The sequence below is a fragment of the Gobius niger genome, assembly GCF_951799975.1.
Source record: "Gobius niger genome assembly, chromosome: 17".
Lineage (NCBI taxonomy): Eukaryota > Metazoa > Chordata > Actinopteri > Gobiiformes > Gobiidae > Gobius > Gobius niger.
Genome location: NC_136868.1, coordinates 29,742,037 through 30,020,474, shown reverse-complemented (window position 1 = coordinate 30,020,474; position 278,438 = coordinate 29,742,037). Strand labels below are relative to the sequence as shown.

The 278,438-nt window shown below is 49.9% G+C and overlaps 1 protein-coding gene across 1 annotated transcript in view; it reads left to right on the top strand.

Annotated features, from left to right (window-relative positions):
• Positions 1-275,306: 275,306 nt before the first annotated feature.
• Positions 275,307-278,438, top strand: part of ttc14 (tetratricopeptide repeat domain 14) — a 12,244-nt gene continuing 9,112 nt past the window's right edge. The window contains exons 1-3 of the mRNA XM_079574787.1: positions 275,307-275,474; positions 275,656-275,822; positions 278,270-278,400. Coding sequence (XP_079430913.1) covers positions 275,689-275,822; positions 278,270-278,400 — 265 coding nt within the window. The 5' untranslated portion in view covers positions 275,307-275,474; positions 275,656-275,688. The remainder of the gene's footprint in view (positions 275,475-275,655; positions 275,823-278,269; positions 278,401-278,438) is intronic.

Genomic DNA, 278,438 nt, shown 5'->3' with positions numbered 1-278,438 from the left:
CTCTGTGGGGTCTGTGGAGTCTGTGGGGTCTGTGGAACTCTGTGGGGTCTGTGGAGTCTGTGGGGTCTGTGGAACTCTGTGGAGCTTTGTGGGGTCTGAGGAGTCTGTGGAGTCTGTGGGGTCTGAGGGCTCTGTGGAGCTCTGTGGGATCTGTGGAGTCTGTGGGGTCTGTGGAGCTCTGTGGGGTATGTGGGGTCTGTGGAGTCTGTGGAGTCTGTGGAACTCTGTGGGGTCTGTGGAGTCTGTGGGCTCTGTGGGTTCTTTGGGGTCTGTGGAGTCTGTGGAACTCTGTGGGGTCTGTGGAGTCTCTGGAGTATGTGGGGTCGGTGGAGTCAGTGGGGTCTATGGAGTCTGTGGAGTCCGTGGAGTCTGTTAGGTCTGTGGAGCTCTGTGGGGTCTTTTGGGTCTGTGGGGTCTGTGGAGTCTGTTGGGTCTATGTAGCTCTGTGGGGTCTGTGGAGTCAGTGGATTCTGTGGGGTCTGTGGAGCTCTGTGGGGTCTTTCGAGTGTATGGTGTCTTTGGGGTCTTTGGAGCTCTGTGGTGTCCGTGGTGTCTGTGGAGTCTGCGGTTTTGTGGGGTCTGTGGGGTCTGTGAAGCTCTTAGGGGTCTGTGGAGCCTTTGGTGTCTGTGGAGTCTGTTAGGTCTGTGGAGCTCTCTGGGGTCTGTGGGGTCTGTGGAGTCTGCGGTTTTGTGGGGTCTGTGGACTCCGTGGAGTCTGTGGGCTCTGCGGGCTCTTTGGGGTCTGTGGAGTCTGTGGGGTCTCTGGAGCTCTGTGGGGTCTGTGGACTCCGTGGAGTCTGTGGAACTCTGTGGGGTCTGTGGAACTCTGTGGGGTCTGTGGAGTCTGTGGTGTCTGTGGCGCTCTGTGGGGTCCGTGGGGTCTGTAGGGTCTGTGGAGCTCTGTGGGGTCTTTGGGGTCTGTGGGGTCTGTGGAGTCTGTGGGATCTATGGAGCTCTGTGGGGTTTGTGGAGTCTGTGGGGTCTTTGGAGTCTGTGGAGTCTGTGGAGTGTGTGGGGTCTGAGGGCTCTGTGGAGCACTCTGGGGTCTGTGGAGTCTGTGGGGTCTGTGGAGTCTGTGGAGCACTGTGGGGTCTGTGGAGTCTGTGGGGTCTGTGGGGTTTGTGGTGCACTGTGGGGTCTGTGGAGTGTGTGGGGTCTGTGGAGTCTGTTGGGTCGGTGGGGTCTTTGGAGCTTTGGGGTCTGTGGAGTCTGTGGAGCTTTGTGGGGTCTGTGGAGTGTGTGGAGTCTGTGGGGTCTGAGGGCTCTGTGGAGCTCTGTGGGGTCTGTGGAGTGTGTGGGGTCTGTGGAGTGTGTGGAGCTTTGGGGGGTCTGTGGAGTCTGTGGAGTCTGTGGAGTCTGTGGGGTCTGTGGAGCTCTGTGGGGTCTGTGGGGTCTGTGGAACTCTGTGGGGTCCATGGAGTCAGTGGGGTGTATGGAGTCTGTGGAGTCTGTTAGGTCTCTGGAGCTCTGTGGGGTCTGTGGAGTCTGTGGAGTCTGTGTGCTCTGTGGGTTCTCTGGAGCTCTGTGGGGTCTGTGGAACTCTGTGGGGTCTGGGGAGTCTGTGGGGTCTGTGGAGTCTTTGGAGCTCTGTGGGGTCTCTGGAGTCTGTGGGGTCTTTGGAGTCTGTGGAGTCTGTGGAGCTCTGTGGGGTTCTGTTGAGTCTGTAGGGTCTGTGGAGCTCTGTGGGGTCTTTGGGGTCTGTGGGGTCTGTGGAGTCTGTGGGATCTATGGAGCTCTGTGGGGTTTGTGGAGTCTGTGGGGTCTTTGGAGTCTGTGGAGTCTGTGGAGTGTGTGGGGTCTGAGGGCTCTGTGGAGCACTCTGGGGTCTGTGGAGTCTGTGGGGTATGTGGAGTCTGTGGAGCACTGTGGGGTCTGTGGAGTATGTGGGGTCTGTGGGGTTTGTGGTGCACTGTGGGGTCTGTGGAACCTGTTGGGTCGGTGGGGTCTTTGGAGCTTTGGGGTCTGTGGAGTCTGTGGGATCTATGGAGTCTGTGGAGCTTTGTGGGGTCTGTGGAGTCTGTGGAGTCTGTGGAGTCAGTGGGGTCTATGGAGTCTGTGGAGTCTGTGGAGTCAGTGGGGTCTGTGGAGCTCTGTGGGGTCTGTGGGGTCTGTGGAGTCTGTGGGGTCTGTGGAACTCTGTGGGGTCCGTGGAGTCAGTGGGGTCTATGGAGTCTGTGGAGTCTGTGGAGTCTGTTAGGTCTGTGGAGCTCTGTGGAGTCTGTGTGCTCTGTGGGTTCTCTGGAGCTCTGTGGGGTCTGTGGAACTCTGTGGGGTCCGTGGAGTCTGTGGGGTCTGTGGGGTTTGTGGAGTCTGTGGGGTCTTTGGAGTCTGTGGAGTCTGTGGAGTGTGTGGGGTCTGAGGGCTCTGTGGAGCACTCTGGGGTCTGTGGAGTCTGTGGGGTATGTGGGGTCTGTGGAGTCTGTGGGGTCTGTGGGGTTTGTGGTGCACTGTGGGGTCTGTGGAACCTGTTGGGTCGGTGGGGTCTTTGGAGCTTTGGGGTCTGTGGAGTCTGTGGGATCTATGGAGTCTGTGGAGCTTTGTGGGGTCTGTGGAGTCTCTGGAGTCTGTGGAGTCAGTGGGATCTATGGAGTCTGTGGAGCTTTGTGGGGTCTGTGGAACTCTGTGAAGTCTGTGGAGTCTGTGGGGTCTGTGGAGTCTGTGGAGTCTGTGGGGTCTATGGCGTCTGTGGAGCTCTGTGGGGTTCTGTTGGGTCTGTAGGGTCTGTGGAGTATGTAGGGTCTGAGGAGCTCTGCGGGGTCTTTGGAGTCTGTGGAGTCTGTGGAGTGTGTGGGGTCTGAGGGCTCTCTGGAGCACTGTGGGGTCTGTGGAGTCTGTGGGGTCTGAGGGCTCTGTGGAGCACTGCGGGGTCTGTGGAGTCTGTGGGGATCTGTGGAGTCTGTGGAGCTCTCTGGGGTCTGTGGAGTTTGTGGGGTCTGTGGAACTCTTTGGGGTGTGTGGAGTCTGTGGGGTCTGTGGAACTCTGTGGGGTCTGTGGAGTCTGTGGGGTCTGTGTAGTCTGTGGAGTTTGTGGAATTCTCTGGGGTCTGTGGAGTCTGTGGGGTCTGTGGAACTCTGTGGGGTCCGTGGAGTCTGTGGGGTCTGTGGAGTCTGTGGAGTCAGTGGGGTCTATGGAGTCTGTGGAATTTTGTGGAGTCTGTGGAGTCTGTGGAGTCTGTGGGGTCTGTGGAGTCTGTGGGGTCTGTGGAACTCTGTGTGGTCCGTGGAGTCTGTGGGGTCTGTGGAGTCAGTGGGGTCTATGGAGTCTGTGGAGCTTTGTGGGGTCTGTGGAGTCTGTGGAGTCTGTGGAGTCTGTGGGGTCTGTGGAGTCTGTGGGGTCTGTGGAGCTCTGTGGGGTCTGTGGGGTCTGTGGAGTCCGTGGAGTCTGTGGAGTCTGTGGAGTCTGTAGGGTCTGTGTGGTCTGTGTGGTCTGTGGAGCTATGTGGGGTCTGTGGAGTCTGTGGGGACTGTGGGGTGTCTGGGGCTCTGTTGGGTCTGTGGAGTCTGTGGCGCTCTGTGGGGTCCATGGGGTCTGTGGGGTCCATATAGCTCTGTGGGGTCTGTGGAGTCAGTGGAGTCTGTGGGGTCTGTGGACTCTCTGGAGTCTGTGGGCTCTGTGGGTTCTTTGGGGTCTGTGGAGTCTGTGGGGTCTGTGGAGTCTGTTGAGTCAGTGGGGTCTGTGGAGCTTTGTGGGGTCTGTGGAGTCTGTGGAGTCTGTGGGGTCTGAGGGCTCTGTGGAGCTCTGTGGGGTCTGTGGAGCTCTGTGGGGTCTGTGGGGTCTGTGGAGTCTGTGGAGTCTGTGGAACTCTGTGGGGTCTGTGGAGTCTGTGGGGTCTGTGGAACTCTGTGGGGTCCGTGGAGTCTGTGGGGTCTGTGGAGTCGGTGGAGTCAGTGGGGTCTATGGAGTCTCTGGAGTCTGTGGAACTCTGTGGGGTCTGTGGAGTCTGTGGGGTCTGTGGAACTCTGTGGAGCTTTGTGGGGTCTGTGGAGTCTGTGGAGTCTGTGGGGTCTGAGGGCTCTGTGGAGCTCTGTGGGATCTGTGGAGTCTGTGGGGTCTGTGGAGCTCTGTGGGGTCTGTGGGGTCTGTGGAGTCTGTGGAGTCTGTGGAACTCTGTGGGGTCTGTGGAGTCTGTGGGGTCTGTGGAACTCTGTGGAGCTTTGTGGGGTCTGTGGAGTCTGTGGGGTCTGAGGGCTCTGTGTAGCTCTGTGGGATCTGTGGAGTCTGTGGGGTCTGTGGAGCTCTGTGGGGTCTGTGGGGTCTGTGGAGTCTGTTAGGTCTGTGGAGCTCTGTGGGGTCTGTGGAGTCTGTGGAGTCTATGTGCTCTGTGGGTTCTCTGGAGCTCTGTGGGGTCTGTGGAACTCTGTGGAGTCTGTGGGGTCTGTGGAGTCTGTGGAGTCTGTGGGGTCTATGGCGTCTGTGGAGCTCTGTGGGGTTCTGTTGGGTCTGTAGGGTCTGTGGAGTATGTAGGGTCTGAGGAGCTCTGCGGGGTCTTTGGAGTCTGTGGAGTCTATGGGGTCTGTGGAGTCTGTGGGGTCTGTGGAGTCTGTGGAGCACTGTGGGGTCTGTGGAGTGTGTGGGGTCTGAGGGCTCTGTGGAGCACTGCGGGGTCTGTGGAGTCTGTGGGGATCTGTGGAGTCTGTGGAGCTCTCTGGGGTCTGTGGAGTTTGTGGGGTCTGTGGAACTCTTTGGGGTGTGCGGAGTCTGTGGGGTCTGTGGAACTCTGTGGGGTCTGTGGAGTCTGTGGGGTCTGTGGAGTCTGTGGAGTTTGTGGAATTCTCTGGGGTCTGTGGAGTCTGTGGGGTCTGTGGAACTCTGTGGGGTCCGTGGAGTCTGTGGGGTCTGTGGAGTCTGTGGAGTCAGTGGGGTCTATGGAGTCTGTGGAGTCTGTGGAGTCTGTGGAGCTCTGTGGGGTCTGTGGAGTCTGTGGGGTCTTTGGAGTCTGTGGAGTCTGTGGAGTGTGTGGGGTCTGAGGGCTCTGTGGAGCACTCTGGGGTCTGTGGAGTCTGTGGGGTCTGTGGAGTCTGTGGAGCACTGTGGGGTCTGTGGAGTCTGTGGGGTCTGTGGGGTTTGTGGTGCACTGTGGGGTCTGTGGAGTGTGTGGGGTCTGTGGAGTCTGTTGGGTCGGTGGGGTCTTTGGAGCTTTGGGGTCTGTGGAGTCTGTGGAGCTTTGTGGGGTCTGTGGAGTCTGTGGAGTCTGTGGGGTCTGAGGGCTCTGTGGAGCTCTGTGGGGTCTGTGGAGTCTGCGGGGTCTGTGGAGTCTGTTGAGTCAGTGGGGTCTGTGGAGCTTTGTGGGGTCTGTGGAGTCTGTGGGGTCTGAGGGCTCTGTGGAGCTCTGTGGGGTCTTTGGAGTCTGTGGGGTCTGTGGAGCCTTGTGGGGTCTGTGGGGTCTGTGGAGTCTGTGGAGTCTGTGGAACTCTGTAGGGTCTGTGGAGTCTGTGGGGTCTGTGGAACTCTGTGGGGTCCGTGGAGTCTGTGGGGTCTGTGGAGTCGGTGGAGTCAGTGGGGTCTATGGAGTCTGTGGAGTCTGTGGAGTCTGTTAGGTCTGTGGAGCTCTGTGGGGTCTTTTGGGTCTGTGGAGTCTGTGGGGTCTGAGGGCTCTGTGGAGCTCTGTGGGGTCTGTGGAGTCTGTGGGGTCCGTGGAACTCTGTGGGGTCTGTGGAGTCTCGGGCGCTCTGTTGGGTCCGTGGGGTCTGTTGGGTCTATGTAGCTCTGTGGAGTCAGTGGATTCTGTGGGGTCTGTGGAGCTCTGTGGGGTCTTTCGAGTGTATGGTGTCTGTGGGGTCTGTGGACTCCGTGGAGTCTGTGGGCTCTGCGGGCTCTTTGGGGTCTGTGGAGTCTGTGGGGTCTCTGGAGCTCTCTGGGGTCTGTGGACTCCGTGGAGTCTTTGGGCTCTGCGGGATCTTTGGGGTCTGTGGAGTCTGTGGGGTCTGTGGAGCTCTGTGGGGTCTTTGGAGTTTGTGGGGACTGTGGGGTCTCTGGAGCTCTGTGGGGTCTGTGGACTCCGTGGAGTCTGTGGAACTCTGTGGGGTCTGTGGAACTCTGTGGGGTCTGTGGAGCCTTTGGTGTCTGTGGACACTGTTAGGTCTGTGGAGCTCTCTGGGGTCTGTGGAGTCTGTGGAGTCTGTGGGCTCTGTGGGGTCTCTGGAGTCTGTGGTGTCTGTGGCGCTCTGTGGGATCTGTGGGGTCTGTAGGGTCTGTGGAGCTCTGTGGGGTCTTTGGGGTCTGTGGGGTCTGTGGAGTCTGTGGGATCTATGGAGCACTGTGGGGTTTGTGGAGTCTGTGGGGTCTTTGGAGTCTGTGGAGTCTGTGGAGTGTGTGGGGTCTGAGGGCTCTGTGGAGCACTCTGGGGTCTGTGGAATCTGTTGGGTCGGTGGGGTCTTTGGAGCTTTGGGGTCTGTGGAGTCTGTGGGATCTATGGAGTCTGTGGAGCTTTGTGGGGTCTGTGGAGTCTGTGGAGTCTGTGGGTCTGAGGGCTCTGTGGGGTCTGTGGAGTGTGTGGGGTCTGTGGAGTCTGTGGAGTCAGTGGGGTCTATGGAGTCTGTGGAGCTTTGGGGGGTCTGTGGAGTCTGTGGAGTCTGTGGCGTCTGAGGGCTCTGTGGAGCTCTGTGGGGTCTGTGGAGTCTGTGGAGTCGGTGGGGTCTGTGGAGCTCTGTGGGGTCTGTCGAGTCTTTGGGGTCTTTGGTGTCTGTGGAGTCTGCGGGGTCTGTTGAGTCTGTGGGGTTTGTGGAGTCTGTGGAATTCTGTGGGCTCTGTGGGGTCAATGGAGTCTGTGGGGTTTGTGGAGTATGTGGGGTCTGTGGAGCTCTGTGGGGTTTGTGGGATCTGTGGGGTCTGTGGGGTCTGTGGAATTCTGTGGGGTCTGTGGGGTTTTTGGTGCTCTGTGGGGTCTTTAGGGTCTTAAGAGCTCTGTGGGGTTTGTGGAGTCTGTGGAATTCTGTGGGCTCTGTGGGGTCAATGGAGTCTGTGGGGTCTGTGGAGTCTGTGGGGTATGTGGAGCTCTGTGGGGTCTGTGGACTCTCTGGAGTCTGTAGGCTCTGTGGGTTCTTTGGGGTCTGTGGAGTGTTTGGAGTCTGTGGAACTCTGTGGGGTCTGTGGAGTCTGTGGAGTATGTGGGGTCGGAGGGCTCTGTGGAGCACTTTGGGGTCTGTGGAGTCTGTGGGGTCTGTGGAGTCTGTTGAGTCAGTGGGGTCTGTGGAGCTTTGTGGGGTCTGTGGAGTCTGTGGAGTCTGTGGGGTCTGAGGGCTCTGTGGAGCTCTGTGGGGTCTGTGGAGTCTGTGGGGTCTGTGGAGTCTGTTGAGTCAGTGGGGTCTGTGGAGCTTTGTGGGGTCTGTGGAGTCTGTGGAGTCTGTGGGGTCTGAGGGCTCTGTGGAGCTCTGTGGGGTCTTTGGAGTCTGTGGGGTCTGTGGAGCCTTGTGGGGTCTGTGGGGTCTGTGGAGTCTGTGGAGTCTGTGGAACTCTGTGGGGTCTGCGGAGTCTGTGGGGTCTGTGGAACTCTGTGGGGTCCGTGGAGTCTGTGGGGTCTGTGGAGTCGGTGGAGTCAGTGGGGTCTATGGAGTCTGTGGAGTCTCTGGAGTCTGATAGGTCTGTGGAGCTCTGTGGGGTCTGTGGGGTCTGTGGAGCTCTGTGGGGTCTTTGGAGTTTGTGGGGACTGTGGGGTCTCTGGAGCTCTGTGGGGTCTGTGGACTCCGTGGAGTCTGTGGAACTCTGTGGGGTCTGTGGAACTCTGTGGGGTCTGTGGAGTCTGTGGTGTCTGTGGCGCTCTCTGGGGTCCGTGGGGTCTGTGGGGTCTGTGAAGCTCTTAGGGGTCTGTGGAGCCTTTGGTGTCTGTGGACACTGTTAGGTCTGTGGAGCTCTCTGGGGTCTGTGGAGTCTGTGGAGTCTGTGGGCTCTGTGGGGTCTCTGGAGTCTGTGGGGTCTGTGGAGTCTGTGGCGCTCTGTGGGATCCGTGGGGTCTGTAGGGTCTGTGGAGCTCTGTGGGGTCTTTGGGGTCTGTGGGGTCTGTGGAGTCTGTGGGATCTATGGAGCTCTGTGGGGTTTGTGGAGTCTGTGGGGTCTTTGGAGTCTTTGGAGTCTGTGGAGTCTGTGGAGTGTGTGGGGTCTGAGGGCTCTGTGGAGCCCTCTGGGGTCTTTGGAGTCTGTGGGGTCTGTGGAGTCTGTGGAGCACTGTGGGGTCTGTGGAGTCTGTGGGGTTTGTGGTGCACTGTGGGGTCTGTGGAGCTGTGTGGGGTCTGTGGAGTCTGTGGAGTCTGTGGGGTCTGAGGGCTCTGTGGAGCTCTGTGGGGTCTGTGGAGTGTGTGGGGTCTGTGGAGTGTGTGGAGTGTGTGGGGTCTGTGGAGTCTGTGGAGTCAGTGGGGTCTATGGAGTCTGTGGAGCTTTGGGGGGTCTGTGGAGTCTGTGGAGTCTGTGGCGTCTGAGGGCTCTGTGGAGCTCTGTGGGGTCTGTGGATTCTGTGGGGTCTGTGGAGCTCTGTGGGGTCTGTGGAGTCTGTGGAGTCTGTGGAACTCTGTGGGGTCTGTGGAGTCTGTGGGGTCTGTGGAACTCTGTGGGGTCCATGGAGTCAGTGGGGTGTATGGAGTCTGTGGAGTCTGTTAGGTCTCCTGAGCTCTGTGGGGTCTGTGGGGTCTTTGGAGTCTGTGGAGTCTGTGGAGTGTGTGGGGTCTGAGGGCTCTGTGGAGCCCTCTGGGGTCTTTGGAGTCTGTGGGGTCTGTGGAGTCTGTGGAGAAATGTGGGGTCTGTGGAGTCTGTGGGGTCTGTGGGGTTTGTGGTGCACTGTGGGGTCTGTGGAGCTGTGTGGGGTCTGTGGAGTCTGTGGAGTCTGTGGGGTCTGAGGGCTCTGTGGAGCTCTGTGGGGTCTGTGGAGTGTGTGGGGTCTGTGGAGTGTGTGGAGTGTGTGGGGTCTGTGGAGTCTGTGGAGTCAGTGGGGTCTATGGAGTCTGTGGAGCTTTGGGGGGTCTGTGGAGTCTGTGGAGTCTGTGGCGTCTGAGGGCTCTGTGGAGCTCTGTGGGGTCTGTGGATTCTGTGGGGTCTGTGGAGCTCTGTGGGGTCTGTGGGGTCTGTGGAGTCTGTGGGGTTTGTGGAACTCTGTGGGGTCCATGGAGTCAGTGGGGTGTATGGAGTCTGTGGAGTCTGTTAGGTCTCTGGAGCTCTGTGGGGTCTGTGGAGTCTGTGGAGTCTGTCTGCTCTGTGGGTTCTCTGGAGCTCTGTGGGGTCTGTGGAACTCTGTGGGGTCTCTGGAGTCTGTGGGGTCTATGGAGTCTGTGGAGCTCTGTGGGGTTCTGTTGAGTCTGTAGGGTCTGTGGAGCTCTGTGGGGTCTTTGGGGTCTGTGGGGTCTGTGGAGTCTGTGGGATCTATGGAGCTCTGTGGGGTTTGTGGAGTCTGTGGGGTCTTTGGAGTCTGTGGAGTCTGTGGAGTGTGTGGGGTCTGAGGGCTCTGTGGAGCACTCTGGGGTCTGTGGAGTCTGTGGGGTATGTTGAGTCTGTGGAGCACTGTGGGGTCTGTGGAGTCTGTGGGGTCTGTGGGGTTTGTGGTGCACTGTGGGGTCTGTGGAACCTGTTGGGTCGGTGGGGTCTTTGGAGCTTTGGGGTCTGTGGAGTCTGTGGGATCTATGGAGTCTGTGGAGCTTTGTGGGGTCTGTGGAGTCTGTGGAGTCTGGAGTCAGTGGAGTCAGTGGGGTCTATGGAGTCTCTGGAGCTTTGTGGGGTCTGTGGAGTCTGTGGAGTCTTTGGGGTCTGAGGGCTCTGTGGAGCTCTGTGGGGTCTGTGGGGTCTGTGGAGTCTGTGGAGTCTGTGGAACTCTGTGGGGTCTGTGGGGTCTGTGGAGTCTGTGGAGTCTGTGGAACTCTGTGGAGTCTGTGGGGTCTGTGGAACTCTGTGGGGTCCGTGGAGTCAGTGGGGTCTATGGAGTCTGTGGAGTCTGTGGAGTCTGTTAGGTCTGTGGAGCTCTGTGGGGTCTGTGGAGTCTGTGGAGTCTGTGTGCTCTGTGGGTTCTCTGGAGCTCTGTGGGGTCTGTGGAACTCTGTGAAGTCTGTGGAGTCTGTGGGGTCTGTGGAGTCTGTGGAGTCTGTGGGGTCTATGGCGTCTGTGGAGCTATGTGGGGTTCTGTTGGGTCTGTAGGGTCTGTGGAGTATGTAGGGTCTGAGGAGCTCTGCGGGGTCTTTGGAGTCTGTGGAGTCTGTGGAGTGTGTGGGGTCTGAGGGCTCTCTGGAGCACTGTGGGGTCTGTGGAGTCTGTGGGGTCTGTGGAGTCTGTGGAGCTCTCTGGGGTCTGTGGAGTTTGTGGGGTCTGTGGAACTCTTTGGGGTGTGTGGAGTCTGTGGGGTCTGTGGAACTCTGTGGGGTCTGTGGAGTCTGTGGAGTCAGTGGGGTCTATGGAGTCTGTGGAATTTTGTGGAGTCTGTGGAGTCTGTGGAGTCTGTGGAGTCTGTGGAGTCTGTGGGGTCTGAGGAGTCTGTGGGGTCTGTGGAACTCTGTGGGGTCCGTGGAGTCTGTGGGGTCTGTGGAGTCTGTGGAGTCAGTGGGGTCTATGGAGTCTGTGGAGCTTTTTGGGGTCTGTGGAGTCTGTGGAGTCTGTGGGGTCTGAGGGCTCTGTGGAGCTCTGTGGGGTCTGTGGAGTCTGTGGGGTCTGTGGAGCTCTGTGGGGTCTGTGGGGTCTGTGGAGTCCGTGGAGTCTCTGGAGTCTGTGGAGTCTGTAGGGTCTGTGTGGTCTGTGGAGCTATGTGGGGTCTGTGGAGTCTGTGGCGCTCTGTGGGGTCTGTGGAGTCAGTGGAGTCTGTGGGGTCTGTGGAGCTCTGTGGGGTCTTTGGACTCTCTGGAGTCTGTGGGCTCTGTGGGTTCTTTGGGGTCTGTGGAGTCTGTGGAGTGTGTGGGGTCTGTGGAACTCTGTGGGGTCTGTGGAGTCTGTGGAGCACTGTGGGGTCTGTGGAGTCTGTGGGGTCTGTGGAGTCTGTTGAGTCAGTGGGGTCTGTGGAGCTTTGTGGGGTCTGTGGAGTCTGTGGAGTCTGTGGGGTCTGAGGGCTCTGTGGAGCTCTGTGGGGTCTGTGGAGCTCTGTGGGGTCTGTGGAGTCTGTGGAGTCTGTGGAACTCTGTGGGGTCTGTGGAGTCTGTGGGGTCCGTGGAGTCTGTGGGGTCTGTGGAACTCTGTGGGGTCTGTGGAACTCTGTGGGGTCCGTGGAGTCTGTGGGGTCTGTGGAGTCGGTGGAGTCAGTGGGGTCTATGGAGTCTCTGGAGTCTGTGGAACTCTGTGGGGTCTGTGGAGTCTGTGGGGTCTGTGGAACTCTGTGGAGCTTTGTGGGGTCTGTGGAGTCTGTGGAGTCTGTGGGGTCTGAGGGCTCTGTGGAGCTCTGTGGGATCTGTGGAGTCTGTGGGGTCTGTGTAGCTCTGTGGGGTCTGTGGGGTCTGTGGAGTCTGTGGAATCTGTGGAACTCTGTGGGGTCTGTGGAGTCTGTGGGGTCTTTAGAACTCTGTGGGGTCCGTGGAGTCAGTGGGGTCTATGGAGTCTGTGGAGTCTGTGTGCTCTGTGGGTTCTCTGGAGCTCTGTGGGGTCTGTGGAACTCTGTGGGGTCTGTGGAGTCTGTGGAGTCTGTGGGGTCTATGGCGTCTGTGGAGCTCTGTTGGGTCTGTGGGGTCTGTGGAGTCTGTGGGGTCTGTGGAGTCTGTGGAGCACTGTGGGGTCTGTGGAGTGTGTGGGGTCTGAGGGCTCTGTGGAGCACATCGGGGTCTGTGGAGTCTGTGGGGATCTGTGGAGTCTGTGGAGCTCGCTGGGGTCTGTGGAGTTTGTGGGGTCTGTGGAACTCTTTGGGGTGTGCGGAGTCTGTGGGGTCTGTGGAACTCTGTGGGGTCTGTGGAGTCTGTGGGGTCTGTGGAGTCTGTGGAGTTTGTGGAATTCTCTGGGGTCTGTGGGGTCTGTGGAACTCTGTGGGGTCCGTGGAGTCTGTGGGGTCTGTGGAGTCTGTGGAGTCAGTGGGGTCTATGGAGTCTGTGGAATTTTGTGGAGTCTGTGGAGTCTGTGGGGTCTGTGGAGTCTGTGGGGTCTGTGGAACTCTGTGGGGTCCGTGGAGTCTGTGGGGTCTGTGGAGTCTGTGGAGTCTGTGGAGTCTGTGGAGTCTGTGGGGTCTGAGGGCTCTGTGGAGCTCTGTGGGGTCTGTGGAGTCTGTGGGGTCTGTGGAGCTCTGTGGGGTCTGTGGGGTCTGTGGAGTCCGTGGAGTCTGTGGAGTCTGTGGAGTCTGTAGGGTCTGTGTGGTCTGTGGAGCTATGTGGGGTCTGTGGAGTCTGTGGGGACTGTGGGGTGTCTGGGGCTCTGTTGGGTCTGTGGAGTCTGTGGCGCTCTGTGGGGTCCATGGGGTCTGTGGGGTCCATATAGCTCTGTGGGGTCTGTGGAGTCAGTGGAGTCTGTGGGGTCTGTGGAGCTCTGTGGGTTCTTTGGGGTCTGTGGAGTCTGTGGAGTGTGTGGGGTCTGTGGAACTCTGTGGGGTCTGTGGAGTCTGTGGAGCACTGTGGGGTCTGTGGAGTCTGTGGGGTCTGTGGAGTCTGTTGAGTCAGTGGGGTCTGTGGAGCTTTGTGGGGTCTGTGGAGTCTGTGGAGTCTGTGGGGTCTGAGGGCTCTGTGGAGCTCTGTGGGGTCTGTGGAGCTCTGTGGGGTCTGTGGGGTCTGTGGAGTCTGTGGAGTCTGTGGAACTCTGTGGGGTCTGTGGAGTCTGTGGGGTCTGTGGAACTCTGTGGGGTCCGTGGAATCTGTGGGGTCTGTGGAGTCGGTGGAGTCAGTGGGGTCTATGGATTCTCTGGAGTCTGTGGAACTCTGTGGGGTCTGTGGAGTCTGTGGGGTCTGTGGAGTCTGTGGAGTCTGTGGGGTCTATGGAGTCTGTGGAGCTCTTTGGGGTTCTGTTGAGTCTGTAGGGTCTGTGGAGCTCTGTGGGGTCTTTGGGGTCTGTGGAGTCTGTGGGATCTATGGAGCTCTGTGGGGTTTGTGGAGTCTGTGGGGTCTTTGGAGTCTGTGGAGTCTGTGGAGTGTGTGGGGTCTGAGGGCTATGTGGAGCACTCTGGGGTCTGTGGGGTATGTGGAGTCTGTGCAGCACTGTGGGGTCTGTGGAGTCTGTGGGGTCTGTGGGGTTTGTGGTGCACTGTGGGGTCTGTGGAACCTGTTGGGTCGGTGGGGTCTTTGGAGCTTTGGGGTCTGTGGAGTCTGTAGGATCTATGGAGTCTGTGGAGCTTTGTGGGGTCTGTGGAGTCTGTGGAGTCTGTGGAGTCAGTGGGGTCTATGGAGTCTGTGGAGCTTTGTGGGGTCTGTGGAGTCTGTGGAGTCTGTGGGGTCTGAGGGCTCTGTGGAGCTCTGTGGGATCTGTGGAGTCTGTGGGGTCTGTGGAGCTCTGTGGGGTCTCTGGGGTCTGTGGAGTCTTTGGAGTCTGTGGAACTCTGTGGGGTCTGTGGAGTCTGTGGGGTCTGTGGAACTCTGTGGGGTCCGTGGAGTCAGTGGGGTCTGTGGAGCTTTGTGGGGTCTGTGGAGTCTGTGGAGTCCGTGGGGTCTGAGGGCTCTGTGGAGCTCTGTGGGGTCTTTGGAGTCTGTGGGGTCTGTGGAGCCTTGTGGGGTCTGTGGGGTCTGTGGAGTCTGTGGAGTCTGTGGAACTCTGTGGGGTCTGTGGAGTCTGTGGGGTCTGTGGAACTCTGTGGGGTCCGTGGAGTCTGTGGGGTCTGTGGAGTCGGTGGAGTCAGTGGGGTCTATGGAGTCTGTGGAGTCTGTGGAGTCTGTTAGGTCTGTGGAGCTCTGTGGGGTCTTTTGGGTCTGTGGAGTCTGTGGAGTCTGTGGGGTCTGAGGGCTCTGTGGAGCTCTGTGGGGTCTGTGGAGTCTGTGGGGTCCGTGGAACTCTGTGGGGTCTGTGGAGTCTGTGGGGACTGCGGGGTCTCTGGAGCCCTGTGGGGTCTGTGGAGTCTCTGGCGCTCTGTGGGTCCGTGGGGTCTGTTGGGTCTATGTAGCTCTGTGGGGTCTGTGGAGTCAGTGGATTCTGTGGGCTCTGCGGGCTCTTTGGGGTCTGTGGAGTCTGTGGGGTCTCTGGAGCTCTGTGGGGTCTGTGGAGTCTGTGGAGTCTGTGTGCTCTGTGGGTTCTCTGGAGCTCTGTGGGGTCTGTGGAACTCTGTGGGGTCTGGGGAGTCTGTGGGGTCTGTGGAGTCTTTGGAGCTCTGTGGGGTCTCTGGAGTCTGTGGGGTCTTTGGAGTCTGTGGAGTCTGTGGAGTGTGTGGGGTCTATGGAGTCTGTGGAGCTCTGTGGGGTCTTTGGGGTCTGTGGGGTCTGTGGAGTCTGTGGGATCTATGGAGCTCTGTGGGGTTTGTGGAGTCTGTGGGGTCTTTGGAGTCTGTGGAGTCTGTGGAGTGTGTGGGGTCTGAGGGCTCTGTGGAGCACTCTGGGGTCTGTGGAGTCTGTGGGGTATGTGGAGTCTGTGGAGCACTGTGGGGTCTGTGGAGTCTGTGGGGTCTGTGGGGTTTGTGGTGCACTGTGGGGTCTGTGGAACCTGTTGGGTCGGTGGGGTCTTTGGAGCTTTGGGGTCTGTGGAGTCTGTGGGATCTATGGAGTCTGTGGAGCTTTGTGGGGTCTGTGGAGTCTGTGGAGTCTGTGGAGTCAGTGGGGTCTATGGAGTCTGTGGAGTCTGTGGGGTCTGTGGAGCTCTGTGGGGTCTGTGGGGTCTGTGGAGTCTGTGGGGTCTGTGGAACTCTGTGGGGTCCGTGGAGTCAGTGGGGTCTATGGAGTCTGTGGAGTCTGTTAGGTCTGTGGAGTCTGTGGAGTCTGTGTGCTCTGTGGGTTCTCTGGAGCTCTGTGGGGTCTGTGGAACTCTGTGGGGTCCGTGGAGTCTGTGGAGTCTGTGGGGTCTGTGGGGTTTGTGGAGTCTGTGGGGTCTTTGGAGTCTGTGGAGTCTGTGGAGTGTGTGGGGTCTGAGGGCTCTGTGGAGCACTCTGGGGTCTGTGGAGTCTGTGGGGTATGTGGGGTCTGTGGAGTCTGTGGGGTCTGTGGGGTTTGTGGTGCACTGTGGGGTCTGTGGAACCTGTTGGGTCGGTGGGGTTTTTGGAGCTTTGGGGTCTGTGGAGTCTGTGGGATCTATGGAGTCTGTGGAGCTTTGTGGGGTCTGTGGAGTCTGTGGGGTCTGTGGAGTCAGTGGGATCTATGGAGTCTGTGGAGCTTTGTGGGGTCTGTGGGGTCTGTGGAGTCTGTGGAGTCTGTGGGGTCTGAGGGCTCTGTGGAGCTCTGTGGGATCTGTGGAGTCTGTGGGGTCTGTGGAGCTCTGTGGGGTCTGTAGGGTCTGTGGAGTCTGTGGAGTCTGTGGAACTCTGTGGGGTCTGTGGAGTCTGTGGGGTCTGTGGAACTCTGTGGGGTCTGTGGAGTCTGTGGGGTCTGTGGAACTCTGTGGAGCTTTGTGGGGTCTGTGGAGTCTGTGGAGTCTGTGGGGTCTGAGGGCTCTGTGGAGCTCTGTGGGATCTGTGGAGTCTGTGGGGTCTGTGGAGCTCTGTGGGGTATGTGGGGTCTGTGGAGTCTGTGCAGTCTGTGGAACTCTGTGGGGTCTGTGGAGTCTGTGGGCTCTGTGGGTTCTTTGGGGTCTGTGGAGTCTGTGGAGCTTTGTGGGGTCTGTGGAGTCTGTGGAGTCTGTGGGGTCTGAGGGCTCTGTGGAGCTCTGTGGGGTCTGTGGAGTGTGTGGGGTCTGTGGAATGTGTGGGGTCTGTGGAGTCTGTGGAGTCAGTGGGGTCTATGGAGTCTGTGGAGCTTTGGGGGGTCTGTGGAGTCTGTGGAGTCTGTGGCGTCTGAGGGCTCTGTGGAGCTCTGTGGGGTCTGTGGAGTCTGTGGGGTCTGTGGAGCTCTGTGGGGTCTGTGGGGTCTGTGGAGTCTGTGGAGTCTGTAGAACTCTGTGGGGTCTGTGGAGTCTGTGGGGTCTGTGGAACTCTGTGGGGTCCATGGAGTCAGTGGGGTGTATGGAGTCTGTGGAGTCTGTGGAGTCTGTTAGGTCTCTGGAGCTCTGTGGGGTCTGTGGAGTCTGTGGAGTCTGTGTGCTCTGTGGGTTCTCTGGAGCTCTGTGGGGTCTGTGGAACTCTGTGGGGTCTGGGGAGTCTGTGGGGTCTGTGGAGTCTTTGGAGCTCTGTGGGGTCTCTGGAGTCTGTGGGGTCTTTGGAGTCTGTGGAGTCTGTGGAGTGTGTGGGGTCTATGGAGTCTGTGGAGCTCTGTGGGGTCTTTGGGGTCTGTGGGGTCTGTGGAGTCTGTGGGATCTATGGAGCTCTGTGGGGTTTGTGGAGTCTGTGGGGTCTTTGGAGTCTGTGGAGTCTGTGGAGTGTGTGGGGTCTGAGGGCTCTGTGGAGCACTCTGGGGTCTGTGGGGTCTTTGGAGTCTGTGGAGTCTGTGGAGTGTGTGGGGTCTGAGGGCTCTGTGGAGCACTCTGGGGTCTGTGGAGTCTGTGGGGTCTGTGGAGTCTGTGGGGTTTGTGGTGCACTGTGGGGTCTGTGGAACCTGTTGGGTCGGTGGGGTCTTTGGAGCTTTGGGGTCTGTGGAGTCTGTGGGATCTATGGAGTCTGTGGAGCTTTGTGGGGTCTGTGGAGTCTGTGGAGTCAGTGGGGTCTATGGAGTCTGTGGAGTCTGTGGAGTCAGTGGGGTCTGTGGAGCTCTGTGGGGTCTGTGGGGTCTGTGGAGTCTGTGGGGTCTGTGGAACTCTGTGGGGTCCGTGGAGTCAGTGGGGTCTATGGAGTCTGTGGAGTCTGTGGAGTCTGTTAGGTCTGTGGAGCTCTGTGGGGTCTGTGGAGTCTGTGGAGTCTGTGTGCTCTGTGGGTTCTCTGGAGCTCTGTGGGGTCTGTGGAACTCTGTGGGGTCCGTGGAGTCTGTGGAGTCTGTGGGGTCTGTGGGGTTTGTGGAGTCTGTGGGGTCTTTGGAGTCTGTGGAGTCTGTGGAGTGTGTGGGGTCTGAGGGCTCTGTGGAGCACTGTGGGGTCTGTGGAGTCTGTGGGGTCTGTGGGGTTTGTGGTGCACTGTGGGGTCTGTGGAACCTGTTGGGTCGGTGGGGTCTTTGGAGCTTTGGGGTCTGTGGAGTCTGTGGGATCTATGGAGTCTGTGGAGCTTTGTGGGGTCTGTGGAGTCTGTGGAGTCTGTGGAGTCAGTGGAGTCAGTGGGATCTATGGAGTCTGTGGAGCTTTGTGGGGTCTGTGGGGTCTGTGGAGTCTGTGGAATCTGTGGAGTCTGTGGGGTCTGAGGGCTCTGTGGAGCTCTGTGGGATCTGTGGAGTCTGTGGGGTCTGTGGAGCTCTGTGGGGTCTGTGGGGTCTGTGGAGTCTGTGGAGTCTGTGGAACTCTGTGGGGTCTGTGGAGTCTGTGGGGTCTGTGGAACTCTGTGGGGTCTGTGGAGTCTGTGGGGTCTGTGGAACTCTGTGGAGCTTTGTGGGGTCTGAGGAGTCTGTGGAGTCTGTGGGGTCTGAGGGCTCTGTGGAGCTCTGTGGGATCTGTGGAGTCTGTGGGGTCTGTGGAGCTCTGTGGGGTATGTGGGGTCTGTGGAGTCTGTGGAGTCTGTGGAACTCTGTGGGGTCTGTGGAGTCTGTGGGCTCTGTGGGTTCTTTGGGGTCTGTGGAGTCTGTGGAACTCTGTGGGGTCTGTGGAGTCTCTGGAGTATGTGGGGTCGGTGGAGTCAGTGGGGTCTATGGAGTCTGTGGAGTCCGTGGAGTCTGTTAGGTCTGTGGAGCTCTGTGGGGTCTTTTGGGTCTGTGGGGTCTGTGGAGTCTGTTGGGTCTATGTAGCTCTGTGGGGTCTGTGGAGTCAGTGGATTCTGTGGGGTCTGTGGAGCTCTGTGGGGTCTTTCGAGTGTATGGTGTCTTTGGGGTCTTTGGAGCTCTGTGGTGTCCGTGGTGTCTGTGGAGTCTGCGGTTTTGTGGGGTCTGTGGGGTCTGTGGGGTCTGTGAAGCTCTTAGGGGTCTGTGGAGCCTTTGGTGTCTGTGGAGTCTGTTAGGTCTGTGGAGCTCTCTGGGGTCTGTGGGGTCTGTGGAGTCTGCGGTTTTGTGGGGTCTGTGGACTCTGTGGGGTCTCTGGAGCTCTGTGGGGTCTGTGGACTCCGTGGAGTCTGTGGAACTCTGTGGGGTCTGTGGAACTCTGTGGGGTCTGTGGAGTCTGTGGTGTCTGTGGCGCTCTGTGGGGTCTGTAGGGTCTCTGGAGCTCTGTGGGGTCTTTGGGGTCTGTGGGGTCTGTGGAGTCTGTGGGATCTATGGAGCTCTGTGGGGTTTGTGGAGTCTGTGGAGTCTGTGGGGTCTTTGGAGTCTGTGGAGTCTGTGGAGTGTGTGGGGTCTGAGGGCTCTGTGGAGCACTCTGGGGTCTGTGGAGTCTGTGGAGCACTGTGGGGTCTGTGGAGTCTGTGGGGTCTGTGGGGTTTGTGGTGCACTGTGGGGTCTGTGGAGTGTGTGGGGTCTGTGGAGTCTGTTGGGTCGGTGGGGTCTTTGGAGCTTTGGGGTCTGTGGAGTCTGTGGAGCTTTGTGGGGTCTGTGGAGTCTGCGGAGTCTGTGGGGTCTGAGGGCTCTGTGGAGCTCTGTGGGGTCTGTGGAGTGTGTGGGGTCTGTGGAGTCTGTGGAGTCTGTGGGGTCTATGGAGTCTGTGGGGCTTTGGGGGGTCTGTGGAGTCTGTGGCGTCTGAGGGCTCTGTGGAGCTCTGTGGGGTCTGTGGAGTCTGTGGGGTCTGTGGAGCTCTGTGGGGTCTGTGGGGTCTGTGGGGTCTGTGGAACTCTGTGGGGTCCATGGAGTCAGTGGGGTGTATGGAGTCTGTGGAGTCTGTTAGGTCTCTGGAGCTCTGTGGGGTCTGTGGAGTCTGTGGAGTCTGTGTGCTCTGTGGGTTCTCTGGAGCTCTGTGGGGTCTGTGGAACTCTGTGGGGTCTGGGGAGTCTGTGGGGTCTGTGGAGTCTTTGGAGCTCTGTGGGGTCTCTGGAGTCTGTGGGGTCTTTGGAGTCTGTGGAGTCTGTGGAGCTCTGTGGGGTTCTGTTGAGTCTGTAGGGTCTGTGGAGCTCTGTGGGGTCTTTGGGGTCTGTGGGGTCTGTGGAGTCTGTGGGATCTATGGAGCTCTGTGCGGTTTGTGGAGTCTGTGGGGTCTTTGGAGTCTGTGGAGTCTGTGGAGTGTGTGGGGTCTGAGGGCTCTGTGGAGCACTCTGGGATCTGTGGAGTCTGTGGGGTATGTGGAGTCTGTGGAGCACTGTGGGGTCTGTGGAGTCTGTGGGGTCTGTGGGGTTTGTGGTGCACTGTGGGGTCTGTGGAACCTGTTGGGTCGGTGGGGTCTTTGGAGCTTTGGGGTCTGTGGAGTCTGTGGGATCTATGGAGTCTGTGGAGCTTTGTGGGGTCTGTGGAGTCTGTGGAGTCAGTGGGGTCTATGGAGTCTGTGGAGTCTGTGGAGTCAGTGGGGTCTGTGGAGCTCTGTGGGGTCCGTGGAGTCAGTGGGGTCTATGGAGTCTGTGGAGTCTGTGGAGTCTGTTAGGTCTGTGGAGCTCTGTGGGGTCTGTGGAGTCTGTGGAGTCTGTGTGCTCTGTGGGTTCTCTGGAGCTCTGTGGGGTCTGTGGAACTCTGTGGGGTCCGTGGAGTCTGTGGAGTCTGTGGGGTCTGTGGGGTTTGTGGAGTCTGTGGGGTCTTTGGAGTCTGTGGAGTCTGTGGAGTGTGTGGGGTCTGAGGGCTCTGTGGAGCACTCTGGGGTCTGTGGAGTCTGTGGGGTATGTGGGGGGTGTGGAGTCTGTGGGGTCTGTGGGGTTTGTGGTGCACTGTGGGGTCTGTGGAACCTGTTGGGTCGGTGGGGTCTTTGGAGCTTTGGGGTCTGTGGAGTCTGTGGGATCTATGGAGTCTGTGGAGCTTTGTGGGGTCTGTGGAGTCTGTGGAGTCTGTGGAGTCAGTGGGATCTATGGAGTCTGTGGAGCTTTGTGGGGTCTGTGGGGTCTGTGGAGTCTGTGGAGTCTGTGGGGTCTGAGGGCTCTGTGGAGCTCTGTGGGATCTGTGGAGTCTGTGGGGTCTGTGGAGCTCTGTGGGGTCTGTGGGGTCTGTGGAGTCTGTGGAGTCTGTGGAACTCTGTGGGGTCTGTGGAGTCTGTGGGGTCTGTGGAACTCTGTGGGGTCTGTGGAGTCTGTGGGGTCTGTGGAACTCTGTGGAGCTTTGTGGGGTCTGAGGAGTCTGTGGAGTCTGTGGGGTCTGAGGGCTCTGTGGAGCTCTGTGGGATCTGTGGAGTCTGTGGGGTCTGTGGAGCTCTGTGGGGTATGTGGGGTCTGTGGAGTCTGTGGAGTCTGTGGAACTCTGTGGGGTCTGTGGAGTCTGTGGGCTCTGTGGGTTCTTTGGGGTCTGTGGAGTCTGTGGAACTCTGTGGGGTCTGTGGAGTCTCTGGAGTATGTGGGGTCGGTGGAGTCAGTGGGGTCTATGGAGTCTGTGGAGTCCGTGGAGTCTGTTAGGTCTGTGGAGCTCTGTGGGGTCTTTTGGGTCTGTGGGGTCTTTTGGGTCTGTGGGGTCTGTGGAGTCTGTTGGGTCTATGTAGCTCTGTGGGGTCTGTGGAGTCAGTGGATTCTGTGGGGTCTGTGGAGCTCTGTGGGGTCTTTCGAGTGTATGGTGTCTTTGGGGTCTTTGGAGCTCTGTGGTGTCCGTGGTGTCTGTGGAGTCTGCGGTTTTGTGGGGTCTGTGGGGTCTGTGGGGTCTGTGAAGCTCTTAGGGGTCTGTGGAGCCTTTGGTGTCTGTGGAGTCTGTTAGGTCTGTGGAGCTCTCTGGGGTCTGTGGGGTCTGTGGAGTCTGCGGTTTTGTGGGGTCTGTGGACTCCGTGGAGTCTGTGGGCTCTGCGGGCTCTTTGGGGTCTGTGGAGTCTGTGGGGTCTCTGGAGCTCTGTGGGGTCTGTGGACTCCGTGGAGTCTGTGGAACTCTGTGGGGTCTGTGGAACTCTGTGGGGTCTGTGGAGTCTGTGGTGTCTGTGGCGCTCTGTGGGGTCCGTGGGGTCTGTAGGGTCTGTGGAGCTCTGTGGGGTCTTTGGGGTCTGTGGGGTCTGTGGAGTCTGTGGGATCTATGGAGCTCTGTGGGGTTTGTGGAGTCTGTGGGGTCTTTGGAGTCTGTGGAGTCTGTGGAGTGTGTGGGGTCTGAGGGCTCTGTGGAGCACTCTGGGGTCTGTGGAGTCTGTGGGGTCTGTGGAGTCTGTGGAGCACTGTGGGGTCTGTGGAGTCTGTGGGGTCTGTGGGGTTTGTGGTGCACTGTGGGGTCTGTGGAGTGTGTGGGGTCTGTGGAGTCTGTTGGGTCGGTGGGGTCTTTGGAGCTTTGGGGTCTGTGGAGTCTGTGGAGCTTTGTGGGGTCTGTGGAGTCTGTGGAGTCTGTGGGGTCTGAGGGCTCTGTGGAGCTCTGTGGGGTCTGTGGAGTGTGTGGGGTCTGTGGAGTGTGTGGAGCTTTGGGGGGTCTGTGGAGTCTGTGGAGTCTGTGGAGTCTGTGGGGTCTGTGGAGCTCTGTGGGGTCTGTGGGGTCTGTGGAACTCTGTGGGGTCCATGGAGTCAGTGGGGTGTATGGAGTCTGTGGAGTCTGTTAGGTCTCTGGAGCTCTGTGGGGTCTGTGGAGTCTGTGGAGTCTGTGTGCTCTGTGGGTTCTCTGGAGCTCTGTGGGGTCTTTGGAGTCTGTGGAGTCTGTGGAGCTCTGTGGGGTTCTGTTGAGTCTGTAGGGTCTGTGGAGCTCTGTGGGGTCTTTGGGGTCTGTGGGGTCTGTGGAGTCTGTGGGATCTATGGAGCTCTGTGGGGTTTGTGGAGTCTGTGGGGTCTTTGGAGTCTGTGGAGTCTGTGGAGTGTGTGGGGTCTGAGGGCTCTGTGGAGCACTCTGGGGTCTGTGGAGTCTGTGGGGTATGTGGAGTCTGTGGAGCACTGTGGGGTCTGTGGAGTATGTGGGGTCTGTGGGGTTTGTGGTGCACTGTGGGGTCTGTGGAACCTGTTGGGTCGGTGGGGTCTTTGGAGCTTTTGGGGTCTGTGGAGTCTGTGGGATCTATGGAGTCTGTGGAGCTTTGTGGGGTCTGTGGAGTCTGTGGAGTCTGTGGAGTCAGTGGGGTCTATGGAGTCTGTGGAGTCTGTGGAGTCAGTGGGGTCTGTGGAGCTCTGTGGGGTCTGTGGGGTCTGTGGAGTCTGTGGGGTCTGTGGAACTCTGTGGGGTCCGTGGAGTCAGTGGGGTCTATGGAGTCTGTGGAGTCTGTGGAGTCTGTTAGGTCTGTGGAGCTCTGTGGAGTCTGTGTGCTCTGTGGGTTCTCTGGAGCTCTGTGGGGTCTGTGGAACTCTGTGGGGTCCGTGGAGTCTGTGGGGTCTGTGGGGTTTGTGGAGTCTGTGGGGTCTTTGGAGTCTGTGGAGTCTGTGGAGTGTGTGGGGTCTGAGGGCTCTGTGGAGCACTCTGGGGTCTGTGGAGTCTGTGGGGTATGTGGGGTCTGTGGAGTCTGTGGGGTCTGTGGGGTTTGTGGTGCACTGTGGGGTCTGTGGAACCTGTTGGGTCGGTGGGGTCTTTGGAGCTTTGGGGTCTGTGGAGTCTGTGGGATCTATGGAGTCTGTGGAGCTTTGTGGGGTCTGTGGAGTCTCTGGAGTCTGTGGAGTCAGTGGGATCTATGGAGTCTGTGGAGCTTTGTGGGGTCTGTGGAACTCTGTGAAGTCTGTGGAGTCTGTGGGGTCTGTGGAGTCTGTGGAGTCTGTGGGGTCTATGGCGTCTGTGGAGCTCTGTGGGGTTCTGTTGGGTCTGTAGGGTCTGTGGAGTATGTAGGGTCTGAGGAGCTCTGCGGGGTCTTTGGAGTCTGTGGAGTCTGTGGAGTGTGTGGGGTCTGAGGGCTCTCTGGAGCACTGTGGGGTCTGTGGAGTCTGTGGGGTCTGAGGGCTCTGTGGAGCACTGCGGGGTCTGTGGAGTCTGTGGGGATCTGTGGAGTCTGTGGAGCTCTCTGGGGTCTGTGGAGTTTGTGGGGTCTGTGGAACTCTTTGGGGTGTGTGGAGTCTGTGGGGTCTGTGGAACTCTGTGGGGTCTGTGGAGTATGTGGGGTCTGTGGAGTCTGTGGAGTTTGTGGAATTCTCTGGGGTCTGTGGAGTCTGTGGGGTCTGTGGAACTCTGTGGGGTCCGTGGAGTCTGTGGGGTCTGTGGAGTCTGTGGAGTCAGTGGGGTCTATGGAGTCTGTGGAATTTTGTGGAGTCTGTGGAGTCTGTGGAGTCTGTGGGGTCTGTGGAGTCTGTGGGGTCTGTGGAACTCTGTGTGGTCCGTGGAGTCTGTGGGGTCTGTGGAGTCAGTGGGGTCTATGGAGTCTGTGGAGCTTTGTGGGGTCTGTGGAGTCTGTGGAGTCTGTGGAGTCTGTGGGGTCTGTGGGGTCTGAGGGCTCTGTGGAGCTCTGTGGGGTCTGTGGAGTCTGTGGGGTCTGTGGAGCTCTGTGGGGTCTGTGGGGTCTGTGGAGTCCGTGGAGTCTGTGGAGTCTGTGGAGTCTGTAGGGTCTGTGTGGTCTGTGTGGTCTGTGGAGCTATGTGGGGTCTGTGGAGTCTGTGGGGACTGTGGGGTGTCTGGGGCTCTGTTGGGTCTGTGGAGTCTGTGGCGCTCTGTGGGGTCCATGGGGTCTGTGGGGTCCATATAGCTCTGTGGGGTCTGTGGAGTCAGTGGAGTCTGTGGGGTCTGTGGACTCTCTGGAGTCTGTGGGCTCTGTGGGTTCTTTGGGGTCTGTGGAGTCTGTGGGGTCTGTGGAGTCTGTTGAGTCAGTGGGGTCTGTGGAGCTTTGTGGGGTCTGTGGAGTCTGTGGAGTCTGTGGGGTCTGAGGGCTCTGTGGAGCTCTGTGGGGTCTGTGGAGCTCTGTGGGGTCTGTGGGGTCTGTGGAGTCTGTGGAGTCTGTGGAACTCTGTGGGGTCTGTGGAGTCTGTGGGGTCTGTGGAACTCTGTGGGGTCCGTGGAGTCTGTGGGGTCTGTGGAGTCGGTGGAGTCAGTGGGGTCTATGGAGTCTCTGGAGTCTGTGGAACTCTGTGGGGTCTGTGGAGTCTGTGGGGTCTGTGGAACTCTGTGGAGCTTTGTGGGGTCTGTGGAGTCTGTGGAGTCTGTGGGGTCTGAGGGCTCTGTGGAGCTCTGTGGGATCTGTGGAGTCTGTGGGGTCTGTGGAGCTCTGTGGGGTCTGTGGGGTCTGTGGAGTCTGTGGAGTCTGTGGAACTCTGTGGGGTCTGTGGAGTCTGTGGGGTCTGTGGAACTCTGTGGAGCTTTGTGGGGTCTGTGGAGTCTGTGGGGTCTGTGGAGCTCTGTGGGGTCTGTGGGGTCTGTGGAGTCTGTTAGGTCTGTGGAGCTCTGTGGGGTCTGTGGAGTCTGTGGAGTCTGTGTGCTCTGTGGGTTCTCTGGAGCTCTGTGGGGTCTGTGGAACTCTGTGGGGTCTGTGGAGTCTGTGGAGTCTGTGGGGTCTATGGCGTCTGTGGAGCTCTGTGGGGTTCTGTTGGGTCTGTAGGGTCTGTGGAGTATGTAGGGTCTGAGGAGCTCTGCGGGGTCTTTGGAGTCTGTGGAGTCTATGGGGTCTGTGGAGTCTGTGGGGTCTGTGGAGTCTGTGGAGCACTGTGGGGTCTGTGGAGTGTGTGGGGTCTGAGGGCTCTGTGGAGCACTGCGGGGTCTGTGGAGTCTGTGGAGCTTTTTGGGGTCTGTGGAGTCTGTGGAGTCTGTGGGGTCTGAGGGCTCTGTGGAGCTCTGTGGGGTCTGTGGAGTCTGTGGGGTCTGTGGAGCTCTGTGGGGTCTGTGGGGTCTGTGGAGTCCGTGGAGTCTCTGGAGTCTGTGGAGTCTGTAGGGTCTGTGTGGTCTGTGGAGCTATGTGGGGTCTGTGGAGTCTGTGGGGACTGTGGGGTGTCTGGGGCTCTGTTGGGTCTGTGGAGTCTGTGGCGCTCTGTGGGGTCTGTGGAGTCAGTGGAGTCTGTGGGGTCTGTGGAGCTCTGTGGGGTCTTTGGACTCTCTGGAGTCTGTGGGCTCTGTGGGTTCTTTGGGGTCTGTGGAGTCTGTGGAGTGTGTGGGGTCTGTGGAACTCTGTGGGGTCTGTGGAGTCTGTGGAGCACTGTGGGGTCTGTGGAGTCTGTGGGGTCTGTGGAGTCTGTTGAGTCAGTGGGGTCTGTGGAGCTTTGTGGGGTCTGTGGAGTCTGTGGAGTCTGTGGGGTGTGAGGGCTCTGTGGAGCTCTGTGGGGTCTGTGGAGCTCTGTGGGGTCTGTGGGGTCTGTGGAGTCTGTGGAGTCTGTGGAACTCTGTGGGGTCTGTGGAGTCTGTGGGGTCCGTGGAGTCTGTGGGGTCTGTGGAACTCTGTGGGGTCTGTGGAACTCTGTGGGGTCCGTGGAGTCTGTGGGGTCTGTGGAGTCGGTGGAGTCAGTGGGGTCTATGGAGTCTCTGGAGTCTGTGGAACTCTGTGGGGTCTGTGGAGTCTGTGGGGTCTGTGGAACTCTGTGGAGCTTTGTGGGGTCTGTGGAGTCTGTGGAGTCTGTGGGGTCTGAGGGCTCTGTGGAGTCTGTGGGGTCTGTGTAGCTCTGTGGGGTCTGTGGGGTCTGTGGAGTCTGTGGAGTCTGTGGAACTCTGTGGGGTCTGTGGAGTCTGTGGGGTCTTTAGAACTCTGTGGGGTCCGTGGAGTCAGTGGGGTCTATGGAGTCTGTGGAGTCTGTGTGCTCTGTGGGTTCTCTGGAGCTCTGTGGGGTCTGTGGAACTCTGTGGGGTCTGTGGAGTCTGTGGAGTCTGTGGGGTCTATGGCGTCTGTGGAGCTCTGTTGGGTCTGTGGGGTCTGTGGAGTCTGTGGGGTCTGTGGAGTCTGTGGAGCACTGTGGGGTCTGTGGAGTGTGTGGGGTCTGAGGGCTCTGTGGAGCACATCGGGGTCTGTGGAGTCTGTGGGGATCTGTGGAGTCTGTGGAGCTCTCTGGGGTCTGTGGAGTTTGTGGGGTCTGTGGAACTCTTTGGGGTGTGCGGAGTCTGTGGGGTCTGTGGAACTCTGTGGGGTCTGTGGAGTCTGTGGGGTCTGTGGAGTCTGTGGAGTTTGTGGAATTCTCTGGGGTCTGTGGGGTCTGTGGAACTCTGTGGGGTCCGTGGAGTCTGTGGGGTATGTGGAGTCTGTGGAGCACTGTGGGGTCTGTGGAGTCTGTGGGGTCTGTGGGGTTTGTGGTGCACTGTGGGGTCTGTGGAACCTGTTGGGTCGGTGGGGTCTTTGGAGCTTTGGGGTCTGTGGAGTCTGTGGGATCTATGGAGTCTGTGGAGCTTTGTGGGGTCTGTGGAGTCTGTGGAGTCAGTGGGGTCTATGGAGTCTGTGGAGTCTGTGGAGTCAGTGGGGTCTGTGGAGCTCTGTGGGGTCCGTGGAGTCAGTGGGGTCTATGGAGTCTGTGGAGTCTGTGGAGTCTGTTAGGTCTGTGGAGCTCTGTGGGGTCTGTGGAGTCTGTGGAGTCTGTGTGCTCTGTGGGTTCTCTGGAGCTCTGTGGGGTCTGTGGAACTCTGTGGGGTCCGTGGAGTCTGTGGAGTCTGTGGGGTCTGTGGGGTTTGTGGAGTCTGTGGGGTCTTTGGAGTCTGTGGAGTCTGTGGAGTGTGTGGGGTCTGAGGGCTCTGTGGAGCACTCTGGGGTCTGTGGAGTCTGTGGGGTATGTGGGGGGTGTGGAGTCTGTGGGGTCTGTGGGGTTTGTGGTGCACTGTGGGGTCTGTGGAACCTGTTGGGTCGGTGGGGTCTTTGGAGCTTTGGGGTCTGTGGAGTCTGTGGGATCTATGGAGTCTGTGGAGCTTTGTGGGGTCTGTGGAGTCTGTGGAGTCTGTGGAGTCAGTGGGATCTATGGAGTCTGTGGAGCTTTGTGGGGTCTGTGGGGTCTGTGGAGTCTGTGGAGTCTGTGGGGTCTGAGGGCTCTGTGGAGCTCTGTGGGATCAGTGGAGTCTGTGGGGTCTGTGGAGCTCTGTGGGGTCTGTGGGGTCTGTGGAGTCTGTGGAGTCTGTGGAACTCTGTGGGGTCTGTGGAGTCTGTGGGGTCTGTGGAACTCTGTGGGGTCTGTGGAGTCTGTGGGGTCTGTGGAACTCTGTGGAGCTTTGTGGGGTCTGAGGAGTCTGTGGAGTCTGTGGGGTCTGAGGGCTCTGTGGAGCTCTGTGGGATCTGTGGAGTCTGTGGGGTCTGTGGAGCTCTGTGGGGTATGTGGGGTCTGTGGAGTCTGTGGAGTCTGTGGAACTCTGTGGGGTCTGTGGAGTCTGTGGGCTCTGTGGGTTCTTTGGGGTCTGTGGAGTCTGTGGAACTCTGTGGGGTCTGTGGAGTCTCTGGAGTATGTGGGGTCGGTGGAGTCAGTGGGGTCTATGGAGTCTGTGGAGTCCGTGGAGTCTGTTAGGTCTGTGGAGCTCTGTGGGGTCTTTTGGGTCTGTGGGGTCTGTGGAGTCTGTTGGGTCTATGTAGCTCTGTGGGGTCTGTGGAGTCAGTGGATTCTGTGGGGTCTGTGGAGCTCTGTGGGGTCTTTCGAGTGTATGGTGTCTTTGGGGTCTTTGGAGCTCTGTGGTGTCCGTGGTGTCTGTGGAGTCTGCGGTTTTGTGGGGTCTGTGGGGTCTGTGGGGTCTGTGAAGCTCTTAGGGGTCTGTGGAGCCTTTGGTGTCTGTGGAGTCTGTTAGGTCTGTGGAGCTCTCTGGGGTGTGTGGGGTCTGTGGAGTCTGCGGTTTTGTGGGGTCTGTGGACTCCGTGGAGTCTGTGGGCTCTGCGGGCTCTTTGGGGTCTGTGGAGTCTGTGGGGTCTCTGGAGCTCTGTGGGGTCTGTGGACTCCGTGGAGTCTGTGGAACTCTGTGGGGTCTGTGGAACTCTGTGGGGTCTGTGGAGTCTGTGGTGTCTGTGGCGCTCTGTGGGGTCCGTGGGGTCTGTAGGGTCTGTGGAGCTCTGTGGGGTCTTTGGGGTCTGTGGGGTCTGTGGAGTCTGTGGGATCTATGGAGCTCTGTGGGGTTTGTGGAGTCTGTGGGGTCTTTGGAGTCTGTGGAGTCTGTGGAGTGTGTGGGGTCTGAGGGCTCTGTGGAGCACTCTGGGGTCTGTGGAGTCTGTGGGGTCTGTGGAGTCTGTGGAGCACTGTGGGGTCTGTGGAGTCTGTGGGGTCTGTGGGGTTTGTGGTGCACTGTGGGGTCTGTGGAGTGTGTGGGGTCTGTGGAGTCTGTTGTGTCGGTGGGGTCTTTGGAGCTTTGGGGTCTGTGGAGTCTGTGGAGCTTTGTGGGGTCTGTGGAGTCTGTGGAGTCTGTGGGGTCTGAGGGCTCTGTGGAGCTCTGTGGGGTCTGTGGAGTGTGTGGGGTCTGTGGAGTGTGTGGAGCTTTGGGGGGTCTGTGGAGTCTGTGGAGTCTGTGGAGTCTGTGGGGTCTGTGGAGCTCTGTGGGGTCTGTGGGGTCTGTGGAACTCTGTGGGGTCCATGGAGTCAGTGGGGTGTATGGAGTCTGTGGAGTCTGTTAGGTCTCTGGAGCTCTGTGGGGTCTGTGGAGTCTGTGGAGTCTGTGTGCTCTGTGGGTTCTCTGGAGCTCTGTGGGGTCTGTGGAACTCTGTGGGGTCTGGGGAGTCTGTGGGGTCTGTGGAGTCTTTGGAGCTCTGTGGGGTCTCTGGAGTCTGTGGGGTCTTTGGAGTCTGTGGAGTCTGTGGAGCTCTGTGGGGTTCTGTTGAGTCTGTAGGGTCTGTGGAGCTCTGTGGGGTCTGTGGGGTCTGTGGAGTCTGTGGGATCTATGGAGCTCTGTGGGGTTTGTGGAGTCTGTGGGGTCTTTGGAGTCTGTGGAGTCTGTGGAGTGTGTGGGGTCTGAGGGCTCTGTGGAGCACTCTGGGGTCTGTGGAGTCTGTGGGGTATGTGGAGTCTGTGGAGCACTGTGGGGTCTGTGGAGTATGTGGGGTCTGTGGGGTTTGTGGTGCACTGTGGGGTCTGTGGAACCTGTTGGGTCGGTGGGGTCTTTGGAGCTTTGGGGTCTGTGGAGTCTGTGGGATCTATGGAGTCTGTGGAGCTTTGTGGGGTCTGTGGAGTCCGTGGAGTCTGTGGAGTCAGTGGGGTCTATGGAGTCTGTGGAGTCTGTGGAGTCAGTGGGGTCTGTGGAGCTCTGTGGGGTCTGTGGGGTCTGTGGAGTCTGTGGGGTCTGTGGAACTCTGTGGGGTCCGTGGAGTCAGTGGGGTCTATGGAGTCTGTGGAGTCTGTGGAGTCTGTTAGGTCTGTGGAGCTCTGTGGAGTCTGTGTGCTCTGTGGGTTCTCTGGAGCTCTGTGGGGTCTGTGGAACTCTGTGGGGTCCGTGGAGTCTGTGGGGTCTGTGGGGTTTGTGGAGTCTGTGGGGTCTTTGGAGTCTGTGGAGTCTGTGGAGTGTGTGGGGTCTGAGGGCTCTGTGGAGCACTCTGGTGTCTGTGGAGTCTGTGGGGTATGTGGGGTCTGTGGAGTCTGTGGGGTCTGTGGGGTTTGTGGTGCACTGTGGGGTCTGTGGAACCTGTTGGGTCGGTGGGGTCTTTGGAGCTTTGGGGTCTGTGGAGTCTGTGGGATCTATGGAGTCTGTGGAGCTTTGTGGGGTCTGTGGAGTCTCTGGAGTCTGTGGAGTCAGTGGGATCTATGGAGTCTGTGGAGCTTTGTGGGGTCTGTGGAACTCTGTGAAGTCTGTGGAGTCTGTGGGGTCTGTGGAGTCTGTGGAGTCTGTGGGGTCTATGGCGTCTGTGGAGCTCTGTGGGGTTCTGTTGGGTCTGTAGGGTCTGTGGAGTATGTAGGGTCTGAGGAGCTCTGCGGGGTCTTTGGAGTCTGTGGAGTCTGTGGAGTGTGTGGGGTCTGAGGGCTCTCTGGAGCACTGTGGGGTCTGTGGAGTCTGTGGGGTCTGAGGGCTCTGTGGAGCACTGCGGGGTCTGTGGAGTCTGTGGGGATCTGTGGAGTCTGTGGAGCTCTCTGGGGTCTGTGGAACTCTTTGGGGTGTGTGGAGTCTGTGGGGTCTGTGGAACTCTGTGGGGTCTGTGGAGTCTGTGGGGTCTGTGGAGTCTGTGGAGTTTGTGGAATTCTCTGGGGTCTGTGGAGTCTGTGGGGTCTGTGGAACTCTGTGGGGTCCGTGGAGTCTGTGGGGTCTGTGGAGTCTGTGGAGTCAGTGGGGTCTATGGAGTCTGTGGAATTTTGTGGAGTCTGTGGAGTCTGTGGAGTCTGTGGGGTCTGTGGAGTCTGTGGGGTCTGTGGAACTCTGTGTGGTCCGTGGAGTCTGTGGGGTCTGTGGAGTCAGTGGGGTCTATGGAGTCTGTGGAGCTTTGTGGGGTCTGTGGAGTCTGTGGAGTCTGTGGAGTCTGTGGGGTCTGTGGGGTCTGAGGGCTCTGTGGAGCTCTGTGGGGTCTGTGGAGTCTGTGGGGTCTGTGGAGCTCTGTGGGGTCTGTGGGGTCTGTGGAGTCCGTGGAGTCTGTGGAGTCTGTGGAGTCTGTAGGGTCTGTGTGGTCTGTGTGGTCTGTGGAGCTATGTGGGGTCTGTGGAGTCTGTGGGGACTGTGGGGTGTCTGGGGCTCTGTTGGGTCTGTGGAGTCTGTGGCGCTCTGTGGGGTCCATGGGGTCTGTGGGGTCCATATAGCTCTGTGGGGTCTGTGGAGTCAGTGGAGTCTGTGGGGTCTGTGGACTCTCTGGAGTCTGTGGGCTCTGTGGGTTCTTTGGGGTCTGTGGAGTCTGTGGGGTCTGTGGAGTCTGTTGAGTCAGTGGGGTCTGTGGAGCTTTGTGGGGTCTGTGGAGTCTGTGGAGTCTGTGGGGTCTGAGGGCTCTGTGGAGCTCTGTGGGGTCTGTGGAGCTCTGTGGGGTCTGTGGGGTCTGTGGAGTCTGTGGAGTCTGTGGAACTCTGTGGGGTCTGTGGAGTCTGTGGGGTCTGTGGAACTCTGTGGGGTCCGTGGAGTCTGTGGGGTCTGTGGAGTCGGTGGAGTCAGTGGGGTCTATGGAGTCTCTGGAGTCTGTGGAACTCTGTGGGGTCTGTGGAGTCTGTGGGGTCTGTGGAACTCTGTGGAGCTTTGTGGGGTCTGTGGAGTCTGTGGAGTCTGTGGGGTCTGAGGGCTCTGTGGAGCTCTGTGGGGTCTGTGGAGCTCTGTGGGGTCTGTGGGGTCTGTGGAGTCTGTGGAGTCTGTGGAACTCTGTGGGGTCTGTGGAGTCTGTGGGGTCTGTGGAACTCTGTGGAGCTTTGTGGGGTCTGTGGAGTCTGTGGGGTCTGAGGGCTCTGTGTAGCTCTGTGGGATCTGTGGAGTCTGTGGGGTCTGTGGAGCTCTGTGGGGTCTGTGGAGTCTGTGGAGTCTGTGTGCTCTGTGGGTTCTCTGGAGCTCTGTGGGGTCTGTGGAACTCTGTGGAGTCTGTGGGGTCTGTGGAGTCTGTGGAGTCTGTGGGGTCTATGGCGTCTGTGGAGCTCTGTGGGGTTCTGTTGGGTCTGTAGGGTCTGTGGAGTATGTAGGGTCTGAGGAGCTCTGCGGGGTCTTTGGAGTCTGTGGAGTCTATGGGGTCTGTGGAGTCTGTGGGGTCTGTGGAGTCTGTGGAGCACTGTGGGGTCTGTGGAGTGTGTGGGGTCTGAGGGCTCTGTGGAGCACTGCGGGGTCTGTGGAGTCTGTGGAGCTTTTTGGGGTCTGTGGAGTCTGTGGAGTCTGTGGGGTCTGAGGGCTCTGTGGAGCTCTGTGGGGTCTGTGGAGTCTGTGGGGTCTGTGGAGCTCTGTGGGGTCTGTGGGGTCTGTGGAGTCCGTGGAGTCTCTGGAGTCTGTGGAGTCTGTAGGGTCTGTGTGGTCTGTGGAGCTATGTGGGGTCTGTGGAGTCTGTGGGGACTGTGGGGTGTCTGGGGCTCTGTTGGGTCTGTGGAGTCTGTGGCGCTCTGTGGGGTCTGTGGAGTCATTGGAGTCTGTGGGGTCTGTGGAGCTCTGTGGGGTCTTTGGACTCTCTGGAGTCTGTGGGCTCTGTGGGTTCTTTGGGGTCTGTGGAGTCTGTGGAGTGTGTGGGGTCTGTGGAACTCTGTGGGGTCTGTGGAGTCTGTGGAGCACTGTGGGGTCTGTGGAGTCTGTGGGGTCTGTGGAGTCTGTTGAGTCAGTGGGGTCTGTGGAGCTTTGTGGGGTCTGTGGAGTCTGTGGAGTCTGTGGGGTGTGAGGGCTCTGTGGAGCTCTGTGGGGTCTGTGGAGCTCTGTGGGGTCTGTGGGGTCTGTGGAGTCTGTGGAGTCTGTGGAACTCTGTGGGGTCTGTGGAGTCTGTGGGGTCCGTGGAGTCTGTGGGGTCTGTGGAACTCTGTGGGGTCTGTGGAACTCTGTGGGGTCCGTGGAGTCTGTGGGGTCTGTGGAGTCGGTGGAGTCAGTGGGGTCTATGGAGTCTCTGGAGTCTGTGGAACTCTGTGGGGTCTGTGGAGTCTGTGGGGTCTGTGGAACTCTGTGGAGCTTTGTGGGGTCTGTGGAGTCTGTGGAGTCTGTGGGGTCTGAGGGCTCTGTGGAGTCTGTGGGGTCTGTGTAGCTCTGTGGGGTCTGTGGGGTCTGTGGAGTCTGTGGAGTCTGTGGAACTCTGTGGGGTCTGTGGAGTCTGTGGGGTCTTTAGAACTCTGTGGGGTCCGTGGAGTCAGTGGGGTCTATGGAGTCTGTGGAGTCTGTGTGCTCTGTGGGTTCTCTGGAGCTCTGTGGGGTCTGTGGAACTCTGTGGGGTCTGTGGAGTCTGTGGAGTCTGTGGGGTCTATGGCGTCTGTGGAGCTCTGTTGGGTCTGTGGGGTCTGTGGAGTCTGTGGGGTCTGTGGAGTCTGTGGAGCACTGTGGGGTCTGTGGAGTGTGTGGGGTCTGAGGGCTCTGTGGAGCACATCGGGGTCTGTGGAGTCTGTGGGGATCTGTGGAGTCTGTGGAGCTCTCTGGGGTCTGTGGAGTTTGTGGGGTCTGTGGAACTCTTTGGGGTGTGCGGAGTCTGTGGGGTCTGTGGAACTCTGTGGGGTCTGTGGAGTCTGTGGGGTCTGTGGAGTCTGTGGAGTTTGTGGAATTCTCTGGGGTCTGTGGGGTCTGTGGAACTCTGTGGGGTCCGTGGAGTCTGTGGGGTCTGTGGAGTCTGTGGAGTCAGTGGGGTCTATGGAGTCTGTGGAATTTTGTGGAGTCTGTGGAGTCTGTGGGGTCTGTGGAGTCTGTGGGGTCTGTGGAACTCTGTGGGGTCCGTGGAGTCTGTGGGGTCTGTGGAGTCTGTGGAGTCTGTGGAGTCTGTGGAGTCTGTGGGGTCTGAGGGCTCTGTGGAGCTCTGTGGGGTCTGTGGAGTCTGTGGGGTCTGTGGAGCTCTGTGGGGTCTGTGGGGTCTGTGGAGTCCGTGGAGTCTGTGGAGTCTGTAGGGTCTGTGTGGTCTGTGGAGCTATGTGGGGTCTGTGGAGTCTGTGGGGACTGTGGGGTGTCTGGGGCTCTGTTGGGTCTGTGGAGTCTGTGGCGCTCTGTGGGGTCCATGGGGTCTGTGGGGTCCATATAGCTCTGTGGGGTCTGTGGAGTCAGTGGAGTCTGTGGGGTCTGTGGAGCTCTGTGGGTTCTTTGGGGTCTGTGGAGTCTGTGGAGTGTGTGGGGTGTGTGGAACTCTGTGGGGTCTGTGGAGTCTGTGGAGCACTGTGGGGTCTGTGGAGTCTGTGGGGTCTGTGGAGTCTGTTGAGTCAGTGGGGTCTGTGGAGCTTTGTGGGGTCTGTGGAGTCTGTGGAGTCTGTGGGGTCTGAGGGCTCTGTGGAGCTCTGTGGGGTCTGTGGAGCTCTGTGGGGTCTGTGGGGTCTGTGGAGTCTGTGGAGTCTGTGGAACTCTGTGGGGTCTGTGGAGTCTGTGGGGTCTGTGGAACTCTGTGGGTTCCGTGGAATCTGTGGGGTCTGTGGAGTCGGTGGAGTCAGTGGGGTCTATGGATTCTCTGGAGTCTGTGGAACTCTGTGGGGTCTGTGGAGTCTGTGGGGTCTGTGGAACTCTGTGGGGTCTGTGGAGTCTGTGGGGTCTGTGGAGTCTGTGGAGTCTGTGGGGTCTATGGAGTCTGTGGAGCTCTTTGGGGTTCTGTTGAGTCTGTAGGGTCTGTGGAGCTCTGTGGGGTCTTTGGGGTCTGTGGAGTCTGTGGGATCTATGGAGCTCTGTGGGGTTTGTGGAGTCTGTGGGGTCTTTGGAGTCTGTGGAGTCTGTGGAGTGTGTGGGGTCTGAGGGCTATATGGAGCACTCTGGGGTCTGTGGGGTATGTGGAGTCTGTGCAGCACTGTGGGGTCTGTGGAGTCTGTGGGGTCTGTGGGGTTTGTGGTGCACTGTGGGGTCTGTGGAACCTGTTGGGTCGGTGGGGTCTTTGGAGCTTTGGGGTCTGTGGAGTCTGTAGGATCTATGGAGTCTGTGGAGCTTTGTGGGGTCTGTGGAGTCTGTGGAGTCTGTGGAGTCAGTGGGGTCTATGGAGTCTGTGGAGCTTTGTGGGGTCTGTGGAGTCTGTGGAGTCTGTGGGGTCTGAGGGCTCTGTGGAGCTCTGTGGGATCTGTGGAGTCTGTGGGGTCTGTGGAGCTCTGTGGGGTCTCTGGGGTCTGTGGAGTCTTTGGAGTCTGTGGAACTCTGTGGGGTCTGTGGAGTCTGTGGGGTCTGTGGAACTCTGTGGGGTCCGTGGAGTCAGTGGGGTCTATGGAGTCTGTTGAGTCAGTGGGGTCTGTGGAGCTTTGTGGGGTTAGTGGAGTCTGTGGAGTCTGTGGGGTCTGAGGGCTCTGTGGAGCTCTGTGGGGTCTGTGGAGTCTGTTGAGTCAGTGGGGTCTGTGGAGCTTTGTGGGGTCTGTGGAGTCTGTGGAGTCCGTGGGGTCTGAGGGCTCTGTGGAGCTCTGTGGGGTCTTTGGAGTCTGTGGGGTCTGTGGAGCCTTGTGGGGTCTGTGGGGTCTGTGGAGTCTGTGGAGTCTGTGGAACTCTGTGGGGTCTGTGGAGTCTGTGGGGTCTGTGGAACTCTGTGGGGTCCGTGGAGTCTGTGGGGTCTGTGGAGTCGGTGGAGTCAGTGGGGTCTATGGAGTCTGTGGAGTCTGTGGAGTCTGTTAGGTCTGTGGAGCTCTGTGGGGTCTTTTGGGTCTGTGGAGTCTGTGGAGTCTGTGGGGTCTGAGGGCTCTGTGGAGCTCTGTGGGGTCTGTGGAGTCTGTGGGGTCCGTGGAACTCTGTGGGGTCTGTGGAGTCTGTGGGGACTGCGGGGTCTCTGGAGCCCTGTGGGGTCTGTGGAGTCTCTGGCGCTCTGTGGGTCCGTGGGGTCTGTTGGGTCTATGTAGCTCTGTGGGTCTGTGGAGTCAGTGGATTCTGTGGGGTCTTTCGAGTGTATGGTGTCTTTGGGGTCTTTGGAGCTCTGTGGTGTCCGTGGTGTCTGTGGAGTCTGCGGTTTTGTGGGGTCTGTGGACTCCGTGGAGTCTGTGGGCTCTGCGGGCTCTTTGGGGTCTGTGGAGTCTGTGGGGTCTCTGGAGCTCTGTGGGGTCTGTGGAGTCTGTGGAGTCTGTGTGCTCTGTGGGTTCTCTGGAGCTCTGTGGGGTCTGTGGAACTCTGTGGGGTCTGGGGAGTCTGTGGGGTCTGTGGAGTCTTTGGAGCTCTGTGGGGTCTCTGGAGTCTGTGGGGTCTTTGGAGTCTGTGGAGTCTGTGGAGTGTGTGGGGTCTATGGAGTCTGTGGAGCTCTGTGGGGTCTTTGGGGTCTGTGGGGTCTGTGGAGTCTGTGGGATCTATGGAGCTCTGTGGGGTTTGTGGAGTCTGTGGGGTCTTTGGAGTCTGTGGAGTCTGTGGAGTGTGTGGAGTCTGTGGAGCACTGTGGGGTCTGTGGAGTCTGTGGGGTATGTGGAGTCTGTGGAGCACTGTGGGGTCTGTGGAGTCTGTGGGGTCTGTGGGGTTTGTGGTGCACTGTGGGGTCTGTGGAACCTGTTGGGTCGGTGGGGTCTTTGGAGCTTTGGGGTCTGTGGAGTCTGTGGGATCTATGGAGTCTGTGGAGCTTTGTGGGGTCTGTGGAGTCTGTGGAGTCTGTGGAGTCAGTGGGGTCTATGGAGTCTGTGGAGTCTGTGGAGTCAGTGGGGTCTGTGGAGCTCTGTGGGGTCTGTGGGGTCTGTGGAGTCTGTGGGGTCTGTGGAACTCTGTGGGGTCCGTGGAGTCAGTGGGGTCTATGGAGTCTGTGGAGTCTGTGGAGTCTGTTAGGTCTGTGGAGCTCTGTGGGGTCTGTGGAGTCTGTGGAGTCTGTGTGCTCTGTGGGTTCTCTGGAGCTCTGTGGGGTCTGTGGAACTCTGTGGGGTCCGTGGAGTCTGTGGAGTCTGTGGGGTCTGTGGGGTTTGTGGAGTCTGTGGGGTCTTTGGAGTCTGTGGAGTCTGTGGAGTGTGTGGGGTCTGAGGGCTCTGTGGAGCACTCTGGGGTCTGTGGAGTCTGTGGGGTATGTGGGGTCTGTGGAGTCTGTGGGGTCTGTGGGGTTTGTGGTGCACTGTGGGGTCTGTGGAACCTGTTGGGTCGGTGGGGTCTTTGGAGCTTTGGGGTCTGTGGAGTCTGTAGGATCTATGGAGTCTGTGGAGCTTTGTGGGGTCTGTGGAGTCTGTGGAGTCTGTGGAGTCAGTGGGGTCTATGGAGTCTGTGGAGCTTTGTGGGATCTGTGGAGTCTGTGGGGTCTGTGGAGCTCTGTGGGGTCTCTGGGGTCTGTGGAGTCCGTGGGGTCTGTGGAACTCTGTGGGGTCTGTGGAGTCTGTGGGGTCTGTGGAGTCTTTGGAGCTCTGTGGGGTCTCTGGAGTCTGTGGGGTCTTTGGAGTCTGTGGAGTCTGTGGAGTGTGTGGGGTCTATGGAGTCTGTGGAGCTCTGTGGGGTCTCTGGGGTCTGTGGAGTCTTTGGAGTCTGTGGAACTCTGTGGGGTCTGTGGAGTCTGTGGGGTCTGTGGAACTCTGTGGGGTCCGTGGAGTCAGTGGGGTCTGTGGAGCTTTGTGGGGTCTGTGGAGTCTGTGGAGTCCGTGGGGTCTGAGGGCTCTGTGGAGCTCTGTGGGGTCTTTGGAGTCTGTGGGGTCTGTGGAGCCTTGTGGGGTCTGTGGGGTCTGTGGAGTCTGTGGAGTCTGTGGAACTCTGTGGGGTCTGTGGAGTCTGTGGGGTCTGTGGAACTCTGTGGGGTCCGTGGAGTCTGTGGGGTCTGTGGAGTCGGTGGAGTCAGTGGGGTCTATGGAGTCTGTGGAGTCTGTGGAGTCTGTTAGGTCTGTGGAGCTCTGTGGGGTCTTTTGGGTCTGTGGAGTCTGTGGAGTCTGTGGGGTCTGAGGGCTCTGTGGAGCTCTGTGGGGTCTGTGGAGTCTGTGGGGTCCGTGGAACTCTGTGGGGTCTGTGGAGTCTGTGGGGACTGCGGGGTCTCTGGAGCCCTGTGGGGTCTGTGGAGTCTCTGGCGCTCTGTGGGTCCGTGGGGTCTGTTGGGTCTATGTAGCTCTGTGGGGTCTGTGGAGTCAGTGGATTCTGTGGGGTCTTTCGAGTGTATGGTGTCTTTGGGGTCTTTGGAGCTCTGTGGTGTCCGTGGTGTCTGTGGAGTCTGCGGTTTTGTGGGGTCTGTGGACTCCGTGGAGTCTGTGGGCTCTGCGGGCTCTTTGGGGTCTGTGGAGTCTGTGGGGTCTCTGGAGCTCTGTGGGGTCTGTGGAGTCTGTGGAGTCTGTGTGCTCTGTGGGTTCTCTGGAGCTCTGTGGGGTCTGTGGAACTCTGTGGGGTCTGGGGAGTCTGTGGGGTCTGTGGAGTCTTTGGAGCTCTGTGGGGTCTCTGGAGTCTGTGGGGTCTTTGGAGTCTGTGGAGTCTGTGGAGTGTGTGGGGTCTATGGAGTCTGTGGAGCTCTGTGGGGTCTTTGGGGTCTGTGGGGTCTGTGGAGTCTGTGGGATCTATGGAGCTCTGTGGGGTTTGTGGAGTCTGTGGGGTCTTTGGAGTCTGTGGAGTCTGTGGAGTGTGTGGGGTCTGAGGGCTCTGTGGAGCACTCTGGGGTCTGTGGAGTCTGTGGGGTATGTGGAGTCTGTGGAGCACTGTGGGGTCTGTGGAGTCTGTGGGGTCTGTGGGGTTTGTGGTGCACTGTGGGGTCTGTGGAACCTGTTGGGTCGGTGGGGTCTTTGGAGCTTTGGGGTCTGTGGAGTCTGTGGGATCTATGGAGTCTGTGGAGCTTTGTGGGGTCTGTGGAGTCTGTGGAGTCTGTGGAGTCAGTGGGGTCTATGGAGTCTGTGGAGTCTGTGGAGTCAGTGGGGTCTGTGGAGCTCTGTGGGGTCTGTGGGGTCTGTGGAGTCTGTGGGGTCTGTGGAACTCTGTGGGGTCCGTGGAGTCAGTGGGGTCTATGGAGTCTGTGGAGTCTGTGGAGTCTGTTAGGTCTGTGGAGTCTGTGGAGTCTGTGTGCTCTGTGGGTTCTCTGGAGCTCTGTGGGGTCTGTGGAACTCTGTGGGGTCCGTGGAGTCTGTGGAGTCTGTGGGGTCTGTGGGGTTTGTGGAGTCTGTGGGGTCTTTGGAGTCTGTGGAGTCTGTGAAGTGTGTGGGGTCTGAGGGCTCTGTGGAGCACTCTGGGGTCTGTGGAGTCTGTGGGGTATGTGGGGTCTGTGGAGTCTGTGGGGTCTGTGGGGTTTGTGGTGCACTGTGGGGTCTGTGGAACCTGTTGGGTCGGTGGGGTCTTTGGAGCTTTGGGGTCTGTGGAGTCTGTGGGATCTATGGAGTCTGTGGAGCTTTGTGGGGTCTGTGGAGTCTGTGGGGTCTGTGGAGTCAGTGGGATCTATGGAGTCTGTGGAGCTTTGTGGGGTCTGTGGGGTCTGTGGAGTCTGTGGAGTCTGTGGGGTCTGAGGGCTCTGTGGAGCTCTGTGGGATCTGTGGAGTCTGTGGGGTCTGTGGAGCTCTGTGGGGTCTGTGGAGTCTGTGGAGTCTGTGGAACTCTGTGGGGTCTGTGGAGTCTGTGGGGTCTGTGGAACTCTGTGGGGTCTGTGGAGTCTGTGGGGTCTGTGGAACTCTGTGGAGCTTTGTGGGGTCTGTGGAGTCTGTGGAGTCTGTGGGGTCTGAGGGCTCTGTGGAGCTCTGTGGGATCTGTGGAGTCTGTGGGGTCTGTGGAGCTCTGTGGGGTATGTGGGGTCTGTGGAGTCTGTGCAGTCTGTGGAACTCTGTGGGGTCTGTGGAGTCTGTGGGCTCTGTGGGTTCTTTGGGGTCTGTGGAGTCTGTGGAGCTTTGTGGGGTCTGTGGAGTCTGTGGAGTCTGTGGGGTCTGAGGGCTCTGTGGAGCTCTGTGGGGTCTGTGGAGTGTGTGGGGTCTGTGGAATGTGTGGGGTCTGTGGAGTCTGTGGAGTCAGTGGGGTCTATGGAGTCTGTGGAGCTTTGGGGGGTCTGTGGAGTCTGTGGAGTCTGTGGCGTCTGAGGGCTCTGTGGAGCTCTGTGGGGTCTGTGGAGTCTGTGGGGTCTGTGGAGCTCTGTGGGGTCTGTGGGGTCTGTGGAGTCTGTGGAGTCTGTAGAACTCTGTGGGGTCTGTGGAGTCTGTGGGGTCTGTGGAACTCTGTGGGGTCCATGGAGTCAGTGGGGTGTATGGAGTCTGTGGAGTCTGTGGAGTCTGTTAGGTCTCTGGAGCTCTGTGGGGTCTGTGGAGTCTGTGGAGTCTGTGTGCTCTGTGGGTTCTCTGGAGCTCTGTGGGGTCTGTGGAACTCTGTGGGGTCTGGGGAGTCTGTGGGGTCTGTGGAGTCTTTGGAGCTCTGTGGGGTCTCTGGAGTCTGTGGGGTCTTTGGAGTCTGTGGAGTCTGTGGAGTCTGTGGGGTCTATGGAGTCTGTGGAGCTCTGTGGGGTCTTTGGGGTCTGTGGGGTCTGTGGAGTCTGTGGGATCTATGGAGCTCTGTGGGGTTTGTGGAGTCTGTGGGGTCTTTGGAGTCTGTGGAGTCTGTGGAGTGTGTGGGGTTTGAGGGCTCTGTGGAGCACTCTGGGGTCTGTGGGGTCTTTGGAGTCTGTGGAGTCTGTGGAGTGTGTGGGGTCTGAGGGCTCTGTGGAGCACTCTGGGGTCTGTGGAGTCTGTGGGGTCTGTGGAGTCTGTGGGGTTTGTGGTGCACTGTGGGGTCTGTGGAACCTGTTGGGTCGGTGGGGTCTTTGGAGCTTTGGGGTCTGTGGAGTCTGTGGGATCTATGGAGTCTGTGGAGCTTTGTGGGGTCTGTGGAGTCTGTGGAGTCAGTGGGGTCTATGGAGTCTGTGGAGTCTGTGGAGTCAGTGGGGTCTGTGGAGCTCTGTGGGGTCTGTGGGGTCTGTGGAGTCTGTGGGGTCTGTGGAACTCTGTGGGGTCCGTGGAGTCAGTGGGGTCTATGGAGTCTGTGGAGTCTGTGGAGTCTGTTAGGTCTGTGGAGCTCTGTGGGGTCTGTGGAGTCTGTGGAGTCTGTGTGCTCTGTGGGTTCTCTGGAGCTCTGTGGGGTCTGTGGAACTCTGTGGGGTCCGTGGAGTCTGTGGAGTCTGTGGGGTCTGTGGGGTTTGTGGAGTCTGTGGGGTCTTTGGAGTCTGTGGAGTCTGTGGAGTGTGTGGGGTCTGAGGGCTCTGTGGAGCACTGTGGGGTCTGTGGAGTCTGTGGGGTCTGTGGGGTTTGTGGTGCACTGTGGGGTCTGTGGAACCTGTTGGGTCGGTGGGGTCTTTGGAGCTTTGGGGTCTGTGGAGTCTGTGGGATCTATGGAGTCTGTGGAGCTTTGTGGGGTCTGTGGAGTCTGTGGAGTCTGTGGAGTCTGTGGAGTCAGTGGAGTCAGTGGGATCTATGGAGTCTGTGGAGCTTTGTGGGGTCTGTGGGGTCTGTGGAGTCTGTGGAGTCTGTGGAGTCTGTGGGGTCTGAGGGCTCTGTGGAGCTCTGTGGGATCTGTGGAGTCTGTGGGGTCTGTGGAGCTCTGTGGGGTCTGTGGGGTCTGTGGAGTCTGTGGAGTCTGTGGAACTCTGTGGGGTCTGTGGAGTCTGTGGGGTCTGTGGAACTCTGTGGGGTCTGTGGAGTCTTTGGGGTCTGTGGAACTCTGTGGAGCTTTGTGGGGTCTGAGGAGTCTGTGGAGTCTGTGGGGTCTGAGGGCTCTGTGGAGCTCTGTGGGATCTGTGGAGTCTGTGGGGTCTGTGGAGCTCTGTGGGGTATGTGGGGTCTGTGGAGTCTGTGGAGTCTGTGGAACTCTGTGGGGTCTGTGGAGTCTGTGGGCTCTGTGGGTTCTTTGGGGTCTGTGGAGTCTGTGGAACTCTGTGGGGTCTGTGGAGTCTCTGGAGTATGTGGGGTCGGTGGAGTCAGTGGGGTCTATGGAGTCTGTGGAGTCCGTGGAGTCTGTTAGGTCTGTGGAGCTCTGTGGGGTCTTTTGGGTCTGTGGGGTCTGTGGAGTCTGTTGGGTCTATGTAGCTCTGTGGGGTCTGTGGAGTCAGTGGATTCTGTGGGGTCTGTGGAGCTCTGTGGGGTCTTTCGAGTGTATGGTGTCTTTGGGGTCTTTGGAGCTCTGTGGTGTCCGTGGTGTCTGTGGAGTCTGCGGTTTTGTGGGGTCTGTGGGGTCTGTGGGGTCTGTGAAGCTCTTAGGGGTCTGTGGAGCCTTTGGTGTCTGTGGAGTCTGTTAGGTCTGTGGAGCTCTCTGGGGTCTGTGGGGTCTGTGGAGTCTGCGGTTTTGTGGGGTCTGTGGACTCTGTGGGGTCTCTGGAGCTCTGTGGGGTCTGTGGACTCCGTGGAGTCTGTGGAACTCTGTGGGGTCTGTGGAACTCTGTGGGGTCTGTGGAGTCTGTGGTGTCTGTGGCGCTCTGTGGGGTCCGTGGGGTCTGTAGGGTCTGTGGAGCTCTGTGGGGTCTTTGGGGTCTGTGGGGTCTGTGGAGTCTGTGGGATCTATGGAGCTCTGTGGGGTTTGTGGAGTCTGTGGAGTCTGTGGGGTCTTTGGAGTCTGTGGAGTCTGTGGAGTGTGTGGGGTCTGAGGGCTCTGTGGAGCACTCTGGGGTCTGTGGAGTCTGTGGAGCACTGTGGGGTCTGTGGAGTCTGTGGGGTCTGTGGGGTTTGTGGTGCACTGTGGGGTCTGTGGAGTGTGTGGGGTCTGTGGAGTCTGTTGGGTCGGTGGGGTCTTTGGAGCTTTGGGGTCTGTGGAGTCTGTGGAGCTTTGTGGGGTCTGTGGAGTCTGTGGAGTCTGTGGGGTCTGAGGGCTCTGTGGAGCTCTGTGGGGTCTGTGGAGTGTGTGGGGTCTGTGGAGTCTGTGGAGTCTGTGGGGTCTATGGAGTCTGTGGGGCTTTGGGGGGTCTGTGGAGTGTGTGGCGTCTGAGGGCTCTGTGGAGCTCTGTGGGGTCTGTGGAGTCTGTGGGGTCTGTGGAGCTCTGTGGGGTCTGTGGGGTCTGTGGGGTCTGTGGAACTCTGTGGGGTCCATGGAGTCAGTGGGGTGTATGGAGTCTGTGGAGTCTGTTAGGTCTCTGGAGCTCTGTGGGGTCTGTGGAGTCTGTGGAGTCTGTGTGCTCTGTGGGTTCTCTGGAGCTCTGTGGGGTCTGTGGAACTCTGTGGGGTCTGGGGAGTCTGTGGGGTCTGTGGAGTCTTTGGAGCTCTGTGGGGTCTCTGGAGTCTGTGGGGTCTTTGGAGTCTGTGGAGTCTGTGGAGCTCTGTGGGGTTCTGTTGAGTCTGTAGGGTCTGTGGAGCTCTGTGGGGTCTTTGGGGTCTGTGGGGTCTGTGGAGTCTGTGGGATCTATGGAGCTCTGTGCGGTTTGTGGAGTCTGTGGGGTCTTTGGAGTCTGTGGAGTCTGTGGAGTGTGTGGGGTCTGAGGGCTCTGTGGAGCACTCTGGGATCTGTGGAGTCTGTGGGGTATGTGGAGTCTGTGGAGCACTGTGGGGTCTGTGGAGTCTGTGGGGTCTGTGGGGTTTGTGGTGCACTGTGGGGTCTGTGGAACCTGTTGGGTCGGTGGGGTCTTTGGAGCTTTGGGGTCTGTGGAGTCTGTGGGATCTATGGAGTCTGTGGAGCTTTGTGGGGTCTGTGGAGTCTGTGGAGTCAGTGGGGTCTATGGAGTCTGTGGAGTCTGTGGAGTCAGTGGGGTCTGTGGAGCTCTGTGGGGTCCGTGGAGTCAGTGGGGTCTATGGAGTCTGTGGAGTCTGTGGAGTCTGTTAGGTCTGTGGAGCTCTGTGGGGTCTGTGGAGTCTGTGGAGTCTGTGTGCTCTGTGGGTTCTCTGGAGCTCTGTGGGGTCTGTGGAACTCTGTGGGGTCCGTGGAGTCTGTGGAGTCTGTGGGGTCTGTGGGGTTTGTGGAGTCTGTGGGGTCTTTGGAGTCTGTGGAGTCTGTGGAGTGTGTGGGGTCTGAGGGCTCTGTGGAGCACTCTGGGGTCTGTGGAGTCTGTGGGGTATGTGGGGGGTGTGGAGTCTGTGGGGTCTGTGGGGTTTGTGGTGCACTGTGGGGTCTGTGGAACCTGTTGGGTCGGTGGGGTCTTTGGAGCTTTGGGGTCTGTGGAGTCTGTGGGATCTATGGAGTCTGTGGAGCTTTGTGGGGTCTGTGGAGTCTGTGGAGTCTGTGGAGTCAGTGGGATCTATGGAGTCTGTGGAGCTTTGTGGGGTCTGTGGGGTCTGTGGAGTCTGTGGAGTCTGTGGGGTCTGAGGGCTCTGTGGAGCTCTGTGGGATCTGTGGAGTCTGTGGGGTCTGTGGAGCTCTGTGGGGTCTGTGGGGTCTGTGGAGTCTGTGGAGTCTGTGGAACTCTGTGGGGTCTGTGGAGTCTGTGGGGTCTGTGGAACTCTGTGGGGTCTGTGGAGTCTGTGGGGTCTGTGGAACTCTGTGGAGCTTTGTGGGGTCTGAGGAGTCTGTGGAGTCTGTGGGGTCTGAGGGCTCTGTGGAGCTCTGTGGGATCTGTGGAGTCTGTGGGGTCTGTGGAGCTCTGTGGGGTATGTGGGGTCTGTGGAGTCTGTGGAGTCTGTGGAACTCTGTGGGGTCTGTGGAGTCTGTGGGCTCTGTGGGTTCTTTGGGGTCTGTGGAGTCTGTGGAGTATGTGGGGTCGGTGGAGTCAGTGGGGTCTATGGAGTCTGTGGAGTCCGTGGAGTCTGTTAGGTCTGTGGAGCTCTGTGGGGTCTTTTGGGTCTGTGGGGTCTGTGGAGTCTGTTGGGTCTATGTAGCTCTGTGGGGTCTGTGGAGTCAGTGGATTCTGTGGGGTCTGTGGAGCTCTGTGGGGTCTTTCGAGTGTATGGTGTCTTTGGGGTCTTTGGAGCTCTGTGGTGTCCGTGGTGTCTGTGGAGTCTGCGGTTTTGTGGGGTCTGTGGGGTCTGTGGGGTCTGTGAAGCTCTTAGGGGTCTGTGGAGCCTTTGGTGTCTGTGGAGTCTGTTAGGTCTGTGGAGCTCTCTGGGGTCTGTGGGGTCTGTGGAGTCTGCGGTTTTGTGGGGTCTGTGGACTCCGTGGAGTCTGTGGGCTCTGCGGGCTCTTTGGGGTCTGTGGAGTCTGTGGGGTCTCTGGAGCTCTGTGGGGTCTGTGGACTCCGTGGAGTCTGTGGAACTCTGTGGGGTCTGTGGAACTCTGTGGGGTCTGTGGAGTCTGTGGTGTCTGTGGAGCTCTGTGGGGTCTTTGGGGTCTGTGGGGTCTGTGGAGTCTGTGGGATCTATGGAGCTCTGTGGGGTTTGTGGAGTCTGTGGGGTCTTTGGAGTCTGTGGAGTCTGTGGAGTGTGTGGGGTCTGAGGGCTCTGTGGAGCACTCTGGGGTCTGTGGAGTCTGTGGGGTCTGTGGAGTCTGTGGAGCACTGTGGGGTCTGTGGAGTCTGTGGGGTCTGTGGGGTTTGTGGTGCACTGTGGGGTCTGTGGAGTGTGTGGGGTCTGTGGAGTTAGTTGGGTCGGTGGGGTCTGTGGAGTCTGTGGGGTCTGTGGGGTTTGTGGTGCACTGTGGGGTCTGTGGAGTGTGTGGGGTCTGTGGAGTTAGTTGGGTCGGTGGGGTCTTTGGAGCTTTGGGGTCTGTGGAGTGTGTGGAGCTTTGGGGGGTCTGTGGAGTCTGTGGAGTCTGTGGAGTCTGTGGGGTCTGTGGAGCTCTGTGGGGTCTGTGGGGTCTGTGGAACTCTGTGGGGTCCATGGAGTCAGTGGGGTGTATGGAGTCTGTGGAGTCTGTTAGGTCTCTGGAGCTCTGTGGGGTCTGTGGAGTCTGTGGAGTCTGTGTGCTCTGTGGGTTCTCTGGAGCTCTGTGGGGTCTGTGGAACTCTGTGGGGTCTGGGGAGTCTGTGGGGTCTGTGGAGTCTTTGGAGCTCTGTGGGGTCTCTGGAGTCTGTGGGGTCTTTGGAGTCTGTGGAGTCTGTGGAGCTCTGTGGGGTTCTGTTGAGTCTGTAGGGTCTGTGGAGCTCTGTGGGGTCTTTGGGGTCTGTGGGGTCTGTGGAGTCTGTGGGATCTATGGAGCTCTGTGGGGTTTGTGGAGTCTGTGGGGTCTTTGGAGTCTGTGGAGTCTGTGGAGTGTGTGGGGTCTGAGGGCTCTGTGGAGCACTCTGGGGTCTGTGGAGTCTGTGGGGTATGTGGAGTCTGTGGAGCACTGTGGGGTCTGTGGAGTATGTGGGGTCTGTGGGGTTTGTGGTGCACTGTGGGGTCTGTGGAACCTGTTGGGTCGGTGGGGTCTTTGGAGCTTTGGGGTCTGTGGAGTCTGTGGGATCTATGGAGTCTGTGGAGCTTTGTGGGGTCTGTGGAGTCTGTGGAGTCTGTGGAGTCAGTGGGGTCTATGGAGTCTGTGGAGTCTGTGGAGTCAGTGGGGTCTGTGGAGCTCTGTGGGGTCTGTGGGGTCTGTGGAGTCTGTGGGGTCTGTGGAACTCTGTGGGGTCCGTGGGGTCTATGGAGTCTGTGGAGTCTGTGGAGTCTGTTAGGTCTGTGGAGCTCTGTGGAGTCTGTGTGCTCTGTGGGTTCTCTGGAGCTCTGTGGGGTCTGTGGAACTCTGTGGGGTCCGTGGAGTCTGTGGGGTCTGTGGGGTTTGTGGAGTCTGTGGGGTCTTTGGAGTCTGTGGAGTCTGTGGAGTGTGTGGGGTCTGAGGGCTCTGTGGAGCACTCTGGGGTCTGTGGAGTCTGTGGGGTATGTGGGGTCTGTGGAGTCTGTGGGGTCTGTGGAGTCTGTGGAGTCTGTGTGCTCTGTGGGTTCTCTGGAGCTCTGTGGGGTCTGTGGAACTCTGTGGGGTCCGTGGAGTCTGTGTAGTCTGTGGGGTCTGTGGGGTTTGTGGAGTCTGTGGGGTCTTTGGAGTCTGTGGAGTCTGTGGAGTGTGTGGGGTCTGAGGGCTCTGTGGAGCACTGTGGGGTCTGTGGAGTCTGTGGGGTCTGTGGGGTTTGTGGTGCACTGTGGGGTCTGTGGAACCTGTTGGGTCGGTGGGGTCTTTGGAGCTTTGGGGTCTGTGGAGTCTGTGGGATCTATGGAGTCTGTGGAGCTTTGTGGGGTCTGTGGAGTCTGTGGAGTCTGTGGAGTCTGTGGAGTCAGTGGAGTCAGTGGGATCTATGGAGTCTGTGGAGCTTTGTGGGGTCTGTGGGGTCTGTGGAGTCTGTGGAGTCTGTGGAGTCTGTGGGGTCTGAGGGCTCTGTGGGATCTGTGGAGTCTGTGGGGTCTGTGGAGCTCTGTGGGGTCTGTGGGGTCTGTGGAGTCTGTGGAGTCTGTGGAACTCTGTGGGGTCTGTGGAGTCTGTGGGGTCTGTGGAACTCTGTGGGGTCTGTGGAGTCTTTGGGGTCTGTGGAACTCTGTGGAGCTTTGTGGGGTCTGAGGAGTCTGTGGAGTCTGTGGGGTCTGAGGGCTCTGTGGAGCTCTGTGGGATCTGTGGAGTCTGTGGGGTCTGTGGAGCTCTGTGGGGTATGTGGGGTCTGTGGAGTCTGTGGAGTCTGTGGAACTCTGTGGGGTCTGTGGAGTCTGTGGGCTCTGTGGGTTCTTTGGGGTCTGTGGAGTCTGTGGAACTCTGTGGGGTCTGTGGAGTCTCTGGAGTATGTGGGGTCGGTGGAGTCAGTGGGGTCTATGGAGTCTGTGGAGTCCGTGGAGTCTGTTAGGTCTGTGGAGCTCTGTGGGGTCTTTTGGGTCTGTGGGGTCTGTGGAGTCTGTTGGGTCTATGTAGCTCTGTGGGGTCTGTGGAGTCAGTGGATTCTGTGGGGTCTGTGGAGCTCTGTGGGGTCTTTCGAGTGTATGGTGTCTTTGGGGTCTTTGGAGCTCTGTGGTGTCCGTGGTGTCTGTGGAGTCTGCGGTTTTGTGGGGTCTGTGGGGTCTGTGGGGTCTGTGAAGCTCTTAGGGGTCTGTGGAGCCTTTGGTGTCTGTGGAGTCTGTTAGGTCTGTGGAGCTCTCTGGGGTCTGTGGGGTCTGTGGAGTCTGCGGTTTTGTGGGGTCTGTGGACTCTGTGGGGTCTCTGAAGCTCTGTGGGGTCTGTGGACTCCGTGGAGTCTGTGGAACTCTGTGGGGTCTGTGGAACTCTGTGGGGTCTGTGGAGTCTGTGGTGTCTGTGGCGCTCTGTGGGGTCCGTGGGGTCTGTAGGGTCTGTGGAGCTCTGTGGGGTCTTTGGGGTCTGTGGGGTCTGTGGAGTCTGTGGGATCTATGGAGCTCTGTGGGGTTTGTGGAGTCTGTGGAGTCTGTGGGGTCTTTGGAGTCTGTGGAGTCTGTGGAGTGTGTGGGGTCTGAGGGCTCTGTGGAGCACTCTGGGGTCTGTGGAGTCTGTGGAGCACTGTGGGGTCTGTGGAGTCTGTGGGGTCTGTGGGGTTTGTGGTGCACTGTGGGGTCTGTGGAGTGTGTGGGGTCTGTGGAGTCTGTTGGGTCGGTGGGGTCTTTGGAGCTTTGGGGTCTGTGGAGTCTGTGGAGCTTTGTGGGGTCTGTGGAGTCTGTGGAGTCTGTGGGGTCTGAGGGCTCTGTGGAGCTCTGTGGGGTCTGTGGAGTGTGTGGGGTCTGTGGAGTCTGTGGAGTCTGTGGGGTCTATGGAGTCTGTGGGGCTTTGGGGGGTCTGTGGAGTCTGTGGCGTCTGAGGGCTCTGTGGAGCTCTGTGGGGTCTGTGGAGTCTGTGGGGTCTGTGGAGCTCTGTGGGGTCTGTGGGGTCTGTGGGGTCTGTGGAACTCTGTGGGGTCCATGGAGTCAGTGGGGTGTATGGAGTCTGTGGAGTCTGTTAGGTCTCTGGAGCTCTGTGGGGTCTGTGGAGTCTGTGGAGTCTGTGTGCTCTGTGGGTTCTCTGGAGCTCTGTGGGGTCTGTGGAACTCTGTGGGGTCTGGGGAGTCTGTGGGGTCTGTGGAGTCTTTGGAGCTCTGTGGGGTCTCTGGAGTCTGTGGGGTCTTTGGAGTCTGTGGAGTCTGTGGAGCTCTGTGGGGTTCTGTTGAGTCTGTAGGGTCTGTGGAGCTCTGTGGGGTCTTTGGGGTCTGTGGGGTCTGTGGAGTCTGTGGGATCTATGGAGCTCTGTGCGGTTTGTGGAGTCTGTGGGGTCTTTGGAGTCTGTGGAGTCTGTGGAGTGTGTGGGGTCTGAGGGCTCTGTGGAGCACTCTGGGATCTGTGGAGTCTGTGGGGTATGTGGAGTCTGTGGAGCACTGTGGGGTCTGTGGAGTCTGTGGGGTCTGTGGGGTTTGTGGTGCACTGTGGGGTCTGTGGAACCTGTTGGGTCGGTGGGGTCTTTGGAGCTTTGGGGTCTGTGGAGTCTGTGGGATCTATGGAGTCTGTGGAGCTTTGTGGGGTCTGTGGAGTCTGTGGAGTCAGTGGGGTCTATGGAGTCTGTGGAGTCTGTGGAGTCAGTGGGGTCTGTGGAGCTCTGTGGGGTCCGTGGAGTCAGTGGGATCTATGGAGTCTGTGGAGTCTGTTAGGTCTGTGGAGCTCTGTGGGGTCTGTGGAGTCTGTGGAGTCTGTGTGCTCTGTGGGTTCTCTGGAGCTCTGTGGGGTCTGTGGAACTCTGTGGGGTCCGTGGAGTCTGTGGAGTCTGTGGGGTCTGTGGGGTTTGTGGAGTCTGTGGGGTCTTTGGAGTCTGTGGAGTCTGTGGAGTGTGTGGGGTCTGAGGGCTCTGTGGAGCACTCTGGGGTCTGTGGAGTCTGTGGGGTATGTGGGGGGTGTGGAGTCTGTGGGGTCTGTGGGGTTTGTGGTGCACTGTGGGGTCTGTGGAACCTGTTGGGTCGGTGGGGTCTTTGGAGCTTTGGGGTCTGTGGAGTCTGTGGGATCTATGGAGTCTGTGGAGCTTTGTGGGGTCTGTGGAGTCTGTGGAGTCTGTGGAGTCAGTGGGATCTATGGAGTCTGTGGAGCTTTGTGGGGTCTGTGGGGTCTGTGGAGTCTGTGGAGTCTGTGGGGTCTGAGGGCTCTGTGGAGCTCTGTGGGATCTGTGGAGTCTGTGGGGTCTGTGGAGCTCTGTGGGGTCTGTGGGGTCTGTGGAGTCTGTGGAGTCTGTGGAACTCTGTGGGGTCTGTGGAGTCTGTGGGGTCTGTGGAACTCTGTGGGGTCTGTGGAGTCTGTGGGGTCTGTGGAACTCTGTGGAGCTTTGTGGGGTCTGAGGAGTCTGTGGAGTCTGTGGGGTCTGAGGGCTCTGTGGAGCTCTGTGGGATCTGTGGAGTCTGTGGGGTCTGTGGAGCTCTGTGGGGTATGTGGGGTCTGTGGAGTCTGTGGAGTCTGTGGAACTCTGTGGGGTCTGTGGAGTCTGTGGGCTCTGTGGGTTCTTTGGGGTCTGTGGAGTCTGTGGAACTCTGTGGGGTCTGTGGAGTCTCTGGAGTATGTGGGGTCGGTGGAGTCAGTGGGGTCTATGGAGTCTGTGGAGTCCGTGGAGTCTGTTAGGTCTGTGGAGCTCTGTGGGGTCTTTTGGGTCTGTGGGGTCTGTGGAGTCTGTTGGGTCTATGTAGCTCTGTGGGGTCTGTGGAGTCAGTGGATTCTGTGGGGTCTGTGGAGCTCTGTGGGGTCTTTCGAGTGTATGGTGTCTTTGGGGTCTTTGGAGCTCTGTGGTGTCCGTGGTGTCTGTGGAGTCTGCGGTTTTGTGGGGTCTGTGGGGTCTGTGGGGTCTGTGAAGCTCTTAGGGGTCTGTGGAGCCTTTGGTGTCTGTGGAGTCTGTTAGGTCTGTGGAGCTCTCTGGGGTCTGTGGGGTCTGTGGAGTCTGCGGTTTTGTGGGGTCTGTGGACTCCGTGGAGTCTGTGGGCTCTGCGGGCTCTTTGGGGTCTGTGGAGTCTGTGGGGTCTCTGGAGCTCTGTGGGGTCTGTGGACTCCGTGGAGTCTGTGGAACTCTGTGGGGTCTGTGGAACTCTGTGGGGTCTGTGGAGTCTGTGGTGTCTGTGGCGCTCTGTGGGGTCCGTGGGGTCTGTAGGGTCTGTGGAGCTCTGTGGGGTCTTTGGGGTCTGTGGGGTCTGTGGAGTCTGTGGGATCTATGGAGCTCTGTGGGGTTTGTGGAGTCTGTGGGGTCTTTGGAGTCTGTGGAGTCTGTGGAGTGTGTGGGGTCTGAGGGCTCTGTGGAGCACTCTGGGGTCTGTGGAGTCTGTGGGGTCTGTGGAGTCTGTGGAGCACTGTGGGGTCTGTGGAGTCTGTGGGGTCTGTGGGGTTTGTGGTGCACTGTGGGGTCTGTGGAGTGTGTGGGGTCTGTGGAGTTAGTTGGGTCGGTGGGGTCTTTGGAGCTTTGGGGTCTGTGGAGTCTGTGGAGCTTTGTGGGGTCTGTGGAGTCTGTGGAGTCTGTGGGGTCTGAGGGCTCTGTGGAGCTCTGTGGGGTCTGTGGAGTGTGTGGGGTCTGTGGAGTGTGTGGAGCTTTGGGGGGTCTGTGGAGTCTGTGGAGTCTGTGGAGTCTGTGGGGTCTGTGGAGCTCTGTGGGGTCTGTGGGGTCTGTGGAACTCTGTGGGGTCCATGGAGTCAGTGGGGTGTATGGAGTCTGTGGAGTCTGTTAGGTCTCTGGAGCTCTGTGGGGTCTGTGGAGTCTGTGGAGTCTGTGTGCTCTGTGGGTTCTCTGGAGCTCTGTGGGGTCTGTGGAACTCTGTGGGGTCTGGGGAGTCTGTGGGGTCTGTGGAGTCTTTGGAGCTCTGTGGGGTCTCTGGAGTCTGTGGGGTCTTTGGAGTCTGTGGAGTCTGTGGAGCTCTGTGGGGTTCTGTTGAGTCTGTAGGGTCTGTGGAGCTCTGTGGGGTCTTTGGGGTCTGTGGGGTCTGTGGAGTCTGTGGGATCTATGGAGCTCTGTGGGGTTTGTGGAGTCTGTGGGGTCTTTGGAGTCTGTGGAGTCTGTGGAGTGTGTGGGGTCTGAGGGCTCTGTGGAGCACTCTGGGGTCTGTGGAGTCTGTGGGGTATGTGGAGTCTGTGGAGCACTGTGGGGTCTGTGGAGTATGTGGGGTCTGTGGGGTTTGTGGTGCACTGTGGGGTCTGTGGAACCTGTTGGGTCGGTGGGGTCTTTGGAGCTTTGGGGTCTGTGGAGTCTGTGGGATCTATGGAGTCTGTGGAGCTTTGTGGGGTCTGTGGAGTCTGTGGAGTCTGTGGAGTCAGTGGGGTCTATGGAGTCTGTGGAGTCTGTGGAGTCAGTGGGGTCTGTGGAGCTCTGTGGGGTCTGTGGGGTCTGTGGAGTCTGTGGGGTCTGTGGAACTCTGTGGGGTCCGTGGGGTCTATGGAGTCTGTGGAGTCTGTGGAGTCTGTTAGGTCTGTGGAGCTCTGTGGAGTCTGTGTGCTCTGTGGGTTCTCTGGAGCTCTGTGGGGTCTGTGGAACTCTGTGGGGTCCGTGGAGTCTGTGGGGTCTGTGGGGTTTGTGGAGTCTGTGGGGTCTTTGGAGTCTGTGGAGTCTGTGGAGTGTGTGGGGTCTGAGGGCTCTGTGGAGCACTCTGGGGTCTGTGGAGTCTGTGGGGTATGTGGGGTCTGTGGAGTCTGTGGGGTCTGTGGGGTTTGTGGTGCACTGTGGGGTCTGTGGAACCTGTTGGGTCGGTGGGGTCTTTGGAGCTTTGGGGTCTGTGGAGTCTGTGGGATCTATGGAGTCTGTGGAGCTTTGTGGGGTCTGTGGAGTCTCTGGAGTCTGTGGAGTCAGTGGGATCTATGGAGTCTGTGGAGCTTTGTGGGGTCTGTGGAACTCTGTGAAGTCTGTGGAGTCTGTGGGGTCTGTGGAGTCTGTGGAGTCTGTGGGGTCTATGGCGTCTGTGGAGCTCTGTGGGGTTCTGTTGGGTCTGTAGGGTCTGTGGAGTATGTAGGGTCTGAGGAGCTCTGCGGGGTCTTTGGAGTCTGTGGAGTCTGTGGAGTGTGTGGGGTCTGAGGGCTCTCTGGAGCACTGTGGGGTCTGTGGAGTCTGTGGGGTCTGAGGGCTCTGTGGAGCACTGCGGGGTCTGTGGAGTCTGTGGGGATCTGTGGAGTCTGTGGAGCTCTCTGGGGTCTGTGGAGTTTGTGGGGTCTGTGGAACTCTTTGGGGTGTGTGGAGTCTGTGGGGTCTGTGGAACTCTGTGGGGTCTGTGGAGTCTGTGGGGTCTGTGGAGTCTGTGGAGTTTGTGGAATTCTCTGGGGTCTGTGGAGTCTGTGGGGTCTGTGGAACTCTGTGGGGTCCGTGGAGTCTGTGGGGTCTGTGGAGTCTGTGGAGTCAGTGGGGTCTATGGAGTCTGTGGAATTTTGTGGAGTCTGTGGAGTCTGTGGAGTCTGTGGGGTCTGTGGAGTCTGTGGGGTCTGTGGAACTCTGTGTGGTCCGTGGAGTCTGTGGGGTCTGTGGAGTCAGTGGGGTCTATGGAGTCTGTGGAGCTTTGTGGGGTCTGTGGAGTCTGTGGAGTCTGTGGAGTCTGTGGGGTCTGTGGGGTCTGAGGGCTCTGTGGAGCTCTGTGGGGTCTGTGGAGTCTGTGGGGTCTGTGGAGCTCTGTGGGGTCTGTGGGGTCTGTGGAGTCCGTGGAGTCTGTGGAGTCTGTGGAGTCTGTAGGGTCTGTGTGGTCTGTGTGGTCTGTGGAGCTATGTGGGGTCTGTGGAGTCTGTGGGGACTGTGGGGTGTCTGGGGCTCTGTTGGGTCTGTGGAGTCTGTGGCGCTCTGTGGGGTCCATGGGGTCTGTGGGGTCCATATAGCTCTGTGGGGTCTGTGGAGTCAGTGGAGTCTGTGGGGTCTGTGGACTCTCTGGAGTCTGTGGGCTCTGTGGGTTCTTTGGGGTCTGTGGAGTCTGTGGGGTCTGTGGAGTCTGTTGAGTCAGTGGGGTCTGTGGAGCTTTGTGGGGTCTGTGGAGTCTGTGGAGTCTGTGGGGTCTGAGGGCTCTGTGGAGCTCTGTGGGGTCTGTGGAGCTCTGTGGGGTCTGTGGGGTCTGTGGAGTCTGTGGAGTCTGTGGAACTCTGTGGGGTCTGTGGAGTCTGTGGGGTCTGTGGAACTCTGTGGGGTCCGTGGAGTCTGTGGGGTCTGTGGAGTCGGTGGAGTCAGTGGGGTCTATGGAGTCTCTGGAGTCTGTGGAACTCTGTGGGGTCTGTGGAGTCTGTGGGGTCTGTGGAACTCTGTGGAGCTTTGTGGGGTCTGTGGAGTCTGTGGAGTCTGTGGGGTCTGAGGGCTCTGTGGAGCTCTGTGGGATCTGTGGAGTCTGTGGGGTCTGTGGAGCTCTGTGGGGTCTGTGGGGTCTGTGGAGTCTGTGGAGTCTGTGGAACTCTGTGGGGTCTGTGGAGTCTGTGGGGTCTGTGGAACTCTGGAGCTTTGTGGGGTCTGTGGAGTCTGTGGGGTCTGAGGGCTCTGTGTAGCTCTGTGGGATCTGTGGAGTCTGTGGGGTCTGTGGAGCTCTGTGGGGTCTGTGGGGTCTGTGGAGTCTGTTAGGTCTGTGGAGCTCTGTGGGGTCTGTGGAGTCTGTGGAGTCTGTGTGCTCTGTGGGTTCTCTGGAGCTCTGTGGGGTCTGTGGAACTCTGTGGAGTCTGTGGGGTCTGTGGAGTCTGTGGAGTCTGTGGGGTCTATGGCGTCTGTGGAGCTCTGTGGGGTTCTGTTGGGTCTGTAGGGTCTGTGGAGTATGTAGGGTCTGAGGAGCTCTGCGGGGTCTTTGGAGTCTGTGGAGTCTATGGGGTCTGTGGAGTCTGTGGGGTCTGTGGAGTCTGTGGAGCACTGTGGGGTCTGTGGAGTGTGTGGGGTCTGAGGGCTCTGTGGAGCACTGCGGGGTCTGTGGAGTCTGTGGGGATCTGTGGAGTCTGTGGAGCTCTCTGGGGTCTGTGGAGTTTGTGGGGTCTGTGGAACTCTTTGGGGTGTGCGGAGTCTGTGGGGTCTGTGGAACTCTGTGGGGTCTGTGGAGTCTGTGGGGTCTGTGGAGTCTGTGGAGTTTGTGGAATTCTCTGGGGTCTGTGGAGTCTGTGGGGTCTGTGGAACTCTGTGGGGTCCGTGGAGTCTGTGGGGTCTGTGGAGTCTGTGGAGTCAGTGGGGTCTATGGAGTCTGTGGAGTCTGTGGAGTCTGTGGAGCTCTGTGGGGTCTGTGGAGTCTGTGGGGTCTTTGGAGTCTGTGGAGTCTGTGGAGTGTGTGGGGTCTGAGGGCTCTGTGGAGCACTCTGGGGTCTGTGGAGTCTGTGGGGTCTGTGGAGTCTGTGGAGCACTGTGGGGTCTGTGGAGTCTGTGGGGTCTGTGGGGTTTGTGGTGCACTGTGGGGTCTGTGGAGTGTGTGGGGTCTGTGGAGTCTGTTGGGTCGGTGGGGTCTTTGGAGCTTTGGGGTCTGTGGAGTCTGTGGAGCTTTGTGGGGTCTGTGGAGTCTGTGGAGTCTGTGGGGTCTGAGGGCTCTGTGGAGCTCTGTGGGGTCTGTGGAGTGTGTGGGGTCTGTGGAGTGTGTGGGGTCTGTGGAGTCAGTGGGGTCTATGGAGTCTGTGGAGCTTTGGGGGGTCTGTGGAGTCTGTGGAGTCTGTGGGGTCTGTGGAGCTCTGTGGGGTCTGTGGGGTCTGTGGAACTCTGTGGGGTCCATGGAGTCAGTGGGGTGTATGGAGTCTGTGGAGTCTGTTAGGTCTCTGGAGCTCTGTGGGGTCTGTGGAGTCTGTGGAGTCTGTGTGCTCTGTGGGTTCTCTGGAGCTCTGTGGGGTCTGTGGAACTCTGTGGGGTCTGGGGAGTCTGTGGGGTCTGTGGAGTCTTTGGAGCTCTGTGGGGTCTCTGGAGTCTGTGGGGTCTTTGGAGTCTGTGGAGTCTGTGGAGCTCTGTGGGGTTCTGTTGAGTCTGTAGGGTCTGTGGAGCTCTGTGGGGTCTTTGGGGTCTGTGGGGTCTGTGGAGTCTGTGGGATCTATGGAGCTCTGTGGGGTTTGTGGAGTCTGTGGGGTCTTTGGAGTCTGTGGAGTCTGTGGAGTGTGTGGGGTCTGAGGGCTCTGTGGAGCACTCTGGGGTCTGTGGAGTCTGTGGGGTATGTGGAGTCTGTGGAGCACTGTGGGGTCTGTGGAGTATGTGGGGTCTGTGGGGTTTGTGGTGCACTGTGGGGTCTGTGGAACCTGTTGGGTCGGTGGGGTCTTTGGAGCTTTGGGGTCTGTGGAGTCTGTGGGATCTATGGAGTCTGTGGAGCTTTGTGGGGTCTGTGGAGTCTGTGGAGTCTGTGGAGTCAGTGGGGTCTATGGAGTCTGTGGAGTCTGTGGAGTCAGTGGGGTCTGTGGAGCTCTGTGGGGTCTGTGGGGTCTGTGGAGTCTGTGGAGTCTGTGGGGTCTGTGGAACTCTGTGGGGTCCGTGGAGTCAGTGGGGTCTATGGAGTCTGTGGAGTCTGTGGAGTCTGTTAGGTCTGTGGAGCTCTGTGGAGTCTGTGTGCTCTGTGGGTTCTCTGGAGCTCTGTGGGGTCTGTGGAACTCTGTGGGGTCCGTGGAGTCTGTGGGGTCTGTGGGGTTTGTGGAGTCTGTGGGGTCTTTGGAGTCTGTGGAGTCTGTGGAGTGTGTGGGGTCTGAGGGCTCTGTGGAGCACTCTGGGGTCTGTGGAGTCTGTGGGGTATGTGGGGTCTGTGGAGTCTGTGGGGTCTGTGGGGTTTGTGGTGCACTGTGGGGTCTGTGGAACCTGTTGGGTCGGTGGGGTCTTTGGAGCTTTGGGGTCTGTGGAGTCTGTGGGATCTATGGAGTCTGTGGAGCTTTGTGGGGTCTGTGGAGTCTGTGGAGTCTGTGGAGTCAGTGGGATCTATGGAGTCTGTGGAGCTTTGTGGGGTCTGTGGAACTCTGTGAAGTCTGTGGAGTCTGTGGGGTCTGTGGAGTCTGTGGAGTCTGTGGGGTCTGTGGAGTCTGTGGAGTCTGTGGGGTCTATGGCGTCTGTGGAGCTCTGTGGGGTTCTGTTGGGTCTGTAGGGTCTGTGGAGTATGTAGGGTCTGAGGAGCTCTGCGGGGTCTTTGGAGTCTGTGGAGTGTGTGGGGTCTGAGGGCTCTCTGGAGCACTGTGGGGTCTGTGGAGTCTGTGGGGTCTGAGGGCTCTGTGGAGCACTGCGGGGTCTGTGGAGTCTGTGGGGATCTGTGGAGTCTGTGGAGCTCTCTGGGGTCTGTGGAGTTTGTGGGGTCTGTGGAACTCTTTGGGGTGTGTGGAGTCTGTGGGGTCTGTGGAACTCTGTGGGGTCTGTGGAGTCTGTGGGGTCTGTGGAGTCTGTGGAGTTTGTGGAATTCTCTGGGGTCTGTGGAGTCTGTGGGGTCTGTGGAACTCTGTGGGGTCCGTGGAGTCTGTGGGGTCTGTGGAGTCTGTGGAGTCAGTGGGGTCTATGGAGTCTGTGGAATTGTGTGGAGTCTGTGGAGTCTGTGGAGTCTGTGGGGTCTGTGGAGTCTGTGGGGTCTGTGGAACTCTGTGGGGTCCGTGGAGTCAGTGGGGTCTATGGAGTCTGTGGAGCTTTGTGGGGTCTGTGGAGTCTGTGGAGTCTGTGGAGTCTGTGGGGTCTGTGGGGTCTGAGGGCTCTGTGGAGCTCTGTGGGGTCTGTGGAGTCTGTGGGGTCTGTGGAGCTCTGTGGGGTCTGTGGGGTCTGTGGAGTCCGTGGAGTCTGTGGAGTCTGTGGAGTCTGTAGGGTCTGTGTGGTCTGTGTGGTCTGTGGAGCTATGTGGGGTCTGTGGAGTCTGTGGGGACTGTGGGGTGTCTGGGGCTCTGTTGGGTCTGTGGAGTCTGTGGCGCTCTGTGGGGTCCATGGGGTCTGTGGGGTCCATATAGCTCTGTGGGGTCTGTGGAGTCAGTGGAGTCTGTGGGGTCTGTGGACTCTCTGGAGTCTGTGGGCTCTGTGGGTTCTTTGGGGTCTGTGGAGTCTGTGGGGTCTGTGGAGTCTGTTGAGTCAGTGGGGTCTGTGGAGCTTTGTGGGGTCTGTGGAGTCTGTGGAGTCTGTGGGGTCTGAGGGCTCTGTGGAGCTCTGTGGGGTCTGTGGAGCTCTGTGGGGTCTGTGGGGTCTGTGGAGTCTGTGGAGTCTGTGGAACTCTGTGGGGTCTGTGGAGTCTGTGGGGTCTGTGGAACTCTGTGGGGTCCGTGGAGTCTGTGGGGTCTGTGGAGTCGGTGGAGTCAGTGGGGTCTATGGAGTCTCTGGAGTCTGTGGAACTCTGTGGGGTCTGTGGAGTCTGTGGGGTCTGTGGAACTCTGTGGAGCTTTGTGGGGTCTGTGGAGTCTGTGGAGTCTGTGGGGTCTGAGGGCTCTGTGGAGCTCTGTGGGATCTGTGGAGTCTGTGGGGTCTGTGGAGCTCTGTGGGGTCTGTGGAGTCTGTGGAGTCTGTGGAACTCTGTGGGGTCTGTGGAGTCTGTGGGATCTGTGGAACTCTGTGGAGCTTTGTGGGGTCTGTGGAGTCTGTGGAGTCTGTGGGGTCTGAGGGCTCTGTGTAGCTCTGTGGGATCTGTGGAGTCTGTGGGGTCTGTGGAGCTCTGTGGGGTCTGTGGGGTCTGTGGAGTCTGTTAGGTCTGTGGAGCTCTGTGGGGTCTGTGGAGTCTGTGGAGTCTGTGTGCTCTGTGGGTTCTCTGGAGCTCTGTGGGGTCTGTGGAACTCTGTGGAGTCTGTGGGGTCTGTGGAGTCTGTGGAGTCTGTGGGGTCTATGGCGTCTGTGGAGCTCTGTGGGGTTCTGTTGGGTCTGTAGGGTCTGTGGAGTATGTAGGGTCTGAGGAGCTCTGCGGGGTCTTTGGAGTCTGTGGAGTCTGTGGGGTCTGTGGAGTCTGTGGGGTCTGTGGAGTCTGTGGAGCACTGTGGGGTCTGTGGAGTGTGTGGGGTCTGAGGGCTCTGTGGAGCACTGCGGGGTCTGTGGAGTCTGTGGGGATCTGTGGAGTCTGTGGAGCTCTCTGGGGTCTGTGGAGTTTGTGGGGTCTGTGGAGTCTGTGGGGATCTGTGGAGTCTGTGGAACTCTTTGGGGTGTGCGGAGTCTGTGGGGTCTGTGGAACTCTGTGGGGTCTGTGGAGTCTGTGGGGTCTGTGGAGTCTGTGGAGTTTGTGGAATTCTCTGGGGTCTGTGGAGTCTGTGGGGTCTGTGGAACTCTGTGGGGTCCGTGGAGTCTCTGGGGTCTGTGGAGTCTGTGGAGTCAGTGGGGTCTATGGAGTCTGTGGAGTCTGTGGAGTCTGTGGAGCTCTGTGGGGTCTGTGGAGTCTGTGGGGTCTGTGGAGCTCTGTGGGGTCTGTGGGGTCTGTGGAGTCCGTGGAGTCTGTGGAGTCTGTGGAGTCTGTAGGGTCTGTGTGGTCTGTGGAGCTATGTGGGGTCTGTGGAGTCTGTGGGGACTGTGGGGTGTCTGGGGCTCTGTTGGGTCTGTGGAGTCTGTGGAGCTCTGTGGGGTCTGTGGGGTCTGTGGAGTCAGTGGAGTCTGTGGGGTCTGTGGAGCTCTGTGGGTTCTTTGGGGTCTGTGGAGTCTGTGGAGTGTGTGGGGTCTGTGGAACTCTGTGGGGTCTGTGGAGTCTGTGGAGCACTGTGGGGTCTGTGGAGTCTGTGGGGTCTGTGGAGTCTGTTGAGTCAGTGGGGTCTGTGGAGCTTTGTGGGGTCTGTGGAGTCTGTGGAGTCTGTGGAGTCTGTGGGGTCTGAGGGCTCTGTGGAGCTCTCTGGGGTCTGTGGAGCTCTGTGGGGTCTGTGGGGTCTGTGGAGTCTGTGGAGTCTGTGGAACTCTGTGGGGTCTGTGGAGTCTGTGGGGTCTGTGGAACTCTGTGGGGTCCGTGGAGTCTGTGGGGTCTGTGGAGTCGGTGGAGTCAGTGGGGCCTATGGAGTCTCTGGAGTCTGTGGAACTCTGTGGGGTCTGTGGAGTCTGTGGGGTCTGTGGAACTCTGTGGGGTCTGTGGAGTCTGTGGGGTCTGTGGAGTCTGTGGAGTCTGTGGGGTCTATGGAGTCTGTGGAGCTCTGTGGGGTTCTGTTGAGTCTGTGGGGTCTGTGGAGTCTGTGGAGTCTGTGGGGTCTATGGCGTCTGTGGAGCTCTGTGGGGTTCTGTTGGGTCTGTAGGGTCTGTGGAGTATGTAGGGTCTGAGGAGCTCTGCGGGGTCTTTGGAGTCTGTGGAGTCTGTGGAGTGTGTGGGGTCTGAGGGCTCTCTGGAGCACTGTGGGGTCTGTGGAGTCTGTGGGGTCTGAGGGCTCTGTGGAGCACTGCGGGGTCTGTGGAGTCTGTGGGGATCTGTGGAGTCTGTGGAGCTCTCTGGGGTCTGTGGAGTTTGTGGGGTCTGTGGAACTCTTTGGGGTGTGTGGAGTCTGTGGGGTCTGTGGAACTCTGTGGGGTCTGTGGAGTGTGTGGGGTCTGTGGAGTCTGTGGAGTTTGTGGAATTCTCTGGGGTCTGTGGAGTCTGTGGGGTCTGTGGAACTCTGTGGGGTCCGTGGAGTCTGTGGGGTCTGTGGAGTCTGTGGAGTCAGTGGGGTCTATGGAGTCTGTGGAATTTTGTGGAGTCTGTGGAGTCTGTGGAGTCTGTGGGGTCTGTGGAGTCTGTGGGGTCTGTGGAACTCTGTGTGGTCCGTGGAGTCTGTGGGGTCTGTGGAGTCAGTGGGGTCTATGGAGTCTGTGGAGCTTTGTGGGGTCTGTGGAGTCTGTGGAGTCTGTGGAGTCTGTGGGGTCTGTGGGGTCTGAGGGCTCTGTGGAGCTCTGTGGGGTCTGTGGAGTCTGTGGGGTCTGTGGAGCTCTGTGGGGTCTGTGGGGTCTGTGGAGTCCGTGGAGTCTGTGGAGTCTGTGGAGTCTGTAGGGTCTGTGTGGTCTGTGTGGTCTGTGGAGCTATGTGGGGTCTGTGGAGTCTGTGGGGACTGTGGGGTGTCTGGGGCTCTGTTGGGTCTGTGGAGTCTGTGGCGCTCTGTGGGGTCCATGGGGTCTGTGGGGTCCATATAGCTCTGTGGGGTCTGTGGAGTCAGTGGAGTCTGTGGGGTCTGTGGACTCTCTGGAGTCTGTGGGCTCTGTGGGTTCTTTGGGGTCTGTGGAGTCTGTGGGGTCTGTGGAGTCTGTTGAGTCAGTGGGGTCTGTGGAGCTTTGTGGGGTCTGTGGAGTCTGTGGAGTCTGTGGGGTCTGAGGGCTCTGTGGAGCTCTGTGGGGTCTGTGGAGCTCTGTGGGGTCTGTGGGGTCTGTGGAGTCTGTGGAGTCTGTGGAACTCTGTGGGGTCTGTGGAGTCTGTGGGGTCTGTGGAACTCTGTGGGGTCCGTGGAGTCTGTGGGGTCTGTGGAGTCGGTGGAGTCAGTGGGGTCTATGGAGTCTCTGGAGTCTGTGGAACTCTGTGGGGTCTGTGGAGTCTGTGGGGTCTGTGGAACTCTGTGGAGCTTTGTGGGGTCTGTGGAGTCTGTGGAGTCTGTGGGGTCTGAGGGCTCTGTGGAGCTCTGTGGGATCTGTGGAGTCTGTGGGGTCTGTGGAGCTCTGTGGGGTCTGTGGGGTCTGTGGAGTCTGTGGAGTCTGTGGAACTCTGTGGGGTCTGTGGAGTCTGTGGGGTCTGTGGAACTCTGTGGAGCTTTGTGGGGTCTGTGGAGTCTGTGGGGTCTGAGGGCTCTGTGTAGCTCTGTGGGATCTGTGGAGTCTGTGGGGTCTGTGGAGCTCTGTGGGGTCTGTGGGGTCTGTGGAGTCTGTTAGGTCTGTGGAGCTCTGTGGGGTCTGTGGAGTCTGTGGAGTCTGTGTGCTCTGTGGGTTCTCTGGAGCTCTGTGGGGTCTGTGGAACTCTGTGGAGTCTGTGGGGTCTGTGGAGTCTGTGGAGTCTGTGGGGTCTATGGCGTCTGTGGAGCTCTGTGGGGTTCTGTTGGGTCTGTAGGGTCTGTGGAGTATGTAGGGTCTGAGGAGCTCTGCGGGGTCTTTGGAGTCTGTGGAGTCTATGGGGTCTGTGGAGTCTGTGGGGTCTGTGGAGTCTGTGGAGCACTGTGGGGTCTGTGGAGTGTGTGGGGTCTGAGGGCTCTGTGGAGCACTGCGGGGTCTGTGGAGTCTGTGGGGATCTGTGGAGTCTGTGGAGCTCTCTGGGGTCTGTGGAGTTTGTGGGGTCTGTGGAACTCTTTGGGGTGTGCGGAGTCTGTGGGGTCTGTGGAACTCTGTGGGGTCTGTGGAGTCTGTGGGGTCTGTGGAGTCTGTGGAGTTTGTGGAATTCTCTGGGGTCTGTGGAGTCTGTGGGGTCTGTGGAACTCTGTGGGGTCCGTGGAGTCTGTGGGGTCTGTGGAGTCTGTGGAGTCAGTGGGGTCTATGGAGTCTGTGGAGTCTGTGGAGTCTGTGGAGCTCTGTGGGGTCTGTGGAGTCTGTGGGGTCTTTGGAGTCTGTGGAGTCTGTGGAGTGTGTGGGGTCTGAGGGCTCTGTGGAGCACTCTGGGGTCTGTGGAGTCTGTGGGGTCTGTGGAGTCTGTGGAGCACTGTGGGGTCTGTGGAGTCTGTGGGGTCTGTGGGGTTTGTGGTGCACTGTGGGGTCTGTGGAGTGTGTGGGGTCTGTGGAGTCTGTTGGGTTGGTGGGGTCTTTGGAGCTTTGGGGTCTGTGGAGTCTGTGGAGCTTTGTGGGGTCTGTGGAGTCTGTGGAGTCTGTGGGGTCTGAGGGCTCTGTGGAGCTCTGTGGGGTCTGTGGAGTGTGTGGGGTCTGTGGAGTGTGTGGGGTCTGTGGAGTCAGTGGGGTCTATGGAGTCTGTGGAGCTTTGGGGGGTCTGTGGAGTCTGTGGAGTCTGTGGAGTCTGTGGGGTCTGTGGAGCTCTGTGGGGTCTGTGGGGTCTGTGGAACTCTGTGGGGTCCATGGAGTCAGTGGGGTGTATGGAGTCTGTGGAGTCTGTTAGGTCTCTGGAGCTCTGTGGGGTCTGTGGAGTCTGTGGAGTCTGTGTGCTCTGTGGGTTCTCTGGAGCTCTGTGGGGTCTGTGGAACTCTGTGGGGTCTGGGGAGTCTGTGGGGTCTGTGGAGTCTTTGGAGCTCTGTGGGGTCTCTGGAGTCTGTGGGGTCTTTGGAGTCTGTGGAGTCTGTGGAGCTCTGTGGGGTTCTGTTGAGTCTGTAGGGTCTGTGGAGCTCTGTGGGGTCTTTGGGGTCTGTGGGGTCTGTGGAGTCTGTGGGATCTATGGAGCTCTGTGGGGTTTGTGGAGTCTGTGGGGTCTTTGGAGTCTGTGGAGTCTGTGGAGTGTGTGGGGTCTGAGGGCTCTGTGGAGCACTCTGGGGTCTGTGGAGTCTGTGGGGTATGTGGAGTCTGTGGAGCACTGTGGGGTCTGTGGAGTATGTGGGGTCTGTGGGGTTTGTGGTGCACTGTGGGGTCTGTGGAACCTGTTGGGTCGGTGGGGTCTTTGGAGCTTTGGGGTCTGTGGAGTCTGTGGAGCTTTGTGGGGTCTGTGGAGTCTGTGGAGTCTGTGGAGTCAGTGGGGTCTATGGAGTCTGTGGAGTCTGTGGAGTCAGTGGGGTCTGTGGAGCTCTGTGGGGTCTGTGGGGTCTGTGGAGTCTGTGGGGTCTGTGGAACTCTGTGGGGTCCGTGGAGTCAGTGGGGTCTATGGAGTCTGTGGAGTCTGTGGAGTCTGTGGGGTCTGAGGGCTCTGTGGAGCTCTCTGGGGTCTGTGGAGCTCTGTGGGGTCTGTGGGGTCTGTGGAGTCTGTGGAGTCTGTGGAACTCTCTGGGGTCTGTGGAGTCTGTGGGGTCTGTGGAACTCTGTGGGGTCCGTGGAGTCTGTGGGGTCTGTGGAGTCGGTGGAGTCAGTGGGGCCTATGGAGTCTCTGGAGTCTGTGGAACTCTGTGGGGTCTGTGGAGTCTGTGGGGTCTGTGGAACTCTGTGGGGTCTGTGGAGTCTGTGGGGTCTGTGGAGTCTGTGGAGTCTGTGGGGTCTATGGAGTCTGTGGAGCTCTGTGGGGTTCTGTTGAGTCTGTGGGGTCTGTGGAGTCTGTGGAGTCTGTGGGGTCTATGGCGTCTGTGGAGCTCTGTGGGGTTCTGTTGGGTCTGTAGGGTCTGTGGAGTATGTAGGGTCTGAGGAGCTCTGCGGGGTCTTTGGAGTCTGTGGAGTCTGTGGAGTGTGTGGGGTCTGAGGGCTCTCTGGAGCACTGTGGGGTCTGTGGAGTCTGTGGGGTCTGAGGGCTCTGTGGAGCACTGCGGGGTCTGTGGAGTCTGTGGGGATCTGTGGAGTCTGTGGAGCTCTCTGGGGTCTGTGGAGTTTGTGGGGTCTGTGGAACTCTTTGGGGTGTGTGGAGTCTGTGGGGTCTGTGGAACTCTGTGGGGTCTGTGGAGTCTGTGGGGTCTGTGGAGTCTGTGGAGTTTGTGGAATTCTCTGGGGTCTGTGGAGTCTGTGGGGTCTGTGGAACTCTGTGGGGTCCGTGGAGTCTGTGGGGTCTGTGGAGTCTGTGGAGTCAGTGGGGTCTATGGAGTCTGTGGAATTTTGTGGAGTCTGTGGAGTCTGTGGAGTCTGTGGGGTCTGTGGAGTCTGTGGGGTCTGTGGAACTCTGTGTGGTCCGTGGAGTCTGTGGGGTCTGTGGAGTCAGTGGGGTCTATGGAGTCTGTGGAGCTTTGTGGGGTCTGTGGAGTCTGTGGAGTCTGTGGAGTCTGTGGGGTCTGTGGGGTCTGAGGGCTCTGTGGAGCTCTGTGGGGTCTGTGGAGTCTGTGGGGTCTGTGGAGCTCTGTGGGGTCTCTGGGGTCTGTGGAGTCCGTGGAGTCTGTGGAGTCTGTGGAGTCTGTAGGGTCTGTGTGGTCTGTGTGGTCTGTGGAGCTATGTGGGGTCTGTGGAGTCTGTGGGGACTGTGGGGTGTCTGGGGCTCTGTTGGGTCTGTGGAGTCTGTGGCGCTCTGTGGGGTCCATGGGGTCTGTGGGGTCCATATAGCTCTGTGGGGTCTGTGGAGTCAGTGGAGTCTGTGGGGTCTGTGGACTCTCTGGAGTCTGTGGGCTCTGTGGGTTCTTTGGGGTCTGTGGAGTCTGTGGGGTCTGTGGAGTCTGTTGAGTCAGTGGGGTCTGTGGAGCTTTGTGGGGTCTGTGGAGTCTGTGGAGTCTGTGGGGTCTGAGGGCTCTGTGGAGCTCTGTGGGGTCTGTGGAGCTCTGTGGGGTCTGTGGGGTCTGTGGAGTCTGTGGAGTCTGTGGAACTCTGTGGGGTCTGTGGAGTCTGTGGGGTCTGTGGAACTCTGTGGGGTCCGTGGAGTCTGTGGGGTCTGTGGAGTCGGTGGAGTCAGTGGGGTCTATGGAGTCTCTGGAGTCTGTGGAACTCTGTGGGGTCTGTGGAGTCTGTGGGGTCTGTGGAACTCTGTGGAGCTTTGTGGGGTCTGTGGAGTCTGTGGAGTCTGTGGGGTCTGAGGGCTCTGTGGAGCTCTGTGGGATCTGTGGAGTCTGTGGGGTCTGTGGAGCTCTGTGGGGTCTGTGGGGTCTGTGGAGTCTGTGGAGTCTGTGGAACTCTGTGGGGTCTGTGGAGTCTGTGGGGTCTGTGGAACTCTGTGGAGCTTTGTGGGGTCTGTGGAGTCTGTGGGGTCTGAGGGCTCTGTGTAGCTCTGTGGGATCTGTGGAGTCTGTGGGGTCTGTGGAGCTCTGTGGGGTCTGTGGGGTCTGTGGAGTCTGTTAGGTCTGTGGAGCTCTGTGGGGTCTGTGGAGTCTGTGGAGTCTGTGTGCTCTGTGGGTTCTCTGGAGCTCTGTGGGGTCTGTGGAACTCTGTGGAGTCTGTGGGGTCTGTGGAGTCTGTGGAGTCTGTGGGGTCTATGGCGTCTGTGGAGCTCTGTGGGGTTCTGTTGGGTCTGTAGGGTCTGTGGAGTATGTAGGGTCTGAGGAGCTCTGCGGGGTCTTTGGAGTCTGTGGAGTCTATGGGGTCTGTGGAGTCTGTGGGGTCTGTGGAGTCTGTGGAGCACTGTGGGGTCTGTGGAGTGTGTGGGGTCTGAGGGCTCTGTGGAGCACTGCGGGGTCTGTGGAGTCTGTGGGGATCTGTGGAGTCTGTGGAGCTCTCTGGGGTCTGTGGAGTTTGTGGGGTCTGTGGAACTCTTTGGGGTGTGCGGAGTCTGTGGGGTCTGTGGAACTCTGTGGGGTCTGTGGAGTCTGTGGGGTCTGTGGAGTCTGTGGAGTTTGTGGAATTCTCTGGGGTCTGTGGAGTCTGTGGGGTCTGTGGAACTCTGTGGGGTCCGTGGAGTCTGTGGGGTCTGTGGAGTCTGTGGAGTCAGTGGGGTCTATGGAGTCTGTGGAGTCTGTGGAGTCTGTGGAGCTCTGTGGGGTCTGTGGAGTCTGTGGGGTCTTTGGAGTCTGTGGAGTCTGTGGAGTGTGTGGGGTCTGAGGGCTCTGTGGAGCACTCTGGGGTCTGTGGAGTCTGTGGGGTCTGTGGAGTCTGTGGAGCACTGTGGGGTCTGTGGAGTCTGTGGGGTCTGTGGGGTTTGTGGTGCACTGTGGGGTCTGTGGAGTGTGTGGGGTCTGTGGAGTCTGTTGGGTCGGTGGGGTCTTTGGAGCTTTGGGGTCTGTGGAGTCTGTGGAGCTTTGTGGGGTCTGTGGAGTCTGTGGAGTCTGTGGGGTCTGAGGGCTCTGTGGAGCTCTGTGGGGTCTGTGGAGTGTGTGGGGTCTGTGGAGTGTGTGGGGTCTGTGGAGTCAGTGGGGTCTATGGAGTCTGTGGAGCTTTGGGGGGTCTGTGGAGTCTGTGGAGTCTGTGGAGTCTGTGGGGTCTGTGGAGCTCTGTGGGGTCTGTGGGGTCTGTGGAACTCTGTGGGGTCCATGGAGTCAGTGGGGTGTATGGAGTCTGTGGAGTCTGTTAGGTCTCTGGAGCTCTGTGGGGTCTGTGGAGTCTGTGGAGTCTGTGTGCTCTGTGGGTTCTCTGGAGCTCTGTGGGGTCTGTGGAACTCTGTGGGGTCTGGGGAGTGTGTGGGGTCTGTGGAGTCTTTGGAGCTCTGTGGGGTCTCTGGAGTCTGTGGGGTCTTTGGAGTCTGTGGAGTCTGTGGAGCTCTGTGGGGTTCTGTTGAGTCTGTAGGGTCTGTGGAGCTCTGTGGGGTCTTTGGGGTCTGTGGGGTCTGTGGAGTCTGTGGGATCTATGGAGCTCTGTGGGGTTTGTGGAGTCTGTGGGGTCTTTGGAGTCTGTGGAGTCTGTGGAGTGTGTGGGGTCTGAGGGCTCTGTGGAGCACTCTGGGGTCTGTGGAGTCTGTGGGGTATGTGGAGTCTGTGGAGCACTGTGGGGTCTGTGGAGTATGTGGGGTCTGTGGGGTTTGTGGTGCACTGTGGGGTCTGTGGAACCTGTTGGGTCGGTGGGGTCTTTGGAGCTTTGGGGTCTGTGGAGTCTGTGGGATCTATGGAGTCTGTGGAGCTTTGTGGGGTCTGTGGAGTCTGTGGAGTCTGTGGAGTCAGTGGGGTCTATGGAGTCTGTGGAGTCTGTGGAGTCAGTGGGGTCTGTGGAGCTCTGTGGGGTCTGTGGGGTCTGTGGAGTCTGTGGGGTCTGTGGAACTCTGTGGGGTCCGTGGAGTCAGTGGGGTCTATGGAGTCTGTGGAGTCTGTGGAGTCTGTTAGGTCTGTGGAGCTCTGTGGAGTCTGTGTGCTCTGTGGGTTCTCTGGAGCTCTGTGGGGTCTGTGGAACTCTGTGGGGTCCGTGGAGTCTGTGGGGTCTGTGGGGTTTGTGGAGTCTGTGGGGTCTTTGGAGTCTGTGGAGTCTGTGGAGTGTGTGGGGTCTGAGGGCTCTGTGGAGCACTCTGGGGTCTGTGGAGTCTGTGGGGTATGTGGGGTCTGTGGAGTCTGTGGGGTCTGTGGGGTTTGTGGTGCACTGTGGGGTCTGTGGAACCTGTTGGGTCGGTGGGGTCTTTGGAGCTTTGGGGTCTGTGGAGTCTGTGGGATCTATGGAGTCTGTGGAGCTTTGTGGGGTCTGTGGAGTCTGTGGAGTCTGTGGAGTCAGTGGGATCTATGGAGTCTGTGGAGCTTTGTGGGGTCTGTGGAACTCTGTGAAGTCTGTGGAGTCTGTGGGGTCTGTGGAGTCTGTGGAGTCTGTGGGGTCTGTGGAGTCTGTGGAGTCTGTGGGGTCTATGGCGTCTGTGGAGCTCTGTGGGGTTCTGTTGGGTCTGTAGGGTCTGTGGAGTATGTAGGGTCTGAGGAGCTCTGCGGGGTCTTTGGAGTCTGTGGAGTCTGTGGAGTGTGTGGGGTCTGAGGGCTCTCTGGAGCACTGTGGGGTCTGTGGAGTCTGTGGGGTCTGAGGGCTCTGTGGAGCACTGCGGGGTCTGTGGAGTCTGTGGGGATCTGTGGAGTCTGTGGAGCTCTCTGGGGTCTGTGGAGTTTGTGGGGTCTGTGGAACTCTTTGGGGTGTGTGGAGTCTGTGGGGTCTGTGGAACTCTGTGGGGTCTGTGGAGTCTGTGGGGTCTGTGGAGTCTGTGGAGTTTGTGGAATTCTCTGGGGTCTGTGGAGTCTGTGGGGTCTGTGGAACTCTGTGGGGTCCGTGGAGTCTGTGGGGTCTGTGGAGTCTGTGGAGTCAGTGGGGTCTATGGAGTCTGTGGAATTTTGTGGAGTCTGTGGAGTCTGTGGAGTCTGTGGGGTCTGTGGAGTCTGTGGGGTCTGTGGAACTCTGTGGGGTCCGTGGAGTCAGTGGGGTCTATGGAGTCTGTGGAGCTTTGTGGGGTCTGTGGAGTCTGTGGAGTCTGTGGAGTCTGTGGGGTCTGTGGGGTCTGAGGGCTCTGTGGAGCTCTGTGGGGTCTGTGGAGTCTGTGGGGTCTGTGGAGCTCTGTGGGGTCTGTGGGGTCTGTGGAGTCCGTGGAGTCTGTGGAGTCTGTGGAGTCTGTAGGGTCTGTGTGGTCTGTGTGGTCTGTGGAGCTATGTGGGGTCTGTGGAGTCTGTGGGGACTGTGGGGTGTCTGGGGCTCTGTTGGGTCTGTGGAGTCTGTGGCGCTCTGTGGGGTCCATGGGGTCTGTGGGGTCCATATAGCTCTGTGGGGTCTGTGGAGTCAGTGGAGTCTGTGGGGTCTGTGGACTCTCTGGAGTCTGTGGGCTCTGTGGGTTCTTTGGGGTCTGTGGAGTCTGTGGGGTCTGTGGAGTCTGTTGAGTCAGTGGGGTCTGTGGAGCTTTGTGGGGTCTGTGGAGTCTGTGGAGTCTGTGGGGTCTGAGGGCTCTGTGGAGCTCTGTGGGGTCTGTGGAGCTCTGTGGGGTCTGTGGGGTCTGTGGAGTCTGTGGAGTCTGTGGAACTCTGTGGGGTCTGTGGAGTCTGTGGGGTCTGTGGAACTCTGTGGGGTCCGTGGAGTCTGTGGGGTCTGTGGAGTCGGTGGAGTCAGTGGGGTCTATGGAGTCTCTGGAGTCTGTGGAACTCTGTGGGGTCTGTGGAGTCTGTGGGGTCTGTGGAACTCTGTGGAGCTTTGTGGGGTCTGTGGAGTCTGTGGGGTCTGAGGGCTCTGTGGAGCTCTGTGGGATCTGTGGAGTCTGTGGGGTCTGTGGAGCTCTGTGGGGTCTGTGGAGTCTGTGGAGTCTGTGGAACTCTGTGGGGTCTGTGGAGTCTGTGGGATCTGTGGAACTCTGTGGAGCTTTGTGGGGTCTGTGGAGTCTGTGGAGTCTGTGGGGTCTGAGGGCTCTGTGTAGCTCTGTGGGATCTGTGGAGTCTGTGGGGTCTGTGGAGCTCTGTGGGGTCTGTGGGGTCTGTGGAGTCTGTGGAGTCTGTTAGGTCTGTGGAGCTCTGTGGGGTCTGTGGAGTCTGTGGAGTCTGTGTGCTCTGTGGGTTCTCTGGAGCTCTGTGGGGTCTGTGGAACTCTGTGGAGTCTGTGGGGTCTGTGGAGTCTGTGGAGTCTGTGGGGTCTATGGCGTCTGTGGAGCTCTGTGGGGTTCTGTTGGGTCTGTAGGGTCTGTGGAGTATGTAGGGTCTGAGGAGCTCTGCGGGGTCTTTGGAGTCTGTGGAGTCTGTGGGGTCTGTGGAGTCTGTGGGGTCTGTGGAGTCTGTGGAGCACTGTGGGGTCTGTGGAGTGTGTGGGGTCTGAGGGCTCTGTGGAGCACTGCGGGGTCTGTGGAGTCTGTGGGGATCTGTGGAGTCTGTGGAGCTCTCTGGGCTCTGTGGAGTTTGTGGGGTCTGTGGAGTCTGTGGGGATCTGTGGAGTCTGTGGAACTCTTTGGGGTGTGCGGAGTCTGTGGGGTCTGTGGAACTCTGTGGGGTCTGTGGAGTCTGTGGGGTCTGTGGAGTCTGTGGAGTTTGTGGAATTCTCTGGGGTCTGTGGAGTCTGTGGGGTCTGTGGAACTCTGTGGGGTCCGTGGAGTCTCTGGGGTCTGTGGAGTCTGTGGAGTCAGTGGGGTCTATGGAGTCTGTGGAGTCTGTGGAGTCTGTGGAGCTCTGTGGGGTCTGTGGAGTCTGTGGGGTCTGTGGAGCTCTGTGGGGTCTGTGGGGTCTGTGGAGTCCGTGGAGTCTGTGGAGTCTGTGGAGTCTGTAGGGTCTGTGTGGTCTGTGGAGCTATGTGGGGTCTGTGGAGTCTGTGGGGACTGTGGGGTGTCTGGGGCTCTGTTGGGTCTGTGGAGTCTGTGGAGCTCTGTGGGGTCTGTGGGGTCTGTGGAGTCAGTGGAGTCTGTGGGGTCTGTGGAGCTCTGTGGGTTCTTTGGGGTCTGTGGAGTCTGTGGAGTGTGTGGGGTCTGTGGAACTCTGTGGGGTCTGTGGAGTCTGTGGAGCACTGTGGGGTCTGTGGAGTCTGTGGGGTCTGTGGAGTCTGTTGAGTCAGTGGGGTCTGTGGAGCTTTGTGGGGTCTGTGGAGTCTGTGGAGTCTGTGGAGTCTGTGGGGTCTGAGGGCTCTGTGGAGCTCTCTGGGGTCTGTGGAGCTCTGTGGGGTCTGTGGGGTCTGTGGAGTCTGTGGAGTCTGTGGAACTCTGTGGGGTCTGTGGAGTCTGTGGGGTCTGTGGAACTCTGTGGGGTCCGTGGAGTCTGTGGGGTCTGTGGAGTCGGTGGAGTCAGTGGGGCCTATGGAGTCTCTGGAGTCTGTGGAACTCTGTGGGGTCTGTGGAGTCTGTGGGGTCTGTGGAACTCTGTGGGGTCTGTGGAGTCTGTGGGGTCTGTGGAGTCTGTGGAGTCTGTGGGGTCTATGGAGTCTGTGGAGCTCTGTGGGGTTCTGTTGAGTCTGTGGGGTCTGTGGAGCTCTGTGGGGTCTTTGGGGTCTGTGGGGTCTGTGGAGTCTGTGGGATCTATGGAACTCTGTGGGGTTTGTGGAGTCTGTGGGGTCTTTGGAGTCTGTGGAGTCTGTGGAGTGTGTGGAGTCTGTGGAGCACTGTGGGGTCTGTGGAGTCTGTGGGGTATGTGGAGTCTGTGGAGCACTGTGGGGTCTGTGGAGTCTTTTGGGTCTGTGGGGTTTGTGGTGCACTGTGGGGTCTGTGGAACCTGTTGGGTCGGTGGGGTCTTTGGAGCTTTGGGGTCTGTGGAGTCTGTGGGATCTATGGAGTCTGTGGAGCTTTGTGGGGTCTGTGGAGTCTGTGGAGTCAGTGGGGTCTATGGAGTCTGTGGAGCTTTGTGGGGTTTGTGGAGTCTGTGGAGTCTGTGGGGTCTGAGGGCTCTGTGGAGCTCTGTGGGATCTGTGGAGTCTGTGGGGTCTGTGGGGTCTGTGGAGTCTGTGGAGTCTGTGGAACTCTGTGGGGTCTGTGGAACTCTGTGGGGTCCGTGGAGTCAGTGGGGTCTATGGAGTCTGTGGAGTCTGTGGAGTCTGTTAGGTCATTGGAGCTCTGTGGGGTCTGTGGAGTCTGTGGAGTCTGTGTGCTCTGTGGGTTCCCTGGAGCTCTGTGGGGTGTGTGGAACTCTGTGAAGTCTGTGGAGTCTGTGGGGTCTGTGGAGTCTGTGGAGTCTTTGGGGTTCTGTTGGGTCTGTAGGGTCTGTGGAGTATGTAGGGTCTGAGGAGCTCTGTGGGGTCTGTGGAGTCTGTGGGGTCTGTGGAGTCTGTGGAGCACTGTAGGGTCTGTGGAGTGTGTGGGGTCTGAGGGCTCTGTGGAGCACTGCGGGGTCTGTGGAGTCTGTGGGGATCTGTAGAGTCTGTGGAGCTCTCTGGGGTCTGTGGAGTTTGTGGGGTCTGTGGAACTCTTTGGGGTGTGTGGATTCTGTGGGGTCTGTGGAACTCTGTGGGGTCTGTGGAGTCTGTGGAGTTTGTGGAATTCTCTGGGGTCTGTGGAGTCTGTGGGGTCTGTGGAACTCTGTGGGGTCCGTGGAGTCTGTGGGGTCTGTGGAGTCTGTGGAGTCAGTGGGGTCTATGGAGTCTGTGGAGCTTTGTGGGGTCTGTGGAGTCTGTGGAGTCTGTGGAGTCTGTGGGGTCTGAGGGCTCTGTGGAGCTCTGTGGGGTCTGTGGAGTCTGTGGGGTCTGTGGAGCTCTGTGGGGTCTGTGGGGTCTGTGGGGTCTGTGGAGTCCGTGGAGTCTGTGGAGTCTGTGGAGTCTGTAGGGTCTGTGTGGTCTGTGGAGCTATGTGGGGTCTGTGGAGTCTGTGGGGACTGTGGGGTGTCTGGGGCTCTGTTGGGTCTGTGGAGTCTGTGGAGCTCTGTGGGGTCTGTGGGGTCTGTGGAGTCAGTGGAGTCTGTGGGGTCTGTGGAGCTCTGTGGGTTTTTTGGGGTCTGTGGAGTCTGTGGAGTGTGTGGGGTCTGTGGAACTCTGTGGGGTCCGTGGAGTCTGTGGGGTCTGTGGAGTCTGTGGAGTCAGTGGGGTCTATGGAGTCTGTGGAGTCTGTGGAGTCTGTGGAGCTCTGTGGGGTCTGTGGAGTCTGTGGGGTCTTTGGAGTCTGTGGAGTCTGTGGAGTGTGTGGGGTCTGAGGGCTCTGTGGAGCACTCTGGGGTCTGTGGAGTCTGTGGGGTCTGTGGAGTCTGTGGAGCACTGTGGGGTCTGTGGAGTCTGTGGGGTCTGTGGGGTTTGTGGTGCACTGTGGGGTCTGTGGAGTGTGTGGGGTCTGTGGAGTCTGTTGGGTTGGTGGGGTCTTTGGAGCTTTGGGGTCTGTGGAGTCTGTGGAGCTTTGTGGGGTCTGTGGAGTCTGTGGGGTCTGAGGGCTCTGTGGAGCTCTGTGGGGTCTGTGGAGTGTGTGGGGTCTGTGGAGTGTGTGGGGTCTGTGGAGTCAGTGGGGTCTATGGAGTCTGTGGAGCTTTGGGGGGTCTGTGGAGTCTGTGGAGTCTGTGGAGTCTGTGGGGTCTGTGGAGCTCTGTGGGGTCTGTGGGGTCTGTGGAACTCTGTGGGGTCCATGGAGTCAGTGGGGTGTATGGAGTCTGTGGAGTCTGTTAGGTCTCTGGAGCTCTGTGGGGTCTGTGGAGTCTGTGGAGTCTGTGTGCTCTGTGGGTTCTCTGGAGCTCTGTGGGGTCTGTGGAACTCTGTGGGGTCTGGGGAGTCTGTGGGGTCTGTGGAGTCTTTGGAGCTCTGTGGGGTCTCTGGAGTCTGTGGGGTCTTTGGAGTCTGTGGAGTCTGTGGAGCTCTGTGGGGTTCTGTTGAGTCTGTAGGGTCTGTGGAGCTCTGTGGGGTCTTTGGGGTCTGTGGGGTCTGTGGAGTCTGTGGGATCTATGGAGCTCTGTGGGGTTTGTGGAGTCTGTGGGGTCTTTGGAGTCTGTGGAGTCTGTGGAGTGTGTGGGGTCTGAGGGCTCTGTGGAGCACTCTGGGGTCTGTGGAGTCTGTGGGGTATGTGGAGTCTGTGGAGCACTGTGGGGTCTGTGGAGTATGTGGGGTCTGTGGGGTTTGTGGTGCACTGTGGGGTCTGTGGAACCTGTTGGGTCGGTGGGGTCTTTGGAGCTTTGGGGTCTGTGGAGTCTGTGGGATCTATGGAGTCTGTGGAGCTTTGTGGGGTCTGTGGAGTCTGTGGAGTCTGTGGAGTCAGTGGGGTCTATGGAGTCTGTGGAGTCTGTGGAGTCAGTGGGGTCTGTGGAGCTCTGTGGGGTCTGTGGGGTCTGTGGAGTCTGTGGGGTCTGTGGAACTCTGTGGGGTCCGTGGAGTCAGTGGGGTCTATGGAGTCTGTGGAGTCTGTGGAGTCTGTGGGGTCTGAGGGCTCTGTGGAGCTCTCTGGGGTCTGTGGAGCTCTGTGGGGTCTGTGGGGTCTGTGGAGTCTGTGGAGTCTGTGGAACTCTGTGGGGTCTGTGGAGTCTGTGGGGTCTGTGGAACTCTGTGGGGTCCGTGGAGTCTGTGGGGTCTGTGGAGTCGGTGGAGTCAGTGGGGCCTATGGAGTCTCTGGAGTCTGTGGAACTCTGTGGGGTCTGTGGAGTCTGTGGGGTCTGTGGAACTCTGTGGGGTCTGTGGAGTCTGTGGGATCTATGGAGTCTGTGGAGCTTTGTGGGGTCTGTGGAACTCTGTGAAGTCTGTGGAGTCTGTGGGGTCTGTGGAGTCTGTGGAGTCTGTGGGGTCTGTGGAGTCTGTGGAGTCTGTGGGGTCTATGGCGTCTGTGGAGCTCTGTGGGGTTCTGTTGGGTCTGTAGGGTCTGTGGAGTATGTAGGGTCTGAGGAGCTCTGCGGGGTCTTTGGAGTCTGTGGAGTCTGTGGAGTGTGTGGGGTCTGAGGGCTCTCTGGAGCACTGTGGGGTCTGTGGAGTCTGTGGGGTCTGAGGGCTCTGTGGAGCACTGCGGGGTCTGTGGAGTCTGTGGGGATCTGTGGAGTCTGTGGAGCTCTCTGGGGTCTGTGGAGTTTGTGGGGTCTGTGGAACTCTTTGGGGTGTGTGGAGTCTGTGGGGTCTGTGGAACTCTGTGGGGTCTGTGGAGTCTGTGGGGTCTGTGGAGTCTGTGGAGTTTGTGGAATTCTCTGGGGTCTGTGGAGTCTGTGGGGTCTGTGGAACTCTGTGGGGTCCGTGGAGTCTGTGGGGTCTGTGGAGTCTGTGGAGTCAGTGGGGTCTATGGAGTCTGTGGAATTTTGTGGAGTCTGTGGAGTCTGTGGAGTCTGTGGGGTCTGTGGAGTCTGTGGGGTCTGTGGAACTCTGTGGGGTCCGTGGAGTCAGTGGGGTCTATGGAGTCTGTGGAGCTTTGTGGGGTCTGTGGAGTCTGTGGAGTCTGTGGAGTCTGTGGGGTCTGTGGGGTCTGAGGGCTCTGTGGAGCTCTGTGGGGTCTGTGGAGTCTGTGGGGTCTGTGGAGCTCTGTGGGGTCTGTGGGGTCTGTGGAGTCCGTGGAGTCTGTGGAGTCTGTGGAGTCTGTAGGGTCTGTGTGGTCTGTGTGGTCTGTGGAGCTATGTGGGGTCTGTGGAGTCTGTGGGGACTGTGGGGTGTCTGGGGCTCTGTTGGGTCTGTGGAGTCTGTGGCGCTCTGTGGGGTCCATGGGGTCTGTGGGGTCCATATAGCTCTGTGGGGTCTGTGGAGTCAGTGGAGTCTGTGGGGTCTGTGGACTCTCTGGAGTCTGTGGGCTCTGTGGGTTCTTTGGGGTCTGTGGAGTCTGTGGGGTCTGTGGAGTCTGTTGAGTCAGTGGGGTCTGTGGAGCTTTGTGGGGTCTGTGGAGTCTGTGGAGTCTGTGGGGTCTGAGGGCTCTGTGGAGCTCTGTGGGGTCTGTGGAGCTCTGTGGGGTCTGTGGGGTCTGTGGAGTCTGTGGAGTCTGTGGAACTCTGTGGGGTCTGTGGAGTCTGTGGGGTCTGTGGAACTCTGTGGGGTCCGTGGAGTCTGTGGGGTCTGTGGAGTCGGTGGAGTCAGTGGGGTCTATGGAGTCTCTGGAGTCTGTGGAACTCTGTGGGGTCTGTGGAGTCTGTGGGGTCTGTGGAACTCTGTGGAGCTTTGTGGGGTCTGTGGAGTCTGTGGAGTCTGTGGGGTCTGAGGGCTCTGTGGAGCTCTGTGGGATCTGTGGAGTCTGTGGGGTCTGTGGAGCTCTGTGGGGTCTGTGGAGTCTGTGGAGTCTGTGGAACTCTGTGGGGTCTGTGGAGTCTGTGGGATCTGTGGAACTCTGTGGAGCTTTGTGGGGTCTGTGGAGTCTGTGGAGTCTGTGGGGTCTGAGGGCTCTGTGTAGCTCTGTGGGATCTGTGGAGTCTGTGGGGTCTGTGGAGCTCTGTGGGGTCTGTGGGGTCTGTGGAGTCTGTGGAGTCTGTTAGGTCTGTGGAGCTCTGTGGGGTCTGTGGAGTCTGTGGAGTCTGTGTGCTCTGTGGGTTCTCTGGAGCTCTGTGGGGTCTGTGGAACTCTGTGGAGTCTGTGGGGTCTGTGGAGTCTGTGGAGTCTGTGGGGTCTATGGCGTCTGTGGAGCTCTGTGGGGTTCTGTTGGGTCTGTAGGGTCTGTGGAGTATGTAGGGTCTGAGGAGCTCTGCGGGGTCTTTGGAGTCTGTGGAGTCTGTGGGGTCTGTGGAGTCTGTGGGGTCTGTGGAGTCTGTGGAGCACTGTGGGGTCTGTGGAGTGTGTGGGGTCTGAGGGCTCTGTGGAGCACTGCGGGGTCTGTGGAGTCTGTGGGGATCTGTGGAGTCTGTGGAGCTCTCTGGGGTCTGTGGAGTTTGTGGGGTCTGTGGAGTCTGTGGGGATCTGTGGAGTCTGTGGAACTCTTTGGGGTGTGCGGAGTCTGTGGGGTCTGTGGAACTCTGTGGGGTCTGTGGAGTCTGTGGGGTCTGTGGAGTCTGTGGAGTTTGTGGAATTCTCTGGGGTCTGTGGAGTCAGTGGGGTCTGTGGAACTCTGTGGGGTCCGTGGAGTCTCTGGGGTCTGTGGAGTCTGTGGAGTCAGTGGGGTCTATGGAGTCTGTGGAGTCTGTGGAGTCTGTGGAGCTCTGTGGGGTCTGTGGAGTCTGTGGGGTCTGTGGAGCTCTGTGGGGTCTGTGGGGTCTGTGGAGTCCGTGGAGTCTGTGGAGTCTGTGGAGTCTGTAGGGTCTGTGTGGTCTGTGGAGCTATGTGGGGTCTGTGGAGTCTGTGGGGACTGTGGGGTGTCTGGGGCTCTGTTGGGTCTGTGGAGTCTGTGGAGCTCTGTGGGGTCTGTGGGGTCTGTGGAGTCAGTGGAGTCTGTGGGGTCTGTGGAGCTCTGTGGGTTCTTTGGGGTCTGTGGAGTCTGTGGAGTGTGTGGGGTCTGTGGAACTCTGTGGGGTCTGTGGAGTCTGTGGAGCACTGTGGGGTCTGTGGAGTCTGTGGGGTCTGTGGAGTCTGTTGAGTCAGTGGGGTCTGTGGAGCTTTGTGGGGTCTGTGGAGTCTGTGGAGTCTGTGGAGTCTGTGGGGTCTGAGGGCTCTGTGGAGCTCTCTGGGGTCTGTGGAGCTCTGTGGGGTCTGTGGGGTCTGTGGAGTCTGTGGAGTCTGTGGAACTCTGTGGGGTCTGTGGAGTCTGTGGGGTCTGTGGAACTCTGTGGGGTCCGTGGAGTCTGTGGGGTCTGTGGAGTCGGTGGAGTCAGTGGGGCCTATGGAGTCTCTGGAGTCTGTGGAACTCTGTGGGGTCTGTGGAGTCTGTGGGGTCTGTGGAACTCTGTGGGGTCTGTGGAGTCTGTGGGGTCTGTGGAGTCTGTGGAGTCTGTGGGGTCTATGGAGTCTGTGGAGCTCTGTGGGGTTCTGTTGAGTCTGTGGGGTCTGTGGAGCTCTGTGGGGTCTTTGGGGTCTGTGGGGTCTGTGGAGTCTGTGGGATCTATGGAACTCTGTGGGGTTTGTGGAGTCTGTGGGGTCTTTGGAGTCTGTGGAGTCTGTGGAGTGTGTGGAGTCTGTGGAGCACTGTGGGGTCTGTGGAGTCTGTGGGGTATGTGGAGTCTGTGGAGCACTGTGGGGTCTGTGGAGTCTTTTGGGTCTGTGGGGTTTGTGGTGCACTGTGGGGTCTGTGGAACCTGTTGGGTCGGTGGGGTCTTTGGAGCTTTGGGGTCTGTGGAGTCTGTGGGATCTATGGAGTCTGTGGAGCTTTGTGGGGTCTGTGGAGTCTGTGGAGTCAGTGGGGTCTATGGAGTCTGTGGAGCTTTGTGGGGTTTGTGGAGTCTGTGGAGTCTGTGGGGTCTGAGGGCTCTGTGGAGCTCTGTGGGATCTGTGGAGTCTGTGGGGTCTGTGGGGTCTGTGGAGTCTGTGGAGTCTGTGGAACTCTGTGGGGTCTGTGGAACTCTGTGGGGTCCGTGGAGTCAGTGGGGTCTATGGAGTCTGTGGAGTCTGTGGAGTCTGTTAGGTCATTGGAGCTCTGTGGGGTCTGTGGAGTCTGTGGAGTCTGTGTGCTCTGTGGGTTCTCTGGAGCTCTGTGGGGTGTGTGGAACTCTGTGAAGTCTGTGGAGTCTGTGGGGTCTGTGGAGTCTGTGGAGTCTTTGGGGTTCTGTTGGGTCTGTAGGGTCTGTGGAGTATGTAGGGTCTGAGGAGCTCTGTGGGGTCTGTGGAGTCTGTGGGGTCTGTGGAGTCTGTGGAGCACTGTAGGGTCTGTGGAGTGTGTGGGGTCTGAGGGCTCTGTGGAGCACTGCGGGGTCTGTGGAGTCTGTGGGGATCTGTAGAGTCTGTGGAGCTCTCTGGGGTCTGTGGAGTTTGTGGGGTCTGTGGAACTCTTTGGGGTGTGTGGATTCTGTGGGGTCTGTGGAACTCTGTGGGGTCTGTGGAGTCTGTGGAGTTTGTGGAATTCTCTGGGGTCTGTGGAGTCTGTGGGGTCTGTGGAACTCTGTGGGGTCCGTGGAGTCTGTGGGGTCTGTGGAGTCTGTGGAGTCAGTGGGGTCTATGGAGTCTGTGGAGCTTTGTGGGGTCTGTGGAGTCTGTGGAGTCTGTGGAGTCTGTGGGGTCTGAGGGCTCTGTGGAGCTCTGTGGGGTCTGTGGAGTCTGTGGGGTCTGTGGAGCTCTGTGGGGTCTGTGGGGTCTGTGGAGTCCGTGGAGTCTGTGGAGTCTGTGGAGTCTGTAGGGTCTGTGTGGTCTGTGGAGCTATGTGGGGTCTGTGGAGTCTGTGGGGACTGTGGGGTGTCTGGGGCTCTGTTGGGTCTGTGGAGTCTGTGGAGCTCTGTGGGGTCTGTGGGGTCTGTGGAGTCAGTGGAGTCTGTGGGGTCTGTGGAGCTCTGTGGGTTTTTTGGGGTCTGTGGAGTCTGTGGAGTGTGTGGGGTCTGTGGAACTCTGTGGGGTCCGTGGAGTCTGTGGGGTCTGTGGAGTCTGTGGAGTCAGTGGGGTCTATGGAGTCTGTGGAGTCTGTGGAGTCTGTGGAGCTCTGTGGGGTCTGTGGAGTCTGTGGGGTCTTTGGAGTCTGTGGAGTCTGTGGAGTGTGTGGGGTCTGAGGGCTCTGTGGAGCACTCTGGGGTCTGTGGAGTCTGTGGGGTCTGTGGAGTCTGTGGAGCACTGTGGGGTCTGTGGAGTCTGTGGGGTCTGTGGGGTTTGTGGTGCACTGTGGGGTCTGTGGAGTGTGTGGGGTCTGTGGAGTCTGTTGGGTTGGTGGGGTCTTTGGAGCTTTGGGGTCTGTGGAGTCTGTGGAGCTTTGTGGGGTCTGTGGAGTCTGTGGAGTCTGTGGGGTCTGAGGGCTCTGTGGAGCTCTGTGGGGTCTGTGGAGTGTGTGGGGTCTGTGGAGTGTGTGGGGTCTGTGGAGTCAGTGGGGTCTATGGAGTCTGTGGAGCTTTGGGGGGTCTGTGGAGTCTGTGGAGTCTGTGGAGTCTGTGGGGTCTGTGGAGCTCTGTGGGGTCTGTGGGGTCTGTGGAACTCTGTGGGGTCCATGGAGTCAGTGGGGTGTATGGAGTCTGTGGAGTCATTTAGGTCTCTGGAGCTCTGTGGGGTCTGTGGAGTCTGTGGAGTCTGTGTGCTCTGTGGGTTCTCTGGAGCTCTGTGGGGTCTGTGGAACTCTGTGGGGTCTGGGGAGTCTGTGGGGTCTGTGGAGTCTTTGGAGCTCTGTGGGGTCTCTGGAGTCTGTGGGGTCTTTGGAGTCTGTGGAGTCTGTGGAGCTCTGTGGGGTTCTGTTGAGTCTGTAGGGTCTGTGGAGCTCTGTGGGGTCTTTGGGGTCTGTGGGGTCTGTGGAGTCTGTGGGATCTATGGAGCTCTGTGGGGTTTGTGGAGTCTGTGGGGTCTTTGGAGTCTGTGGAGTCTGTGGAGTGTGTGGGGTCTGAGGGCTCTGTGGAGCACTCTGGGGTCTGTGGAGTCTGTGGGGTATGTGGAGTCTGTGGAGCACTGTGGGGTCTGTGGAGTATGTGGGGTCTGTGGGGTTTGTGGTGCACTGTGGGGTCTGTGGAACCTGTTGGGTCGGTGGGGTCTTTGGAGCTTTGGGGTCTGTGGAGTCTGTGGGATCTATGGAGTCTGTGGAGCTTTGTGGGGTCTGTGGAGTCTGTGGAGTCTGTGGAGTCAGTGGGGTCAGTGGGGTCTATGGAGTCTGTGGAGTCTGTGGAGTCAGTGGGGTCTGTGGAGCTCTGTGGGGTCTGTGGGGTCTGTGGAGTCTGTGGGGTCTGTGGAACTCTGTGGGGTCCGTGGAGTCAGTGGGGTCTATGGAGTCTGTGGAGTCTGTGGAGTCTGTGGGGTCTGTGGAACTCTGTGGGGTCCGTGGAGTCAGTGGGGTCTATGGAGTCTGTGGAGCTCTCTGGGGTCTGTGGAGCTCTGTGGGGTCTGTGGGGTCTGTGGAGTCTGTGGAGTCTGTGGAACTCTGTGGGGTCTGTGGAGTCTGTGGGGTCTGTGGAACTCTGTGGGGTCCGTGGAGTCTGTGGGGTCTGTGGAGTCGGTGGAGTCAGTGGGGCCTATGGAGTCTCTGGAGTCTGTGGAACTCTGTGGGGTCTGTGGAGTCTGTGGGGTCTGTGGAACTCTGTGGGGTCTGTGGAGTCTGTGGGGTCTGTGGAGTCTGTGGAGTCTGTGGGGTCTATGGAGTCTGTGGAGCTCTGTGGGGTTCTGTTGAGTCTGTGGGGTCTGTGGAGTCTGTGGAGTCTGTGGGGTCTATGGCGTCTGTGGAGCTCTGTGGGGTTCTGTTGGGTCTGTAGGGTCTGTGGAGTATGTAGGGTCTGAGGAGCTCTGCGGGGTCTTTGGAGTCTGTGGAGTCTGTGGAGTGTGTGGGGTCTGAGGGCTCTCTGGAGCACTGTGGGGTCTGTGGAGTCTGTGGGGTCTGAGGGCTCTGTGGAGCACTGCGGGGTCTGTGGAGTCTGTGGGGATCTGTGGAGTCTGTGGAGCTCTCTGGGGTCTGTGGAGTTTGTGGGGTCTGTGGAACTCTTTGGGGTGTGTGGAGTCTGTGGGGTCTGTGGAACTCTGTGGGGTCTGTGGAGTCTGTGGGGTCTGTGGAGTCTGTGGAGTTTGTGGAATTCTCTGGGGTCTGTGGAGTCTGTGGGGTCTGTGGAACTCTGTGGGGTCCGTGGAGTCTGTGGGGTCTGTGGAGTCTGTGGAGTCAGTGGGGTCTATGGAGTCTGTGGAATTTTGTGGAGTCTGTGGAGTCTGTGGAGTCTGTGGGGTCTGTGGAGTCTGTGGGGTCTGTGGAACTCTGTGTGGTCCGTGGAGTCTGTGGGGTCTGTGGAGTCAGTGGGGTCTATGGAGTCTGTGGAGCTTTGTGGGGTCTGTGGAGTCTGTGGAGTCTGTGGAGTCTGTGGGGTCTGTGGGGTCTGAGGGCTCTGTGGAGCTCTGTGGGGTCTGTGGAGTCTGTGGGGTCTGTGGAGCTCTGTGGGGTCTGTGGGGTCTGTGGAGTCCGTGGAGTCTGTGGAGTCTGTGGAGTCTGTAGGGTCTGTGTGGTCTGTGTGGTCTGTGGAGCTATGTGGGGTCTGTGGAGTCTGTGGGGACTGTGGGGTGTCTGGGGCTCTGTTGGGTCTGTGGAGTCTGTGGCGCTCTGTGGGGTCCATGGGGTCTGTGGGGTCCATATAGCTCTGTGGGGTCTGTGGAGTCAGTGGAGTCTGTGGGGTCTGTGGACTCTCTGGAGTCTGTGGGCTCTGTGGGTTCTTTGGGGTCTGTGGAGTCTGTGGGGTCTGTGGAGTCTGTTGAGTCAGTGGGGTCTGTGGAGCTTTGTGGGGTCTGTGGAGTCTGTGGAGTCTGTGGGGTCTGAGGGCTCTGTGGAGCTCTGTGGGGTCTGTGGAGGTCTGTGGGGTCTGTGGGGTCTGTGGAGTCTGTGGAGTCTGTGGAACTCTGTGGGGTCTGTGGAGTCTGTGGGGTCTGTGGAACTCTGTGGGGTCCGTGGAGTCTGTGGGGTCTGTGGAGTCGGTGGAGTCAGTGGGGTCTATGGAGTCTCTGGAGTCTGTGGAACTCTGTGGGGTCTGTGGAGTCTGTGGGGTCTGTGGAACTCTGTGGAGCTTTGTGGGGTCTGTGGAGTCTGTGGAGTCTGTGGGGTCTGAGGGCTCTGTGGAGCTCTGTGGGATCTGTGGAGTCTGTGGGGTCTGTGGAGCTCTGTGGGGTCTGTGGGGTCTGTGGAGTCTGTGGAGTCTGTGGAACTCTGTGGGGTCTGTGGAGTCTGTGGGGTCTGTGGAACTCTGTGGAGCTTTGTGGGGTCTGTGGAGTCTGTGGGGTCTGAGGGCTCTGTGGGATCTGTGGAGTCTGTGGGGTCTGTGGAGCTCTGTGGGGTCTGTGGGGTCTGTGGAGTCTGTTAGGTCTGTGGAGCTCTGTGGGGTCTGTGGAGTCTGTGGAGTCTGTGTGCTCTGTGGGTTCTCTGGAGCTCTGTGGGGTCTGTGGAACTCTGTGGAGTCTGTGGGGTCTGTGGAGTCTGTGGAGTCTGTGGGGTCTATGGCGTCTGTGGAGCTCTGTGGGGTTCTGTTGGGTCTGTAGGGTCTGTGGAGTATGTAGGGTCTGAGGAGCTCTGTGGGGTCTGTGGAGTCTGTGGAGCACTGTGGGGTCTGTGGAGTGTGTGGGGTCTGAGGGCTCTGTGGAGCACTGCGGGGTCTGTGGAGTCTGTGGGGATCTGTGGAGTCTGTGGAGCTCTCTGGGGTCTGTGGAGTTTGTGGGGTCTGTGGAACTCTTTGGGGTGTGCGGAGTCTGTGGGGTCTGTGGAACTCTGTGGGGTCTGTGGAGTCTGTGGGGTCTGTGGAGTCTGTGGAGTTTGTGGAATTCTCTGGGGTCTGTGGAGTCTGTGGGGTCTGTGGAACTCTGTGGGGTCCGTGGAGTCTGTGGGGTCTGTGGAGTCTGTGGAGTCAGTGGGGTCTATGGAGTCTGTGGAGTCTGTGGAGTCTGTGGAGCTCTGTGGGGTCTGTGGAGTCTGTGGGGTCTTTGGAGTCTGTGGAGTCTGTGGAGTGTGTGGGGTCTGAGGGCTCTGTGGAGCACTCTGGGGTCTGTGGAGTCTGTGGGGTCTGTGGAGTCTGTGGAGCACTGTGGGGTCTGTGGAGTCTGTGGGGTCTGTGGGGTTTGTGGTGCACTGTGGGGTCTGTGGAGTGTGTGGGGTCTGTGGAGTCTGTTGGGTCGGTGGGGTCTTTGGAGCTTTGGGGTCTGTGGAGTCTGTGGAGCTTTGTGGGGTCTGTGGAGTCTGTGGAGTCTGTGGGGTCTGAGGGCTCTGTGGAGCTCTGTGGGGTCTGTGGAGTGTGTGGGGTCTGTGGAGTGTGTGGGGTCTGTGGAGTCAGTGGGGTCTATGGAGTCTGTGGAGCTTTGGGGGGTCTGTGGAGTCTGTGGAGTCTGTGGAGTCTGTGGGGTCTGTGGAGCTCTGTGGGGTCTGTGGGGTCTGTGGAACTCTGTGGGGTCCATGGAGTCAGTGGGGTGTATGGAGTCTGTGGAGTCTGTTAGGTCTCTGGAGCTCTGTGGGGTCTGTGGAGTCTGTGGAGTCTGTGTGCTCTGTGGGTTCTCTGGAGCTCTGTGGGGTCTGTGGAACTCTGTGGGGTCTGGGGAGTCTGTGGGGTCTGTGGAGTCTTTGGAGCTCTGTGGGGTCTCTGGAGTCTGTGGGGTCTTTGGAGTCTGTGGAGTCTGTGGAGCTCTGTGGGGTTCTGTTGAGTCTGTAGGGTCTGTGGAGCTCTGTGGGGTCTTTGGGGTCTGTGGGGTCTGTGGAGTCTGTGGGATCTATGGAGCTCTGTGGGGTTTGTGGAGTCTGTGGGGTCTTTGGAGTCTGTGGAGTCTGTGGAGTGTGTGGGGTCTGAGGGCTCTGTGGAGCACTCTGGGGTCTGTGGAGTCTGTGGGGTATGTGGAGTCTGTGGAGCACTGTGGGGTCTGTGGAGTATGTGGGGTCTGTGGGGTTTGTGGTGCACTGTGGGGTCTGTGGAACCTGTTGGGTCGGTGGGGTCTTTGGAGCTTTGGGGTCTGTGGAGTCTGTGGGATCTATGGAGTCTGTGGAGCTTTGTGGGGTCTGTGGAGTCTGTGGAGTCTGTGGAGTCAGTGGGGTCTATGGAGTCTGTGGAGTCTGTGGAGTCAGTGGGGTCTGTGGAGCTCTGTGGGGTCTGTGGGGTCTGTGGAGTCTGTGGGGTCTGTGGAACTCTGTGGGGTCCGTGGAGTCAGTGGGGTCTATGGAGTCTGTGGAGTCTGTGGAGTCTGTGGGGTCTGAGGGCTCTGTGGAGCTCTCTGGGGTCTGTGGAGCTCTGTGGGGTCTGTGGGGTCTGTGGAGTCTGTGGAGTCTGTGGAACTCTGTGGGGTCTGTGGAGTCTGTGGGGTCTGTGGAACTCTGTGGGGTCCGTGGAGTCTGTGGGGTCTGTGGAGTCGGTGGAGTCAGTGGGGCCTATGGAGTCTCTGGAGTCTGTGGAACTCTGTGGGGTCTGTGGAGTCTGTGGGGTCTGTGGAACTCTGTGGGGTCTGTGGAGTCTGTGGGATCTATGGAGTCTGTGGAGCTTTGTGGGGTCTGTGGAACTCTGTGAAGTCTGTGGAGTCTGTGGGGTCTGTGGAGTCTGTGGAGTCTGTGGGGTCTGTGGAGTCTGTGGAGTCTGTGGGGTCTATGGCGTCTGTGGAGCTCTGTGGGGTTCTGTTGGGTCTGTAGGGTCTGTGGAGTATGTAGGGTCTGAGGAGCTCTGCGGGGTCTTTGGAGTCTGTGGAGTCTGTGGAGTGTGTGGGGTCTGAGGGCTCTCTGGAGCACTGTGGGGTCTGTGGAGTCTGTGGGGTCTGAGGGCTCTGTGGAGCACTGCGGGGTCTGTGGAGTCTGTGGGGATCTGTGGAGTCTGTGGAGCTCTCTGGGGTCTGTGGAGTTTGTGGGGTCTGTGGAACTCTTTGGGGTGTGTGGAGTCTGTGGGGTCTGTGGAACTCTGTGGGGTCTGTGGAGTCTGTGGGGTCTGTGGAGTCTGTGGAGTTTGTGGAATTCTCTGGGGTCTGTGGAGTCTGTGGGGTCTGTGGAACTCTGTGGGGTCCGTGGAGTCTGTGGGGTCTGTGGAGTCTGTGGAGTCAGTGGGGTCTATGGAGTCTGTGGAATTTTGTGGAGTCTGTGGAGTCTGTGGAGTCTGTGGGGTCTGTGGAGTCTGTGGGGTCTGTGGAACTCTGTGGGGTCCGTGGAGTCAGTGGGGTCTATGGAGTCTGTGGAGCTTTGTGGGGTCTGTGGAGTCTGTGGAGTCTGTGGAGTCTGTGGGGTCTGTGGGGTCTGAGGGCTCTGTGGAGCTCTGTGGGGTCTGTGGAGTCTGTGGGGTCTGTGGAGCTCTGTGGGGTCTGTGGGGTCTGTGGAGTCCGTGGAGTCTGTGGAGTCTGTGGAGTCTGTAGGGTCTGTGTGGTCTGTGTGGTCTGTGGAGCTATGTGGGGTCTGTGGAGTCTGTGGGGACTGTGGGGTGTCTGGGGCTCTGTTGGGTCTGTGGAGTCTGTGGCGCTCTGTGGGGTCCATGGGGTCTGTGGGGTCCATATAGCTCTGTGGGGTCTGTGGAGTCAGTGGAGTCTGTGGGGTCTGTGGACTCTCTGGAGTCTGTGGGCTCTGTGGGTTCTTTGGGGTCTGTGGAGTCTGTGGGGTCTGTGGAGTCTGTTGAGTCAGTGGGGTCTGTGGAGCTTTGTGGGGTCTGTGGAGTCTGTGGAGTCTGTGGGGTCTGAGGGCTCTGTGGAGCTCTGTGGGGTCTGTGGAGCTCTGTGGGGTCTGTGGGGTCTGTGGAGTCTGTGGAGTCTGTGGAACTCTGTGGGGTCTGTGGAGTCTGTGGGGTCTGTGGAACTCTGTGGGGTCCGTGGAGTCTGTGGGGTCTGTGGAGTCGGTGGAGTCAGTGGGGTCTATGGAGTCTCTGGAGTCTGTGGAACTCTGTGGGGTCTGTGGAGTCTGTGGGGTCTGTGGAACTCTGTGGAGCTTTGTGGGGTCTGTGGAGTCTGTGGAGTCTGTGGGGTCTGAGGGCTCTGTGGAGCTCTGTGGGATCTGTGGAGTCTGTGGGGTCTGTGGAGCTCTGTGGGGTCTGTGGAGTCTGTGGAGTCTGTGGAACTCTGTGGGGTCTGTGGAGTCTGTGGGATCTGTGGAACTCTGTGGAGCTTTGTGGGGTCTGTGGAGTCTGTGGAGTCTGTGGGGTCTGAGGGCTCTGTGTAGCTCTGTGGGATCTGTGGAGTCTGTGGGGTCTGTGGAGCTCTGTGGGGTCTGTGGGGTCTGTGGAGTCTGTGGAGTCTGTTAGGTCTGTGGAGCTCTGTGGGGTCTGTGGAGTCTGTGGAGTCTGTGTGCTCTGTGGGTTCTCTGGAGCTCTGTGGGGTCTGTGGAACTCTGTGGAGTCTGTGGGGTCTGTGGAGTCTGTGGAGTCTGTGGGGTCTATGGCGTCTGTGGAGCTCTGTGGGGTTCTGTTGGGTCTGTAGGGTCTGTGGAGTATGTAGGGTCTGAGGAGCTCTGCGGGGTCTTTGGAGTCTGTGGAGTCTGTGGGGTCTGTGGAGTCTGTGGGGTCTGTGGAGTCTGTGGAGCACTGTGGGGTCTGTGGAGTGTGTGGGGTCTGAGGGCTCTGTGGAGCACTGCGGGGTCTGTGGAGTCTGTGGGGATCTGTGGAGTCTGTGGAGCTCTCTGGGGTCTGTGGAGTTTGTGGGGTCTGTGGAGTCTGTGGGGATCTGTGGAGTCTGTGGAACTCTTTGGGGTGTGCGGAGTCTGTGGGGTCTGTGGAACTCTGTGGGGTCTGTGGAGTCTGTGGGGTCTGTGGAGTCTGTGGAGTTTGTGGAATTCTCTGGGGTCTGTGGAGTCAGTGGGGTCTGTGGAACTCTGTGGGGTCCGTGGAGTCTCTGGGGTCTGTGGAGTCTGTGGAGTCAGTGGGGTCTATGGAGTCTGTGGAGTCTGTGGAGTCTGTGGAGCTCTGTGGGGTCTGTGGAGTCTGTGGGGTCTGTGGAGCTCTGTGGGGTCTGTGGGGTCTGTGGAGTCCGTGGAGTCTGTGGAGTCTGTGGAGTCTGTAGGGTCTGTGTGGTCTGTGGAGCTATGTGGGGTCTGTGGAGTCTGTGGGGACTGTGGGGTGTCTGGGGCTCTGTTGGGTCTGTGGAGTCTGTGGAGCTCTGTGGGGTCTGTGGGGTCTGTGGAGTCAGTGGAGTCTGTGGGGTCTGTGGAGCTCTGTGGGTTCTTTGGGGTCTGTGGAGTCTGTGGAGTGTGTGGGGTCTGTGGAACTCTGTGGGGTCTGTGGAGTCTGTGGAGCACTGTGGGGTCTGTGGAGTCTGTGGGGTCTGTGGAGTCTGTTGAGTCAGTGGGGTCTGTGGAGCTTTGTGGGGTCTGTGGAGTCTGTGGAGTCTGTGGAGTCTGTGGGGTCTGAGGGCTCTGTGGAGCTCTCTGGGGTCTGTGGAGCTCTGTGGGGTCTGTGGGGTCTGTGGAGTCTGTGGAGTCTGTGGAACTCTGTGGGGTCTGTGGAGTCTGTGGGGTCTGTGGAACTCTGTGGGGTCCGTGGAGTCTGTGGGGTCTGTGGAGTCGGTGGAGTCAGTGGGGCCTATGGAGTCTCTGGAGTCTGTGGAACTCTGTGGGGTCTGTGGAGTCTGTGGGGTCTGTGGAACTCTGTGGGGTCTGTGGAGTCTGTGGGGTCTGTGGAGTCTGTGGAGTCTGTGGGGTCTATGGAGTCTGTGGAGCTCTGTGGGGTTCTGTTGAGTCTGTGGGGTCTGTGGAGCTCTGTGGGGTCTTTGGGGTCTGTGGGGTCTGTGGAGTCTGTGGGATCTATGGAACTCTGTGGGGTTTGTGGAGTCTGTGGGGTCTTTGGAGTCTGTGGAGTCTGTGGAGTGTGTGGAGTCTGTGGAGCACTGTGGGGTCTGTGGAGTCTGTGGGGTATGTGGAGTCTGTGGAGCACTGTGGGGTCTGTGGAGTCTTTTGGGTCTGTGGGGTTTGTGGTGCACTGTGGGGTCTGTGGAACCTGTTGGGTCGGTGGGGTCTTTGGAGCTTTGGGGTCTGTGGAGTCTGTGGGATCTATGGAGTCTGTGGAGCTTTGTGGGGTCTGTGGAGTCTGTGGAGTCAGTGGGGTCTATGGAGTCTGTGGAGCTTTGTGGGGTTTGTGGAGTCTGTGGAGTCTGTGGGGTCTGAGGGCTCTGTGGAGCTCTGTGGGATCTGTGGAGTCTGTGGGGTCTGTGGGGTCTGTGGAGTCTGTGGAGTCTGTGGAACTCTGTGGGGTCTGTGGAACTCTGTGGGGTCCGTGGAGTCAGTGGGGTCTATGGAGTCTGTGGAGTCTGTGGAGTCTGTTAGGTCATTGGAGCTCTGTGGGGTCTGTGGGGTCTGTGGAGCTCTGTGGGGTCTGTGGGGTCTGTGGAGTCCGTGGAGTCTGTGGAGTCTGTGGAGTCTGTAGGGTCTGTGTGGTCTGTGGAGCTATGTGGGGTCTGTGGAGTCTGTGGGGACTGTGGGGTGTCTGGGGCTCTGTTGGGTCTGTGGAGTCTGTGGAGCTCTGTGGGGTCTGTGGGGTCTGTGGAGTCAGTGGAGTCTGTGGGGTCTGTGGAGCTCTGTGGGTTCTTTGGGGTCTGTGGAGTCTGTGGAGTGTGTGGGGTCTGTGGAACTCTGTGGGGTCTGTGGAGTCTGTGGAGCACTGTGGGGTCTGTGGAGTCTGTGGGGTCTGTGGAGTCTGTTGAGTCAGTGGGGTCTGTGGAGCTTTGTGGGGTCTGTGGAGTCTGTGGAGTCTGTGGAGTCTGTGGGGTCTGAGGGCTCTGTGGAGCTCTCTGGGGTCTGTGGAGCTCTGTGGGGTCTGTGGGGTCTGTGGAGTCTGTGGAGTCTGTGGAACTCTGTGGGGTCTGTGGAGTCTGTGGGGTCTGTGGAACTCTGTGGGGTCCGTGGAGTCTGTGGGGTCTGTGGAGTCGGTGGAGTCAGTGGGGCCTATGGAGTCTCTGGAGTCTGTGGAACTCTGTGGGGTCTGTGGAGTCTGTGGGGTCTGTGGAACTCTGTGGGGTCTGTGGAGTCTGTGGGGTCTGTGGAGTCTGTGGAGTCTGTGGGGTCTATGGAGTCTGTGGAGCTCTGTGGGGTTCTGTTGAGTCTGTGGGGTCTGTGGAGCTCTGTGGGGTCTTTGGGGTCTGTGGGGTCTGTGGAGTCTGTGGGATCTATGGAACTCTGTGGGGTTTGTGGAGTCTGTGGGGTCTTTGGAGTCTGTGGAGTCTGTGGAGTGTGTGGAGTCTGTGGAGCACTGTGGGGTCTGTGGAGTCTGTGGGGTATGTGGAGTCTGTGGAGCACTGTGGGGTCTGTGGAGTCTTTTGGGTCTGTGGGGTTTGTGGTGCACTGTGGGGTCTGTGGAACCTGTTGGGTCGGTGGGGTCTTTGGAGCTTTGGGGTCTGTGGAGTCTGTGGGATCTATGGAGTCTGTGGAGCTTTGTGGGGTCTGTGGAGTCTGTGGAGTCAGTGGGGTCTATGGAGTCTGTGGAGCTTTGTGGGGTTTGTGGAGTCTGTGGAGTCTGTGGGGTCTGAGGGCTCTGTGGAGCTCTGTGGGATCTGTGGAGTCTGTGGGGTCTGTGGGGTCTGTGGAGTCTGTGGAGTCTGTTGAACTCTGTGGGGTCTGTGGAACTCTGTGGGGTCCGTGGAGTCAGTGGGGTCTATGGAGTCTGTGGAGTCTGTGGAGTCTGTTAGGTCATTGGAGCTCTGTGGGGTCTGTGGAGTCTGTGGAGTCTGTGTGCTCTGTGGGTTCTCTGGAGCTCTGTGGGGTGTGTGGAACTCTGTGAAGTCTGTGGAGTCTGTGGGGTCTGTGGAGTCTGTGGAGTCTTTGGGGTTCTGTTGGGTCTGTAGGGTCTGTGGAGTATGTAGGGTCTGAGGAGCTCTGTGGGGTCTGTGGAGTCTGTGGGGTCTGTGGAGTCTGTGGAGCACTGTAGGGTCTGTGGAGTGTGTGGGGTCTGAGGGCTCTGTGGAGCACTGCGGGGTCTGTGGAGTCTGTGGGGATCTGTAGAGTCTGTGGAGCTCTCTGGGGTCTGTGGAGTTTGTGGGGTCTGTGGAACTCTTTGGGGTGTGTGGATTCTGTGGGGTCTGTGGAACTCTGTGGGGTCTGTGGAGTCTGTGGAGTTTGTGGAATTCTCTGGGGTCTGTGGAGTCTGTGGGGTCTGTGGAACTCTGTGGGGTCCGTGGAGTCTGTGGGGTCTGTGGAGTCTGTGGAGTCAGTGGGGTCTATGGAGTCTGTGGAGCTTTGTGGGGTCTGTGGAGTCTGTGGAGTCTGTGGAGTCTGTGGGGTCTGAGGGCTCTGTGGAGCTCTGTGGGGTCTGTGGAGTCTGTGGGGTCTGTGGAGCTCTGTGGGGTCTGTGGGGTCTGTGGAGTCCGTGGAGTCTGTGGAGTCTGTGGAGTCTGTAGGGTCTGTGTGGTCTGTGGAGCTATGTGGGGTCTGTGGAGTCTGTGGGGACTGTGGGGTGTCTGGGGCTCTGTTGGGTCTGTGGAGTCTGTGGAGCTCTGTGGGGTCTGTGGGGTCTGTGGAGTCAGTGGAGTCTGTGGGGTCTGTGGAGCTCTGTGGGTTTTTTGGGGTCTGTGGAGTCTGTGGAGTGTGTGGGGTCTGTGGAACTCTGTGGGGTCCGTGGAGTCTGTGGGGTCTGTGGAGTCTGTGGAGTCAGTGGGGTCTATGGAGTCTGTGGAGTCTGTGGAGTCTGTGGAGCTCTGTGGGGTCTGTGGAGTCTGTGGGGTCTTTGGAGTCTGTGGAGTCTGTGGAGTGTGTGGGGTCTGAGGGCTCTGTGGAGCACTCTGGGGTCTGTGGAGTCTGTGGGGTCTGTGGAGTCTGTGGAGCACTGTGGGGTCTGTGGAGTCTGTGGGGTCTGTGGGGTTTGTGGTGCACTGTGGGGTCTGTGGAGTGTGTGGGGTCTGTGGGGTTTGTGGTGCACTGTGGAGTCTGAGGGCTCTGTGGAGCACTCTGGGGTCTGTGGAGTCTGTGGGGTCTGTGGAGTCTGTGGAGCACTGTGGGGTCTGTGGAGTCTGTGGGGTCTGTGGGGTTTGTGGTGCACTGTGGAGTCTGTTGGGTTGGTGGGGTCTTTGGAGCTTTGGGGTCTGTGGAGTCTGTGGAGCTTTGTGGGGTCTGTGGAGTCTGTGGAGTCTGTGGGGTCTGAGGGCTCTGTGGAGCTCTGTGGGGTCTGTGGAGTGTGTGGGGTCTGTGGAGTGTGTGGGGTCTGTGGAGTCAGTGGGGTCTATGGAGTCTGTGGAGCTTTGGGGGGTCTGTGGAGTCTGTGGAGTCTGTGGAGTCTGTGGGGTCTGTGGAGCTCTGTGGGGTCTGTGGGGTCTGTGGAACTCTGTGGGGTCCATGGAGTCAGTGGGGTGTATGGAGTCTGTGGAGTCATTTAGGTCTCTGGAGCTCTGTGGGGTCTGTGGAGTCTGTGGAGTCTGTGTGCTCTGTGGGTTCTCTGGAGCTCTGTGGGGTCTGTGGAACTCTGTGGGGTCTGGGGAGTCTGTGGGGTCTGTGGAGTCTTTGGAGCTCTGTGGGGTCTCTGGAGTCTGTGGGGTCTTTGGAGTCTGTGGAGTCTGTGGAGCTCTGTGGGGTTCTGTTGAGTCTGTAGGGTCTGTGGAGCTCTGTGGGGTCTTTGGGGTCTGTGGGGTCTGTGGAGTCTGTGGGATCTATGGAGCTCTGTGGGGTTTGTGGAGTCTGTGGGGTCTTTGGAGTCTGTGGAGTCTGTGGAGTGTGTGGGGTCTGAGGGCTCTGTGGAGCACTCTGGGGTCTGTGGAGTCTGTGGGGTATGTGGAGTCTGTGGAGCACTGTGGGGTCTGTGGAGTATGTGGGGTCTGTGGGGTTTGTGGTGCACTGTGGGGTCTGTGGAACCTGTTGGGTCGGTGGGGTCTTTGGAGCTTTGGGGTCTGTGGAGTCTGTGGGATCTATGGAGTCTGTGGAGCTTTGTGGGGTCTGTGGAGTCTGTGGAGTCTGTGGAGTCAGTGGGGTCTATGGAGTCTGTGGAGTCTGTGGAGTCAGTGGGGTCTGTGGAGCTCTGTGGGGTCTGTGGGGTCTGTGGAGTCTGTGGGGTCTGTGGAACTCTGTGGGGTCCGTGGAGTCAGTGGGGTCTATGGAGTCTGTGGAGTCTGTGGAGTCTGTGGGGTCTGTGGAACTCTGTGGGGTCCGTGGAGTCAGTGGGGTCTATGGAGTCTGTGGAGCTCTCTGGGGTCTGTGGAGCTCTGTGGGGTCTGTGGGGTCTGTGGAGTCTGTGGAGTCTGTGGAACTCTGTGGGGTCTGTGGAGTCTGTGGGGTCTGTGGAACTCTGTGGGGTCCGTGGAGTCTGTGGGGTCTGTGGAGTCGGTGGAGTCAGTGGGGCCTATGGAGTCTCTGGAGTCTGTGGAACTCTGTGGGGTCTGTGGAGTCTGTGGGGTCTGTGGAACTCTGTGGGGTCTGTGGAGTCTGTGGGGTCTGTGGAGTCTGTGGAGTCTGTGGGGTCTATGGAGTCTGTGGAGCTCTGTGGGGTTCTGTTGAGTCTGTGGGGTCTGTGGAGTCTGTGGAGTCTGTGGGGTCTATGGCGTCTGTGGAGCTCTGTGGGGTTCTGTTGGGTCTGTAGGGTCTGTGGAGTATGTAGGGTCTGAGGAGCTCTGCGGGGTCTTTGGAGTCTGTGGAGTCTGTGGAGTGTGTGGGGTCTGAGGGCTCTCTGGAGCACTGTGGGGTCTGTGGAGTCTGTGGGGTCTGAGGGCTCTGTGGAGCACTGCGGGGTCTGTGGAGTCTGTGGGGATCTGTGGAGTCTGTGGAGCTCTCTGGGGTCTGTGGAGTTTGTGGGGTCTGTGGAACTCTTTGGGGTGTGTGGAGTCTGTGGGGTCTGTGGAACTCTGTGGGGTCTGTGGAGTCTGTGGGGTCTGTGGAGTCTGTGGAGTTTGTGGAATTCTCTGGGGTCTGTGGAGTCTGTGGGGTCTGTGGAACTCTGTGGGGTCCGTGGAGTCTGTGGGGTCTGTGGAGTCTGTGGAGTCAGTGGGGTCTATGGAGTCTGTGGAATTTTGTGGAGTCTGTGGAGTCTGTGGAGTCTGTGGGGTCTGTGGAGTCTGTGGGGTCTGTGGAACTCTGTGTGGTCCGTGGAGTCTGTGGGGTCTGTGGAGTCAGTGGGGTCTATGGAGTCTGTGGAGCTTTGTGGGGTCTGTGGAGTCTGTGGAGTCTGTGGAGTCTGTGGGGTCTGTGGGGTCTGAGGGCTCTGTGGAGCTCTGTGGGGTCTGTGGAGTCTGTGGGGTCTGTGGAGCTCTGTGGGGTCTGTGGGGTCTGTGGAGTCCGTGGAGTCTGTGGAGTCTGTGGAGTCTGTAGGGTCTGTGTGGTCTGTGTGGTCTGTGGAGCTATGTGGGGTCTGTGGAGTCTGTGGGGACTGTGGGGTGTCTGGGGCTCTGTTGGGTCTGTGGAGTCTGTGGCGCTCTGTGGGGTCCATGGGGTCTGTGGGGTCCATATAGCTCTGTGGGGTCTGTGGAGTCAGTGGAGTCTGTGGGGTCTGTGGACTCTCTGGAGTCTGTGGGCTCTGTGGGTTCTTTGGGGTCTGTGGAGTCTGTGGGGTCTGTGGAGTCTGTTGAGTCAGTGGGGTCTGTGGAGCTTTGTGGGGTCTGTGGAGTCTGTGGAGTCTGTGGGGTCTGAGGGCTCTGTGGAGCTCTGTGGGGTCTGTGGAGGTCTGTGGGGTCTGTGGGGTCTGTGGAGTCTGTGGAGTCTGTGGAACTCTGTGGGGTCTGTGGAGTCTGTGGGGTCTGTGGAACTCTGTGGGGTCCGTGGAGTCTGTGGGGTCTGTGGAGTCGGTGGAGTCAGTGGGGTCTATGGAGTCTCTGGAGTCTGTGGAACTCTGTGGGGTCTGTGGAGTCTGTGGGGTCTGTGGAACTCTGTGGAGCTTTGTGGGGTCTGTGGAGTCTGTGGAGTCTGTGGGGTCTGAGGGCTCTGTGGAGCTCTGTGGGATCTGTGGAGTCTGTGGGGTCTGTGGAGCTCTGTGGGGTCTGTGGGGTCTGTGGAGTCTGTGGAGTCTGTGGAACTCTGTGGGGTCTGTGGAGTCTGTGGGGTCTGTGGAACTCTGTGGAGCTTTGTGGGGTCTGTGGAGTCTGTGGGGTCTGAGGGCTCTGTGGGATCTGTGGAGTCTGTGGGGTCTGTGGAGCTCTGTGGGGTCTGTGGGGTCTGTGGAGTCTGTTAGGTCTGTGGAGCTCTGTGGGGTCTGTGGAGTCTGTGGAGTCTGTGTGCTCTGTGGGTTCTCTGGAGCTCTGTGGGGTCTGTGGAACTCTGTGGAGTCTGTGGGGTCTGTGGAGTCTGTGGAGTCTGTGGGGTCTATGGCGTCTGTGGAGCTCTGTGGGGTTCTGTTGGGTCTGTAGGGTCTGTGGAGTATGTAGGGTCTGAGGAGCTCTGTGGGGTCTGTGGAGTCTGTGGAGCACTGTGGGGTCTGTGGAGTGTGTGGGGTCTGAGGGCTCTGTGGAGCACTGCGGGGTCTGTGGAGTCTGTGGGGATCTGTGGAGTCTGTGGAGCTCTCTGGGGTCTGTGGAGTTTGTGGGGTCTGTGGAACTCTTTGGGGTGTGCGGAGTCTGTGGGGTCTGTGGAACTCTGTGGGGTCTGTGGAGTCTGTGGGGTCTGTGGAGTCTGTGGAGTTTGTGGAATTCTCTGGGGTCTGTGGAGTCTGTGGGGTCTGTGGAACTCTGTGGGGTCCGTGGAGTCTGTGGGGTCTGTGGAGTCTGTGGAGTCAGTGGGGTCTATGGAGTCTGTGGAGTCTGTGGAGTCTGTGGAGCTCTGTGGGGTCTGTGGAGTCTGTGGGGTCTTTGGAGTCTGTGGAGTCTGTGGAGTGTGTGGGGTCTGAGGGCTCTGTGGAGCACTCTGGGGTCTGTGGAGTCTGTGGGGTCTGTGGAGTCTGTGGAGCACTGTGGGGTCTGTGGAGTCTGTGGGGTCTGTGGGGTTTGTGGTGCACTGTGGGGTCTGTGGAGTGTGTGGGGTCTGTGGAGTCTGTTGGGTCGGTGGGGTCTTTGGAGCTTTGGGGTCTGTGGAGTCTGTGGAGCTTTGTGGGGTCTGTGGAGTCTGTGGAGTCTGTGGGGTCTGAGGGCTCTGTGGAGCTCTGTGGGGTCTGTGGAGTGTGTGGGGTCTGTGGAGTGTGTGGGGTCTGTGGAGTCAGTGGGGTCTATGGAGTCTGTGGAGCTTTGGGGGGTCTGTGGAGTCTGTGGAGTCTGTGGAGTCTGTGGGGTCTGTGGAGCTCTGTGGGGTCTGTGGGGTCTGTGGAACTCTGTGGGGTCCATGGAGTCAGTGGGGTGTATGGAGTCTGTGGAGTCTGTTAGGTCTCTGGAGCTCTGTGGGGTCTGTGGAGTCTGTGGAGTCTGTGTGCTCTGTGGGTTCTCTGGAGCTCTGTGGGGTCTGTGGAACTCTGTGGGGTCTGGGGAGTCTGTGGGGTCTGTGGAGTCTTTGGAGCTCTGTGGGGTCTCTGGAGTCTGTGGGGTCTTTGGAGTCTGTGGAGTCTGTGGAGCTCTGTGGGGTTCTGTTGAGTCTGTAGGGTCTGTGGAGCTCTGTGGGGTCTTTGGGGTCTGTGGGGTCTGTGGAGTCTGTGGGATCTATGGAGCTCTGTGGGGTTTGTGGAGTCTGTGGGGTCTTTGGAGTCTGTGGAGTCTGTGGAGTGTGTGGGGTCTGAGGGCTCTGTGGAGCACTCTGGGGTCTGTGGAGTCTGTGGGGTATGTGGAGTCTGTGGAGCACTGTGGGGTCTGTGGAGTATGTGGGGTCTGTGGGGTTTGTGGTGCACTGTGGGGTCTGTGGAACCTGTTGGGTCGGTGGGGTCTTTGGAGCTTTGGGGTCTGTGGAGTCTGTGGGATCTATGGAGTCTGTGGAGCTTTGTGGGGTCTGTGGAGTCTGTGGAGTCTGTGGAGTCAGTGGGGTCTATGGAGTCTGTGGAGTCTGTGGAGTCAGTGGGGTCTGTGGAGCTCTGTGGGGTCTGTGGGGTCTGTGGAGTCTGTGGGGTCTGTGGAACTCTGTGGGGTCCGTGGAGTCAGTGGGGTCTATGGAGTCTGTGGAGTCTGTGGAGTCTGTTAGGTCTGTGGAGCTCTGTGGAGTCTGTGTGCTCTGTGGGTTCTCTGGAGCTCTGTGGGGTCTGTGGAACTCTGTGGGGTCCGTGGAGTCTGTGGGGTCTGTGGGGTTTGTGGAGTCTGTGGGGTCTTTGGAGTCTGTGGAGTCTGTGGAGTGTGTGGGGTCTGAGGGCTCTGTGGAGCACTCTGGGGTCTGTGGAGTCTGTGGGGTATGTGGGGTCTGTGGAGTCTGTGGGGTCTGTGGGGTTTGTGGTGCACTGTGGGGTCTGTGGAACCTGTTGGGTCGGTGGGGTCTTTGGAGCTTTGGGGTCTGTGGAGTCTGTGGGATCTATGGAGTCTGTGGAGCTTTGTGGGGTCTGTGGAGTCTGTGGAGTCTGTGGAGTCAGTGGGATCTATGGAGTCTGTGGAGCTTTGTGGGGTCTGTGGAACTCTGTGAAGTCTGTGGAGTCTGTGGGGTCTGTGGAGTCTGTGGAGTCTGTGGGGTCTGTGGAGTCTGTGGAGTCTGTGGGGTCTATGGCGTCTGTGGAGCTCTGTGGGGTTCTGTTGGGTCTGTAGGGTCTGTGGAGTATGTAGGGTCTGAGGAGCTCTGCGGGGTCTTTGGAGTCTGTGGAGTCTGTGGAGTGTGTGGGGTCTGAGGGCTCTCTGGAGCACTGTGGGGTCTGTGGAGTCTGTGGGGTCTGAGGGCTCTGTGGAGCACTGCGGGGTCTGTGGAGTCTGTGGGGATCTGTGGAGTCTGTGGAGCTCTCTGGGGTCTGTGGAGTTTGTGGGGTCTGTGGAACTCTTTGGGGTGTGTGGAGTCTGTGGGGTCTGTGGAACTCTGTGGGGTCTGTGGAGTCTGTGGGGTCTGTGGAGTCTGTGGAGTTTGTGGAATTCTCTGGGGTCTGTGGAGTCTGTGGGGTCTGTGGAACTCTGTGGGGTCCGTGGAGTCTGTGGGGTCTGTGGAGTCTGTGGAGTCAGTGGGGTCTATGGAGTCTGTGGAATTTTGTGGAGTCTGTGGAGTCTGTGGAGTCTGTGGGGTCTGTGGAGTCTGTGGGGTCTGTGGAACTCTGTGGGGTCCGTGGAGTCAGTGGGGTCTATGGAGTCTGTGGAGCTTTGTGGGGTCTGTGGAGTCTGTGGAGTCTGTGGAGTCTGTGGGGTCTGTGGGGTCTGAGGGCTCTGTGGAGCTCTGTGGGGTCTGTGGAGTCTGTGGGGTCTGTGGAGCTCTGTGGGGTCTGTGGGGTCTGTGGAGTCCGTGGAGTCTGTGGAGTCTGTGGAGTCTGTAGGGTCTGTGTGGTCTGTGTGGTCTGTGGAGCTATGTGGGGTCTGTGGAGTCTGTGGGGACTGTGGGGTGTCTGGGGCTCTGTTGGGTCTGTGGAGTCTGTGGCGCTCTGTGGGGTCCATGGGGTCTGTGGGGTCCATATAGCTCTGTGGGGTCTGTGGAGTCAGTGGAGTCTGTGGGGTCTGTGGACTCTCTGGAGTCTGTGGGCTCTGTGGGTTCTTTGGGGTCTGTGGAGTCTGTGGGGTCTGTGGAGTCTGTTGAGTCAGTGGGGTCTGTGGAGCTTTGTGGGGTCTGTGGAGTCTGTGGAGTCTGTGGGGTCTGAGGGCTCTGTGGAGCTCTGTGGGGTCTGTGGAGCTCTGTGGGGTCTGTGGGGTCTGTGGAGTCTGTGGAGTCTGTGGAACTCTGTGGGGTCTGTGGAGTCTGTGGGGTCTGTGGAACTCTGTGGGGTCCGTGGAGTCTGTGGGGTCTGTGGAGTCGGTGGAGTCAGTGGGGTCTATGGAGTCTCTGGAGTCTGTGGAACTCTGTGGGGTCTGTGGAGTCTGTGGGGTCTGTGGAACTCTGTGGAGCTTTGTGGGGTCTGTGGAGTCTGTGGAGTCTGTGGGGTCTGAGGGCTCTGTGGAGCTCTGTGGGATCTGTGGAGTCTGTGGGGTCTGTGGAGCTCTGTGGGGTCTGTGGAGTCTGTGGAGTCTGTGGAACTCTGTGGGGTCTGTGGAGTCTGTGGGATCTGTGGAACTCTGTGGAGCTTTGTGGGGTCTGTGGAGTCTGTGGAGTCTGTGGGGTCTGAGGGCTCTGTGTAGCTCTGTGGGATCTGTGGAGTCTGTGGGGTCTGTGGAGCTCTGTGGGGTCTGTGGGGTCTGTGGAGTCTGTGGAGTCTGTTAGGTCTGTGGAGCTCTGTGGGGTCTGTGGAGTCTGTGGAGTCTGTGTGCTCTGTGGGTTCTCTGGAGCTCTGTGGGGTCTGTGGAACTCTGTGGAGTCTGTGGGGTCTGTGGAGTCTGTGGAGTCTGTGGGGTCTATGGCGTCTGTGGAGCTCTGTGGGGTTCTGTTGGGTCTGTAGGGTCTGTGGAGTATGTAGGGTCTGAGGAGCTCTGCGGGGTCTTTGGAGTCTGTGGAGTCTGTGGGGTCTGTGGAGTCTGTGGGGTCTGTGGAGTCTGTGGAGCACTGTGGGGTCTGTGGAGTGTGTGGGGTCTGAGGGCTCTGTGGAGCACTGCGGGGTCTGTGGAGTCTGTGGGGATCTGTGGAGTCTGTGGAACTCTTTGGGGTGTGCGGAGTCTGTGGGGTCTGTGGAACTCTGTGGGGTCTGTGGAGTCTGTGGGGTCTGTGGAGTCTGTGGAGTTTGTGGAATTCTCTGGGGTCTGTGGAGTCTGTGGGGTCTGTGGAACTCTGTGGGGTCCGTGGAGTCTCTGGGGTCTGTGGAGTCTGTGGAGTCAGTGGGGTCTATGGAGTCTGTGGAGTCTGTGGAGTCTGTGGAGCTCTGTGGGGTCTGTGGAGTCTGTGGGGTCTGTGGAGCTCTGTGGGGTCTGTGGGGTCTGTGGAGTCCGTGGAGTCTGTGGAGTCTGTGGAGTCTGTAGGGTCTGTGTGGTCTGTGGAGCTATGTGGGGTCTGTGGAGTCTGTGGGGACTGTGGGGTGTCTGGGGCTCTGTTGGGTCTGTGGAGTCTGTGGAGCTCTGTGGGGTCTGTGGGGTCTGTGGAGTCAGTGGAGTCTGTGGGGTCTGTGGAGCTCTGTGGGTTCTTTGGGGTCTGTGGAGTCTGTGGAGTGTGTGGGGTCTGTGGAACTCTGTGGGGTCTGTGGAGTCTGTGGAGCACTGTGGGGTCTGTGGAGTCTGTGGGGTCTGTGGAGTCTGTTGAGTCAGTGGGGTCTGTGGAGCTTTGTGGGGTCTGTGGAGTCTGTGGAGTCTGTGGAGTCTGTGGGGTCTGAGGGCTCTGTGGAGCTCTCTGGGGTCTGTGGAGCTCTGTGGGGTCTGTGGGGTCTGTGGAGTCTGTGGAGTCTGTGGAACTCTGTGGGGTCTGTGGAGTCTGTGGGGTCTGTGGAACTCTGTGGGGTCCGTGGAGTCTGTGGGGTCTGTGGAGTCGGTGGAGTCAGTGGGGCCTATGGAGTCTCTGGAGTCTGTGGAACTCTGTGGGGTCTGTGGAGTCTGTGGGGTCTGTGGAACTCTGTGGGGTCTGTGGAGTCTGTGGGGTCTGTGGAGTCTGTGGAGTCTGTGGGGTCTATGGAGTCTGTGGAGCTCTGTGGGGTTCTGTTGAGTCTGTGGGGTCTGTGGAGCTCTGTGGGGTCTTTGGGGTCTGTGGGGTCTGTGGAGTCTGTGGGATCTATGGAACTCTGTGGGGTTTGTGGAGTCTGTGGGGTCTTTGGAGTCTGTGGAGTCTGTGGAGTGTGTGGAGTCTGTGGAGCACTGTGGGGTCTGTGGAGTCTGTGGGGTATGTGGAGTCTGTGGAGCACTGTGGGGTCTGTGGAGTCTTTTGGGTCTGTGGGGTTTGTGGTGCACTGTGGGGTCTGTGGAACCTGTTGGGTCGGTGGGGTCTTTGGAGCTTTGGGGTCTGTGGAGTCTGTGGGATCTATGGAGTCTGTGGAGCTTTGTGGGGTCTGTGGAGTCTGTGGAGTCTGTGGAGTCAGTGGGGTCTATGGAGTCTGTGGAGCTTTGTGGGGTTTGTGGAGTCTGTGGAGTCTGTGGGGTCTGAGGGCTCTGTGGAGCTCTGTGGGATCTGTGGAGTCTGTGGGGTCTGTGGGGTCTGTGGAGTCTGTGGAGTCTGTGGAACTCTGTGGGGTCTGTGGAACTCTGTGGGGTCCGTGGAGTCAGTGGGGTCTATGGAGTCTGTGGAGTCTGTGGAGTCTGTTAGGTCATTGGAGCTCTGTGGGGTCTGTGGAGTCTGTGGAGTCTGTGTGCTCTGTGGGTTCTCTGGAGCTCTGTGGGGTGTGTGGAACTCTGTGAAGTCTGTGGAGTCTGTGGGGTCTGTGGAGTCTGTGGAGTCTTTGGGGTTCTGTTGGGTCTGTAGGGTCTGTGGAGTATGTAGGGTCTGAGGAGCTCTGTGGGGTCTGTGGAGTCTGTGGGGTCTGTGGAGTCTGTGGAGCACTGTAGGGTCTGTGGAGTGTGTGGGGTCTGAGGGCTCTGTGGAGCACTGCGGGGTCTGTGGAGTCTGTGGGGATCTGTAGAGTCTGTGGAGCTCTCTGGGGTCTGTGGAGTTTGTGGGGTCTGTGGAACTCTTTGGGGTGTGTGGATTCTGTGGGGTCTGTGGAACTCTGTGGGGTCTGTGGAGTCTGTGGAGTTTGTGGAATTCTCTGGGGTCTGTGGAGTCTGTGGGGTCTGTGGAACTCTGTGGGGTCCGTGGAGTCTGTGGGGTCTGTGGAGTCTGTGGAGTCAGTGGGGTCTATGGAGTCTGTGGAGCTTTGTGGGGTCTGTGGAGTCTGTGGAGTCTGTGGAGTCTGTGGGGTCTGAGGGCTCTGTGGAGCTCTGTGGGGTCTGTGGAGTCTGTGGGGTCTGTGGAGCTCTGTGGGGTCTGTGGAGCTCTGTGGGGTCTGTGGGGTCTGTGGAGTCCGTGGAGTCTGTGGAGTCTGTGGAGTCTGTGGGGACTGTGGGGTGTCTGGGGCTCTGTTGGGTCTGTGGAGTCTGTGGAGCTCTGTGGGGTCTGTGGGGTCTGTGGAGTCAGTGGAGTCTGTGGGGTCTGTGGAGCTCTGTGGGTTTTTTGGGGTCTGTGGAGTCTGTGGAGTGTGTGGGGTCTGTGGAACTCTGTGGGGTCTGTGGAGTCTGTGGAGCACTGTGGGGTCTGTGGAGTCTGTGGGGTCTGTGGAGTCTGTTGAGTCAGTGGGGTCTGAGGGCTCTGTGGAGCTCTGTGGGGTCTGTGGAGCTCTGTGGGGTCTGTGGGGTCTGTGGGGTCTGTGGAGCTCTGTGGAACTCTGTGGGGTCTGTGGAGTCTGTGGGGTCTGTGGAACTCTGTGGGGTCCGTGGAGTCTGTGGGGTCTGTGGAGTCGGTGGAGTCAGTGGGGTCTATGGAGTCTCTGGAGTCTGTGGAACTCTGTGGGGTCTGTGGAGTCTGTGGGGTCTGTGGAACTCTGTGGGGTCTGTGGAGTCTGTGGGGTCTGTGGAGTCTGTGGAGTCTGTGGGGTCTATGGAGTCTGTGGAGCTCTGTGGGGTTCTGTTCAGTCTGTAGGGTCTGTGGAACCTGTTGGGTCGGTGGGGTCTTTGGAGCTTTGGGGTCTGTGGAGTCTGTGGGATCTATGGAGTCTGTGGAGCTTTGTGGGGTCTGTGGAGTCTGTGGAGTCTGTGGAGTCAGTGGGGTCTATGGAGTCTGTGGAGCTTTGTGGGGTCTGTGGAGTCTGTGGAGTCTGTGGGGTCTGAGGGCTCTGTGGAGCTCTCTGGGATCTGTGGAGTCTGTGGGGTCTGTGGGGTCTGTGGAGTCTGTGGGGTCTGTGGAACTCTGTGGGGTCCGTGGAGTCAGTGGGGTCTATGGAGTCTGTGGAGTCTGTTAGGTCTTTGGAGCTCTGTGGGGTCTGTGGAGTCTGTGTGCTCTGTGGGTTCTCTGGAGCTCTGTGGGGTCTGTGGAACTCTGTGAAGTCTGTGGAGTCTGTGGGGTCTGTGGAGTCTGTGGAGTCTGTGGGGTCTATGGCGTCTGTGGAGCTCTGTGGGGTTCTGTTGGGTCTGTAGGGTCTGTGGAGTATGTAGGGTCTGAGGAGCTCTGCGGGGTCTGTGGAGTCTGTGGGGTCTTTGGAGTCTGTGGAGTCTGTGGAGTGTGTGGGGTCTGAGGGCTCTCTGGAGCACTGTGGGGTCTGTGGAGTCTGTGGGGTCTGTGGAGTCTGTGGAGCACTGTGGGGTCTGTGGAGTGTGTGGGGTCTGAGGGCTCTGTGGAGCACTGCGGGGTCTGTGGAGTCTGTGGGGATCTGTGGAGTCTGTGGAGCTCTCTGGGGTCTGTGGAGTTTGTGGGGTCTGTGGAACTCTGTGGGGTCTGTGGAACTCTGTGGGGTCTGTGGAACTCTGTGGGGTCTGTGGAGTCTGTGGAGTTTGTGGAATTCTCTGGGGTCTGTGGAGTCTGTGGGGTCTGTGGAACTCTGTGGGGTCCGTGGAGTCTGTGGGGTCTGAGGGCTCTGTGGAGCTCTGTGGGATCTGTGGAGTCTGTGGGGTCTGTGGAGCTCTGTGGGGTCTGTGGAGTCTGTGGAGTCTGTGGAACTCTGTGGGGTCTGTGGAGTCTGTGGGATCTGTGGAACTCTGTGGAGCTTTGTGGGGTCTGTGGAGTCTGTGGAGTCTGTTGGGTCTGAGGGCTCTGTGTAGCTCTGTGGGATCTGTGGAGTCTGTGGGGTCTGTGGAGCTCTGTGGGGTCTGTGGGGTCTGTGGAGTCTGTTAGGTCTGTGGAGCTCTGTGGGGTCTGTGGAGTCTGTGGAGTCTGTGTGCTCTGTGGGTTCTCTGGAGCTCTGTGGGGTCTGTGGAACTCTGTGGAGTCTGTGGGGTCTGTGGAGTCTGTGGAGTCTGTGGGGTCTATGGCGTCTGTGGAGCTCTGTGGGGTTCTGTTGGGTCTGTAGGGTCTGTGGAGTATGTAGGGTCTGAGGAGCTCTGCGGGGTCTTTGGAGTCTGTGGAGTCTGTGGGGTCTGTGGAGTCTGTGGGGTCTGTGGAGTCTGTGGAGCACTGTGGGGTCTGTGGAGTGTGTGGGGTCTGAGGGCTCTGTGGAGCACTGCGGGGTCTGTGGAGTCTGTGGGGATCTGTGGAGTCTGTGGAGCTCTCTGGGGTCTGTGGAGTTTGTGGGGTCTGTGGAGTCTGTGGGGATCTGTGGAGTCTGTGGAACTCTTTGGGGTGTGCGGAGTCTGTGGGGTCTGTGGAACTCTGTGGGGTCTGTGGAGTCTGTGGGGTCTGTGGAGTCTGTGGAGTTTGTGGAATTCTCTGGGGTCTGTGGAGTCTGTGGGGTCTGTGGAACTCTGTGGGGTCCGTGGAGTCTCTGGGGTCTGTGGAGTCTGTGGAGTCAGTGGGGTCTATGGAGTCTGTGGAGTCTGTGGAGTCTGTGGAGCTCTGTGGGGTCTGTGGAGTCTGTGGGGTCTGTGGAGCTCTGTGGGGTCTGTGGGGTCTGTGGAGTCCGTGGAGTCTGTGGAGTCTGTGGAGTCTGTAGGGTCTGTGTGGTCTGTGGAGCTATGTGGGGTCTGTGGAGTCTGTGGGGACTGTGGGGTGTCTGGGGCTCTGTTGGGTCTGTGGAGTCTGTGGAGCTCTGTGGGGTCTGTGGGGTCTGTGGAGTCAGTGGAGTCTGTGGGGTCTGTGGAGCTCTGTGGGTTCTTTGGGGTCTCTGGAGTCTGTGGAGTGTGTGGGGTCTGTGGAACTCTGTGGGGTCTGTGGAGTCTGTGGAGCACTGTGGGGTCTGTGGAGTCTGTGGGGTCTGTGGAGTCTGTTGAGTCAGTGGGGTCTGTGGAGCTTTGTGGGGTCTGTGGAGTCTGTGGAGTCTGTGGAGTCTGTGGGGTCTGTGGAGTCTGTGGGGTCTGTGGAGCTCTCTGGGGTCTGTGGAGCTCTGTGGGGTCTGTGGGGTCTGTGGAGTCTGTGGAGTCTGTGGAACTCTGTGGGGTCTGTGGAGTCTGTGGGGTCTGTGGAACTCTGTGGGGTCCGTGGAGTCTGTGGGGTCTGTGGAGTCGGTGGAGTCAGTGGGGCCTATGGAGTCTCTGGAGTCTGTGGAACTCTGTGGGGTCTGTGGAGTCTGTGGGGTCTGTGGAACTCTGTGGGGTCTGTGGAGTCTGTGGGGTCTGTGGAGTCTGTGGAGTCTGTGGGGTCTATGGAGTCTGTGGAGCTCTGTGGGGTTCTGTTGAGTCTGTGGGGTCTGTGGAGCTCTGTGGGGTCTTTGGGGTCTGTGGGGTCTGTGGAGTCTGTGGGATCTATGGAACTCTGTGGGGTTTGTGGAGTCTGTGGGGTCTTTGGAGTCTGTGGAGTCTGTGGAGTGTGTGGAGTCTGTGGAGCACTGTGGGGTCTGTGGAGTCTGTGGGGTATGTGGAGTCTGTGGAGCACTGTGGGGTCTGTGGAGTCTTTTGGGTCTGTGGGGTTTGTGGTGCACTGTGGGGTCTGTGGAACCTGTTGGGTCGGTGGGGTCTTTGGAGCTTTGGGGTCTGTGGAGTCTGTGGGATCTATGGAGTCTGTGGAGCTTTGTGGGGTCTGTGGAGTCTGTGGAGTCTGTGGAGTCAGTGGGGTCTATGGAGTCTGTGGAGCTTTGTGGGGTTTGTGGAGTCTGTGGAGTCTGTGGGGTCTGAGGGCTCTGTGGAGCTCTGTGGGATCTGTGGAGTCTGTGGGGTCTGTGGGGTCTGTGGAGTCTGTGGAGTCTGTGGAACTCTGTGGGGTCTGTGGAGTCTGTGGGGTCTGTGGAACTCTGTGGGGTCCGTGGAGTCAGTGGGGTCTATGGAGTCTGTGGAGTCTGTGGAGTCTGTTAGGTCATTGGAGCTCTGTGGGGTCTGTGGAGTCTGTGGAGTCTGTGTGCTCTGTGGGTTCTCTGGAGCTCTGTGGGGTGTGTGGAACTCTGTGAAGTCTGTGGAGTCTGTGGGGTCTGTGGAGTCTGTGGAGTCTTTGGGGTTCTGTTGGGTCTGTAGGGTCTGTGGAGTATGTAGGGTCTGAGGAGCTCTGTGGGGTCTGTGGAGTCTGTGGGGTCTGTGGAGTCTGTGGAGCACTGTAGGGTCTGTGGAGTGTGTGGGGTCTGAGGGCTCTGTGGAGCACTGCGGGGTCTGTGGAGTCTCTGGGGATCTGTAGAGTCTGTGGAGCTCTCTGGGGTCTGTGGAGTTTGTGGGGTCTGTGGAACTCTTTGGGGTGTGTGGATTCTGTGGGGTCTGTGGAACTCTGTGGGGTCTGTGGAGTCTGTGGAGTTTGTGGAATTCTCTGGGGTCTGTGGAGTCTGTGGGGTCTGTGGAACTCTGTGGGGTCCGTGGAGTCTGTGGGGTCTGTGGAGTCTGTGGAGTCAGTGGGGTCTATGGAGTCTGTGGAGCTTTGTGGGGTCTGTGGAGTCTGTGGAGTCTGTGGAGTCTGTGGGGTCTGAGGGCTCTGTGGAGCTCTGTGGGGTCTGTGGAGTCTGTGGGGTCTGTGGAGCTCTGTGGGGTCTGTGGGGTCTGTGGAGTCCGTGGAGTCTGTGGAGTCTGTGGAGTCTGTAGGGTCTGTGTGGTCTGTGGAGCTATGTGGGGTCTGTGGAGTCTGTGGGGACTGTGGGGTGTCTGGGGCTCTGTTGGGTCTGTGGAGTCTGTGGAGCTCTGTGGGGTCTGTGGGGTCTGTGGAGTCAGTGGAGTCTGTGGGGTCTGTGGAGCTCTGTGGGTTTTTTGGGGTCTGTGGAGTCTGTGGAGTGTGTGGGGTCTGTGGAACTCTGTGGGGTCTGTGGAGTCTGTGGAGCACTGTGGGGTCTGTGGAGTCTGTGGGGTCTGTGGAGTCTGTTGAGTCAGTGGGGTCTGAGGGCTCTGTGGAGCTCTGTGGGGTCTGTGGAGCTCTGTGGGGTCTGTGGGGTCTGTGGGGTCTGTGGAGCTCTGTGGAGCTCTGTGGGGTCTGTGGAGTCTGTGGGGTCTGTGGAACTCTGTGGGGTCCGTGGAGTCTGTGGGGTCTGTGGAGTCGGTGGAGTCAGTGGGGTCTATGGAGTCTCTGGAGTCTGTGGAACTCTGTGGGGTCTGTGGAGTCTGTGGGGTCTGTGGAACTCTGTGGGGTCTGTGGAGTCTGTGGGGTCTGTGGAGTCTGTGGAGTCTGTGGGGTCTATGGAGTCTGTGGAGCTCTGTGGGGTTCTGTTCAGTCTGTAGGGTCTGTGGAACCTGTTGGGTCGGTGGGGTCTTTGGAGCTTTGGGGTCTGTGGAGTCTGTGGGATCTATGGAGTCTGTGGAGCTTTGTGGGGTCTGTGGAGTCTGTGGAGTCTGTGGAGTCAGTGGGGTCTATGGAGTCTGTGGAGCTTTGTGGGGTCTGTGGAGTCTGTGGAGTCTGTGGGGTCTGAGGGCTCTGTGGAGCTCTCTGGGATCTGTGGAGTCTGTGGGGTCTGTGGGGTCTGTGGAGTCTGTGGGGTCTGTGGAACTCTGTGGGGTCCGTGGAGTCAGTGGGGTCTATGGAGTCTGTGGAGTCTGTTAGGTCTTTGGAGCTCTGTGGGGTCTGTGGAGTCTGTGTGCTCTGTGGGTTCTCTGGAGCTCTGTGGGGTCTGTGGAACTCTGTGAAGTCTGTGGAGTCTGTGGGGTCTGTGGAGTCTGTGGAGTCTGTGGGGTCTATGGCGTCTGTGGAGCTCTGTGGGGTTCTGTTGGGTCTGTAGGGTCTGTGGAGTATGTAGGGTCTGAGGAGCTCTGCGGGGTCTGTGGAGTCTGTGGGGTCTTTGGAGTCTGTGGAGTCTGTGGAGTGTGTGGGGTCTGAGGGCTCTCTGGAGCACTGTGGGGTCTGTGGAGTCTGTGGGGTCTGTGGAGTCTGTGGAGCACTGTGGGGTCTGTGGAGTGTGTGGGGTCTGAGGGCTCTGTGGAGCACTGCGGGGTCTGTGGAGTCTGTGGGGATCTGTGGAGTCTGTGGAGCTCTCTGGGGTCTGTGGAGTTTGTGGGGTCTGTGGAACTCTTTGGGGTGTGTGGGGTCTGTGGAACTCTGTGGGGTCTGTGGAGTCTGTGGAGTTTGTGGAATTCTCTGGGGTCTGTGGAGTCTGTGGGGTCTCTGGAACTCTGTGGGGTCCGTGGAGTCTGTGGGGTCTGTGGAGTCTGTGGAGTCAGTGGGGTCTATGGAGTCTGTGGAATTTAGTGGAGTCTGTGGGGTCTGAGGGCTCTGTGGAGCTCTGTGGGGTCCGTGGAGTCTGTGGGGTCTGTGGAGCTCTGTGGGGTCTGTGGGGCGTGTGGAGTCCGTGGAGTCTGTGGAACTCTGTGGGGTTCTGTGGAGTCTATGGGGTCTGTGGAGTCTGTGGAGTCAGTGGTGTCTATGGAGTCTGTGGAGTCTGTGGAGTCTGTAGGGTCTGTGTGGTCTGTGGAGCTATGTGGGGTCTGTGGAGTCTGTGGGGTCTGTGGGTTCTTTGGGGTCTGTGGAGTCTGTGGAGTGTGTGGAGTCTGTGGAACTCTGTGGGGTCTGTGGAGTCTCTGGAGTCTGTTAGGTCTGTGGAGCTCTGTGGGGTCTTTTGGGTCTGTGGGGTCTGTGGAGTCTGTTGGGTCTATGTAGCTCTGTGGTGTCTGTGGAGTCAGTGGATTCTGTGGGGTCTGTGGGGTCTTTCGAGTGTATGGTGTCTTTGGGGTCTTTGGAGCTCTGTGGTGTCCGTGGTGTCTGTGGAGTCTGCGGTTTTGTGGGGTCTGTGGGGTCTGTGGGGTCTGTGAAGCTCTTAGGGGTCTGTGGAGCCTTTGGTGTCTGTGGAGTCTGTTAGGTCTGTGGAGCTCTCTGGGGTCTGTGGGGTCTGTGGAGTCTGTGGAGCTCTGTGGGGTCTGTGGAGCTCTGTGGGGTCAGTGGGGTTTGTGGTGCTCTGTGGGGTCTGTAGGGTCTGTGGAGCTCTTTGGGGTCTCTGGAGTCTGTGGAGTCTGTGGGGTCAGAGGGCTCTGTGGAGCTCTGTGGGGTTTGTGGGGTCTGTGGAGTCTGTGGGGTCTGAGGAGCTCCGTGGGGACTGTGGAGTCCGTGGAGCTCTGTGGAGTCCGTGGGGTCTGTGGGGTCTATGTAGTTCTCTGGGGTCTGTGGAGTCTGTGGAGTCGGTGGGGTCTGTGGAGCTCTGTGGGGTCTGTCGAGTCTTTGGGGTCTTTGGTGTCTGTGGAGTCTGCGGGGTCTGTTGAGGCTGTGGGGTTTGTGGAGTCTGTGGAATTCTGTGGGCTCTGTGGGGTCAATGGAGTCTGTGGGGTTTGTGGAGTATGTGGGGTCTCTGGAGCTCTGTGGGGTTTGTGGGATCTGTGGGGTCTGTGGAATTCTGTGGGGTCTGTGGGGTTTTTGGTGCTCTGTGGGGTCTGTAGGGTCTTAAGAGCTCTGTGGGGTCTGTGGAGTCTGTGGGATCTCTGGAGCTCTGTGGGGTCTCTAGAGTCTGTGGTGTTGGTGGGGTCTGTGGAGCTCTGTGGGGTCTGTGGGGTCTCTGGAGCTCTTTGGGGTTTGTGGAATTAGTGGGGTCTGTGGAGTCTGTGGGGTATGTGGAGCTCTGTGGGGTCTGTGGACTCTCTGGAGTCTGTGGGCTCTGTGGGTTCTTTGGGGTCTGTGGAGTGTGTGGAGTATGTGGGGTCGGAGGGCTCCGTGGAGCACTGTGGGGTCTGTGGAGTCTGTGGGGTCTGTGGAGTCTGTTGAGTCTGTGGGGTCTGTGGAGTCCGTGGAGTCTGTGGAACTCTGTGGGGTCTGTGGAGTCTGTGGGGTCTGTGGAACTCTGTGGGGTCCGTGGGGTCTGTGGAGTCGGTGGAGTCAGTGGGGTCTATGGAGTCTCTGGAGTCTGTGGAACTCTGTGGGGTCTGTGGAGTCTGTGGGGTCTGTGGAACTCTGTGGAGCTTTGTGGGGTCTGTGGAGTCTGTGGGGTCTGAGGGCTCTGTGGAGCTCTGTGGGATCTGTGGAGTCTGTGGGGTCTGTGGAGCTCTGTGGGGTCTTTGGGGTCTGTGGAGTCTGTGGAGTCTGTGGAACTCTGTGGGGTCTGTGGAGTCTGTGGGGTCTGTGGAACTCTGTGGGGTCCGTGGAGTCAGTGGGGTCTATGGAGTCTGTGGAGTCTGTGGAGTGTGTTAGGTCTGTGGAGCTCTGTGGGGTCTGTGGAGTCTGTGGAGTCTGTGTGCTCTGTGGGTTCTCTGGAGCTCTGTGGGGTCTGTGGAACTCTGTGAAGTCTGTGGAGTCTGTGGGGTCTGTGGAGTCTGTGGAGTCTGTGGGGTCTATGGCGTCTGTGGAGCTCTGTGGGGTCTGTGGAGTGTGTGGGGTCTGAGGGCTCTGTGGAGCACTGCGGGGTCTGTGGAGTCTGTGGGGATCTGTGGAGTCTGTGGAGCTCTCTGGGGTCTGTGGAGTTTGTGGGGTCTGAGGAGCTCTGCGGGGTCTTTGGAGTCTGTGGAGTCTGTGGGGTCTGTGGAGTCTGTGGGGTCTGTGGAGTCTGTGGAGCACTGTGGGGTCTGTGGAGTCTGTGGGGTCTGTGGAGTCTGTGGAGCACTGTGGGGTCTGTGGAGTGTGTGGGGTCTGAGGGCTCTGTGGAGCACTGCGGGGTCTGTGGAGTCTGTGGGGATCTGTGGAGTCTGTGGAGCTCTCTGGGGTCTGTGGAGTTTGTGGGGTCTGTGGAACTCTTTGGGGTGTGCGGAGTCTGTGGGGTCTGTGGAACTCTGTGGGGTCTGTGGAGTCTGTGGGGTCTGTGGAGTCTGTGGAGTTTGTGGAATTCTCTGGGGTCTGTGGAGTCTGTGGGGTCTGTGGAACTCTGTGGGGTCCGTGGAGTCTGTGGGGTCTGTGGAGTCTGTGGAGTCAGTGGGGTCTATGGAGTCTGTGGAGCTTTGTGGGGTCTGTGGAGTCTGTGGAGTCTGTGGAGTCTGTGGGGTCTGAGGGCTCTATGGAGCTCTGTGGGGTCTGTGGAGTCTGTGGGGTCTGTGGGGTCTCTGGAGTCCGTGGAGTCTGTGGAGTCTGTGGAGTCTGTAGGGTCTGTGTGGTCTGTGGAGCTATGTGGGGTCTTTGGAGTCTGTGGGGACTGTGGGGTGTCTGGGGCTCTGTTGGGTCTGTGGAGTCTGTGGCGCTCTGTGGGGTCCATGGGGTCTGTGGGGTCCATATACCTCTGTGGGGTCTGTGGAGTCAGTGGAGTCTGTGGGGTCTGTGGAGTCTGTGGAGTGTGTGGGGTCTGTGGAACTCTGTGGGGTCTGTGGAGTCTGTGGAGCACTGTGGGGTCTGTGGAGTCTGTGGGGTCTGTGGAGTCTGTTGAGTCAGTGGGGTCTGTGGAGCTTTGTGGGGTCTGTGGGGTCTGTGGAGTCTGTGGAGTCTGTGGGGTCTGAGGGCTCTGTGGAGCTCTGTGGGGTCTGTGGAGCTCTGTGGGGTCTGTGGGGTCTGTGGAGTCTGTGGAGTCTTTGGAACTCTGTGGGGTCTGTGGAGTCTGTGGGGTCTGTGGAACTCTGTGGGGTCCGTGGAGTCTGTGGGGTCTGTGGAGTCGGTGGAGTCAGTGGGGTCTATGGAGTCTCTGGAGTCTGTGGAACTCTGTGGGGTCTGTGGAGTCTGTGGGGTCTGTGGAACTCTGTGGGGTCTGTGGAGTCTGTGGGGTCTGTGGAGTCTGTGGAGTCTGTGGGGTCTATGGAGTCTGTGGGGTCTTTGGGGTCTGTGGGGTCTGTGGAGTCTGTGGGATCTATGGAGCTCTGTGGGGTTTGTGGAGTCTCTGGGGTCTTTGGAGTCTGTGGAGTCTGTGGAGTGTGTGGGGTCTGAGGGCTCTGTGGAGCACTCTGGGGTCTGTGGAGTCTGTGGGGTATGTGGAGTCTGTGGAGCACTGTGGGGTCTGTGGAGTCTGTGGGGTCTGTGGGGTTTGTGGTGCACTGTGGGGTCTGTGGAACCTGTTGGGTCGGTGGGGTCTTTGGAGCTTTGGGGTCTGTGGAGTCTGTGGGATCTATGGAGTCTGTGGAGCTTTGTGGGGTCTGTGGAGTCTGTGGAGTCAGTGGGGTCTATGGAGTCTGTGGAGCTTTGTGGGGTCTGTGGAGTCTGTGGAGTCTGTGGGGTCTGAGGGCTCTGTGGAGCTCTGTGGGATCTGTGGAGTCTGTGGGGTCTGTGGAGCTCTGTGGGGTCTGTGGGGTCTGTGGAGTCTGTGGAGTCTGTGGAACTCTGTGGGGTCTGTGGAGTCTGTGGGGTCTGTGGAACTCTGTGGGGTCCGTGGAGTCAGTGGAGTCTGTGTGCTCTGTGGGTTCTCTGGAGCTCTGTGGGGTCTGTGGAACTCTGTGAAGTCTGTGGAGTCTTGGGGGTCTGTGGAGTCTGTGGAGCTCTGTGGGGTTCTGTTGGGTCTGTAGGGTCTGTGGAGTATGTAGGGTCTGAGGAGCTCTGCGGGGTCTGTGGAGTCTGTGGGGTCTTTGGAGTCTGTGGAGTGTGTGGGGTCTGAGGGCTCTGTGGAGCACTGCGGGGTCTGTGGAGTCTGTGGGGATCTGTGGAGTCTGTGGGGTCTGTGGAGTCTGTGGAGCACTGTGGGGTCTGTGGAGTGTGTGGGGATCTGTGGAGTCTGTGGAGCTCTCTGGGGTCTGTGGAGTTTGTGGGGTCTGTGGAACTCTTTGGGGTGTGTGGAGTCTGTGGGGTCTGTGGAACTCTGTGGGGTCTGTGGAGTCTTTGGAGTTTGTGGAATTCTCTGGGGTCTGTGGAGTCTGTGGGGTCTGTGGAACTCTGTGGGGTCCGTGGAGTCTGTGGGGTCTGTGGAGTCTGTGGAGTCAGTGGGGTCTATGGAGTCTGTGGAATTTAGTGGAGTCTGTGGAGTCTGTGGAGTCTGTGGAGTCTGTGGAGTCTGTGGAGTCTGTGGAGTCTGTGGAGTCTGTGGAGTCTGTGGGGTCTGTGGGGTCTGAGGGCTCTGTGGAGCTCTGTGGGGTCTGTGGAGTCTGTGGGGTCTGTGGAGCTCTGTGGGGTCTGTGGGGCCTGTGGAGTCCGTGGAGTCTGTGGAACTCTGTGGGGTTCTGTGGAGTCTGTGGGGTCTGTGGAGTCTGTGGAGTCAGTGGTGTCTATGGAGTCTGTGGAGTCTGTGGAGTCTGTAGGGTCTGTGTGGTCTGTGGAGCTATGTGGGGTCTGTGGAGTCTGTGGGGTCTGTGCGGTCTCTGGAGCTCTTTGGGGTTTGCGGAATTGGTGGGGTCTGTGGAGTCTGTGGGCTCTGTGGGTTCTTTGGGGTCTGTGGAGTCTGTGGAGTGTGTGGAGTCTGTGGAACTCTGTGGGGTCTGTGGAGTCTCTGGAGTATGTGGGGTCGGTGGAGTCAGTGGGGTCTATGGAGTCTGTGGAGTCTGTGGAGTCCGTGGAGTCTGTTAGGTCTGTGGAGCTCTGTGGGGTCTTTTGGGTCTGTGGGGTCTGTGGAGTCTGTTGGGTCTATGTAGCTCTGTGGGGTCTGTGGAGTCAGTGGATTCTGTGGGGTCTGTGGAGCTCTGTGGGGTCTTTCGAGTGTATGGTGTCTTTGGGGTCTTTGGAGCTCTGTGGTGTCCGTGGTGTCTGTGGAGTCTGCGGTTTTGTGGGGTCTGTGGGGTCTGTGGGGTCTGTGAAGCTCTTAGGGGTCTGTGGAGCCTTTGGTGTCTGTGGAGTCTGTTAGGTCTGTGGAGCTCTCTGGGGTCTGTGGGGTCTGTGGGGTCTGTGGAGTCTGCGGTTTTGTGGGGTCTGTGGACTCCGTGGAGTCTGTGGAACTCTGTGGGGTCTGTGGAACTCTGTGGGGTCTGTGGAGTCTGTGGTGTCTGTGGCGCTCTGTGGGGTCCGTGGGGTCTGTGGGGTCTGTGAAGCTCTTAGGGGTCTGTGGAGCCTTTGGTGTCTGTGGAGTCTGTTAGGTCTGTGGAGCTCTCTGGGGTCTGTGGGGTCTGTGGAGTCTATGGAGCTCTGTGGGGTCTGTGGAGCTCTGTGGGGTCAGTGGGGTTTGTGGTGCTCTGTGGGGTCTGTAGGGTCTGTGGAGCTCTGTAGGGTTTGTGGAGACTGTTGAGTCTGTGGAGTCTTTGGGGTCCGTGGGGTCTGTGGAGCTCTTTGGGGTCTCTGGAGTCTGTGGAGTCTGTGGGGTCAGAGGAGCTCCGTGGGGACTGTGGAGTCCGTGGAGCTCTGTGGAGTCCGTGGGGTCTGTGGGGTCTATGTAGTTCTCTGGGGTCTGTGGAGTCTGTGGAGTCGGTGGGGTCTGTGGAGCTCTGTGGGGTCTGTCGAGTCTTTGGGGTTTGTGGAGTCTGTGGAATTCTGTGGGCTCTGTGGGGTCAATGGAGTCTGTGGGGTTTGTGGAGTATGTGGGGTCTGTGGAGCTCTGTGGGGTTTGTGGAGTCTGTGGAATTCTGTGGGCTCTGTGGGGTCAATGGAGTCTGTGGGGTTTGTGGAGTATGTGGGGTCTGTGGAGCTCTGTGGGGTTTGTGGGATCTGTGGGGTCTGTGGAATTCTGTGGGGTCTGTGGGGTTTTTGGTGCTCTGTGGGGTCTGTAGGGTCTTAAGAGCTCTGTGGGGTCTGTGGAGTCTGTGGGATCTCTGGAGCTCTGTGGGGTCTCTAGAGTCTGTGGTGTTGGTGGGGTCTGTGGAGCTCTGTGGGGTCTGTGGGGTCTCTGGAGCTCTTTGGGGTTTGTGGAATTAGTGGGGTCTGTGGAGTCTGTGGGGTATGTGGAGCTCTGTGGGGTCTGTGGACTCTCTGGAGTCTGTGGGCTCTGTGGGTTCTTTGGGGTCTTTGGAGTGTGTGGAGTCTGTGGAACTCTGTGGGGTCTGTGGGGTCTGTGGGGTCTGTGGAGTCTGTTGAGTCAGTGGGGTCTGTGGAGCTTTGTGGGGTCTGTGGAGTCTATGGAGTCTTTGGGGTCTGAGGGCTCTGTGGAGCTCTGTGGGGTCTTTGGAGTCTGTGGGGTCTGTAGAGCCTTGTGGGGTCTGTGGGGTCTGTGGAGTCTGTGGAGTCTGTGGAACTCTGTGGGGTCTGTGGAGTCTGTGGGGTCTGTGGAACTCTGTGGGGTCTGTGGAGTCGGTGGAGTCAGTGGGGTCTATGGAGTCTGTGGAGTCTGTTAGGTCTGTGGAGCTCTGTGGGGTCTTTTGGGTCCGTGGAGTCTGTGGAGTGTGAGGAGTCTGTGGGGTCTGAGGGCTCTGTGGAGCTCTGTGGGGTCTGTGGAGTCTGTGGGGTCCGTGGAACTCTGTGGGGTCTGTGGAGTCTGTGGGGACTGCGGGGTCTCTGGAGCCCTGTGGGGTCTGTGGAGTCTCTGGCGCTCTGTGGGGTCCGTGGGGTCTGTTGGGTCTATGTAGCTCTGTGGGGTCTGTGGAGTCAGTGGATTCTGTGGGGTCTGTGGAGCTCTGTGGGGTCTTTCGAATGTATGGTGTCTTTGGGGTCTTTGGAGCTCTGTGGTGTCCGTGGTGTCTGTGGAGTCTGCGGTTTTGTGGGGTCTGTGGACTCCGTGGAGTCTGTGGGCTCTGCGGGCTCTTTGGGGTCTGTGGAGTCTGTGGGGTCTCTGGAGCTCTGTGGGGTCTGTGGACTCCGTGGAGTCTTTGGGCTCTGCGGGCTCTTTGGGGTCTGTGGAGTCTGTGGGGTCTGTGGAGCTCTGTGGGGTCTTTGGAGTTTGTGGGGACTGTGGGGTCTCTGGAGCTCTGTGGGGTCTGTGGACTCCGTGGAGTCTGTGGAACTCTGTGGGGTCTGTGGAACTCTGTGGTGTCTGTGGCGCTCTGTGGGGTCCGTGGGGTCTGTGGGGTCTCTGGAGTCTGTGGTGTCTGTGGCGCTCTCTGGGGTCCGTGGAGTCTGTGGGGTCTCTGGAGCTCTCTGGGGTCTGTGGAGTCTGTGGGCTCTGTGGGGTCTCTGGAGTCTGTGGTGTCTGTGGCGCTCTGTGGGATCCGTGGGGTCTGTAGGGTCTGTGGAGCTCTGTGGGGTCTTTGGGGTCTGTGGGGTCTGTGGAGTCTGTGGGATCTATGGAGCTCTGTGGGGTTTGTGGAGTCTGTGGGGTCTTTGGAGTCTGTGGAGTCTGTGGAGTGTGTGGGGTCTGAGGGCTCTGTGGAGCACTCTGGGGTCTGTGGAGTCTGTGGGGTCTGTGGAGTCTGTGGAGCACTGTGGGGTCTGTGGAGTCTGTGGGGTCTGTGGGGTTTGTGGTGCACTGTGGGGTCTGTGGAATCTGTTGGGTCGGTGGGGTCTTTGGAGCTTTGGGGTCTGTGGAGTCTGTGCGATCTATGGAGTCTGTGGAGCTTTGTGGGGTCTGTGGAGTTTGTGGAGTCTGTGGGGTCTGAGGGCTCTGTGGAGCTCTGTGGGGTCTGTGGAGTCTGTGGGGTCTGTGGAGCTCTGTGGGGTCTGTGGAGTCTGTGGAGTCTGTGGAACTCTGTGGGGTCAGTGGGGTCTGTGGAGTCTGTGGAGTCTGTGTGCTCTGTGGGTTCTCTGGAGCTCTGTGGGGTCTGTGGAACTCTGTGGGGTCTGGGGAGTCTGTGGGGTCTGTGGAGTCTTTGGAGCTCTGTGGGGTCTCTGGAGTCTGTGGGGTCTTTGGAGTCTGTGGAGTCAGTGGGGTCTATGGAGTCTGTGGAGCTTTGTGGGGTCTGTGGAGTCTGTGGAGTCTGTGGAGTCTGTGGGGTCTGTTGAGCTCTCTGGGGTCTGTGGGGTCTGTGGAGTCCGTGGAGTCTGTGGAGTCTGTAGGGTCTGTGTGGTCTGTGGAGCTATGTGGGGTCTGTGGAGTCTGTGGGGACTGTGGGGTGTCTGAGGCTCTGTTGGGTCTGTGGAGTCTGTGGCGCTCTGTGGGGTCCATGGGGTCTGTGGGGTCCATATAGCTCTGTGTTGTCTGTGGAGTCAGTGGAGTCTGTGGGGTCTGTGGAGCTCTGTGGGGTCTTTGGACTCTCTGGAGTCTGTGGGCTCTGTGGGTTCTTTGGGGTCTGTGGAGTCTGTGGAGTGTGTGGGGTCTGTGGAACTCTGTGGGGTCTGTGGAGTCTGTGGAGTATGTGGGGTCGGAGGGCTCTGTGGAGCTCTGTGGGGTCTGTGGAGTCTGTGGGGTCTGTGGAGTCTGTGGGGTCTGTGGAGTCTGTTGAGTCAGTGGGGTCTGTGGAGCTTTGTGGGGTCTGTGGAGTCTGTGGAGTCTGTGGGGTCTGAGGGCTCTGTGGAGCTCTGTGGGGTCTGTGGAGTCTGTGGGGTCTGTGGAGCTCTGTGGGGTCTGTGGGGTCTGTGGAGTCTGTGGAGTCTGTGGAACTCTGTGGGGTCTGTGGAGTCTGTGGGGTCTGTGGAACTCTGTGGGGTCCGTGGAGTCTGTGGGGTCTCTGGAGTCGGTGGAGTCAGTGGGGTCTATGGAGTCTGTGGAGTCTGTTTGGTCTGTGGAGCTCTGTGGCGTCTGTGGAGTCTGTGGAGTCTGTGGGGTCTGTGGAGTCTGTGGGGTCTATGGAGTCTGTGGAGCTCTGTGGGGTTCTGTTGAGTCTGTAGGGTCTGTGGAGCTCTGTGGGGTCTTTGGGGTCTGTGGGGTCTGTGGAGTCTGTGGGATCTATGGAGCTCTGTGGGGTTTGTGGGATCTGTGGGGTCTGTGGAATTCTGTGGGGTCTGTGGGGTTTTTGGTGCTCTGTGGGGTCTGTAGGGTCTTAAGAGCTCTGTGGGGTCTGTGGAGTCTGTGGGATCTCTGGAGCTCTGTGGGGTCTCTAGAGTCTGTGGTGTTGGTGGGGTCTGTGGAGCTCTGTGGGGTCTGTGGGGTCTCTGGAGCTCTTTGGGGTTTGTGGAATTAGTGGGGTCTGTGGAGTCTGTGGGGTATGTGGAGCTCTGTGGGGTCTGTGGACTCTCTGGAGTCTGTGGGCTCTGTGGGTTCTTTGGGGTCTTTGGAGTGTGTGGAGTCTGTGGAACTCTGTGGGGTCTGTGGAGTCTGTGGAGTATGTGGGGTCGGAGGGCTCTGTGGAGCTCTGTGGGGTCTGTGGAGTCTGTGGGGTCTGTGGAGTCTGTTGAGTCAGTGGGGTCTGTGGAGCTTTGTGGGGTCTGTGGAGTCTATGGAGTCTGTGGGGTCTGAGGGCTCTGTGGGGTCTTTGGAGTCTGTGGGGTCTGTGGAGCCTTGTGGGGTCTGTGGGGTCTGTGGAGTCTGTGGAGTCTGTGGAACTCTGTGGGGTCTGTGGAGTCTGTGGGGTCTGTGGAACTCTGTGGGGTCTGTGGAGTCGGTGGAGTCAGTGGGGTCTATGGAGTCTGTGGAGTCTGTTAGGTCTGTGGAGCTCTGTGGGGTCTTTTGGGTCCGTGGAGTCTGTGGAGTGTGAGGAGTCTGTGGGGTCTGAGGGCTCTGTGGAGCTCTGTGGGGTCTGTGGAGTCTGTGGGGTCCGTGGAACTCTGTGGGGTCTGTGGAGTCTGTGGGGACTGCGGGGTCTCTGGAGCCCTGTGGGGTCTGTGGAGTCTCTGGCGCTCTGTGGGGTCCGTGGGGTCTGTTGGGTCTATGTAGCTCTGTGGGGTCTGTGGAGTCAGTGGATTCTGTGGGGTCTGTAGAGCTCTGTGGGGTCTTTCGAGTGTATGGTGTCTTTGGGGTCTTTGGAGCTCTGTGGTGTCCGTGGTGTCTGTGGAGTCTGCGGTTTTGTGGGGTCTGTGGACTCCGTGGAGTCTGTGGGCTCTGCGGGCTCTTTGGGGTCTGTGGAGTCTGTGGGGTCTCTGGAGCTCTGTGGGGTCTGTGGACTCCGTGGAGTCTTTGGGCTCTGCGGGCTCTTTGGGGTCTGTGGAGCTCTGTGGGGTCTTTGGAGTATGTGGGGACTGTGGGGTCTCTGGAGCTCTGTGGGGTCTGTGGACTCCGTGGAGTCTGTGGAACTCTGTGGGGTCTGTGGAACTCTGTGGTGTCTGTGGCGCTCTGTGGGGTCCGTGGGGTCTGTGGGGTCTCTGGAGTCTGTGGTGTCTGTGGCGCTCTCTGGGGTCCGTGGAGTCTGTGGGGTCTCTGGAGCTCTCTGGGGTCTGTGGAGTCTGTGGAGTCTGTGGGCTCTGTGGGGTCTCTGGAGTCTGTGGTGTCTGTGGCGCTCTGTGGGATCCGTGGGGTCTGTAGGGTCTGTGGAGCTCTGTGGGGTCTTTGGGGTCTGTGGAGTCTGTGGGATCTATGGAGCTCTGTGGGGTTTGTGGAGTCTGTGGGGTCTTTGGAGTCTGTGGAGTCTGTGGAGTGTGTGGGGTCTGAGGGCTCTGTGGAGCACTCTGGGGTCTGTGGAGTTTGTGGGGTCTGTGGAGTCTGTGGAGCACTGTGGGGTCTGTGGAGTCTGTGGGGTCTGTGGGGTTTGTGGTGCACTGTGGGGTCTGTGGAATCTGTTGGGTCGGTGGGGTCTTTGGAGCTTTGGGGTCTGTGGAGTCTGTGGGATCTATGGAGTCTGTGGAGCTTTGTGGGGTCTGTGGAGTTTGTGGAGTCTGTGGGGTCTGAGGGCTCTGTGGAGCTCTGTGGGGTCTGTGGAGTCTGTGGGGTCTGTGGAGCTCTGTGGGGTCTGTGGAGTCTGTGGAGTCTGTGGAACTCTGTGGGGTCAGTGGGGTCTGTGGAGTCTGTGTGCTCTGTGGGTTCTCTGGAGCTCTGTGGGGTCTGTGGAACTCTGTGGGGTCTGGGGAGTCTGTGGGGTCTGTGGAGTCTTTGGAGCTCTGTGGGGTCTCTGGAGTCTGTGGGGTCTTTGGAGTCTGTGGAGTCAGTGGGGTCTATGGAGTCTGTGGAGCTTTGTGGGGTCTGTGGAGTCTGTGGAGTCTGTGGAGTCTGTGGGGTCTGTGGGGTCTGTGGAGTCCGTGGAGTCTGTTGAACTCTGTGGGGTCTGTGGATACTGTGGAGTCAGGGGTGTCTATGGAGTCTATGGAGTCTGTGGAGTCTGTGGAGTCTGTAGGGTCTGTGTGGTCTGTGGAGCTATGTGGGGTCTGTGGAGTCTGTGGGGACTGTGGAGTCAGTGGATTCTGTGGGGTCTGTAGAGCTCTGTGGGGTCTTTCGAGTGTATGGTGTCTTTGGGGTCTTTGGAGCTCTGTGGTGTCCGTGGTGTCTGTGGAGTCTGCGGTTTTGTGGGGTCTGTGGACTCCGTGGAGTCTGTGGGCTCTGCGGGCTCTTTGGGGTCTGTGGAGTCTGTGGGGTCTCTGGAGCTCTGTGGGGTCTGTGGACTCCGTGGAGTCTTTGGGCTCTGCGGGCTCTTTGGGGTCTGTGGAGCTCTGTGGGGTCTTTGGAGTATGTGGGGACTGTGGGGTCTCTGGAGCTCTGTGGGGTCTGTGGACTCCGTGGAGTCTGTGGAACTCTGTGGGGTCTGTGGAACTCTGTGGTGTCTGTGGCGCTCTGTGGGGTCCGTGGGGTCTGTGGGGTCTCTGGAGTCTGTGGTGTCTGTGGCGCTCTCTGGGGTCCGTGGAGTCTGTGGGGTCTCTGGAGCTCTCTGGGGTCTGTGGAGTCTGTGGAGTCTGTGGGCTCTGTGGGGTCTCTGGAGTCTGTGGTGTCTGTGGCGCTCTGTGGGATCCGTGGGGTCTGTAGGGTCTGTGGAGCTCTGTGGGGTCTTTGGGGTCTGTGGAGTCTGTGGGATCTATGGAGCTCTGTGGGGTTTGTGGAGTCTGTGGGGTCTTTGGAGTCTGTGGAGTCTGTGGAGTGTGTGGGGTCTGAGGGCTCTGTGGAGCACTCTGGGGTCTGTGGAGTTTGTGGGGTCTGTGGAGTCTGTGGAGCACTGTGGGGTCTGTGGAGTCTGTGGGGTCTGTGGGGTTTGTGGTGCACTGTGGGGTCTGTGGAATCTGTTGGGTCGGTGGGGTCTTTGGAGCTTTGGGGTCTGTGGAGTCTGTGGGATCTATGGAGTCTGTGGAGCTTTGTGGGGTCTGTGGAGTTTGTGGAGTCTGTGGGGTCTGAGGGCTCTGTGGAGCTCTGTGGGGTCTGTGGAGTCTGTGGGGTCTGTGGAGCTCTGTGGGGTCTGTGGAGTCTGTGGAGTCTGTGGAACTCTGTGGGGTCAGTGGGGTCTGTGGAGTCTGTGTGCTCTGTGGGTTCTCTGGAGCTCTGTGGGGTCTGTGGAACTCTGTGGGGTCTGGGGAGTCTGTGGGGTCTGTGGAGTCTTTGGAGCTCTGTGGGGTCTCTGGAGTCTGTGGGGTCTTTGGAGTCTGTGGAGTCAGTGGGGTCTATGGAGTCTGTGGAGCTTTGTGGGGTCTGTGGAGTCTGTGGAGTCTGTGGAGTCTGTGGGGTCTGTGGGGTCTGTGGAGTCCGTGGAGTCTGTTGAACTCTGTGGGGTCTGTGGATACTGTGGAGTCAGGGGTGTCTATGGAGTCTATGGAGTCTGTGGAGTCTGTGGAGTCTGTAGGGTCTGTGTGGTCTGTGGAGCTATGTGGGGTCTGTGGAGTCTGTGGGGACTGTGGAGTCAGTGGATTCTGTGGGGTCTGTAGAGCTCTGTGGGGTCTTTCGAGTGTATGGTGTCTTTGGGGTCTTTGGAGCTCTGTGGTGTCCGTGGTGTCTGTGGAGTCTGCGGTTTTGTGGGGTCTGTGGACTCCGTGGAGTCTGTGGGCTCTGCGGGCTCTTTGGGGTCTGTGGAGTCTGTGGGGTCTCTGGAGCTCTGTGGGGTCTGTGGACTCCGTGGAGTCTTTGGGCTCTGCGGGCTCTTTGGGGTCTGTGGAGCTCTGTGGGGTCTTTGGAGTATGTGGGGACTGTGGGGTCTCTGGAGCTCTGTGGGGTCTGTGGACTCCGTGGAGTCTGTGGAACTCTGTGGGGTCTGTGGAACTCTGTGGTGTCTGTGGCGCTCTGTGGGGTCCGTGGGGTCTGTGGGGTCTCTGGAGTCTGTGGTGTCTGTGGCGCTCTCTGGGGTCCGTGGAGTCTGTGGGGTCTCTGGAGCTCTCTGGGGTCTGTGGAGTCTGTGGAGTCTGTGGGCTCTGTGGGGTCTCTGGAGTCTGTGGTGTCTGTGGCGCTCTGTGGGATCCGTGGGGTCTGTAGGGTCTGTGGAGCTCTGTGGGGTCTTTGGGGTCTGTGGAGTCTGTGGGATCTATGGAGCTCTGTGGGGTTTGTGGAGTCTGTGGGGTCTTTGGAGTCTGTGGAGTCTGTGGAGTGTGTGGGGTCTGAGGGCTCTGTGGAGCACTCTGGGGTCTGTGGAGTTTGTGGGGTCTGTGGAGTCTGTGGAGCACTGTGGGGTCTGTGGAGTCTGTGGGGTCTGTGGGGTTTGTGGTGCACTGTGGGGTCTGTGGAATCTGTTGGGTCGGTGGGGTCTTTGGAGCTTTGGGGTCTGTGGAGTCTGTGGGATCTATGGAGTCTGTGGAGCTTTGTGGGGTCTGTGGAGTTTGTGGAGTCTGTGGGGTCTGAGGGCTCTGTGGAGCTCTGTGGGGTCTGTGGAGTCTGTGGGGTCTGTGGAGCTCTGTGGGGTCTGTGGAGTCTGTGGAGTCTGTGGAACTCTGTGGGGTCAGTGGGGTCTGTGGAGTCTGTGTGCTCTGTGGGTTCTCTGGAGCTCTGTGGGGTCTGTGGAACTCTGTGGGGTCTGGGGAGTCTGTGGGGTCTGTGGAGTCTTTGGAGCTCTGTGGGGTCTCTGGAGTCTGTGGGGTCTTTGGAGTCTGTGGAGTCAGTGGGGTCTATGGAGTCTGTGGAGCTTTGTGGGGTCTGTGGAGTCTGTGGAGTCTGTGGAGTCTGTGGGGTCTGTGGGGTCTGTGGAGTCCGTGGAGTCTGTTGAACTCTGTGGGGTCTGTGGATACTGTGGAGTCAGGGGTGTCTATGGAGTCTATGGAGTCTGTGGAGTCTGTGGAGTCTGTAGGGTCTGTGTGGTCTGTGGAGCTATGTGGGGTCTGTGGAGTCTGTGGGGACTGTGGGGTGTCTGAGGCTCTGTTGGGTCTGTGGAGTCTGTGGCGCTCTGTGGGGTCCATGGGGTCTGTGGGGTCCATATAGCTCTGTGTTGTCTGTGGAGTCAGTGGAGTCTGTGGGGTCTGTGGAGCTCTGTGGGGTCTTTGGACTCTCTGGAGTCTGTGGGCTCTGTGGGTTCTTTGGGGTCTGTGGAGTGTGTGGGGTCTGTGGAACTCTGTGGGGTCTGTGGAGTCTGTGGAGTATGTGGGGTCGGAGGGCTCTGTGGAGCTCTGTGGGGTCTGTGGAGTCTGTGGGGTCTGTGGAGTCTGTGGGGTCTGTGGAGTCTGTTGAGTCAGTGGGGTCTGTGGAGCTTTGTGGGGTCTGTGGAGTCTGTGGAGTCTGTGGGGTCTGAGGGCTCTGTGGAGCTCTGTGGGGTCTGTGGAGTCTGTGGGGTCTGTTGAGCTCTGTGGGGTCTGTGGGGTCTGTGGAGTCTGTGGAGTCTGTGGAACTCTGTGGGGTCTGTGGAGTCTGTGGGGTCTGTGGAACTCTGTGGGGTCCGTGGAGTCTGTGGGGTCTCTGGAGTCGGTGGAGTCAGTGGGGTCTATGGAGTCTGTGGAGTCTGTTTGGTCTGTGGAGTCTGTGGGGTCTATGGAGTCTGTGGAGCTCTGTGGGGTTCTGTTGAGTCTGTAGGGTCTGTGGAGCTCTGTGGGGTCTTTGGGGTCTGTGGGGTCTGTGGAGTCTGTGGGATCTATGGAGCTCTGTGGGGTTTGTGGAGTCTGTGGGGTCTTTGGAGTCTGTGGAGTCTGTGGAGTGTGTTGGGTCTGAGGGCTCTGTGGAGCACTCTGGGGTCTGTGGAGTCTGTGGGGTCTGTGGAGTCTGTGGAGCACTGTGGGGTCTGTGGAGTCTGTGGGGTCTGTGGGGTTTGTGGTGCACTGTGGGGTCTGTGGAATCTGTTGGGTCGGTGGAGTCTGTGGAACTCTGTGGGGTCTGTGGAGTCTGTGGGGTCTGTGGAACTCTGTGGGGTCCATGGAGTCAGTGGGGTGTATGGAGTCTGTGGAGTCTGTGTGCTCTGTGGGTTCTCTGGAGCTCTGTGGGGTCTGTGGAACTCTGTGGGGTCTGGGGAGTCTGTGGGGTCTGTGGAGTCTGTGGAGTCTGTGGGCTCTATGGCGTCTGTGGAGCTCTGTGGGGTTCTGTTGGGTCTGTAGGGTCTGTGGAGTATGTGGGGTCTGAGGAGCTCTGTGGAACTCTGTGGGGTCTGTGGAGTCTGTGGAGTATGTGGGGTCGGAGGGCTCTGTGGAGTCTGTGGAGTATGTGGGGTCTGAGGAGCTCTGTGGAACTCTGTGGGGTCTGTGGAGTCTGTGGAGTATGTGGGGTCGGAGGGCTCTGTGGAGTCTGTGGAGTATGTGGGGTCTGAGGAGCTCTGTGGAACTCTGTGGGGTCTGTGGAGTCTGTGGGGTCTGTGGAGTCTGTTGAGTCAGTGGGGTCTGTGGAGCTTTGTGGGGTCTGTGGAGTCTGTGGGGTCTGTGGAGCTCTGTGGGGTCTTTGGGGTCTGTGGAGTCTGTGGAGTCTGTGGAACTCTGTGGGGTCTGTGGAGTCTGTGGGGTCTGTGGAACTCTGTGGGGTCCGTGGAGTCTGTGGGGTCTGTGGAGTCGGTGGAGTTGGTGGGGTCTATGGAGTCTGTGGAGTCTGTTAGGTCTGTGGAGCTCTGTGGCGTCTGTGGAGTCTGTGGAGTCTGTGGAACTCTGTGGGGTCTGTGGGGTCTGAGGGCTCTGTGGAGCTCTGTGGGGTCTGTGGAGTCTGTGGGGTCTGTGGAGCTCTGTGGGGTCCATGGAGTCTGTGGGGTCTGTGGAGTCTGTGGAGTCAGTGGTGTCTATGGAGTCTGTGGAGTCCGTGGAGTCTGTAGGGTCTGTGTGGTCTGTGGAGCTATGTGGGGTCTGTGGAGTCTGTGGCGCTCTCTGGGGTCCATGGGGTCTGTGGGGTCCATATAGCTCTGTGGGGTCTGTGGAGTCAATGGAGTCTGTGGGGTCTGTGGAGCTCTGTGGGTTCTTTGGGGTCTGTGGAGTCTGTTGAGTGTGTGGGGTCTGTGGAACTCTGTGGGGCCTGTGGAGTCTGTGGAGTATGTGGGGTCGGAGGGCTCTGTGGAGCACTGTGGGGTCTGTGGAGCACTGTGGGGTCTGTGGAGTCTGTGGAGTCTGTGGGGTCTGAGGGCTCTGTGGAGCTCTGTGGGGTCTGTGGAGTCTGTGTGGTCTGTGGAGCTCTGTGGGGTCTGTGGGGTCTGTGGGGTCTGTGGAGTCTGTGGAGTCTGTGGAACTCTGTGGGGTCTGTGGAGTCTGTGGGGTCTGTGGAACTCTGTGGTGTCCGTGGAGTCTGTGGGGTCTGTGGAGTCGGTGGAGTTGGTGGGGTCTATGGAGTCTGTGGAGTCTGTTAGGTCTATGGAGCTCTGTGGCGTCTGTGGAGTCTGTGGAGTCTGTGGAACTCTGTGGAGTCTGTGGAGTCTGTGGGGTCTATGGAGTCTATGGAGTCTGTGGAGCTCTGTGGGGTTCTGTTGAGTCTGTAGGTTCTGTGGAGTATGTGGGGTCTGAGGAGCTCTGCGGGGTCCGTGGAATCTGTTGGGTCGGTGGGGTCTTTGGAGCTCTGTGGGGTCTGTTGAGTCTGTGGGATCTATGGAGCTCTGTGGGGTTTGTGGAGTCTGTGGGGTCTTTGGAGTCTGTGGAGTGTGTGGGGTCTGAGGGCTCTGTGGAGTACTGTGGGGTCTGTGGAGTCTGTGGGGTCTGTAAAGTCTGTGGAGTGTGTGGGGTCTGAGGGCTCTGTGGAGCACTGCGGGGTCTGTGGAGTCTGTGGAGCACTGTGGGGTATGTGGAGTGTGTGGGGTCTGAGGGCTCTGTGGAGCACTGCGGGGTCTGTGGAGTCTGTGGGGATCTGTGGAGTCTGTGGAGCTCTCTGGGGTCTGTGGAACTCTTTGGGGTCTGTGGAGTCTGTGGGGTCTGTGGAACTCTGTGGGGTCCATGGAGTCTGTGGGGTCTGTGGAGTCTGTGGAGTTTGTGGAACTCACTGGGGTCTGTGGAGTCTGTGGGGTCTGTGGAGTCTGTGGAGTCAGTGGGGTCTATGGAGTCTGTGGAGCTTTGTGGGGTCTGTGGAGCTTTGTGGGGTCTGTGGAGTCTGTGGAGTCTGTGGAGTCTGTGGAGTCTGTGGAGTCTGTGGAGTCTGTGGAGTCTGTGGGGTCTGAGGGCTCTGTGGAGCTCTGTGGGGTCTGTTGAGTCTGTGGGGTCTGTGGAACTCTGTGGGGTCTGTTGAGTCTGTGGGGTCTGTGGAGTCTGTGGCGCTCTGTGGGGTCCTTGGAGTCTGTGGGGTCTGTGGAGCTCTGTGGGGTCTGTCGAGTCTGTAGGGTCTGTGGAGTTTGTGGAGTCTGTGGGTGCTCTGGGGTCCGTGGAGTCTGTGGAACTCTGTGGGGTCTGTGGGGTCTGTGGAGTCTGTAGGGTCTGTGGGGTCTGTGGAGTCTGTGGAGTCGGTGGGTGCTCTGGGGTCCGTGGAGTCTGTGGAGCTCTGTGGGGTCTGTGGAGTTTGTGGGGTCTGTGGAGCTCTGTGGGGTCTGTGGAGTCTGTGGGTGCTCTGGGGTCCGTGGAGTCTGTGGAGCTCTGTGGGGTCTGTGGAGTCTGTGGATTCTGTGGGGTCTGTGGAGCTTTGTGGGGTCTGTGGAGTCGGTGGGGTCTGTTGAGTCCGTAGGGTCTCTGGGGTCAGTGGAGCTCTGTGGGGTCTGTGGAGTCTGTGGGGTCTGAGGGCTCTGTGGGGTCTTTAGGGTTTGTGGAGTTCTGTGGGGTCTGTGGAGTCTGTGGGTCTTTGGAGCTCTGTGGGGTTTGTGGAATCTGTGGAGTCAGTGGGCGCTGTGGAGTCTGTGGGGTCTGTGGGGTCTCTGGAGCTCTGTGGGGTCTGTGGAGTCTGTGGGGTCTGTGGGGTCTCTGGAGCTCTGTGGAGTCTGTGGGGTCTGTGGGGTCTGTGGAACTCTGTGGAACTCTGTGGAACTCTGTGGAACTCTGTGGAACTCTGTGGGGTCTGTGGAGTCCGTGGGGTCTCTGGAGCTCTGTGGCGTCTGTGCAGTCTGTGGAGTCTGTGGGGTCTGTGGGGTCCGTGGGGTCTGTGGGGTCTATGGAGCTCTGTGGGGTCTGTGGAGTCTGTGGAACTCTGTGGGGTCTGTGGGGTCTTTGGAGTCTCTGGAGTCTGTGAGGTCTGTCGAGTCTGTGGAGTCTGTGGGTGCTCTGGGGTCCGTGGAGTCTCTGGAGCTCTGTGGGGTCTGTGGGGTCTGTGGGGTCTGTGGGGTCTGTGGGGTCTGTGGAGTCTGTAGGGTCTGTGGGGTCTGTGGAGCCCTGCGGGGTCTATGGAATTGGTGGGGTCTGTGGAGTCTGTGGAGTCTGTGGGGTATGTGGAACTCTGTGGGGTCTGTGGAGTGTGTGGGATCTCTGGAGCACTTTGGGGTTTGTGGAGTCTGTGAAGTCTGTGGAGTCTGTGGGGTCTGTGGAGCTCTGTTGTGTCTGTTTAGTTTTTGGGGTCTGTGGAGCTCTCTGGGGTTTGTGGGGTCTGTGGAGTCTCTGGGGTCTGTGGAGTCTCTAGGGTCAGTGGGGTCTCTGGAGCTCTGTGGGGTCTGTGGAGTCTGTGGGGTCTGAGGGCTCTGTGGAGCTGTGTGGGGTCTGTGGAGTCGGTGGGGTCTGTGGAACTCTGTGGAACTCTGTGGGGTCTGTGGGGTCTGAGGGCTGTGTGGAACTCTGTGGGGTCTGTGGGGTCCGTGGGGTCTGTGGGGTCTATGGAGCTCTGTGGGGTCTGTGGGCTCTGCGGGCTCTTTGGGGTCTGTGGAGTCTGTGGGGTCTCTGGAGCTCTGTGGGGTCTGTGGACTCCGTGGAGTCTTTGGGCTCTGCGGGCTCTTTGGGGTCTGTGGAGTCTGTGGGGTCTGTGGAGCTCTGTGGGGTCTTTGGAGTTTGTGGGGACTGTGGGGTCTCTGGAGCTCTGTGGGGTCTGTGGACTCCGTGGAGTCTGTGGAACTCTGTGGGGTCTGTGGAACTCTGTGGTGTCTGTGGCGCTCTGTGGGGTCCGTGGGGTCTGTGGGGTCTCTGGAGTCTGTGGTGTCTGTGGCGCTCTCTGGGGTCCGTGGAGTCTGTGGGGTCTCTGGAGCTCTCTGGGGTCTGTGGAGTCTGTGGGCTCTGTGGGGTCTCTGGAGTCTGTGGTGTCTGTGGCGCTCTGTGGGATCCGTGGGGTCTGTAGGGTCTGTGGAGCTCTGTGGGGTCTTTGGGGTCTGTGGGGTCTGTGGAGTCTGTGGGATCTATGGAGCTCTGTGGGGTTTGTGGAGTCTGTGGGGTCTTTGGAGTCTGTGGAGTCTGTGGAGTGTGTGGGGTCTGAGGGCTCTGTGGAGCACTCTGGGGTCTGTGGAGTCTGTGGGGTCTGTGGAGTCTGTGGAGCACTGTGGGGTCTGTGGAGTCTGTGGGGTCTGTGGGGTTTGTGGTGCACTGTGGGGTCTGTGGAATCTGTTGGGTCGGTGGGGTCTTTGGAGCTTTGGGGTCTGTGGAGTCTGTGCGATCTATGGAGTCTGTGGAGCTTTGTGGGGTCTGTGGAGTTTGTGGAGTCTGTGGGGTCTGAGGGCTCTGTGGAGCTCTGTGGGGTCTGTGGAGTCTGTGGGGTCTGTGGAGCTCTGTGGGGTCTGTGGAGTCTGTGGAGTCTGTGGAACTCTGTGGGGTCAGTGGGGTCTGTGGAGTCTGTGGAGTCTGTGTGCTCTGTGGGTTCTCTGGAGCTCTGTGGGGTCTGTGGAACTCTGTGGGGTCTGGGGAGTCTGTGGGGTCTGTGGAGTCTTTGGAGCTCTGTGGGGTCTCTGGAGTCTGTGGGGTCTTTGGAGTCTGTGGAGTCTGTGGAGTCAGTGGGGTCTATGGAGTCTGTGGAGCTTTGTGGGGTCTGTGGAGTCTGTGGAGTCTGTGGAGTCTGTGGGGTCTGTTGAGCTCTCTGGGGTCTGTGGGGTCTGTGGAGTCCGTGGAGTCTGTGGAGTCTGTAGGGTCTGTGTGGTCTGTGGAGCTATGTGGGGTCTGTGGAGTCTGTGGGGACTGTGGGGTGTCTGAGGCTCTGTTGGGTCTGTGGAGTCTGTGGCGCTCTGTGGGGTCCATGGGGTCTGTGGGGTCCATATAGCTCTGTGTTGTCTGTGGAGTCAGTGGAGTCTGTGGGGTCTGTGGAGCTCTGTGGGGTCTTTGGACTCTCTGGAGTCTGTGGGCTCTGTGGGTTCTTTGGGGTCTGTGGAGTCTGTGGAGTGTGTGGGGTCTGTGGAACTCTGTGGGGTCTGTGGAGTCTGTGGAGTATGTGGGGTCGGAGGGCTCTGTGGAGCTCTGTGGGGTCTGTGGAGTCTGTGGGGTCTGTGGAGTCTGTGGGGTCTGTGGAGTCTGTTGAGTCAGTGGGGTCTGTGGAGCTTTGTGGGGTCTGTGGAGTCTGTGGAGTCTGTGGGGTCTGAGGGCTCTGTGGAGCTCTGTGGGGTCTGTGGAGTCTGTGGGGTCTGTGGAGCTCTGTGGGGTCTGTGGGGTCTGTGGAGTCTGTGGAGTCTGTGGAACTCTGTGGGGTCTGTGGAACTCTGTGGGGTCCGTGGAGTCTGTGGGGTCTCTGGAGTCGGTGGAGTCAGTGGGGTCTATGGAGTCTGTGGAGTCTGTTTGGTCTGTGGAGCTCTGTGGCGTCTGTGGAGTCTGTGGGGTCTGTGGAGTCTGTGGGGTCTATGGAGTCTGTGGAGCTCTGTGGGGTTCTGTTGAGTCTGTAGGGTCTGTGGAGCTCTGTGGGGTCTTTGGGGTCTGTGGGGTCTGTGGAGTCTGTGGGATCTATGGAGCTCTGTGGGGTTTGTGGGATCTGTGGGGTCTGTGGAATTCTGTGGGGTCTGTGGGGTTTTTGGTGCTCTGTGGGGTCTGTAGGGTCTTAAGAGCTCTGTGGGGTCTGTGGAGTCTGTGGGATCTCTGGAGCTCTGTGGGGTCTCTAGAGTCTGTGGTGTTGGTGGGGTCTGTGGAGCTCTGTGGGGTCTGTGGGGTCTCTGGAGCTCTTTGGGGTTTGTGGAATTAGTGGGGTCTGTGGAGTCTGTGGGGTATGTGGAGCTCTGTGGGGTCTGTGGACTCTCTGGAGTCTGTGGGCTCTGTGGGTTCTTTGGGGTCTTTGGAGTGTGTGGAGTCTGTGGAACTCTGTGGGGTCTGTGGAGTCTGTGGAGTATGTGGGGTCGGAGGGCTCTGTGGAGCTCTGTGGGGTCTGTGGAGTCTGTGGGGTCTGTGGAGTCTGTTGAGTCAGTGGGGTCTGTGGAGCTTTGTGGGGTCTGTGGAGTCTATGGAGTCTGTGGGGTCTGAGGGCTCTGTGGGGTCTTTGGAGTCTGTGGGGTCTGTGGAGCCTTGTGGGGTCTGTGGGGTCTGTGGAGTCTGTGGAGTCTGTGGAACTCTGTGGGGTCTGTGGAGTCTGTGGGGTCTGTGGAACTCTGTGGGGTCTGTGGAGTCGGTGGAGTCAGTGGGGTCTATGGAGTCTGTGGAGTCTGTTAGGTCTGTGGAGCTCTGTGGGGTCTTTTGGGTCCGTGGAGTCTGTGGAGTGTGAGGAGTCTGTGGGGTCTGAGGGCTCTGTGGAGCTCTGTGGGGTCTGTGGAGTCTGTGGGGTCCGTGGAACTCTGTGGGGTCTGTGGAGTCTGTGGGGACTGCGGGGTCTCTGGAGCCCTGTGGGGTCTGTGGAGTCTCTGGCGCTCTGTGGGGTCCGTGGGGTCTGTTGGGTCTATGTAGCTCTGTGGGGTCTGTGGAGTCAGTGGATTCTGTGGGGTCTGTAGAGCTCTGTGGGGTCTTTCGAGTGTATGGTGTCTTTGGGGTCTTTGGAGCTCTGTGGTGTCCGTGGTGTCTGTGGAGTCTGCGGTTTTGTGGGGTCTGTGGACTCCGTGGAGTCTGTGGGCTCTGCGGGCTCTTTGGGGTCTGTGGAGTCTGTGGGGTCTCTGGAGCTCTGTGGGGTCTGTGGACTCCGTGGAGTCTTTGGGCTCTGCGGGCTCTTTGGGGTCTGTGGAGCTCTGTGGGGTCTTTGGAGTATGTGGGGACTGTGGGGTCTCTGGAGCTCTGTGGGGTCTGTGGACTCCGTGGAGTCTGTGGAACTCTGTGGGGTCTGTGGAACTCTGTGGTGTCTGTGGCGCTCTGTGGGGTCCGTGGGGTCTGTGGGGTCTCTGGAGTCTGTGGTGTCTGTGGCGCTCTCTGGGGTCCGTGGAGTCTGTGGGGTCTCTGGAGCTCTCTGGGGTCTGTGGAGTCTGTGGAGTCTGTGGGCTCTGTGGGGTCTCTGGAGTCTGTGGTGTCTGTGGCGCTCTGTGGGATCCGTGGGGTCTGTAGGGTCTGTGGAGCTCTGTGGGGTCTTTGGGGTCTGTGGAGTCTGTGGGATCTATGGAGCTCTGTGGGGTTTGTGGAGTCTGTGGGGTCTTTGGAGTCTGTGGAGTCTGTGGAGTGTGTGGGGTCTGAGGGCTCTGTGGAGCACTCTGGGGTCTGTGGAGTTTGTGGGGTCTGTGGAGTCTGTGGAGCACTGTGGGGTCTGTGGAGTCTGTGGGGTCTGTGGGGTTTGTGGTGCACTGTGGGGTCTGTGGAATCTGTTGGGTCGGTGGGGTCTTTGGAGCTTTGGGGTCTGTGGAGTCTGTGGGATCTATGGAGTCTGTGGAGCTTTGTGGGGTCTGTGGAGTTTGTGGAGTCTGTGGGGTCTGAGGGCTCTGTGGAGCTCTGTGGGGTCTGTGGAGTCTGTGGGGTCTGTGGAGCTCTGTGGGGTCTGTGGAGTCTGTGGAGTCTGTGGAACTCTGTGGGGTCAGTGGGGTCTGTGGAGTCTGTGTGCTCTGTGGGTTCTCTGGAGCTCTGTGGGGTCTGTGGAACTCTGTGGGGTCTGGGGAGTCTGTGGGGTCTGTGGAGTCTTTGGAGCTCTGTGGGGTCTCTGGAGTCTGTGGGGTCTTTGGAGTCTGTGGAGTCAGTGGGGTCTATGGAGTCTGTGGAGCTTTGTGGGGTCTGTGGAGTCTGTGGAGTCTGTGGAGTCTGTGGGGTCTGTGGGGTCTGTGGAGTCCGTGGAGTCTGTTGAACTCTGTGGGGTCTGTGGATACTGTGGAGTCAGGGGTGTCTATGGAGTCTATGGAGTCTGTGGAGTCTGTGGAGTCTGTAGGGTCTGTGTGGTCTGTGGAGCTATGTGGGGTCTGTGGAGTCTGTGGGGACTGTGGGGTGTCTGAGGCTCTGTTGGGTCTGTGGAGTCTGTGGCGCTCTGTGGGGTCCATGGGGTCTGTGGGGTCCATATAGCTCTGTGTTGTCTGTGGAGTCAGTGGAGTCTGTGGGGTCTGTGGAGCTCTGTGGGGTCTTTGGACTCTCTGGAGTCTGTGGGCTCTGTGGGTTCTTTGGGGTCTGTGGAGTGTGTGGGGTCTGTGGAACTCTGTGGGGTCTGTGGAGTCTGTGGAGTATGTGGGGTCGGAGGGCTCTGTGGAGCTCTGTGGGGTCTGTGGAGTCTGTGGGGTCTGTGGAGTCTGTGGGGTCTGTGGAGTCTGTTGAGTCAGTGGGGTCTGTGGAGCTTTGTGGGGTCTGTGGAGTCTGTGGAGTCTGTGGGGTCTGAGGGCTCTGTGGAGCTCTGTGGGGTCTGTGGAGTCTGTGGGGTCTGTTGAGCTCTGTGGGGTCTGTGGGGTCTGTGGAGTCTGTGGAGTCTGTGGAACTCTGTGGGGTCTGTGGAGTCTGTGGGGTCTGTGGAACTCTGTGGGGTCCGTGGAGTCTGTGGGGTCTCTGGAGTCGGTGGAGTCAGTGGGGTCTATGGAGTCTGTGGAGTCTGTTTGGTCTGTGGAGCTCTGTGGCGTCTGTGGAGTCTGTGGAGTCTGTGGAGTCTGTGGAGTCTGTGGGGTCTATGGAGTCTGTGGAGCTCTGTGGGGTTCTGTTGAGTCTGTAGGGTCTGTGGAGCTCTGTGGGGTCTTTGGGGTCTGTGGGGTCTGTGGAGTCTGTGGGATCTATGGAGCTCTGTGGGGTTTGTGGAGTCTGTGGGGTCTGTGGAGTGTGTTGGGTCTGAGGGCTCTGTGGAGCACTCTGGGGTCTGTGGAGTCTGTGGGGTCTGTGGAGTCTGTGGAGCACTGTGGGGTCTGTGGAGTCTGTGGGGTCTGTGGGGTTTGTGGTGCACTGTGGGGTCTGTGGAATCTGTTGGGTCGGTGGAGTCTGTGGAACTCTGTGGGGTCTGTGGAGTCTGTGGGGTCTGTGGAACTCTGTGGGGTCCATGGAGTCAGTGGGGTGTATGGAGTCTGTGGAGTCTGTGTGCTCTGTGGGTTCTCTGGAGCTCTGTGGGGTCTGTGGAACTCTGTGGGGTCTGGGGAGTCTGTGGGGTCTGTGGAGTCTGTGGAGTCTGTGGGCTCTATGGCGTCTGTGGAGCTCTGTGGGGTTCTGTTGGGTCTGTAGGGTCTGTGGAGTATGTGGGGTCTGAGGAGCTCTGTGGAACTCTGTGGGGTCTGTGGAGTCTGTGGAGTATGTGGGGTCGGAGGGCTCTGTGGAGTCTGTGGAGTATGTGGGGTCTGAGGAGCTCTGTGGAACTCTGTGGGGTCTGTGGAGTCTGTGGAGTATGTGGGGTCGGAGGGCTCTGTGGAGTCTGTGGAGTATGTGGGGTCTGAGGAGCTCTGTGGAACTCTGTGGGGTCTGTGGAGTCTGTGGGGTCTGTGGAGTCTGTTGAGTCAGTGGGGTCTGTGGAGCTTTGTGGGGTCTGTGGAGTCTGTGGGGTCTGTGGAGCTCTGTGGGGTCTTTGGGGTCTGTGGAGTCTGTGGAGTCTGTGGAACTCTGTGGGGTCTGTGGAGTCTGTGGGGTCTGTGGAACTCTGTGGGGTCCGTGGAGTCTGTGGGGTCTGTGGAGTCGGTGGAGTTGGTGGGGTCTATGGAGTCTGTGGAGTCTGTTAGGTCTGTGGAGCTCTGTGGCGTCTGTGGAGTCTGTGGAGTCTGTGGAACTCTGTGGGGTCTGTGGGGTCTGAGGGCTCTGTGGAGCTCTGTGGGGTCTGTGGAGTCTGTGGGGTCTGTGGAGCTCTGTGGGGTCCATGGAGTCTGTGGGGTCTGTGGAGTCTGTGGAGTCAGTGGTGTCTATGGAGTCTGTGGAGTCCGTGGAGTCTGTAGGGTCTGTGTGGTCTGTGGAGCTATGTGGGGTCTGTGGAGTCTGGGGGACTGTGGGGTGTCTGGGGCTCTGTTGGGTCTGTGGAGTCTGTGGCGCTCTCTGGGGTCCATGGGGTCTGTGGGGTCCATATAGCTCTGTGGGGTCTGTGGAGTCAATGGAGTCTGTGGGGTCTGTGGAGCTCTGTGGGTTCTTTGGGGTCTGTGGAGTCTGTTGAGTGTGTGGGGTCTGTGGAACTCTGTGGGGCCTGTGGAGTCTGTGGAGTATGTGGGGTCGGAGGGCTCTGTGGAGCACTGTGGGGTCTGTGGAGCACTGTGGGGTCTGTGGAGTCTGTGGAGTCTGTGGGGTCTGAGGGCTCTGTGGAGCTCTGTGGGGTCTGTGGAGTCTGTGTGGTCTGTGGAGCTCTGTGGGGTCTGTGGGGTCTGTGGGGTCTGTGGAGTCTGTGGAGTCTGTGGAACTCTGTGGGGTCTGTGGAGTCTGTGGGGTCTGTGGAACTCTGTGGTGTCCGTGGAGTCTGTGGGGTCTGTGGAGTCGGTGGAGTTGGTGGGGTCTATGGAGTCTGTGGAGTCTGTTAGGTCTATGGAGCTCTGTGGCGTCTGTGGAGTCTGTGGAGTCTGTGGAACTCTGTGGAGTCTGTGGAGTCTGTGGGGTCTATGGAGTCTATGGAGTCTGTGGAGCTCTGTGGGGTTCTGTTGAGTCTGTAGGTTCTGTGGAGTATGTGGGGTCTGAGGAGCTCTGCGGGGTCTGTTGAGTCTGTGGGATCTATGGAGCTCTGTGGGGTTTGTGGAGTCTGTGGGGTCTTTGGAGTCTGTGGAGTGTGTGGGGTCTGAGGGCTCTGTGGAGTACTGTGGGGTCTGTGGAGTCTGTGGGGTCTGTAAAGTCTGTGGAGTGTGTGGGGTCTGAGGGCTCTGTGGAGCACTGCGGGGTCTGTGGAGTCTGTGGAGCACTGTGGGGTATGTGGAGTGTGTGGGGTCTGAGGGCTCTGTGGAGCACTGCGGGGTCTGTGGAGTCTGTGGGGATCTGTGGAGTCTGTGGAGCTCTCTGGGGTCTGTGGAACTCTTTGGGGTCTGTGGAGTCTGTGGGGTCTGTGGAACTCTGTGGGGTCCATGGAGTCTGTGGGGTCTGTGGAGTCTGTGGAGTTTGTGGAACTCACTGGGGTCTGTGGAGTCTGTGGGGTCTGTGGAGTCTGTGGAGTCAGTGGGGTCTATGGAGTCTGTGGAGCTTTGTGGGGTCTGTGGAGCTTTGTGGGGTCTGTGGAGTCTGTGGAGTCTGTGGAGTCTGTGGAGTCTGTGGAGTCTGTGGAGTCTGTGGAGTCTGTGGAGTCTGTGGGGTCTGAGGGCTCTGTGGAGCTCTGTGGGGTCTGTTGAGTCTGTGGGGTCTGTGGAACTCTGTGGGGTCTGTTGAGTCTGTGGGGTCTGTGGAGTCTGTGGCGCTCTGTGGGGTCCTTGGAGTCTGTGGGGTCTGTGGAGCTCTGTGGGGTCTGTCGAGTCTGTAGGGTCTGTGGAGTTTGTGGAGTCTGTGGGTGCTCTGGGGTCCGTGGAGTCTGTGGAACTCTGTGGGGTCTGTGGGGTCTGTGGAGTCTGTAGGGTCTGTGGGGTCTGTGGAGTCTGTGGAGTCGGTGGGTGCTCTGGGGTCCGTGGAGTCTGTGGAGCTCTGTGGGGTCTGTGGAGTTTGTGGGGTCTGTGGAGCTCTGTGGGGTCTGTGGAGTCTGTGGGTGCTCTGGGGTCCGTGGAGTCTGTGGAGCTCTGTGGGGTCTGTGGAGTCTGTGGATTCTGTGGGGTCTGTGGAGCTTTGTGGGGTCTGTGGAGTCGGTGGGGTCTGTTGAGTCCGTAGGGTCTCTGGGGTCAGTGGAGCTCTGTGGGGTCTGTGGAGTCTGTGGGGTCTGAGGGCTCTGTGGGGTCTTTAGGGTTTGTGGAGTTCTGTGGGGTCTGTGGAGTCTGTGGGTCTTTGGAGCTCTGTGGGGTTTGTGGAATCTGTGGAGTCAGTGGGCGCTGTGGAGTCTGTGGGGTCTGTGGGGTCTCTGGAGCTCTGTGGGGTCTGTGGAGTCTGTGGGGTCTGTGGGGTCTCTGGAGCTCTGTGGAGTCTGTGGGGTCTGTGGGGTCTGTGGAACTCTGTGGAACTCTGTGGAACTCTGTGGAACTCTGTGGAACTCTGTGGAACTCTGTGGAACTCTGTGGGGTCTGTGGAGTCCGTGGGGTCTCTGGAGCTCTGTGGCGTCTGTGCAGTCTGTGGAGTCTGTGGGGTCTGTGGGGTCCGTGGGGTCTGTGGGGTCTATGGAGCTCTGTGGGGTCTGTGGAGTCTGTGGAACTCTGTGGGGTCTGTGGGGTCTTTGGAGTCTCTGGAGTCTGTGAGGTCTGTCGAGTCTGTGGAGTCTGTGGGTGCTCTGGGGTCCGTGGAGTCTCTGGAGCTCTGTGGGGTCTGTGGGGTCTGTGGGGTCTGTGGGGTCTGTGGGGTCTGTGGAGTCTGTAGGGTCTGTGGGGTCTGTGGAGCCCTGCGGGGTCTATGGAATTGGTGGGGTCTGTGGAGTCTGTGGAGTCTGTGGGGTATGTGGAACTCTGTGGGGTCTGTGGAGTGTGTGGGGTCTGTGGAGCTCTGTTGTGTCTGTTTAGTTTTTGGGGTCTGTGGAGCTCTCTGGGGTTTGTGGGGTCTGTGGAGTCTCTGGGGTCTGTGGAGTCTCTAGGGTCAGTGGGGTCTCTGGAGCTCTGTGGGGTCTGTGGAGTCTGTGGGGTCTGAGGGCTCTGTGGAGCTGTGTGGGGTCTGTGGAGTCGGTGGGGTCTGTGGAACTCTGTGGAACTCTGTGGGGTCTGTGGGGTCTGAGGGCTGTGTGGAACTCTGTGGGGTCTGTGGGGTCCGTGGGGTCTGTGGGGTCTATGGAGCTCTGTGGGGTCTGTGGAGTCTGTGGGGTCTGTGGAACTCTGTGGGGTCTGTGGGGTCCGTGGGGTCTGTGGGGTCCTTGGAGCTCTGTGGGGTCTGTGGAGTCTCTGGATTCTGTGGGGTATGTGGAGCTCTGTGGGGTCTGTCGAGTCTGTGGAGTCTGTGGAGTCTGTGGGGTCTGTGAAGCTCTGTGGGGTCTGTGGAGTCTGTAGGGTCTGTGGAGTATGTGCAGTCTGTGGGTGCTCTGGGGTCCGTGGAGTCTGTGGAGCTCTGTGGGGTCTGTAGGGTTTGTGGAGGTCTGTGGGGTCTATGGAGTCTGTGGGATATCTGGAGCTCTTTGGGGTTTGTGGAGTCTGTGGAGTCTGTGGAGTCTGTAGGGTCTGTGGGGTCTGTAGAGTCTGTAGGGTCTGTAGGGTCTGTAGAGCTCCACAGACCCCACATACCCCACAGATCCCAGAGACTCCACAGACCCCAAAGATGCTCCAGAAACCCCACAGACCCCACAGACTCCACAGACCCCACAGAGCTCCACAGACCCCACAGACTCCACATACCCCACAGACTCCACAAACTCCACAGAGCTCCACAGACCCCACAGACTCCACAGTCTCCACAGTCTCCACAGACACCACAGGCAGACCCCACCGAGCTTCACAGACACCACAGACTCAACAGACTCCACAAACCCCACAGAGCCCCACAGAGTCCTCAGACCCCACAGAGCCTATCAGACTCCAGAGACCCCACAGACTCCACAGACTCCAAAGAGCCCACAGACTCCACAGACCCCAAAGATGCTCCACAGACCCCACAGACTCCACAGACCCCACAGAGCTCCAGAGACCCCACAGACTCCACAGACCCCACAGACTCCACAGACACCAAAGGCTCCACAGACCCCACAGAGCTTCACAGACCCCACAGACCCCACAAACCCCACAGAGCCCCACAGACCCCAGAGACCCCATAGACTCCACAGACCCCAGAGACTCAACAGACCCCACAGAGCTCCACAGACCCCATAGACTCCACGGACCCCACAGACTCCATGGACTCCACAGACCCCAAAGAGCCCACAGACTCCACGGACCCCACAGAGCTCCACAGACTCCACAGACCCCAAAGAGCTCCACACACAACACAGAGCTCCACAGACCCCACAGACTCCACGGACCCCTAAGACTCCACAGACCCCACAGAGCTCCATAGACCCCAGGGACCCCACAGATCGCCACAGACTCCACAGACCCCACAGAGCTCTAGAGACCCCACAGTCCCCTCAGACTCCACAGACCCCACAGAGTTCCACAGACCCCAAAGAGCTCCATAGAGCCCTCAGACCCTACAAACTCCACAGACCCCACAGACTCCACAGACCCCACAGACTGCATAGACTCCACAGACCCCAGAGACCTCCACATACCCCAAAGAATCCACAGACTCCACAGACCCCACAGACACCACAGGCTCCACAGACCCTACAGACTCCACAGACCCCACCGACTCAACAGACCCCACCGACTCAACAGACACCACAGAGCTCCACATACCCCTCAGAATCCACAGACTCCACAGACCCCACAGAGCTCCACAGACCCTACTCGCTCTGTCTTGAGCACTTTTTTTTTTTCTTGCTCGTTCACACAAAGAAAACATGAAAGCAACATGCCGTGAATAAAACAATGTCTCCAGCCCATTGTTATTGCAACTTAATTATACAGTAGCTTTGCTATGAGGTCTAGCTAAATTACTGCCAGGCTAAATTTAACTAAATAACATCATTGTCAGAGGGAATTTACAAGATAGTCTACGAAGCAAAGCTTTTAGGATTAACTATAGTAAGTTAAAGTTGAATTAATATTTTTTTTAAATAAATATTTAGGTTGACATTAAAGGTACATTATGCAACGTTTTATGCGAAAACAACATTTTTTTTATTTGTGCTTATTTGACCTTTCAGTGACCGACATGTGAGCGGTTAGCTTGGCACCTTTTTTCTCCACCTGATTCCTGGGTGGGATAAATGGCCCAATAGCAACAGGCAGACCCCTCAGGGGCCTCACCATCCACTCAGCTTCATACACAGGTGAGTTAAAGAGCTTTGTAAGATCCGCCACTGACAGGTCAGAGCATGCAGCTGCAGACAGAAGTGTCCATGTTAGTTATATCTGATCTCTTTAGGAGGACCCAGTATATACACATCTATGATATTATAATAGTGTTTTATAGACCAACATCTCACGTCACCCCACCGTGTAATCCATCATTAAACCACTGCCCAGAAGGCCGGGATCTAGGACTGTAAATGACTTCCGACCAGTCGCGCTCACTTCAATATTTGTCACGGCTCACGCTAACCCAGAAGGACGACGAAGCAGGAACGTTTTTAACAGATTTATTTAGGTAACTTTACAGGTGGAGCAGGAGGAACCAGGCAGGAAGGCATGAGGACAAGATGGCTGGCAGGCAGGTGAGTAGACAATATGGCAGGCAGGTAGGCAAGTAGACAAGATGGCAAGCAGGCAGGTGAGTTGGCAAGATGGCTGCTGGCACCTGAGCACAAAAAACAGGTTACAAAAACTATAGATTTAACAATGAAGGAGCCAAGCTTTACTAACTGGATTGTAGAGACAACGAACTGGCGAGGAGTGGCTGAAGAACCAGGCTTCTTATACTGCAGGTAAACGAGGATGGATGAGTATCAGGTGTGCCAGCAGCCAAGCCAGGAAAGCCACGCCCAGGTAGGAGGAAACAAACACACACACACACACAGAAGGGAGGGGGAGAGCCAAGATATGGATCCTGACAATACTAGCAAAGTGTATGGAGAGAGTGGTGAGCAAACACCTTGTTGAAGCTGTAAAGAACCAGCTTGACCCCCTACAGTTTGCCTATAGGCCCGGTAGGGGGACGGAAGATGCTACACTAACTCTCATAGATACTGTGGCCAGCCATCTACAGAAGAAGGGCACGTTTGCACTGATTTTATCCATTGACCTGACCTCGGCTTTTTTAACACAATGTGGACGGACATCTTATCCACTGGATAAGAGACTTTTTAATGGGCCGACCTCAGAGGGTCCACATGAATGGAGCGGTGTCTGACGAGATCATCGTTAATACTGAGGCACCACAGCTATGTTAAACTCTTCAACGTCAGTTGTAGTTATGAGGCTAAAGTGCATATGGTTGAAGAGTGGTGTAAACAGCACTTTCTGATTATCAATGTAAACAAGACCAAAGAGCTAATCCTTTGCTGTTCCAGTTCTGTTCAGTCCTTGTCCATCTCTGACCAGCCAGTGGAGGTTGTAAATAGCTTCAAGTACTTAGGTACTCATATTGATGAAACACTTAATTTTTCACTAAATGCGGATTCAATGTATAAGAAAGCCAACCAGAGAGCGAGTCTGATTGAAAGTGTCCTTGTTTTTAATATCACCGTGTGGTTCGGATATCTCACAGTGGCAAACAAAAACAAGCTACAAAGAATCATAAAAAATGCAGGAAAGGTGATTGGCTGTGAACAAAATTCACTGGACATTCTTTATCAGACAGCTCTGCGTAGAGCAGCTAACTCCATCGTCAGTGACTTGGAGTATCCTTTGTCTGATGAGTTTATTCTGATGCCTCTGGGCGCCGCTACAGTGCCTTTAGCTACAAAGAAGGTGTACAAGGGCTCATTTGTGCCTAATGCAATAAATGAACAAGCGCTAGTGGAGAATGCAGCACAACAGTTTTTAATTGTTCTTATTAATAACTTACTGTCTTTGATACTGTCTGTCATGTCTGTTGTGACTGTGTGTGATTTTGTGACTGTGATGGTGAACCATCAGGTGAAATTTCCACCTCGGTGGACAATAAAGTTAAATCTATCTAATCTAATCTAATCTAATCTAATGTAAATTTAAAGGAATCTTTTTTTTTTTTTTAGAAGGCTGCATAAAATATATAAGCCCACTTACTGTGGACTGCTTAAGGGGCTTAAAGGATCTACATCATGCTATTTTAGCCATTCCAAAGTTAAGTATAGGCATTTATATGATATATTGTACCTCTACCACTATTGAGCACTCATTTTTGTGATAAATATAAGTGTTTTCTGGAGGTATTTTTCAAACCCGGAAGACAAAACGCTTCAATTCAGTTAACTCCGCCCCCTCTCTCCGCGCATACTTTACCGTAATATAAATAAACAACAATAAGTGAAGTTACTTCACGATGCAGTTATACGGAGTTGACATCTGCAACACAGCTTCATAAATGGCTAACACACAAGCTAATATGCTAACACACAAGCTAACCCGCGTTTGGACTGACTCACCACTCTGGTCCATCGCTGTTTACATTATGGAACTCGCGTTGGTTATAAAAGTTAATCCACTTTGATTCTGGCGAAGGTTCACCAAACATCCATCAGAGACAGTCACAGAAAAACAATATTTTGGGGATAGTTGCTGAATCCCAGAGAAAAAAAACAGCTTCTGAGAGTGTGGCCTCTTCTTGAAAAAGGTTGAATAAAGTCCTCGTAGCCAAACGCGCTTCTTTTTCTCCGTCCGAGACATTATCGTTAGTTAAGAATAAAGAACAGGTGTGTCCAGTTATAACAAGCTCCATCTTCAGCTGCAGCTCAAACATGACGTCTGTTCAGACGCTCAGGGGATGTGTTTGTTTTGGCCTCAGCTGGCCTGGAAGCACCTCGGGCACATCCTTTTTTTTTTTTTTTCCTTCACTTTTTTTTTTCTCTTTGTTTCTCTCTTACAACAGAAATAATGAAAACGCTGTTTTACAAATTAAAATCCGTCCGTAAGCATAGAATTAAGACATTACATTACGGACGTCGAGCACTTCCGTTCCGCTGTTACGACACAACTGAACACTCAGTCGTTCACCAGGAGAGGGCGGAGCCTCAGAGAGCAGGATTCAGGAGGATTACTGAGAGCTGCGTGAATGAAGCCGCAAACCACTCTGGGGGTGTTTTTGATAAGGAAATAGCAGAGCATCATGGCTAAAAGCTCTAAAAAGTCGATTTTGCATGATATAGGACCTTTAAAGGAAAACACACTGTTTTTATTTGAATTGTTGGACATGATTGTACATAAGTCAGGAAAATTATTATTTTCTGTGTTTTTTTGTGTTTATAGTCGGGGCCAATGCAGTTGTAGAAGCTGGGGTTGTGCCACTGCTAAGTAATGATTATTGACAAAAGTCTGTGAAACCCACAATGAGAAAAAAAAACTGTATGTCCCCAATGTGTTGAACACGTGTGCGTGCATATTGAGGCACGCACTGTATTTATCTCTGACAGATAGTGCAAACTGTAGTATCATAGTTTATTACAAATGTTGCTTTTGGAGCAATACAAGTAATATTAAATCTAAATCTGATACTGTATTAATCTCTGTAGAGAAATTAGTTCTCTGCATTTGACCCATCCTCAATACCCCACACAGAAAGGCCCCGTCCAGGTGGGAATCAAACCCAGGACCTTCGAGCTGTGAGGCACTAGCACTAACCGCTGCGCCACCATATTACCACTACTTCTACTACTGCCAGTACGACTAAAATGCTGTGTTCCGTAAAGTCCCAGGAAACAAATACCAACAACAAATAACCTTGCCCATTGTGGCTGGTTCAGCTTGTTTATCGTGTTCGAGGCTGCATTTATGTTTCACTCCACCCTTACTTTGCACAGGGAGAAATCTCACCCTGGCCTCGAAGAAAATTATTACATTTGGTGTTTTCTCAGATGAATAAAATGTACAAGGAAACAAAATCCAAGACACACTATTTCTGGGACAAAAAATACACAAAAATCAATGGTTTAGCAGCAACAATGGACTTTCCATTTAAGAATTTAACTTCACTAATAAATCATACACTTTCCTGAACATAAACAAGCCATTGAACTTGGGAAGTGCAATTGGATGTGGACATTTACAACAGACTGACACCCTCTAAACTTCCATATATGGGCATGACAAGAGCAGGACGTGAGCCTAAGCAGGGGAGCAGTTTGAGAAAAAGTCAGATGGACACAGGAGGGTGCGGTAGCCATTAGACAGGTTAATACATTAAATGACAAATAGAAGTAAAAAGCATATAATTAGATGTAGAATAGAATGAAACAATCACCTTAATTTTGCCACACAAGCTTCCCTCTCCTAATGTCAAGCTGATAACTATGGACACATTGATCAAGGTTTGTTTACTCACAAATGTTTTTTCTGAATAAAATAGAAACTATAAAAGGCTTTCTAATTCAAAGTGTTATTAAGCCTGTGCCGGGATGCAGTTGTTTCTCATTTTTCCTCCGTCAATGATGGCATTTTTTGATAAATCCTGATTACCTAGGAAGAAATTGTGTGTAAGTGATTACTTTGTGCAGCGCTGAATTGTTTAGAATGGCACACACCTCCCAGCGTGGCGCCCCCGACACATTGAATTCAACCTGGATAGACTCAACAGACAAAAGCAGCGATTAGGAAGATTTATTGACATGTATATTAGTCTTGGCGATCAGACCCCGGCGGTAGACATCGATGTATGAAAGTCAGTATGGATGAATAGCTTGTAGTGGTGCCACTAAAACTGAGGGTGCAAACATTTTCAAATCTATCTTTATTTGTAGTGTGCTTTGCATAAGTACAATGTAATAAAAACAAATTCAACACAAAATAGAAAATACATTTAAATTTCACATGTGTTATTAGCAGCTAAAAGCAGATCTAAACAGGTGAGTTTTCAACCGAGCTTTAATCAGAGTCAGGTCAGTGATGGCTCGTAGCTGGACAGAGTCTTCCCAAGCCTCAGACCAGCCACTGAAAAAGAACGATCACCCACTGCTTGGTTTTGGTCCTGGGGACGTTCAGTGTTGTCCTGCAGACCGCGGCGCTCTACTGGGCTGATTTGCAACAAGCAGTTCACATAAGTAAGAAGATGCAAGTCCATGAATAGATTTAAAAACAAACATTAAAGTTTAAAATGAACCCTCGTTGCCAAACACTGAGCTGCAGTGTTTTGCAACATTCGCAGCCAAATTAGGGTGTAAAATAAAGTGCCCTGCAGTAATCAATATGGGAGCTAATAAAAGCCTGCATAGCCTTCTCAAGGTCAGTCTGGCCAAGGACAGGTTTTACTTTGGCCAGAAGACAGAGCTGGAAAAAGCTTGCCTGCACAACACTGTCCAAACTGAACCCCTAAATGTCTCACCAATGGTTTAGAAAGAGGGGCCAGAGCTCCCACATCCAACACAGAATCCAAAAATGAAGTTGCAATGCACCCTTTGGCAAACCTGTAGATCCAGGCAACCTGCAGTTTTTATTGTTTGGAAGAAATTGTGCCCATACATTCTACCTATGAAACCTTACAAAAGATTTATTATAGCTATTTTATATTTCAAACGATGTGGGCATTGCCAGGGACATTAACGGTCATGAGAGAGGGGGTTGTGCGACGGGCGAGGACCTCTGTCTCCACTTGTGGCTTTAATTATCATTATCTTTGATAATGTACCATCAGTCACATCAGTTCAAAAGAGGCATCGTAGGTTTTAAAACCTGAAAGCATCGTCACAACATTGTACATACAAGTTTGTATGCATGAATTCATAAGAATAAATAGATTTGGTGGTGGCATCTCTTGTTAGATGAAGATCCAGAACGTTATTCAGAAGTACTCGATGTAACACTGTAAGCTCCCATGACCACCAGAGGTCTTCCTTCTGTATGTTGCAGGTGGTGTTGGAGGGACTGCAGCAGTGGGTGTGTCTGCTGTTCAGAAAAACATGAAATATGTTAGTGAACAATTAGAAATGAATAAAAACTGCCTGTTGGGAAAAATGGGTCCAACTTGGTGTATTACTTGCCTTCTTCAGAGCCCTTCAGATCCAGAGCCGTCTTCTCCAGAAGAGGCTCCAGAACCTTCAACACTAGAAGAGATCACATTCCAAGCCTCAATTCCCACTTGTTGAGTTCCTTGAAGTGTTTCCGTTGTATGTGGAGGTAAGGTAGGTGCTGATGCTGTGAACAAATGTGTTTCACAATTTAATTTTAGGTGTAGTTAGGTAAGTTATGAACTTGTGCAGAGATTGCTTCTGTAAAAAAAACAATACTCCACATAGACCTGACTTTATCATAGACTACATTCTCCTAAATCAGAGTCTGTGCTGGATTTAACCTGTACTAAATGTTGTCTTTATTTTACCGCAGCACTGGGTCTGCAGTTTTTACAAATTGAGCAGGCTAATGGCTCAGAAAGACAGAAATGACTAAATAAAATCTACCTGTAATCTAATGTCAGTTCAAATACAGAAGCTCTTTTGTGGTCTCAGAGGTCTGTTAAGAGACTATCGGGGAGCATCCAGGAATGGAAAGAGTATGGCATCGCTCCTAGACCCGGCCGTCCTCATAAACTATGGCAGAGTGGCAAGAACAAGCCATTTTTGAAAGAAAACCACAAGAAGTCTGGTTTTCTCTTTGCCAGAAGCCATGTGGGTTCTGGAAAACAGCAAGCGGGACTTGTTAAAGGCCAGATTTGTGCAGTGTACGACTAATAGTTGTTCTGTGGACAGTTTCCCCCACCTGAGCTGTAGCTCTCTGCAATTCATCCAGGGTCATCATAGGCTTCAGCTCTGGTCAGTGCTGTCCTAGTTCAGTCAGTAAGTTTAGGAGGACGGCCGGATCTTGGTAGGTTTGCAGTGATGTCATACTCTTTCCATTCCTGGATGGTGTATTTAACTGTACTTTGAGAGATGTTAAAAGGTTTGGAAATCTTTTTATAACCTAACCCAGCTTTATACTTCTCAATAACTTGATCCCGGACCTGTCTGGTGTGTTCTTGGACTTCATGATGCTTCTGCTCCACAACAGTCTCTTAACAGACCTCTGAGACCATCACAGAGCAGCTGTATTTAAACTGACATTAGATTACACACAGGTAGACTCGATTTAGTCATTGGGTCAACATGTGATCATTCAGAAATCATCAGGCAACTTCTGAAGGTAATTGGTTGCACTAAAAGGAAAGGGGGGCTGTACTTTTGCACATCCCATTTTTCAGTGTTTTATTTATAAAAAAAAATCAAAATCATGTATAAATTTCATTTCACTTAACTATTGTGTGTCTTTCACATAAAATTTTCAAAAGTTTGGGAATTCAATTCAATATATCATATAGGAGAGAAACACAGTGATATTTGAAAAGTGAAATAAAGTTTATATGATGACAAAATTAGGGATGTGCGTAAATTTAGCCACACACAAAAGAAAAATTAACTAAATATTTTGTGCATCCTCCATTTGCAGAAAAAAACAGCCTCTAAACGCTTTCTATAGCTTCCAATCAGAGTCTGGATTCTGGTTTCTGGATTCTGGCGGAAGGTATTTACCTTTAAATAACACCACAAATGTTCAATAATATTCAGGTCTGGGGACTGAGATGGCCGTTCCAGAACGTTGTACTTGTTCCTCTGCATGAGCTTTAGTAGATTTTGAGCAGTGTTTAGGGTCGTTGTCTTGTTGAAAGATCCAGCCCTGGCGCAACTTCAACTTTGTCACTGATTCCTTGACATTGTTCTCCAGAATCTGTTGATATTGAGTGGAATCCATGCGACCCTCAACTTTAATAAGATTACTAGTCCCTGCACTGGCCACACAGCCCCACAGCATGATGAAACCACCATCAAATTTTACTGTAGGGAGCAAGTGTTTTTCTTGGAATGCTGTGTTCTTTTTCCTCCTTGTTTTGCCCAAATAACTTTATTTTAGTTCCATCAGTCCACAGCACCTTATTCCAAAATGAAACTGGCTTGTCCAAATGTGCTTTAGCTCAGGCCACACCGTTTGTGGCGTGTGCAGAGAAAAAGCTTTTTCCTCATTACTCGTCCATACAGCATCTCCTTGTGTAAAGTGCTGTATAGTTGAACGATGCACAGTGACACCATTTGCAGCAGGAGGATGTTGTAGGTCTGTGGAGCTGGTCTGTGGGTCGACTGTGACTGTTCTCACCATCCTGAGCCTCTGCTTATCTGAGATTTTTCTTGGTCTGCCACTTTGGGCCTTAACTAAAACTGTGCCTCTGGTCTTCGAATTCCTCACAATGTTCCTCACAGTTGAAACTGAGAGCTTAAATCTCTGAGACAGATTTTTGTATCCTTCCCCTAAACCATGATGTTGAACAATCATTGTTTTCAGGTCTTCTGAGAGTGGTTTTGAGGCTCCCATGTTTCCACTCTTCAGAGAAGATGCAAAGAGGAGAAACACTTACAATTGGCCTCCTTAAATACCCTCAAGATTGGATTCATCCGTGAATGGAGGTCAAGAGTCGCTGAGGTTACTAAACCAATGTTGCGTTCTAATATTTAGTGCTAAAAGTATTTAAATCAGTAAAATGACATGGGTGCCTAAATTTATGCACATGCCCGATTTTGTTGAAATAATTCTTGCACATTTTCCATAACTCATATAAACTTCTCCAATATCACAGTTTCTCTCCTACATGGTATATTTAACTGAAATTTATTTTCCAGACAACCAAAGATTTATAAAGGAAAACCTTTTCATAACGCTGTATATAGTCAGGGACCCAAAGTCTCAAAAGCTCTTTAAATTGGGTTGAACCTGACATGGTCTGCTATACTTTTTATGTGTGTTTTATCTTGTAACTTTGACCCTAAGGACCAATATTTTTTAATTGGAGGGTCTGCTCTGCTGAAAATATCGCGGAAAAAAAAATGTGGCCATTTTAGTGTATGCACCCTGTATTTTTATCAGAAAAATGTGAAAAACTTTTTTTTCCCTCAAATCCTCAGTGGGTTGGGCAGGCTCTCAATAAATGCATTCCAGATACACAGAACACATGTGCTGATAACATCCACTGAAAAAATAGCTCTTAAAACACATTTCTACACATTTTTGCATCAATTTAATGCAAAAAAAATAGGCGTTTTCTCACTTTTTTCCAATATTTTTATCTTTACTTCATTGGCAATCAACTATTCCACCCAGTTATGGCATCAGTCAATACACCATTATTTTCGACAGACTGTAGACGCATTCCACAGAAAAAATGATCAAAATCCGACCAAAATCATTGGATCTGTGATGATTTAAAGACCAATTGGCGATCAACAGACTCAGAACCTCAGAACTGTCAAAAGTCACTTTTGACACTGGTCTATATTTTGGTTGAGGCCATTTCCAGCCCTTTAGATAATGATTTACACCAATGTATTTGGTATCATTGGAAAGAAGACATTGTCATGTTTCATTTGAGCCCAAAGGTACTACTCTGTAACAATTAGCGTGGTAACCAAAGCTCCTCAGATTCAAATGTGAGATCATTTTTTCACAATTTTCACAAAAAAAATGTTTTACTACATTTAACGCTGTTTCTTCCAGGAACATCACAGACACAAATCTGATACTGGGTAACTCTCTAGACTCTGAGGGTTCAGGAAATGTATAACATGTCAGTACTTTCTCAGCTTAAGGCCTCACTGTGAGCCATGAATTAAAAGAATGTCCACCTCATATGAGCCTCTCCCATAGAAATAAGGCCCAACGTAACTTGAAACTACATTTATAAAAATTACAATTATTCTGTATCATATAAGCTGTATCTTAAATTGTAAAAGAAAAAATATATATCCGTATTCTGTAGCCTTTAACAGTACAGGTTCAAAAGTTCATTTATTTCTGTAATTCAAGTTAAAATGTGAAACTAATATATGATATAGACTCATGATGCAAAGTTACATCTGTCAAGCTTTTGTTTGTTATCATGATTATGGCATTTTCAAAATATTCTAATTTTATGAGATTTTTAATTTGTGTTTTTTACAAGCTGGGCCATAATCATCCAAATTATAATGAATGAAGGCCATACATGTCTCACTTTGGATGTAATGAGTCTATCATATATTAGCTTCACAGTTTACCGTATGTTTCGCACCATCAGGCGCACCTGATTATAAGGCGCGTTATCACTGATAATGTTTATTTTCATAAATAAGGCGCACTGGTATACAAGGCGCACTATAATACAAAATACAGCAAATACAGCAAGTTGAATAACAGAAATGAATGCACTTTTTAAAGTTATTCTAAAAGAAGCTACACTCCACAGGATATAAGTATAAGTAAGTGCTTTGTCAGTGTATAATTGTACACTGACATTGTGTTCAGGTGTTGGGTCAGTCGCTGCGACTGAGCGTGCTTCCTGACCAGCATGTTTTTGGAGATCAGGAGTACCCAAAGGAAACCTGGCTGCCTGCTCTCAGTGCTGTTCTGAAAACAGTGCAGCGCCTCCTGGGTTTGTCCCTGTTTCAGAGCATGGTGTCCTGCACTGGTCAGCTCCTCTTCCTCCTGTATTAATATATTCAGGCCAGTGCTAACAAGTTTGGTGCAACTCAGAAACATCCAGAGTCATTGTGTACTTTGGGTCTTTCTACATCATACACTCATATCCAGACGACCCAGTCGAGGTGATCAAGTCCTGCCTTGTGTGGTTCAAATTTTCAGCCTCACTTGATCCACAACTTTTTACAATGTCTGAAATGTTCTTGATGGCATTTGTCTTTATATTAATAATATTTAATAATAATATTTTCAATGCTCTTTGGAGTCCAGTTTAGTATTTAATGTATTCATAGACTCCCAATAGGGAAATTTACCCTCTGCATTTGACTCATCCTTCAAGCCTCAGAGAAACCTGCAGGAGCAGAGCCATCACGCTGCCTGTGGAACTATCTCTAGATTTTGAGCCAGAAGCTAGGTTAGAAGTACTGAGGTGTTTTAGAGTACTGGAACTGGATTCTACTGGATTCTCGTCTGTGCAAAGCCCTTTGACCCAGGTCTGCACCCATCCATCCATGTTCTTACAATTTACCCGTGGTCTGGTCATGGATGCAGCAGTCAAAGCAGAGATTCCCAGATATCACTCTTCACAAACACTAACTCCAGCCCTTCTGAAGGGATCCTGAAGCATTCCCTGCCCACAGAGAGATATAGTCCATCCAATGTGTCCCCAAGCCACCTCATCTGGCCGCTCCTGACAGGAAGGAGCAGTGGTTCTACTCCGAGCTCCTCCCATGTAACTGCCTTACCCCAAGTCATTATGTGAAGGTAAATAATTTCGGCCGCTTCACACTCGGCTGCAAACCAGAGCAGCTGAAGGTCCAACAGAACAACATCATCTGCAAACAGCAGAGATGAGATCCTGAGGTTCCCAAACCAGCAACCCTCCGGTCCCTGGTTGTGCCTAGAAATTCTGGTCATAAAAGTTACTTTTTATTTAATCATTCATAAAGCACATTTCTTGTGGGTAGTACAGATTCAATGTGCCAGTGAATAAAATAAATAAATTACACAACATTAAAGGGGCTATATCATGTAAAATCGACTTTGTTGTGCTATTTCCTAATCAAAAACAGTGTGTTTTTTGGCTTCATTCTCACAGTTCTCAGCAATCCTCCTGAATCCTGCTCTGAGCAGCTCCGCCCTCTGCTGGAAAACCCAATTTTAATTTGTAAAAAAAGTTAATTAATTTTAAAAAAAGAAAGAAAAGGAAGTGCCTGACACGTCCGCGCTGCCCCTGCGGAGAAAACAAACGCAAACAGACATGTTTGCACTGAAGGATGTGAAAAAGGAACTCTTTCTAACCTACTCTGGACACACCTGTTCTTTTTTCTTACCTAACGATAATGTCAGGCAGATGTCAACTCCTTTTAACTGCATTATAAAGTAACTTCACTTATTGCTGTGATATTTATATTTATTTTACTGCTAATGTTGCATGAGCGCAGAGAGGGGGCGGAGTTAATTGAGTCCAAGTGTCTTGTGATACAATACAGAGATACAATATATCATATAAATGTTTAAATGTTGTTGGAATGAGTAAAATAGCATGTTGCAGGTCCTTTATAACTATAACTGAAATACATGAATATATATATATTTTTAAAAGTGTGACAATTTTAACATGTACAAAGAACAACTTCAGAAAAGCGAAGAGAAATGGTTTAATCCAGTATGGACTGTTTTGTTCAGACGACTGCCACTGTGATTTAGTCCTGGACGAGCCCTAAGCTTTAGTTTTGTGGTGACTCGTCGTGCATTAGTAATGTAATAAACCAACTTTAGTGAACGGACTACATCAAATTATTGACTTTATTAATTTACTAAACAGTAAAAAGGCTGTGGTTCATTGTAAACATGTGGTTTATGGAAAATCCAGCTTCAGAGCACAGCTTTCCTCAGCAAATACATTACCAACCACATTACTATCTAATGTATAACAAATGTGTAGTATTTTAGGCATAACCATGTGGTGTCTAGGGATGGGTACCGTTCGTTTTTTTCCGATACCAAGTACTTTAACGATACCTGCTTTTCGGTTCCGGTGCCTTAACGGTACTTTTTTCGATACCAATGTTATTTTAATTCAATAAAAATGACGTGTATAAAAAAGTATAGTTCAGGAAAACATCCTAAAACGGCACAGCAGAAGCTACACAGGAGCAGCAGCGTCGCCTGTGACTTTGTGTTTTGAGCACAATTTCCACTTAAGCAGTAATAAAAAGAAAGAAAGGACGTTATTACCTCTTAAGCTGCAGAGACGGGACAGATCTACATCAGGACATGGTTTTCTTTCAGATAAACCTTTCTAAACTCACTGCGCTGTTCGACGAAGCGAAAGCAACTTCACACGTCAAAGATCCTTCTATGGTGTGAGCGCTCACTCTGCCACTAACAATTTACCAAAACTGGACCAACAATGTCTAATACAGAGTGAGCGCTCGCTTTCAACAAACCATCTTTGATATTCCTGTCGCTGCAGCTGCTGTAAAGTTGTAACAAGAGCACGTAAGCTCAGCCTCCGGGTCTGTCGCTAAAGGTAAACACGTCTTTCTTGTCACTGCTCTTTTTTGCTTTTCAATTTGACTAAAAGCTCAAGTTTCTTATTCAGTCCTGGTTTAGTCCTGGTTCATGACTGATTTTGTTTAGCTCTGGGTTTTACAACCGGTGTAGTCTACGTCCTGGCTCAGTCCTGACGCAGACCGCGGCTCTGTCATCTCTATTACAAAAGTTTAGCAAGTTTTGCTTCGCTATAAGTTACATCTATAAAATATATCTTTGCTTCGCTCCATTTGCGCTGAAGCGGGTCAGTATCTGCGCACACGTTCATGTAGCTTTTTTGAGACTCACTGCGGGTCACATATTGACGTCTGGAGAGAAAAAGAACCGAAAGTTGGCACCGAAAGAATTAAAAATTTTCGATACCGCCCCCGACCGGAGCTTTTCGGTCGGTTCCAAGTAGGAACCGTTTAACGGTGCCCATCCCTAGTGGTGTCTACAAAGCCAAACTGTTGGAATTATCTTGGATTATTGAGGATTTTTTTTTTTACAGATTGAAAGGGATGTCTATTGGAGTGAAATCAACAGATGTATATTGTGTATATGGCATAGTAAAAGATAGATAAAGAGTTACATAATATAAAAAATAGATGAACAACTTTACGTAAAAATATAGAACTGTTGTTCTCCATAAATGTAATTTCAAGTTACGTTGGGCCTGTCCTGGTCAGAAAGCCCCACCAGCTGTTCCAACCTGGCAGATATAGGCTTATTTCTATGGGAGAGGCTCATATGAGGTGGACATTCTTTTACTTCATGACTCACAGTGAGGCCTTAAGCTGAGAAAGTACTGACATGTTATACATTTCCTGAACCCTCAGAGTCTAGAGAGTTACCCAGTATCAGATTTGTGTCTGTGATGTTCCTGGAAGAAATGTAGAAAAACATTTTTTTGTGAAAATTGTGAAAAAATGATCTCACATTTGAGTCTGAGGAGCTATGGTTACCACGACAATTGTTACAGAGTAGAACCTTTGGGCTACAAATACAATGGTGTAAATCATTATCTAATGGGCTGGAAATGGCCTCAACCAAAATATAGACCAGTGTCAAAAGTGACTTTTGACAGTTCAGAGGTTCTGAGTCTGTTGATCGCCAATTGGTCTTTAAATCATCACAGATCCAATGATTTTGGTCGGATTTTGATCATTTTTTCTGTGGAATGCGTCTACAGTCTGTCGAAAATAATGGTGTATTGACTGATGCCATAACTGGGTGGAATAGTTGATTGCCAATGAAGTAAAGATAAAAATATTGGAAAAAAGTGAGAAAACGCCTATTTTTTTTGCATTAAATTGATGCAAAAATGTGTAGAAATGTGTTTTAAGAGCTATTTTTTCAGTGGATGTTATCAGCACATGTGTTCTGTGTATCTGGAATGCATTTATTGAGAGCCTGCCCAACCCACTGAGGATTTGAGGGGAAAAAAATAGTTTTTCACATTTTTCTGATAAAAATACAGGGTGCATACACTAAAATGGCCACAATTTTTTTTTCCGCGATATTTCCAGCAGAGTTACAAGTTACAAGATAAAACACAAATAAAAAGTATAGCAGACCATGTCAGGTTCAACCCAATTTTGGGCCTTGGGTCCCTGACTAATATACAGTCAGGTCCATAAATATTAGGACATCGACTCATTTGTTATGTTTTTGGCTCCATAAACCAGCTCAATGGATTTCAAATAAAACAAGTGTATGTCGTTAAACTGCAGACTTTCAGCTTTAACTTGAGGCTATTAACATCCAAATCAGATGAGCGGTGTAGGAATTAAGTGTTTTTATGTGAGCTTCCCACTTGTCAGTTACAGCCTGAAGTCTAGAAGGCATAAACATCATCAGATGCTGGGTTTCATCCCTGGTGCCAGGCATCTACTGTAAATGTCTTCAGTTCCTGCTTGTTCTCGGGACATTTTCCCTTCCACTTTGCCTTAAGAGGCTTTGTGGCTTTGGCAGTAGCTTTGGGTCATTGTCCATCTGCACTGTGAAGCGGCGTCCAAGCATTTGGCTGAATATGAGCTCAGAATATTGCCCGAAACACTTCAGGATTTATCCTGCTGCTTTTGTCGACAGTCACCTCATTAATAAATACAAGGGAACCAGTTCCACTGGCCCAAACAAGCCCATGCCATGATGCTGCACCACCATGTTTCACTGATGAGGTGGTGTGTTTTGGATCATAAGCAGATCCTTTATTTCTCCATATTTATCTCTTCCCATCACTCTGGAACAAGTTTATCTTTGTCTCATCTGCCCTAGGATGTTGTTTCAGTAAATTCCTCAAATTAAAGCTGAAAGTCTGCAGTTTATGTACATCCTAGGTGTTTCATTTGAAATCGATTGTGGTTTACAGGGCCAAAAACAAAAGAATTGAGTCGACGTCCCAATATTTATGACCGGACTGTATATATACATACATACATTTTAAATATACAATACAGGCATTGAGCAACATGACCTGGGAACAGTGTGGACATTTCCTATAATATTCCATCCAAGTCAGTCTTTGACCTAAGTTGGCTAAACCTTATAAACAGCCCTACTTCTCTCAAAGCCATGGTATTAGAAGTCATCAGGCTATCCATAATTCAGTGTGTTTGGCTACTCAGACTTCAGAGGTGGTCGACTGTAGGAGCCAGTGGAAATACCTTTTTGAGATCCATAACCTGCAGCGCCAGGAGAGATGTCCTCCTCATATGAAGTTCCAGAATCTTCAGAAGTGGTACCACTCACCACTGCAATTCGCACTTGAGATGTTGATTCAGATTGTGTTGTCTGTGCAGTTGTGCGTTGTGAGGCATCAGAGATTGCAGCTGTGGATGATTGTGGATTCAAAAATGACTTTTAGTAATGAACTAATAAAAGTCAAATAATTGAATTGAATTGAAAGAGCAAAAATGGAATTTAGTCTTTAGTAGAGAATGCACACCATGTTTGTTGCCAATTGCCTGAAATATTGATTTTCTAGAATGGTGTTTGTGAAATAATAATACATTTTACAATTTGCAAGGATGTCAAATGTAATGTGAATGCTGTACTGTGGTGGTGGGTGTTTGAGCTGCACCAGTGGAATTATACCTTCTTGAGCTCTAGAGCCGGCAGACCCTGTTGAGATGTCCTCCTCATATGAAGATTGAGAACCCTCAGAAGCATTTGCATCTCCTATTCCCACTTGAGTTGTTCCTATAGGGTTCACCGCTAATGTAGTTGTTAATGCATCAGGGGCTGCCGTTTTTGATGAGTCTTTAAAAACAAAACAGACACAATGGAATATTAATGCAAACAAAATAAAACTCTCCACTACAGTGTCATCCCCATTGTCCCTCTTTCAACCTCAAATAATAGTATGAGAGTAAAAAATAGAGTGAGCAGATAACCTAATAAACAGATGCCATGTGTTTACACTTCATAAATGTGATGTGGCAGTTCAGTTGAGCAACTATTTTGTTGTACTATGTGCTCACTCTTTGCAGCAATTGTTGGATCTCATACGAGCAATCGCTCTTGTTGTTTACTTCCAGGAGGCTTCCACCGGATGCTTTGGTGAATGGCAGCAGCTGATGCAGCCAGACCTTTAATTAACCGTATTATCTAATTAGTAGATTACTGATCTCTTGCAGCGCAAGAGAAACGATGCTCTGTTTTTTTTTTACATTAAATTGCCTACCACTGCCCCCAGATGTGACAACGTATGATTGTATTGATCTTGATTACAAGATTAATAATCTTTGTTTATTAACGAAGATTATACAGAGGAAACCATAAGAAGAAGAAAATAACTACTACCGAAAATGAGGGAAGAAAGAGCTTAAGGAAACATAGCACTTTAAAGGAACTATACGGAGTTTAAAAATGTTAAAATTAAGTATTTTCCTCCCCCTACATGTTCCAACAATGTCCTAATGTGTAGAATGAGCCCAGACCTGTTCACCACAACTGCCTTTAAAATCCTGCACTGTCACTAAAAACGGTGTTGCTTCGGCCCGAAGTGCCGTCATGCACGAGCTTAATATAGAAGGTGCAGTTACACATATGACCGGAGGTGTCCGTAGTGAGTATAAAATGGCAAACTTGCGTCTAGCCCCTTTAAGGCTAAACTAATTGTACATACAAGACCAAATAGTAGCACACCAAAAAGGCCTTGAGGGTATCCCACATTGTAGGATTTTGACCATTGTCAAGAGCATGTCAGTTTTATCATGAAGGATGTACACATACCAAAAAAGGGATTAAAAATAGCACGTTAACATTAATAGTTTAAGAAATAAATTAGTGGATGTAAAAGAACAATAATACATGTACAAGCTGCATGTTTTAGGGATTTCAGAAACACATCTCGACAACACTTTTGATGATGAAGAAATTGCAATACAAGGGTACAATATATTCAGAAGGGACAGAAACCATTACGCCGGAGGAGTGGCTTTTTATATGCAGGAAAACATACCAGCAAAAGTAAGAAAGGATCTATGGGACTGTAATGTAGAAACTATTTGGTTACAAGTACATCTACCTTATGTAAGTCCAATGATAGTGAGATGCTGCTACCGCCCACCTAGGGCAGACAGTAATTATATGAGTTTAATAGGAGAAATGTTGGGGGAAAAAATCAGCAATCTAGCCATAGAAACCTATTTTGTGGGCGATTTGAATGTAGATTGGCTTGCAAATAAATGCCCACAAAAAAGCAAACTTGCTGACTTCACAAATGCAAATGGCTTAATACAATTGATTAAAAACCTACGAGAATATGTCAAAAACAGGACGGAACCATTACTGCAACATGTATTGATTACATCTTCAAGAATACTCCTGAACTTTGTACAAAAGCACTATCTATTCAAGTTGGATGCAGTGACCATAATCTAATTCTTACAGTAAGGAAAGCCAAAATAGAAAAGTGTGGTCCAAGCATTTTGAACAAAAGATCTTATAAAAAGTTCATAAAAGAAGATTTTATTGAGGAAATCCAAAGCGCTAATTGGTCAGCTCTTATAAATCAGGCGAATGTTGACGAGGCCATACTAAAGTTTAATGATACTTTTCTGTCAATAGTAAACCAGCATGCTCCAGTCAAAAGGTTTACAGTAAAGAACAAGGAAACACCCTGGCTGGATAAAGATCTAAAACAACTAATAATACAACGGGAACAAGCAAAGGAAATAGCATCTCTCTCAGGAAAGGCTCAAACTGAGAAATCAAATTACATAATTGAAGAGAAACAAGAGGAAACTGCACTATGGAATTAAAATTGACAATATTAAAAATTATAATAAGAAACTATGGAATAAATAAATGATTTAACAGGAAGAAAAAAGAGGCGCGCAATATCATTTATAGAAGTGGATGGAAACTTTATGACGAAACCAATTGAGATTGCAAACTACTTTAATGATTATTTTACGACAAAGGTAGAGAGTTTGAGGATGACAATATCCAACAATTATGGTACTAGAATATCAAATGAACTAATTAAAAATAACATAATGGAACATAAACATTGTAAATTTCAATTTATGAATATTGAAACATGCAAAATTGAAAACATTCTGAAAAATCTAAAGAATAAACTGCCTGGCATGGATGAAATTGATTCTCACTTGTTGAAAAACAACTGCAGAAATGTTTGCTCCAGCAGTTAGTCATGTCATTAACTTAAGTTTCACCAATAGTAAATGTCCTCAAGAATGGAAGAGGGTAAAAGTCATTCCACTACCTAAAGATAAAAAATCACCATTCTCAGGACAGAATAGTCGTCCAATAAGTTTATTACCAGCTCTAGCTAAAGTAATGGAGCTAGTGGTATATGGTTTATGATTACTTCCACACACATAACCTATTTTCTGACCATCAACATGCCTATAAACAAGGGCACTCCACTGTAACAGTGCTGACTCAAATAACTGACGATTGGCTTGGAGAAAGAGCAGATAAGAAGATAGTTGGAACTGTAATGTTAGATTACTCTGCAGCCTTTGATGTACTCAAATGATCTTGACAAAGTTAGAGTTATGGTTTTGAGAAGACCGCGACATTATGGTTTAAAAGCTATTTGGAAAAAAGATTTCTGTCAGTATTCTTTAATGGCCAATACTCAAGAGAAAGAATGGTAACGTGCGGGGTGCCACAGGGCAGCTGCCTTGGGCCTTTGCTCTTTAATATTTACACAAATGAAATGCCACTAGCTCTAAATAAAACTGAAAGAGTAATGTATGCTGACGACTCTACTCTGTATTCATCAGCAAAAGATATAATAGAACTGCGACAAGTATTAGGTGAAGAACTAAAGCAGGTGTTAAAATGGATTAAAAAAAACAAATTGATATTAAACACATCAAAAACAGTTGCAATGGTAGTTGGGTAACAATGACATTAAATTATTAAACTCGAGATAGAGGGAGTTCAAATAAATCAGGTGTATGAAACCAAGCTGCTGGGAGTTTTAGTGGACTGTAAATTAAACTGGACCAAACATATAGAAAAGATAGGGGTAAAAATGGCAAGGGCGATCTCAATGATAAAAAGATACAAGCACTGTCTCACACAGAAATCTACTAAACTAATCACACAGGCTCTGGTGCTGTCCTACTTGGACTATTGTCCAACAGTCTGGTCAAATGCAACATCTGAAGTGGAAAAAACCTTACAAATAGTACAGAACCGAGCAGCTCGAATGGTGCTAGGCTGTGACTATGTGACAAGCACAAAAGAAATGCTTGAGATTACTTATGAAAATCTCCTGTTCAGCCACGAGAAACACAAATATAAAACCAGACATGCAACGGCCAGAAAATTTCTCTTGCCAATAGTAAGATCAAATAGCATTACGAGGACTTTTATATACAGAGCTATGCATGCATGGAATGGACTTCCAGATAGTCTAACGCTAGTGGAGGAAAAGAAGAGATTTACATTTTTACTGATAAAACTCTTACAAACAAATTCCTTTTTTAATGCAAATATGTACTGCTCTTATGTACAGCTTTTGTAGGATTTTAGTTGGATATACAAATGTATTTATACGAATTTTGTATGGATTTAAATACTGTTTATACTTTTTGTGAATGGATTTAGTAGGACCCCAGGAAGGATAGCGACAGCATGACTGCGCTAATGGGGATCCTTACAATAAACAATAAACCTCAACAAACAAACGCACGGCTCTCTGGCACTCCTCTTCAATAAATAAAGCTATAAATAAATAAATAAAATAAAAGTCTAGTTTGCAAAGAAATACATGCATTTATTATAAGTGCATTCATGTATTTTTGATTTATGCATTTATTTATATATTTATTTATGTGTGTATTTATTTATTTTTGTATTTATTTATTTATTTTTGTATTTATTTATTTATTTATCTATGTATTTATTTTGTATTCATTTATTTATTTCTGTATCTTTTGTATTTATTTATTTTTTGTGTATTTATTTATTTATGTATTCATTTATTTATGTGTTTATTTGTTTTGTATTCATTTTTTTATTTCTGTATTCATTTATTTGTTTCTGTATTTATTTCTACATTTCTTTTAATGCATGAAAATCATGGGGTGGGTCTGGATGCCACTGCTACAAGGTCATTGGTTAATCTTTCTCCATGCACACAGACTGATTTCAGACGCCTTATCCAGCATAGACACTGTCAAACATGAGCTCTGCTTCAGTCTATTGACAGTGGCACAGATAGTAGAATAAATAAATGAATAGAAAATAAATAAATACAGACATAAATAAATACAGAAATAAATACAGAAATAAATAAATAAATGAATGCAAATAAATAAATACAGAAATAAATACAAAAATAAATAAATGCACTTATAATAAATGCTTGCATTTATTTGCAAATTTGATATTTATTTATATGTTTAAATATTTATATATAGATATATATATATATATATTTATATATATTTATTTATATATATATATTTATTGTTTTGGCAGCCATGGTCTTCCATACACTTCATGTTCAGAAATTAAAGTTTAGACTTTGATGTTGATTTTGATCACTAAAGAGAGAATTTCAAACATTTTAGTTTAGTTCAGTTTAGTTTGGTTTAGCTTAGTCAGTCTGAGTAATAAATTCTGCTGGCTCCTCAAAAAGTTCCTCAGTTCTCAGCAATAATGATGTCACATCGGGGGGCAGTGGTAGGCAACTTAATGTTTGAAATAAATAAAAATAGTTATGTTGTAGAGTTGTTAGTTCACATCTCAGCTGGGACATTAACATTGGTGATTTCAAAGGACTTGTGTGTGATTTTTGTGGTTGTGTGTGTGATGTGTGTGGCCCCAATAAATATTAAAAAAAAACACACACACACTATTTAGGGAATGATGCAGAACAAGGGAAATTACCTTCTTTAGATGATGATCCAGAGCTGTCAGTTGGCGTTTCAGGACTTGTAGATGCTGGTGTTTCTTTATTGATTTTTGATGGGGCAGTACTTGTCCTGGTTGGTGGTTTAAGAGTTGTGAAATGGCCCTCCTGAGATTCCACATTTTCTGATCCCAAAGATGTTTCTTCTTGATAAGATGATCCCATGATTTCATTGGCTGCAGCAGTAATGTGGTTACCTTTGTCAGATGAAGACCCCAAATTATCCGTGGATTCTTTAGTGGTTTTAGATGTTTGTTTTACTTTAGTGATTGAGAATAGGATTGCATTAGTTTCAGAAGTTGGTATTACAGTTGCGCTTGTTGTAAATGTTATAGACAATCCACTGGTAAAAAGGCTTTCCTTAGATCCAGAATCTTCTAATTCAGTAGATGTTTCTTCTTGAAATAATTGAGTTGGCAAAGCATTAGTATAACTACTTTCTTCAGATGATGATCTGGAACTGTCAATGATTGTGGTTTTTGATGTTTTAGTCCTGAAGATTGATGAAACAACCGTGGGGGTTGTGGTTAATCTTGTTGTACTCGTGGCAAGTGTCACGCTTGTTAGATTATCTTTCCGAGATCCAGAACCTTCAGATCGAGTAGAGGTATGTTTTTGAGAAATTGATTTAGACATTTCATGGGGTGTAGAACTAGTGTAGTTGCTTTCTTCAGATGACGATTCAGAACTGTCTGTGATTGTTTCTGTGGTTTTTTCTGTTTTAGAGTCTTTAATGTTGGTTGTCAAGACTACACTAGTTATGGTGGTAGGTGTAACTGAAGTGGTAGATCTAAGTGAATTACTTGTACTAGTGGTTGGTGCTGCACTTGAAAAATTGACATCTTGAGAATCTGAACTATCTGACCCATTAGAAGATGTTTCTTGAGAGGATGATCCAGATGTTTCAGTTGGGGCAGATACAATAAAGCTTGTTTTTACAGACATCAATCCAAAACTGTCTGTTGGTTCACTTGTGTTAGTGCCGTCTTCAGAATCTAAACTATTTGATTCAGAAGAGGTTGCTTCTTGAGAAGATATTTCAATTGCTTCAGCAGTACCTTCTTTAGATGAGACTTTAGAAATATCTATAGTAGTTTCATTGGTTTTAGAGGTTATTGTTTCTTTTGTTGTGGTTGATGTGGCTAAACTAGTCCTGAGGATTGGTGAAACAACTGTGAGGGTTGTGATTAATCTAGCTGTACTCGTGGCGAGTGTCATGCTTGTTAGATTATCTTCTTGAGATCCAGAACCTTCCGATCCAGTAGAGGTATTTTCTTTAGAAATTGATTTAGACATTTCATGGGGTGTAGAACTAGTGAAGTTACTTCCTTCAGATGACGATTCTGAACTGTCTGTGATTGTTTCTGTGTTTTTTGCTGTTTTAGAGTCTTTAATGTTGGTTGTCAGAACTACACTAGTTATGGTGGAAGGTGTAACAGAAGCGGTAGATCGAATTGAATTATTTGTACTAGTGGTTGGTGCTGCACTAGAAAAATTGACATCTTCAGATGACACTTTAGAAATATCTATAGTAGTTTCATTGGTTTTAGAGGTAATTGTTTCTTTAGTTGTGGTTGATGGGGCTAAACTAGTCCTGGAGATAGGTGAAACAACTGAGGGGGTTGTAGTTAATCTAGTTGTACTAGTGGCTATCAAATTTGTTAAATTGCCCTCTGGAGAATCAGAACCTTCCGATCCAGTAGAGGTATGTTCTTGAAAAAATGATCTAGACATTTCATGGGTTGTAGTATTAATGTTATTACTTACTCTGATCTTTTCAGGCGTATCGGTGGTTATTATGGTGTTAGTGGGGGCTGATGGATTTGCAGCAGTTCTTGTGGTTAGTGTAATGGTAGTAGAGGTTGTGGGGGTTCTTTTTACAGGTGTTGTTGATGCTGCTCTTTGGAAATTGCCTTCTTGAGACTCTGAAGTTTCTGATTCATTGGTGTTTACTTTTTGAGAAGAAGAAACATATGTTTTAGTTGACAAAACAATAGAATAGTTGCCAGCTTCCGATAGTTCAGAAATGTCTATGGTAGTTTCAGTGGTTTTGGAAGTCATTTTGTCTGTTGTCATGGTTGATGGGGCTATATTAGTCCTGGAAATAGATGAAACAACCATCGACATTTTGGTTGATCCATTTGTACTCATGGTTGCCACCATACTTGTTGAATTGCGTTCTTGATATCCAGAACTTTCCAATGCAGAAGAGGTATGTTCTTGGGAAGCTGGCCCAGAGATTTCATGGAGTGGAGAACTAGTTTTGTTAGTTTCTTCAGCTGACAATCCAGAAATGTTTGTCGATAATGCAGTGGTTATTGGGATTTGTGTTTCTTTATTTTTGGTTGATTTATAAGGTTTGATGGTTGGTGTAATGGTAGTGGAGAATGCTTGACTTCCAGGTGTCCGTTGTAATACAGTGGCGTTTACTATTTGAAGAGATGATGAAGTTATTTTTATTGGCGAAGCAGTCATACCTTCTTCCGACAACAATTCTGAAATATCCAACGTAGTTTCAGCGATTTTGGACAAATTAAAGGTTTCGTCTTGAGAAGATGATACTGATATTTCAATTGGTGCAGCTGTAGCATAATTACCTTCTTCAGAAGATAGTTCTGCAATGTCTATGGTGCTTTCATTGGTTTTGGATGTTAGTGTGTTGTTAGTTGTGGTTGATTCAGCAACACTTCCCCCGGAAATGTTTGAAAAAACTGTGGTTAACCTACTTGTCCTTGTGGGTGCTACATGTGTTAAATTGCCTTCTTGAGGTCCAGGACCATCTAATCCAGTAGATTCATGATCTAGAGATGATCTAGGCGTTTCATCGGGTGTAGAACTAATGTGGTTGTTTTCTTCCAATGACAATATAGAAATATCCTTCACTTCTGCATTGGTTTTGAGTGTTGATGTTTCTTTATAGTTGGTTGATTGGTCTGCAACAGTTCTGGTGGTTAGTAAAACAGTACTTGAGTTTGTGGGGAATCTACTTGTGGGTGTTGTTGGTACTTCTGTTGTGAAATTGCCTTCTTCGAAATCGGAAACTTCTGATATAGTGGAGGTTACTTCTTGAGAAGACAATACTGATATTTCAATTGGTGCAGCCGTAGTATAATTACCTTCTTCAGAAGATAGCTCTGCAATGTCTATGGTGCTTTCATTGGTTTTGGATGTTAGTGTGTCGTTAGTTGTGGTTGATACAGCAACACTTCCCCCGGAAATGGGTGAAAAATTTGTGGTTAACCGACTTGTCCTTGTGGGTGCTACATGTGTTAAATTGCCTTCTTGAGGTCCAGGACCATCTAATCCAGTAGATTGATGATCTTGAGATGATTCAGGCGTTTCATCGGGTGTAGAACTCATGTGGTTATTTTCTTCCAATGACAATGCAGAAATATCCTTCACTTCTGCATTAGTTTTGAGTGTTGATGTTTCTTTATAGTTGGTTGATTGGTCTGCAACAGTTCTGGTAGTTAGTAAAACAGTACTTGAGTTTGTGGGGAATCTACTTGTGGGTGTTGTTGGTACTTCTGTTGTGAAATTGCCTTCTTCGAAATCAGAAACTTCTGATATAGTGGAGGTTACTTCTTGAGAAGACAATACTGATATTTCAATTAGTGCAGCTGTAGCATAATTACCTTCTTCAGAAGATAGTTCTGCAATGTCTATGGTGCTTTCATTGGTTTTGGATGTTAGTGTGTTGTTAGTTGTGGTTGATTCAGCAACACTTCCCCCGGAAATGGGTGAAAAAACTGTGGTTAACCTACTTGTCCTTGTGGGTGCTACATGTGTTAAATTGCCTTCTTGAGGTCCAGGACCATCTAATCCAGTAGATTCATGATCTAGAGATGATCTAGGCGTTTCATCGGGTGTAGAACTAATGTGGTTGTTTTCTTCCAATGACAATATAGAAATATCCTTCACTTCTGCATTGGTTTTGAGTGTTGATGTTTCTTTATAGTTGGTTGATTGGTCTGCAACAGTTCTGGTGGTTAGTAAAACAGTACTTGAGTTTGTGGGGAATCTACTTGTGGGTGTTGTTGGTACTTCTGTAGTGAAATTGCCTTCTTCGAAATCGGAAACTTCTGATATAGTGGAGGTTGCTTCTTGAGAAGACAATACTGATATTTCAATTGGTGCAGCCGTAGTATAATTACCTTCTTCAGAAGATAGCTCTGCAATGTCTATGGTGCTTTCATTGGTTTTGGATGTTAGTGTGTCGTTAGTTGTGGTTGATACAGCAACACTTCCCCCGGAAATGGGTGAAAAAATTGTGGTTAACCGACTTGTCCTTGTGGGTGCTACATGTGTTAAATTGCCTTCTTGAGGTCCAGGACCATCTAATCCAGTAGATTCATGATCTTGAAATGATCCAGGCATTTCATCGGATGTAGAACTCATGTGGTTATTTTCTTCCAATAACAATGCAGAAATATCCTTCACTTCTGCATTGGTTTTGAGTGTTGATGTTTCTTTATAGTTGGTTGATTGGTCTGCAACAGTTCTGGTAGTTAGTAAAACAGTACTTGAGTTTGTGGGGAATCTACTTGTGGGTGTTGTTGGTACTTCTGTAGTGAAATTGCCTTCTTCGAAATCGGAAACTTCTGATATAGTGGAGGTTACTTCTTGAGAAGACAATACTGATATTTCAATTGGTGCAGCCGTAGTATAATTACCTTCTTCAGAAGATAGCTCTGCAATGTCTATGGTGCTTTCATTGGTTTTGGATGTTAGTGTGTCGTTAGTTGTGGTTGATACAGCAACACTTCCCCCGGAAATGGGTGAAAAAATGGTGGTTAACCGACTTGTCCTTGTGGGTGCTACATGTGTTAAATTGCCTTCTTGAGGTCCAGGATCATCTAATCCAGTAGATTCATGATCTTGAGATGATCCAGGCGTTTCATCGGGTGTAGAACTCATGTGGTTATTTTCTTCCAATAACAATGCAGAAATATCCTTCACTTCTGCATTGGTTTTGAGTGTTGATGTTTCTTTATAGTTGGTTGATTGGTCTGCAACAGTTCTGGTAGTTAGTAAAACAGTACTTGAGTTTGTGGGGAATCTACTTGTGGGTGTTGTTGGTACTTCTGTAGTGAAATTGCCTTCTTTGAAATCGGAAACTTCTGATATAGTGGAGGTTACTTCTTGAGAAGACAATACTGATATTTCAATTGGTGCAGCCGTAGTATAATTACCTTCTTCAGAAGATAGCTCTGCAATGTCTCTGGTGCTTTCATTGGTTTTGGATGTTAGTGTGTCGTTAGTTGTGGTTGATACAGCAACACTTCCCCCGGAAATGGGTAAAAAAATTGTGGTTAACCGACTTGTCCTTGTGGGTGCTACATGTGTTAAATTGCCTTCTTGAGGTCCAGGACCATCTAATCCAGTAGATTGATGATCTTGAGATGATTCAGGCGTTTCATCGGGTGTAGAACTCATGTGGTTATTTTCTTCCAATGACAATGCAGAAATATCCTTCACTTCTGCATTAGTTTTGAGTGTTGATGTTTCTTTATAGTTGGTTGATTGGTTTGCAACAGTTCTGGTAGTTAGTAAAACAGTACTTGAGTTTGTGGGGAATCTACTTGTGGGTGTTGTTGGTACTTCTGTTGTAAAATTGCCTTCTTCGAAATCGGAAACCTCTGATATAGTGGAGGTTACTTCTTGAGAAGACAATACTGATATTTCAATTGGTGCAGCCGTAGTATAATTACCTTCTTCAGAAGATAGCTCTGCAATGTCTATGGTGCTTTCATTGGTTTTGGATGTTAGTGTGTCGTTAGTTGTGGTTGATACAGCAACACTTCCCCCGGAAATGGGTGAAAAATTTGTGGTTAACCGACTTGTCCTTGTGGGTGCTACATGTGTTAAATTGCCTTCTTGAGGTCCAGGACCATCTAATCCAGTAGATTCATGATCTTGAGATGATCCAGGTGTTTCATCGGGTATAGAACTCATGTGGTTATTTTCTTCCAATGACAATGCAGAAATATCCTTCACTTCTGCATTAGTTTTGAGTGTTGATGTTTCTTTATAGTTGGTTGATTGGTCTGCAACAGTTCTGGTAGTTAGTAAAACAGTACTTGAGTTTGTGGGGAATCTACTTGTGGGTGTTGTTGGTACTTCTGTTGTGAAATTGCCTTCTTCGAAATCAGAAACTTCTGATATAGTGGAGGTTACTTCTTGAGAAGACAATACTGATATTTCAATTAGTGCAGCTGTAGCATAATTACCTTCTTCAGAAGATAGTTCTGCAATGTCTATGGTGCTTTCATTGGTTTTGGATGTTAGTGTGTTGTTAGTTGTGGTTGATTCAGCAACACTTCCCCCGGAAATGGGTGAAAAAACTGTGGTTAACCTACTTGTCCTTGTGGGTGCTACATGTGTTAAATTGCCTTCTTGAGGTCCAGGACCATCTAATCCAGTAGATTCATGATCTAGAGATGATCTAGGCGTTTCATCGGGTGTAGAACTAATGTGGTTGTTTTCTTCCAATGACAATATAGAAATATCCTTCACTTCTGCATTGGTTTTGAGTGTTGATGTTTCTTTATAGTTGGTTGATTGGTCTGCAACAGTTCTGGTGGTTAGTAAAACAGTACTTGAGTTTGTGGGGAATCTACTTGTGGGTGTTGTTGGTACTTCTGTAGTGAAATTGCCTTCTTCGAAATCGGAAACTTCTGATATAGTGGAGGTTGCTTCTTGAGAAGACAATACTGATATTTCAATTGGTGCAGCCGTAGTATAATTACCTTCTTCAGAAGATAGCTCTGCAATGTCTATGGTGCTTTCATTGGTTTTGGATGTTAGTGTGTCGTTAGTTGTGGTTGATACAGCAACACTTCCCCCGGAAATGGGTGAAAAAATTGTGGTTAACCGACTTGTCCTTGTGGGTGCTACATGTGTTAAATTGCCTTCTTGAGGTCCAGGACCATCTAATCCAGTAGATTCATGATCTTGAAATGATCCAGGCATTTCATCGGATGTAGAACTCATGTGGTTATTTTCTTCCAATAACAATGCAGAAATATCCTTCACTTCTGCATTGGTTTTGAGTGTTGATGTTTCTTTATAGTTGGTTGATTGGTCTGCAACAGTTCTGGTAGTTAGTAAAACAGTACTTGAGTTTGTGGGGAATCTACTTGTGGGTGTTGTTGGTACTTCTGTAGTGAAATTGCCTTCTTTGAAATCGGAAACTTCTGATATAGTGGAGGTTACTTCTTGAGAAGACAATACTGATATTTCAATTGGTGCAGCCGTAGTATAATTACCTTCTTCAGAAGATAGCTCTGCAATGTCTCTGGTGCTTTCATTGGTTTTGGATGTTAGTGTGTCGTTAGTTGTGGTTGATACAGCAACACTTCCCCCGGAAATGGGTAAAAAAATTGTGGTTAACCGACTTGTCCTTGTGGGTGCTACATGTGTTAAATTGCCTTCTTGAGGTCCAGGACCATCTAATCCAGTAGATTGATGATCTTGAGATGATTCAGGCGTTTCATCGGGTGTAGAACTCATGTGGTTATTTTCTTCCAATGACAATGCAGAAATATCCTTCACTTCTGCATTAGTTTTGAGTGTTGATGTTTCTTTATAGTTGGTTGATTGGTCTGCAACAGTTCTGGTAGTTAGTAAAACAGTACTTGAGTTTGTGGGGAATCTACTTGTGGGTGTTGTTGGTACTTCTGTTGTGAAATTGCCTTCTTCGAAATCAGAAACTTCTGATATAGTGGAGGTTACTTCTTGAGAAGACAATACTGATATTTCAATTAGTGCAGCTGTAGCATAATTACCTTCTTCAGAAGATAGTTCTGCAATGTCTATGGTGCTTTCATTGGTTTTGGATGTTAGTGTGTTGTTAGTTGTGGTTGATTCAGCAACACTTCCCCCGGAAATGGGTGAAAAAACTGTGGTTAACCTACTTGTCCTTGTGGGTGCTACATGTGTTAAATTGCCTTCTTGAGGTCCAGGACCATCTAATCCAGTAGATTCATGATCTAGAGATGATCTAGGCGTTTCATCGGGTGTAGAACTAATGTGGTTGTTTTCTTCCAATGACAATATAGAAATATCCTTCACTTCTGCATTGGTTTTGAGTGTTGATGTTTCTTTATAGTTGGTTGATTGGTCTGCAACAGTTCTGGTGGTTAGTAAAACAGTACTTGAGTTTGTGGGGAATCTACTTGTGGGTGTTGTTGGTACTTCTGTAGTGAAATTGCCTTCTTCGAAATCGGAAACTTCTGATATAGTGGAGGTTGCTTCTTGAGAAGACAATACTGATATTTCAATTGGTGCAGCCGTAGTATAATTACCTTCTTCAGAAGATAGCTCTGCAATGTCTATGGTGCTTTCATTGGTTTTGGATGTTAGTGTGTCGTTAGTTGTGGTTGATACAGCAACACTTCCCCCGGAAATGGGTGAAAAAATTGTGGTTAACCGACTTGTCCTTGTGGGTGCTACATGTGTTAAATTGCCTTCTTGAGGTCCAGGACCATCTAATCCAGTAGATTCATGATCTTGAAATGATCCAGGCATTTCATCGGATGTAGAACTCATGTGGTTATTTTCTTCCAATAGCAATGCAGAAATATCCTTCACTTCTGCATTGGTTTTGAGTGTTGATGTTTCTTTATAGTTGGTTGATTGGTCTGCAACAGTTCTGGTAGTTAGTAAAACAGTACTTGAATTTGTGGGGAATCTACTTGTGGGTGTTGTTGGTACTTCTGTAGTGAAATTGCCTTCTTCGAAATCGGAAACTTCTGATATAGTGGAGGTTACTTCTTGAGAAGACAATACTGATATTTCAATTGGTGCAGCCGTAGTATAATTACCTTCTTCAGAAGATAGCTCTGCAATGTCTATGGTGCTTTCATTGGTTTTGGATGTTAGTGTGTCGTTAGTTGTGGTTGATACAGCAACACTTCCCCCGGAAATGGGTGAAAAATTTGTGGTTAACCGACTTGTCCTTGTGGGTGCTACATGTGTTAAATTGCCTTCTTGAGGTCCAGGACCATCTAATCCAGTAGATTCATGATCTTGAGATGATCCAGGTGTTTCATCGGGTATAGAACTCATGTGGTTATTTTCTTCCAATGACAATGCAGAAATATCCTTCACTTCTGCATTAGTTTTGAGTGTTGATGTTTCTTTATAGTTGGTTGATTGGTCTGCAACAGTTCTGGTAGTTAGTAAAACAGTACTTGAGTTTGTGGGGAATCTACTTGTGGGTGTTGTTGGTACTTCTGTTGTGAAATTGCTTTCTTCGAAATCAGAAACTTCTGATATAGTGGAGGTTGCTTCTTGAGAAGACAATACTGATATTTCAGTTAGTGCAGCTGTAGCATAATTACCTTCTTCAGAAGATAGTTCTGCAATGTCTATGGTGCTTTCATTGGTTTTGGATGTTAGTGTGTCGTTAGTTGTGGTTGATTCAGCAACACTTCCCCCGGAAATGGGTGAAAAAACTGTGGTTAACCTACTTGTCCTTGTGGGTGCTACATGTGTTAAATTGCCTTCTTGAGGTCCAGGACCATCTAATCCAGTAGATTCATGATCTAGAGATGATCTAGGCGTTTCATCGGGTGTAGAACTAATGTGGTTGTTTTCTTCCAATGACAATATAGAAATATCCTTCACTTCTGCATTGGTTTTGAGTGTTGATGTTTCTTTATAGTTGGTTGATTGGTCTGCAACAGTTCTGGTGGTTAGTAAAACAGTACTTGAGTTTGTGGGGAATCTACTTGTGGGTGTTGTTGGTACTTCTGTAGTGAAATTGCCTTCTTCGAAATCGGAAACTTCTGATATAGTGGAGGTTGCTTCTTGAGAAGACAATACTGATATTTCAATTGGTGCAGCCGTAGTATAATTACCTTCTTCAGAAGATAGCTCTGCAATGTCTATGGTGCTTTCATTGGTTTTGGATGTTAGTGTGTCGTTAGTTGTGGTTGATACAGCAACACTTCCCCCGGAAATGGGTGAAAAAATTGTGGTTAACCGACTTGTCCTTGTGGGTGCTACATGTGTTAAATTGCCTTCTTGAGGTCCAGGACCATCTAATCCAGTAGATTCATGATCTTGAAATGATCCAGGCATTTCATCGGATGTAGAACTCATGTGGTTATTTTCTTCCAATAACAATGCAGAAATATCCTTCACTTCTGCATTGGTTTTGAGTGTTGATGTTTCTTTATAGTTGGTTGATTGGTCTGCAACAGTTCTGGTAGTTAGTAAAACAGTACTTGAGTTTGTGGGGAATCTACTTGTGGGTGTTGTTGGTACTTCTGTAGTGAAATTGCCTTCTTCGAAATCGGAAACTTCTGATATAGTGGAGGTTACTTCTTGAGAAGACAATACTGATATTTCAATTGGTGCAGCCGTAGTATAATTACCTTCTTCAGAAGATAGCTCTGCAATGTCTATGGTGCTTTCATTGGTTTTGGATGTTAGTGTGTCGTTAGTTGTGGTTGATACAGCAACACTTCCCCCGGAAATGGGTGAAAAAATGGTGGTTAACCGACTTGTCCTTGTGGGTGCTACATGTGTTAAATTGCCTTCTTGAGGTCCAGGATCATCTAATCCAGTAGATTCATGATCTTGAGATGATCCAGGCGTTTCATCGGGTGTAGAACTCATGTGGTTATTTTCTTCCAATAACAATGCAGAAATATCCTTCACTTCTGCATTGGTTTTGAGTGTTGATGTTTCTTTATAGTTGGTTGATTGGTCTGCAACAGTTCTGGTAGTTAGTAAAACAGTACTTGAGTTTGTGGGGAATCTACTTGTGGGTGTTGTTGGTACTTCTGTAGTGAAATTGCCTTCTTTGAAATCGGAAACTTCTGATATAGTGGAGGTTACTTCTTGAGAAGACAATACTGATATTTCAATTGGTGCAGCCGTAGTATAATTACCTTCTTCAGAAGATAGCTCTGCAATGTCTCTGGTGCTTTCATTGGTTTTGGATGTTAGTGTGTCGTTAGTTGTGGTTGATACAGCAACACTTCCCCCGGAAATGGGTAAAAAAATTGTGGTTAACCGACTTGTCCTTGTGGGTGCTACATGTGTTAAATTGCCTTCTTGAGGTCCAGGACCATCTAATCCAGTAGATTGATGATCTTGAGATGATTCAGGCGTTTCATCGGGTGTAGAACTCATGTGGTTATTTTCTTCCAATGACAATGCAGAAATATCCTTCACTTCTGCATTAGTTTTGAGTGTTGATGTTTCTTTATAGTTGGTTGATTGGTTTGCAACAGTTCTGGTAGTTAGTAAAACAGTACTTGAGTTTGTGGGGAATCTACTTGTGGGTGTTGTTGGTACTTCTGTTGTAAAATTGCCTTCTTCGAAATCGGAAACCTCTGATATAGTGGAGGTTACTTCTTGAGAAGACAATACTGATATTTCAATTGGTGCAGCCGTAGTATAATTACCTTCTTCAGAAGATAGCTCTGCAATGTCTATGGTGCTTTCATTGGTTTTGGATGTTAGTGTGTCGTTAGTTGTGGTTGATACAGCAACACTTCCCCCGGAAATGGGTGAAAAAATTGTGGTTAACCGACCTGTCGTTGTGGGTGCTACATGTGATAAATTGCCTTCTTGAGGTCCAGGACCATCTAATCCAGTGGATTCATGATCTTGAGATGATCCAGGCGTTTCATCGGGTGTAGAACTCATGTGGTTATTTTCTTCCAATGACAATGCTGAAAAATCCTTCATTTCTGCATTGGTTTTGAGTGTTGATGTTTCTTTATAGTTGGTTGATTGGTCTGCAACAGTTCTGGTAGTTAGTAAAACAGTACTTGAGTTTGTGGGGAATCTACTTGTGGGTGTTGTTGGTACTTCTGTAGTGAAATTGCCTTCTTTGAAATCGGAAACTTCTGATATAGTGGAGGTTACTTCTTGAGAAGACAATACTGATATTTCAATTGGTGCAGCCGTAGTATAATTACCTTCTTCAGAAGATAGCTCTGCAATGTCTATGGTGCTTTCATTGGTTTTGGATGTTAGTGTGTCGTTAGTTGTGGTTGATACAGCAACACTTCCCCCGGAAATGGGTGAAAAAATTGTGGTTAACCGACTTGTCCTTGTGGGTGCTACATGTGTTAAATTGCCTTCTTGAGGTCCAGGACCATCTAATCCAGTAGATTGATGATCTTGAGATGATTCAGGCGTTTCATCGGGTGTAGAACTCATGTGGTTATTTTCTTCCAATGACAATGCAGAAATATCCTTCACTTCTGCATTAGTTTTGAGTGTTGATGTTTCTTTATAGTTGGTTGATTGGTTTGCAACAGTTCTGGTAGTTAGTAAAACAGTACTTGAGTTTGTGGGGAATCTACTTGTGGGTGTTGTTGGTACTTCTGTTGTAAAATTGCCTTCTTCGAAATCGGAAACCTCTGATATAGTGGAGGTTACTTCTTGAGAAGACAATACTGATATTTCAATTGGTGCAGCTGTAGTATAATTACCTTCTTCAGAAGATAGCTCTGCAATGTCTATGGTGCTTTCATTGGTTTTGGATGTTAGTGTGTCGTTAGTTGTGGTTGATACAGCAACACTTCCCCCGGAAATGGGTGAAAAAATGGTGGTTAACCGACCTGTCGTTGTGGGTGCTACATGTGATAAATTGCCTTCTTGAGGTCCAGGACCATCTAATCCAGTAGATTCATGATCTTGAGATGATCCAGGCGTTTCATCGGGTGTAGAACTCATGTGGTTATTTTCTTCCAATGACAATGCAGAAATATCCTTCACTTCTGCATTGGTTTTGAGTGTTGATGTTTCTTTATAGTTGGTTGATTGGTCTGCAACAGTTCTGGTAGTTAGTAAAACAGTACTTGAGTTTGTGGGGAATCTACTTGTGGGTGTTGTTGGTACTTCTGTTGTGAAATTGCCTTCTTCGAAATCGGAAACTTCTGATATAGTGGAGGTTACTTCTTGAGAAGACAATACTGATATTTCAATTGGTGCAGCCGTAGTATAATTACCTTCTTCAGAAGATAGCTCTGCAATGTCTATGGTGCTTTCATTGGTTTTGGATGTTAGTGTGTCGTTAGTTGTGGTTGATACAGCAACACTTCCCCCGGAAATGGGTGAAAAAATTGTGGTTAACCGACTTGTCCTTGTGGGTGCTACATGTGTTAAATTGCCTTCTTGAGGTCCAGGACCATCTAATCCAGTAGATTGATGATCTTGAGATGATTCAGGCGTTTCATCGGGTGTAGAACTCATGTGGTTATTTTCTTCCAATGACAATGCAGAAATATCCTTCACTTCTGCATTAGTTTTGAGTGTTGATGTTTCTTTATAGTTGGTTGATTGGTTTGCAACAGTTCTGGTAGTTAGTAAAACAGTACTTGAGTTTGTGGGGAATCTACTTGTGGGTGTTGTTGGTACTTCTGTTGTAAAATTGCCTTCTTCGAAATCGGAAACCTCTGATATAGTGGAGGTTACTTCTTGAGAAGACAATACTGATATTTCAATTGGTGCAGCCGTAGTATAATTACCTTCTTCAGAAGATAGCTCTGCAATGTCTATGGTGCTTTCATTGGTTTTGGATGTTAGTGTGTCGTTAGTTGTGGTTGATACAGCAACACTTCCCCCGGAAATGGGTGAAAAAATTGTGGTTAACCGACTTGTCCTTGTGGGTGCTACATGTGTTAAATTGCCTTCTTGAGGTCCAGGACCATCTAATCCAGTAGATTCATGATCTTGAGATGATCCAGGTGTTTCATCGGGTGTAGAACTCATGTGGTTATTTTCTTCCAATGACAATGCAGAAATATCCTTCACTTCTGCATTAGTTTTGAGTGTTGATGTTTCTTTATAGTTGGTTGATTGGTCTGCAACAGTTCTGGTAGTTAGTAAAACAGTACTTGAGTTTGTGGGGAATCTACTTGTGGGTGTTGTTGGTACTTCTGTAGTGAAATTGCCTTCTTCGAAATCAGAAACTTCTGATATAGTGGAGGTTACTTCTTGAGAAGACAATACTGATATTTCAATTGGTGCAGCTGTAGCATAATTACCTTCTTCAGAAGATAGTTCTGCAATGTCTATGGTGCTTTCATTGGTTTTGGATGTTAGTGTGTTGTTAGTTGTGGTTGATTCAGCAACACTTCCCCCGGAAATGGGTGAAAAAACTGTGGTTAACCTACTTGTCCTTGTGGGTGCTACATGTGTTAAATTGCCTTCTTGAGGTCCAGGACCATCTAATCCAGTAGATTCATGATCTAGAGATGATCCAGGCGTTTCATCGGGTGTAGAACTCATGTGGTTATTTTCTTCCAATGACAATGCAGAAATATCCTTCACTTCTGCATTGGTTTTGAGTGTTGATGTTTCTTTATAGTTGGTTGATTGGTCTGCAACAGTTCTGGTAGTTAGTAAAACAGTACTTGAGTTTGTGGGGAATCTACTTGTGGGTGTTGTTGGTACTTCTGTAGTGAAATTGCCTTCTTCGAAATCGGAAACTTCTGATATAGTGGAGGTTACTTCTTGAGAAGACAATACTGATATTTCAATTGGTGCAGCCGTAGTATAATTACCTTCTTCAGAAGATAGCTCTGCAATGTCTATGGTGCTTTCATTGGTTTTGGATGTTAGTGTGTCGTTAGTTGTGGTTGATACAGCAACACTTCCCCCGGAAATGGGTGAAAAAATTGTGGTTAACCGACCTGTCGTTGTGGGTGCTACATGTGATAAATTGCCTTCTTGAGGTCCAGGACCATCTAATCCAGTGGATTCATGATCTTGAGATGATCCAGGCGTTTCATCGGGTGTAGAACTCATGTGGTTATTTTCTTCCAATGACAATGCTGAAAAATCCTTCATTTCTGCATTGGTTTTGAGTGTTGATGTTTCTTTATAGTTGGTTGATTGGTCTGCAACAGTTCTGGTAGTTAGTAAAATAGTACTTGAGTTTGTGGGGAATCTACTTGTGGGTGTTGTTGGTACTTCTGTAGTGAAATTGCCTTCTTTGAAATCGGAAACTTCTGATATAGTGGAGGTTACTTCTTGAGAAGACAATACTGATATTTCAACTGGTGCAGCCGTAGTATAATTACCTTCTTCAGAAGATAGCTCTGCAATGTCTATGGTGCTTTCATTGGTTTTGGATGTTAGTGTGTCGTTAGTTGTGGTTGATACAGCAACACTTCCCCCGGAAATGGGTGAAAAAATTGTGGTTAACCGACTTGTCCTTGTGGGTGCTACATGTGTTAAATTGCCTTCTTGAGGTCCAGGACCATCTAATCCAGTAGATTGATGATCTTGAGATGATTCAGGCGTTTCATCGGGTGTAGAACTCATGTGGTTATTTTCTTCCAATGACAATGCAGAAATATCCTTCACTTCTGCATTAGTTTTGAGTGTTGATGTTTCTTTATAGTTGGTTGATTGGTTTGCAACAGTTCTGGTAGTTAGTAAAACAGTACTTGAGTTTGTGGGGAATCTACTTGTGGGTGTTGTTGGTACTTCTGTTGTGAAATTGCCTTCTTCGAAATCGGAAACTTCTGATATAGTGGAGGTTACTTCTTGAGAAGACAATACTGATATTTCAATTGGTGCAGCCGTAGTATAATTACCTTCTTCAGAAGATAGCTCTGCAATGTCTATGGTGCTTTCATTGGTTTTGGATGTTAGTGTGTCGTTAGTTGTGGTTGATACAGCAACACTTCCCCCGGAAATGGGTGAAAAAATGGTGGTTAACCGACCTGTCGTTGTGGGTGCTACATGTGATAAATTGCCTTCTTGAGGTCCAGGACCATCTAATCCAGTAGATTCATGATCTTGAGATGATCCAGGCGTTTCATCGGGTGTAGAACTCATGTGGTTATTTTCTTCCAATGACAATGCAGAAATATCCTTCACTTCTGCATTGGTTTTGAGTGTTGATGTTTCTTTATAGTTGGTTGATTGGTCTGCAACAGTTCTGGTAGTTAGTAAAACAGTACTTGAGTTTGTGGGGAATCTACTTGTGGGTGTTGTTGGTACTTCTGTTGTGAAATTGCCGTCTTCGAAATCGGAAACTTCTGATATAGTGGAGGTTACTTCTTGAGAAGACAATACTGATATTTCAATTGGTGCAGCCGTAGTATAATTACCTTCTTCAGAAGATAATTCTGCAATGTCTATAGTGCTTTCATTGGTTTTGGATGTTAGTATGTCTTTAGTTGCGGTTGATACAGCAACACTTCCCCCGGAAATGGGTGAAAAAACTGTCATTAACCTATTTTTCCTTGTGGGTGTCACACTTGTTAAATTGCCTTCTTGAGATCCAGAACCTCTCAATCCATTAGCGGTATGAGAAGATAATCCAGATGTTTCATTAGGTGTTGAACTAGTGTGGTTTCTTGCTTCTGATGACAATCCAGAAATGTGTGTCACTGCTGCAGTGATTTTCAGTGTTGATGTTTCTTTGTTTGTTGATGTTTGATCTGTAAATGTACTGGTGGTTTGTGTAACAGCAGTTGAGGTTGTGGGGAATCTACTTCTTGGTGTGATTTGTGCTGTTCCTGTGAAATTTCCTTTGGGAGAATCTGAACTATCTGATAAATTGGAGGTTTTGGCTTGAGACAATGATCGCGATATTTCCGTGGTAATTTTGGTGGTTTCGGTTGTTATTTTGTTTTTAGTTGAAGGCAATTGGGCTACTCTATTCTTGAAGAGAGGATGAACAACTGTGGGGGCTTTGGCTAATCTATTTGTATTAGTAGCAGTTGCTACACCAGTTGAATTGCCCACTAATGATCCAGAACCTTCCAATTCAGTGGAGGTATGTTCCTGAGACGATGATTTAGACATTTCATGTAGTTTCGAACTAGTGTTGTTTCTTTCTCCTGATGATAATCCAGAGATGTCTGTCGATTGACCAGCAGCTTTTGATATCAGTGTTGCTTTGCTTATGAGTGTGGTGGGTGCTCCTCTTGTGAAATTTCGTTCATGAGAATCTGAAACTTCTGATATATTGGAGGTTGCTTCTTGTGAAGACAATACTGATGTTTCAATTGGCGCAGGCGTCGTATAATTATCTTCTTCAGATAATAAATCTGGAATGTCTTTGGTACTTTCATTGATTTTGGATGTTATTGTATCTTGAGCTGTGGTTGATAGGCCTATACTTGTTCTGGAATTTGCTGAAACAACCGTTGGGGATCCAGAAACTTCTAATATAGTCAAGGTATGTTCTTGAGAAGATGATTCAGACAATTCATGGGGTGCGTTTGGTACAGCATTTGTGAAATTTCCTCCTTGAGAATCTGAAACATTTCGTACACTGGACGTTTCTTTTTGAGAAAAAGATACTAATATACCAGTTGGCACAGCAATCGCATCTTCAGATGATAATCCAAAACTGTTTGTCAATTCTGCTGTGGCTTTGGATGTTGGTGTTTCTCTACTGTTGGTTGATGGGTTTGCAATAGTTCTGGTGGCTGGTGTTACAGTAGTGGAGGTTTTGGGGACTATATTTATAGATTTAGTTGGTGCTGCACTTGCGAAATTGCCTTCTAGAGAATTTGAGCCATTTGATACACTGATGGTTTCCTCTCGAGAAGTTGATACTGATATTTCAATTGGCGCAGTTGTAGTGTAATTACTTTCTTCAGAAGACAATTCTGTAAGGCCTGTGGTACTTTCATTGGTTTTGGATGCGATTGTGTCTTCAGTTGTGGTTGGTGGGGCTACGCTCGTCCTGGAGAGAGGTGAAACATTTGTGAGGGTTGTGGTTTTTGTAGTATTGGTGGTCGTGATCACGCTTTTTAAATTTCTTGATTGAGTTGCAGAATCTTTTAGGTCATTAGAGTGATCCTCTTGAAAAGATGAACCAGCCATTTCATCAGGCCATGTATGGGTTAAATTTACGCTTTTAGACCTAGTAGGTATTCCTTTCTCATGAAAAGATCCTTCAAGTGGTGTTAGTTTAGTGGTGGCTTTTGGGACTACACTAGTTTTTGTAACATTGATCGTAATGGAATTTGTGACTGTAATACTGTTTCTTGTTGGCACTGCACTCGGGAAGTGTTCTTTATTTGACCCAGAATGTTTGGAAGCATCAGAGTTAACTTCTTCGGCGGATGCTTCAGAACCTTCTGACCGAGTAAATGTTTCACTCATAGCTCTAGTTTCTGCTTCAGGAGTTCTTCCGAGATATCTTGTATGTTCAGTTGTATATGAAAATAAGCCATCATTTGCACTTCTTGTGGACAAGTCTGTTTAAAGGGAGGAACAACATTATAAAATAAGATTCATATTATTTCATTGTCAAATTTATACAAGACGTTATACAAGGTTGTCTTTGTCCACATTTATCTAAATTTTTGATTATTTCCTAACAATGCTAATTTGTATTTTTAGGATTGTGAAAGTCAATGAGCCAAATCATATCACAAAAAACAATGTTTATTTTATTTGTGAGGATGACTATATGATGGCTTCTCTAAAAGACACATCTTTTTCTTTTAAACCTTAGTCACTTTGTATACAGAAATGAAAGTGAAATGAAAGTCTAGTGCTTGTTCTCTCCCTTGCGAAAAAAAAAAAAAAAAAAAACTTTACTACCTTCTCGAAATTCATAGACTTTAGAGCCAGTAAGTGCATCATTTTCAGATGGAGATCCAGAATCTTCAGAACTCGAGGAGGTACCATTTTCCACTCCATTGCCTTTCAGAGAAGTTCGTTGGGAATTGTGTGAAGGAGTAGAAGTTGAGAACAAGTCTGGTAAAATAAGAAAGAAGGAAAATAAAAATGCATGAAGCTTTTCTCATTAATATATTTACTTAATGTTTTATTTTTAAAAAAGAGTACCATTACTTCAAAATAGCATTACTCGAGTAGAGATAAAAAGAACTGTGTCATAAAAATCTGAACTTAAGAAGTGCAGGACAAAAGACCACGATCAAACATTAACTCATACATTTTAAACATGGGGGAAGGCGGAGAATATACAGACGTTTTCAATGAAATATTCTCACGAATAAAATGGGACCATCATTTCCATGTTCAGCCCCTATGGAAAAAACATCATGACTGCAGAAAGCATGGATAAGCCACATGAGCAAATGCACACCAGTAGCACATATTTGTCGTGAAACTTTTACAGTTTACAGTGACACAATTGTGTAGAAATCTGTTTTAGTTAGACAAGAGACAAGAGACCCATTTCTGCACTTATTTTCTTTTGTCCGTTAACAAGTCTCTGCTTCTCTGCTACTATGACCTCACTCATAGTAATGCATGAGTGAGGTCAAGATAAGGTTAAGGTAAATGTTATTGTTATTGCTCCCTCCTTGGGAAAGTTATCCTTTATCTTTAAATAGGGCAACCCGTCAGTAGCAGTGGGTGACCACAATGACCCATCTGCAGATTTTGAGTGGAACTCATAGTCAAAGCTGGAGGATCAACCTTTTACATGCATGTTTTTAGTTTGATGATGGAGGAAACCCTTCTGGACGGAATGAAATCAGGAACCTACTTTTTTAGTGTTGACCACGCTTTGCCTGTGCTTCAAAGAGAGAAAGGTTATCAGTGTGATGCTGTATTACTGTACGACATATCATATGTCCAAGCTGGGACAGAGATAGCCTAATCTAATGTGCACAAAACATTAATATATTATCTATCTTTGTTGGTATGGTGATTTGTAATCTTCACAGTCAGAGGAAATCTATCTGAACTGTCCGTCCTAAGCTGATGTTGCAGTTAACATCTAAACCAGTGTTTCTCAACTGCTATGTTGCCATGATCCTCCGACGACAAGCCGCAACCCAAAAAAAACCCATGAATTTCAAATAAATTGTTATAAAACTTTACAACCTGTTGACAATACATCTACCAACAAGGAAGATACTGTATTTTCATGTATGGGCTGAAAAATGAACAAAACTGTAGTTACTTTAATCCACATCTGATTTTTGCTACCTTGTCAAAAAGATTTAGTAACAGTTTTATGTACTTTGGTCGTTGCTACAATCTGTGCTTCCTGAATTTTGTTGACTACACGCCCTCCACATTTTTAAAGCCCATCACAAATATTATTATGAGTTTGAAAAAATTGACGCCATGGTGCCTAACATCAGATGTATTTGTTACAATTATGCAGGACATGTCCACATTAAGTCCATAAACCAGCACCAGTCGCGTTTGGAGATGTTTTACCACATGTGGTTTGCTTTGTTTGTTTGAAATGCATTTGCTATAAACTCCAGAGTGCTTTGCATGATTCAACCTTATTTGTCATGGGTCCTTTAACCTGATGAGCAACAAAACCAGGCCAAACACTGAATAACCAACATCTACCAATTTCTGACTAAAAGGTAAGTAAATAAATTTAACATAATGAATAGATTGGAAAGCCAGTTTGATTCAGTATGCTTAGGCGATGCTCCACCGACAGAGATGGCAACAATGTAAGTACGTTTATATAGTTGTATCCATCATTTGTCCCTGGTTACGGATCATAAACTTTACAAAGTTCATGATCACAAACACACCACAAACAATGGAAATTAAAACTATTTAGATATCATCCGTCATGTCTCTCTGCTTAATTGTGCCTTAGATACATTTTTAAGATTCATCTCATATTGGCACAGCATAATTTACCTTGTCCAGCTTTAACTCCTACATCGAAAGACTTTTCACACTTTTTGCAGTATCATGACACTGTCCACCAAAAGACTCCACACTTTTATCAAAGTACACACAGTAGATCAGAGACACATGGGGCAAAAAAGAAAAGGATTTGTAGTGAAAACCTAGTCTGTACCAGCCAAGTCCAGTGCCAGATCAGTTGGGATCTCAAACACTCAAGCTCAATTGAAATAGAATACATACGTAGATATCAGTTTTAAAAGATGTGCCAAAGCAAGTAAAGTAAAAGTAATTACCTTCTGTGGAATCGGTTTCAGACAAACACAGGATATAGAGCAAAAAACACTCGCAAATTATCTTCTTTTTCATTTTGAGACTCAAAACACTTTCACATTAGATGCTACTTTGTACACGTATAAAGGACACTTCCGGGCTCCACCTTCGGCCAAAGTGGGACGGACATGTCGCCAAATCAGACCACACAAGGTCAGATAGCTTCATTTCAACACAGCATTGTCAGTTTATGTGAGCAGGATTCAATAAATAAGAATATAACCAAGAAATGCTTCAGTTCACATGCACATCTTTGACTATATGTGAACATGTCATTGCGCATTTGAAAGCTAAGAATCTCCAGACTTCGGTCTCTGAGCTCAAACAACTGGGGGCACTAATTTAAATCATCTTGAGAACCAAAACTAAAAATGTAAACATAAACATTTTTTGCAAATTTTCTTTGAACTGGTTTTTCCAACAAGTCCTCCAAATCATAGACTGTAAAAAAAAATGGACATCTTATGCTCACTCCTCCCCGTTTACCAGATTGACCACGGCCGTGGGGCAATTCATGGCGGATTTACAGACTCCTCCTCCCCAGCTCTGACGAAGCATGTTCCTAAAAAGGACATACGGGCGGGATTTTCACCGTAGACTCGGCCCTTGCGTGACGTGTAGCTCGCGCTGCTCCAATGCTAACAGTCCGAGCCTCGTTAAGTACGAGATTTCAAAAAATCATATTACGAAAACCAGCCTGGTTTCTTATATTGTTATTAACCCAGCGTTATCTCAGGAGGAATATCTAGCCTAGTCTAGCGTTGAAACAATTGAAACCAGGCTTTAAAGTAGTTTTTAACGTGTCTAAACTCCAATGCTTTTCAATGGGGGCCTAGCGGCGATATGGAGGTACTGCAGCAACGGCGGAGCAATGGCGGCCCCCACGTTTGTGGTCAAAAAGCAGGGCAGCCAGCGGCCATTGCTCCAAATCCATACAACACAAGTGGTCGTTTGTCTTATCCCTTAATTACGACCATATAAGACGTTTACTAAAACAGCGCCCCCAAGCTCCCATTGAGGGTATGTACATTTACATTACATTTAACCCGATTCAGAAACGACTTTATTTTACGTAGTGTTTTGCGATGACGATTCCCATACTCAAACGCAAAGAAATAAATCACAAACTTGCAAAATTAGCCCCACATACAATAAGTAAAGCAGCCCCAGATCTTCAGCCCCGCCACACCTGTGGAGGAACTGAACGTCCAGCGGTGCCAAAGGCTCTCCAAGCGCGCTCTGCGCTATTACGCATCACACCTCCCCAACCGCAGCAGCGGCGACTATTCACCACTCTCATCATTTATTACATTATATGTGTGAGCTATAGGTTATCGCCATTTTACTCACAACAACAGCGACACCAAAGCACAACTCACCACTGACGCCTTCCTGTCTTCTCCTCCATATGCGTCACTGCCAACTCCATAAACTCTCCTGTCACTTCCATCTCTGTCCTCAAACGTCCTCGTGTCAGACTCCGTGTCACCCGTACGTCCGGTTGTCCGGTGACCGCGGCGATCCTCGGATCCGCCCCGGGTTCCAGTGCGTCTGATGCGGGGAAACACCTCTGTCACCCCGACAAAGTCAGGCCTCGGCTCCGCTGCTGTTCTCCACAAAGTCCCGTATCTCTGTCAGAGTTCCTCTGGAAAACGTGCTGCCAAATGTCCTGATCAAACTGAGCTCGTTCATTTCTCCGCAGTTTCGTCATTTAAGGATAAAAATATAAAACATCACAGCTGTGTTTAGCTCGCGGGTTTTTCCAACTAGGTTTGACGGACACTCGCTCTGCCCAATGAAAACATGTGAATCAGCTCGAGGGCGTTTGGGCAGGTGAGCCTGCGCTCTGATTGGCTGAAGGGTCAGCTACGTCATATCCAGAAATATTTGTTAATAATTATCATCATTATATTATAAACAATCTGAAATAAACTGTTGCAAAGCATTTCCTCTGATGCCTGTGATTTATATGGACTAAAGCAGGATTTAACCCTATAGCAAAAGGTGCACAGGAGGGAAGAAAAAAGAAAGGGGTTTATGTATTTGATTTGATTTATTTATTTATTTATACATTTCTTATTATCTACTACTTATGCATTTATATATTTACCACAGCAATAACTATTCTTTCTGGGATCCATTTATTTATATTTTTAATTGTTATTTGAGTTTTTTACTTTTACTGTAATATTATTTTGAAGTAGTATCTGTACTCAAGTGTATAGTTCTCTTTTTACTGAGTAAATCTGCAAGCGGCAAACTGAAGAAAAAAATAAAAATGAATCAAAGCACAATGAATCTAAACTTGTATTAATTTTCTTGTGTCTTATCAAAAGAATTGTGATTTATTTTTTTCTGGGGTATTTTTTACATATATCAGAATTTTCAACATTGTTTTATGTTTTTTCTCTGCTTTATCAACACTAAACCTTAATCAGACAAACATTTACTCAGGGGTTATGATAAAATTAAGAAACAAAAACATAATTCTTATAGTTTTCATCATGTCACGTTTCATCTGGACCGTGAGGGTTCGCACATACATGTGGGTGCATGTGTGTGTGTTGGTTGATACGAGGTGTGTTTGAGATGAGCCAGACAGACGCAGTTTTTACAGCCGACTGCAGACGCACGGCGCATGCCGGTTAGATTTCTGTCCAACTTGCTCCAGACGGGCTCTGATGTCACGGGCACGTGGGGCACGGAAAGATCGTGAGACCCCAACGAGAGCAGCCGACTTGATCAGCCGCTGCATCTCTCCAGAGGAACTGCAGCGGCTCCACGGCCCCGTGCATGATGGGAAAACGTCCATCTGTCCACGGCTCACGCTCAGGTGATTGGATACGAGTCTGTGTGATCACAAACATGTGACCCCCTCCTCTCTCCTCTCCTCTTTAGATCTGAACAAATAAACTATGACTGAAACTATTAAAGTTATGCATCGCCCCTAAAATAGAGCTCATGTTTGATGCTTTTCAGAACAAACTAATGATTTAAAAGGACGTGTTTTATCTCACAAACTTGAACAAACAAACGAATGGGAAAGTTTTCTCTGATGAAGAATGATGTCTCTGGAGTAAAGGAAACAGAGCAGGAGGTGAATGACTTTAATTTAGGATAAACTTTAAATGAACGCGATACCTGAACGAGACGCTGCGTGATCAGAGGCCACTCTCGTTGTTCTCTGCATGTGGAGGGTCGGATGGGCTTCAGACTTTTTTTCTCCGCCCCCGTTGCGCCGGCTACTCTCGCCGATCATCCAGGCGAGCCGCAACGGCATCTTAAACACACCTCATATGTGATGTCAGTGGAGCTCACAGGAGAAGCCTCAGGAGAAGCTACAAGAGGAGCCACAGGAGGAGCCACAGGAGGAGCCACAGGAGAAGCCACAGGAGAAGCCACAGGAGGAGTCACAGGAGGAGCCACAGGAGGAGCCACAGGAGGAGCCACAGGAGGAGCCACAGGAGAAGCCACAGGAGAAACCACAGGAGGAGTCACAGGAGGAGCCACAGGAGGAGCCACAGGAGGAGCCACAGGAGAAGCCACAGGAGGAGCCACAGGAGAAGCCACAGGAGGAGTCACAGGAGGAGCCACAGGAGGAGCCACAGGAGGAGCCACAGGAGGAGCCACAGCCACATGTGGATCACAAGTGTTAAGTCATGTAACATAACAGTGAGTGTGTACATTTGACCATCTCAGTGTCGTACACTGGCTCACAAAGGAACCTAAAGAACTGGACACAACTGGACTGTCCAGAACTCCATGAAGCACATCTGTCCCTGCAGCTGTTCATTAGAGTTTACATCATAGGGAATGATGATGATGTTCCTCTGCACAAAACAGATCAGAAATAATGCAACCTCCTCATTACTATTTGATAAAGTCATGTTTACATTTCTATATTTTATTAAAACACACTTGACAGTCGTCTGTATGATTTACATGATGGCGGCACATGTGGCTGAGTGGTTTGTGCTCTGGCCTCACAGCAAGAGGGTCCTGGGTTAAATTCCCTTTCAGTGTGGAATTCACCTGCACCCCAACAAAAGATAAGATATGATAAGATAAGATAAACGTCTTTAGCTCCAAAGGGGGATTTGTCTTTTTTCTTGGCGACAGAGCCGCTCATCTGCGCACACACAATCAGACATGACAAAACATTCACACTGAACACAAAGTGCCACATCTGCAGTGTCTCTATTACATTTGCTTTAAACATAAAACATGTGCATTAGGTGAATCCTCCAGCAGGTGATTCTGACCATCAGCCTGGCTCCACATCTGGAGATGGTCCCCAGATGCTACACGCTCCTGCCCACTGCTCCTGACAGGTCGCCTCAGTCGAAGGAGGGGCCACATGCAGAGACACATTTTGTAATGACACATAAATGATCTTAACCTTTAATCTGCATCATGTGTTTAGCTCATTATGTCATAGAAACACATATGGGTAGAATGATTATTGTGACCAAGATATTTATTTTGAATAGAAAAATAATAAAATGTGCAACATTGTCCATATAAATCACAGGCATCAGAGGAAATGCTTTGCAACAGTTTATTTCAGATTGTTTATAATATAATGATGATAATTATTAACAAATATTACTGGATATGACGTAGCTGACCCTTCAGCCAATCAGAGCGCAGGCTCACCTGCCCAAACGCCCTCGAGCTGATTCACATGTTTTCATTGGACAGAGCGCCTGTCCGTCAAATCTAGTTGGAAAAACCCGCGACCTAAACACAGCTGTGATGTTTTATATTTTTATCCTTAAATGACGAAACTGCGGAGAAATGAACGAGCTCAGTTTGATCAGGACATTTGGCAGCTCGTTTTCCAGAGGAACTCTGACAGAGACGCAGGACTTTGTGGAGAACAGCAGCGGAGCCGAGGCCTGACTTTGTCGGGGTGACAGAGGTGTTTACCCGCATCAGACGCACTGGAACCCGGGGCGGATCCGAGGCTCGCCGCGGTCACCGGACAACCGGACGTACGGGTGACACGGAGTCTGACACGAGGACGTTTGAGGACAGAGATGGAAGTGACAGGAGAGTTTATGGAGTTGGCAGTGACGCATATGGAGGAGAAGACAGGAAGGCGTCAGTGGTGAGTTGTGCTTTGGTGTCGCTGTTGTTGTGAGTAAAATGGCGATAACCTATAGCTCACACATATAATGTAATAAATGATGAGAGTGGTGAATAGTCGCCGCTGCTGCGGTTGGGGAGGTGTGATGCGTAATAGCGCAGAGCGCGCTTGGAGAGCCTTTGGCACCGCTGGACGTTCAGTTCCTCCACATGTGTGGCGGGGCTGAAGACCTGGGACGGCTTTACTTATTGCATGTGGGGCTAATTTTGCAAGTTTGTGATTTATTTCTTTGCGTTTGAGTATGGGAATCGTCATCGCAAAACACTACGTAAAATAAAGTCGTTTCTGAATCGGGTTAAATGTAATGTAAATGTACATACCCTCAATGGGAGCTTGGGGGCGCTGTTTTAGTAAACGTCTTATATGGTTGTAATTAAGGGATAAGACAAACGACCACTTGTGTCGTTTTCTGTTGGACAGTCTCGGTTTTTGATTTGAACACGTTGACCTCGTACATGGGGAGACAAATCTTACTCTGACTGACCATAAAATATACCACACTGAAAAAAAAGTTACATGCTCTAATGTTTGGTTGTAGTGCCAAGAGATCCAGTGTTTCCTTCATGTTTCTCCAAGATCATTTGGCTCAAACCTCAGAATATTTCACGAACACACAGTGTATCAAACCCAACAGTTCAGACAAGAGTAAAGGCTCAAAGATAATAAATAGTTAGAAAAGATGTAATTTATAATGCACTTTTCATTCCAAGGAATCTCAAAGTGCTACATTTAAAAACACAATAAAACTACACAAGATTTAACACAAAACATGAATATGTCTTTAGTTCAGCTTTAAATGAGATCAACAACAGTTCCATTATGATAATGAAATAGAACATGTTTCCGATCATCGGCCTTACTTAAGGAATTAAACACCCTTCAGAATTCGACAAACCAGAGGCAGAGGGGATAAAAGAGTTGGAGAAACTATTCATTTTCCGAGAATGTACATGTAAAATGATGTCCAGAAGGCATCAACGAAAACTCTTGTCTCTTTAGCTCCAATAATTTTAGAGCAATATTTTGCAGACAAACTAGCGAAACCAACAAACAAATGAAAGAAGTTAAGAGGATCTCTATAAAAGTTGCCAAGAATCCTTTAAGAGTTCAGTTTCCCAAAAAGATAGATTCTCTACTGATTCTTTTATTACAGTCATTGTGTCTTATTTTCAAATGGTCTCCTGACGTGCATGATGCGTCTCTTATCAGATGTATCAGATTGATCTGTGTTGCTATTTTGTTTGAAGTAAGTAAGTGCTTTATTGTCATTGTACAAGTGTACAATGAAATAGTGTTCAGGTGTCAGTCCTAAAGGGCTGCGACTAAGCCACTCTGCTACTGTGTGTCAACCTGATCCGCATGACCTTGGAAGTCGGGGAAACTGTAGCACTCAGAAGAAACCTGGCTGTCTGCCCTCTGTCTCCTCTGATCCTCTGAAATGGTGCACATTCGTTTAGCCATCAAAATCTAAACATGCCTTTCAATAGATTTCTGGTTCAATCAAGCCTCCCCTTTGGAAGCAACTTCAGCCCTTCTCCATTGCTTGGAAGTGTCTTATTTTAGAGGTTCTCCGAACAGTGTGATTGTTTACCTGCTTACTGTCTGTGGAACTGTCTAAATACGTGCCTTGGACGAATGTCCAAAGTGATCCATTTTTAAAGAGGGGGTATTGTGCTTTTTTCAGTCCCATAGCACCAGTCTATATCACACTACAATGATGACGAAACTTTCTGTTGGTCTGTCAATGCAGTAAATTAGAATAACTGCCTTGTATAAAATTGCTCTTTCAAAATGGCGGTAGCAAATGGCTTGAAATAGGCCTCTGTCTCTTTAAGAACCTCTGACCCTTTCCGACATGCCCCCTCCACACGCTGTCTGTGGCATCACAACACTCCGCTCGTTGTCTCAACAGTATTGAAACTACGATCGGTGCATTTTATTTTTTATTGTTGGAAAGGAGCTACTGTTTATCACTTTGTGAACAATGGCCACACAGGATGTGATTTGAAGACGAACCTTCCACACCGGACGCTTGGAAGGGGCTCTTGCCTGAAAAATAACTGCTGTTTGGAGGCTTCTCTTTGTAACTGCCATGCCCTATGGATCTCTAACTATACCCCCATGGACGACACCAGGATCTGCAGGAGCCCATACGATTCAAAGACGGACATTATCTGTGCAGGTGGACAATGTTTTTTCGAGGTTACCCGTTAGCTTGTTATAATCGACTACAGCTCATTGTTGATGAAAAGTCTGCAATAAACCACAAATGTGTAAAGCCAGGCTCATTGTGTGATCATCGTAAAGGCTGCTTCGAGTAGTTTCTGCTTTATTGACGTTATTTGTGCATAATATGCTGCCTGTTTTCAATGAATGTTGTGAAGGTGAAGGTTGTTAGCTTGTCGCGGCTAATAGTGCCTTAGCTCCGGGAGAAAACCACTCGGCTACGACTCACTGTAGATGAAATGTGAGCAATAAACTACAAAATCAATAAGCCAGGCTCCGTGTGTGATCATCATAAAGGCTGCTTCAAGCAGTTGCCTGTTTTAGTGGCGTTTTTAGTGCATAATATGCTGCTTGTATTCAGTGAATTTTCCCGTTAGCTTGTCGCGGCTAGCTTGTTAGCTCCGGGAGAAAGCCACTCGTCTATGACCCATTGTAGATGAAATGTGAGCAATAAACTTCCAAATCAACAAGCCAGGCTCCGTGTGTGATCATTGTTAAACGGTTCTTTATGTGTGTGGTGGTTTTATTGACTTTATTTGTGCATATTTCTCGTTTCCACGCGATGACTCGAGGTTTAGCTTAGCATTAGCTTTCTCCGGAGGCTCTGTGCATCATCAAGGCCCTAAGACATTCCCAGCTCAGAACCAGCCGCTGAAATAAGCGTTCTTGTCACCGGTTTGAATCCTGGGTGTTTCGGTAACAGAAACACTGATGTGTGTCTTTGTAAAAGTTTCAGAACTGCTGTAACTCCGGTTCACAACACATGAAGCTAATCCTCCATGATGACTCTGTTTACGTCTTAGGGCTAGACACTGCGGGGAGGAGGTTCTGCTGAGGGGCAGTGGTTGGTTACTCGGCTGGTGACGAAAGGTCGGAGGCGTATCCTGGAGGTCGAGGGCGTTCCCTGAAGGAATCAGGCGTTTTATCCCTAAAATGGCCGCCATCAGAGTTTTTACAGACTACTCGAAAATACGTGAATGTGCTAAGGCAACACTTCAGGCATGTTTTTAATGAGGGAATGACATCATAACATGATGTAAAGCTTGAAAAAGTCGATTTTGCATAATACCCCCCCTTTAACAAAAATACCCGAAACTAAAACAAGAAATATTTATTAATAAATTAAGTAACATAAAGTAAATGGTCATGTCTCTGTCATTATTAAGCCTGATAAAAAACCTTTGTTGCTTGCCAGTCAGAAATTAAGTAATGTTTACATGCATTTGAAGTTATGGCTGCTTACTAGCACCCTTCCATTCGGTTACTTATAAAAAGAGCTGGAAACGTGTTTTGGTTCCTTTGTTTTTTGTGGTTCAGTGTAGCAATTTTTCGAAGCCTAGTTGTTCATTTGTGTTTTTGTCTGCTCTACTTTGATAACAGGCTTTGAACCTGACCTTCTACTAGAGTACTGACCAAAACAAAAACAACACATGGAAATATAATTGGCACTGATACTAATATTGCACTGAATGTGCTTGCACTAGCGCAGTGGTTCTCTCTTTTCACACCAAGTACCACCTCAAGAAACATATCTCAACCATGTCTTTGGACTACTACGCGAAACTGGATTAGAGGGATAGCGTGCTACCTTGGGGATTGACCCTGGTTCAGCACCCCCTGGTGGCCAGGGGCGACTCCAAAAAACACTTTTTAAAACGGATTTTGGAGGTGTTACACCTCTCAAACAGCTTAAAAGCCTGGATCCAAAGAGCTTCTTCTCTGCACGTTTATTTTTTTTCCATTTTTTTTTTCTTTTTTCAAGGTAATGCAACCTAAAATAAAGCAACAATCCAACAAAAAACAAACAATACATTCCATGAAAAGAAGAACAGGAGTTGGATGAAGAAAAAAAAATCTTAAAAACTCCTACCCCATTCTTGAAAAAAACTTACAAACTAGATGGCCTAACCGATGTAAAAAACAACAAAAAAAACAATTTCATATACATATACACACATATACATATACACACATATGCACACATATACACACATGTACACATATACACTCATATACATATACATACACATAAAACTCAAACTAGTCCTCACAATGTCGTAATTACAAGAACACACACACACACACACACACACACACACACACACACACACACACACACACACACCAACCAGATGTAATCAACTTTCAAACTTTTTATTTATTTATTTTTATTATTATTATTACTATTATTATTAATGATTGTTTGCTAAAACAACAGAGATGCAATGGTGACAACAGTGGCAAAGGAAACAACGACGAGGCCACCAGACCACACAACGCACACACACGCACACAGGCAGGCATGCACGGGCACACACAGGCACACACACAGCACACACACAAAAGGAAGAAGAGGAGGATGTATGGATGTATTTGTGATGAGCCCTATGCTGTGTATTGCATTAAAAAACAAGGTTTGAGTGGGCATCTGTCGAAAGATGTTTACACTCTCACAGCTGCCCAGCACCTGCTTGTCCTACATTTGTGATTGACTGTGTTAGGCCCTAAAATAGGTGGTGTGTTTAAAAAAGAGACAGGAGTTAGCAGAAGTCCAGAGGTGCTACGCCCCAGACATTCCCCCACTCCTGCTTACCCTATACTGAAGAGGATGTGTATATTCGTGATGAGCCCTATGCTGTATGGTGTGTTAAAAAAGCGAGGTTTGTGTGGGCAGCTGTTGAGAGATGTATGACCTCTCACAGCTGCCCAGCACCTGCTTACCCTACACTAAGGAATCTTTAATGATTTTATTATTATTATTGATTTAATTTTTTTCCTCTTTGTTACTTTTTTTTAAATTATATTTTTGTTTTACATACTGTAAGCATGCCCGTATGCACCCATACACACACACCCATACGCATGCATAGGTACACGCCACACAACCAGACAGTCCCGCCACCGCTCCCATCACCATCGCCGCACCACTACATCACTAACGTTTTTCACATTCGTCTTTGTACAAGTTAAGTGTCCTCTGTTTATACTTATATTTAAATTGAAGAGATGCCCAAACTTCCCGGTCCACACACACCTCCTCCAGCTGTTCTGGGGGGACCCCGAGGCGACACCAGGCCAGGCCTAGCCACCTCAGCTGCTCCTTTCGACGTGAAGGAGCAGCGACTCTACTCCGAGCTCCTCTCGGGTAACTGAGCTCCTCACCCGATCTCGCAGGGTGCACCCAGCCACCCTGCGAAGGATTACTCATTTCGGCCGCTTGTATTCGCGATCTTGTCCTTTCGGTCATTACCCAAATCTCATGACCATAGGTGAGGGTGGGAACGCAGATCGATCGGTAAATCGAGAGCTTTGCCCCGACTCAGCTCCCTCTTCACCACGACAGACCGATACAGCGACCGCATCACTGCTGACGCCGCACCGATCCGTCTGTCGATCTCACGCTCCATCCGTCCCTCACTCATGAACAAGACCCCGAGATACTTGAACTCCTCCACTTGAGGTAAGGACTCCCCACCGACCTGTAGAGGGGAAGCCACTTTTTTCCGGTGAAGAACCATGGCCTCGGATTTGGAGGTGCTGATCCTTCATCCCGGCCGCTACACACTCGGCTGCAAACCGCCCCAGAGCAGCTGAAGGTCCTGATTTGTTGAAGCCATCAGAACAACATCATCTGCAAACAGCAGAGATGAGATCCTGAGGCTCCCAAACCGGACACCCTCCGGCCCCTGGCTGCGCCTAGAAATTCTGTCCATAAAAGTAATGAACAGAACCGGTGACAAAGGGCAGCCCTGGCGGAGACCAACACGCACCGGGAACAGGTCTGACTTACTGCCGGCAATGCAAACCAAGCTCCTGCTGCGTCATACAGGGAACGGACAGCCCTTAGCAGAGGGCCCCGGACCCCATACTCCCGGAGCACCCCCCACAGGGCACCACGAGGGACGCGGTCGAACGCCTTCTCCAAGTCCACAAAACACATGTGGACTGGTTGGGCGAACTCCCACGAACCCTCAAGCACCCGACGGAGGGTATAGAGCTGGTCCAGTGTGCCACGACCAGGACGAAAACCGCATTGTTCCTCCTGGATCCAAGGTTCAACTATCGGCCGGATCCTCCTCTCCAGCACCCTGGAGTAGACCTTACCGGGGAGGCTTAGGAGGGTGATCCCTCTGTAATTGGAACACACCCTCCGATCCCCCTTCTTAAAGAGAGGGACCACCACCCCGGTCTGCCAATCCAGGGGCACTGTCCCCGACCGCCACGCGATGTTGCAGAGACGTGTTGAGGGACGAGCTGAGGGACTCCACACTGTATTGTTTCTAACTTAGATTCATGGCCTATATGCTCTACATATTGTTGTCTATTTTCTAGGTAACTACTAATCCGGTTTAACACTACACCTCTAATACCATACGTCTGTAATTTAGATATCAATATACCGTGATCGAGCGTGTCAAAGGCCTTTTTAAGGTCAATAAAAACTCCAACTGTGTGATTTTTATTCCCCAATTCTGTAGTAATGTCCTCCGTGATTTTCATCAAAGCCATAGCTGTTGAGCGGGTGTTTCGAAACCCAAACTTTTTTTTTATAGGTGATTTTCGCTTTTTTGATAAATCTTTTCGTTGAGATCACAAAGAAGCCTCTCCATGTTTTAGATAACAATATTGGTATATTTAAAAGAGTGAAATCTAGGGTGAAAAAGTGGGAGAAATAATGCACGCTGTGGGGGCATGTCATTGTGTGTGTGTGACTTCATTATTATGCAACACTTCCCCGTGTGTCTCAAGCAGGCCGGCTGCTGTTGCTAACGCTCTGAATAGCCGAATGCTAACGATGGAATAATGGAATACTACTACATGGAATACTACTATAGACGTTCAGTCGACTGATGATGTCCTGGCTGTAAGCACGCACAGCGCCCTGCTGACCATTTTGTTTCCCGAGCCAGCTCCTTGCCTCAGAGCGTGTTTTAAGACAGAAGGATGTAGCACGGATTTGCATAACTCTACATTGAAAATAACTGAGCGAGGAAAATGGATTTGGTCACAATAATGAATGAGTTTGCTGAGCAGCAGGCACGCAAAGGTTACTTCAGACCCCTGAGTGAAAGTTTGTTTATTTTCGCTGGTGGCTACTGTGCCATCATGTCTGTTTGCTTTTTGATGAGGCCATTGTTGTGCTGTAAGTAAACATGGTGAGTTCAGGGGGTTGCGTTTGTTTTTGGTCATAATCTGTGTGTGCAGGTTACAGATAATTTAATTGTCCACGGCACTAATGACCGTGTGTGCGTTCTTTTTTCCCACTGGTCAAATGTGTGTGTGTTGGGATAATGTTGCTCGTTGTCATTGCCTCTTCCTTTTTTTTTTTTTCTTTGATGGCACATTTTTCTTGCTTTTTGCCTTTTCTCTCCTCTGTGCTTTACAGCTTTACAGGGGGAGCGGGTATGGCTTATCTAATTGAGATGTAAATGAGCCCTATTGTCACTCCGAGCAGTAGAGAGAGGTGATAACTGCCCAAAAGTTTAGAGGCCGATTTCTCTGGTTAGAAACTTCTCCAAACATTATCAGATTTCCATGTGGTACACGTTGTTGGAAAGCTTGGAGACTACACTTTAACAATCTGTGAAAAGCTCAAAATGCCCCAGAACCGACTTGTGTCCCTGGTTCCTGTGACTGGGCACATATACATCAAACCCATGCTTGTGCGAGTGATAAAAAGTCCCACCATTTCCATCATTGCCCCACTTCAAGCTCAACTGCTAAGTGACACTGTGAGACATTATGGGTGCCATTCACAAGGCTCTCCTCAAGAGATATCAATCTTTGGAAGAACAGGTTCTGCTGCACATCTCATCAGCCCTTGACCCACGATTTAAATCGCTGCACTTTATGCCACCTGAAGAAGACAGAATTTAAGGAGGGTGCACAAGCACTTGGGTAGCAACTAAATTAGGATTCTGAGGAGATGCCTCACACAAATGGTGAAAAGGACAAGGCAGACTGATCTCGTTGCACAGAACGCACAGAAGAGAAAGTTTGTACTTGTGGACCGCGCTAGAGCACACGGGGCGTACTGTGATTGGGATCGCTGTAAACTTTGAGAACAGAGACAAGAGCTGCAGTAAAAAGGCGAGAAAGAACTCAAAAGGCCTTACAGTGGGTTGAAAAAGTATCCATACCCTTTATAACTTTGACATTTTGCCATGCTATGGTCCACAAACATTAATATATATAATTGAAATTTGATGTGAAAGACAAAAATTTGATGTGACGCACAATCGTAAAGTGAAATGAAATTTATACATGATTTTGATGTAAAAAAAACCTGAAAAGTGGGGTTTGCCTAAGCATCTACCCCCCTGAGTTAATGCGTTGTGGAACTGCCTTTTGCTGCATTTAAAGTTGCAAGTCTTTTGGGGTGCGTCTCTACCAGTCCAGCACATCTAGAGACTGGATGTTTTACCCATTCTTCTTTGCAAAACAGCTCTAGCTCAGTTTTTTGTTTTCAATCATTCCATTGTTGCTCTGGCTTTATGTTTAGGGTCGTTGTCTTGCTGGAAGGTGAACCTCCACCCAGTTTCAAGTCCTTTGCAGACTCCAACGTGTTTTTGTCCAAGATTGCCATGTATTTGGCCACATCCATCTTCCCATTGACTCAAACCATCTTCCCTGTCCCTGCTGAAGAAAAGCACCCTTGCAACTTTCCCTGCACCAGGTTGGAGCCACGAATACACACAAATAGAATCACGAAGAAGAAGCTAACAGGCTAATGGGCAAATACTTAAACAGTATTTACAGCCAAGTTTGAGTGAAAAAAATTATCTCCATTGTGTAATTGGATGAACAACATCCTTCTCTCCCTTTGTCTTCTGTCAGCGTACTATTTACTCTTGCGGTCAATTAATGAGTAAAAAACCATAACGTGCTACGACACCTGCAGTGGCGCTTATGGCCTCTAGAGGCGCGAGTTACTTAATTCAATTTTGATTCTTTTGCATACCATTTTTTTTTTGAATAATACAAATCAGTGTCAACTTAATAATTATTGTTATAATTATTATTATTGTATCATTTGGCCAAAATCTAGGTTAGGACTAAAAGTCAGCACACACTACACATTTTTTCTAGTATTAAACGATTTTATATAGAATGGGGGTCCACACTACATGGCTGGATTCAGTGCGATTATACAACGTCTGGGGGTTCACACACAACGACTGAGAATCGTAAGAGCGAACACACTGCAGGATTCTGACAAACAGTTGATGTTGTATAACACTCCGCGTCTGTCCGCCTCATTTCTCCTCCTGCTTCAAAAACTGACCATAAATCCGCAAAGACAGGCCTGTGTTTGTGAGCGTGGGAAAACATGTGCGTGTCCCGATTGGTCAACAGTGTCACCAATGTCACAACAACGCAGATAAAAGTCGGCGACATGAGGAAGCGGGACGTATTTTAGTGGATTTAAAATGAAAAGGAGACGGACCTCAGCCCCGAGATGGAGGAGACAGCAGAGAAAGCGCAGAGAGGCGAGCGCAGAGAGGCGAGCAGAGAAAGGCGAGCTGCTAGCAGCGAGGTGAATCTGAACCGTTCGTCTCCAAACTCGGTAAGTGCCGTTAAACTCTGTTCGCAGTTGAAATGTAGCTTGAAAATGTGGTTGTTGTGAACGTTTGGTGATGTAAAGTTGGGCTGTTTCGTGTTGGGCTGTGGCCATGAATTCAGTGTTCTTCGGTCTCTATTCACCTTATTCTGCCCCGCCCACTTTTGACACTTTTTGCTTTGTCTCGGCACTTCCGTTGTATTGACACTTCCGGTCGAGCGCAATGTTCGTTTAAACGGAGAATGAGGGAAAATATGCTCAAATCTGATGTTTAATAGATTGATTTGTGTAAAATGGCACCAACATGTCAACACTGCACCGTTTCTCAGCGTGGCCAGCACGGCTTTGTTTTCATGCAGTAGTTGATTACATGTTGACTTCATTTGAGACAGTAAAATCACCCACGTTTCTCCTGTGCATCCGAAATCGGGCTTTAAAATCAAACATGTTTGATTTCCTACGACTGGAGTCTGTCTGCTGCCCACACTACACGATTTGAACGCGAGTCCAGTCGTGATCCCCGGCCCCCCCCACTACACAACCCGACTCTGTGTGACTGCCTTCAACTAGACACAACTGAAAAAGAGTCGGCACGACTGAGAATTAGAGCAAAATGGGGCATAAAAGACGTGTAGTGTGTTTTGACCTTAAGGAGGTGTATCTAACGTGCAGTCATGGGACTCGCATGAACAGATGATTTCCTTGTGTGTGTGGCAGTGCATGGGGGCCCTTAGTTTTTGCTTCGCTTTCCTTTCTGCTTATAAGCAGAGGAGCGAAATAGCTTTTGTTTGCGTGGCGAGTTGGTAATTGACATCAGAAATCATGAATCAAGTTTAAATTTAGTGTAAAGTTTAGTACATAAAGCACGACAACGCCACTGGGAAATCTCACAGAAATACCAATGTAACGGCACTCGGGATCATTTGCACCACAAGACTAAATGAGGTAGTTTAAAGGTTGTTCCATTTATTTGTTTTCTGTCTCTTTTTTAGTTTAAGAAGGGGGTCTATTATTTTCTCTTTATTTGTTATATCATTAAAAGTTTGGGTTGATTAAAATTATCAGGGGCTAAGGCTTACCCGTGGGAGTAGTGCATGGGGGAGGGAGTAATTGTGTGATGACAAAGGGGCACCCTAGACACAACACACAGCAAAGAAAATAATGAAGAACACAAAAGTGGGAAGCCGTCATCAACACACAAGACGAGATGCCACCACCAGGGGTCACCAGTGTCACCACAGGGAACCTCAGCTCCTGAAACCAAAAGAAAAGAATTCAGTAAAACTGACACATTAACCTATGCTCTAAAATTATCATTAAGCACTTCCCATCTTATTCACACTCGATTGTCAAGTGTCTATTGACAGGCCACAAATCCCCTGGCTGGAGAAAGAGGGGTGGCCGAAGAGGTGCGAGACCTGCCACAGGAGTTCATCCAATACTACACAATGAACAATAAACGTCACTTGTGACAAGGCAGCTCAAAATGCGGCCATGAGACAAAAAGAAAAGTAATAGGCAAAACAACAGTGAGCGCTCGGAACCAACGGAAGACCAACGATCAGCTATGGTCACTATGATAGAAAGTGTCAATTATCAGGTAAGCTTAAAGCTGGAAAACGGGTCGCTTACCCAGCCGGTGCACCTTGGGAAGCCCACAGACCAAAGCTACACATATGTACCGGTGCGGCAGGGGCACGTACGATCTACAACAGCAACTATGAAAGAGACTGCTATCAGTATTTGGGAGCTAACGCTATACGACTTTCTTATTGAGTTTCTTACCTAACCGGTGATTGTGGGGGGTGCAGATAGACGCTATACACCGGAGCGGCAGAGGCCCGGAGCGGCTACAGCGCTAAAAGAGAACACCAAATTACTAGACCGGTAGAAACTCAGGCACAGGCATCTGCAACCACAAAGGCTCGTACCTGCAGTGGAGAATACCGGACGTGGAAGTAGGAGAGGTGTGGCGTAGGAGAGAGAGGGAGCGATGCCGGTAAGACGCAGATTTGTAGATAATCTGGATTGGCGCTCTTAAAGTGAACGTGCACAATTTATATTGTCACATTTGCATCCTGAGCCAGTTGTGGTGGCTATGTCTGAACATTTGGACAAAATGTATTGGGGATTATGCAATTTGTTACCTTGACTTGGACATTTACAACGAAGGATTATCTCAAAGATGTTGTTTTGTATTCGACAGATCGGCGCCTTTTGCTGTAAAAGGGCGAGCGAGAGGTGGCACCACAACCCTGGTACCAGGTCACCAAAACTCTCTTTTAATGCACAGACCAGGACACCCAAAAGCACTCCTTGGAATGTACAATGAAGAATAGGTTAAGCAGGAGATGGGCTGGTGAGCGAAGGGCGCCTCCTTTTGGCAACAGTTTACCAAACATTGCTTCTTTTAATGCAAAGATCAAGACACACTGAAATGTATTCACAAATGACAAAACATACAAGACACAAAAGAAACATTACATTTTTGAAAAATGTAAATATTAAGAGTTTAAAAGCACGACACCAGCTTATCAGCTATGTGAAGAATACCTGCGCAATGGTCAGTTGTTATACCGACTATTGTGCGGGTATTTTACAAATAAGAAAACGGTCAATACTTCAAAATATCACAAAACTTTTCAGTTTATTACATTTTAAAGAACACTTAAATTTAACATTAACATTGCTGATTAGCCGGTGTTGTGCTGTTAAACTCCTAATACCTCGGATCCAGACACATGACTGGGAGTGGGTGGGACTGTTGAGATCTATACTTATGTACATGTGATATTTCAGTTTTTTATTTTAATACATTTGCAACAAAAAAATGACAAAAATCACTTCGTCATTATGAGATATTGTGTGTGGATTGAGGAGAAAATAAAGATAAGATAAGATAAGATAAACCTTTATTAATCTCACAAAGGAGAAATTCACTTGTTACAGTCGGCGTTACTTCACAGTCTTATTGTACAGTCTGACAGCAGTGGGGATGAAGGCTTTGCGGTAGCGCTCCGTCCTGCACTGAGGGTGTCTCAGTCTGCCACTGAGAGAGCTGCACAGCTCTTCTACAGTCCCGTGCAGTGGGTGGGAGGTGTTGTCCATGATAGAGGTGAGCTTGGCTAACACCCTCCTGTCCCTCACCTCCTCCACAGAGTCCAGGGGGCAGCCCAGGACGGAGCTGGCCCTCCTGGCCCTCCTGACCAGAACTTTATCCAGTTTGGAAAAAGGCTGTAAAATAACAAAATGTGGAAAAAGTCCGATTTGTAGAACTAAAATGATTATGCAACATTGAAACATTAGGCTTTTAGTTATGATATAAAAATATTAAAAATACAAGTGCAGTATTTTTCCCTAAAGATGGTGGGAGGTGCTTAACTCACCAGCCCGGTGACACCATTGACACATAACATCCCCGCTAATCACACTGATTATGCACACCCATAATACATCAGAACTTAAGTCACAATAAGGTACAAAGAGACAACAAATACTTGCTTCAATTTATTAATGTGATCATGTGAATATTTTCTGATCAGCAGGAGTGTGACAAGCTTACTTTGAATGTGTTTTAATCAAAATCATGCAAAATCATAACTTGATTGTATAAAGAATTTACTATCAGCCATCGCAGCTTTCACAAAACAAAATCAATGAAAATACTACCACCACTCTGTTGTGGTACACTCTGGAGGAGTAGTAGTGGGACACTCTGGAGTACTAGTAGTGGGACACTCTGGAGTAGTAGTAGTGGCACACTCAGGAGTAGTTGTAGTGGGACACTCAGGAGTAGTAGTAGTGGGACACTCAGGAGTAGTAGTAGTGGGACACTCGGGAGTAGTAGTAGTAGTTGAATGTCCTGCCGTAGTTCTTGGCTTCCCTGGGGAAAAACATGCAAATATGGTTACATTTTGGATAATTGCACAATTCCAGAAAATGTGTTCACAGAGACAGGTGAAGTTTATCAGGACAGGAATAATAAATATGGTCAAAAAACTCACTTGTGTACAAATTGTAGACATAGTGCTTGTACAACAAAGTGCACATTGCAGCACCTCAGGTCAGAAAACGTTAACGTTAAAAACTTACCTCCGTGTCACTCGGTAAAATCATGTTGTTTGACTGGGTAGCTCTCAGTACAGTTTTGTCCATCCAAGAACCTTCACTGAACATGTTGGTGACGTTTCCTGGTGTTTGATGAAGGGTCTAAGGTTTGCAAGCCTGGTGTCCATCTGTCCACGAGCCTGAACCACTTTTTTCTTTATCACTTGCTTCTTTCACGCAGGTAGCGCCAGGCTCTTCTGTTTCCTCTTCGTCCTCGCCCAAAACGTCCACGTGTTTCTCCCCAGGACTTTTTTTGTCATTTGCGTGTCCTTGTAATCCTTCAGCGAAGTATTTTACTGCTGCGAGTGGTGCCTCAAAACTATCCATGTTGTCTCCCGTTTTCCACACCGGTGTTAGGTGTCAAACATTGAATTCTCGCTTCCTGCTTCCGCCAAAATAACACCGGCCACTAAAAATCCAGCCAATCACAGCCAGAGTTCTCACAGCCGCAAGCGTCATTTTGTTCTCACAGCTCTGGGTGCGAGAACAAAGTTCTCGCGTCTTGTGGAGTATGAATAGGTCTTTAGGGTTAGGGTTACAATTAGGTTAAGATTAATCCTAACCCTAAAGGTTAGGGGCTTAGGGTTCAGGGTTAGGGTCTGGGTAATACATTATGTCTATGAGTGTCTTCACTACAATAGCAGTACAAGATTGAGTGTGTGTGTGTGTGAGTGTCACATGTGTTGAACGGTGACGGCCCCAAGCCTAAATTTGATCAATGAGTTTTTGCTTGTTAAGTTTGGCTGCTGTTTAAATGACTCTGTGTCGCTCCATAACCCCTACTAAAAATAGGTTAGTTGGACCATTTCATGTTGAAGCTGGACTGAAACTCCGCTTCCCAAACCTACTGACAGGTTCTGGAAGAAATTAAAAAGGTTGGTGACCACAGGGATCGATAGATACAAACATCTCACCTTCTTCAGAACTGGAAGATTCGCTCTTTTTGCCCGAATGTCGACTGTCTGTTAAAAAAAAAAACATTTAAAATGATAAAAACTACTGCAACATGGTATTTTAAATGTTGCCAACACTTGGTTAGAGCTTTTCAGGGCTGACTAATAGACAAGACAGGAATTAGGAGTGTAGCCCGGCAAATATTATACTGTTACATCCAATGGCCACTGATTGCACTGCTTTATGACCACGCCGCTAGGGACCATCATTTTCCACCATTACTGTAGTACCTCCATATGTGGGTAGAGCTAGTTTTCCATTATAACGCATTGTTGTAAACTGTAAAGCCTGGTGCCTCATTTTTTTTACAACTTTCTCCAACTAGAAATGCTCCTGTGATAACACTGGGTTAGTTACTATTATACCATGGTCTGGGTGAATACTCGATTCTGATTGGCTGGTGGGTGCTAACAAGCGTGCATTATTTTCGTATAACCGCACACGTAGTACGGTAGTTAAATCACTGGGATATCACTCCGCTGTGGGCATCGCCATAGCAACGCATGACACAGCTGAATCAGAGAAACACGTAATTAGTGACTGACAGGAACGTATGAGATGGATTTTGTTTAATTTCAACGTTTTTGGCCAAAACAAAATGTTTGATAAATGGGAAGTAGAGGAGAGTGAGCAGCTAGGTTAGCCTGCTGTTAATAAACTATGAGCTTTCCATTTCTATTGAAAACGGTTAAGGCACTATTCATCATTTTCAGGCGTACATAAAATGATCCTGCATTTAAACATATTTGTCTGGATTAGTAAAGTCAAACAAAAAAGTTTCAGTTCGTGGGGGGCAGGTGTAAGCGACTCCACTGCAGCTGTTTCCATAAACAGTTGAGCTCGTTGAGCTAGCTAGCTAGCTTCAGGTTAAACAGCGTAAAAGTGAAATAACTCCTGCCCACGAGTGCCGCATATCGGTGTTTCCTTCCACGGAAAAGTGCCGGGTTAGTCCTGTTGTGTTGTGATTCTGGCGATGCAGCGTGTGCTTATGTTGTGTCGTTGAGCCTGACTGAGATCCTCGTAATAGCTGCGGAGAATGACTCGCTCTGAGACGAGCCTTCAGTGACCGGCTAATAACACACATAAAATAGTCCCGGTGGTTTGGCATATTTAGTGACTTTAGTAAATGAAACAAATACTTATTATAAATATTACGTTTGTGGGACGATGGTATAAGCGGATTAAACAACTCGGAGCCGTGCATTCGACGGTTATAATGCACTTCGCGGAGTAACACCACTCCGCTGCGCGTCGTGGGGGTTCTTGACTCCGCGTCGTGCATTATAACCGTCGAATGCACGGCTCCTTGTTGTTTAATCCTTACTTAAAGAAACCACGGAATTTGATTGACAGGCCATTAGCATTAGCGCTAATTGCACAGGCATGGCTACGTGATTTGAAGCTAGCATAGCTTCCTGGTTAGCATAGTCCTTTTTTTTTGGTATTCATGAGCTGTTGAACCACTGTGCTCCTCTCCATCTTTATTTAGTAGAAAAATATATTTATAATTCAACATTTGTTAAAGTAATGGAGGATAAATGGGAGAATGGGCCCAATGTACATGAGCAAACAGTTGGGAAATGACCCATTAAAGTGTGCTTGCCACACCACTTCTCAGGTTGTGGTGGTTCGTCTGCCAACAGGGTCGTGTGAAATGAGTAAAGAAGAAAAGTAAAGCGTGGAACAACCTGGAATCTACTTTCTACCAAATCTGCCATATTCAGCAGCAGTGTATGTCACATGTGTTGAATGGTGACGGCTGCTCCTTTGAAGTCCCCCAAGCCTCAAGTTGATCAATGACTTATTGCCTGTGAAGTGTGGTCTCTGCTGTTTAAATGACTCTGTACAGCTCCATAACCCCCACTAAAAAATGACTTACTTGGACCATTTCATGTTGAAGCTGGACTGAAACTCTCAATTACCTTCAGCCAGGTTATAGAAAAAAATTAATGACCACAGGGATCGATAGATAGAAAAATTCTTACCTTCCTCAGAACTGGAAGATTGATTCTTTTTGCCCAAGCGTCTATTCCAATGTCGCCCTTTTTCAGAACTGGAAGATTGGTTCTTTCTGCCCTTATGTTTCTTCCAACGTCGCCCTTTTTTAGAACTGGTAGATTGGTTCTTTTTGCCCCAACGTCTCTTCCAACGTTGCCCTTCTTCAGAACTGGTAGATTGGTTCTCTCTGCCCCAACGTCTCTTCCAACGTTGCCCTTTTTCAGAACTGGTAGATTGGTTCTTTCTGCCCCTTCGTCTCATCCAACGTTGCCCTTCTTCAGAACTGGTAGATTGGTTCTTTTTGCCCCTTCGTCTCAACCAACGTCGCCCCTCTTCAGAACTGGTAGATTGGTTCTTTTTGCTCCTTCGTCTCAACCAACGGCGCCCTTCTTCAGAACTGGTAGATTGGTTCTTTCTGCCCCAACGTCTCTTCCAATGTCGCCGTTCTTCAGAACTGGTAGATTGGTTCTTTTTGCCCCTTCGTCTCAACCAACGTCGCCCTTTTTCAGAACTGGTAGATTGGTTCTTTCTGCCCCAACGTCTCTTCCAATGTCGCCGTTCTTCAGAACTGGTAGATTGGTTCTTTCTGCCCCAACGTCTCTTCCAATGTCGCCCTTCTTCAGAACTGGTAGATTGGTTCTTTTTGCCCCTTCGTCTCAACCAACGTCGCCCTTTTTCAGAACTGGAAGATCGGTTCTTTTTGCCTCTTCGTCTCAACCAACGTCCCCTGCCTGTTTAAAAAGACAAAAGAATTCTGTTACATGGTATTTTAAATGTCGTCAAAACTTGATTAGAGCTTTATTTAATTAATATAATTTCAAAGTCAGACATGGTGGGTGAAGTGTCTTGTCACCTTTTGATTTAGTATCTTTAGTGTCTTCTTTGCCCTCTTTATTCTTTTTAGAACGTAGCCAGCCAGAGTTCAGATTAATCTGAGGAATTCCATTGAATCTCTGCCAAGGATCCACTGCGCCGTCACGTCTATTTGGAGCTGTGTTGAAACAATTATTGTTATTCAAGGAAGAAAGTACTGATATAATGTAAGAACATGTACATCAGATGAAGTGCCAACACGATGACTTTCAACCTCCGCATTATAAAACAACTTGTTGAGTCCTTGATGAATGTACAGTAAATGTTCTGGTGTTGCACCAAACTGGCTCAATTAAAGACCAGTAAAATGCAACCAAAAGGATTTGATTTTTCTTCTTTTTTTTGTTTTTGTTTTAAATCTCGTTGAAGAAATATTTGCATTTGTGAAGAAAATACATTAATGAAACACTGAATGTAAAGGTGGGGGTTGCATTCAATTGCTGATATGACACATCTTTATTTTACAGAAATGTAGAAAATGTGTATGAACCACATGTTCATACAACATTAAAGCCACACCAAGTAGAATTTTCAACCCCGTGAACTGCTACCTTAACGTGGTGGGGTTGTTTGAGTGCCCGAATGATCCAAGGAGCTATGTTGTCTGGGGCTTTATGCCCCTAGGGTCTCCCATGGCAAACAGGTCCGAGGTGATGGGTCAGACGAAGAACAGTTCAGAAGACTCTTATGGACGTACAACATACAAGGACCGTGATGTCGCCCCGCATGGCGCAGCCGGGGCCCCACCCTTGAGCCAGACCTGGGATTGGGGCCCGAACGCGAGCGTCTGGTGGCCGGGCCTCTGCCCACGGGGCCCGGCCGGGCACGGCCCGAAGGGACGACGTGGGCCCGCCCTCCTGTGGACCCACCACCCGCAGAGGGATCCGTAGGGGTCGGGTGCGAAGAGGACTGGGTGGCAGTCAGAGGCAGGTGCCTCGACGACCTGGTCCGCATGCGCAGCTTCTGGCATTCGGGACATGGAACGTCACTTCGGGGGAAGGAGCCTGAGCTTGTGCGGGAGGTTGAGAGATACCGACTAGATATAGTCGGGCTCACCTCCACGCACAGCTTGGGTTCCGGATCCCAACTCCTGGAGAGAGGCTGGACTCTCCATTTTTCTGGAGTTGCCCGCGGGGAGAGGCGGCGGGCTGGGGTGGGTTTGCTCATATACCCCCAGCTCAGCCGTCACGTGTTGGAGTTCACCCCGGTGACAACATCGGTGCAGAGTACCCGGCCTTCTTGGAGTCCCTGGGAGGGGCGCTAGATGGTGCTCCGACTGGGGACTCCATTGTTCTACTGGGGGACTTCAACGCCCACGTGGGTAACGACAGTGAGACCTGGGTGGGAGTGATTGGGAAGAACGGCCTCCCGGATCTGAACCCGAGTGGTGTTCTGTTATTGGACTTCTGTGCTAGTCACGGTTTGTCCATAACGAACACCATGTTCGAGCACAAGGGTGTCCACAAGTGCACGTGGCACCAGAACACACTAGGCAGGAGGTCGATGATCGACTTTGTAGTTGTGTCATCTGACCTCCGGCCGCGTGTCTCGGACACTCGGGTGAAGAGAGGGGCGGAGCTGTCAACCGATCACCACCTGGTGGTGAGCTGGATCCGCTGGCAGGGGAGGAAGCCGGTCAGACCTGGCAGGCCCAAGCGTGTTGTGAGGGTCTGCTGGGAACGTCTGGCGGATCCCTCTGTCACCTCTGGAAGAGCTTCACCCGGATTCCGAGGGAGGCTGCGGACATGGAGTCCGAGTGGACCCTGTTCTCCTCCTCCATTGTCGATGCGGCTGCTCGTAGTTGTGGCCGTAAGGTCTCTGGTGCCTGTCGCGGCAGCAATTCCCGAACCCGGTGGTGGCGCCCGGAAGTAAGGGAGGCCGTCAAGCTGAAGAAGGAGTCCTACCTGGCCTTGTTGGCTTGTGGGACTCCTGAGGCAGCTGAGAGGTACCGGCAGGCCAAGCGTGCTGCAGCTCGTGCGATCACAGAGGCAAAAACTCGGGTCTGGGAGGAGAAGCCATGGAGGAAGACTATCGGTCGGACGAGGAGATTCTGGCAAACCATCCGGCGCCTCAGGAGGGGGAAGCAGTGCTTCACCAACACTGTTTACAGTGCGGGTGGGGGGCTGCTGACCTCGACTGGGGATGTCGTCGGACGGTGGAAGGAGTACTTCGAGGACCTCCTCAATCCCGCTGTCACGTCTTCCGATGGGGAAGCAGAGGCTGGGGACTCGGAGGTGGGCTCGCCCATCACCGGGGCTGAAGTCACCGAGGTGGTGAGAAAGCTCCTCGGTGGCTCCGGGGGTGGATGAGATTCGTCCTGAGTGCTCGAGGGTTCGTGGGAGTTTGCCCAACCAGTCCACATGTGTTTTGTGGATCTGGGGAAAGCGTTCGACCATGTCCCTCGTGGTGCCCTGTATATGGGGTCCGGGGCCCTCTGCTAAGGGCTGTCCGTTCCCTGTATGACCGCAGCAGGAGCTTGGTTCGCATTGCCGGCAATAAGTCAGACCTGTTCCCGGTGCGTGTTGGTCTCCGCCAGGGCTGCCCTCCGGTTCTGTTCATTACCTTTATGGACAGAATTTCTAGGAGCAGCCAGGGGCCGGAGGGTGTCCGGTTTGGGAGCCTCAGGATCTCATCTCTGCTGTTTGCAGATGATGTTGTTCTGTTGGCTTCAACAAACCAGGACCTTCAGCTGCTCTGGGGCGGTTTGCAGCCGAGTGTGTAGCGGCCGGGATGAGGATCAGCACCTCCAAATCTGAGGTGTGGAGGAGTTCAAGTATCTCGGGGTCTTGTTCACGAGTGAGAGACGGATGGAGCGTGAGATCGATAGACGGATCGGTGCAGCGTCAGCAGTGATGCGGTCGCTGTATCGGTCTGTCGTGGTGAAGAGGGAGCTGAGTCAGGGGGCAAAGCTCTCGATTTACCAATCGATCTACGTTCCCGCCCTCACCTATGGTCATGAGATTTGGGTAATGACCGAAAGGACAAGATCGCGAATACAAGCGGCCGAAATGAATTTCCTTCGCAGGGTGGCTGGGCGCACCTTTCGAGATCGGGTGAGGAGCTCAGTTACCCGAGAGGAGCTCGGAGCAGAGTCGCTGCTCCTTCACGTCGAAGGGAGCAGCTGAGGTGGCTCGGGCATCTGTTCCGGATGCCTCCTGGTCACCTCCCGCGGGAGGTGTTCCAGGCATGTCCTAGTGGGACAAGGCCTTGTGGAAGACCCAGGACACGCTGGTGGGACTATGTCTCCGAGCTGGCCTGGTGTCGCCTCGGGGTCCCCCCAGAACAGCTGGAGGAGGTGTGTGTGGATCGGGAAGTTTGCCCCCGCGAACCAGCCCCGGATAAAGCGGAAGAAAATGGATGGATGGATGGACAAACATGTGCTTTTGCTGTGAGCGGCTCAGCTCTCCTGAGACATGACTGTAGCTTTACCGGGAGTGGGTACGTCTCCAGCTCGTCTCCATGGAGATGTGACTAAAGTCAGTAGAATTTGAGATTTAAACAGGTTGGATCCTCATCCAAATTCATTCTTTGATTACCCACCACAGTAAGAGCATTTTCTGTGTTTTCTGTAGGAGCATGTTTTGTACTGATGGCAGCAGTATAGTCCAAAAATGTTACGCAGTGTGCCTTTAAGAGAACACTGTTTATCAAGCAAAGGAGTTAAATTATGGAATAGCTGCTGCGATCAGTTAAAACAAGCTGCGTCTCTTTTTCAGTTCAACAATATTTACGAGAAAATAATAATGGGAAAACATTTGACTGAATGAAATGATTGATGAATTAATATTATATCCTTTAATTTTGCAAACGGATGTCTGTTGCCATTAACGTGCTGAATTTATGATTTAAAAGTTAAGGGCAGGCACAATAAGCTTTAGCTTCTGCCAGCGCCTGGTCATTGATTGTGTTTATTGTTTGACTTGCATGTTTTGAATGAGTTGTAAATGACCGAATGGAAATAAATGAAGTGAAATAATACGCACCTGCAAGTTGCAAAGGTTGAGCTTCCTCTGAACTTGAAGACATGTCCTTTATGTACTGCTGGCCTGTTTTTAAAGACAGAATGAAGTTGATCTTAAACACAATGATCTATTTTGTAGGTTCATGATTAGGTAGGTAAGTCCACTGCAAAATATACAAGTCCAATAAAAGAGTCCAATCTTTTTGATTGAATAGGAAGAGGCAAAACCTATAAGCCCCTGCCCCAAGACACAATCTCTAAGACATCTGCCATTAGGATTCATTCCATCAAACTGGATGATATTTACAGTAGTTTAAAATTTACAACAATTAGCAAACCCAATTGTGGGAAAGCATCTAACCATCTGTACTCAAATACTTCCTTTCTTAGTTTGTAACTAAATTACCTTGTCTCGGAGCAGCCTCGCACACAGCCAGCAAAAACAGGAAGAAGAGGATCTTCATTTCCATTTCGAGAGATGCTCTATGGACCTTCACTAGAAGCTTTTCGCTGTTGGGTCCAGTGGTGCTGATTTTAAAGGGACAAATGTGAGTCCGCCTTCGTCTGCAGTGGGTGGGTACATCACTGATGCTGGACAAACATAAAGGCTTAAAGAAGTAACAGTGATAGCGAATTGTTATTCGATCTCTGTGTTTCTTTTGGTACATCTTATCTTGTTTGTATGTTTTTCAAGGTCTTTTGTATCAATGATGCAGTTCATCTCCACTCTCTGTCATTCATTTCACAAATTCCACCTTAATTTCCTGCTCATATCCAAGTAAATGTCAACGGAAACATCTATGAGCAGGAGCGCCACCTACAGACAGTAACTGGTGGGCGATTGTTGCATTATTCCTGTTTCAATGACACTGGCAGTTAAATCTTATACCAAAACAGTCTGTCAGTCCACTGTGAAACACACACAGCAGTCAAAGGAAAACAAAACAAAAACAGTTATCATATAACACAAGAAACCCATCGAAATAAAAAACGAAGGGTAAAAATTAATAAAATACTCTCCCACTTTGTGGCCAAACCCCCCAACTCTTCCCTTGTCCCAGGTGTCAGCACTATTATATACAGGGTTTCTACCGGAGGCAGCAGGCCAAAACCAATGCCTTCTGAAGCAATTCCAAATCCAACAACTTCAATGTCACAAATTCATAAAAATAAAAAAAAATCATGCCCTACTAAAACCCTGATATATACTTGTGTGCAGTAATTGTAGAATAAGCCTAATGCCCATCTCGGGTTGCCCGTTGCATTATGGGTAAGGCAATTTTTTCTGGCTACCAAACAATATTGATAGTTAGCGTAAAGCAACGAAGAAAGCTCTGATTTGGACCATTTTAACCACTGGAAAGTTGATGATTTTAAATGTTCACTGTGGAGCTCGTTACAATATTAGCTTAAAGTCTCTTTTTACACCCAGGGCTGCGCACAGAGTTAGGCAGAAATGTAAAGAACTGAACGGTCGTTCATATGAAGAGATGTTGTCAAAAGCGACGAGCAGCCCTTGTTCTCATAGTTGGAATAACTATGTGAGAAAAACATTTCTGACCCTTGAAGGCGACTGTTGGACAAAGTCCAGGGTATGAAACTGTTGCAGTCTGGAATTGTGTCTGGAATTGTGCGATTTGAGTCTTGCTGACTCCAGCAAAACCAAGATGAGCCAATCATCAGTGCCCTTTCTTCTGTTTTAAATGAGCTCGACTTGTCCTTAAAATCCCAGCAAGAAGCTGCTCTGAGGGCTTTCACCGGAAACACATACAAACATCTCACCTTCTTCAGAACTGGAAGATAGTTTCTTTTTGCACCAAAAACTACAGGCTGTTTGAATTTTTAAAAAGAATACTGTTCTGGGGCACTGGTATTTTAAATGTTCACACTTGGTAGAGCTTTCCGGGGATGACTGAAAGACATGTAACTGCCATTAAATTTCAAAGTCAGACATGGTGGCTGAACTGTCTTATCACCTTTTGATTTAGTATATTTAGCGTCGTCTTTGTCCTCCTTATTCTTTTTGGGTGTAGCCAGCCAGAGTTCAGTTGTATTGTATGTGAGGAATTCCTTTGAATCCTGTGAATGATCCACTGGGCCGTCGCGTCTATTTGGAGCAGTGTTGAAACAAATGTAATTATTCGAGAAATCAGATGTAACATAATGAACAAAATATTTATTGTCCGGATTGAACTGAATCTGGACAAGCTTCTGACTCAAGGCTTTGGTTGCACGCTACAGAACATGTAGACCATATCAGTGAGAGATTAGCTGATGATGGTCGTCACCATGGTCATTCTGCACATAATGTGAAATACAGATAAAGTACAAACACAAAGCCACAAACAACTGACTCATTGGTAGGTGGTGCTGGTTATACTTCTTTGTAGGAACAATGGCAATAAACTGTGTCCTGAGTGGTCCTGAGTCAGACAAAGCTAACTGGCTACTTTCAAGATTTAACGTTGCCGATCTACTTTAGATGCAGACTTTTTGCCGTAGGCTACGTAAGCATGGGAGATGTAGTTCATTGTCCCCAACAGAGAATGTGAGACGTGATTAAATGTATTGCAAAGCTTTATTTTATTTTTTCATATACAGTATAGTGTTATAGTCCAACAATTTAAAGTTTCTATAGTTATTATTATTTATCTAATTTATATGTTATATGTTTCATATTGCTCGATGGTTGCACATGCTTGGGCTGTCCCTCGCCCAGGCATATGCAACCTGTGGTCAAAAAAATGCAGTAGAAGTTGTGTCTATTTCATAGGTCTGAAATGAAACAGGTTTTGACCAGACTCCACATCACTTATCTGCATAGATGAATGCTATGAACAAATGGAACAAATGCAAGGTTAATTAATCTGGTCACACCATAAAATATCAGTCAAACTGGACAGTTTAATCATTAATTCACAGAATCAGGAGAACTAGAACGCATTGAATTTCATTTCTTAGAGTGGCTCGTTCATTCAATAAACTTTGATACATGTGCCTTTTATGTTCCCAATGAACACTTAGCTGCGTTGTTTAGCTTTACATAAATAATGTCATCATGAGACAGAAGAACATCTGTTGAGGAAGAGTTTCTAGCACTGCACTCGTCCGTGTCTGTCACTGGAGCAAACTGGAGGATGTGGAATCTGGAGGTCCGTCTGTAGTTATGGAGCCAGTCTGAAAAATATAATTTGAATACATTTAATAGGCTTCTACATCATTCTTGACTCTTGGGTAGCTTTTTACATGCTGTACTGCTGGGAGTACTGTAATAACTCTACTTTTTTTTAAACTTTTTTTGTACCTCTGCCTGAGTAATTATATTTTGCGGCAACAGTACTTTGATTTGTACTCTTAGGTCAGCTTTTTGCAAAGAGTGCACAGGGCTTCAGAGCCGGTGCTGGCCCTTCTGAGGCCCTAAGCAAAAATCCACTCGGGACCCCTACAGTGCGCATCCCAAGGCTATTTGACGAAGAGCGAACCCGTGTAGGCTACGGTCAAAAACAGTTCCAGGCAGTAGTGCAGGGCAGAAGGGGAACATGATAACCTCAATATTATGTATAACAACCACTTACCATTTGCCACTGTCAGACTGGGATTTAGGACTACACTAGGCAATTTTTCCCACTTAAAAATGGTAAATGGTCATGTTGTTTCACTTCTGGTCCCTGACCCACAGTTTGGGAACCCCTGACTTAAAACTAACTTACACCTGCTCCTGACGGTTATTTCTGTCTTACCACTGAGAATAAGCCGGACAGTAATTCGTTTAACACCAAGCACAGTGAGAAGAAGTTCAGAGAACTGGAGTTACTAAAAGTAACTGTGCTCATGAGAACTGTGTGGATTCAACTCTACTTTCAGACAAATACAGTACAACGTTTTTGTCTCTCTTCTACTCTCCAAACTACTGTCCTGAAACAACAAGATAGTTGAAATGAGTGTGGAGAGACCGAGTGGGGACGTGAGCAGAGAGGCACTCACAGGTTGGGAGTGACAGGGGGAAGGTCTCTCCTGCTCATCCACTTCAGGCAGCACACTGCTCCATATTGGTGTTTTATGTGGCGAAGTAGGCGGAGAGTGAGTGAGCGCTGTCACAACGCGTTCATGAATCAGCGAAACAACGCTGTCATTTGACTGAGATGCGAATAGCAAAAAACAGCTTTGCAGGGCTTACCTCCAGTGTCTGTAGACAACTGTTATCCTGCTCTAAGTTGTGCATACATGCAAAAACATAAAGAAAAAAGTCTGCCCAGCTTGTGAAGCACCTATAAGCTTCATATTATTTTCCATCGGACGCTAACTCCAGCCACTAACTGTAATCAGACGTTTTATCTCAGTTTTTACTTTGACTTGAAGAAATGAAGTTACGTTACTCCAACATGACAAATGTTTGTTTTCTCTCTGTACCTTTAATTTTGGTGATTCAACAATAGAACTGTGTTTCTCACCTGATCCTGCAGTTCCTCAGACGCAGACACTCTTCGCAAATATGTTTTGATTTTCTTGGGTTATACCAAATGACGCTCCCCATCTAACCTGACAGAGCATGAGAAGATCTGCAAAGAACGGGGAAAAATGCACGAGTGCCATGGTGGTAGCATCATACCCAAGAAGACTTGAGGCTGTAATCACTGCCAAAGCGCCTCAACAAAGAACTGAACAAAAGGTATGAATCACTATCACTCTGATTATGCACACCCACAATACTTCAGAACTTCAGTCACAAAAAGAAACAAAGAGACAACAAATACTTGCTTCAGTTTATTGATGTTATCATGTGAACAATTTTTGATCAGCAGGAGTGTGCCAAGCTTACTTTGAATGTTGTGTTTTAATCAATGCAAAATCATAACTTGATTTTTATTTAGAATTTACTACCAGCCACAGCAGCTTTCACAAAACAAAATCAATCTAAATCCTCAGTAACAATGAACCACTCAATGGGCACTCAGGAGTAGTAGCGGGCCGCTCAGTGGTGGTGACACATTCTGTAGAAGTAGTAGTAGTAGGAGTGGTAATTGTGGGCCGCTCAGTGGTGAAGACACATTCTGTAGTAGTAGTAGTAGTGGGTCGCTCAGTGGACACATGCTGTAGTTGTAGGAGTAGTAGTAGTAGTTGTGGGCCGCTCAGTGGTGGTGACACATGCTGTAGTAGTAGTAGTAGTAGTAGTAGTTGTGGGCCGCTCAGTGGTGGTGACACATGCTGTAGTAGTAGTAGTAGTAGTAGTAGTTGTGGGCCGCTCAGTGGTGGTGACACATGCTGTAGTAGTAGTAGTAGTAGTTGTGGGCCGCTCAGTGGTGGTGACACATGCTGTAGTAGTAGTAGTAGTAGTAGTAGTTGTGGGCCGCTCAGTGGTGGTGACACATGCTGTAGTAGTAGTAGTAGTAGTAGTAGTTGTGGGCCGCTCAGTGGTGGTGACACATGCTGTAGTAGTAGTAGTAGTAGTTGTGGGCCGCTCAGTGGTGGTGACACATGCTGTAGTAGTAGTAGTAGTAGTAGTAGTTGTGGGCCGCTCAGTGGTGGTGACACATGCTGTAGTAGTAGTAGTAGTAGTAGTAGTTGTGGGCCGCTCAGTGGTGGTGACACATGCTGTAGTAGTAGTAGTAGTAGTAGTAGTAGTTGTGGGTCGCTCAGTGGTGGTGACACATGCTGTAGTAGTAGTAGTAGTAGTAGTAGTTGTGGGCCGCTCAGTGGTGGTGACACATGCTGTAGTAGTAGTAGTAGTAGTAGTAGTTGTGGGCCGCTCAGTGGTGGTGATACATGCTGTAGTAGTAGAAGGTTCTGTAGTAACTCTTGGCTCCCCTGGAGTTATACACTTCTCTGTAGAAGCCGCTGTTATAGTAGTGGGCTCTTCTGAAGTAGGAAAAATGGAGGAAAAACATGTAAATATGGTTGCATTTTGTAAAATTGCACAATTCCAGAAAATGTGTTCAGGGAGACAGGTGTCGTTTATCAAGACAGGAATAATAAATATGGTACAAAGTGTCATACTAATTGTGGACATAATGTCTGTACAAAAAAGTTCACAAAGTTCACACAGTTTGGCAGCTGTTTAAACGTCTCTGTGCAGCTCCACAACCCCCAATAAAATGAGTTAATTGGACCATTTTGTGTTGAAGCTGGACTGACACTTCCCAAACCATCAGCCAGGTTACAAAAGAAATTAAAAAGGTTGGTGACCACAGGGATCGATAGATACAAACATCTCACCTTCTTCAGAACTGGAAGATCTGCTCTTTTTGCCAGATTGTCGGCTGTCTGTTAAAAAAGAAAAAAGAATACTGTTAGATGATATTTTAAATGTCATCCACACTTGGAGTCAGGACTATATTCCTTTCAGCTTAAACACTCCCAAGAAACTCCAGGACACAGGGCCGGAACACGGCGGCGGCAGGCTGAGCAGAGATCCCTGGAATTCCTTATCTATGCGTACCTCCTCCAGATGTTCTGGGGGACCTCAGGTGGCACTCGGACAGTTCAGAAACATAGTTCCTCCAGGATGTCCTGGGTTTTAAAATAGCCTATCTCTAAGAATTTGCAGCCATTTTCAATGACATTAAATGAAAAGTCACAAATTGTTCATAGCTGCTCAGAGGGATGCACCTCTCTTGAAATTTCTAAACATATTGGGACGGTACACAGAGCTCTCAAACCTTTTGCTGCCATTAACCCAAAGGGTCGTGAGAAAAGAGTTGACAGAAAAAGACGCGAAGCAACAGTCACAGACGGAAGAAAAATAAAACGAGGAACCAGCAGGAATCCATCTACCAATGCTGCCATATTCAGCAGCTGTAACCGACCTGAAGTGTCCAGATGTACAAGGCGTTCAGTGCTCAGAGACATGACCAATGTAAACACAACCACTGTTGATCAAGATAGGTCAGGAATAGAGAAACCATGGCTGCATCTAAATCTCACTAAAGGGGTCTTTCCATAACAAAGGCCAGGGCCAAACCGGTCAGACCAGGTACAGGTTTTGGGACCGACCTCTGGCTGTGGCCAAAGTGCGCTAGTCCGTGTCTGATGTGACGTGAACAGACTCTGGCCTCTGACTGAACGAGAGAGTGGACAGCCCTCACTATTGACACACGGGTCATAAGGATTTAATATTTCACAACATCATACGGCTGTTCTAAAAGGTGATTTTGCCGATATTAGCATTTAGCCGCTGTTAGCACAGCTTTAGCTGGTGTTAGCATAACATTAGCATGTAGCTTACCGTCAAAGCTGTATTTAGTGGTTTCTTTTCTATTTTAATACAGCTTGGCACCTCTGAATGATTCCATAACCCCCACCAGAAAGCAGTATTTGTCCACATTTGATCTCATCGCGGCATTGCACGTAGATCACTTCTCTCAGGCTTATGTGTGTGTCACATGTGTTGAATGGTGTCGGCTGCTCCTCTGAAGCCCCTAAGCCTCAATCTGATCAATGACTTTTTGCTTGTGAAGTTTGGCAGCTGTTCAAATGACTCTGTGTAGCTCCACAACCCCCAATAAAATGAGTTAGTTGGACCATATAAAGTTGAAGCTGGACTGAAACTCTGCTTCCAAAACCTTCAGCCAGGTTATAGAAGAAATTAAAAAGGTTGGTGACCACAGGGATCGATGGATACAAACATCTCACCTTCGTCAGAAGTGGAAGATTCGCTCATTTTGCCCGATTGTCGGCTGTCTGTTAAAAAAGAAAAAAGAATACTGTTACATGATATTTTAAATGTCGTCCACACTTGGTTAGAGCTTTCCAGGGCTGACTAAAAGTAAACACAGGTATACAGAGTGTAATAACCCAGCAAATATAATGCTGTTACATGTAATGTATAAATGTGCGCATTATCGGGGTCAAAAATGTGCAGATGTTTGAGCAAAACATGTGCAAGTAACTGATGTGCTGCTCCTCATGCCATTCAGCACCTGTCATTGCAGATATAGATACAGACGGCAACACGTCAAACAAGGGGGTGTTGTCTAGCCAAGGGGGAAGAAAACCTCTCATGGGAATCACACTTTTTCACTCTTTTTAGCTTTTTTCTGGTTTACTATGAATATATTTATCACACACCAACAAAGTCAAGCACCGTGTGTCGCATGTGTTGAATGGTGTCGGCTGCTCCTCTGAAGCCCCCAAGCCTCAATCTGATCAATGAGTTTTGCTTGTGAAGTTTGGCAGCTGTTCAAATGACTCTGTGTAGCTCCACAACCCCCAATAAAATGAGTTAGTTGGACCATTTCATGTTGAAGCTGGACTGAAACTCCGCTTCCCAAACCTTCAGCCAGGTTATAGAAGAAATTTGGTGACCACAGGGATTGATAGATACAAACATCTCACCGTCTTCAGAATTGGAAGATTCGCTCTTTTTGCCTGAATGTTGCCAGTCTGTTAAAAAAGGAAAAAAGAATACTGTTACATGGTGTTTTAAATGTGGTTAGAGCTTTTCCGGGGTCTGACTAAAAACATGAAACTGCCATTTTCAATTTCAGAGTCAGTCATGGTGGGTGTAGTGTCTTGTCATCTTTTGATTTAGTATCTGGTAATATTTGGAGCTGTGTTGAAACAATTATGAATATTATAGAAATCAGATACTGATATAATGTAAGAAAATGTATATAGACAATACTAATGCACTGTTTTAGACTGATGGAAGCCTCGCTGACCACACTACCAACAACTCACTCACATACCACATTCACACAGGCAAGTCGTGGGAAGTGTCAACACGACGACTTTCAACCTCCTGATTATAGGACTTTCATCCCTTTCATCGAAACTTGTTGAGTCCATCATGAATATACAGCAAATGTTCTAGTGTTGCCCCAAACTGGACCAGTAAAATACAAGATTAGATTTCAATACTAAAGAAACGTTTGCACTTGGAAAGAATATAAATTTATGAAACACTGAATGTACAGGTGGTTTCCCTCTATTGCTGATTTAGTTCACATCTACAGCACCAGAAAATATCATTCATTTGAAAAACAGATCACCCAAAAGAAAGTTGTGTTACCGTCATTTAAACTTGAATAATTAATAAAGTAAAAACAGAAAAACTACTTTGCCACAGCCTTCACAAAAATTAGGCGACACTTTTACAATAATGATAAAAAAGTCAGAAGTTGAAACACGCACCTGCAAGTCTCGAAGGTTGAGCTTCTTCTGAACCCGTAGATTGGTCCCTTTTGTACCTTTGGCCTGTTTTTTAAAGAGAGAATGAAGTAAATCTAAAACACAATGATGTTCATGTTTATTCAAAATGTGTAGACCAGGTAGGTAAGCCCACCGCAAAATATATAACAGTCCAATATTTTTGTTTTGAAAGGAAGAGGCAAAACCTTATAAGCCCCTGCCCCCCAACAATCAGCAAACACAGCAATCTGTACTCAACTACCTCCTTTCTTAGTTTGAAAACAGTAAAAAATAAGGTACCTAAATTACCTTGTCTCGGAGCAGCCTCGCACACAGCCAGCAAAAACAGGAGGAAGAGGATCTTCATTTCCATTTCGAGAGATGCTCTATGGACTGTCGCTAGAAGCTTTTTGCTGTTGGGTCCAGTGGTGCTGATTTTAAAGGGACAAATTTGAGTCCGCCTTCGTCTGCAGTGGGTGGGTACATCACTGATGCTGGACAAACATACATAAAACATAAAATCCTTAAAGAAGTAACACTGATACCGGATTGTTATTCGATCTCTGTGTTTCTTTTGGTATATCTTATCTTGTTTGTATGTTTTTCAAGGTCTTTTGTATCAATGATGCAGTTCATCTCCGCTCTCTTGCAACCCTCTTTCATTCATTTCAAAAATTCCACCTTAATTTCCTGCTCAACAGGAAACATCTATGAGCAGGAGCACCGCTAAATATTCTGGGCCCTATGACAGAAAAGACCCCCACATTTAAAAAAAATAACCCATTAATAAACACCTATGTAGCTTAAATGGCTACATTCAAAATACCTACAGAGAGTAACTGGTGGGTGATTTTTGCATTATTCCTGTTTCAATGACACTGGCAGTTAAATCTTATACCAAAACCATTCATCAGTCCACTGTGAAACACACAGACCAGTCAAAGGAAAACAAAACAAAAACAAAAACACATCAAAATAAATAACGAAGGATAAAAATTAATAAAATACTCTCCCACTTTGTGGCCAAACCCCCCAACCCTTCCCTTGTCCCAGGTGTCAGCACTATTATATACAGGGTTTCTACCGGAGGCAGCAGGCCAAAACCAATGCCTTCTGAAGCAATTCCAAATTCAACAACTTCAATGTCACAAATTCATTAAAAAAAAAAAATCATGCCCTACTAAAACCCTGATATATACTTGTGTGCAGTAATTGTAGAATAAGCCTAATGCCCATCTCGGGTTGCCCGTTGCATTATGGGTAAGGCAATATCTTTTGGCTACCAAACAATATTGATAGTTAGCGTAAAGCAATGAAGAAAGCTCTGATTTGGACCATTTTAACCACTGGAAAGTTGATGATTCTAAATGTTCACTGTGGAGCTTTTTACAATATTAGCTTAAAGTAACGTGTTTACCTTAATAAGATAAGATAAGATAAACCTTTATTAATCTCACAAAGGAGAAATTCACTTGTTACAGTCGGCGTTACTTCACAGTCTTATTGTACAGTCTGACAGCATAATAAATCCTCCCCGTAGTCCCTGTGGGGGTAGTACAAGTGTTTATGGGATGATTGGAGGGTCTTTCATCTCCCCCGGTGTCTCTGGACAGAAAACCATGTTTGCAACTTGACTGCCACCGGTCCGGAGAAAGCAATACACACTAATGGAATCACGAAGAAGAAGCTAACATGCTAACGGGCAAAGCTAACTGCGGGCTAGTGTCACTTTGAACAGTGTTTACAGCCAAGTTTGAGTGAAAAAAAATATTTCCATTGTATAATTGGATGCACAGTAACCCTCTCTGCCTTCACTTTTCTGTCAGCGTAGTATTTACTCTCCAAGACAATTAATAAGTTAAAAAATCATAACTTGCTACTACACCTGCAGTTGCGCTTATGGCCTCTAGGGGGAAGAGTTACTTAGTACTGCTTTAAAGTCTCTTTTTACACCCAGGGCTGCGCACAGAGTTAGGCAGAAACGTAAAGAACTGAACGGTCGTTCATATGAAGAGATGTTGTCAAAAGCGACGAGCAGCCCTTGTTCTCATAGTTGGAATAACTATGTGAGAAAAACATTTCTGACCCTTGAAGGCGACTGTTGGACAAAGTCCAGGGTATGAAACTGTTACAGTCTGGAATTGTGTCTGGAATTGTGCGATTTGAGTCTTGCTGACTCCAGCAAAACCAAGATGAGCCAATCATCAGTGCCCTTTCTTCTGTTTTAAATGAGCTGGACTTGTCCTTAAAATCCCAGCAAGAAGCTGCTCTGAGGGCTTTCACCGGAAACACATACAAACATTTAACCTTCAGAACTGGAAGATAGTTTCTTTTTGCACCAAAAACTCCAGGCTGTTTGAATTTTTAAAACTGTTCTGGGGTACTGGTATTTTAAATGTTCACACTTGGTAGAGCTTTCCGGGGATGACTGAAAGACATGTAACTGCCATTAAATTTCAAAGTCAGACATGGTGGCTGAACTGTCTTATCACCTTTTGATTTAGTATATTTAGCGTCGTCTTTGTCCTCCTTATTGTTTTTGGGTGTAGCCAGCTAGAGTTCAGTTGTATTGTATGTGAGGAATTCCTTTGAATCCTGTGAATGATCCACTGGGCCGTCGCGTCTATTTGGAGCAGTGTTAAAACAAATATAATTATTCGAGAAATCAGATGTAACATAATGAACAAAATATTTATTGTCCGGATTGAACTGAATCTGGACAAGCTTCTGACTCAAGGCTTTGGTTGCACGCTACAGAACATGTAGACCATATCAGTGAGAGATTAGCTGATGATGGTCGTCACCATGGTCATTCTGCACATTATGTGAAATACAGATAAAGTACAAACACAAAGCCACAAACAACTGACTCATTGGTAGGTGGTGCTGGTTATACTTCTTTGTAGGAACAATGGCAATAAACTGTGTCCTGAGTGGTCCTGAGTCAGACAAAGCTAACTGGCTACTTTCAAGATTTAACGTTGCCGATCTACTTTAGATGTAGACTTTTTGCCGTAGGCTACGTAAGCATGGGAGATGTAGTTCATTGTCCCCAACAGAGAATGTGAGACGTGATTAAATGTATTGCAAAGCTTTATTTTATTTTTTCATTTACAGTATAGTGTTATAGTCCAATAGTTTAAAGTTTCTATAGTTTATTATTTATCTAATTTATATGTTATATGTTTCATATTGCTCGATGGTTGCACATGCTTGGGCTGTCCCTCGCCCAGGCATATGCAACCTGTGGTCAAAAAAATGCAGTAGAAGTTGTGTCTATTTCATAGGTCTGAAATGAAACAGGTTTTGACCAGACTCCACATCACTTATCTGCATAGATGAATGCTATGAACAAATGCAAGGTTAATGAATCTGGTCACACCATAAAATATCAGTCAAACTGGACAGTTTAATCATTAATTCACAGAATCAGGAGAACTAGAACGCATAGAATTTCATTTCTTAGAGTGGCTCGTTCATTCAATAAACTTTGATACATGTGCCTTTTATGTTCCCAATGAACACTTAGCTGCGTTGTTTAGCTTTACATAAATAATGTCATCATGAGACAGAAGAACATCTGTTGAAGAAGAGTTTCTAGCACTGCACTCGTCCCTGTCTGTCACTGGAGCAAACTGGAGGATGTGGAATCTGGAGGTCCGTCTGTAGTTATGGAGCCAGTCTGAAAAATATAATTTGAATACATTTAATAGGCTTCTACATCATTCTTGACTCTTGGGTAGCTTTTTACATGCTGTACTGCTGGGAGTACTGTAATAACTCTACTTTTTTTTAACTTTTTTTGTACCTTAATGCCTGAGTAATTATATTTTGAGGCAACAGTACTTTGATTTGTACTCTTAGTTCAGCTTTTTGCAAAGAGTGCACAGGGCTTCAGAGCCGGTGCTGGCCCTTCTGAGGCCCTAAGCAAGAATCCACTCGGGACCCCTACAGTGAGCATGCCAAGGCTATTTGACAAAGAGCGAACCCATGTAGGCTACGGTCAAAAACAGTTCCAGGCAGTAGTGCAGGGCAGAAGGGGGACATAATAACCTCAATTTGGGCCCTGCCCCATTGTATAACAACCACTTACCATTTGCCACTGTCAGACTGGGATTTAGGACTACACTAGGCAATTTTACCCACTTAAAAATGGTAAATGGTCATGTTGTTTCGCTTCTGGTCCCTGACCCACAGTTTAGGAACCCCTGACTTAAAACTAACTTACACCTGCTCCTGACGGTTATTTCTGTCTTACCACTGAGAATAAGCCGGACAGTAATTTGTTTAACACCAAGCACAGTGAGAAGAAGTTCAGAGAACTGGAGTTACTAAAAGTAACTGTGCTCATGAGAACTGTGTGGATTCAACTCTACTTTCAGACAAATACAGTACGACGTTTTTGTCTCTCTTCTACTCTCCAAACTACTGTCCTGAAACAACAAGATAGTTGAAATGAGTGTGGAGGGACCGAGAGGGGACGTGAGCAGAGAGGCACTCACAGGTTGGGAGTGAAAGGGGGGAGGTCTCTCCTGCTCATCCACTTCAGGCAGCACACTGCTCCATATTGGTGTTTTATGTGGCGAAGTAGGCGGAGAGTGAGTGAGCGCTGTCACAACGCGTTCTGTGTTGCCTTTAAGGCAGTTTATTCTTTAGTAAATATTTCAAGTCATTTCATCTAGTTTAAAATGGTTTAAAAATGTTGCTACAAGTTAAATAGTCATTTGATCAGCATAAATAAATAATTCATGTAATTTTCTATAATCTAAGTTAAAATAATTGTCATTAACAACTACTTCCGGTTTCGCCGCGCTACTTCCGGTTCGCGGTCCCGACTCTAAAACGTAAACAGGAGCCATGCTACAGGCTACCAGTCAGATCCTCAGCAGTTGTCAACCACGCTGAAAGCACTAACAAGGCAATGCCGTAAGTTTGTGATTTGTGTTAGCTCTGTATTTTAGCATTGTTTTTGTAACTTTGATAGGATGAGTGCATTTTATTTTCATGTCTAGTTCAGCCATTTTGCTGATGTACTGTATGTTTTTCACAGTTTTCACCATCCAGTAAAGGAGAATACAAACAACTACAGTCTCAGAGGCTTCTTTGCTGGTGGTTTATCTGCGTGTTTTCCAAAGACACTACAGTGAAAAGGCACCATCCGATGTTTCATCGTGGTCAAAATGGCATTAAGCAACCGATCTGCTGCAAGTCCAACCGGCACCGTATGCTCATCTGTGAAGAGTGCTGCTCGTGCTCGTGCTAAAGCAGAGGCAGCGAAGGTGAGAGCATCCTATGCAAGTAAAGAAGCAGAGCTAAAAGTGGAAAAAGCTATAAGTGAACTACAAAAACTGAAAATTGACACAGCGCTAGAAGTGCTAACAAAACAAAGGGAAGCTCATGCTGCGGAAGCAGAGGCTGAAGTGCTAGAAGATGCAGATGAATATGAGAGCAGGAATTCTTTATTAGACAAAGTAAAAAGAGAAAGAACAAATTACTACGTACAATCACAAAGGGACATTCATCTCCCACAAGTCCCAGCTACATCGGCACAACACGCGGCCTCAGATGATACATTTGTAACATGGGACCCACCTGAGGAGGAATTTGCAGAGCCACCACCTATCAGCATTAGGCCAAAGTTCACTTTCAAACAGGCAGCTTCGCCTATTCAAACTAAACCTGGCCCAACTAAAGTTGAGACAAAACCAAGAGTAGAACAAACACAGAACGCTCTCAGGCCTCACGCATCTCCATTCATGCCTCGTTACAATACTGCAGCTAGTATGTCACACCCAGCTGAGCCATTTGCCCAATACATGGCACGTCGAGACCTAATCACGTCAGGCCTCTACCAATACGACGATAGGCCAGAGAACTTCAGAGCGTGGTACTCCTCATTCATTGGTGCTATAGCCGAAGTCCACCTAACACCAACTCAGGAGTTAGATCTCATGACAAAATGGCTGGGAAAGGAGTCAAGTAATCAAGTCAAGCGCATACGCTCAGTACACGTCAATAACTCCGGTGCAGCACTACAGAAAGCATGGGACAGACTTCGTGACTGTTATGCAGCCCCTGCAGTGATCGAAAAGTCACTCTTCCAAAAATTGGACAGTTTTCCGAAATTAACAACTAAGGACTGTGTCAAACTGCGCGAACTAGGTGATCTGCTCCAAGAGATCCAAGGAGCCATGGAGGATGGCTATCTTCCTGGTCTGTCATATCTGGACACTTCTCGGGGAATAGGTCCAATTGTAGACAAACTCCCTTATGCACTCCAAGAAAGATGGATGACTCATGGGTCCAACTACAAAGAGGAAAATGACGGCTGTTTCCCACCTTTCAAGTACTTTTGCAAGTTCATATGCAAGGAGGCAAAGAAACGCAATGATCCAAGTTTCACCCAACAAAACAGTCAAACGTACACTAAACCAGAAAGACCCAACGTAAAGAACTTTAACTCAGCCAAACCAATCGCTGTGCACAAAACGAACATTTCAACCCCCAACAACGACATTAACAAGAACTGCCCGCTGCACAATAAGCCACACCCACTCAAGAAATGCAGGACATTCAGGAACAAACTACTGGATGAAAGAAAGGCCTTCCTCAAAGAGAAAGGAATATGTTTCAAGTGTTGCTCTTCAGACACGCATCTCGCCAAGGACTGTAAATCTACAGTAAAGTGCACTGAATGTGACAGCACACGCCACGACACAGTCATGCATCCAGGTCCTCCACCACAAAGCAACAAGGCTCCTCCACCGGCTCAAGAGGATGGCGGGGAGGGAGAAAATCAACTCGACAATGTTGAGGTAACCTCAAGCTGTACTGAAGTGTGTGGCCAAGGTCAGTGGGGTCGTTCATGTTCGAAAATATGTCTCACCAGGGTGTATCCAAAAGGTCAAAAGGACAGTGCTGTTAAAGCTTATGTAATCATGGACGACCAGAGCAATCGTTCTTTAGCTAGGCCAGAGTTCTTTGAACTTTTTGACATTAAAACTGAGCCTTTCTGCTACAACTTAAGAATATGCTCTGGCCTTGTTGAAACATGGGGTAAAATGGCCGACGGTTTCCAGATTGAGTCACTAGATGGGTCAGTGGTTATCCCATTACCTCCACTCATTGAATGTCAAGACATTCCTAACAATAGGAGCGAAATCCCAACTCCAAGCGCCGTGCAGCACCAGCCTCACCTCCGGCCCATAGCCAAGTTCATTCCAGAGCTAGATCCTAAGGCTGAAATACTTTTGCTACTAGGTCGAGATGTTTTACGCGCACACAAGGTTAGGGAACAACTCAATGGCCCTCATCACGCTCCCTTTGCCCAACGCCTAGATTTAGGGTGGGTCGTAGTCGGAGAGGTGTGCTGGGGTAAAGTTCATAAACCTGAAGTCAACACGTTCAAGACAATCATTCTCGAAAATGGCCGTCCCACAGTTTTTGGACTCTGTGACAACTTTCTGCAACTCACAGAAATGCCACACACAAAAAGGCAGGGTAAAGCACCTGAACAAACTCTGGGACAAACAGTATTCAATCGCACAGAACACGACAACAAACCAGCTCCTTCTATCGAGGACACTCTCTTCTTGGAGATTATGGACAAAGGAATGTACAGAGACGACGACAATAGTTGGGTTGCCCCACTTCCTTTTAAAGAACCCCGCCAACAAATGCCAAACAACAGAGAGCTTGCAGTCAGTCGGTTTTCATTTCTCAAAAGAAACTTACAGAGAAAACCTCAAATGCAGGAGCAATACGTCGAGTTCATGGAAGGCATTTTCTCCAACGGTCATGCTGAAGTGGCTCCTCCGCTAAAACAAGAAGAAGAGTGCTGGTATCTTCCAACATTCGGGGTTTATCACCCACAAAAGCCCAACAAGATCAGGGTTGTTTTTGATTCCAGTGCCCAGTACTTCGGCGTGTCCCTGAACAGTGTCCTTCTCTCCGGCCCCGATCTAAACAACAGTCTGGTCGGCGTCCTCCTTCGATTCCGGAAAGAGTCTGTCGCCATTATGGCCGATATACAGCAAATGTTTCATTGTTTCATGGTGCGTGAAGACCATCGGAACTACCTCCGTTTTCTGTGGCATAAGGACAACGATGTAAACAAGGAAGTCATTGAGTATCGAATGAAGGTCCATGTATTTGGAAACTCACCATCTCCCGCTGTTGCTGTATACGGACTGCGCAAGGCCATCAAGGCAGGAGCAAAAGACTATGGCGCTGACACAGTCGAGTTTGTGGAGAGGCATTTTTACGTTGACGACGGCTTGATCTCTCTGCCTTCTCCAGCTGAAGCAATTGACTTGCTCCAAAGAACACAAGCCTCTCTCGCTGAGTCCAATCTTCGCCTGCACAAGTTTGCTTCTAACTCTCAAACAGTGACACAGGCCTTTTGTCCTGAAGATTGTGCTGCAGTCGTTAAAGACCTAGATCTTGGTGGCGAAGAAGCTCAGTCACAGCGAAGCCTAGGTCTCATTTGGGAAACAACGACGGACACTTTCACCTTCTCAGTGGCCACCACAATCAAACCGTTCACTCGCCGAGGTGTTTTGTCCTCTGTCAATAGCGTTTTTGATCCACTGGGCCTATTGGCACCCGTCACAATCCAAGGAAGAGCTCTACTCCGTGAACTTTCTTCAGAGTGTTCAGAATGGGACACACCGCTTCCGCAGGACAAGCAAAGCAAATGGGAAAGTTGGAGAGATTCCCTCAAAGATCTAAAAGAACTTCATGTCCCAAGAACTTACACATGCGCCTCTCTCAGGCAAACAAAACGCAACGAACTGTATCTATTCTCGGATGCTTCAACCAAAGCGATTGGTGCTGTAGCCTACCTGAAAGCAGTCCATCCTGACGATAAAGTGGAGGTAGGATTCATAATGGGCAAGGCAAGACTTGCTCCCCAGTCAGAACCTACCATACCAAGGCTCTAACTGTGCGCCGCCGTCTTGGCAGTCGAGATGGCCGATCTAATTCAGGATGAGTTAGACCTACAGCTGGACGCAGTTCACTTTCACACAGACAGTAAGGTAGTCCTCGGCTATATCTGTAACGAGTCAAAAAGATTCTACACATACGTCCACAACAGAGTGCAGCGTATTCGTCAGTCCTCAAAGCCAGAACAGTGGCACTATGTGCGCACAGAGGAAAACCCTGCAGATCATGCTTCACGGTCGCTGACACCATCTCAACTAGCAAAGACAACTTGGTTCACCGGACCGTCCTTCATCTATCGTCCACCTGCTGAAACAAAACAAGTAAGTGGAGAGTTTGAGTTAATCGAACCAGACAAAGACTGTGAAGTAAGGCCACAAGTAAAAACTTTGGCAACTAACATCCAAGTACTCACTTGCAAACGCTTTCAACACTTCTCCACCTTCAAGTCCCTGGTCAGAGCAGTAGCGTTCCTCGTCCACATTGCAAAAACGTTCAATGGCAGTAATCCAAACAGTGAATGCAAAGGATGGCACAAATGTCACTTACCTCGAACACCGGATGAAATGACTCAAGCAAAGAACGTCATTCTCAAAGAGACACAACAAGCAACTTTTGAAAAAGAACTGTCGGCTCTTCAAACTGGCAAACCAATTCCCACGCAAAGTGCTCTTCAAAAACTCAGCCCAGTCCTCGACAATGGCCTTATTGTTGTAGGAGGACGACTCAAACACTCTGAGCTTGAGAACTTTGAAAAGACCCCAATAATCATTCCCAAAGACTCTCATGTCTCTCTCCTGCTCACTCGTCATCACCACGAACAGGTAAAACACCAGGGTCGTCACCTGACGGAAGGAGCAATCAGGGCTGCAGGGCTTTGGCTTATAGGGGGGAAAAGACTTGTCAACTCGGTGATCCACAAATGCATTATTTGCCGCAAACTACGTGGAAAACAGGAAGAACAACGCATGGCAGATCTACCACCTGAACGGCTCAAAATGTGCCCTGCCTTTACCTACGTGGGCCTTGATGTTTTCGGGCCCTGGACAATAAGTACAAGGCGTACCAGGGGCGGACAAGCCCAAAGTAAGCGCTGGGCCATCATGTTTAGCTGCATGAGTTCGAGAGCTGTACATATTGAGGTGATTGAATCTCTAGACACGTCCAGCTGCGTAAACGCCCTAAGACGCTTCTTTGCTCTAAGAGGTCCCGCCAAACGACTCTTATCCGATCGAGGCACTAACTTCATAGGGGCATCCAAGGAGTTAGGTATGGACAAAACCATGCAACAGTATCTAAAAGACCAAGGTTGCAGCTGGGAATTCAACCCGCCTCATGCCTCCCACATGGGAGGCTCCTGGGAGCGCATGATTGGCGTTGCTCGAAGAATTCTGGACTCCATGCTACTGCATGACAAGGTACAACTAACTCACGAAGTGTTGGCAACGCTCATGGCGGAAGTTACAGCCATCATAAATGCAAGGCCACTTCTCCCAGTTTCTTCAGATCCAGAGAACCCTTTCATCCTCTCTCCGTCAATGCTCCTCATACAGAAATCGTGCCTTCTACCACCTCCTGGAAATTTCCTGGACAAAGACTTATACACAAAGCAATGGAGACAAGTGCAGGCTCTTGCTAACCAGTTTTGGACGCGCTGGAGGCGAGAGTACCTGCCCTCGCTGCAAAAGAGACAAAAATGGACTGTATCTCAAAGGAACCTGCAAGTCGGTGACCTTGTTTTGCTTAAGGATAAGCAGGTCACACGCAACAGCTGGCCCATGGCTCGGGTCAGTGCAACATTCCCCGGAAAGGACAGTCGTGTAAGAAAAGTCGAAGTAAAGACCAGTGACCAAGGCAATATAAAGACTTTTATGCGACCAGTAACTGAAGTCATTCTCCTCCTACCTAAGGACTGATTCTTCCAAGGTTTAGTTAGTTTATAGTGGCCCCTAGAGGCCAGGCGGGGAGTGTGTTGCCTTTAAGGCAGTTTATTCTTTAGTAAATATTTCAAGTCATTTCATCTAGTTTAAAATGGTTTAAAAATGTTGCTACAAGTTAAATAGTCATTTGATCAGCATAAATAAATAATTCATGTAATTTTCTATAATCTAAGTTAAAATAATTGTCATTAACAACTACTTCCGGTTTCGCCGCGCTACTTCCGGTTCGCGGTCCCGACTCTAAAACATAAACAGGAGCCATGCTACAGGCTACCAGTCAGATCCTCAGCAGTTGTCAACCACGCTGAAAGCATTAACAAGGCAATGCCGTAAGTTTGTGATTTGTTTCATTTATGTATTTAGCTCTGTATTTTAGCATTGTTTTTGTAACTTTGATAGGATGAGTGCATTTTATTTTCATGTCTAGTTCAGCCATTTTGCTGATGTACTGTATGTTTTTCACAGTTTTCACCATCCAGTAAAGGAGAATACAAACAACTACAGTCTCAGAGGCTTCTTTGCTGGTGGTTTATCTGCGTGTTTTCCAAAGACACTACACGTTCATTAATCAGCGAAACAACGCTGTCATTTGACTGAGATACGAATAGGAAAAAACAGCTTTGCAGGGCTTACCTCCAGTGTCTGTAGACAACTGTTATCCTGCTCTAAGTTGTGCATACATGCAAAAACATAAAGAAAAAAGTCTGCCCAGCTTGTGAAGCACCTATAAGCTTCATATTATTTTCCATCGGACGCTAACTCCAGCCACTAACTATAATCAGACGTTTTATCTCAGTTTTTACTTTGACTTGAATAAATGAAGTTACGTTACTCAAACATGACAAATGTTTGTTTTCTCTCTGTACCTTTAATTTAGGTGATTCAACAATAGAACTGTGTTTCTCACCTGATCCTGCAGTTCCTCAGACGCAGACACTCTTCGCAAATATGTTTTGATTTTCTTGGGTTATACCAAATGACGCTCCCCATCTAACCTGACAGAGCATGAGAGGATCTGCAAAGAACGGGGAAAAATGCACGAGTGCCATGGTGGTGGCATCATACCCAAGAAGACTTGAGGCTGTAATCACTGCCAAAGCGCCTCAACAAAGTACTGAACAAAAGGTATGAATCACTATCACTCTGATTATGCACACCCACAATACTTCAGAACTTCAGTCACAAAAAGAAACAGACAACAAATACTTGATTCAGTTTATTGATGTTATCATGTGAACAATTTTTGATCAGCAGGAGTGTGCCAAGCTTACTTTGAATGTTGTGTTTTAATCAATGCAAAATCATAACTTGATTTTTATTTAGAATTTACTACCAGCCACAGCAGCTTTCACAAAACAAAATCAATCTAAATCCTCAGTAACAATGAACCACTCAATGGGCACTCAGGAGTAGTAGCGGGCCGCTCAGTGGTGGTGACACATTCTGTAGTAGTAGTAGTAGTGGGTCGCTCAGTGGACACATGCTGTAGTTGTAGGAGTAGTAGTAGTAGTTGTGGGCCGCTCAGTGGTGGTGACACATGCTGTAGTAGTAGTAGTAGTTGTGGGCCGCTCAGTGGTGGTGACACATGCTGTAGTAGTAGTAGTAGTAGTAGTAGTAGTTGTGGGCCGCTCAGTGGTGGTGACACATGCTGTAGTAGTAGTAGTAGTAGTTGTGGGCCGCTCAGTGGTGGTGACACATGCTGTAGTAGTAGTAGTAGTAGTAGTAGTAGTTGTGGGCCGCTCAGTGGTGGTGACACATGCTGTAGTAGTAGTAGTAGTAGTAGTAGTAGTTGTGGGCCGCTCAGTGGTGGTGACACATGCTGTAGTAGTAGTAGTAGTGGTAGTAGTTGTGGGCCGCTCAGTGGTGGTGATACATGCTGTAGTAGTAGAAGGTTCTGTAGTAACTCTTGGCTCCCCTGGAGTTATACACTTCTCTGTAGAAGACGCTGTTATAGTAGTGGGCTCTTCTGAAGTAGGAAAAATGGAGGAAAAACATGTAAATATGGTTGCATTTTGTAAAATTGCACAATTCCAGAAAATGTGTTTGGGGAGACAGGTGTCGTTTATCAAGACAGGAATAATAAATATGGTACAAAGTGTCATACTAATTGTGGCCATAATGTCTGTACAAAATAGTTCAAAAAGTTCACACAGTTTGGCAGCTGTTTAAACGTCTCTGTGCAGCTCCACAACCCCCAATAAAATGAGTTAATTGGACCATTTTGTGTTGAAGCTGGACTGACACTTCCCAAACCATCAGCCAGGTTACAAAAGAAATTAAAAAGGTTGGTGACCACAGGGATCGATAGATACAAACATCTCACCTTCTTCAGAACTGGAAGATCTGCTCTTTTTGCCAGATTGTCGGCTGTCTGTTAAAAAAGAAAAAAGAATACTGTTAGATGATATTTTAAATGTCATCCACACTTGGTGTCAGGACTATATTCCTTTCAGCTTAAACACTCCCAAGAAACTCTAGGACACAGGGCCGGAACACGGCGGCGGCAGGCTGAGCAGAGATCTCTCTAAGAATCTGCAGCCATTTTCAATGACATTAAATGAAAAGTCACAAATTGTTCATAGTTGCTCAGAGGGATGCACCTCTCTTGAAATTTCTAAACATATTGGGACGGTACACAGAGCTCTCAAACCTTTTGCTGCCATTAACCAAAAGGGTCGTGAGAAATGAGTTGACAGAAAAAGACGCGAAGCAACAGTCACAGACGGAAGAAAAATAAAACGAGGAACCAGCAGGAATCCATCTACCAATGCTGCCATATTCAGCAGCTGTAACCGACCTGAAGTGTCCAGATGTACAAGGCGTTCAGTGCTCAGAGACATGACCAATGTAAACACAACCACTGTTGATCAAGATAGGTCAGGAATAGAGAAACCATGGCTGCATCTAAATCTCACTAAAGGGGTCTTTCCATAACAAAGGCCAGGGCCAAACCGGTCAGACCAGGTACAGGTTTTGGGACCGACCTCTGGCTGTGGCCAAAGTGCGCTAGTCCGTGTCTGATGTGACGTGAACAGACTCTGGCCTCTGACTGAACGAGAGAGTGGACAGCCCTCACTATTGACACACGGGTCATATGGATTTAATATTTCACAACATCATACGGCTGTTCTAAAAGGTGATTTTGCCGATATTAGCATTTAGCCGCTGTTAGCACAGCTTTAGCTGGTGTTAGCATAACATTAGCATGTAGCTTACCGTCAAAGCTGTATTTAGTGGTTTCTTTTCTATTTTAATACAGCATAGCACCTCTGAATGATTCCATAACCCCCACCAGAAAGCAGTATTTGTCCACATTTGATCTCATCGCGGCATTGCACGTAGATCACTTCTCTCAGGCTTATGTGTGTGTCGCATGTGTTGAATGGTGTCGGCTGCTCCTCTGAAGCCCCTAAGCCTCAATCTGATCAATGACTTTTTGCTTGTGAAGTTTGGCAGCTGTTGCTCCACAACCCCCAATAAAATGAGTTAGTTGGACCATTTAAAGTTGAAGCTGGACTGAAACTCTGCTTCCAAAACCTTCAGCCAGGTTATAGAAGAAATTAAAAAGGTTGGTGACCACAGGAATCGATGGATACAAACATCTCACCTTCGTCAGAAGTGGAAGATTCGCTCATTTTGCCCGATTGTCGGCTGTCTGTTAAAAAAGAAAAAAGAATACTGTTAGATGATATTTTAAATGTCGTCCACACTTGGTTAGAGCTTTCCAGGGCTGACTAAAAGTAAACACGGGTATACAGAGTGTAATAACCCAGCAAATATAATGCTGTTACATGTAATGTATAAATGTGCGCATTATCGGGGTCAAAAATGTGCAGATGTTTGAGCAAAACATGTGCAAGTAACTGATGTGCTGCTCCTCATGCCATTCAGCACCTGTCATTGCAGATATAGATACAGACGGCAACATGTCAAACAAGGGGGTGTTGTCTAGCCAAGGGGGAAGAAAACCTCTCATGGGAATCACACTTTTTCACTCTTTTTAGCTGTTTTCTGGTTTACTATGAATATATTTATCACACACCAACAAAGTCAAGCACCGTGTGTCGCATGTGTTGAATGGTGTCGGCTGCTCCTCTGAAGCCCCTAAGCCTCAATCTGATCAATGAGTTTTGCTTGTGAAGTTTGGCAGCTGTTCAAATGACTCTGTGTAGCTCCACAACCCCCAATAAAATGAGTTAGTTGGACCATTTTCATGTTGAAGCTGGACTGAAACTCCGCTTCCCAAACCTTCAGCCAGGTTATAGAAGAAATTTGGTGACCACAGGGATTGATAGATACAAACATCTCACCGTCTTCAGAATTGGAAGATTCGCTCTTTTTGCCTGAATGTTGCCAGTCTGTTAAAAAAGGAAAAAAGAATACTGTTACATGGTGTTTTAAATGTGGTTAGAGCTTTTCCGGGGTCTGACTAAAAACGTGAAACTGCCATTTTCAATTTCAGAGTCAGTCATGGTGGGTGTAGTGTCCAGTCACCTTTTGATTTAGTATCTGGTAATATTTGGAGCTGTGTTGAAACAATTATTAATATTATAGAAATCAGATACTGATATAATGTAAGAAAATGTATATAGACAATACTAATGCACTGTTTTAGACTGATGGAAGCCTCGCTGACCACACTACCAACAACTCACTCACATACCACATTCACACAGGCAAGTCGTGGGAAGTGTCAACACGACGACTTTCAACCTCCTGATTATAGGACTTTCATCCCTTTCATCGAAACTTGTTGAGTCCATCATGAATATACAGCAAATGTTCTAGTGTTGCCCCAAACTGGACCAGTAAAATACAAGATTAGATTTCAATACTAAAGAAACGTTTGCACTTGGAAAGAATATACATTTATGAAACACTGAATGTACAGGTGGTTTCCCTCTATTGCTGATTTAGTTCACATCTACAGCACCAGAAAATATCATTCATTTGAAAAACAGATCACCCAAAAGAAAGTTGTGTTACCGTCATTTAAACTTGAATAATTAATAAAGTAAAAACAGAAAAACTACTTTGCCACAGCCTTCACAAAAATTAGGCGACACTTTTACAATAATGATAAAAAAGTCAGAAGTTGAAACACGCACCTGCAAGTCTCGAAGGTTGAGCTTCTTCTGAACCCGTAGATTGGTCCCTTTTGTACCTTTGGCCTGTTTTTTAAAGAGAGAATGAAGTAAATCTAAAACACAATGATGTTCATGTTTATTCAAAATGTGTAGACCAGGTAGGTAAGCCCACCGCAAAATATATAACAGTCCAATATTTTTGTTTTGAAAGGAAGAGGCAAAACCTTATAAGCCCCTGCCCCCCAACAATCAGCAAACACAGCAATCTGTACTCAACTACCTCCTTTCTTAGTTTGAAAACAGTCAAAAATAAGGTACCTAAATTACCTTGTCTCGGAGCAGCCTCGCACACAGCCAGCAAAAACAGGAGGAAGAGGATCTTCATTTCCATTTCGAGAGATGCTCTATGGACTGTCGCTAGAAGCTTTTTGCTGTTGGGTCCAGTGGTGCTGATTTTAAAGGGACAAATTTGAGTCCGCCTTCGTCTGCAGTGGGTGGGTACATCACTGATGCTGGACAAACATACATAAAACATAAAATCCTTAAAGAAGTAACACTGATACCGGATTGTTATTCGATCTCTGTGTTTCTTTTGGTATATCTTATCTTGTTTGTATGTTTTTCAAGGTCTTTTGTATCAATGATGCAGTTCATCTCCGCTCTCTTGCAACCCTCTTTCATTCATTTCAAAAATTCCACCTTAATTTCCTGCTCAACAGGAAACATCTATGAGCAGGAGCACCGCTAAATATTCTGGGCCCTATGACAGAAAAGACCCCCACATTTAAAAAAAATAACCCATTAATAAACACCTATGTAGCTTAAATGGCTACATTCAAAATACCTACAGAGAGTAACTGGTGGGTGATTTTTGCATTATTCCTGTTTCAATGACACTGGCAGTTAAATCTTATACCAAAACCATTCATCAGTCCACTGTGAAACACACACACCAGTCAAAGGAAAACAAAACAAAAACAAAAACACATCAAAATAAATAACGAAGGATAAAAATTAATAAAATACTCTCCCACTTTGTGGCCAAACCCCCCAACCCTTCCCTTGTCCCAGGTGTCAGCACTATTATATACAGGGTTTCTACCGGAGGCAGCAGGCCAAAACCAATGCCTTCTGAAGCAATTCCAAATTCAACAACTTCAATGTCACAAATTCATTAAAAAAAAAAAATCATGCCCTACTAAAACCCTGATATATACTTGTGTGCAGTAATTGTAGAATAAGCCTAATGCCCATCTCGGGTTGCCCGTTGCATTATGGGTAAGGCAATATCTTTTGGCTACCAAACAATATTGAAAGTTAGCGTAAAGCAATGAAGAAAGCTCTGATTTGGACCATTTTAACCACTGGAAAGTTGATGATTCTAAATGTTCACTGTGGAGCTTTTTACAATATTAGCTTAAAGTAACGTGTTTACCTTAATAAGATAAGATAAGATAAGATAAACCTTTATTAATCTCACAAAGGAGAAATTCACTTGTTACAGTCGGCGTTACTTCACAGTCTTATTGTACAGTCTGACAGCATAATAAATCCTCCCCGTAGTCCCTGTGGGGGTAGTACAAGTGTTTATGGGATGATTGGAGGGTCTTTCATCTCCCCCGGTGTCTCTGGACAGAAAACCATGTTTGCAACTTGACTGCCACCGGTCCGGAGAAAGCAATACACACTAATGGAATCACGAAGAAGAAGCTAACATGCTAACGGGCAAAGCTAACTGCGGGCTAGTGTCACTTTGAACAGTGTTTACAGCCAAGTTTGAGTGAAAAAAAATATTTCCATTGTATAATTGGATGCACAGTAACCCTCTCTGCCTTCACTTTTCTGTCAGCGTAGTATTTACTCTCCAAGACAATTAATAAGTTAAAAAATCATAACTTGCTACTACACCTGCAGTTGCGCTTATGGCCTCTAGGGGGAAGAGTTACTTAGTACTGCTTTAAAGTCTCTTTTTACACCCAGGGCTGCGCACAGAGTTAGGCAGAAACGTAAAGAACTGAACGGTCGTTCATATGAAGAGATGTTGTCAAAAGCGACGAGCAGCCCTTGTTCTCATAGTTGGAATAACTATGTGAGAAAAACATTTCTGACCCTTGAAGGCGACTGTTGGACAAAGTCCAGGGTATGAAACTGTTGCAGTCTGGAATTGTGTCTGGAATTGTGCGATTTGAGTCTTGCTGACTCCAGCAAAACCAAGATGAGCCAATCATCAGTGCCCTTTCTTCTGTTTTAAATGAGTTGGACTTGTCCTTAAAATCCCAGCAAGAAGCTGCTCTGAGGGCTTTCACCGGAAACACATACAAACATTTAACCTTCAGAACTGGAAGATAGTTTCTTTTTGCACCAAAAACTCCAGGCTGTTTGAATTTTTAAAACTGTTCTGGGGTACTGGTATTTTAAATGTTCACACTTGGTAGAGCTTTCCGGGGATGACTGAAAGACATGTAACTGCCATTAAATTTCAAAGTCAGACATGGTGGCTGAACTGTCTTATCACCTTTTGATTTAGTATATTTAGCGTCGTCTTTGTCCTCCTTATTGTTTTTGGGTGTAGCCAGCTAGAGTTCAGTTGTATTGTATGTGAGGAATTCCTTTGAATCCTGTGAATGATCCACTGGGCCGTCGCGTCTATTTGGAGCAGTGTTGAAACAAATATAATTATTCGAGAAATCAGATGTAACATAATGAACAAAATATTTATTGTCCGGATTGAGCTGAATCTGGACAAGCTTCTGACTCAAGGCTTTGGTTGCACGCTACAGAACATGTAGACCATATCAGTGAGAGATTAGCTGATGATGGTCGTCACCATGGTCATTCTGCACATTATGTGAAATACAGATAAAGTACAAACACAAAGCCACAAACAACTGACTCATTGGTAGGTGGTGCTGGTTATACTTCTTTGTAGGAACAATGGCAATAAACTGTGTCCTGAGTGGTCCTGAGTCAGACAAAGCTAACTGGCTACTTTCAAGATTTAACGTTGCCGATCTACTTTAGATGTAGACTTTTTGCCGTAGGCTACGTAAGCATGGGAGATGTAGTTCATTGTCCCCAACAGAGAATGTGAGACGTGATTAAATGTATTGCAAAGCTTTATTTTATTTTTTCATTTACAGTATAGTGTTATAGTCCAATAGTTTAAAGTTTCTATAGTTTATTATTTATCTAATTTATATGTTATATGTTTCATATTGCTCGATGGTTGCACATGCTTGGGCTGTCCCTCGCCCAGGCATATGCAACCTGTGGTCAAAAAAATGCAGTAGAAGTTGTGTCTATTTCATAGGTCTGAAATGAAACAGGTTTTGACCAGACTCCACATCACTTATCTGCATAGATGAATGCTATGAACAAATGGAACAAATGCAAGGTTAATGAATCTGGTCACACCATAAAATATCAGTCAAACTGGACAGTTTAATCATTAATTCACAGAATCAGGAGAACTAGAACGCATAGAATTTCATTTCTTAGAGTGGCTCGTTCATTCAATAAACTTTGATACATGTGCCTTTTATGTTCCCAATGAACACTTAGCTGCGTTGTTTAGCTTTACATAAATAATGTCATCATGAGACAGAAGAACATCTGTTGAGGAAGAGTTTCTAGCACTGCACTCGTCCGTGTCTGTCACTGGAGCAAACTGGAGGATGTGGAATCTGGAGGTCCGTCTGTAGTTATGGAGCCAGTCTGAAAAATATAATTTGAATACATTTAATAGGCTTCTACATCATTCTTGACTCTTGGGTAGCTTTTTACATGCTGTACTGCTGGGAGTACTGTAATAAATCTACTTTTTTTTACTTTTTTTGTACCTTAATGCCTGAGTAATTATATTTTGAGGCAACAGTACTTTGATTTGTACTCTTAGTTCAGCTTTTTGCAAAGAGTGCACAGGGCTTCAGAGCCGGTGCTGGCCCTTCTGAGGCCCTAAGCAAAAATCCACTCGGGACCCCTACAGTGAGCATGCCAAGGCTATTTGACAAAGAGCGAACCCGTGTAGGCTACGGTCAAAAACAGTTCCAGGCAGTAGTGCAGGGCAGAAGGGGAACATAATAACCTCAATTTGGGCCCTGCCCCATTGTATAACACCCACTTACCATTTGCCACTGTCAGACTGGGATTTAGGACTACACTAGGCAATTTTACCCACTTAAAAATGGTAAATGGTCATGTTGTTTCACTTCTGGTCCCTGACCCACAGTTTGGGAACCCCTGACTTAAAACTAACTTACACCTGCTCCTGACGGTTATTTCTGTCTTACCACTGAGAATAAGCCGGACAGTAATTTGTTTAACACCAAGCACAGTGAGAAGAAGTTCAGAGAACTGGAGTTACTAAAAGTAACTGTGCTCATGAGAACTGTGTGGATTCAACTCTACTTTCAGACAAATACAGTACGATGTTTTTGTCTCTCTTCTACTCTCCAAACTACTGTCCTGAAACAACAAGATAGTTGTAATGAGTGTGGAGGGACCGAGTGGGGACGTGAGCAGAGAGGCACTCACAGGTTGGGAGTGAAAGGGGGGAGGTCTCTCCTGCTCATCCACTTCAGGCAGCACACTGCTCCATATTGGTGTTTTATGTGGCGAAGTAGGCGGAGAGTGAGTGAGCGCTGTCACAACGCGTTCATTAATCAGCAAAACAACGCTGTCATTTGACTGAGATGCGAATAGGAAAAAACAGCTTTGCAGGGCTTACCTCCAGTGTCTGTAGACAACTGTTATCCTGCTCTAAGTTGTGCATACATGCAAAAACATAAAGAAAAAAGTCTGCCCAGCTTGTGAAGCACCTATAAGCTTCATATTATTTCCCATCGGACGCTAACTCCAGCCACTAACTATAATCAGACGTTTTATCTCAGGTTTTACTTTGACTTGAATAAATGAAGTTACGTTACTCCAACATGACAAATGTTTGTTTTCTCTCTGTACCTTTAATTTAGGTGATTCAACAATAGAACTGTGTTTCTCACCTGATCCTGCAGTTCCTCAGACGCAGACACTCTTCGCAAATATGTTTTGATTTTCTTGGGTTATACCAAATGACGCTCCCCATCTAACCTGACAGAGCATGAGAGGATCTGCAAAGAACGGGGAAAAATGCACGAGTGCCATGGTGGTGGCATCATACCCAAGAAGACTTGAGGCTGTAATCACTGCCAAAGCGCCTCAACAAAGTACTGAACAAAAGGTATGAATCACTATCACTCTGATTATGCACACCCACAATACTTCAGAACTTCAGTCACAAAAAGAAACAAAGAGACAACAAATACTTGATTCAGTTTATTGATGTTATCATGTGAACAATTTTTGATCAGCAGGAGTGTGCCAAGCTTACTTTGAATGTTGTGTTTTAATCAATGCAAAATCATAACTTGATTTTTATTTAGAATTTACTACCAGCCACAGCAGCTTTCACAAAACAAAATCAATCTAAATCCTCAGTAACAATGAACCACTCAATGGGCACTCAGGAGTAGTAGCGGGCCGCTCAGTGGTGGTGACACATTCTGTAGTAGTAGTAATTGTGGGCCGCTCAGTGGTGGTGACACATTCTGTAGAAGTAGTAGTAGTAGGAGTGGTAATTGTGGGCCGCTCAGTGGTGGAGACACATTCTGTAGTAGTAGTAGTAGTGGGTCGCTCAGTGGACACATGCTGTAGTTGTAGGAGTAGTAGTTGTGGGTCGCTCAGTGGACACATGCTGTAGTTGTAGGAGTAGTAGTAGTAGTTGTGGGCCGCTCAGTGGTGGTGACACATGCTGTAGTAGTAGTAGTAGTAGTAGTAGTAGTTGTGGGCCGCTCAGTGGTGGTGACACATGCTGTAGTAGTAGTAGTAGTAGTAGTAGTTGTGGGCCGCTCAGTGGTGGTGACACATGCTGTAGTAGTAGTAGTAGTAGTAGTAGTTGTGGGCCGCTCAGTGGTGGTGACACATGCTGTAGTAGTAGTAGTAGTAGTAGTAGTAGTTGTGGGCCGCTCAGTGGTGGTGACACATGCTGTAGTAGTAGTAGTAGTAGTAGTAGTTGTGGGCCGCTCAGTGGTGGTGACACATGCTGTAGTAGTAGTAGTAGTAGTAGTAGTTGTGGGCCGCTCAGTGGTGGTGATACATGCTGTAGTAGTAGAAGGTTCTGTAGTAACTCTTGGCTCCCCTGGAGTTATACACTTCTCTGTAGAAGACGCTGTTATAGTAGTGGGCTCTTCTGAAGTAGGAAAAATGGAGGAAAAACATGTAAATATGGTTGCATTTTGTAAAATTGCACAATTCCAGAAAATGTGTTTGGGGAGACAGGTGTCGTTTATCAAGACAGGAATAATAAATATGGTACAAAGTGTCATACTAATTGTGGACATAATGTCTGTACAAAATAGTTCACAAAGTTCACACAGTTTGGCAGCTGTTTAAACGTCTCTGTGCAGCTCCACAACCCCCAATAAAATGAGTTAGTTGGACCATTTTGTGTTGAAGCTGGACTGACACTTCCCAAACCATCAGCCAGGTTACAAAAGAAATTAAAAAGGTTGGTGACCACAGGGATCGATAGATACAAACATCTCACCTTCTTCAGAACTGGAAGATCTGCTCTTTTTGCCAGATTGTCGGCTGTCTGTTAAAAAAGAAAAAAGAATACTGTTAGATGATATTTTAAATGTCATCCACACTTGGTGTCAGGACTATATTCCTTTCAGCTTAAACACTCCCAAGAAACTCCAGGACACAGGGCCGGAACACGGCGGCGGCAGGCTGAGCAGAGATCTCTCTAAGAATTTGCAGCCATTTTCAATGACATTAAATGAAAAGTCACAAATTGTTCATAGTTGCTCAGAGGGATGCACCTCTCTTGAAATTTCTAAACATATTGGGACGGTACACAGAGCTCTCAAACCTTTTGCTGCCATTAACCAAAAGGGTCGTGAGAAATGAGTTGACAGAAAAAGACGCGAAGCAACAGTCACAGACGGAAGAAAAATAAAACGAGGAACCAGCAGGAATCCATCTACCAATGCTGCCATATTCAGCAGCTGTAACCGACCTGAAGTGTCCAGATGTACAAGGCGTTCAGTGCTCAGAGACATGACCAATGTAAACACAACCACTGTTGATCAAGATAGGTCAGGAATAGAGAAACCATGGCTGCATCTAAATCTCACTAAAGGGGTCTTTCCATAACAAAGGCCAGGGCCAAACCGGTCAGACCAGGTACAGGTTTTGGGACCGACCTCTGTCTGTGGCCAAAGTGCGCTAGTCCGTGTCTGATGTGACGTGAACAGACTCTGGCCTCTGACTGAACGAGAGAGTGGACAGCCCTCACTATTGACACACGGGTCATATGGATTTAATATTTCACAACATCATACGGCTGTTCTAAAAGGTGATTATGCCGATATTAGCATTTAGCCGCTGTTAGCACAGCTTTAGCTGGTGTTAGCATAACATTAGCATGAAGCTTACCGTCAAAGCTGTATTTAGTGGTTTCTTTTCTATTTTAATACAGCTTGGCACCTCTGAATGATTCCATAACCCCCACCAGAAAGCAGTATTTGTCCACATTTGATCTCATCGCGGCATTGCACGTAGATCACTTCTCTCAGGCTTATGTGTGTGTCGCATGTGTTGAATGGTGTCGGCTGCTCCTCTGAAGCCCCTAAGCCTCAATCTGATCAATGACTTTTTGCTTGTGAAGTTTGGCAGCTGTTGCTCCACAACCCCCAATAAAATGAGTTAGTTGGACCATTTAAAGTTGAAGCTGGACTGAAACTCTGCTTCCAAAACCTTCAGCCAGGTTATAGAAGAAATTAAAAAGGTTGGTGACCACAGGGATCGATGGATACAAACATCTCACCTTCTTCAGAACTGGAAGATCTGCTCTTTTTGCCCGATTGTCGGCTGTCTGTTAAAAAAGAAAAAAGAATACTGTTACATGATATTTGAAATGTCGTCCACACTTGGTTAGAGCTTTCCAGGGCTGACTAAAAGTAAACACGGGTATACAGAGTGTAATAACCCAGCAAATATAATGCATGTAATTTATAAATGTATAAATGTGCGCATTATCGGGGTCAAAAATGTGCAGATGTTTGAGCAAAACATGTGCAAGTAACTGATGTGCTGCTCCTCATGCCATTCAGCACCTGTCATTGCAGATATAGATACAGACGGCAACACGTCAAACAAGGGGGTGTTGTCTAGCCAAGGGGGAAGAAAACCTCTCATGGGAATCACACTTTTTCACTCTTTTTAGCTGTTTTCTGGTTTACTATGAATATATTTATCACACACCAACAAAGTCAAGCACCGTGTGTCGCATGTGTTGAATGGTGTCGGCTGCTCCTCTGAAGCCCCCAAGCCTCAATCTGATCAATGAGTTTTGCTTGTGAAGTTTGGCAGCTGTTCAAATGACTCTGTGTAGCTCCACAACCCCCAATAAAATGAGTTAGTTGGACCATTTTCATGTTGAAGCTGGACTGAAACTCCGCTTCCCAAACCTTCAGCCAGGTTTTAGAAGAAATTTGGTGACCACAGGGATTGATAGATACAAACATCTCACCGTCTTCAGAATTGGAAGATTCGCTCTTTTTGCCTGAATGTTGCCAGTCTGTTAAAAAAGGAAAAAAGAATACTGTTACATGGTGTTTTAAATGTGGTTAGAATTTTTCCGGGGTCTGACTAAAAACGTGAAACTGCCATTTTCAATTTCAAAGTCAGTCATGGTGGGTGTAGTGTCTTGTCACCTTTTGATTTAGTATCTGGTAGTATTTGGAGATGTGTTGAAACAATTATTAATATTATAGAAATCAGATACTGATATAATGTAAGAAAATGTATATAGACAATACTAATGCACTGTTTTAGACTGATGGAAGCCTCGCCTGACCACACTACCAACAACTCACTCACATACCACATTCACACAGGCAAGTCGTGGGAAGTGTCAACACGACGACTTTCAACCTCCTGATTATAAGACTTTCATCCCTTTCATCGAAACTTTGTGTTACCGTCATTTAAACTTGAATAATTAATAAAGAAAAAAAGAAAAACTACTTTGCCACAGCCTTCACAAAAATTAGGCGACACTTTTACAATAATGATAAAAAAGTCAGAAGTTGAAACACGCACCTGCAAGTCTCGAAGGTTGAGCTTCTTCTGAACCCGTAGATTGGTCCCTTTTGTACCTTTGGCCTGTTTTTTAAAGAGAGAATGAAGTAAATCTAAAACACAATGATGTTCATGTTTATTCAAAATGTGTAGACCAGGTAGGTAAGCCCACCGCAAAATATATAACAGCCCAAAATATTTTTGTTTTGAAAGGAAGAGGCAAAACCTTATAAGCCCCTGCCCCCCAACAATCAGCAAACACAGCAATCTGTACTCAACTACCTCCTTTCTTAGTTTGAAAACAGTAAAAAATAAGGTACCTAAATTACCTTGTCTCGGAGCAGCCTCGCACACAGCCAGCAAAAACAGGAGGAAGAGGATCTTCATTTCCATTTCGAGAGATGCTCTATGGACTGTCGCTAGAAGCTTTTTGCTGTTGGGTCCAGTGGTGCTGATTTTAAAGGGACAAATTTGAGTCCGCCTTCGTCTGCAGTGGGTGGGTACATCACTGATGCTGGACAAACACAAAAGGCTTAAAGAAGAAACACTGATACCGGATTGTTATTCGATCTCTGTGTTTCTTTTGGTACATCTTATCTTGTTTGTATGTTTTTCAAGGTCTTTTTATCAATGTTGAAGTTCACCTCCACTCCCTAGCAATCCTGTTTCATTCATTTCACAAATTCCGCCTTATTTTCCTGCTCATTGCCAGGTAAGTGTCAGGAGAACGTCAATAGGAAACATCTATGAATCAGATAAATACAACAACAAACAGTGTCTGTTTGGTTGTGGTTAATTTGTCGATGATGAAAAACAATAATGATTTGCATAATCTGTACAGAACATTTTATCTGACTCAGTATCACTGTGTTCTTACTGTGTCCCTTGATGAGTTTGTTGGAAAGAAACTGTTCCTCCGTGATGGCACATATTTGTATCTTGCCTCATCATCAGCACAGTTTAACACAACAAAGACTCTTCTTACCTTTTTGCTATTTTTTTTCCCCAGCATTTTTTAGCATCTTCGATCCATAGAGAGCAACTTAAAGGAATAGGCCACCGTTTTTACATACTAAGATATGTTCTTACCTATCCTTAGTCGAGTTAATATATACCCGTACAAGCGGAGCACATACGCAGCCTCTCCCACATGTCATATAGCTCCAAAAAAGCTCACGATAGAAGCTACCAAGCTCTTCCACGTGTTCCCTATTTAAATAAAGTTACGTGAAGTGTTTTCTTGCGAAGTATATTTACACAGAAATGTAGCATGTCGATTTTATAAGCAGATAAAAAGGGGGACTATATTGTGAGGCGTAATGATACAGGAGCACAGCGTCCGCGCAGTAACTCCTAAAGACTCCCCGCTCACTTCCGTCAATAGAAGCTGCGTGACTTGTACAGAGCCTTTTACAACAAGCAGAAAATATATTTTCGTAAAGTGCTTGCGCATTCCTACCTCATGGTGGAGCTCCTGAGTCCTGTGTCGTCGTCCGGGGTGAGTTGTAAATCTGTGAAACATTACTACACTATATACTTTCTGCTTGTTATCACAGCCCGGCACGATGCACGTAAAAGGCATCGTTCACAAGCTTCTTCAACTGTTCTCTGCTGCTCTACAAGTCACGCAGCTTCTACTGACGGAAGTGAGCGGGGGAAGTCTTTAGGAGTTACTGCGCGGACGCTGTGCTCCTCGTATCATTACGCCTCACAATATAGTCCCCCTTTTTATCTGCTTATAAAATCGACATGTTACATTTCTGTGTAAATATACTTTGCATGAAAACACTTCACGTAACTTTATTTAAATAGGGAACACGTGGAAGAGCTTGGTAGCTTCTATCGTGAGCTTTTTTGGAGCTATGTGACATGTGGGAGAGGCTGCGTATGTGCTCCGCTTGTCTGACAGAGCGTCCGGACAAAGACCAGACGGGGATATATTAACTCGACTAAGGTTAGGTAAGAACATATCTTAGTATGTAAAAACGGTGGCCTATTCCTTTAACATAAACCTACAATATTATATTGTAAGTTCATGTTAAGTTGCCGTCTCACAGTGTATATTATATATATTGTATGGAACCGTTCTATAGATGATACTGTCAACCTGGCCCTCTATTTCAGCATCCTGTTTCTGGACTTCACCTCTGTGTTCAATGCTATGATCTAAGTTGTCCTTCATCTGCAGGTGGATCACCAAAGGCAGCATCCTGCAAAGGTTAGGGCTGTGAACTTTCCCCCTGCAATTTTTCCTGCACACCAATTGCTACACCTCCAGTCACCACAAATCCTATAAAGCAGGGGTCCCCAAGTGAATCAGCTTGAGGTCCACAGACTTAACTTTCGTAATTTCCGACATATGTCCAGGGTCCGGACATATGCATCTGTGACAGTGTGAATATTGCGTGCGCCCCGCGGACTATAAAAGGGGTTCAGTTTCCTCACTCCACCCCACCCACCTCTGACCCCTGATGTCACGCCCTATCGGAGCCGGTGTCATGGCGGCACTACAGCTGTCCACTCTACGACTAGGCGCACTGTCGCTGTTTGTAAAAGCGTCAAGCTCAGCGATGTCATAGTGTTGTGAGTATCGGGTGAGTAGGGCTAGTATCCTGTGAACATTCACTGATTTGCGTGTGGCTAACGCAGGTTTGTTTATAGCTTCCGGGTGGCTCGGCGAGAGGGCTTGTGTTGGTGCGGGGAACACAAGGGGCGCGCCATGACCTCGGTATGTCACTAAATCTACCTGGTTACGATTACTATCCTTAAAATGTACAAAATGCAGTTGTTTACAATTTGTCTGTTTATTTAGGCTCCTGCTGGCAGCGGGCCTCCTCTTTGTTTTTATGTCGACTTCCACTCTCCATGTGTACCTGTGATTCTGCTTCCCTGTGTCTTCGGCGTGTGGCTCAGGACGCAAAGTTACACCGCTCACATGGCTGGAGTAACCAAATGTCCGAGAAAAAGACTTTTCTGCTTCGAAGGTTAAAACTATGGAGCTTCGCTTCTGGGAGCATGGACAAACTAAACGGAAATAAATGAACCGTGTGCGTACACGCGCTCCAATGTGCGCAGTGTTTATTACTTTTGGGAAACCTGAAATGAACTCGAAACCAACTTGAACTTATAAATAAATTAACAGAATTATTATTTGTCTCTGTTGTTTCAGTCTACGGATCTGTGGGCCTTGTGGGGTATATGTGCTACAGCTAAATGAGTAACTTCAAAATCACAACGTAACACCCCATAGCTCCCACACGGTTACACATCCATTACTCTTAAAAGGTTGTCTACTTGCATTGCAGAACTGATTAATGAATCAATAATTTTGCTATTACATTTGATCTTATTTAAATGTTATTACAATTGTTCAGATAATTGTTAAGTAACGCCTTGGATATGAGGTACATTGAGAGGATGAAAAGGCTTTGGGGTACAGGCTAAAGCCTCTTGAGGTCCGGATCTGGACCCAAGTCCATCAGTTGGGAACCCCTGCTCTAAGGCCTCATGATTTGCCACAACAATCAAACAATGGGTCTGCATGCCGAGAAGACGTAGCAGACCACCACGCAGGCCGTTTTCCAAGGCTCATCCTGAAAATCTCTTCATTTGAGTACTGTGAATGAAGACGAGAACTCATGAGTGCTGTGGACTCTGACTTTACAGGACGAAGAGGACACTCCGTAGTTTCGCATTCTAAAGCCAGTGCCAGCAGGAGCTTAAGCTTCTGAGTATAGTCGAGTAAAAGCACACTTTGCATGTCTATGCTGTGGCTTCGGTAATGTACAAAGGGCATTTCGGGGCCGACTAAAAGACATGTAACGGCCATTAAATTTGAAAGTCAGGCATGGTTGGTGTTTTGTCTTGTCACCTTTTGATTTAGCGTCTTTAATGTCTTTATTTGTCCTCTTTATTCATTTTAGGATGTAGCCAGCCATAGTTCAGTTTAACGTGAGGAATTCCATTGAATCTCTGTGGATGATCCAATGGGCTGTTGCGTCTCTTTGGAGCTGTGTTGAAACCCATCCATCCATCCATCTTCTTCCACTTTTCCGTTTCCGGGTCGTGGGGGCAGCTGTTGGAGCTGCCCAAATCCCATTGCACCAGCCCCTTATGGCTCCTCCTGCAGGTGGTGGGTCCACAGAAGGACGGCCTCATGGTTCTAACCCGGGCCTGTTGGTCTCTCATAAGGGGCTTCTGACCCGCTCTTTGTCTGACCCGTCACCTAGCACCTGTTTGTCATGGGAGACCCTACCAGGGGCACGAAGCCCCCGACAACAGAGCTCCAGGATCATTCGGGTGCTCAAACCCCTCCACCACGTTAAGGTGGCGGTTCTAGGAGGGGCTGTGTTGAAACAATTGTTATTATTCAAGAAATCAGAGAATAACATAATGTAAGAAAATGTACATGTACAAAATATATATAGTCCAGATTGAAGTAAATCTGAACAGCTTGCTTGCACGCTTCAGAACACCAAGACTATGTCAGTGAGAGATTAGCTGATAGACGATGGTCATGGTCATTCTGCACATAATGTAAAATACAGATAAAGTACAAACACAAACAACTGACTCATTGGTAGGTGGTCACCCTCTCTGCGCAGAGGAGTGCAAAAGTAGGATAAAAGGAACTGTCAATGGAGAAGTCAGAAGTCACCCGGAGATTATATTTATTGTAACTAAGAAGAATGCCATAATACACCTTATCTTTTATACGACTTCTGTCTCCAGTGTATTCTTTGGCTATATCCAAATATCTGTCCTCACGTGACACAAAAGAGCTGCATTATTTTTCCAAAGAACTGTATCTTATAGTTTAGGGAGGATGAAGAGAGAATACAGTTCAAGACTGTGATGTTATATCTCTTGGGATTTGCAGAAATCATAAACTAATGGAGAGTTTAAAAGGTAAAATACTAGTAGTGACTCAGCAGCTAAGAGTTGTTCTACGGCTATTTTCTTCACTTTTTATACTGTTTTTAGCTAATGTTAGTCTATTGAAAATGTATGCGAACAGCCACAAACATGGCGGATCTCGCTGGTAACAGTGTAATATTGGAACTTTCATGTGGACTGGGGAGCTCGTTTCCCCGAGATGTGACGTCATTGTCCCCAGTTGTGTTCATATGGTTTTTATGTGGGAAAGTGGAGATTTTGTCTTTTATCATAACTTAGCGGTTAGCTGAGCTAATTATTTAAATGTGTTGTTAGCGTCTCAAAAGCTAAACGTTAGTTTGTTAGTTTAAAAAAAAATCATGTAAATGTTCTTTTTGCTAATGTTGATGTCAGGCATTTCACTCGCAATGTTGTTACTTGGAGGATGACGAAAGCTCAAACTAAGCTAAATAAAAGTAGCAGCGTTCAACTAAAATTCTCACATTAGATCAGCTGTTTTTTGCGCGATCAGGAGCAGATGTCAGGAAGCTCGTTTTGACCCGAGTTCCCCAGTCGTTTTCCCCACTTGAGCAAATGCTTACGTGCATTCCTCAGCTGGGGAAGTCGTTCACCCGAGTTCACGAGGACCACATGAACCACCATATGCTTCAACTAGAATGAAGCAGGCCTTGAAGGAGACACGCATGGCAATAAGTCTGCACTGTTTTCGACTGACCACAACCAACCACATAATCACATACCACATTCACACAGGCAAGTCGGGTGAAGTGCCAACATGACTTTCAACCTCCTGATAAGATAACCTGCCCTTCCACCTCTTTCATCTAAACTTGCTGAGTCCTTGATGAATGGAAATGTTCTTCGCACTAAACTGGTTTCTCCCTCAATGATACTGAATACTGAAATCAAAAGCTGTTTCAGTCAAAAACATTGAGTGCCGTGCTGTTTTGGGGATTTAGCTGTAAAGTGCCAACAATCCAGACAATTTATGATATTTGTAGCACCACAGCATATCCTCTCAAATTCATACGTCGTTTGAAAGGTGAGTTTTTAATCTCTCTGTAGGTTAATTCTACGTGCCTTGGTTCCTGAGTAATCCTAAGCTAAACAGAGGCTAGTTTTGAAAAAATCAAAATCACAGTTTTTTTCTAGAAACGGAGATATTGCATGTTTTATGAAACATTCTAGAAACTGGAAACTGGAGAAAATGTACTGGGTTCAGTTAGTATGAACCAAACAGAAATCAGATACATTAAATTTACAACACACCGTCCCTAGTGCTCTTGGGAGAGGCAGCTTTGGCCACCCTCTGGTTTAGGATTCATTCCCGATAGGCCAACTCGGCAGATTAGGCACTCTTGGGAGAGGCAGCCTGACGGGTTTGGGCCGCACGAGGAGTGCTTGGCGCTCTTGAGAGAGACAGCCTTGTGCACTCCTCTATTGTGACAGGTTGGACGCAAGCCGCTGCTCTTGGTGGGGCAGTCTTGTCCGGTGTCCTGTGTTGTTATGTGGGTGAGGTGTCGTGGCGCCTTGTATGGCGCTTAGGGGCGCACCTCCCTTTGCCCGTGGGCTCCTGTTCCATTGACACGCAGGTGGCGGTCTTGGTTGCAGGGGTCGCCCACGGCCTCGCTCCAATCACGTGACTCCATGCCTGCTGGGAGTACATTGGTCTGCCAAGGCTTCGCGCTGGCTTTACGCATCAGCGAAGCACCTAAAGGGCTGAAGCATACATGACACAGAAACCACAGTTACCTATTGTAACTATAGTTCTGTGAATGTATGCAAAGCCCTTTAGCTTCGGGCCCAGCAGCCATGTCCTCTTGTCTTATCGCTGAGTTCAAGGGAGACGAGCATTTGGAGAATGCCCCTTTTATAGGGGTGCAGGGTGTGTGGTTCCCCTTAGGTGATTGGAACGGAGAGATCAATTGATCTTCTCAGGGCGGGAAGCGGAGCTCCCGAGATTATGCATCAGCGAAGCACCTAAAGGGCTTTGCATACATTCAGAGAACTATAGTTACAATAGGTAACTGTGGTTTATACTGAGTGGCGTTGTGGCAACGTCATCATTTATGTTAACATCACCCCCACTGTGCTTCATTGGGAAACAAAATCTGGCATATTTTTGTGTGTAAATGAACAGGTATACAGACCAAAGATCAGCTCCAGGAGATTTTCAGGGTAGTGGATGAAGCCACAGAGAGTGGAACCACAGTAAAGTACTGGGGAAGGAGAGTACAAGGTAAGAACATGTTAACGTTCAGGCATTTAGACTTATGTTTATCTCTTCATCAGGACGACAAAAGAACCAAGAAAAGAAACCCTGGGAGGAGGTGATATCTGTCATTCTTAATTGAGTTTTCCTCACGCTCGTCCATCTCATCATCTGGGACTTGGCCTCGTCATCCTTGCGTATCTATTTTACACTTCAGTCAGTCAGATATCTCAGTATATCCTTTAGTAAAGGATATACTGAGAGGGGTAAAGGACCTTTACCCCTCTCCTCAAGTGGCCGCCACATCATGAGATCAGCAAGTGAATGCCAATGTGCTTCAAGTTCATGTTCAAGTCAACACGAGTGATCAACTGTACTGAATTTGTTATTCAGCACTCCTCAATGCCAACTGCCCAATACAAAACGTATTCCAGTTACAAGTCTAAAAACACATGCAAGCTCCTGATTGGAATCACACCTGATGGTTTTATAAGTTTACTTTCAGACCTTTGGGGAGGAACACTTCAGAAAGAAAGTGGCATTCTGAACGCGTCGAAGTAATCTCTGGTGAAAAAAGCTGATTTTGTTATTCCTCCATCCAACAGAAATGATGAAAACCAGAATCTATTGCATCCTATAGTAAAAGTAAAATTTTGATATTTTAAATGTGCTTCAATTTCCACATATAGAGGGATACAAATTCATACTCATTTTGTCAAGGTCAACTAAAACTGAGCATTGTCAAAACCTTTTCACTTGATACCGAGAGGGCAAATTAGTGCCACCTGCTAAAAGAATAACTCAATCAAAAACTCAATCACTGCAATCGCCATAATATTGAAGTCCAAAGTCCAAAAACTACGACCCCTGAAAAAGACATAAAGGCGGACGCAATAAGACAGTAATCTGGCTTATTACAGTCATGTTAGACATTTTCTGATGTTTCTAGAAGAGGACTGAGTGGATCTCCACAGTGAAGCAAAGTAAATGCTAGCTGGAAAGCAAAACAAAAACAGGTGATCTTTAGGCTCCTGGAGCAAAGCAACATAGTGTGAAAATAAGAAGCCGAGACACTTTTAATTAGCAAATTGATTATTTATTGCAGGAAGACCAGGTGCGGTAGCCTATGTGTTAAAAAAAAAAAAAAAAATTTAAAAGATCAGGTCCGGGCTTTAATTAATTGCTACCCTTTAAAATTCAATTTCAAACATTAATTTAAATACTCACTAATCCCTCACTAATCTGACACAATAGCATTTCAAGTTTTCTAGTATTGCCTTTTGATATTTGGTTTAAATTCAAAAATATGCAGATTAAACCAAATGGCATATGGAAACTTGGTTCTTGGCGGAGTACCAGTTGTTGCAGTTATATTGTTTTTAAAGGTTGTTGCAGATGAAGCAGGCCTTGGAGTAGTTGTAGGATTTGAGCTTATTGAAGTGTCACTTCCGGACATAAGAGGAGCAGGCATATATGCAATTCCCGCTGTACCAATAGCTATCTCTGGAGTGATGGTTTTAATAGAACTGGATGCAGTGGAGCTGGTAGTCGATGTAGGAGGTGTAATTTGGGTAACGGTGGTTGTAAAAGCAGTTTGAGCATCTTCTGTCGTAGAAGCACCTGTGCTAATACTGTTTGAATCTTCTTCCTTTGTAGGACCTTCTCTAACTGGTTTTGTCATGCTCGATTTTGATGGATTTGCAAGTTTGGGTGTATTTTGCGATGGTAATATGTTTGAAGTCTCATTTGTAGATGTGCTGTTCAATTTTAAAGCATCATTTTTTTCAATGTCTTCAGATAATCCTTTTTCGTGGTGTGGTCTACCAAGATTCTGTCCACCCCACTTTGGTGGAGCTGGTCTAGTTTGCAGAGGTAACTGTTGATCTGTTGCAGTATTTTCCAAATGTTCTTTCTCAGATTGTGCTTGACCAGGTTTCTGTCCATCCCCTTTCTGTGGATTTGTATGTTCGGGTCTAATTTGCAAAGGTGTTGTTTTTGGAGGCTTTTTGGCGAAGGCGTCACTTGTTTTCTTACTTTCTGCGACATTTGTGTCTTTATCAAGATGTTTTAGACCCGGTTTCTTTCGACTCAATATTTGTTGATTAACACTCTCTGGTTTTATTTCCGGAAGCAACTTTTTGGGAGGATGTCTTGATTGATCACCTTTTCTAATACCTTTTGAATCTTCTTCCTTTGTAGGACCTGGATTTGCAAGTTCAGGTAGATTTGGCGATGGTAATGCGTTTGAAGTTTCATTTCTAGATGTGCTGCTCATTTTTAATGTATTAGTTCTTCCAATGTCTACAGAAATTCCTTTTTCATGGTGTGATCTTCCAAGTTTCTGTCCAGGTAACCTAAGATCTGTTGCCGTATTTTCCAAAAGTTCTTCCTCAGATTGTATTCGACCAGGTTTCTGTCCATCATATTTAGGTGAATTTGTATCTTGGGGTCTAGTTTGCAAAGGTGTTGTTTTTAGAGGCTTTTTGGTGGAGGCATCACTTGTTTTCTTATGTTCTGAGACATTTGTGTCTTTATCAAGATGAGAGGGCTCTTCCACTTCTTTCACTTTCTTAAAAGGTGTGCGGTCATGTTTCTTTATGCCCCTTTTTGGTGGAGTATTTTGTGTTTTAACATTCAATGGCGAGGTTTTCTGAGGTTTACTGCCAGATGCAGCCCTCAATTTGGAAGAGGAATCACCTGTTGAATGACCTGGTGGAATTGAAAATTACATGATCAGTGTTTCATGATTGTAACTTGTGTCTAAAAATGTGCATACATGATACATAATGCCAATTGTATGTTTTTCTTAACCACAGCTGTTTTCAGGTTGAGCCTAACTCACAACCGGTCTACGTGCAAATAAATGCAAGAAAACACACAGCGTGTGACGTGCTTATTTTCAAGCCGTAGACCTAGGCTTTAGCACCCATTACTTACAGTAAGCACTATTCCCATCCCATTGTTTTGGATTTAACTAACTTGTTCACCTGATCACTTGTGACGTATATGGACACATTTCCACTTCTTTTTAACTTCTAGGCAGACATTAAAAAAGTATCTCTGTGACAGTGTTAAATATTTCCCTTCTCTCTCATTATTATATTTTTGTCTGCTTAGATGTTGAAACTTGCAGATCAGAAGGGCTTCAGTATTTGACCTCCTGGAAAATCATATTTGGAATGAATTGTGTCTGCAGTTAACCTGGCTAACGCCATGCTGCTGTGTGCGCTCGAATTATTTCGAACTGCACAACAGCCTGGGGACCATGGCCGAAATCTCCGGTGGATTTGGGAACCAATCACAGAGCGAGGAGGGACGGCAAGACGATGACGCGCTATTCGATATATGGAAGCTTGTAGTTTATTTACGGATAATTTAAAAAAAAGTTTATTTACGGATCCAACATGACAGCAGCAGACACGATGGTATTTTTTGATCAAGCTTTAGACCTTGTTCTAAATAATTTAGCTCAAAAGTTTACAGCGGGTACGTCATACGTCATCTCATACGATGATATGATTGGCTGGGGCTACGTGCAGACGCATGAGACTTTTTTTTTTTTTTTTTCGTATCGCCCAATAAACGACTATGGACGATCGTAAACCACACCTCTCCTACGAGAAAATGAATTGGTGGTCCCCAGACTAAATATCACTTGTGATTTTAGTCTGGTGTTAGCCAGGCTAGTCTGCAGTACACCTTTTGTCATAAATCCCTTTCTGTGTTTTACCAGGTGGCTTTGCGGCTCCTTTTGGTGAAGGTACATGTTCTGGTGGACGTTGGGTTTTTAATGTTTTTGAAGATCTCATTATATGTGGTTCTTTCACCCGACGGTTACCTGAAATAAATCAAAGCATGGCATGACATATTGAGAAATTATACCTGAAATGAAAGAATAAAAATAAGGGTTAAGTTAGGCTAATATTTGACCTTCAAACTAAATTAATTCAAAATACTGAAGTTTGAAGTTCCCTGGAAAAGCCATCTTTTACTTACAACCAACAACAATTTTATTTAGAAATAAGAAAAACTGTTGAATTTAGCCTCATAATTTGTTACTCTAACCCAGAGGTGGGCAAAGTGCAGCCCATGGGCCGGATCTGGCCCCCCAAGCAATTTTGTCCTGGACTTGACTCCACACCAGAATGCATTGCGGTTTATGAGAGGCACCATTACCATCCCCTGCCAGAGTGGGCTCAAATTACTGTACATTCTTCATTCGTTTAATTTTATATATTTATTTAATCGCACATTTCTTGACTATTTGCACCACCTGAGTGTTCCTGTGAGCTGATTTAACAATAAAGTCCAATCTTATCTTTTTTCATTCAAAAGTGACATTAAAATATACACAACAAAACTGCTATGTCAATGCAGTTTGAATGACAAGGAGGAGAAGAGCAATCTTTTGATATTTGCCCCTTTGGTTCTTTACAATCACTTTATATCAGATTCCAGATATGATTTAGTGCATTTTGCAACTGGAGAAGATTGAGCAGAATTAAGTCATCATTGGTGCGGCCCTCTGAGCCAAATCAGATTACTCACGTGGCCCCTTGTAAAAAAGAATTGCCCATCCCTGCTCTAATGGTGCGTTCACACCAAACGTGTCAGCTTTACATTCAAAATAGATGGTTTTGGAGCTTTTTGCATTTGGTAAGCTTTGGACGCGCGTCCAGCCGGCTGACACTAGAGTTGGGAAATGTTGAACTTTTAGGAGAAATTCACAAGCATTGACCAATCAGGAGCTTTCCCCAACAGTGACGTGTGTTGGAGCTGAGCCACTGGGGCAGATCCTATGCCGGCCCGCAGATGTAAACAGAGTTATGGAGGATTAGCTTTATCGTGTTGTGAACCCCAGCGACTGCAGCTCTGGGACTGACACTATCAGTTTTCTTTTACCAAAACACCCAGGGATTGTGTTTGGGCCTTGATGATGCCCTGATGGCATTCCCACCGGAGAAAGCTAATGCTACGAGCTAATGCTACGAGCTAAAGCTCCAATCGATCATGTGAAAACAAGAATTATGTACGAACAAAGTCAATTAAACCACCATCTACATAAAGCAACCGTTGAATAGTGATCACACGCTGAGCTGAGCTTGTTGATTTTGAAGTTTATTGCTCACATTTCGTCTACAGTGGGTCGTAGCCGAGTGGTTTTCTCCCTGGATAATAGACTTAAAGGGATATTTCAGGATTTTTGACATAGGGCCTCATTTCCTAGTTATCCAGAGTGTTGCTGATTTCTGGAGATATTTTTTTTGTGATTCAAGCAATTCTTATATTTGAAGAGGTTTGTGGCGCTGGTAGTCACCAGGATAGATACATAAACATCTCACCTTTAGAAGATTTTTCCTCAGAACTAGATGATTTGCTCTTCCTGTGCCGACGTCCCTGGCCTGCTTCATTTTAAGAATAGAATACTGTCATGTGATGCCCACAGTTCACCCCAAATCCTTCCTCACAAAAATGTTGAAACTGTAGGCGGTGCTGAACCTGAGACTTGCAACAGTTTCTTGTTTTTTCTCAACACTTGGCAACATCTTACCTTTAAGATCAGAAGATTTTTTCTTTTGGTGCTTTTTGCGCCCAGGTCTCCTGCCTGTTTAAATGAAAGAAACGACTGTGTTACATGTTTTTGAGTATTTGTCAAAACGCTTGATAACTTCACCTTTAGAACCTGAAGATTTGTTCATTTGGTTCGTATTCCGCCCAGGTCTCCAGGCTGTTTAAATCAAAGACAAATACTGTCACATGATTTTCAAATAATGTCAACACTTTTTAATATCTTACCTATTCTAGAACCAGGAGATTTGTTCATTGTGTTCTTTCTCCAATGTCTCGAGGCTGTTGAAATCACAGAAAGAATACTGTCATGTGATGTTCATATTGTTTTCATTTATGGTTATAGAATTAATAGAGATTCAATCGTTTGGAAGATTTTCTGGATTTTAGGATGTGTACTCCTCCTCTTTTTAGTTGGCAGAGCTGTAAAGCCAAGACAAACACTGACTTCTGTCCCCATCACGCTCACTGTTACTAATACTGTTACATGTTTAAAAAAAAAAAATGTTTAAACACTTGGTGAGACAACAAGACTTGTTCTTTTTGCTCTTTTTGTTCCTTTTGGGCTCAGGTTTTTGAACTGTATACATTAAAGAAAGAATACTGTTACATGATGTGTTTGAAACAGGTTTCTCTTGCAAATGAGACATGTTAGGGACAAACCTGTGTAAACGAAGAATAAATAACAAATGGTTGTGAAACTGAGGTTGAGCTAAGGTGGCTCAGGCATCTGTTTCGGATGACTCCTGGTCGCCTCCCGCGGGAGGTAATCCAGGCATGTCCTATTGGGACAAGGCCTCGTGGAAGACCCAGGACACGCTGGTGGGACTATGTCTCCGAACTGGCCTGGTGTGGCCTCGGGGTCCCCCCAGAACAGCTGGAGGAGGTGTGGATGGATCGGGAAGTCTGGGCATCTCTGCTGAGACTGCTGCCCCCGCGACCCGGCCCCGGATAAAGCGGAAGAAAATGAATGCATGGATGGATGTGAAATGTTCTCAAAATTTTGTAAGATACTGTATCTCGTCTTTAGAAGCAGAAGACTTGTCCTTAGATCCAGAAGGCTTCTTCTTTTTTTCTATTTCAGTGTTTGTATATAAGATTACAGTTACATGTCTTTTAAAAATATGATCAACAATTTGTCTGAGCTTTCTGGGACTGCGAAAAGGCATAGTGGGTGAAGTGTCGTGGGTGAACTGACACAATCCACTCTCCCATCTGTAGATGTTCTTAGCACAAAACTGTCTTCTCTGGCCATGGACCAACGTAATGCAAACAAAATGGATTTCAATTTAAAAAATCAAATAAATCTTGTATTTGTTAAAAATTCAAACACTGATAACAGTGTCAGTCATATGGCAATACCATGTCTAGATAACAGTTCTCACCTACAGTACATGATCATTATTATTAGCCTATTTCTTTCCCCCTCTATTTTTATTTAGTAATGTGATCTTGGATTGGCTATAAGGTTAATGTTGGTTAATAACTGATTCTTTTTTTTCCTCACGCGCAAAAATGTCATATTTGTTGAACAACTCTTTATCATTTCCTGGTTGGAGAAATGTTCTTTTTGTGCCGTGTTTCGTGTGTGCTTGCTGTACAACCCGTGGGTGAGTAATTTTTTTTTTTTTTAGTTTGTAGTTGAAGAGTTCAGATGACCGCTCAAGATCCTGTGTCAACAATGGACATCTCCTGTTGAATTGAGAGCTTACAGAAACAGGCCTGGCTTAGTTCTGATTTGCTCCTGGTCCAGACAATAGTTCAGAGTTGTTTGTAATTTACAAAATCATAAAAATACACACCTCCTATGATATGTATGGCCAAGAGTACATGATATCCATCCTGCTACTTTCAGGTATTAATACTGTTTCAAGAGAGTGTTGAGCCTCATGTCATTTGCCATTTTTATTTTTGACTCAGCAAACACTTTTACATAAGTGTGTTCTTGTCAAATATCTTCATTTTAAGATTATTTGTATGCACTCTCTGGCTGTCTGCACAGAAAGTTCACATCTTTGGAAGATGTGAACAGTGACCTCTCTCATGAAGGAAACACAAAGGTCAGTGTTGGAGAAACTGGAGTCTCAGCAGTTCACAAGTATTATATTTAAAATTGGAGTTCTCCATCACTATCTATCTCTCTTTCCTGCTCCCCATACGAAATGTGTAACTGGGGAGATCTTCACTCAGAGAACCATGGTTACATCCTGTAACTGTAACGTTTGTGAGTTCATGTTTGTGGGATGGTGACAAACATGACTCTTCTGCTATAGGAGCTGATTACCTCCACAGTATTCAACTATGTGTGGCCGACAGGAGGGGGCTCCCTCCCGAAAGCAGTTTGAAGATTTTAGCCTGCTACTGTTTTGTTTAGAGTTCGTTTTAGGGTTTATTTTGAGTTTATTTTTGTATTTCGTAGCTTTCATTCTAACTGCAAGGTTTTATTTGTGATTTGCACTTTTAATATTGGCCGTTTTAATATAAATTTTAATCATAGAAATAAATACCTTTTTAATATTGAATCCCTGGTCCTTTTAAATAAACTTTTAATTACATATTTTAAAAGCACTGTCTCTGTCTCCATTTTTACAAATCCGTATCTGCGTGTCCTTTGGTTTTATCCTGGTTTTATGTTTGGGTTAACTCTTTTTAAAGTACCTCAGGTCACATATGCCACACAGGATACTTGCCTCTGGCCTTACTACCCCGGTGATAGCCCCGGATATTTAGTTTTCTAGAACTTTAAGAATGATTTTGTTAATCTAGTTTTCATATTTCCTGAGAAATGCTGGTGACTACTGGGATAGATACATAAACATCTCACCTTTAGAAGATTTTTCCTCAGAACTAGATGATTTGCTCTTCCTGTGCCGACGTCCCTGGTCTGTTTCATTTTAAGAATAGAATACTGTCATGTGATGCCCACAGTTCACCCCAAATCCCTCCTCACAAAAATGTTGAAACTGTAGGCGGTGCTGAACCTGAGACTTGCAACAGTTTCTTGTTTTTTCTCAACACTTGGCAACATCTTACCTTTAAGATCAGAAGATTTTTTCTTTTGGTGCTTTTTGCGCCCAGGTCTCCCGCCTGTTTAAATGAAAGAAACGACTGTGTTACATGTTTTTGAGTATTTGTCAAAACGCTTGATAACTTCACCTTTAGAACCTGAAGATTTGTTCATTTGGTTCGTATTCCGCCCAGGTCTCCAGGCTGTTTAAATCAAAGACAAATACTGTCACATGATTTTCAAATAATGTCAACACTTTTTAATATCTTATCTATTCTAGAACCAGGAGATTTGTTCATTGTGTTCTTTCTCCAATGTCTCGAGGCTGTTGAAATCACAGAAAGAATACTGTCATGTGATGTTCATATTGTTTTCATTTATGGTTATAGAATTAATAGAGATTCAATCGTTTGGAAGATTTTCTGGATTTTAGGATGAGTACTCCTCCTCTTTTTAGTTGGCAGAGCTGTAAAGCCAAGACAAACACTGACTTCTGTCCCCATCACGCCCACTGTTACTAATACTGTTACATGTTTAAAAAAAAAAGTTTAAACACTTGGTGAGACAACAAGACTTGTTCTTTTTGCTCTTTTTGTTCCTTTTGGGCTCAGGTTTTTGAACTGTATACATTAAAGAAAGAATACTGTTACATGATGTGTTTGAAACAGGTTTCTCTTGCAAATGAGACATGTTAGGGACAAACCTGTGTAAACGAAGAATAAATAACAAATGGTTGTGAAACTGAGGTTGAGCTAAGGTGGCTCAGGCATCTGTTTCGGATGACTCCTGGTGGCCTCCCGCGGGAGGTGCTCCAGGCATGTCCTATTGGAACAAGGCCTCGTGGAAGACCCAGGACACGCTGGTGGGACTATGTCTCCGAACTGGCCTGGTGTGGCCTCGGGGTCCCCCCAGAACAGCTGGAGGAGGTGTGGATGGATCGGGAAGTCTGGGCATCTCTGCTGAGACTGCTGCCCCCGCGACCCGGCCCCGGATAAAGCGGAAGAAAATGAATGGATGGATGGATGTGAAATGTTCTCAAAATTTTGTAAGATACTGTATCTCGTCTTTAGAAGCAGAAGACTTGTCCTTAGATCCAGAAGGCTTCTTCTTTTTTTTCTATTTCAGTGTTTGTATATAAGATTACAGTTACATGTCTTTTAAAAATATGATCAACAATTTGTCTGAGCTTTCTGGGACTGCGAAAAGGCATAGTGGGTGAAGTGTCGTGGGTGAACTGACACAATCCACTCTCCCATCTGTAGATGTTCTTAGCACAAAACTGTCTTCTCTGGCCATGGACCAACGTAATGCAAACAAAATGGATTTCAATTTAAAAAATCAAATAAATCTTTTATTTGTAAAAAATTCAAACACTGATAACAGTGTCAGTCATATGGCAATACCATGTCTAGATAACAGTTCTCACCTACAGTACATGATCATTATTATTAGCCTATTTCTTTCCCCCTCTATTTTTATTTAGTAATGTGATCTTGGATTGGCTATAAGGTTAATGTTGGTTAATAACAGATTCTTTAATTTTCCTCACGCGCAAAAATGTCATATTTGTTGAACAACTCTTTATCATTTCCTGGTTGGAGAAATGTTCTTTTTGTGCCGTGTTTCGTGTGTGCGTGCTGTAAAACCCGTGGGTGAGTAATTTTTTTTTTTTTTTAGTTTGTAGTTGAAGAGTTCAGATGACCGCTCAAGATCCTTTGTCAACAATGGACATCTCCTGTTGAATTGAGAGCTTACAGAAACAGGCCTGGCTTAGTTCTGAATTGCTCCTGGTCCAGACAATAGTTCAGAGTTGTTCGTAATTTACATTCATACAAAATCATAAAAATACACACCTCCTATGATATGTATGGCCAAGAGTACATGATGTCCATCCTGCTACTTTCAGGTATTAATACTGTTTCAAGAGAGTGTTGAGCCTCGTGTCATTTGCCATTTTTATTTTTGACTCAGCAAACACTTTTACATAAGTGTGTTCTTGTCAAATATTTTCATTTTAAGATTATTTGTATGCACTCTCTGGCTGTCTGCACAGAAAGTTCACATCTTTGGAAGATGTGAACAGTGACCTCTCTCATGAAGGAAACACAAAGGTCAGTGTTGGAGAAACTGGAGTCTCAGCAGTTCACAAGTATTATATTTAAAATTGGAGTTCTCCATCACTATCTATCTCTCTTTCCTGCTCCCCATACGAAATGTGTAACTGGGGAGATCTTCACTCAGAGAACCATGGTTACATCCTGTAACTGTAACGTTTGTGAGTTCATGTTTGTGGGATGGTGACAAACATGACTCTTCTGCTATAGGAGCTGATTACCTCCACAGTATTCAACTATGTGTGGCCGACAGGAGGGGGCTCCCTCCCGAAAGCAGTTTGAAGATTTTAGCCTGCTACTGTTTTGTTTAGAGTTCGTTTTAGGGTTTATTTTGAGTTTATTTTTGTATTTCGTAGCTTTCGTTCTAACTGGAAGGTTTTATTTGTGATTTGCACTTTTAATATTGGCCGTTTTAATATAAATTATAATCATAGAAAGAAATACCTTTTTAATATTGAATCCCTGGTCCTTTTAAATAAACTTTTAATTACATATTTTAAAAGCACTGTCTCTGTCTCCATTTTTACAAATCCGTATCTGCGTGTCCTTTGGTTTTATCCTGGTTTTATGTTTGGGTTAACTCTTTTTAAAGTACCTCAGGTCACATATGCCACACAGGATACTTGCCTCTGGCCTTACTACCCCGGTGATAGCCCCGGATATTTCGTTTTCTAGAACTTTAAGAATGATTTTGTTAATCTAGTTTTCATATTTCCTGAGAAATGCTGGTGACGACTGGGATAGATACATAAACATCTCACCTTTAGAAGATTTTTCCTCAGAACTAGATGATTTGCTCTTCCTGTGCCGACGTCCCTGGTCTGTTTCATTTTAAGAATAGAATACTGTCATGTGATGCCCACAGTTCACCCCAAATCCTTCCTCACAAAAATGTTGAAACTGTAGGCGGTGCTGAACCTGAGACTTGCAACAGTTTCATGTTTTTTCTCAACACTTGGCAACATCTTACCTTTAAGATCAGAAGATTTTTTCTTTTGGTGCTTTTTGTGCTCAGGTCTCCTGCCTGTTTAAATGAAAGAAACGACTGTGTTACATGTTTTTGAGTATTTGTCAAAACGCTTGATAACTTCACCTTTAGAACCTGAAGATCTGTTCATTTGGTTCGTATTCCGCCCAGGTCTCCAGGCTGTTTAAATCAAAGACAAATACTGTCACATGATTTTCAAATAATGTCAACACTTTTTAATATCTTATCTATTCTAGAACCAGGAGATTTGTTCATTGTGTTCTTTCTCCAATGTCTCGAGGCTGTTGAAATCACAGAAAGAATACTGTCATGTGATGTTCATATTGTTTTCATTTATGGTTATAGAATTAATAGAGATTCAATCGTTTGGAAGATTTTCTGGATTTTAGGATGAGTACTCCTCCTCTTTTTAGTTGGCAGAGCTGTAAAGCCAAGACAAACACTGACTTCTGTCCCCATCACGCCCACTGTTACTAATACTGTTACATGTTTTAAAAAAAAAAGTTTAAACACTTGGTGAGACAACAAGACTTGTTCTTTTTGCTCTTTTTGTTCCTTTTGGGCTCAGGTTTTTGAACTGTATACATTAAAGAAAGAATACTGTTACATGATGTGTTTGAAACAGGTTTCTCTTGCCGTGTTTCGTGTGTGCGTGCTGTAAAACCCGTGGGTGAGGCCTCCTGATAATGAATATTTTTGGGCGTTACGTTCAAATGACGCTAGGATTTATCTGTGGCATTTACCATTAGCTGCTTTTGCCTACGGAAAGATCTGAGCGGAAAACACAGGTTCATAAATGCCACGTGCACTCCGGCGTATATCGCAAATACACCTACGCATACACCATTTTTGTACGCAATGTTGATAAATGAGGGCCAATGCATCAAGGGTAGTGTAAAATATAGTGTATTGTAATTGTGTTTCCGTCATTTTTCAAAGTCAACTCCTAAACTCCTAAAGACTTCCCCCGCTCACTTCCGTCAATAACCTTTAGGAGTTACTGCGCGGATGTTTTACTCCTCGTATCATTACGCCTCACAATATAGTCCCCCTTTTATCTGCTAATAAAATCGACATGTTACATTTCTGTGTAAATATAGTTCGCATGAAAACACTTCACGTAACTTTATTTAAATAGGGAACACGTGGAAGAGCTTGGTAGCTTCTATCGTGAGCTTTTTTGGAGCTATGTGACATGTGGGAGAGGCTGCGTATGTGCTCCGTTTGCCTGGCAGAGCGCACGGACAAAGACCAGACGGGGATATATTAACTCGACTAAAGTGAGGTAAGAGCATATCTCAGTATGTAAAAATGGTGGCCTGTTCCTTTAAAGAGTTTAGATGACCGCTCAAGATCCTTTGTCAACAATGGACATCTCCTGTTGAATTGAGAGCTTACAGAAACAGGCCTGGCTTAGTTCTGATTTGCTCCTGGTCCAGACAATAGTTCAGAGTTGTTCGTAATTTACATTCATACAAAATCATAAAAATACACACCTCCTATGATATGTATGGCCAAGAGTACATGATGTCCATCCTGCTACTTTCAGGTATTAATACTGTTTCAAGAGAGTGTTAAACCTCGTGTCATTTGCCATTTTTAAAAATATGGCAATACCATGTCAAGAAAACAGTTCTCACCTACAGTACATGATCATTATTATTAGCCTATTTCTTTCCCCCTCTATTTTTATTTAGTAATGTGATCTTGGATTGGCTATAAGGTTAATGTTGGTTAATAACAGATTCTTTAATTTTCCTCACGCGCAAAAATGTCATATTTGAGAGTGTTGAGCCTCGTGTCATTTGCCATTTTTATTTTTATTTTTGACTCAGCAAAGAAGTGTGTTCTTGTCAAATATCTTCATTTTAAGATTATTTGTATGCACTCTCTGGCTGTCTGCACAGAAAGTTCACATCTTTGGAAGATGTGAACAGTGACCTCTCTCATGAAGGAAACACAAAGGTCAGTGTTGGAGAAACTGGAGTCTCAGCAGTTCACAAGTATTATATTTAAAATTGGAGTTCTCCATCACTATCTATCTCTCTTTCCTCCTCCCCATACGAAATGTGTAACTGGGGAGATCTTCACTCAGAGAACCATGGTTACATCCTGTAACTGTAACGTTTGTGAGTTCATGTTTGTGGGATGGTGACAAACATGACTCTTCTGCTATAGGAGCTGATTACCTCCACAGTATTCAACTATGTGTGGCCGACAGGAGGGGGCTCCCTCCCGAAAGCAGTTTGAAGATTTTAGCCTGCTACTGTTTTGTTTAGAGTTCGTTTTAGGGTTTATTTTGAGTTTATTTTTGTATTTCGTAGCTTTCGTTCTAACTGGAAGGTTTTATTTGTGATTTGCACTTTTAATATTGGCCGTTTTAATATAAATTTTAATCATAGAAATAAATACCTTTTTAATATTGAATCCCTGGTCCTTTTAAATAAACTTTTAATTACATATTTTAAAAGCACTGTCTCTGTCTCCATTTTTACAAATCCGTATCTGCGTGTCCTTTGGTTTTATCCTGGTTTTATGTTTGGGTTAACTCTTTTTAAAGTACCTCAGGTCACATATGCCACACAGGATACTTGCCTCTGGCCTTACTACCCCGGTGATAGCCCCGGATATTTCGTTTTCTAGAACTTTAAGAATGATTTTGTTAATCTAGTTTTCATATTTCCTGAGAAATGCTGGTGACGACTGGGATAGATACATAAACATCTCACCTTTAGAAGATTTTTCCTCAGAACTAGATGATTTGCTCTTCCTGTGCCGACGTCCCTGGTCTGTTTCATTTTAAGAATAGAATACTGTCATGTGATGCCCACAGTTCACCCCAAATCCTTCCTCACAAAAATGTTGAAACTGTAGGCGGTGCTGAACCTGAGACTTGCAACAGTTTCTTGTTTTTTCTCAACACTTGGCAACATCTTACCTTTAAGATCAGAAGATTTTTTCTTTTGGTGCTTTTTGCGCCCAGGTCTCCTGCCTGTTTAAATGAAAGAAACGACTGTGTTACATGTTTTTGAGTATTTGTCAAAACGCTTGATAACTTCACCTTTAGAACCTGAAGATCTGTTCATTTGGTTCGTATTCCGCCCAGGTCTCCAGGCTGTTTAAATCAAAGACAAATACTGTCACATGATTTTCAAATAATGTCAACACTTTTTAATATCTTATCTATTCTAGAACCAGGAGATTTGTTCATTGTGTTCTTTCTCCAATGTCTCGAGGCTGTTGAAATCACAGAAAGAATACTGTCATGTGATGTTCATATTGTTTTCATTTATGGTTATAGAATTAATAGAGATTCAATCGTTTGGAAGATTTTCTGGATTTTAGGATGTGTACTCCTCCTCTTTTTAGTTGGCAGAGCTGTAAAGCCAAGACAAACACTGACTTCTGTCCCCATCACGCCCACTGTTACTAATACTGTTACATGTTTAAAAAAAAAAAGTTTAAACACTTGGTGAGACAACAAGACTTGTTCTTTTTGCTCTTTTTGTTCCTTTTGGGCTCAGGTTTTTGAACTGTATACATTAAAGAAAGAATACTGTTACATGATGTGTTTGAAACAGGTTTCTCTTGCAAATGAGACATGTTAGGGACAAACCTGTGTAAACGAAGAATAAATAACAAATGGTTGTGAAACTGAGGTTGAGCTTAGGTGGCTCAGGCATCTGTTTCGGATGCCTCCTGGTGGCCTCCCGCGGGAGGTGCTCCAGGCATGTCCTATTGGGACAAGGCCTCGTGGAAGGCCCAGGACACGCTGGTGGGACTATGTCTCCGAACTGGCCTGGTGTGGCCTCGGGGTCCCCCCAGAACAGCTGGAGGAGGTGTGGATGGATCGGGAAGTCTGGGCATCTCTGCTGAGACTGCTGCCCCCGCGACCCGGCCCCGGATAAAGCGGAAGAAAATGAATGGATGGATGGATGTGAAATGTTCTCAAAATTTTGTAAGATACTGTATCTCGTCTTTAGAAGCAGAAGACTTGTCCTTAGATCTAGAAGGCTTCTTCTTTTTTTCTATTTCAGTGTTTGTATATAAGATTACAGTTACATGTCTTTTAAAAATATGATCAACAATTTGTCTGAGCTTTCTGGGACTGCGAAAAGGCATAGTGGGTGAAGTGTCGTGGGTGAACTGACACAATCCACTCTCCCATCTGTAGATGTTCTTAGCACAAAACTGTCTTCTCTGGCCATGGACCAACGTAATGCAAACAAAATGGATTTCAATTTAAAAAATCAAATAAATCTTTTATTTGTAAAAAATTCAAACACTGATAACAGTGTCAGTCATATGGCAATACCATGTCTAGATAACAGTTCTCACCTACAGTACATGATCATTATTATTAGCCTATTTCTTTCCCCCTCTATTTTTATTTAGTAATGTGATCTTGGATTGGCTATAAGGTTAATGTTGGTTAATAACAGATTCTTTAATTTTCCTCACGCGCAAAAATGTCATATTTGTTGAACAACTCTTTATCATTTCCTGGTTGGAGAAATGTTCTTTTTTGTGCCGTGTTTCATGTGTGCGTGCTGTAAAACCCGTGGGTGAGTAATTTTTTTTTTTTTTTAGTTTGTAGTTGAAGAGTTCAGATGACCGCTCAAGATCCTTTGTCAACAATGGACATCTCCTGTAGAATTGAGAGCTTACAGAAACAGGCCTGGCTTAGTTCTGATTTGCTCCTGGTCCAGACAATAGTTCAGAGTTGTTTGTAATTTACAAAATCATAAAAATACACACCTCCTATGATATGTATGGCCAAGAGTACATGATGTCCATCCTGCTACTTTCAGGTATTAATACTGTTTCAAGAGAGTGTTGAGCCTCGTGTCATTTGCCATTTTTATTTTTGACTCAGCAAACACTTTTACATAAGTGTGTTCTTGTCAAATATCTTCATTTTAAGATTATTTGTATGCACTCTCTGGCTGTCTGCACAGAAAGTTCACATCTTTGGAAGATGTGAACAGTGACCTCTCTCATGAAGGAAACACAAAGGTCAGTGTTGGAGAAACTGGAGTCTCAGCAGTTCACAAGTATTATATTTAAAATTGGAGTTCTCCATCACTATCTATCTCTCTTTCCTGCTCCCCATACGAAATGTGTAACTGGGGAGATCTTCACTCAGAGAACCATGGTTACATCCTGTAACTGTAACGTTTGTGAGTTCATGTTTGTGGGATGGTGACAAACATGACTCTTCTGCTATAGGAGCTGATTACCTCCACAGTATTCAACTATGTGTGGCCGACAGGAGGGGGCTCCCTCCCGAAAGCAGTTTGAAGATTTTAGCCTGCTACTGTTTTGTTTAGAGTTCGTTTTAGGGTTTATTTTGAGTTTATTTTTGTATTTCGTAGCTTTCGTTCTACCTGGAAGGTTTTATTTGTGATTTGCACTTTTAATATTGGCCGTTTTAATATAAATTATAATCATAGAAAGAAATACCTTTTTAATATTGAATCCCTGGTCCTTTTAAATAAACTTTTAATTACATATTTTAAAAGCACTGTCTCTGTCTCCATTTTTACAAATCCGTATCTGCGTGTCCTTTGGTTTTATCCTGGTTTTATGTTTGGGTTAACTCTTTTTAAAGTACCTCAGGTCACATATGCCACACAGGATACTTGCCTCTGGCCTTACTACCCCGGTGATAGCCCCGGATATTTCGTTTTCTAGAACTTTAAGAATGATTTTGTTAATCTAGTTTTCATATTTCCTGAGAAATGCTGGTGACGACTGGGATAGATACATAAACATCTCACCTTTAGAAGATTTTTCCTCAGAACTAGATGATTTGCTCTTCCTGTGCCGACGTCCCTGGTCTGTTTCATTTTAAGAATAGAATACTGTCATGTGATGCCCACAGTTCACCCCAAATCCCTCCTCACAAAAATGTTGAAACTGTAGGCGGTGCTGAACCTGAGACTTGCAACAGTTTCTTGTTTTTTCTCAACACTTGGCAACATCTTACCTTTAAGATCAGAAGATTTTTTCTTTTGGTGCTTTTTGTGCTCAGGTCTCCTGCCTGTTTAAATGAAAGAAACGACTGTGTTACATGTTTTTGAGTATTTGTCAAAACGCTTGATAACTTCACCTTTAGAACCTGAAGATCTGTTCATTTGGTTCGTATTCCGCCCAGGTCTCCAGGCTGTTTAAATCAAAGACAAATACTGTCACATGATTTTCAAATAATGTCAACACTTTTTAATATCTTATCTATTCTAGAACCAGGAGATTTGTTCATTGTGTTCTTTCTCCAATGTCTCGAGGCTGTTGAAATCACAGAAAGAATACTGTCATGTGATGTTCATATTGTTTTCATTTATGGTTATAGAATTAATAGAGATTCAATCGTTTGGAAGATTTTCTGGATTTTAGGATGAGTACTCCTCCTCTTTTTAGTTGGCAGAGCTGTAAAGCCAAGACAAACACTGACTTCTGTCCCCATCACGCCCACTGTTACTAATACTGTTACATGTTTTAAAAAAAAAAGTTTAAACACTTGGTGAGACAACAAGACTTGTTCTTTTTGCTCTTTTTGTTCCTTTTGGGCTCAGGTTTTTGAACTGTATACATTAAAGAAAGAATACTGTTACATGATGTGTTTGAAACAGGTTTCTCTTGCCGTGTTTCGTGTGTGCGTGCTGTAAAACCCGTGGGTGAGGCCTCCTGATAATGAATATTTTTGGGCGTTACGTTCAAATGACGCTAGGATTTATCTGTGGCATTTACCATTAGCTGCTTTTGCCTACGGAAAGATCTGAGCGGAAAACACAGGTTCATAAATGCCACGTGCACTCCGGCGTATATCGCAAATACACCTACGCATACACCATTTTTGTACGCAATGTTGATAAATGAGGGCCAATGCATCAAGGGTAGTGTAAAATATAGTGTATTGTAATTGTGTTTCCGTCATTTTTCAAAGTCAACTCCTAAACTCCTAAAGACTTCCCCCGCTCACTTCCGTCAATAACCTTTAGGAGTTACTGCGCGGATGTTTTACTCCTCGTATCATTACGCCTCACAATATAGTCCCCCTTTTATCTGCTAATAAAATCGACATGTTACATTTCTGTGTAAATATAGTTCGCATGAAAACACTTCACGTAACTTTATTTAAATAGGGAACACGTGGAAGAGCTTGGTAGCTTCTATCGTGAGCTTTTTTGGAGCTATGTGACATGTGGGAGAGGCTGCGTATGTGCTCCGTTTGCCTGGCAGAGCGCACGGACAAAGACCAGACGGGGATATATTAACTCGACTAAAGTGAGGTAAGAGCATATCTCAGTATGTAAAAATGGTGGCCTGTTCCTTTAAAGAGTTTAGATGACCGCTCAAGATCCTTTGTCAACAATGGACATCTCCTGTTGAATTGAGAGCTTACAGAAACAGGCCTGGCTTAGTTCTGATTTGCTCCTGGTCCAGACAATAGTTCAGAGTTGTTCGTAATTTACATTCATACAAAATCATAAAAATACACACCTCCTATGATATGTATGGCCAAGAGTACATGATGTCCATCCTGCTACTTTCAGGTATTAATACTGTTTCAAGAGAGTGTTAAACCTCGTGTCATTTGCCATTTTTAAAAATATGGCAATACCATGTCAAGAAAACAGTTCTCACCTACAGTACATGATCATTATTATTAGCCTATTTCTTTCCCCCTCTATTTTTATTTAGTAATGTGATCTTGGATTGGCTATAAGGTTAATGTTGGTTAATAACAGATTCTTTAATTTTCCTCACGCGCAAAAATGTCATATTTGAGAGTGTTGAGCCTCGTGTCATTTGCCATTTTTATTTTTATTTTTGACTCAGCAAAGAAGTGTGTTCTTGTCAAATATCTTCATTTTAAGATTATTTGTATGCACTCTCTGGCTGTCTGCACAGAAAGTTCACATCTTTGGAAGATGTGAACAGTGACCTCTCTCATGAAGGAAACACAAAGGTCAGTGTTGGAGAAACTGGAGTCTCAGCAGTTCACAAGTATTATATTTAAAATTGGAGTTCTCCATCACTATCTATCTCTCTTTCCTGCTCCCCATACGAAATGTGTAACTGGGGAGATCTTCACTCAGAGAACCATGGTTACATCCTGTAACTGTAACGTTTGTGAGTTCATGTTTGTGGGATGGTGACAAACATGACTCTTCTGCTATAGGAGCTGATTACCTCCACAGTATTCAACTATGTGTGGCCGACAGGAGGGGGCTCCCTCCCGAAAGCAGTTTGAAGATTTTAGCCTGCTACTGTTTTGTTTAGAGTTCGTTTTAGGGTTTATTTTGAGTTTATTTTTGTATTTCGTAGCTTTCGTTCTAACTGGAAGGTTTTATTTGTGATTTGCACTTTTAATATTGGCCGTTTTAATATAAATTTTAATCATAGAAATAAATACCTTTTTAATATTGAATCCCTGGTCCTTTTAAATAAACTTTTAATTACATATTTTAAAAGCACTGTCTCTGTCTCCATTTTTACAAATCCGTATCTGCGTGTCCTTTGGTTTTATCCTGGTTTTATGTTTGGGTTAACTCTTTTTAAAGTACCTCAGGTCACATATGCCACACAGGATACTTGCCTCTGGCCTTACTACCCCGGTGATAGCCCCGGATATTTCGTTTTCTAGAACTTTAAGAATGATTTTGTTAATCTAGTTTTCATATTTCCTGAGAAATGCTGGTGACGACTGGGATAGATACATAAACATCTCACCTTTAGAAGATTTTTCCTCAGAACTAGATGATTTGCTCTTCCTGTGCCGACGTCCCTGGTCTGTTTCATTTTAAGAATAGAATACTGTCATGTGATGCCCACAGTTCACCCCAAATCCTTCCTCACAAAAATGTTGAAACTGTAGGCGGTGCTGAACCTGAGACTTGCAACAGTTTCATGTTTTTTCTCAACACTTGGCAACATCTTACCTTTAAGATCAGAAGATTTTTTCTTTTGGTGCTTTTTGCGCCCAGGTCTCCTGCCTGTTTAAATGAAAGAAACGACTGTGTTACATGTTTTTGAGTATTTGTCAAAACGCTTGATAACTTCACCTTTAGAACCTGAAGATTTGTTCATTGTGTTCTTTCTCCAATGTCTCGAGGCTGTTGAAATCACAGAAAGAATACTGTCATGTGATGTTCATATTGTTTTCATTTATGGTTATAGAATTAATAGAGATTCAATCGTTTGGAAGATTTTCTGGATTTTAGGATGTGTACTCCTCCTCTTTTTAGTTGGCAGAGCTGTAAAGCCAAGACAAACACTGACTTCTGTCCCCATCACGCCCACAGAAAATGTTGAAACTGTAACCGGTGGCTGAACCGGCCCGATACTTGTAATGGTTCCATGTTTTTTCTCAACAATTGGCAACATCTCACCTTGAAGATAAGAAGATTTCTTCTTTTGCTTCTTTTGGCTCTTATTGGTATTTTGTCTCTGTTTGTTCCTTAGGTGCCTTTTGGTCCTTTTCCGCTCAGGTTTCTGGACTGTAAATGAAAGAAAGAATATTGTTACATGGTTTTGAAAAATTGGTTCACCCAGATTCCTGGGGATGTCGTCGGGCGGTGGAAGGAGAACTTCGAGGATCTCCTCAATCCCACCGTCACGTCTTCCGATGAGGAAGCAGAGGCTGGGGACTCGGAGGTGGACTCGCCCATCACCCAGGCTGAAGTCACCGAGGTGGTGAGAAAGCTCCTCGGTGGCAGGGCTCCGGGGGTGGATGAGTTTGCCCTGAGTACCTTAAGTCTCTGGATGTTGTAGGACTGTCTTGGCTGACACGTCTCTGCAACATCGCGTGGCGGTCGAGGACAGTGCCCCTGGATTGGCAGACCGGGGTGGTGGTCCCTCTCTTTAAGAAGGGGGATCGGAGGGTGTGCTCCAATTACAGAGGGATCACACTCCTCAGCCTCCCCGGTAAGTAGGGATGGGCGATACCACATTTTTTGGAATCGATACGATACCAATACTTTTAGGGTCTTTTTTGTCAATACCGATACTGGTCATTTCATATGGGTGAATGTATTTCAATCAATATACATTCCTAAAACTGGTTATTTTATATAATTAAAGGGACTATACAGAGTTTAAAAATGTTAAAATGAAGTACTTCCCCCCCCTACATGTTCCAGCCATGTCCTAATGTGTAGAATGAGCCCAGACCTGTTCACCACAACTGCCTCTAAAATCCTGCACTGTCACTCAAAAGGTATCACTTCGGCCCGAATTGCCGTCATGCACGAGCCAAATATAGAAGGTGCAGTTACACATATGGCTTGAGGTGGCAGTAGTGAGTATAAAATGGCCAACTTGCATCCAGCCCCTTTAATTGGTCAATTAAAATTATATTAATTTAACTGGTTAATTAAAGATAAGATAAGATAAGATGATGGAGAAATTGCATTCGATGAGAGAGCATCCGGCAGCAGCACCCATTCAGTGCGCACCACTTTTTTTCACTCTTTTTTTCTTTGGTGAAAGATCGTTGTGTCGCGGCCGCCATCTTCACTGTTTTGGTCTCAGGAGGAGCACATTAACATTAAACAATGTAAATACATAAACAACAATTAAAATTAATACTTAAATGACAAACAGAACCTAAACCAGAATGATATGACTGGCTCAGTTCAATCCTTTGCTGTTGTGAACTGTTTTGGCTTAGAACAAAGAATTAAATCATCCTTTTGTGTTGATAATTGCTGCCCCGCCTTCCTTTTACATATGCAAATTAGTATCGATACTTTTTGCCCAATATCGATACTTAAAAAGTAGCCGTTGGTATCGATATATTGATACTATGGTATCGATCTGCCCATCCCTACCGGTAAGGTCTACTCCAGGGTGCTGGAGAGGAGGATCCGGCCGATAGTCGAACCTTGGATCCAGGAGGAACAATGCGGTTTTCGTCCTGGTCGTAGCACACTGGACCAGCTCTATACCCTTCATCGAGGGCTCGAGGGTTCGTGGGAGTTCGACCAACCAGTCCACATGTGTTTTGTGGATCTGGAGAAAGCGTTTGACCGCGTCCCTCGTGGTGCCATGTGGGGGGTGCTCCGGGAGTATGGGGTCCGGGGCCCTCTGCTAAGGGCTGTCCGTTCCCTGTATGAGCAGCAGGAGCTTGGTTCGCATTGCACGCAGTAAGTCAGACCTGTTCCCGGTGCGTGTTGGTCTCCGCCAGGGCTGCCCTTTGTCACCGGTTCTGTTCATTACCTTTATGGACAGAATTTCTAGGAGCAGCCAGGGGCCGGAGGGTGTCCGGTTTGGGAGCCCTCAGGATCTTATTTCTGCTGTTTGCGGACGATGTTGTTCTGTTGGCTTCAACAAATCAGGACTTTCAGCTGCTCTGGGGCGGTTTGTAGCCGAGTGTGTAGCGGCCGGGATGAGGATTAGAAGCTCCAAATCTGAGGCCATGGTTCTCCACCGGAAAAAGGTGGCTTCCCCTCTACAGGTTGGTAGGGAGTCCTTACCTCAAGTGGAGGAGTTCAAGTATCTCGGGGTCTTGTTCACGAGTGAGAGACGGATGGAGCGTGAGATTTATAGACGGATCGTTGCGGCGTCAGCAGTGATGCGGTCGATCGATCTACGTTCCCACTCTCACCTATGGTCATGAGATTTGGGTAATGACCGAAAGGACAAGATTGCGAATACAAGCAACCAAGTTTCCTTCGCAGAGTGTCTGGGCGCACCCTTCGAGAACGGGTGAGGAGCTTAGTTACCCGGGAGGAGCTCGGAGTAGAGTCGCTGCTACTTCACGTCGAAAGGAGCCACCTCCCGCGGGAGGTGTTCCAGGCATGCCCTACTGGGACAAGGCCTCGTGGAAGGCCCAGGACACGCTGGTGGGACTATGTCTCCGAGCTGGCCTGGTGTGGCCTCGGGGTCCCCCCAGAACAGCTGGAGGAGGTGTGGATGGATCGGGAAGTCTGGGCATCTCTGCTGAGACTGCTGCCCCCGCGACCCGGCCCCGGATAAAGCGGAAGAAAATGGATGGATGGATGGATGTGAAATGTTTTCAAAATTTTGTAGGATACTGTGTCTCATCTTTAGAAGCAGAAGACTTGTCCTTAGATCTAGAAGGCTTCTTCTTTTTTTTTCTATTTCAGTGTTTGTATATAAGATTACAGTTACATGTCTTTTAAAAATATTATCAACTATCTGTCTGGGCTTTCTGGGACTGCGAAAAGGCATAGTGGGTGAAGTGTCATGTCACCTTTAAATCCAGGATCTTTAGTGTCTTCTTTGTTCTCTTTATTCTTTGTACGACGTAGCCCACCATAGCTGAGTTTAATATGAGGAATTCTGTTGAATCTCTGTGAATGATCCACTGGTTTTTCACGTCCATACAGAGCAGTGATTAAGACAAGTTGGAAGAATTGTTATGACCAATGGTATAGCCAGGTGATGTGAAATCACATATGTAAATTAAATTACATAATATATATGCATACAGTCATTTGCACGGATGCAATATCTTTCCACAACATTTGATAAATGAAGTCACTGCATATCATAGTTTAAGAAGGACAGAGAATACACTGTAATATGTTTCTGAATGGACTTAGCATGAAGGAGACTCCACACACGGGGACAGTTTCCTGCTGTTTAAGAAGGACAGACTGAACTGACACAATCCACTCTCCCACTCTCCCATCTGTGTCATTTCAAATTGTTGAGTCCTTGACAAATGTAGATGTTCTTAGCACAAAACTGTCTTCTCTGGCTATGGACCAATGTAATGCAAACAAAATGGATTTCAATTTAAAAAATCAAATAAATCTTGTATTTGTAAAAAATTCAAACACTGATAACAGTGTCAGTCATATGCCAATACCATGTCAAGATAACAGTTCTCCTACAGTACTTGTAATATAATCTTATAAGAGAACAGATCACCCAAAAGAAGGTTGGCCTTTATTTCTTTTCAGCTCTCAACCAACATTTCTATCAACCCTGAAAGAGTTCCCTGCTCTAACTAGTCCTGAAACAATTCATTGTGGTTTATACTTAATTTGACACTACCTTGACACACTGGCCCTCATTTATCAAACTTGCGTACGGTGAAAGGAAGGCTCTGAGAGACACGTAGTTCTGCCCTTAGCTCCAGCGCTGAGTCCACGGAGCTGACACCTGCTTTTCGCTGGTTTAGATCATGGTCTAGAGTTTGCTCGGACTGCAGCATCACATCCACGCCTTTTCGTTTTACCACACACTATTTTTTTAATGTGGTCAAATTGTATACCCTTCTTTATATTGGCTGTTTAGGCCTACAGCTTATTTAATAATAATTATTATCCTATTTCTTTTCCCCTCTTTATTATTTAGTTATGTGATCTTGGATTGGCTATAAGGCTACTGTTGGTTACGGACAGATTCTTTAATTTTTCTCATGTGCAAAAATGTCATATTTGTTGAACAACTCCTTATCATTTCATGGTTGGAGAAATGTGCTGACATGCGTGCTGTAAAACCCATGAGGCCCAGGGTAGCCAGGTCTGGGCAACCAAACCCAAAAATATCTGAAAACGGACATAGGCGCGGCTGGAATTTTTAATGTTGTTTACTAGTTAACAGAGCCCATGTGCTCCTGCGATGATGAGAAACCGCCCCTACCTCCCTCCCTTATTGAAAAAGCAGCTTACAGAGCCTTGGATTTGCCTTCGAAATAGTGATTTTGATCAAAAATAAGATAGAAATGGACAATTTGACATTGATTACAGCGAGGCAAAAAAACACAGTTTATCTCACCCGCGCAATGGCTTTAAAAAACGCCCAATTCCGGGGTTTAACCGCGGACCTGGCAACCCTGGTGAGGCCTCCCGATAATGAATATTTTTGCCTTTTGCCTACGGAAAGATCTGAGCGGAAAACACAGGTTCATAAATGCCACGTGCACTCCGGCGTATATCGCAAATACACCTATGCATACACCATTTTTGTACGCAATGTTGATAAATGAGGGCCAATGCATCAAGGGTAGTGTAAAATATAGTGTATTGTAATTGTGTTTCTGTCATTTTTCAAAGTCAACTTAAACAGTTGAAGATATCCAAGACAAAACACCTTTACAACAATAATGATGATAAAGTCAGATGTTGTGATACACACCTGCAAGTCCAGAAGGTTGATGTATCATCTCAGCTTCTTCTGAACTCCAAGATTTGTCCTTTTTGTACCTTTGGCCCCATTGTTGCAAACGAAAGCCTGTTTTTTTTTTTTTACGAGAGAATGCTTGTCATTGTCATTTAAAGGCAAAGAAATTCCGTTGGAGCACGACAACAGAATATAGTATGTTGTGAAAGTGCAAATTCTACAGCACAATAACCAGTGTGGTTAAAAATATGATACCTTGCCCAGTGTTGTCACATGGGGCCCTGCAATCTTTAGAAGAAGAAAAGAAAGTCTTTGGAGTCAGGCTTTTAAAATGTGTTTGGAAAGTGTAAAGCCTCCATTGTAATCCATTTTAAAAAGTGTCTTTTGGGGTCGCCCCTGGCCACTAGGGGGTGGTATTGCATGAAAGGCAATTCCCCATCATGAGGACCAAAAAGAAGCGCTTTCCTCGCCCATTGGTCGGAACCCATGACAGGATAAAAGGTCCCTCAGGGCTCAGGTTTTACTACATGACAAATAACATGTGAATGGGCCACATGTTGCTTTGTTCTGAAAAAGTTGAGCCCCTAGGTTATAAAAGCTAAGACTCTCTAAATCTAAAACACCACTATTTGCAATTTATGTTAACGATTACGTCAAACATGTTTATAGGACAGATACGCCAGAGTCCTTTTTTTAAAGGGTGCAAAGCAAAGCTTTATGAGCCCCTGCCCCAAAACATGATCTCAAAGCCATGAGCCTTTATGATTCATTCCAACAAAGTGGATGACATTTACAGTAGTTTTAAATTTACAAAATTCAACAACAACAAAATCTCATTGGGGCAGCAGCAGCTAACCATTTCAGACACAGAATCTGTTTTATTGCCATTGTCAGTGAAAGGTAGGGTCTATTCAATCAAAAAAACTGATGTAAAAACAGATAAGTAAAAACTCTGAATATCCAAAACATGTATGTATGTGTGTATACCTCCGTTTGAAAACGGTTCAAATAAGGTACCCCAGCTGTAACTAAATTACCTATTCTTGGAGCAGCCTCGCACATAGCCAGCATACACAGGAAGAAAAGGGTCTTCATTTCCATTTTGAGAGATGCTCCATGGACCTCCACAACTCAGATGCTGCTGAAGGGTCCTGTCTCTCTGTTTTTAAAGGGACAATCGGGGCTCCGCCTTTGGCTGCAGTGGGTGGGTAAATCACTGATGCAGGAGATACACGTAGGCTCACAGAAGTTACATTGAAACTAGATTTATAGTTGATCTTTGTGTTCCTTTGATATATCTTTATATTTTTCAAGGTCTTGTTTTGTATCAATGTTGCACCTCCGCTCTTGCAATCCTGTTTGGTTAATCACACAAATTCTACCATAAAGCACACAGTACACAGTACATAGTACCTGTGGTTTGCATCATCTGTGCAGAATATTTTATCTGACCCAATTTTACGGTGTTCTTTCTATGACTGTGAGTACTTGAAAGAACACTGTTCTTGGCTGACCGTGTATGAACACATTTTATTTAACAACAAACATTTTACTGAAAATGTCCATTCGGTCAAATCAACAGGTGGACTTCTAAACTCTTATAAATAATGAGCAGCACGGTGGCACAGCAGTTTGCACTCTTACCTCACAAGAAGATGATCTCCTGTTCGATTCCGTGAATGGATGGATTCTGTGTGTTCTCCGTGTTTGCGTAAACCATTGACCTATAGACAAACTCATTTTATATACTTTTTGCACAAAAAGTCTCTTAGTCTTTATTAGTTGATTGTACTACACCTGGTTATATACGATTGAATACATCCATATATCATTGGATCAATTTAGTGTTTTATTTTTTAATTTTAATTAGCTCATATATTCATTTATAAAGTCAACCGTTTTTTTCCCCAGTCACCAGGTACATTTTTCAACGTGTTCAATGCACTGTTCAATGACTCCAAAAGGTTCCCACGTGAAAATTGTTTCTCTACGATGGTGTGGGGTGAAGTTCCCCCTTGAATTTTACCTCTGGCAAATGTGAATATTAATCTGATTGAGAGAAGGAAGTGTTGGAGTGGGGCGAACGGGGCAGCACTTGCTGAAGAGTATGTAAGGAAAGTTATTACAGTTACTTGAATATACTGCATATACAGATGGGTCAAAATGCAAAATACAGGGCATGTTGGAGCGGGATCTATATCCCAGAGTTTGATGTTTCGAATAACAGTCAGTGTTCACAGCTGAGATAACGGCCATTATTCTGGCGTTGCAGTGGGTAGAGGAAGTCAGACCTGAGAGAGTGGTTATTTGCTCAGTTTCTGCGGCTGCGCTGAAAAGTCTCCATGCTAAGGAAACTTGCCGAGAGGACTTGATGCTCGAAGTTCGCCTTGCACTGTTAAGGACACAGAGGTCTGGCCTGGTGGTTTGTTTTTGCTGGATTCCTGCCCACAGTGGCATAGCTGGCAACGAAGCAGCAGATGGCTTAGCAAAAAAGGCATTAAAGCTGCCTGAGGAAGACATTATGAGGTTCCCAGAGGGTAAAGGAGAGGCAAAGTCCTTGATTACTGAAGCAATTCGACGCGAGTGGCAGGCTAGATGGGACTCGGATGTGAAAGGGAGACATTTGTATAGTATTCAAAAAGCGGTCAGGATGGAAGGTGTGAAAGGGAAAGGTAGGAAGGAAGAGGTGGTGTATTCCAGATTAAGGCTAGGACACACCGGTCTGAGGAAAACTTTGTTTTTAATGGGAAAAGTAGAGTCTGAGAACTGCGATATGTGTGGTGTGCCAGAGAGTGTGGAACATGTGTTAATAGAATGTAGGAAGTATGAAAGGCAGAGAAGGATTTTGAAGGACAGGATGTATGAGTTGGAGAGGGCATGGAGCCTACAGGGGATCTTGGGAAGAGGGGACAGTAAAAGTATGAGGGCATTGATGGGGTTCCTAAAAGGGGCAGAATTGTTTCACAAAGTATAGGTGTACTTAAAGATTATTATAAGGTTGTTTATTATTATTATTATTATTGTTATGTTTCGGGTTGTTTTATATTTTCTCCTCGAAGCGGTATAGACTACGCACAAAAAGAATGTAACCTGAAATAACTAGCATCCTAAAACACACATGGTGCAGTAGGTGGCGGTATGCACCTAAGCTGTTGGTTGCCGCCCGCCAATAATCGAAAGAAGAAGAAGAAACAGTGTTACACACTACGCATGCGCACTGTACTAATGTTCAACTGCAAGGGTTTGTTGTTGCAGTCGTGTTTGGTTCTTTGGACGCTTCAATTGGTTATTTTCTGATATCTGAGTAACGTTTGCGCTAAATGCTACGCGTTCGTTTCGTTTTCTATTGTCGGGGATCTGAGCTGCCAGTCGAAAGGTAAAGTTTGCGTTTATTGGCCATGCAGAGGGCTAAAAGTGCTAAGCTAGCTAAGCTAGTGCTGGAAGGCTGTACTGCTTGACCAATTAGAAGACAACCCAGCAAAAGTAACGTGGCTTCACCTGACCTAAAGTCGTGAGATCTGCGGTGGTGACATCGCTATTATTCATTTGTCCATCAGTGCTGTGCTGTGGGATGGAGTAGCCTGGGCAGAATGGACAGGGAGCTGTTGAAGCAGTGCGTGACTTATCACGGAGCATCACTGTTTGAGAAGCTTCGGTGTGAGCAGACAGAAAACCCGGACTTTGAGGCTGTGGCAGCGGACCTGAGCAAAGCCACACGCGAGGGGTAAGACACCCAACACGTGACACTGTTGACGACAGTTCAGAATAGTTTTTATTGCCATTGTTTGAGAACATGTTCACAAACTAGGAGTTATTCTCAAAACAATCGTGCAACATAAAACATATAATACAGAATTTAGATGGAAAAAAAAAAGAAAAAAGAAAAAAAAGCTATATAAACTTTAACTATAAGGGCATGCATAAAGCATACAAAAAGAAGTCAAATATACTAAGAGGACAACAATCTAATATAGATAAAGTGCCTTAAAGAGGGGGTATTATGTTTTTTTCAGTCACATAGCACCAGTCTATATCACACTACAATGATGACCAAACCTTCTGTTGGTCTTTAAATGCAGTAAATTAGAATAACTGCCTTGTATAAAATTGCTCTCTTAAAATGGCAGTAGCAAATGTCTTGAAATAGGCCTCTGTCTCTTTAAGAACCTCTGAGCCTTTCCGACACGCCCCCTCCACACGCTGTCTGTGGCATCAGTGGGGAGGGGGTTCTGCTGAGGAGCAGTGGTTGGTTACTCGGCTGGTGACGAAAGCTCGGAGGCGTCTCCAGGAGGTGGGGGCGTTCCTAGGAGGACTCAGGACTCAGCTATCCCTAAAATGGCCGCCATCAGAGTTTTTACAGATTACTCAGAAAAACGTGAATGAGCCAAGGCAACACTTCAGGCATGTTTTTAATGAGGGAATGACATAATAACATGATGTAAAGCTTGAAAAAGTCGATTTTGCAGAATACCCCCCTTTAAAGGAGCTATATCATGCTATTTTAGCCATTCCAAAGTTAAGTATAGGCATTTATATGATATATTGTACCTCTACCATTATGGAGCACTCATTTTTGTGATAAATATAAGTGTTTTCTGGAGGTATTTTTCGAACCCGGAAGACACAACGCTTCGATTCAGTTAACTCCGCCCTCTCTCTCCGCACATTCAACTTTACCGTAATATAAATAAACAGCAATAAGTGAAATTGCTTCACGATGCAGTTATACAGAGTTGACATCTGCAACACAGCTTCATAAATGGCTAACACACATGCTAAAATGCTAACACACAAGCTAACCCGCGTTTGGATTGACTCACCGCTCTGCTCCATCGCTGTTTACATTGTGGGACTCGCGTTGGTTATAAAAGTTAATCCACTTTGATTCTGGCGAAGGTTCACCAAACATCCATCAGAGACAGTCACAGAGAAACACTGTTTTGGCTGATAGTCGCTGAATCCCGGAGAAAAAAACAGCTAGACGAGTGGCCTCTTCCTGAAAAAGGTTGAATAAACTCCGTGGAAAAACGCTCTTCTTTTTCTCCGTGACATTATCATTAGTTAAGAATAAAGAACATGTGTGTCCAGAGTAGGTAACGAGCTCCATCTTCAGCTGCAGCGCAAACATGACGTCTATTCAGACGCTCAGGGGATGTGTTTGTTTTGGCCACAGCTGACCTGGAAGCACCTCGGGCACATCCTTTTGTATTTTAAAAAATATATATATATATTTTTTTTTCTCTTTGTTTCTCTCTTACGACAGAAATAATGAAAAAGCTGTTTTACAAATTAAAATCAGGCCGTAAGCATAGAATTAAGACATTACATTACAGACGTTGAGCACTTCCGTTCCGCTGTTACGACACAACTGAACACTCGGTTGTTCACCAGGAGAGGGCGGAGCCTCAGAGAGCAGGATTCAGGAGGATTACTGAGAGCTGCGTGAATGAAGCCACAAACCACTCTGGGGGTGTTTTTGATAAGGAAATAGCATAACAACATGGCTAAAAGCTCCAAAAAGTCGATTTTGCATGATATAGGACCTTTAAGTGATAGCTTCGGATCTAAGTGTGGACATACCACAAGTGTAATAGAGCCTCTATCGATGCGCTTCTCATTGAATGTATGAGGTCACAGTGACCTCCAGGTTGATAGAAGCAGCCCCCAGTCTGTTGTCTCCAAACACGAGAGCAGCTCCTCCACAGCCGGTCGTAATCGCTATTTTATGGTCGCAATGAATGTACAAGGCGCAAAAGCTGCTGTAAAACATGCAAACCAGCATTATAGGCATGTGCTTCTGGTGTGATTTGAGCTGCTTAAACTTAAATTTGACAGCTGATGCTTCGGAACTTGTTTTAAGTATAAATGCAAATCTAGATGCTGTAAATGCTCTTTTGAATCAGGCCCTTTTCTCAAATTGTGCAGCCCTCATTTAAAACATGCGAGAAATATAAGGTGTGCCAGTCAAGGTCTAAATTATTATGTTTTGCTTGTTTTTATAGCTTGTGTGTATATATATATATGTTGTTTTTACAGTCCTTTACAACCCACTTTCTGGTTCTGACCTGCCAGTTGAAAACCACTATCAGAAATGAGTTATATTATAGATTACGGTTGTCAACAGGCTTTGTTTAGGCACTTCTAACTAACATGTTGTGCATTGGTCCGCAGAAAAGGAGAGAGAAACAGCACCAGTGGCCTTGTGGAGCGGTTCATTGCCAGGAAAGCTGACCTCCTCTTCTGTTCTTCATGGAAGATTACCAGCCGCCAAAGACCAGAGTATGAAGAGGAAGAAGCTACAGGTGCATCTTGGTTGTGTTTACAGTGCAATTTAAAACAA